At 39.7% G+C, this 288,358-nt stretch overlaps 2 protein-coding genes across 3 annotated transcripts; one reads left to right on the plus strand and one right to left on the minus strand.

Moving 5' to 3' along the window:
- Positions 1-15,515: 15,515 nt before the first annotated feature.
- LOC308225211 (uncharacterized protein) lies at positions 15,516-20,220 on the minus strand. Of its 2 annotated transcripts, none has more exons than XM_080625789.1 (2): positions 20,168-20,220; positions 15,516-19,209 (listed from the first exon to the last, which is right to left on the minus strand). In XM_080625789.1, the coding sequence occupies exon 2, from the start codon at positions 16,445-16,447 to the stop codon at positions 15,755-15,757; it is 693 nt and encodes a 230-aa protein (XP_080481915.1). In that variant the 5' UTR covers positions 16,448-19,209; positions 20,168-20,220; the 3' UTR covers positions 15,516-15,754. The 2 variants fall into 2 exon arrangements, with proteins under 2 accessions (XP_080481915.1, XP_080481914.1); XM_080625788.1 differs by lacking the exon at positions 20,168-20,220 and adding an exon at positions 19,297-20,111.
- A 143-nt stretch (positions 20,221-20,363) lies between these two features.
- IARS1 (isoleucyl-tRNA synthetase 1) lies at positions 20,364-130,209 on the plus strand. Its single transcript, XM_080625790.1, has 35 exons — positions 20,364-20,402; positions 22,839-22,929; positions 25,179-25,303; positions 25,822-25,978; positions 26,456-26,575; positions 29,359-29,441; positions 40,163-40,280; positions 42,991-43,142; positions 45,131-45,214; positions 49,100-49,160; positions 50,704-50,799; positions 56,098-56,220; positions 57,615-57,706; positions 62,808-62,906; positions 74,304-74,430; positions 80,432-80,505; positions 80,917-81,111; positions 84,597-84,683; positions 85,374-85,457; positions 90,536-90,683; positions 93,484-93,604; positions 97,472-97,563; positions 97,932-98,009; positions 98,485-98,606; positions 101,704-101,806; positions 102,011-102,094; positions 109,453-109,627; positions 110,398-110,501; positions 110,764-110,859; positions 112,890-113,066; positions 116,730-116,841; positions 117,814-117,939; positions 122,927-123,070; positions 124,024-124,176; positions 129,635-130,209. The coding sequence occupies exons 3-35, from the start codon at positions 25,185-25,187 to the stop codon at positions 129,715-129,717; spliced, it is 3,789 nt and encodes a 1,262-aa protein (XP_080481916.1). The 5' UTR covers positions 20,364-20,402; positions 22,839-22,929; positions 25,179-25,184; the 3' UTR covers positions 129,718-130,209.
- Positions 130,210-288,358: the final 158,149 nt, after the last annotated feature.

A 288,358-nucleotide genomic window follows, 5' to 3' on the forward strand; every position in this document is an offset into this window, starting at 1 on the left:
AAGGCAGAAGCAATATCAAGGTTTTAAGCTGTTTGGTCTCATTATTGTCACTTAGCCATTGCTGCAGCTCTGCTATCTGCTTAAAAGTCTTCCTTGATTGAATGAACCACTTCACGGTAAAACAGGTACAAAAGAAAAACTTGCAGGTTAGTACCTGTTGCAGAATTGTTGCTTCATGTATCAGAAAAAAGTTGTCTCTTATGCTGAGCACATAACTTAGTGAAAACTGAGACATATGAAGCTTACTTCAAATCCTTTCACTCGAATTTGGCTGCTTACTGGTTCAAAGAATGGAAAAGTTAATGAGCATATTATCTAGACTTTCATCCTGGGTTCAGCAGTAGCGGTCATTTTTCAAACCACAACAACTTTCTACTGTAATATTACTCATACAGTGGAATAAAAGAAAGGTTAATTAATGTGATGTCATATTTATAGTGGCTGTCATAGGAAGCAATATCTTTGGTTCCTGGTCTGTAGTAGAAAGGTGTGTCGTGCGGTCAGTGAGGGAAAACATCTTGGACATAGTTCTCAGGGGGGAGCTGTGGGTAGATGCTGTAACAGAGAAGTTGTTTTCCCTATTCTCCCCTAGTTTTGTCATCTGATAATTTTTTTTAGCTCTGTTGCAAATTACTGTGTTGCATTTCTTGCTATACAATACTGAGTGCATTTTTCAAGCTTATTTCTCAGGTGCATTGGAATGGTATATATGACTAAAAAATGTTGTACTGTGAGTGTATCTTTTATCAAAACCTATTAGTAAACCCAAGCATTTCACAGATAATCATTCAGAGATTCCAGCATGGGAAAGAGGTGTTGCTTCCTCTGAAATAACCTCCTTCGTGCCTTCCATCTGAGGCATGGAAAGGTTAAGGGAGTTGCTGAGGGGTCACAAATACCATCTGAAGCAATGCTAGGAATATAATCTCATATAACTCCAGTTTCTAACCAGACTGGAATAATGGCCTTCATTGCTTTACCAGTGAGGTACTGGACCATCCTGATTTGGAACTATTAACAGGATTTTGTTTTGGTTTTTGACCAAAATGAGCTAACAGCTGGATAGTGCATGGTGTAGTAAAGTAATCCTATTTTTAGTGGTGGGTAAATTAATCCACATAAAAAATGTTCCAGGCTGACAACTCTGGAAAATTAGTGCTTCTCTTTGTCTTAGGGAAAGTTTACAATGACAGTTGTGTGCATTTTGTAATTATCTATTCAGCTTCCCCTATTAGCTATAGTTGCTGCTGTTTTTAATTAACTTGCTTTCCTGTTATGATAGCAGTTATGGATACGTATCAGTTAAGCAGGCCTCTCTTTTTTATTTTATGTGATTATAGAGTACTCACGAAGTCCATCATTCTGGGGCCATGTTCAGACACACACGTCTCTGCCTAAGCGAAGAGACACAGACATCCAAATGAAGTTTTTGTCACTTTTACTGTAGATAGTATACCTGAGAACAGGGTGCAGAGAAGAGATGGAAGTAGTTGTCTGACTGTGGGTCTTTGAACGTGGCCTGGATGGGAGGCAGTGTCCGTACTTCACTGCCCAGTCCAGGATACCTGAAAAATTCTGATTTCTTACAACACACTAAATTTGATGTCATTTGTTAGCTAATCATCTGTAGTGCTATTGGCAAATCCTTTCTTTCGATGCGTTCTAAACACAGCCCTTTTGTACTCTTGCCCAGCATTTCTAGGAGGGTGTACAAAAGAGCAGAATGAGCAGACAGGCTGGTGGGTCTCTGAAAGGATGTGGCTGTACTGCACATCCCAGAGCAGCAGCTTAATGCATATGACACATGCAGCAGGTACATCCAGTATGTCTGCAGAGCCCTGCACGCCTGCTTAGGGACACGGCAGTGGGGACAGATGTGCAGCAACTCTGATGCATATAAAAAACACCAGTTTCTATGTAAATGCTGCACAGTGGAAGAAGGGTTGCTTCTCTCTGAGTGTTTTTGAACAAAACGTGATTGAGTTGTGCTACACAAGCATGACTAAGGCCAGTATTCTCAGAAGTGGTGGGACTTCCTGGCAAGAAGGATCTCTTCACAGCCAGCATATACTGAACATGGACTTTGCATCACACATGCACAGGAAGCGTGAGTGAGATGGAGATGGACAGAGATGAACTGCTGGAGACTTCAGGGCTGTATCTGGGAAAATCAGAGAATAAATCTTACGCCCATTCAGAGAAGTAAGCAGAAAACCTTTTTATTTGTGTGCTTTTTTTCCCCCCTCTTACCAGAAAAGCACTTCCTGAAGCATTGAAACGTCAGCCCAAGCTCAGGTTTTTTCCAGGCATTCCAGGCATTTTTTTCCCTTTTTTCCCACCAGATATCCAGAAGTTTGTTGTGGGGCTTTTTTGTTGGGTTTTGGGTGGGTTTTTTTTTTTTTTTAGGTTTGTTTGTTTGTTGTTTTTTTTTTTTTTATAAATTAAAGCACAATCCAGACTAATGCAAGGATGGGAACTGTGGATTTTGAGTAATGGGGAAAGGGAAATAATCTAGGATATAATGGGAGCCTGATTCAGAAATAAACAGAGAACAAGAAGTTAGTGCTGGAGAGCACTTCCCAATGCTTCAGGAAAGTTAAACAGTTCAGGTGAGGTGTAGGTCAGAATAACTCTTCTCTGTTGTGAAGTAGTGTAACAGGAGTTAGATATCTATAACTACTTTCACAGCCTCCTGCTGAAGTAGCCTCCATGGTTTACATTTTCTCATTTTCACTCCTTTTCTCTTTCTGATTTTTCAGGCATTAACCTCTCCACCGCGTTGTTCATTTGGTTGTTTTGTTTTCTTGTTCCCCCCACTGTGATTTTTATGAGAACCTAGCAGCCAATGCATGAGAGGGCTACAGTAGAAAGAGCTTAACAAGTTGGTCCTGATTTTTCTTCTGTGAAGGAAGGTGTTCAAATGGCAGCACTGGTCAGCAGTAATAGGAGTTATTTATATAACACCCCCCCCCGCCCCCCCCCTGCCAAACATTAACAAATCTAGTCATATTCATGTGAGGGCAGAGGCAGTGACTCAGGAGGTTAACTGATGTTACCACTTAGCCCTTACATTTTGTATGCAATACAGTGCATCTTGGCATGAATCCCTTCTGCTATGGTCTTAGTTCAGCTGTACCAGCAGCCGTTTCTAAACTCTGGTGCTTTTCATCCCTGTCCTGTTCACAGAATCGCAGAATGGTTGAGGTTGGAAGGTACCAGTGGGGTCATGTAGTCCAACCTCCCTGCTCAAGCAGGGTCACATCAAGCACATTGCTCACAACTGTGTCCAGCTGGCTTTTGAGTATCTCCGGGGAAGGAGACTCCATGATCTTTCTGGGCAACCTATTCCAGTGCTCAAAGTACAGAAGTTCTTCCTAATGTTCAGGTGGAACCTTGTGTGTTTTAGTTTATGCCCATTGCCTCTCATTGCTTGCATCACCAAGAAGAGTCTGGCCAGATCTCTTATTTTACAGAAGTAAGGTCGTGAATCTTGACTGAACTTCATTGAGTTCATGTCTTCAGTGGTTAAATGCTGAGAGGAACTTGGGGAACTGTAGTTCTCATTAGGAGGCTTTTTTTTTTTCCCTTATATGAGCTTAATTGTTTCTTGCTACAATTAGATAAAGTTGTACTTTAACATAATTTAAAGTGCTGTTGGTGCTTTCTCTCCCTCTTCCCCACCCTTTTGCTCTTTCCCAGTAGTAAGGCTTAAGGATATTGGTCTGCATGAAGACAGAGCTGCAGGCTCTTGGGGAAGCAAATGGCTCACCCTCCCCAGTCATTCACAGTGCCTCTCTGCTTCCCATGTTTCCTCATCTCAGCTGAGTATCTCTTAAAACTCTTGAAAATACCATCTAACAAGTTAGGAAACACTCATCCAGTAACTAAAAAGCAGGTCACTTCTTAGAATTGTGTGTAAATCCCATGCAAGCCATTTTCTACACTTAAAGGCCCTATTAGTCTTTTATTTGTGTTACAGAGGCATTGTTTCCCTAAATAAGAATTGATTCTAGCCTGAAACAGTTGTACACGCAGTCACTGCTGTGATTAGGCAAGTATTTCCTCTGTGTGGCTGGCATTTACAGATGAACAAAACCTGCACCACGCGAATGATGCCATCAGTGTCCTTAAGTTCTGTGCGTTCAGCAGACTTTAAATTGCAGAAGTGCTTGTAACAGCTTTTGTTCTGTTGTCTCCTTTTCTTTCTGAGGTAATGCAAATTCTTATGCATTTAAGGTATGTTTTGGAGAGGCTATATTTTGAAGTGTGAAACCTGTAGCTTGTCTTGGGTTTGGCAAAGCAAAGCAGTAGTCCAAAATAAATAGGGCAAGAGATGAATTGTCTCTACTCTAAAAACTGATTTGCAAAGATCTCTTCTGTAATTCTAACTAGTATTACTGTGTACTAGGGAGGCCGTTGTAAACTAATATGAATACAAATTTGCTAATAGAGCAGATTTTATTACAGGTGAAGAAACTGGTTTATGCAAGGATTTTGGTTTGAAGTTTTTCAGAAGAGCATAGGGTTGGCTCAGCAGGTTTACTGAGCCACTGAAAGTAGTTAAATATAGATATCTAACTCCTGTTACACTACTTCACAATTAAGCTCTTACTTTTGTCAGTTTTTATATTTCCTGCATGTATCATGTGATGAAAAATGTTGAAGTGAAAACTGAGGGGTTGGGAATGTGATGCAAGCAAGGATTTCTTTTTTTAAAAGAGCAAAAAAACAATGGCAGAAACTAGTAATCTGCACTCCCATTTGTTTCCACAGCCTTCAGAAGTTAGCAGGCCAGGATGGACAGACCCAGTGATAGGGCAGACAACAGCCATGCAAGTTCTCACCTGGTCAGTACATACTTCCTGAACCTTTCAAAACGCCAGAGAATTTGGAGGACTGAATGCTGCAGATGGAAAGCTGTAAAGCATACCTGACTGACAACCTCACTCCTGACAAGTGCAGGCACAGCTCCTGCTGGCTTTGCGAAGTTGAGTTGGGTCCAAAGTGTTGGTGTAAGGCTGTGGTAGCACTAGCACAGACCTGCCTTGCTTAAGGTTAGGCTGTAAGACAGTGCTGAAGTTTGTCTGTCCTAAATAACTGGGAAAGTGAGTAATAGTTAAGTGGCCTTAGAATAGTTCCATATTTTTTATGATTGTTAAATGTTTATAGTGCTTCCTGTATGAAGTATCTGGTGTGTTTAATCACAAAACAGTAGAAGGAAAAGGGGGCACTAATTTAAGCTAGTTAAAAAGAAGTACTTAATACAGATTCTATTTCTTGCCTCAGTAAAATAGCATGGGGCAGATTGTTTCAGTTGGTCTAACAGGGATTAGACCAATCTGTGATGACAGATCCATAAGCTAATTGGAACAGTTAGTGTAACAGTAGTAGATGTTGTGGGAATATGAGGGGAACAAATAATAGAAAGCAGGCTGAGTGTGTGCTTTCCTCTCAACAACTTCTTTTGTTGCTGTTGGAGGTCAAATACGGAGCTGGATGGACCACTGGTCTGACTAATAATGTATTTCTAGTGTTCTGAAACTTTGCTATCTTGTGAGTTTTAATTGAAAACAGCAAGTTCCTGTTATTACTGAAGTCAGCGAGTTGATCCTAACCAAACAATGTGAAAGTGAAGCAGTTTCTTGTTATGATAATCACTATCTCTTACAGTCCTACCAAGACCAAATTTTGGGGTGTAGGAACAGTAAGGAGAATAAAACAAAGAGAGGTGTGGATAAGAGGGGAGAAACAGGTGATCTTCAGGAACAGAAGGGAAAGGAGAAAGTTGGAGCAGCAGGATGCTAAAGCAAACAGTATTATGAACACAAGAAATGATTTCCAGAAAGCAGAAATATGGGGAATCCCTTCTGATCACTAGTGAGAAGGCTTGCTTGCACTTTTTAAGGCTGGATTTGTACCCCTAAAATGCTATGCATTTAGAAGCCTGGCAGTTTTCCCTTGGAAGCTATAAACTTCTGTAGGAGTGTGTGTGTGTTCTTCTCCTAAGCTTCCTCCTCAAATGAAACTGAAAATGATCAATGAGTATAAAAGCAATAATAAAAGCAAATCTTAAGATTTTGGGAGTGTCCAACTCAAGATTTATGTTTTTAATTGGTAGAATTTTGTGTTGATATACTGGATACTGACCTAAAAGAGAACCAGCATACACACCAACACTTGCATTGTTTGACTTGCAAGGATAGGGTAAATCTGTGCCTTGCTTTTCCTAGCCCTTTAGGAGCAATTTTCCTTGTGCAAGTTTTAGCAAAGAAATCCACGCATGCTTATTGCTTCTTTCGTGCTTGTATGCTTATTACTGTTAATTAAACAGTACATGTCTCAGATCCAAAGGGAAACCAGATTCTAGTGTGCCTAATTTCTCCTCTCTGAACAAAAAAGGAAAGCATCCAACCTATGTTTGAGGTTGTCTTATGTTCTGGAAGGCTAATGCTTCTACCACTGCACCTTTAGGTAGGTACCCTTAGATAGACATCCAATACTTACTAATTTTTGCAGTAATTGGTTACGGGAGGGGAAAAAATGTATTCTCTTGTGCATAGAGAGAATTTCTTGATGTGTAACAGGGCTTTTATTATCTGTAAAATGGATTGAAGCAGGTCTTAAAACATTAAAAGATTTGTCTTTTTCTCATAACATGGCTTACTTACATAGGGATACAGAAAAACTGATCTAAGGAGCAATCAGAATGAAAGGATCTCTTTTAATCCAGTATTTCCTTGGTATCTATGGAACATACTAAATTTTTTCTTTACTCATGGATATGTGTGCGTGCATGTGCAGCTTCTCTGGTACTGATGGATCAGGAGTAAACAATGATATGAGCCAGGTAATAAACAGGTTATCAGTTGGATAACTCACGCTCATGCAATGTGTACATGAACTGAGAGGAAAGTAAGAAAGTTTCTACCTCTGAAACTTAGTAACTAGTGGCCAATGTTAATGTCAGTGGGTAAGAATAAACACCTTGTTACTATGTGTGTGGAAGTTTTTTCCCCCTTTGGAAAACATTTGTGGGAGCAACATAAACTCAGGTAGGATCCCAAGCTCAATGTTTATAGTAATCACAATGCTGCTTATAATCATCACAGTAGTAATGATCATGTTCTACTTAATTGCATACATAATCCAATGGTAACATTTTAATTTTCAATATTAAAGCTATTCAGATATGTTTTAATATCAGTCTAGATGCGTATCACCCAACTCTCCTGAAAAGTGAATAAGCTAAATTCTTCATAATCTCATAAACTGCATGAATACTACCATTGTATTAACATCTAGTTTTCAGGAAGAATAGCACCTTTCTATGTGTGCTTGTAAAACTCAACACTGGAAGTACTTTAATACAAGCCGCAGAATAGAAACATTTATTCAAATGTTTTGAAGTATATAGTATTGGTACCTTTTCTTTACTAGCTTTGTCTCTTAAAGATCATGTTGTAGCACGTGTGCTGTTATCTGTCCCTAATAATAATTTCTAGAGCCAGGAGGGATGCAAAGATCTGAAAGGCAGGACACACCAGTCATTTTGGTTCTGAAGAGGGAGAGATTCACAGACTGTGTTGCTGTATTAAAGAATGCAATATGAACTCAACCTGGGGATCAGAGTCCACAACAGAAAGTCCTAGATTTAGCTCTCGGTTAAAATTTCTCTCCTATGTCAGCTTGCAGACAGTCATCCCTAAGGGATGAACTCATGATGCAGAGTTCTGAAAATCATAAGCCTACTGGAAAACAGGCTTCAGTAATCCTGCTGTTTAAAGTGATGAATTTTAACTGGAACTATGAAATGCACTGCATTTCTTCCAGGAGATGAGATTGTAGTGATGTGACTGTAATATGATGGAAAAATGTCACTCTTCCCTGACTTGTCAACTCACTATCAAACAGTTTTCCTGTCTATAGATTAATAAGGAGTACCGAAGGGAAGTTGTGATCTTGTTTTTCTTTCTGCCTTTTCTTTTCGTGTTTGGAAGCAAGTACTTTGTGTTTGTTTACAAACAGCTGAATTTACTTTTAGGTTGTTCCATAAAAAAAGATAAATCTAACTTGGCACCTACATTCAGTGAAGCACAAGAAGTTTATCACCTGGCAAACACTGCAGCATTCGAAATATTCTTCCCTTCCTGATACTGAACCAAATATTTCTCTATTTAAAATTATTTAGCCCTATTTTCTTTAGCGACATCTTGTTGGCAGCTTTACATTGAAAAGGGGAAGCATTGAATCCTTTGCAGTTGATCTATGGTAAAATTTACAAACCAAATGACTTCTGGTTACAATGAAGTAATCTCAGTAATATAAGATGACCTTTCTAGGTGCAAAGCGATTTAAGCACAAGTCACCTGTAATTTTACAAGACAAAATGCAAAGATGAAGATTTTAGATAATAAATTTTTAGATAGTATCAGTGACTCAGAGAGAAACTGATTATAAAGTCTGCAAAAGGAGCTGCAACCCTTGCAATAATTCTTTGTAAATCACAGGGTTAATCAGTGTGAGAAAGAGATGATTAGGCTCAAAGTCTTCAGTTCAGAAAAGAGAAAACTTGGGATGTGACAAAGGCTAAAGAGCTATTAGTGAGATTAAGTTAAAACCTAAGGTTCAGCACCTCTTCTAATACAAGAACTTCCGAGATATTGCATAAGCCTAACAGAGTAAGGATGTGCACTTGATGCCATACATGGTAGACTTCTGAAGCTTATTTCCAAAGAATATTAAAGGTCTACTTGTGCTGCAAGAGTGAAGTGGTATATGGAATAGAAATATGCTGAGGACTGCTAAACGTAGGCAGCCACATCTGACTTGGAAGGCTCCCCGAGCTGAAAGTAGCCACAGTTTGGAAGAGCATTTGGAGCAAGTGTTGTATATTTGTAATTTGTACCTTGCCCTTCCTATTTCTTACAGTCTTACGTGGCAATGTTGAAGACAGAATGCTAGTCCATCTTTTGGTCTGACTTTACTGAACTAATCTCAATTTTGTATGTTATATCCTGGTTTAAGAAGAAGAACATTTTCTTAAAATAGAGTTTGAATATCATTTTGTTAGTTTTGCCCTGCAGAACCAACATGTTTGGACATTTGAACCACAGTAAACACAATACAGCTTAGAGCAGGAGTCAAATAGCTGGGTTGTAACCTTCTGTCTTCATCTTCAACTGACAGATTCAGTGATCAAGAATGTGGGCACTGTGAATAGGCAGGGGATATTTCCAATGCGCCTGGCAGGCACACAGCATAATTTTTCACTGATCTGGTGAACAGACTTAGGTGATGGACTGAAGTCACTTCATTGTAGAAGTGACCCTGCTCCATCCACATCTGTATTGAGAATCCTGTGGAAACTAAGTGTGTAAACACAGGCAGCAGAGAATTTGCCCTTGAGTGTTTCCCAAAATGGCAAGTGGGTATATTACTCGAGGTGTTCAGAAGGGGCATGGATGCAGGTCTAGATTGGGAAGCAGCACAACTTTGTCTGCATGGTTCATGCTTTTGGAGCTAATTAGGGACAGGAACTGAATGACAGGGTTCATTTGTAGACAGAAAAGGGGTTGAGCAAGGTAACTGGGAAACGCTAGCCTAGGCAGGTCTCTGTGATAGTAACACAGAGGATAAACTCTACTTTAGCCTTAACTTGGCAGCGGATAGCACTGCTGCGCTGACTCAGTTGTTAAGGATAGATGACTATTAAGTTTTTTTACCACTGACTTGACTCTTGCAGAATCCCTTGAATTAAAAAAATAGCATATTACTGTGATGTTTGGGGGGCTCCTACTCTTATTGAAGCAAAGATTATTGACTCAGTTTCCAGCTGAACTGGACTCTCAACTGGAGTGCATAGGGATACTGGTGGGACAGTACTTTTGTAGTACTTCCCCCTTTGAAACTCCTTAACCTGGTTGAGATGCTCAGGCATGTCAGAAGCAGGCTTTATTTTTATTTATGTTACTTTCTTGGCTGAAGTTGGTGGTTTATGTTTCAAAGAACTGTTCTGGAGCTTGGGATTGCAATCCTTTTGAATCATCTTTTGGTTAAATCATTGCTATTAAATAAAGTATTCATCTATTCATCTTAAGGAGAAAACATTTAACTGGCTTGGAGTAATGCTGCTAGACAGTGCATTTATTTATTTCAGTGTAAATCTGTCACTGCTAGGCTTTGGGTTTTTTTCCTAAAGAAACAGGAGGAGGAGGTGTACATAAATAAAAATTTTACTCTGAACTAATCTTTTTTTGAATTGCATAAAACATTTTATCTTCTTCACTACAAAATTTCATAATAGAAGTATCAATGTTAAAGATAACATGAAATGTGAAAGTATTTGTTGCACTTTAGATGGAGGCTTCTCTTTGCATGATACTTCAGTTTTTGCTACTTGTTTTGCGGCTAAAGCTAGCATGTTGTAGCTGGATGTGATGTAGCTGCAATGTGGCCATAAGTGATGGTAAGTCTCGCTAGCTCAATCTGTTACTCATATTTGTTCTGCACTTTGAATTTCCACAGGCCCTTTCACTTCTCCCTAGCTCTGTTTGCTGCTCAGAATGGAAGCCTGAATGCAAGCTGAATTAGGTGCGGTCCCTTGAAACCACAGGCTTCTCTATAGGAGAAACTGTCAAGGAGGAGTCCTCAGGACTTGCCCTTTGTATTCAATTTCCTACAACCCTCAAAATTCTCCATCACCTTAAAACAATGTGTGACCATTTGTACAAAAGAACTAAATTACAGAGCCTAGTGTGTGACAGGAAGACCACTGCCATGTCTCCACTTCCTTCAGGAGCTAGGAATGTACTTACGGTGCAATACATCGTGACTTTTTTCACTAAAGAAACACTACAGTTTAGAGTATTATTTCCAGGCCTTCTGTCTGGTTTCTGGACTTTTCTCCCTATTTTTCCAAAAGTATGTCTTAATTCTTAAACACAGTGTTCTTAACTGAGTTGAGAACATTATTTAGTATAATTGTTTTCTTATGGTCTTTGAGACATTAGAAAGTGACTTTCTTTAGGGCTGGATGACTTGAGAGCCCAAGGTATGGTTTGCAGTTGGGATTCTTTCTTTTTTATCTTCCTTCTTGAGAACGTGCTTCGGTTTCTTATGCAAAAACTGTATTTCATTTTTACTGTAGATACTGAGCCTGAAAAATGTATTTTCAGAGGCTCTACAGAAAGGCAGAACACTGTAATAATCTCATGCACACTAGTGTAACTGTATGCATGTATAAAGGGGTAGTGGAAGTACAAAGGGAAAGAGAAAGGAACTGAATTGAAGGTGGTAGGAATTGGTAAATCTGTTGAAGTAGCACTGCATATGTGAGACCACTTTGCTTGAAAATTAATGCTGCTTTAACTTACATTTATTTTGGTCTGTGTGTGAAAACAACCCAAAGATGAGAAAGTCACAGGAGTAGTCAATATTTAGTCAATAAATGACTAAAATACGGTGTTGGATATTGAAGAAAAATTGCCTCCTTTGCTTCTGAAATGTCATCTGTGGGGTTATGTCACATTACTGCAGTTGTTACAAAACTGTGTGTATGTCTTCAAGACAAGTTTGTGAGGGTTTTTTTTTCCTCATGATGAAAAAGAATCTCTTTGTCCAGCAAAAATAAAATAGGACAAATGTGTGAATTTTATTAGCCATCAGTTTTTGTAACATATGACAGCAAAATGATCATTCATATACAGCAGATAGTTAAAAATAAATTCCTTTTTATCATGCCACATTTGAATTGAACATCCTCAGATCTGTTACAAATGCATTGTTGGAAATGAGGGGTGACTGGCTGACAATTTTCTTCCAGTCATGGTTAATTTTTCCTGGTGAATGTGACTGAAAGCCTTCCAGGTATTGTGCAGCATCACAATCTTGTTGTTCCTCAACAAAAAATAGCACTTCTGCCTTGCTGGAGATTTCAGACAATTATGCAGCCATACAAACTGCTTATCTACACGCCCCACAGAATGTGCTGAAATTTTAATGACACAATAATAAAAGAGAAATTCTGCCACCTCCATGATATTACCAAGCACTTTTTCTCCAGGTAAGTTTACCAACTCCTAAGACATTTAGTGCTCAGACTGGCCAGAAAACCAAATTACACAGGTTACAACAGAACCCCTTGTGTTGTGTCATTGTAGCCTCTATACAGCTTGGGCTCTTGGCCTTTCCTCCCGTTTGCCTTAGACTTCCAAGCAGTTTGTAGATACTTTCTAAGTGACTTAACTGTAACAAAACACCTCAAACCCCAGTGATTTAATGACTTGCTATATAAGGTTCTGTTAATGACATTTGTTTGGATTTGTAAAACTCACCTGTATGAAAAGTGTGGCCATAAAAGCAAAATCCTATTCTGGTGAAACTATTTAAAAAAGAAAATAAGGTAGAATATTTCTAAAAAATAGTGCTGGTTTTACAAGCATATATTTAATGTTTTATCATGTCCATACAACAGTTACAGTGTGACTTATAACATAGGCATGTGTCTCCTGATTGATAATACCTCTCCTACAAATTCTAGTGTTCAATATGTCATTGTAATGCAGTTGGATAGATTACGATGATAATCAAACCAATAATTTATCAAAGCAAAATGGAGGCTCCAAGCATTCAAAGGATGAAATAAGTAGGGCCCAAAGGTACCCTTGATCAGTTTGAGAACTCTTCCTGTAGTTTTGTGATCTGCTTCAGCACCTGTGTGTTATGAATCAGATTTGAGACAGTGGCACAAGAAATACTTAGAAGCAGATGATGCACGTGTAAAACTTGGCATTGTAAAGATTAAGAAGAGGAGCAAGTTTGTTGGCCAGTGGGTTGATCAGTGATCTTCTGAAGTAAGCTTTTGGTTTCTTTTCCCAGGTTTGATGTTGACTAACTTCGTTATGTTTTGAATTTCAGCTTTATAAAGTGCTTTCAGACTTACTACTAAGTTGTTATTTGTGGTTGCATCCATTACAAGGGAGGTACTTTCCAAACATTTGGGAAACTTGTAATTCAGGTGATAAACGAAGGAAACAGAAAAAAAGAAATTATTAAGCCAGATCTGAGTAATACAAGTAACACACCAAGAAAGGGTTTTTAAGAGGAATGGGGCTTGCTGGTGAGACAAGGGTAACTGCGTAAGTGTGAAGTAAGAAAGTGAGTATGAGAGCATGGAGGTGAAGGGCAATATGTGAGGTTTCTTCACTGAAGGTGTTGGTATCAGCTTTGCTTGGTGTGTGGCCAAACACGTCTATGTTTCAGCTCTGTACTGACTCACAGAAGAAAAGGGGAATCCCATTTGTGTCTTCTTTCTTTCCTTCCTTCTTCCATGACTGATGAACAGGCTGAAGTTGTGTCTGATGCTCCTGCCCTTCACAGGGCCCTGCAGTCTGAACTGGTGGTGAGTGCTGCAGGGAGTCTGGGGGCGAGGGATGGTGCCATTGTATCCATCTAGAGCTTTGGTAGGAATGGATTGTTCATGGCAAGTCACTCTGTCTAGAGGTGAGAACGCAGGGCTCGCTTTCCAAACAATTCTGTAAGGCACTATGTGACCTGTAATTATGTTCCTATGCTGTTCTATTAATTTACACTCCTCCTTTACTTGACTGGTGTTCAAGCAGATCCATACTAGGAGACAAATTTACCAGCAGTACTACAGAACAAAGGCCAAGTTTGAAGTAAGTGTTCAGAGGTTTTTGTCACACCTGTTGGAATTGCAAGTCAGGAAAAAAAAGAGCATGCATTCAAACCATTAATGTGTTACTACAGATCTAGGTTCATTAATAAAACACAAGCTTGCTTGAAGACCGAATCTTTGCAGTTTTCCTGGATGCAAACTTAGGTTTGATTTACCTGTATGTGAGGTTTATCCCTTTACCTCTCTTCTAAAACAGCTTCCCATTGAGTGGAATTCCCTGTATAAGCATAGTTCTAATAAAACCTCCTATTGCCAGTAAGAGCTATGTTTTGCATCTGACAAATTGACTATATTGCCTTAAGTTTTATAAGTGTATGTATAAGCCATTTGCAAATAAAATCGTGATGTTAGTGTGTTCAGCAGCTTTGTTTCTTAGGAAAGGCGAAGAAAATTGTACATTTGGATGTTGCATTTCATAGGAATGCAACTGATGTCCTAGAAATTTCAAATATTTTGCCTTAAATTTTGGTTTCCTTCTTGAGGATAAACTGTCTCTGGGTCTCTAATTGTAAAAGGCATTATCTGCCTCTATCTCTCAACATCATACTTGTTCTAACACGTAAGGGCAGATGTCTGTCCCTAAGTTTGTAGGCAACTTTTCTAGCTCTACAAACTTCATACGTATGTCTTTACCTAGTGGAAAGCACAAGGCATGTGACAGCCCACAGTGCCCTGCAGGGAAAAGAAGGCACATTGAAGAATGATTCCAAGATACCCCTGTGTCTCCAAGCATGCCATAGTTGTGCTGTAGTTGGGGTTGAGAGGGTAAGAAAGGCGTTAGATGAGACCTGTGCCTCACAGGGCCAGTGTTCTGGCTCAGCAGCACTGGTACGCACAGGCTGGGCTGTGTGAGGAGCTGCTTCCCCTATCCCTGCTCTGTTCCTGCTACCCCACCACTGATCACTGGTGCTGTGTGCCTGCATGTCGACGGACATGCTATCACCGATTTGTTTAATCTAGTGGAAACAATGTGCTCTCATCTTCTCCTGTGGCAACAAGTTCGGGGAATGTTACCTGTTTTGTTAAGTAACTTGTAACTGCTAATTTCCCCCTACCTTGAATGGATGCCTCCCGCTTCCCTTTCAAGGGGTTGGTGAGTTTTATGTTTACTTGCTTTGCTCTCTCCATGGTAGGTATAAAACAGAAACCTCGCTATTGCCTCAGCAGAGCTTGGTTCAGCTGGTAGGTGGCTGCATTCTTCGGTGTGCAGAGGCCCTTTAAATCTCTTTCTAGATATTTCTTCCCCTGCTGTAGTTGGTAAAACGCGAATAAACCCCCCGCTGTCAGAAGTATAAGGCAGCCATGAAAACGCTCCAATAGCCGCAGGAACCCAGCGCAGCCGTGGCACCAGGAGCTGGTACCCGGGGACCACTCGGCTTCGGTTGCGTTCCCTGTCCCGCGGCAAACAGTCAATGGCCCGCGGCGTGCTCGTCTCCCCGATCCCCGGCGGTGCGTGCGGGAGCGGGGCCGAGGCCGCCCTTCCCCTCCTCCCCCCGGAGCTGTTCGTTCCCCCATTGCAGTTTGTTTTCCCGTTGCCGTTCCTCTCCCGCTCCCTTCCCGCCCCCCGCCAGCGGGGAAAAGGCCTTTCTCCCGCGTCCGCAGCGATCACTGAACGACTTCTCCGTAGTAAATTAGGAACGGGCGAGCGCCAGGAACGCCTCAAACTTATCCGTGGTGACTTTGGAGGCGAAAGGGCCGGGAGAGGCCAACCCCAGCCCCCCCCTCCATGGCGGAGCCTCCGCCCCCGTCTCATCGGTGCCCCGAGGCGGGTAGCAGCGGTCCTCTCACCCCCCTAAGCAAAGCGCGGACGGCTCCGAGCTCGCCAGCAGAAAAGTTCGCTTTATTTCCAAGGGAGGTGCAGGGTTCCCCCCTGCTTACACACACACCTTTATAAAATTAGCCAACCCCCCTGACAAAAATGCAAACGGGTGGCTCAGAAATAAATAAACTTCTCCCGCTCCCCCGAGAGGCTTCACGGCGAGTAGACACCCCCCCAACCCCCAAAATCGGCCAGGGGAAGCTGCAGGAGCGAGTCCCGACAGCGCCCGGCCGCGGGGCTCAAGCGATCCTGCTGCAGAACTCGTCGAAGTCCCTCTCCATGAAGAGCTCGCTCTCAATCACATCGTCCTCGGAGGGGAAGTACTGCTGGCTCTCCTCCTGCAGCGGGCCCGCGGCCACACCGGTCCCAGTGGGGCACCGGGCGGACGGGCGGGAGGCGGGCCTGGCCTCCTCAGTGCACTCCATCAGCGCCCCGCGGGCGTTCTCCAGCACCCCCAGATAGGAGTCCATGTCCAGCGGGTCCATCTCGCAGTCCGACCCGCCGCTCTCGGTACCCACCGAGTCCGAGCGCAGGTGCATGAGCTGGTACTTCTCCCGCATTAGGAACTGGTTGGTGTTGCGGGGCGCCCGCATGCCCGGCGCTCGCCGACCCAGGACGTTGACGGGCCGCAGGGAGAGCAGCACCCGCGGCCGCTGGCAGCGCCGGAAGGCGCGGCAGTGCTGCTGCAGCTGCTGCTGGTGCTGCCAGTGCTGGTAGTGGCTGTGCGTGCGGCTGCCCAGCAGCTTCCGCGACACGCCGGGGTGCCTCCCGCGCCGCCCAGGAGGCCATCGCGACCGGCTGCCGCCCCGCCGGGGCTCGCCGCCCTTCAGCGGCGGCGGGGAGGCTCCTCCCGGCACCCCCTCGCCGCGGGCGTGCTCCCAGGGCGGCCGCCGCGCCCCGCCGCACACCACTAGCTCCGCGCGTCGCAGCATCGCCGCTCTCACATGCTCCGAGCCGCCGGGACAGCCTCGCCGAGCAGGTTCAGCGCCGCCGTCGCCCTGGTCTGCCTTCTCCCCCTTCTGCCCCCGGCTGAGTGGCCGGTTCCCAAGAGCCCTGCTGCGTCCCCGCTCACGGGGGCCTCCCGGGGCGCCTCTACCTCTTCACGATCCTCTCCGTTTTTTTCTTGAGCGGAGCCCGTTTACAGTGCATAGCCTGGCTGAAGGGCTGCGGGCTGAGGGGCAGCTTGAGCGGCTCCAAGCCGCTGCCGCGGAGAGATGGTCTCGGTACTCTCCGGCCGGCCGGCACCGGGCTCTGTGGGCTCCGCCGGGGCACGGCGGTCAGAGGCGAGGCCCAGGGGCAGGAGTGGGGGGAGAGACCGCTGAGGGCGCGGTACCCGAACCAAAACGCAACCACCACCTCGCGGCGCGCACCCACACAGCCTACTTATGCCCCCGGCGCAATCCAACTGCCCGGGAGGGGGGCACGAGGAGAGAAAAGCACAGCCGCTGTTGAGCAAGCCAGTCCTCGCTAAACCTTGCCTGCCATGCCCAGTGGGTGCGTGCGCTCTGCGCCACGACGAGTGGCCCGGGCCGCGGGCTCGTGTCTCCCGGGTTAGTCCCGGGATCTTCCTCCCCCATCCGGCGTGTTTTGGTTTGGCTCAGCGCTGCGCGAGCGTTATTTTGTTCATCTCCTATTCACGAATGCTGTTTACGCTCAGTGCCACGCGCCAGCGCGGTTGCTCTCCCTTTCGCGGCAGTGGCGGTACGTAAAATGCGTAAGTCGCCCATGAGGTACGGTGTGGCGTAATATCCACGAGTAGGGCCGCTTCTCAGCGAAGGTGGGGGGGAGGATGTCTGTGCATGGCGTCGGCCGGCTGTGGCCCAGTGTGTTAGCGACTGCTGCCCCACTTGCCCCGTATCTCCCGCCTGAGCCTGGCGCCACCCCCGTGGAACGGCGGTGTTCCCGATGGTAGCCCACAAAATGGTGCCCGTGCCTGAGGGAGCGTAACCGCTCCTTCCCCCTCAGCGAGCGGGGAAGGGAGGACGGGCCCGGCGGGCTGCCTCACGCCTCAGGGGTTCCCTCCCATCTGCCCCGCTCTGGCGGCGGAGCGGGGAGCATCCCTTGGCGGCCGCCGCCGCCGACAGGCACAAGCCCGCCTGAGGGATGGCGAGCCATGACAGCCACCGCGATAGAGGCTCTGAGGCCGGGCCGAAACGGAGAGAATGATCAGGGTGCGAGGGGTCTGAGGGCGCGTTTAGCTACAGAGGAAGGGGAAGAAGGAGTGGAGTCCCCTCTTGGGGCTTTAAGGGGGTTTGTGTCTTCCCTTTAACCTTTCCAGATGCTGTGTCAAAAGTATTTTGTGAAAAATAGAGCAGAGACGTTCATCCATACAGTTCAGAGATTGTCCCAGTTACTTGTGCTAGGCCTTGATCCCTCTGTGTGCAGCTACTGCAGTACCAAATGTGACCTGGACTTCCCTATTTCCCTGTTTGCCCCTTCTTCATGGTCAGTTTGTTTATGAAGAATGAGCTGAGTGTTGTGGCCCAAACAGTTTCAATTAAAGGCCATGCATAAGGACAGTAGACTTTGATGTACTGTAATAAAGTACATGGAAAAACTATTTACTAGTGAAGGGCAAATAAGTGCAAACTATACAGGGGGGAACAGGATGGAAATCTGAATGTGTGGCAACTGCAGAGTCAACATTGTACACAACAGATTGTCAACATTTGTATTTTATTGCTTAAGAGTCCATATTTTTAAAGCAGTGTTTGTGTTAAATTCCACTCAGAAATTATATGGTATTCCATTTTAAACTCCTAAAGGCCTTATCACCTGTATGTTTTATAAACTAAAGTCCAAAACTGAAGGACTTGGCACTGGAGCAAGCACAAGTCTACAAACGTGTAACCTCTGTGAAGTGAAGGAATATGAAAGCAGGGGGAGGCTGCAGCACTTCCAGAGTTGACAAATTGTATGTTTATAAAGAAATAGCTCACAAAGTGCTCTGAAGCTGTTGGTGACTTTTTTCAAGTAAACTTACAGTGGGGGGGGGGGGGCAGGGGGAGGGAGAGAAGTTCAAACTAAATTATCAGAAACTACTGTTAAATTAAATCCACAGCTTCCTAAAAGTAATACTCATCTGTCTGCATAGTGGAGAGAGCTTCCTGGGTATAGAAAAGGTCCATAATGTTGAGAAAAATCTATGAATTATTCTTTTCTGCATTTTGTTCCTCTCTTACCTATCTTCATTACTGAATGACACTTACTAGATTTAAAAAAACACCCAAACACACAACCCAGAAAACCTAAAATGTGACAGAATAAAAGTGTATAATCCAAGTCCTCCTTCTGGTTCTGAGTTGACACAGAATATTCCTTGTTTTCCGTATATGCTTTTAGAAAGCAATATGGGTTAAACAGACTTCTGCCACTTCAAACTTCTCTCCTGGATATAGATCATCCTGGACCCACACTGGCAGGAGTCTGCATCCTGTTTATACTGGAGACTTTCTGCTGACAATCACATCCCCCAATCTGCCCCTGTCTTGTTGGTCAGTCCTGCTTTGTCTGGCCTCAGTTCACATGTTCTGTGTTATTTCTCAGTTTGATGCGGGTCGAGTTACCCTTTTAGGTGTTGCAGGTGTGTGAAATTCTGTGTAGAAAACACTCATGTGCTGCTTTGCGCAGGTGAGAATTCTGCTGAACATGACTACCTTGTTCGCAGACGCTGCCCTGTGCAGACTGCTGAGTCCTGAAAATCAAAAGTGAAAGCTAGTTTTTATTGATCACCTACATCTGTATTGGTATACAAGTTTTAAGAGCAATTGAAAATCGTTACACGGAGGCAGCTGAGCTGCTGAGGCTGTTGTTGATCCCAGTGCCATTCACCACGCTGTGTTTGGTTACGGGCTCAGGTGTGCAGGCTGGGAAGAGAGCACACCTCCCTTCATCACCTCCTGGGGCTCTCTCCCATTTTCCACTGGGAGCCTTTCCACAGCTGCTTTCAGTGCATTCTCCAGGTGGAAGGAAACGTTTTGTCATTTCACAATGCTGTGGTTGCCAGCCAGCAATATTTTTCCAACTTCTCATATTTCCTTTGACATATGGGAACCCACCTTTAAGTTTGGTTTTATTTTTCTAGTTGGGAAAGAAGGGGACTTGTGTTGTATTCACTCCAGAACCAGTATCCCCAAATCTTTAAGAGGCAAGGTGATGTTTCTGAGATACGTCCCGTGAGACCCCTGTGGACCCTGGTAATGGAGAGGAGCCCAGCAAAGCTTGGGGTTTCGGTCTAAGCAGATGGTTTGGACTCCGGGCACACTTCTGGAAGGCTGTCCTGAGCTCCGAGTTTATTTCACCCTCAGAATTTCAGAGGTTTGTCTTTCTGTTGTGTGGGGAGCGAAATCCTGTGGCCGAGGATGTTTCACTGCCCGTGTTGCACACCCAGGATTACCACAGAGGCCGCGCCTGCGGCTCTGCAGGCCGCGGTTCCCCTCCCCTCAGCCGGTGGCCGCCGCAGCGCCGCACTCCTCGCGCACAGACGTAGCAGTGGCAACCACCAGACGTTTTAAGCAGCCATGTCATGGTGTGACAGACACGCTGCCCGCTAACACCGGAGCAGATCTCACCCTCCCGCCTCATACTGCCCGAGCCCGCCCGCGAGCCCCCACACCGCCTCGGCCCCGATCGCAGCAGACCCCGCCCCTGACCTGTTCTGGCCAATCAGAAAGCGCAGGGTAGGAGGGCGGAAAGGGTTTCCCGCTCTGCCCCATGCCGTCATGACTTAGCGTTCTCAGGACGTCTGCGTACCCAATTGGAGGCTGCCTTATTGCAGCCGAAGTGTGCAGCGCGCTGATTGGCCGACGCAGCCGGGTGTGCCCACCGGTGCTTCCGGTCATGCTTTCCCGGGCGCGGTTGCATCATTGCGGGGCAGGCTGTACTGAGGTGAGCGGTGATGGTGGGACTAGCTTCGGTTCGCGCCTTGGGACTGCTCTCCTGAGCCCCCCGCACCTTCTTTCTGTCTGTCGCCTGTTAAGGGGGTGCTAGTGAGGCTGGGGGTCCGCTCACAGGTTTGAGAGTGGGGCGGCGTCGGCTACCGGGGGCGCTGCGGAGTTTTCGGGAGCGGTTCGTGCGGGCGCCGGTGCCGGGAGGCGCGTTTTAGAATGTCACCGAAAACTGGCGGCTCTTACATGGCGTGCCGGTCCCCTTGGCTGTCCGGTCTAAGCAGATGGTTTGAGCTCTGAGTATGCTGCTGGTCCACTCCCTCTCGGCGCAGCTGATGCCTCTGTTCTCACCGCCCGGAGCTGTGGAGCCCGTTAACGGGGAAGTGGCAGGGCTGGCTGTCCCCCTCCTGGGTTTCGGCGTTAACTTCTTTTCAGGTGTTCTGAAATGTGTGTTGTACGTGTAACGTTATATTTGCATATAAGGTATTTTACTCCCCTGGGTGCTCTTCAGATTTCCCCCCCACCCCGGAGTTTAGTGATTACTTAAAATAGTTATTTAATAAAGGTTAACCAGCTGCCTTATTGCAGACTTCAATACCAGTCGAGGTTTAATTTCATTAATTATTTGAACAAAGAATCTAAAATTCCTTGTAAGGTGTAATATGTCTTAAGCATTCCACTTCAGCATCCTTATAATAGAGGGGGAGTTTCTGAGGAAGGCACACTTTCGATTAGTGTAGCTGTGATGGGTGTGATACTCTGTCTTCAGCAAATGTTGCTCCCCCATCCCGGGAGCCTTCTGGGAGCTGGAGAAAGTGCGGATATTTTCAGTTTGTTGGTGACATGCTTAGGAAGGAGCTGTCAGGTAAGGGCAGGGTTCGTCTGGCACATAGCAGTAGCACTTGCTGACTCAAATAACACTAGTTTCTGTCTATTTTAAATACATAGTTCAAAGTTATTTCAAAATTTTTTTTTTTTTTGACACTGACAAATTTTACACTTTTAATCAAGGCAGTATGAAGACGAAGAATTGCTTAAGATATCATAAGACAAAGTAAAGTTGAGTTCTTGTGTAGTATGAAATATATTTGGGTCTGAACATAGTATTTATGAATCTACTCACTGTTTCAGCAAGATTTTAATTAGTGTTTCAGCATATAATGAAACCTTCTGTACTGGGAGACAGATGGGCTATGATCTGTCTTTGATGGTGTTTCATCTTGAGTGATATGTTGAGATGGATTAATCTTGATATACTTTCCCTAACCTGTCCTCAAGCTCATCTTGAGTAGAATTAATTTACCTGCTTAGAAATTTGAAGATACCATTTTATAGTTTCCTAGTTTAGTTTTCTAATCTGCTCACTTTGGTGTGTATTGTAAGAAAATTCTGTAACTCCTCAGTTTTGTGACCCATCAAATAGAATAGTGGAATAATCAGGCGATTATCAGTCTGCTATGAATAGGGTGTAGGTATAAATCTTCCATGTTACCATCAACCGCCAAACTTCTGTGAAGAAAACCATGGGTTTAGTTCTTTCCTGAAGTATTACACTTACAAATTGCAGTACTGGGGAGACTGGCCATGAGGGTGGCAGCTTTGTATCCTTCTGGTGGTTTATACAAAGTTGTGGTTAGAGTAGGATGAGATGCCTCAGTTGAAGAGGTTTTAAAGCTAGGTGTGCACGATCGGCTTGGTGTTTTCCTCACCCATTCTCAGGCCTTCAATTAGTGTTGGAGTTTTATTCCGTGTAAGGCATAGATAAGGCATTAGCCCAAGGTTTTCAGAAGCAAACCTTTGTTTGCTTAGTGTTCTGTTCCCATCTATTATTCCTTACGTTTTAAACCTGATTGTTTCCATCAGTTCTAGAAAATGGATGTTTCTGATTATCAGATGAACAGTTTACAGGACTGATTAATATGTCTTGCCTTGTCTCAAAGCTCAGTACCTGAAAAGGCAGAAATGGGGAGTCTAGTTCTGTGTGCATGTAAAACAGCACGTTGTGTAACTCTGGGGAGGACATCTGTAGGTGGAGAAAGAAGGCTTCTTGTTTCTGAAGGGAAATTTGTGCTTAGGTCTCTTACATCAAATAGTTTGTGCAAGAAGGTGCCTGGAACAAGGATTACAGACTGACCGTAAACCCCTTGAAATTAAGAGATTGTTTGTACACTTTTAGTTCATTCTGATTCTCTCTCTTTTCTGTTTTTCAGTTGACAAAATTAGCAATATCTTGAAATCCACTTTGTTTTAACCATCTGTCTGTATATGATGTGTGTTAAATCCAACGAATTCCTAAAATACTGGTTCCCTTCATTCATTGTGACATCCTAATTGATTAAAAAAATGTACTGATTAAAAAAAAAAAATCTTACTATTGAAAATAAAACAAAAAGCTGAGTTTTCTGACTTTAATGCTTGTTATGTTTTTTTCTTCTAGATAAGAAGCCCAGCCTAAGTTTGAGACTGCTGTATTACAATCTACAGAATTTGACACCTTTCCTATTGGATGTTGTTATCTTTTAGAAAACGTGAGTGTACTTAAAAAAGTTTCCCAGTGGTGTATTGTTTCAAACTTTAGTATTTCTTGTCAGCAGAAAATGAACAGAGAAGCAGGAAGGCAAACCCCGCTTGTGTTTACTAATGTGTGTCCCAAAGTGCTGTTTTATTAGAAGCTTTTGTATAATGATTTCTGTAACATCACTTGTGATATTTTCACTTGGTCTGCATTCTGAGTTATGAGTTTGCCTTGATGTTTTTATTTCGTTTGTTTGTTTGTTTAAAGTACCTAGATTGCTCATGGTAATGAACTATTTTGCTGTACATATATGGAGTTATTCATACCTCTGTCTATAAACTGATGATGCTTTTCTTGTACACAAAATTCTTTGCCTTTTGCTCAGCTGAGGTTGAGCCTTAGACAGATTTTAGAAATGGTTTGTGCTTTAGGTCAACCTGTTTCAAATTCTGTTTTGTAACTTGAAAAAATTGACCCGTAGTGACTGTTACATATTCATTTTCATCAGTAATTTTTTTTTATTTCCCTAATTCTGCCATAACAAACTTCTGTAATATTGATCAGATTGTGTATGAATTTGTGCCCTGTGGTTACTGGACACTGGTTGGTGCGTACAGTGCTTCAGTTGGTAGGAATGGGCCGAAAGTGATGCTGTGATTTACGCATGGAGCCTGTGATACATGAGCAGCTTCCATAGCCTGGTCACAGTTACAGACCAAACCTTAAACCTGCATCTAATTTATTAGATTATAGGGACTTGACAGCTGGGCCAGTTGCCAAAACTTTTGCAGTTACCATTAGACTGCAAAGGCTGAGCTTGATAGAAGTACGATGTGCAGATCCTCAATCCTCAAGTCAACTGGCTTGTAGGAAATAATGTTTAAGGCTGATTTTTGTATTATCTCCATTGTCTCTGTGATCTTGTGGCTGTGATCAAATTATTGAGAAATGGCATGGCCTCATTAGTGTTTTGACATATGAAGAAAACTTTTGTACTGAAGAAAAAGTTGTGTATGCTGTGATTTCCTCTCCAGCTGCTGTGTCACGTGTGTACTAGGTTGTCCATTTCTCAATGAATTTCTTCTCTTATTTGATAATTTGGGTTTATTAGTAGGGAGAATCATCTGTCATTTATACAAAAACTATGAATGGTGGGATTTGTCTGTTGGTTTCATTTTGGGGCACACTTCATAGGTGTTCAAGCATTGAGGTAATGATTTCTCTGGTGTTTTGGTTTTCATTTAAGTACATGTTTTGGAACTTTAGCCCTACCAAGCAGCCTGTCAACTGTAACTTGAAGTATTGTCTTCATGCATTTGCATTTGTTGATGGTTATGGTTACTATTTGAGAAAACTGAGTAAATCAGAAGACTCTTTCCATGTGCCATTAGTTGTAATTCTACAATGAAAACAAAACTTAAGGCTGTTGTATTGCTCAGCTCATTTTGGTGTAAGTGTGTGCCAAGGGGCAGCAGCAGTGAAGTTAGTGGTGGGAGTGCCTGTTTCTTCTCTGCTGTCATCTGTTACAACCTCCTTAACCGGTTTTCTTCTGTTATGGAACTCTGTCTTAAATATCCTTATTCCCCAAAGGTTTTGCATAGTGTTTGATGTAGCATTTTCTTGAAATGTGACCCCTTTGAATCTTTTAGCATGTCTGGAACACCAGGCAGCCCTATTGTGTGTTTCTAATGATGTTGAGAATTCTCTTTCTTATGTTGCTTATACATAATTTTGCTTGTAGTGATTTTCATTGACTTACCCAGACTTGAGGAATGGCTTTAGGCTCTAGTGGCCAAAATCCATCAAATAAGGAAAGACCTTCAGGAAATGGCCAGCAAGAAGTTTAGTCCTGACATACTTGTAAAACTGAAGAAAACGCTCAGAAGAGACCAGAAAGAGATTGAGAGTTTCGTCAGTTTTCTGGAAGTTAGAGCTTTTCAAGACTCAGAGCTGAGCCATTTGAGCTTTTTTCTCTTCTGTTTGAATTCTTCTCACATGTTTATCTGTCATGGCAGCGCATTTCAACTATGCTGTCTGAAGTCTAGCTGCTTTTAAGAGTATCTGAGAATGTTGGCTTGGCAACAAAAATAAAAGCAAAAATAAAAGCGTAACAAAAAATGTCTGTTGAATCAAACTCTTTGGGGGGAAAAAAAATGGGATGTGGTTTGGTGATATGGGTTTGGAAGACAATAAATTGTATTTGTCATTTTTTCTCACTTGTGTTCAATATGTATTTTCTTTTCTCTGCTTGGTTGTTGCTAGGAAAGAATGGTTCAACAAGTTCCAGAAAACATTAACTTTCCAAAAGAGGAAGAGAAGATACTGGAACTATGGAAAAATCTGAATTGTTTCCAGGAATGCCTAAAGCAATCAAAGAACAGACCTAGGTAAGAACCTGTTAGAAGCTGTCACAGCTGTGTGTGACAGTGCAAGGTTGGCTTAGCTGTAATTACTTTTTTATTGCCTCAGTTCTGTTAACAACAGCTGCTCCCTTTGCAGGTAGTCTTGGCTAATGCTGCTGTCGCTGTGTCAGTTACCATTTATGTTTTGCTTTGTGAAGTACCAACAGTTTTCAAGCAGTAGTAATAAAACTAATTTCCTGTTTGGTGGGGTTATAAGAGAAATCTGCAAGGGCAACTCTTAAGTGTATCCTGCCAGTTGTGGAGCAGCACACCAGTATTTTCAGTAGTAATCTTGGTAGAACTGGCAATCAGAAGGAACACAATGAATTCAGATGTTCTCTTTAGTCCTACAGCCAACGTAGTACCTCTGCTGACTGATAATAGAAGAGGAAGAAATTGATGTTGTCCTATTAAGATGTAAGAAGCATAAGCATACAGATATCCTGTTTGAAGATTTGATGCTCAGTTTTGTATTTAATTCACAATGTTGTCTTGTGTTGTAGATTTAACTTCTATGATGGGCCTCCGTTTGCTACTGGGCTTCCACACTATGGCCATATTCTTGCAGGAACCATTAAAGACATAGTGACCAGATTTGCTCATCAGAGTGGTTTTCATGTTGACAGAAGATTTGGCTGGGATTGCCATGGCTTACCTGTGGTATGTGTAATAAATCTGTCTGCAGATATTTCTGTTGGTTCCTATTTGCATGCTCTTACCTGCTTATCAATCACATTTCTATTGCTTTTGTGCCTGGCTTTTTTGCCAAAAACAAAAAAAAAGAAAAGTTCTTTGTCCACTGTGTTGCTCTGGCTTCTGCCTGTGTGGTGATGTAGGAAGCACATACATGTAGGCGAGTCACCTGCCCTTCTTCAGGCACTATTAATTCCTATAAACATCTGTTTATTTGGTATGTATATAATTTTTCTGAAGATAGGAGAGAAACAATCACACCAGAGTTACCCTTTGAAATATCTGCTTAGTTCAGGTGCAGTACTGATGAAATCTCAAAAGGATAAAGGAGACCCTTTAGCCTCATTAGAATTCACAAAGCGTGAATAAACTATTCAGGGAAATCCTGAAAGCTTTTGGTGACAGCATGGTTTTTTTTTGTCTGGTTGTTTTCAATGCTCCCAGGAATACGAGATTGATAAGACCTTAGGCATTAAAGGGCCAGAGGATGTGGCAAAGATGGGCATTGAAGAATACAACAACCAGTGCAGAGGAATTGTGATGAGATACTCAAAGGAATGGGAGGTAAGTAAAGACTTGGTGTATATTCTGCTGTTTGCTTCTAATTGTGTGTGTGCAGAAGATTTTCAGCTGGGGTGAGCTTCATTCTTCTGTCTATTTGATCACTTGCATAAATCTTATGCCTTTAGCTTCTGTGTTTCTCACTGGTGATCCTAAAAGGGGAACAGAAGGAACATTATGGGCTCAGAACAGGGAGACTGCTGTGATTTACTTTAAGGTAACCTGAAGCTCAAAATGTCTAACTAGATATATCGAGCATATAATAGATATCTTGAACAAGTTATTTCTTTCTTCATGTCTTCTCTGTTTGGAAAATTGGAAGTAAGATCTGAATTTGGTTTTCAAATGAACCACATAAAGAAAATGCATGTTAACCTCTGGGCTTTTCTGCCTCCCTTCAGTCTTGTAATTGCCAAAGTGTAGAACTGTAGCTTGGATTTCTGGAACAGCAGAAGTTCTAGCCCTCAGTCTTCCAAGAAAATATTGGTCTAAATCTTGTATCCCATGAATATAGTGACAGGGAGAGCATTTCTTTGTGCAGGCTCTTGAGACTGAAGAGCTGTTCCAAGTAGATGGGTTAGATATTTTCTTGAGAGGCACAGGTTTGGTTTTTCCTAAGACTGAATAATATTAGTCTCATGCAGAGAACCTGATGCTTCTTAAATTTGTCCTTAGCACCGTGGCCAGAATAAAGTACATTTGGCCCAGTACTTTATTGTCAGCCTAATATGTCTCTGAAGTGAAAGATGACTCTATGGCTTTCTGGAGGAGCGGCTCAGGTGCTTTCCCTGCTGTGCTGCTCTATTATAGTGACAGCATGCAATAGCAAGTGCCAAAGGAAGGGTGGAAGAACAAACCATATCTTTTCAGCCTGTGTGACATAAGGCCTTCTTAGGGCAAATAATTTTTTTTTCTATTTTTTTTTTCCCAAAGTTTATAATCCCTAACAGATATTTTTATTTTCCCTCATGAATTTCTCTAGCTACATTTTTAATCTGGGTATATGCATCAAGGCATTCCTACACACAGTTTGGAGAGCTCTTCTATAATACAGTTTCCAGTGAATCTTTATCTTCACTATTGGTTGTTTCTTTTCCTAGCCAGGATAGGCCTAATTCTTTAGTTCTTCCTCATGCAGAAGCTGTTCTACGTCTTCGCAACCCTCTGTGTGTTCTTTAGTCCTGCTGTATTTTGATTGAAATAGCAATTTCTTACTTCAGTATCACTTGCCTCTTGCCCTTGGGTGCATTCTGAAGTTAATGGCATTATCCTAAGAAACAGCAACTGCCTTTTACAGAATAGCTGTGGCTTAAATCTAAGCAAGTAGCTGGATGAAAAGCACAGAATTTGTTTTTTCAAAAATACAACATTCATCTATACCCTGAAATCTTGTATTTCAAAAACATCATCAATGATTCCTTGTTGCTTTTTTTAAATAGAAATATAATGATTAATTCTGGTTCATGTGTTATTTTCTGTAGTTGTTCCTTTTAACTTGCTGTGTCTTCAGCAACTGGTATTTTTGCAGTGCTGATTAGGCCAAATACTGAAGTCTTTTAGGTGGTAAATAGATTTGTATTTTGGTTTGTGCAAAAACTTGCGCATGTGTATGTGTGTATTTTTACAGACATATATTTTTTGATTAATAATAGAAGTAATGAAATTTGTTTAAGTATCTTGTTTGTGATTTGGCTGGTAATAAATTCAGGTATTTTGGGATAGTGTTATGCAGTCCCAACATTCTTATTGGAGATAGTGTTTATTTTCTGTCTGGAGTGGCTAATGAATGTTTGAAGCTTATGAAATATATGGAAGGTTCCTTGGATGTATAAGACCTTTCAGTGCATCAAGTTCATGGATTCTTCTACTGATCAGTCCTAGGCTTTGGGTCTTAATAGTGGAATGTCAGAGTGGCTTAAAGGTCAGAATCAAAACTGATATATTTGAGGTATTATGTGAAAATATAGAAGTGAGAGACTTCTTTCGCTTTGTTTTCACTTTACTGGTTTGACACTGAACATGGTCTGTGTCTAACAGTATTGGAACAGGTGTCTGTGGTTATTTGCAGAGCTGGGGGTTCTGATAGCTGTGACATTGGCAAGAGGATACCACTTGTCCAAGTGAATCCCATAGCTAGCTTTTATTACTCATTAGTTTTCATACTCTGTGCCAACAGATGTGACCATAATCTGTTCTGAGTCAGGACTGACACCTGTCAGTCTTGTGGTTGTTGACAGCCCTGTAATAGCTTTGGGCAGTCGGCTCTGAATAAGTTTTGATAACTTGTGACATATCAATTTCTTTCAGCATTTCTTTGTCTTTGAATTACATCATGTTTTCATATAACTGAAAGCTGATAGACTGTGTGGTCTGGATTTTGACTGTCTCTGCAGTCAGTAGCTTTAAAAATAGAAGCAAGACCACTGTAATCGAAAGCAATTTTCAGGCACTTGAACCTCAGCTGAACCTTGAATGATCCACCATTTCTGTTTGATGAATGATGCAAATGATCCACCGTTACTCTTCAGTAGCCTTGAACGTGTTTGCCTCTTGTGTGACCTTGTTCTTAAGGAATTATGTTCATGGTTTCATTCTTTGCTTATTTCATTTTTTGCCAGTTTAAATACAGTCTTTGTTACTGTTGCCAGGCTAAAATATTTCCTAGATGTGTTTCATTGGTATGGGACAAACACTACAGTTAATCAAGCTGTTTCACAGAATAAATATTGAAAGGCATCTTGAAAGATCATGATAAATTTCCAATTTGTGTGTTTGTTTCTTAACAGTTCAGTGTTACCAGATTAGGACGCTGGATTGATTTTGAAAATGACTATAAAACTCTTTATCCTGAGTTCATGGAGTCTGTGTGGTAAGTTAACTTACATATATTGCATATATGCTTTATAAATTTGAAATATTAAGAAGGCTTCAATTATTGTAAAGATGTGTCAGTCCATGTATCACTGGAACTTTGAAACATGCCAAATCCAGATAAACAGTGGACAGAGTAATTAAGGTGGTGTGAAATGTCTTGATGTTGAAGTGACAGAATTAATTGACTTGCTTTTTTTTTCTTCAAGATAGCAGGGTTCTTCGCAATAAAATTCAACAGTACCACTTCTACTGAGCCATGAAATCTTACTAATATATGTCAACTTAAAAGCAATTCTGAAGATCTCCTAATATCTTCTTTGCTTGGTTTAGGAAATTACATTGTATTTCTGCATTCTTGATGTTCTTCACACTGTCAGCTGCAATTGCCAAACTATCCAAACTCGCTTTAGCACTAAACCTCTTCTTCAAGTCTGAATTTAGAAACTGTGAATCTGCTGTTATCTTTTTCTTGGCAGCATAGTTTGATAACTGTCTTGGGCTCCTGGTGCAGAGCTAAGTAAAGTTTGAGTATTTTGGCAATACGTTCAGGGAGACTTGGAATTCCAAAAGACAAGACTTATTGATTAAGGCTAATCAAATTGACCTAACACTGAAGAGATGGTGACATTCAGTCATTTTGGGGATAGAGTTACAAATTGAATTGCAGGGGAAAGTTTAGTAGGGCATATGCTGACAAAAAGCCATTGAAAAGCAGATTACGTGCATATTAAAGTATTATTGGTGTACTTCAATATTAGTTTTACTAATAACCTGTGATTGTATAGTTAGTTACATGTAGTTACATTAAAGGATTGACAGAACTTCTAGAAGTCTGTGAAACTGATGTAGAGGGCTGAAATGTCAGTGAGCATTGAAAAGACAGTGAGAAGGGAGCAGATGTTTAAGTTAGCCAAAGAAACCCTGCATATCTAAGCTAAAAAGCTGACTGACAATAAATCTTCTTTTTATAAGTTATAAAAATCCTTAGTGGCACCTTAAGTCCTGTTTAACTAGCATCTTCCAAGGATGGTTTAAAAAACATACTTGACTGGAACTAGCTGCAGGGTCTTTCTCAACAGCCGAAGCGTTTTGTGGGTGGTTGGTTGGTTGGTGTGCTTTTTCTTTTTCTCCCTTTGAAAGAAAATCTCCAGTCTTTCATCTAGCTTCCAGCTTCCTCTAATGCTTGCTCCGGATACAGACTCTAAAATACAAGTTTTGGATCTGAAATCTCTGTGGTATGAGATTTTAGGAAATACGTAGGCAGTCAACTTCTTAGTTTTTTGCTTCCTGATGCTGTTAACGTTTCTGTGTAATCGTGTGATGAAATACATGTTTTAAAAAGCGGATTTTAAAAATGTGTTTTCTGGAAAGTCATCTAAGTCTCAAAGGGTCACATTACAGTGCCATTGCCAGCTTGCTGTCTAGTAAAACAGGAGGTGGAACCACCAATCTTTGCATGGAATGGTTGGAGGAAGGGAATGGGAAAGGAGCGTAGGATGCAGGTTTCAAGGCTAAGGTAGCTAATGCTTAAAGACAGCACTGTAGCTGAAGTTAGTGCTTTCAACAGGGTAATGTACAATTAAAAAACCAGATTGTTACCTAAGCAGTTCTGGTGCACCCCCCATACAAAGAGAAAATTGGGGCTGTTCAGCCTGGAGAAGAGAAGCTACGTAGAGACCTCAGAGCAGCTTTCGGTATCTGAAGGGGGCCTACAAGGATGCTGGAGAGGGAGTCGGCTACTGTAGCAATAGGACAAGGGGTGATGGGTTTAAACTTAAATGGGAGATTCAGATTGGATACAAGGAAGAAGCTCTTTACTGTGAGGGTGGTGAAATACTGGCACAAGTTGCCCAGAGAAGTGATGAATGCTCCATCCCTGGCAGTGTTCAAGGCCAGGTTGGATGGAGTCTTGGGTGACATGGCTTAGTGGGAGGGTATCCCTGCCTATTGGCAGGGCATTGGAACTGGCCAATCTGAAGGTCCTTTCTAACCCAAACCATTCTATGATTTGATTTTTTTAATAGTTCCTTTTTAAATATATAAAAGAACCCTCTTTGAGACCTTTAGTGTCCAGCTAAGTATGAAAGAGAAACTGCAGATTAATTTCTGCACTGACTGTAACCTGGGGACCATATTGGCCTGTCCAATTGTTTTATTGTTTTGTTCTGCCTGTGGGAGTAGAATGCTGCTCTTAGTCCCAGGAAAAAGTCCTTGATGATAATAATGGTCGTGATCATGGCAACCGTGGATTTTATAGTTAAAATAGGGTAAGGATTTTGTCTTTTTTTAAAATCAGCTGAACCTATCATCTGTTCAGGTCGAGTTTTTTGCCTTTTTATTTGTTTGGTTTTTTAACTCCTTTAGCCTTTCCTGAGGCTTGCAGTTCTGGCGTGATCTCAAGTGGAATTTCTGGCTTTCTCTGAAATACTGTTTTCAGTGGTGGCTGATTTTATTCAATTATTTAGTCTTGAAGTAGTTAAGGACTCGGAAACCAAAGGTATCTTTGGTTTGTATAGATACTGTGCAAGCTCAGGGTGCTAGAGAGTGTTCTTCATTTTTTTTCATTTGTTTCAGTAATTGGTTTCTTGGAAACAACTGCTTTGTAGGCATTGTGCTGCTATGCCTTATGGTGGCTGACAGTAGAACGCATTTTCAGGCTGCTAAATTTGAACTCAGAACAAAACTTCATCCAATGATAAAATTGTGGCATGTTTAGGTAGAGTTTTTCAGTAAATGCTGAAGGTTGGTGTCATTAAAAGGTGGTTCCGCAGTGGTTTCTGATAGAGAGAAGACAGTCAGCTCTTCATGTCTGAAATAACTTAAATAGAACTTGTAAGTTCTCACTCTGCAGAATTCGTATATCCATCCTGCAGCCAGCTTGAATCTCAATGAAAGTATGTCCTTCACTGAAAGCGGTGCAACAAGGAGGATGTTCTTGAGCTAGCATTGAACAAACATGCAGAGTAGTAATGGTTTTATTTTTTTGTACAGGTCATGAGAGTGAAATTGAGAGCAGTTTGGTGTGATCTTAAACTTTTTACTGGTCTACAGTTGGGCTGAAAGAAGCACATGAGCTTTGGGGCAAACCAGAACAAAACCAAAAAACCAAGCTAGTGAATTATTGTCTTACTGCTGGCTTACTGCATAGTTCTCAGGCTGGCTGTGAGTTTGCATCTCAGGAGCAGTTCTCCCTGGCTGCTGAGGAAACAGCCTGAGAAGTGCTGAGGAGAGGAGGAAGGGAATAGCTTTGAGGGCAGAGTGGTGACACATTTGTGGATCTGATGAGTTTTTATTTCCTCCTTGGCACAGCTTTAGGGTCAAACAGCTTCCTGTCACCATCTAGTGTCTAAATTTAGCTATTGCACTTCAGGTGTAATTCAGTTTTAAAAACAGTGTTTTGATTTTCTGTGGGTTAATGATGGTGGCTATAAGGTCGAATGTTTATGGGTACGAAGCAGGGGGAAGGCCAACAAGGCAGATACCGTGATGGGAGTCTCTCACAGACCACCCAAGCAGGATGAAGAGGCAGATGAAATATTCTATAGGCAGCTGTAAAGTCTAACAGCCACTAGCCATTGTTCTTGGGGGGTGCTTCAACTTCCCAGATATGTGCTGGAAGTATGTACAGCAGAGAGGAAACAGGCCAGGAGGTTCCTGGAGCGTGTGGAAGAGAACTTTCTGGCATAGCAGGTAAGGGAGCTAACTAGGGAAAGTGCCCTGCTGGACTTGTTGTGTGTCAACAGTGAAAGACTTATGGGTGATGTGATGGTTTGAGGCCATCTTGTGCACAACAATCGCAAAATAAAGAGTTTTCAGTTCTCAGAAGAGTAAGGAGGGGGGGTCGATGGAACTGATGCCTTGGACTTCCAGAAGTCAGACTTCGGTCTGTTTAGGAGCCTGGTTGTCGTGGTTTAAGCCCAGCCGGTAACTCAGAGCCATGCAGCCGCTCTCTCACTCCCACCCCTTTGTCCCCCCCCCGCTCCCAGAGGGATGGGGAGGAGAATCAAAAGAATGTAACTCCCACAGGTTGAGATGAGAGCAGTCCAGTAACTAAGGTATAACACAAACCACTGCTGCTACCACCAATAATAATAATAAGGGAAATAACAAGGGAAGAGAATACAGCCGCTCACCACTCACCGACTGATACCCTGCCCAACCAAGCACTGATCTAGCCCTTCTAGGTAACTGCCCCCAGTTTATATACTGGGCATGACGTGCTGTGGTATGGAATACCTCTTTGGCTAGTTTGGGTCAGGTGTCCTGTCTCTGCTTCCTCCCGGCTTCCCTTCCTCCCTGGCACAGCATGAGACTCACAAAGTCCTTGGTCAGAGTGAACATCACTGAGCAGCAACTAAAAACATCGGTGTTATCAGCGCTGTTCCCAGGCTGAAAGTCAAAAACACAGCACTGCTCCAGCTACAAAGAAGGAGAAAAATGACTGCTAGTGCTGAACCCAAGACACTGATTGACAGAGTCCTTTGGGAGGCAGTCCTGGAAAGCAATGGAGTTCAGGAAGGCTGGACATACATCAAGAAGGAAATCTTAAAGGTGCAGGAGCAGGCTGTCCCCATGTGAGAAGAGGTGAACTGGTGGGGAAGATGACCAGCCTGGCTGAACAGAGAGTTTTGGCTGGAACTCGGGGAGGAAAAAAAGGAGAGTTTATGACCTTTGGAAGAAGAAGCAAGCAACTCAGGAGGACTACAAGGGTATCATGAGGTTATGCAGGGAGAAAATAAGGGCCAAAGACCAACTAGAGCTTAATCTGGCTACTGTCATAAAAGACAATAACATAAAAATGTTTCTATAAATACATTAGCAACAGAAGGGGGGCTAGGGAGAATCTCCATCCTTTCTTGGATGTGGTCTTTTCCAACCTAAACTGTTCTAGGGTTCCATGACATGCTTATATGGTATGAAACCACAGGTAGTGGAAACACTCCACTAAATATACCCTAAGAAGGTACTCTTGAGTCCTTTTGTGGTAACACTAGATAGGCTGGGGGAGAATGAGAAACATCCCTAGTTACAGTAGAAAATTGTTATTCTACATGTTTGATGTCGTGCCTGTGCACTAAAACTGTGCTGTTTCCTGTTGAAATGCAATATGGAGCTTCCTTTGGTGATGGGGCACTTCGTCCAGTTCTGCCTTCCTTCCAGTGGACCCATCTTATTTGTTCCAGTTTCAGTTTTCCCTTTAGGATTGTCAAGAGGGGATCTTATTTTCTTTCCTTATTAGGTGTGGCCTTTGGCCTTGCCGCCCTGCCCCTTCTTCTGCCTTAGCATCAGGCTTGGGGTGCCACTGCACCCCTTCTAAGCTGCAGCTGAAGAGGTTGTAGACAACATTTGCCTTGGGTTGCTTGACTCCTTACATGTTGCTGTATTTTCATTTTGGCATGATGGTTGATGTTGGCTTTTTTTTTTTGTCCATTCTCTATATTCTCAGGATGAGCTGCGTCACTCATGTCAGTGTCCAGCTGCCTCAGCCCATCTCAGTGAGGAGGTGAATGGGGACTCTCCTTTGAGAGGATGACTGGCAAAACAAAAAGATCAAAGCAGCTGGATTGTTACATTTTATTTTGGTTTTGCTTTTCTGTGTAAGCAGTAAAAATGGTTTTCTGACTTGACTTTTTTTTTTCTCTCTGCATGTGTAGTTTATCCAGCATTTAACCAGAATGACTTCAGAACAATAGATTTGTGGGTCCTAATAGGAATTACTGTTGCATTATTTAGAGAGATACTTCTCAAAAGAGCGCTGTTTTGACCATTTTTTTTCTACTAGCTATCTCAATTTTTTTCCATAGTTGTATGTTTTTTTGTGCATTTAGTGCTCTAGTCTGCTTGTTATCTTTTTACCATTCCAATCCTTGTTGTTTTACCTCCTTGCCTGTATTTTGAAGAAAGATATGCTGAACTCCTACTTAGTTGGATGATCTTTGGGCTAAGTCTAGCATCAAGTTTAGATATTTATGTTTTCTGTTATACAGATATTTTACACATCTGGATTGATCCAGAATCATTTCTACACACTGATCCAAAAGTTTCAGCTTGGAGGGTAGTCCTGGGACAGAATGATCTCTTTATGCTAGGATCTTCAAGTTTTCACTGGTAGTTGAACATAAGACTCGACAAATTTTGTGCTTAGGATTCTTAGGCCCTAGAATTGCTCTTCCTGTCTGTCTTAAGGTGTTTTTCAGAAATGCTGTTCTAAAGACAGGCTGTTGGTGTTTGTTATTGGACTTAATGTTCCTCTTAGGTTTATGCTTTTTTTGACTCATGTTCAGTGTTGAGTCATTCTGGTTTTCATCCCCATGCATCTGTTTTTCATTGTTGTTTTCTTTTTGATTTCATCTTTTCTTACAAGTGTTGCTCATGAATCACAGGAGAACCTATTCCTCAATCTCTGCTGCTTACGGTGCTGTTTGGCTGCATTCTGCTTGCTGGACTGATAGAATTTCTTTCACAGTGTGGTGTTTGTAGTTTTTTTGTGAGGCTGTTAAATTGTCATTTATCTTGACATGAACTGATGCTAGGTCACACAGCAATGATTTTGTACATTTTTCTATACTACCATGGAAATGTTGAAATAATGAACTTCTAGATCCTGCTGTTGTAATGACTTGCTCACTTTGCTTTTAGTCTTTGTCAGGAACTGATTTTACAATACCTTTGTGGTGTGTTTTGGTTGTTTTGGTTTCTTTTGTTGTTGTGTATTTGTTTTGTTTTTAAAAAGGAAAAAAATGCTTGATGCGAGTTTGAAAATAACTTCTCAATGGTAGTAATAAGTACTTTGATTTTCTGGAAAGCTAGGAGCTTTCAAACCTCTAGCAAATCTTTAGATACTGAGTTTTTGCACACAGAATCATTTGGAATCACTTGATACCCAAAAGGAATGGCATTAAGAATTTGAGAAGCTCTGAGATGAAATCCTTCTCTTCAATGTGAAGTCAGTGTATGTGTTTGAAGAGGACAGCTTGCTTTTGCATCTGGTGGAGGATGCTGGGAAATGTTCGGTTTTGCATGGGAATCTAAGGGTATTTTGAGTATTGCATTGACTGATCAATATCTTTTGTAGAAGAAACTTCATTTGTAGGAGTTATATCCATGTGATGTTTGCGTGGCGTGTATGTGACTTGGATCAATGAATATTGATCAATGAATATGTGTTCTAATTTCTTTGAAGTTATGCGTATGGTAAGAGTAACTCACAGTCTTGGTTATTGTATATCGTCCCCTCATGACACTTTAGGAACAACAAACTTCAGTGTGTGTTACTCTTTTTAGAAGTTAAAGATGCCTTCCATCTATAGGGACAGTGTTTTCTGTTAATAAGTGGCTGGAATATGCATCTTGAGTTCACAGTTTCCTTAACAGCATTTTTCTTCAGTAAAGGAATATGTAAGTGCTGCTCCCACACCCAAGAGGATGCAGCTGTATTTATTTACTTTTGAGGAGAAACATAGCAGAAGTACAGGAACAGGTTTTGATTTCTGACCTGTTGAGAGTAAATGTTTTCCGTTTGTCAGCAGAAAGGAGCCCTGTGGTTTTCTTAGCTTATTTCTTTTCAGAAAGAACCACAGTTTCATATTTGACTTACAAACCTAGACCCTCTTTCTTGCAAGTAATTAGCATTTTGCAAACATAAGGGTTAAAACATGTTTTGATGGGTTATTGTCTAAAATACCAAGTCTCAAACTTTGAAGCAAAACCTGAACTCTGGTGTGTAATTGACTCTGACTGTTAGAACTAGGTCCACTGTTAGGAGCTGCTTTGTTTTAGGTGGGCAGGAGGGTTTTATGGATGCTAGGAGGAAGCTGGTCGGGAGTCATCTCCTATGTGCTGCTTCTGATGGTCACACAAGAACTGTTCTTGGAAGCTTTTTGTTAAGGAAACCAGTTTGGTGTTTCTTGAGAGAACAGCTTTTTGCAGTGACAGTGAAGGCTGTTGCATCACACAGCAGTATTGACTCATTCATAATTCTGCTTATTATGTTGGAATGGCTGTCTGAGGGTAGGGGTTATAAACTAGAAATGAGTGAGCTCTGAAGAGTGTTGTGGTTTGTAAGCCCTTCTCTTTGCTCAGCAGTGGAACAGCTGGGGAGCAGTTGGTTTGCAACAGGGCAGAATTGCCACAAGAGGGAGATGCTGGCTTGGATTTTTAACTTGGCAGCTCCATGTGGTGGTCACCTTTCCTGAGTTTACAGTTTTCTGAGTTTACAGTTATATTTACAGACGAATTAAATATTCAGTGTTTCTCCGAGTAGTTTTCTTCTATGCTGTTAGTAGGCAGTGTTCTTCAGAAAGTAGAGATGTGATGCATGTTGTCACGGACTCCATGCAGGTACAGAATCGTTTATTTAACAAAGTCGCTTGATTATATACTTTAAGCTTACAAGAGTGTTATGACAAATAGCCAGTAAAAACCCACCGGACAAATATTCCTCTACAGGTTACTCAATCACCACTTTTCATAACCATTTCCTTGTTATTGTTTCTAGCTGATATGTGCTTTAGATGTAGCATGCTATGTTATTGCTTAAGCAACCATCACTCTTACAGACGATGTTTCTTTTTATGACTACATAGCAGTTAAGCACAAGATATCTTCTGCTCCTAGAGCTTCCTATTTGAAACAGTCTATGAGGAACAAACATCACTTTTCTCCTTGATCTGCTTACGCCAGCACTTTGCAGTTAAGTCTCGCATATGCAGCTGCATTGTGTTCTGAAAATGGTCCTCAACATAGAGATAAAGTGGAGCTTTTTTTCTATAGATAGTTTAGTTAACTGGTTTTGATAGGCAAATAGAACACCTTCAGTGTAAGTGCTGTCACTTGTCACAGTCTGTGTTAGTTATGCTCTGAGATGGTAAGCATACATTTAAATCTTTAACTTGCACAAAAACTGCTGCAATTAGGCAGCTTCAGTGTAAATGCTAAAAGCTGATGAAACTGTATTTACAAATGTATTTTTTTATTTTTTAATAAAAAACTGATTTATATTTATGCCAGTTTAAGTTGGTAGAGTCTCTGTCGTGAAACAGATGCACTCACCGCTATGTGTCAAATATGGGTTAGAGATTGGGCAGCCATAACTTGCCTGTGGGTGATATTTATTACATTAAAAGGTTACTTTTGAACTGTGTGTGTAAGGTAAGACGCCTTCATTGGAGTGCACAGCTCTGAAAGACTTCTGGGTTTGGTTCTTCCTGTGGCAGAACTGGATGCTGCTGAGGGTCTCTGAGGTGTTATCCATCTTAGACTTCAGATTATATATTTTTCCTGATGTTAGTGACTATCTGTAGGAAATTCTGGACTTCTAGAGGCCCGTGAATGAATCTGAGTGGTCTGCATGTCTTATCAATATGAAAGCCTGTACTTTTTTCTGCTGTCTGATCTGTATGGTAATAGTTATTCCAGTCAAGACACTGTGATTTCCATGACAGCAGGCCAGTGCATATCTTGTGATGTTCTTCTTTCGGGTTGCAGATAGAAATCAGTGCAATAGTCTGCTTGCATTTTGTGTTGTGGGTTATGATTTCAAACATAGAAGGCAAGATGCTGACTTAAATACAGGTCCAGATTCTCAAGCTCAATATGACAGCCTGCAGAAGGAAGTGCTGCTTGCCAGGATGGGGCTGGTTGCTTAGCAATGAGCCATTTATCTGGAAAGGGACCCAGAAAAGAAATCAGGGCAGTTTGGAAACATATTTTGAGTAAAGGAGCTTTTAAAGTCAGCCTTGTTTAACAGTTTGGATCTGGAATTTGAAATTACCGTACTCTGCAGAGAGCGACTCTAAGCGTGCAAGTCAGTGAGACTTGATCAGCTGATACTGATGGTGTAGTAGGTTGAAGTAAGGTTTGTGATCCTTTAGTAAGCTCCACAGTATTCAGATACAGAGAATCACAGGCATCACATGGATGCCTGATGAGTTGCTGTGTGAAATGTCTCTTCCAGGTTCTGTTCATCTTGAGCATTGACACAATTTGTCATATTGTAATACTATGTGCTGTCTTGACTATTTTAAGACACTGTAAGGATCCAAATATGCTACAGGCTGTATTGAAAATTTCATAAACAGAGTTAAAGCTTAATGTGAGACTGTGATTTTGGGCTGGAACTGAGTCCAGAGTGAGATGAGCTGATCAAGGAGAGCATTAATGTAAACTTTGCATAGTTAGCTGTGCCCTTTTGTGAAAAATGCTCTTCAGATAGTCAGGATTTACTGGGGAGTGGGTTGCCAGGTATCTAACCTGTATCTGTCTGTCTGCTGTAGCACTAGTTGCTGTAGTAAGTAGGTGCTTAAGATGATGTAATAAGTAAGCAGCCATGTCACTACATGACTTCTCTCTAAATTATGACTGATTGCAGTCTTGTTAACAGTTCAAATTTCAGGTGGTCTTTGTATTCAAGAAAATTGAGAAAGGTTATTCAGCAATACAGTTTTATGTTTCAACTAAACACTGTGTGCTGTGCAGTCAGTGCATGGAAAACCAAGCTGGCTGAATCAGCTAAAGGTAAAAGTCAGCCAGAAATACAGTTGCAATCAATTAATCTCTTTCCTTTTGACTTGCAAATACTGTCTTCAGTTGACAATTGATTGTTTAAGAAAGGTGTTATTCAGAATGGCACTCTAGCTCAAGCAGAACCCTGTTCTGCTGTTGATTTACTAAATTTGAAATGCCAACTGCTATTTCATGTTTCTTGTGTACTTCCAGGTGGGTTTTCAAGCAACTGTATGACAAAGGACTGGTTTATAGAGGTGTTAAGGTCATGCCTTTTTCAACTGCATGCAACACTCCACTGTCAAACTTTGAGTCCCATCAGAATTACAAGGTGAGTCAGTATACATGTGCATTATATGTTGCAATCAGTTTTTTCTATTGTCTTAACTTTGGATTTGGAAAACTAGTATTTTTTGCTTGGTGGTACATAAGCATTTTATTGCACTTCAAATTGATAGCAAAAAATCAGGTAAATGGGTTACTTCTAATTATATTTCGCTGTAGTTATTCAGATCATTTGATCTTAGCCTTCTTCCTCATTCTTTTTGGTTACTACCTACAGATCTATAAAGTACATACTTTGTTTTATTCTGATAAATTACTCTCACTTCCTCTCTGGGCTCTCAAGATGAGTATTGCACTGTGTTGGGTTTCTATGGTAAAAAAAATGAAGGTCCTTGACAGAGTTGAAGTCTTTTATGAGGGGATTAATGGGAATTGTCAAAGGCTGTGTTTGGTTGTAGAGCACTAGGCTAATAGCTCTTCAGAGAATCATTAATTCAGATTGAGAAATTCCAGGAAATGTTTTACCTATATCATGCGTGGTATGCTGTGTTTTAGAAGGTATTCCTTTAAAATGAATGCCTAGATACTGTAGGTGCAGCTTCTCATTTGAAACAAATTTATGTTCGCATATGTGAGGGCAGAACTTGGGTCCCAGTTTTCCAAATTTCATGTTAAGTTCATGGACAGAGGTTTCGTTTCCAGTCTCCACCCAGGTCTCTCTATTCACTTAGGTTGTTACCATGGAGAGCTAGCACAAATTGTACATCTGGTCATTTTCATATCTTGTCTAAAAAAGGCCAATTTGGCCAAAAATCGCATTTAGGAAAGAAATTTCAATAGACTTGTAGTACAGTGCAGTCCACAGATACTGGGGCTTTGCATATTGCTGAGGGGTTATTAGACCATACTGAAGAATAAAGGTTTTGTGATTTAAGAAAGTGTGACCTGCAATGATACCTCAATGTTCATGACTGACAACTGAAGTAATTACTTTGCTTGTACTTACTAACTGACACTTCATACAGGCTGAGATTCATGAGCTTTCTTTAGCACATAAACTATTCTGGGTTTTTTTTTTGGGGTGTGTGTATGTATGTGCTTTTTCTATAAAGCAAAGCTCTTTTCTCTTCTTGAGACTTAATGAAATATTTAGATGCCATTTCTTACTTTAAAACCATTAGTGTGTGTGTGGGGGGAGGGTGTGCTGCTCTGTCACTTCACGCAAAGATTATCTTCTTTGTTTGCTAGAGGTGGTATTTTGAAGACTGAAATGTTATGGGTCCATAAGCTGACATGATTTATTCTTGGCAAAACCAGCCATTTCTGGGTGTAAGGCAGCTGTTATCTTTTTCACTGTGGAAAGCAGGCTTTGGCGTCTGTTTATCCATCCTGTGAGAATCCGGACACAAATAATGAGAAATAATACGACATGAGAAGCAAGTTGAGAAACTGAGTTAGGCATCCAATGTACACTTGAGTCAACTATGTCAACAGCTTGTATTAGATTTAACTGAAGAAGTGCTTTGGATGAAAGCAGGTATACTTTTGTGAACAGATTGAAACATTATACAATGCTATTAATTTGGCAGCCTGGATGTTATCTTATTATGGCTTGCCAGTTATTTGTATCTACATGATCAACTTAGTGCTTTAGAAAAATGAGTAGCTTACAGTGCCATTTAACAATTGGTATAGACAGAACTGTAGTGATAGCTCCATCTTTACTTGGTATTGAGGGTGATTTGAGAGTTATGTAAGATTTATGTTTTACTGTTGGCTGCACCAGATGTTCACAGTAAATTCCCTCTGGAGCAGTCCTTAGCTCAGACATAAATAGCTGCCTGTCTCATGATGCTGTTAACTGTTCCATGGGAAACTAGAGCCTTGCTGTAGACATAATGAGGGGATAGGACCTATTCGTGATTTTAGGGTCTTTGTACCTGGTACCCATTTTTGTTTGGCATTTAAAATTAATAATGAATTAAAAAAAAAATCATATTTGCAAGGTCAGACTTGCTTTTTCAAGCTGTTTTTCATAATATATGAGATGTGAAGTGACTGAACAGGATGGTACTTGTCTGAAAGAAGAGCTTTGTTTTCAACTGGTTCTTTTGACTTACCTGAAGGCAAAATTTTATAGAGTATCCGACAAAGGTCTCCTGCCCTGTGATTTTTTTTTTTTTTTTTAACCTTTAAATATTTACACTTAAATATTAATTGAAACCCTTAAATACCATGAAATAAATATATCCTTAAATACGCTTAGATATCTTCATCCTTAAACAACTTCTTAATAAGAGATTGCATCTTCTTAAGCGACATTTATTCTTCCTACTCCCTTACTCTAGAGGAAAAGGTAGGAGAAAGCTTTGTGTAGCAGTATCTGAGAAACTGCTGACTTTCTTGGCAGTTGAGATTGATCGTAAACTTTTAAAATGGGATTGTAAAAGTTTCTGAGGGAACTGACACTAGGCTCTCTGTTGTTCTGGCATCTAATTCTCAAAATCTCAGTTCTAATCTGAATTTTTAACTCTGGCCTTGTTGGACTGACGGTTTGTGCTAATCAAATGAAGGTGTGTTGGGACTGGTTGTGGCTGCTGCTTCACCACTACAGTGGTGATCTAGGCAAGTTGCAAGATGGGTTTTGGTAGATAGCAGTAAGAGTCACTACTTCTTACATATTTATTTTCTTACTAATGCACAAAGTAAACTCACATCCGTGCTTGCCCCCCTTTTAACTTTATCTTGTTTTTAAGGATGTTCAAGATCCTGCAGTGACTGTGAGCTTCCCGCTGGATGAAGATGCAAATATTTCTCTTCTTGCTTGGACCACTACTCCTTGGACCTTGCCTAGTAACTTGGCCCTTTGTGTTAATCCAGAATTGCAATATGTTAAGTTGAGAGGCAAGTGTTAACTGAAGGTGACATACAATGAACGTTTCTTTCTTCAGTGCCTGTGAATACGTACTTGCATTTTGTATGATAGACTGTTCTATGCTGAATTTATAGCGCTTTGCAGCAGTTGGATCAGTGTTATTTTGGAGGATGAGATTTTTCTTCCTATGTGGCTGATGATTTTTGACTGCTGGGCTCTTATTTTACATGGATTATGAGAACTGTTCCCTAAGATATATTTATAGATGAAATAAAGAGGAAGAGCAAACGTTTTATCTGTTGTATTAAAGTAACACTGTATTTAAGACACAGGGAAGTGTGATTGATTGGCTGTCCCCAACTTTTTTTCTTCCCGCCTTTCTTAGGGCTCAGACTCATGAACAAGTTACTGCTATAAGACAGCTAAGTTGCAGTAAGTGAATGTCCCTCTACTCTTAACCCATAATATACTCAAGCTGTCAGGTGCTGGTCTTGCATTTTTAGCACAAATGCAAGGCAAGATATATACCCTGAGTTCCAGTGTAACACTACATTTGACTATGTGCCTTGGCTTACTCATGGGCAAGTTGTTGTGCCTGCCTAAACAAGTTGTACTACAGGGTAATCTTTTTCACGAGAGCACCAGCACTTCAGGAATTGTATGCAACAGGCCATGTGGGATGCATAACCAATATAGGCTATTGCTTTTCTTGTTACTGCTTCAAGTTTTTTTCCAGGGTTTGCAGTTCCATTTTTTTTTCAGTTGGCAAGGGAGTATAGAATCATAGAATCCCAGAATAGTTAGGGTTGGAAATGACCTTAAGATCATCTAGTTCCAACCCCCCTGCCGTTAGTATTTTATGATGTGTCTTCCTTTTCACTTAGGAAAGGAATTTATTTTATCCTGGATATACAATTATCATCTAAAAAACATTCACCCCCCCAAAAAAAAGTAGTCAGGAATTTGTATGAAAGTACTTCTTGTATTCCTGTTTTCAGGTTCTCCCAAACTGCTTACCTTTTCTTACTTTTTAGTGTACATTTTCTTTGTTTTAAAAGAGGAGTGGGGGGAAACTATATATTCAGGTTAATGATGGCATTTAATCTGGAGTAAAAGAATGCCAAAGGTATAAGTTCCACTTCCAACATAACCCCATGAATCTAGTGTATGTTAATGTTAAACATGAAAAGTTGCAGAGGACTTTACAGTGAACTACGTATGTTTGGGTTTTCTTTGTTTTAAGAGAGAAGTAAATGTATTTTGGTTTTCAAAAAGAAAAAAAAAGAGTCACTGGGTACTTTCTTTTAAAAAGAGTCACTGGGTACTTTCAGAATTAACACCTACACCTGCCTGAGATGCTGAGTTATTGGGTTGGATGTCTTTGGCCTGCAGACTGCTGGTGGGATAGAGACCCTGAATAAGTTGAGAGGGTAGTAGTCTGAATAAAACTTGTTGAAGTTAAGAGATTAGGGTTGTTTGGGAGTAGAAAATGGGTTTCCTTCGTAATGTTTCATTTTTTATTTGTATTTACTTCCTTTAAAAAGAAATCCAGCATAAAATTGATTGGAATAGTAAATCTCAGAAAGGCAGCGTAAAGTGCAGTCATTACCCCTGATGTCAACTTCCTAATCTTGATCTTATGTGTTAATTGTTCATCTTCTACTTGTTTCCCTCTATTTCAGTTACATACACTGAAACTTTTCAGTTGCTTTTCATTGACACAGTGATAATAAGCAAGGCAGGGTGTTTCTGCCTCTTGAACAAAAAACCACACTGAAAATCAGTGCACTGGGTTTCATCTTGTGGTTTCTGTTCAAACTTAACTCTTGAAAAGTGTTTGTTAAGTGGCTGTATGGGGAAGAAGCACCTGGAAACTAGTTGTCGATCAGCAGGATTATTCTATTAGTTTTATAGCTAATATGATACCATCTTGCATAAATTGGAAGGTTTCATAATGGTGCAAATGAGGATATTAAATTGAGATTTATGTAACTTTTTGTTTTATTTTATATTCTAGATAGTGCCACGGGAAAGATCTACATTTTGATGGAATCCAGGCTGATAGCACTTTACAAATCTGACAGTGAATATGAGATACTTGACAGGCAAGTACATAAATTATTGCACACTTGTTAGCTTCCAGTATTTTTATAGATCAGAATTTAAACGTTTCAAGAAGTTGGATTTTGTAGTTATGTAAAGATGGGTTTCCCTGCATATGTGTGTCTTGCAAAAATCTATAAAAGAAATGGAAATTTACTAGAAGAAATTGGTCTTGCACATGAAGCTACAAATAGAATAAAAGTTTCATTGGTTCGTTGTATTTCTGTGAGGAGTGGGAAGGTTCCTTAGTCATTTTCCTGTGGGTTTTCATAGAAAGGCGTTAATTTAAAAGTCTCAAAAAAACCCTGGAGATTGTCCAAATGCTGAATGCTTTCTAAACATTATGTAATTATTTAAAGAGAAATGGGCAAAAGCAAAACCATTGTCTTTAGGAAGCAAATACTGCTTCTATAGAGTGTTCTACCTAAGTTATGTAGTTAGTGGCAGTTAATGCTTTCTGAAGACTGCTTATTCATCGTGGTTCAGTGGAAAAATAGGTATTGTTTAGTCATTAAATTCTCTGGCTCCCTTAAAATATGTAGCTTGGCTTCTAAATCTTTTGTGTAAGATGTCAGCCTGTTGATGAGGTGAAATACAGCAAATATATATATTTTTTTTACTTCATTCAGTCTTGTGTAGTGGGTAAAAAACCCACACCACACAAACCCGTAATAATTAGAAAGCAAAGACTAACATTTCTTCTGAGAACAACTATCCTCCTTCACTGCCATCACTCTTATTTTTATCCTTTTCATTTTTACCAAGCAGTTGAAAGCTTTAAAAAATAAAAAACATTTTAAAAAGGAGGATACATCTTATTTCAGCTAAGCAATTACATGTAGTCATTGAATTAGGGGAATATAGAGCTGAAATGTTTGCTTAAGATACCTACTTTTATGCCTCATACTGTGACAGTTGAGTAATTCTTATTTTGTATTTCTGCACTGATTTCCCTTCCTCTCCCCCAACTGAATTCTCTTCATCTGTCGCTTACTCTGTATCATGTTAAGCTAGTCCTTAGTTTATAAAGATGACTTTTCAGTACTTTCGTTCTTCAGGGTTGACAGAACTTCTGATCTCAGGGGTTTTTTTTTCTTCCTTCAGAGCTATCAGTAAAACCATTGAATGGTGTCAGCATTATGATAGTCCCTGCCAGGATACCACTTGAAATTTTCTTTCAGTATGATACTGAATTAACAATAACTCTTTCTTTGAAGTGGTTGTGCATCTGTGTATACATACAGTCACCCGGTTAAAATATTTGTGTGTGCCAGAATGTCAGAGTCTTACTGTAGCAGTAAGACTCAAATCTGTCTGCTTGCTTCTTATCTAAGGTGGTTAGTCTGCCTAAAAAGAAGTAATTTGGCTTGGTGTGACTTGTTCTTGACAAATTAGTATTGTATGTTCTTTAGCACTTCATTTCTTAAAAACTGTTCATCACTTAAGGTTGAATCTGGTTGTTAATGTTAGTCTGACAGGTTTTTAGGTCTATTAGTACTTCATTTCTCACTGGAGGTGTAGATACTGTGTTGTGTCCGTTTCCAGTCTTTAGAAACCTCTTCAAGTGTCTAAAATATAAATCTTCCAAACCCACTCGTTTTTTCTTAAATATTTTTGAATACGTTTCCTTTAGACTTAAAGGTAGATGTATTAAGCCTCTTAATATCTTTTTTGATTCCAAATTCTTTGTTTAGAGGAGTACAGATTTTAATTTCAGTCTTGGTTGCAGTCATTCTGTATCCAGGAATGCACTGAACATTTTGGCTTTTACTGGTGGTGTGTTTTCATCGGAACTGGGAAGCACCTGCTCTTAAGACAATCACACACATGTTTCAGTTGCTGCTTATGGCCCTGCCTAGTTGTGGTTTTGATCTTCACCCTACCTGCCCCCTCTTTGATTTTTTTTTTACCTTTCTGTGCCTATACCTAAGGCTGCTAGCAATTTTTATTCTCCTTGCAGAGACGTGTATGTTTCTTCTTTCTGTATTAATGCTGCGGTCTTCTCAAGCTGATAGATCTTTTCTTTTGGTCATGCTTCAATTTTTCTGTTATATAGTAAATTAGTTCTCTCAAATGGTAACTGTGTGAGACGGTTAAGTGGTGGGTGATAGGTAAATGGATCTTCCAAGGATTTAGATCTCTTTTAATATAAGTTCATGGAAATGAACTTTCCTATTTCCACTCTTAACGTTCTTCTTTCTTTGGCTCACTTTTGAATTGTCAGACGGAAAATTCATGACGTTTGCTTTATACCAGGTGGCAGGCTGAGGTCAAGGAATGATCTCAGTGAAAATTTTCTGTGTCTGAAATCATTTGAACTTCCTGAGCACTTTTGGCCTTCCCACCCTGCCTCAAATCTGACTTCTCCTCCCAGGTGCAGATGGTAGGTTTTCGTGTGGGAGCAGATGGAAATACTTCCCTATTTCCCTGTCGAAATGACTACCATCTTTATCAGAATACTTCTGGTTACTTTGCACAATGATTGGTCTTAGTATATTACCCTATTTTTTGGCCTTTGAGTGGCTTGCTGTTTTATTTATAGCAGTGGTAGATATGAAATGATTGAGCATTTTACTCCTTTTGTGTTAAGTTTCAGTCTATTGGCATATTAAACACTTTGTCTTTACTTCCCCTGCCCCCCCCCCCCTTTTCTCCTTTTGGATTCTTGAAAAACAATCCAAAGAATTGAAAAGAATCCAAATAATAAATAGTAAATCCAATAGTAAAATTTAACTACTTTTTAAAAGCCTGTTGTAGTGCCTCATGTTCTGTGTCTGAGCCACATCTGTATGGCCGAGTACTGGGATGCTTTTCTCTCATCTGATCCTGATTGAGCACCTCAAATATTCTTAAGGCTTTTTGTAATATAAAGCATACAAATCTGTGGCTTAAAATAGAAATCTTCCCTTTACCTGGTGGATATTATGTATGTCAAGCTGAGTCACGCTCTTTAACTAGGCATTAAATGCTGGAGTTAATTTCTGTGCAATGAAACAGCTTTGTTTCATACTTCAAAGTGGCTACACTTTGAAATAACAGAGTGTGTTATGGTTTGACCATTGCTTTGGAAGATGTGGATCAGGAAGAATACAGGGAAGGACCACAGCTGTGACATATTCACTGAGCTATCCCATTTATTATGTGAAGTTGTGTTTTAACTAGACTTTTTCTTGAAAGGAATGATTTGAGTACTTTCCAACAGAGTTCTGAGCAGTAAATCCCAACCTAATCACCATCTTTGTCAGCTATTGTCAGAAGTCTGAAGAGAGCCAGGTCTACAGGCTCTGGCTCTGTTTCGCATTTCTTGTCAGGCTTAGTTGGTTCCTCAGTCCTGTCTGTGTTGGATCTTTGCCGAGATGCCTGTGGAGAGTTTGGATGCCTAGTTTTAGGATAAGGAGTGAGGTATCTAAGCTTTAAATGCTTCAATACCCTGGATGACAGTCTGTGTGCATAGGTGTTTCTTGTAGGTGTTTTGGATCCATGCTTACTTAGTTCTGCTGAACATGCTGAGCTCTAGGGCTCTGTTATGAATATTAAATTGAAATCGTGTTTTATCCAGAAGCTTCTTGCCCAGCTTTACCTGAAAGAGGTTGTTAATGATTAATTCCTACATTAATTCTCAATGGTTGCTTGATTGCAAGACCATCAGGTACAAGTGTACCTGTTGACTGTTAGCAGAGATGCATTGAGACATATTAGGGTTTTTGTCCAAGTCTAAATTGCCAGAACAGGTGTAGAAATGGGAAGCAAACTGTTAGGAAATGCTTTTTTTTTTTTTTTTTTTTTTTCCTCTCACCTAATGAAGTAAAATTCTGTTAGGGATGGGGGAAAAAAGGAAATGAAAAGCCATTGTCTAGTTGTTAATTTGTGTTCATGTAAATCTTCAGGTTTCCTGGCATTGCTCTTAAAGGCAAGAGGTATAAACCACTCTTCGAATATTTTATTCAGGTAAGAACAAGTTTGGTGTGTGATACAGGATACGAAGACAAAAATAAAAACCATTGTCAGCATTCCTTCCTTGTGTAATAAAAATCTTGTGTCCTAATAGCAAAGCCAAGGTTGTATTGAAGTACTTCAAAGTGCTGGTGAAAGGTCGAAAAAGATGATTTACTTTTTTCTATGTTTTTTCCCTTAAGTTTTAAATATACCCAGAGTAAGAATTCAGTGATAAATTTGAGACTGCAGAGAAACTTCCAATACACGTTACTGAGTAGGCAACACGCTCTGAACTTCTCATCTGGTGAGCTTCTGTTGTCTGCCTATTAAGTCCACAGGTTTTGTTCTCACAGGAGAATGACTTTGTGGATAACAGTTGCAGACATGTAGTGGTTTTCACTGAAGAGTTCAAAAGCCTTTGCTAAAATAACTGCCGATACATCTGTTCTTTATGGATGTCGTCCTGTGCACTTCAGCACTGCATAGGTCTAGTGTAGTTAATAGCACCACAGATGATAATAGAAAAAGAGAAGGAGTAGAGACTTTATATATATATAAAAAAAAGTCTGATTAAAAATGGATTAAACTTTTCAAAGAGTTGAAGTGGATTACAGTACTGCTGGACAAGCAGCTGTTACCTCCTGTAAGGGATTTGGTCATTTGTGACTACCATCTGTTCTGAAGCATGTGCTGAAGTCTGCAAAAGTGAGAGAACCTTTGTAGGGAGAAAGGTCAAACACACAGCTGAATTGAAAAATGGGCCTGCAGGTATAGAGGTTTGGAATGGATATGTTCTTTGAGTCCTGCTGTACTGCTGAGGAGCAGATGGGCACCTTCTGGGTTTGGTTTTTTTAGAATGTATGTCTTATCTCAAAATATCCCACTTCAGAGCAAGCCAAACCTAATATTTTTCAACGTACTTGGTTCAGCTGTGAAAATTGTGACTGCAGCAATTTTTTCACTACTTCTGTATTAATGAATAGAAATTATCTCTTGATTTTTTCATTGCCTACATTTTGAACACACTGGAAATTAAATTGTCTCATCTTTTCTTGGCAATTTTTTACTTGATACTTACCAACTTTTTCTCTGAAGGAAATAGAGAGCACATATGACTGTACAAGCAAACTTCTTTTTTGAAATTAGAAGGTACAGTGGGCATAAAGAAAGTAAGGAGACTTCTGTATATAGAATCCTTGTTGATTTATTGGTTGTATCCTCACCTTAAGGAGCACATTCATTTATAGTCTGTTAAGCACAGAACTGTGTAAAGATCTGTGGCTTGAAAAGTAATCGACTATGAGGCCTTCCAGAAAGGTCTTGGGTTTAATCACATTTGACACTGTTTAAATGAAATACACAGCCTGGGTGTTTTAGCTATGGGAAATTATTAACTAATGTTAGGAATGTCACATCTTACTGTGTCACTTGTTTCTGATGCAGTTCTTTACTCTTGCAGGTGGATAGTGGCTCTTCCATGTTCTTAAGAATTCTGTTTTGCTATATATGTTTATACATATATATGTTATGTCAAAAACATATTTTTGTGTTACAGTACAGAGATAAAGGTGCCTTTACTGTGGTGGTTGACAGTTACGTGAAGGAGGAGGAAGGCACAGGTGTTGTACATCAGGCCCCCTATTTTGGTGCAGTGAGTATGAACTACGTATCTAATGTTAATTTTGTTCCAACGTGTTACTTGGCTTTCCAGCTACTGGGGACTGTCTGTTAGGGTGACTGTGATATTGAACAATCCTGCCATTTGCTATGCACAAATGTAATAATACAATGGAGCATTGGATTTTCATGAGTTCTTCCACTCACTAGTGCCCTTTGTGTGCTATAGTGGGAATTTTAGGTATCCCTTGATTTGGTTATTGTTGTGCTGTGTGAAGTGAACTCACCAGTGTATCTTCTGAGTATCAGTGATCTTAGCTTTTGTAAATGTCTGAATTTACAGCTTGGAGAAGAAATGACCTGTTGCACTGATAGTTAAAACTGGCTTTGCTAAGTGATATTTTTGGATGGTAACAGCAGTTCTGCTCAGCACACTGCTCCTCTTCAGCATTTCAATTTCATTACTCATTGGGCTTTTAGAGAATGAAAAAGTGCTTAGACTGCTTTTGTACTGAGACTTTATCCCTTGGTGTGAAAGGATTTTGTTGCACTCCATTTCCCTCCCCCCTCCCCCCCCCCAGGTCTTTATTGTCTTTTCCCTCAGTCTATTCTTCTGAAGTTTAAGAGGAATAAATTTTCATAGATTTAATAATTTCAGTTCTAAGACACATGAATTAAATGCACTATTTCAGGCTTATTGTCCTTTTTGTATAGTGTTCTGTCTTCAGCCATTATACAAAGATGCTGTCAAAAAAACTAGCAATAGAGCTGCCAATGCCTAGCAATTAGCAATCCCTGGACCATGAGTTCTGTCATAATTTCCAGGAACTGTTGGCATTAGTAATAGGCCTCTTTGTGTTCATGTGAAATATCCTATCCATGGTCTGTCTTTTTGCTTTTCTGCATTTTTCCGGAAGGTGCATCCACTGAGGTGGTGTTTCCCTTGTCAAGATGAACGTGGATATGAAAAGATGTCTAGCTTAATATAGCTGTGAATAAAGAAAATTAGACTGGGCTGTAAGTTACTAGTTAATAAAGAAATTCATGGTAACTGGTGAAGTGTCTTAAGGAATCTAAAGCCTACCACACTACTTGCACCTCAGACACTCCCTTACAGGTAACTCCTCCAAGGACTTGACTGAGGGTTTAGGCAGCAGACTTGATTTTGGGTCCAGAGCTCTTGCTGTAGGAAGTGGCATACAGGAAGACAGTAGGCTTCTAACTGAGAAGGAGCTCTGGAAGAAACTTTCCTTTGGCTGCTGTATTGTTATGTATTTGCACAATACAGTTTAGTTGTTGGAAACTCCTTGTTGGAAAGCCTGGCTGGCAAGTTGGAGCAAGCATTATCTGCCCTCTTTTGATTTTGTTATAAGCCCACACAGGTTTCTCTAAGCACAGAAGGAGAAAGAAGTAATCTTTTGTCTCCTTCTTGAATGTCATCAATTATCTGTAAAACCATTTTTTTTTTGTAAAACCATTTCAGTATCATTTAAAGGCATTGTAAAGAAAAGAAAATCCATAAAATATTAATGTCAGGGGGAAAAGTACACTAAGGTAACAAACCAAACCTTGCACTCATTAGCTAAGGAGCAGCTTGACTTTATAATGCATGATACATAGACCTGAGTCAACTGGCTAAGCTGCCTTTAGGAGGAATTTGCACAGTGTACGTCACACTTAATGCTGCTACCTTTTTCTTCTGGCATGCATGTAGTTCAGTTTTGACAACACACTGATTCTTTGTGTTTAGAAAAGCTCACAAAGGGGACTGGTTTAGATGCAGGAATTCATCATCGTGCAGTAGGCTCTGTATAGAATGCTAAGTGTTGCTGGTGTTGGCATTAAATATTTGCCTTTAGGCAAGCTTAGGTGAAGGAAGAACTAACTGTAGACAGAGCTGTCTTTGTAATTAAATGGCTTCTCTGAGACTTCCTTTATTGTGGTGTTGAAGGTGGACAGAAAAGGTAAGTGGAGCAGGAGGCAAAGGTCGAAGGAGAAGAAATAGAGCATAGTCCTTCACAGAAAGCATTGCGTCTTGTCTCCTATCCCTTCCCCTGAATAGAAGGCCCTTCGATATATAGGAATACAGAGGTAAAAGTGTTTTTTAAATCCTGCTTACTGATACATATTCTGTATTGCTGATTAGAAATGTATCCTTCTCCAACAAAATTTGAAGTAAGAATTCAACTTCATTTAGTTCCCGGGTATGTAGTTTCATTGTCTTCTGTGATGCTTTTGCCAAATACAAGCTGCCGCACAATTATCGGAGCACTGTTATTTCATTTCGAAAATTAAAGCTCACAGACCAGCTTAAAGACCAAGACAAACTCTGTAAACTCATTGTACCTCTAGATTAAAATTCATTAAACATTAAAATTCAGCTACTCAGGCATTTCATCATATGTAAATTTACCTACACTTAAGGCTTTGGTAACATTGTAATTTGCATGCAAGCCCTATGTACATCCAGTGCCTGCTCAGACTGAGTCACCAAAGTTTCATAGATGTCTTACTGTTGCACTTTACTTTGCAATTTACTTGATTTTTAAAAGATGCTGGGGTTTTTTTAATTTCATATAGAAAAGCTTTAAGTTCTCATCAGTGAGCTGTTTAATAGCCTCTGCTTAATTTTCTGTATTACAACTTTTATATGTAATCTTTTGAGAGAATTAATTGTGGCAGTGGTACAAAAGTAAACACTATGATTTCCATCCTGGAAAGAATTGAAATTTCTCTTAGCTTTCCAGTGGAGCTTAGCATTTGTGGATTTCTCTATGTGCCTGAATATATTCTTAGATTGTGGTTGCTGAGGCAAATATTCATTAAATCAAATGGCAGGTCACTCTGGAAAGCTTTTACATTCCAGTTCTTCAAAATAAAGGAGCTAACTGCAGAAAATCAAAATAGCAAAGCCCTTTATAATTTGCTGCATCAGTGATGCAAATGGAACTGAACCACCTCTTGACCTAGGTCCTGCTTTAGCTACATTGTGAGCATGCCAACCTTTGTAGTCTTTGCTGGCTGCTTCTTCAAAGCCTTTTACAATTCACTGCCAAATCAGGGGTGACCTTAGTTCTGTCATCTAGCCTACATCTTAAATACTGCAGTCTGCTTGCTGTATCTCAGCAATAATAGCTGGTGAAAGCTCAACTGGGAATGGGCTTATCTCAGTTACTCTATTGACTGAAGAAGGTGATTGACCAAGTGGAAGCTGAATAATCGTGATGGCTGTCTTCAGCTGCTGGAAAGTGGAAAGAGACCGTGTTCTACAATAAATGAGTGCTGTAGCTGAGGTGTTTTGGTTTTTTTGGTTTCCGTGTGTAATGCTTTGCTACATGAAGTAGCTAACTTCACTATAGTTATGGATGAGTTTTGTCATTGTAAAATATACTGTGAATCAACAGGCAACATCTACCAGATCTGGCTTGAGGGATTTGGTAACTACAGGGACTAGTGGTGTCCTGGGTTCAGCAGTAGCAGTCAGTTTTTCTCCTTCTCAGTAGCTGTTGCAGCGCTGTGTTTTTGACTTTCGGCCTGGGAACAGAGCTGATAACACCGATGTTTACTCTGACCAAGGGCTCTGTGAGTCTCATGCTCTGCCAGGTAGGAGGTTTGTGGTTGGAGGAAGCAGGGACAAGACACCTGACCCAAACTAGCCAAAGAGGTATTCCATACCACAGCACGTCATGTTGGAGGATGTAACTGGGAGCTACCCGGAAGGGCACGTCCTCTTTTCAGTCGGGCTCTTTTCCGGCGGCGGTATCGTATTCTCTTCCCTTGTTATTTCTCTTATCATTATTATTATTGGTGGCAGCAGTAGTGATTTGTGTTATACCTTAGTTACTGGACTGTTCTTATCTCAACCCGTGGGAGTTACATTCTTTCGATTCTCCTCCCCATCCCTCTGGGGGGGTGGGGTGGAAGTAGACTGCGTGGTTATAATTTACAGCTGGGGCTTAAACCACGACAAGTGGGTAGGGTAGGAAGTACAGGATGAGGACCACAGGGAAGGATCTGGAACCCCTGCTCCGTCACTCCAAAGCTGGCTTGCCTGTGTGTAGTTATGTCTAGGAAAGGTGAATTCAGCTAGCTATGGAGCACTTGCTTATTTAGTGCTTATTTACACGCATGCTTTTGGTGTGGGCTGCTTGATCAAGGTGGACAAACTGCTTTAGAAACAGCTACTGTGTTTTATGGAAGGTAAATGAGTTCTAGGCACAGAGGAGGGCAACAGTTCAACTGCTACCAGTTTTGGCAGGAAGGATCACTGCAGGTTCTGTTCCCCATGACACAGAACTTTGGGTTTTATCCCTGAAGTCTGTGGTTTCCCCTGTTCTGTCAGAGCAGCAACGCAGGAACCTCTAAGACTCAAAAAAACCTACTGACTTGATGCGGGCTTAGACAGGGCCTTTTCCTTTGAGGAAAATGAAGTGATTCTGTGAATGAGCTGAGAGTGACTGATGGGCAACTGACCTGTTCTGCCTTCCCCTTCTACCCTCAGAAATGTTCTTCTGGCTTAGGGCAAGACAGTGGGTAATCTGGAGGTAAGATACTGATTTAATTTGGCTTCAAACTTGAAATTAAAATCTGAAGTTTTCCATTCCCCTACTAATTTTGTTTTCACCTTTTCTAAGGTACCATTGTTATTTGGTTACGTTCAGGAAAGTCTTGTAGTGAACTTCTTTTTCTTGACTTTTTTTTTTTTTTCCTTACTGCTACAGGAAATTAAGAATTTAAACAGGCTGGCCAGGAAAATCAACTGTGATGTTGTCCATGTGTGGTTCTTGGTCCGTAGCTTTGCCTGTGGGCCAACAAAGATTGAGAAATGCAGATTTAAAGGCTTTGGAACATCAAAACATTCAGAAAATGGGATTTCTTATGTGGAGTTAGATTGATTTAAAGAGCCTGCCTTCTGAAAAATGCATTCAGGCTGGTGTGCTAAATAGGCATAAGGCTCTGGCTGGTAAAGAGCATGACATGGTGCTTGTCAGTTCCTTTGCTATGCAATAGTAGCCCTAAGCTGTTGACTACATTATGTGTGTATGTACACACATACATACGAATAATGTGTTTGTACAGAAACACGTGTACATATCCCCTCTACTAGGTATGAGAAAACATATAATAAAGAAATCATAATTTCTCTGATGAATAAAACTAGAATCCTATAAAACACTTATTTTTCTATACACATTTAGGATTAGTGAAGGCTGAGTATTTTGCTGTTCTTGTCCAGTCATCACATTGTCTATTTAAAATTTATTTTTTCCAGGGATGGATATTTGAACCAGTATTTTGTATTTCTGTAACTTAGTGCTTGTCTGTTTTGTAGGATGATTACAGAGTCTGCATGGATTTTGATATCATTCAGAAAGATTCTGTGCCCGTTTGTCCTGTTGATGCATCAGGCTGCTTTACAGCAGAAGTGACTGACTTTGCTGGACAGTATGTGAAGGTCAGTGGTCTTGGAGAAAGCAAATTACTGCTTGATTCAAGCTAAATTTTATGGCTGGTGGAAGTTTCTTTAATTTCACTAAGTGGCTTTGTCTCCAGTGTGTCTTTAGTAGCTAGAAAAATGAAAATATGTGTTATGAAAATATGTTTCATCTGAAAAATAAAGAATTTGAAATGTGAGTAATACAATGTATTTAGTAGTGAACTGGAAGAGGATTATCTCCTGGTTGCTTCTGCTGCAGAAGGAGTATGATTTTATCCTTGTTTCTTATGGAAATGTTAAGCATGTAGTCTGTAGGCAAGTGTGCAGAGCCTCCCTTACCTCTGAATGACTTCTGACTTCACAAATGTGATCATTAAGTTTATCCCAGCCAGTTATTGTAACATGGCCTGTTAGGGGAGACAAATCCAGTCACTTCCCCGCTTGGGGGATGTGTTGAAATGTGAATTAACTTGCCAATAAATGCAAGAGAATCCACATAAAAGGAACCCACAGGATTTGCAGATTGTTACAGGCATAAATCCATAGAAAGGATTGTTTTTTTTAATTCTATGTACTGTGAAAGCAAATTGGCTTTAGCTGTTTTCCTACTGCTACAGTTTGTAGCAAAGAATATTCCTGTAACCACAATTTACTTGAAAAAAAGACTTAAAGAATTGTATTGTATTTGAACTCAAACAACTATAATTGCTTCCTGCTATATATTAAGGCAAATAAGAGAACACTGGAGGCTACATGTTTAGCTTCTTGCTGGTAGAAATCTGAACTTAAGGCTCTTGGAAAATACTCTTCTGATGCTGAAAGCTTATGAATATTGCTGTATCAGAAATCTTTCTGTTCTTTTTCCTTTCTTAATGTCATGTTGACACTTGTTTGTTTAGTAGATTGTCTTCTATTATTAATATGACTTTCACTTCCAGCTTAGAATGTAAATCCTGTATAGTTAGTAAGGTTTCATGAACTACCTTCAACTTCTATAGTCATATTAATGTGTTGTAGTGAAGTCTAAATATTAGGTAAGAAGCACTATGTGAATTTCTTCCAGAAAATCAGAAGACTCAATAATTAAGATATTATTTAATATGAGTTCTGGCTTGTATTACTGCTACAGAAAATTTGAATGTTGTACAGTTGTGTGTATGTGGAAATAAGGGCAAAAAAGAACTGATGCTGTATACCAGGATTTGGAGAGCAAGTCACTTTCCAAATTTAATGTTTTACTGTGCCTCTGCAGTAAATGTATAGATTACATAAAGCTGTTTGGGTATTTTTTGTGTGTTTATCTAAAAAAACATTTGTAGGGGTTTTCTTAGTTTGAGTATTGTCAACAGATCCTTTACTAGCTTACTGAAGTTGGAACTCCAAAGAAATTTTTTGTTCTGTTTTGTTTTTAGGATGCAGATAAGAACATCATTAAATTACTGAAAGAGAAAGGCAGACTGGTTCACAGCAGTAGTTTTAAGCACAGCTATCCTTTCTGCTGGAGGTAAGGAAAGAAGTGCATATGGCTTTGAGGGATCTAGCTGAGTAGTTCTTCAGGTTTGTCTAATTTTTCCCCTCCCTTGACCTACTTTATTTTTTTATCAAGACTAAAGGTAACAGGAATCAAGCTTAATATGTTAGGAGAGCTCCGATTTTGGTCTGGTAATCAAATGAATTAATTTATTTTTTTTGCCGTGAATCTGATGAATTTAAGGGTAGAGCTGAAGATATTTTTTCTGATTTTATAGGCGTGTGTCTGTGGTTTAAGTTTCTCCCTTCAGTGTTGCATGTAGTACTGCTAACTGCCTTCTGAAGATGGCTCTAATCAGTCTGAAAAGCTTATTTTCTAAGCAGCCAAGTACTGAGTATTAAAAGGATATTTTGGTACCCTTTGAGTTGTATCTGAATAAGTGTATTAGAGTATGCCTTTAAATGTTTGTGTTCGTACTTTTCATATATTGGAGAAAATGGCTTTATTATAGCTGTTATCATAGTTAACTTGGTTTTAATCTTGTAAACTACTTCTTTCTTTAGAGTCTAGTAGAGCCCAGTTGCTTATAATGTGGAAACATCTGTATTGTTGATTGAAATCCAAGTTAGCATTTATCCACTGCAGTGATTAGTAAGCGTAATACATAAATACGGGGGTTTTTTTCTGCTGTCATGCCTGAGTGGAGATCACAAGCAATGGTTATGTCTCTGATCACAAGTAGCAATTGACATGTTTTTAGTATCTGCAGGGACTTCTTTAAAAAGTTTGGGTTTTGTCAACTTAGAAATTCAAGATCAGCTCTGGAATGTCAGGTGGGTGGTTCAGCACAGTGACTGTCAGAAATCTTCCTTGTCAGACTGGGAATTCTGCAGGAGCTGAAGGAGGACTCCATGTGCAAGTCTCTATGGGCCTTCAGTACAGTAAACTAACATAAAAAGTTTCAGTTATGAAGCTATGAGAAATACAGGGTAGGCAAATTTACTCAAGAAATGAAGCACGTTCTTGTTAACATCCTCTCTGGTTTTTAATGTCTACAGTTGCTACTGCAGAATTGAGAGAAATGTAATCACTGAACAATGTCACATTTAAAAAAGGTATCAGGAATCTTTCAGTAGGAATATTGTATTAAACTTTTATTACAAGTAAAGACATTTAAAAAAAGTAAAATACTTAATTTCATATCTGAAATTACTTGAAGTCCTATCTGATGCATACAACAACTGTACTGAAATAGCTGTGATGAAAGCTTTTCTCTCTGTCTAGCTTTAATGCTGCTAAGTGAAGCATTTGGCAATGTGCTTTTATTTTTATTCTATAGAAAGAATAGCCTTTACTTGCTTTTGAATAGCAGGATTGGTTTGTTTCTAATGGGTACAGAGGAAGAAGGGAAATTACTCAAGTAATGAGTAATGTCCTTGATGATATGGGACAGTTTTTGAAAAATGGCAGCCCAAAACCAAGCAAGGCTTGTGTTTTCCTTGTGTAGCAATTTAGATGTGCAGTCATGGCTGCCTGAGACAGTGTGTTGTTGTTAGTCTCAGTTCTGAGACAAACCTGTAATACATAAATGCTGATTCTGTGGAACACACATAATCCTGCCACTCTGTTGACATTTTTGTTGATTGATGATAAGTTGCAGGCAGCACCTAGGAGCAAATTACCTAGTGGGAAGAACAGAACAATGGATTCTACTTGAAAAGCTCATTTCACTGCCATCACAAATCAAACCATAATTGGAATATGCTAAAAGTAGAGGAGTAGTTCTTAACTTTGAACATAGTTACAAGTTATTTTGATTAATGTAAGAAAACTTTGAAATCAGACTCTTCTACTTGATGTAGATTGTTCATGCTTTTCCTTGAAACCAGGCAGTAGTTGAATCCTCAGGATGTTGAGATATTTTCCCTCTCTACATATCATCAAATTAGGGTCCTTCTCTACATTTTCATAGAATCATAGAATGGTTTGGATTGGAGGGGACCTTTATGCTTACATAGTTCGAACCCCCCCGCCGTGGGCAGGGACACCTTCCAGTGGACCAGGTTGCTCAAAGCCCCATCCGTTTTCTTGTAATGTGTAGTAATTTTATGTCAACTAAACTTTAAAATCAGGGAGGAAAACAGCAACAACATGGTAAGTACACAATAGATAGTTTTAATTTAGAATGCCCCCGCATAGGAGAAGTGCTTCCCATTGCTGAAGATGGAGATAATGGTCAAAACCACTCTATGTCCATGTGAGATCTTGAGAGTCAGTATGACCTACGTAACAGTTTATCTATTGACACAGCAAAGGTAACTAGCATGACAGCTGAAGTGTCCATCGCAGCTGCTGTGTGCCATTCTATTAGGAGGCAATATTGGGGGAGCTCTGTCATTGACAAATACAGAACTTAAGTCTTTTTCAACCCAATGAAAGCAAAGCCAAGAAGCATCTTTCATAGCATGAGGTAAATTGTCTATCACTTAACTAAATTATGAGGAAATAGACTGGGAACAGGATCACAGTAACTTGTTTTAAATGGCTGTGCAGTCCAGAACAGGAATGAGAGGACTATTTGGAGTGTGTAGTGACCATAGAGAATGATCTTTTCCAGTCTTCATGTTTTCAGGTATGAAGATTGTGTTTCAGAGAATACTAATTTTGTGGCACTGCTGGTGAATGGGCAGTTTGCTCGGGTGTTTCGTTTCTTTGATTCCTCTGATAGAATCCTAAAGGACATATTTACAAGGGGAACAGAACATCATCCAGTTGAGACAGAGAGGAATATTTAGGCAGGAGTTTTGTAAGCATCAGTCTCAGATTTAAGCTCTGTTTGGGTGTTTTTTCCCTTGTGTTGATGGAAAACACAACACAATAATGGGTATTTCTCATCTGATTGTACAGCAAAGAGGTGAATCTGTTTTCCTGAACCTTCTTGCCAGTCACAGGGAACAGAAATGTGTAGGATGTCACTGGTTAGGCAGATGTTCAGTAAATTGTTCCCTTTTTATCTCCTGCTGAGGCACTGCTTGGCAGTTCAGCTAGAAGAAAGAAAATATTCAGGGAAACTGTCCCATCTTCCCCTTTTTCACTACCTTCATATAGGTGGAAACAGTGTTCTGTGGGTGCTTCAGGCTGGTTATCAAGTATAAACTTAAAGTGATCACTTGAAAGCCTGGGGAATGGTTATGGCTTCATCTGCTTGTCTGTGTTTTTTATAGATCCTTTGTGTCTGAAACTGCTTTGGCACTGAAGCTTGTCTTCAGTTAGCACTAGAAGGCAGCTGCTTACTCCTGATGGAGGTTGGGTATCAATTTATTGTCCCAGCACTCTTCTTGCAATATGTTAAAACCATGTGATAAACTTTTATTATCAGATTTTACTCTTCTTGTTTCCGGTAACTGAAGACCTTGTACGTGCTGGCAATTCATCATTGCTCAGCACATCTGAAACAAGATGCTCAGTGAAACCAAAATACTTCTGGAGAGCCTTGTAGCTTGTAGCGTACTTCTTTTTTGCTATGATCTTGCTGCTGTGCGAGGAGTTAAATGAATTACTCTCTTTTTTAGATATTTGGACCTAAAATGGAGAATTGGAACATCCTGGCTTAGTATAGCTAGAACACTACTAGGTTATTTTTACCTTGAGCTCTTACCGTTTCCTGAAAGGTTATAGATACTTAACTCTTAAAATATACCAATTGGAATGTATAGATTATAAAGAAATGCCTTTTGCAGTATAGTCTTAAGAGAAGCAATGTGTTGCTTTATGCTATGTGAATACAGTTTTTAAGGTTTGAACAACCTTTGCTGTGTGTTTTCTTCTGCTGGTCAGGCAAGTGTATGGAAGTGCTTCCACAGTAGAAATTTTAATTCGCATCATAATCTCTAGCAGTTTGTGCATTTCTTGCTATGGATATAAGTAATACGAATTAAATCTGTAAGATGGGTCATTTACAGTAGCGACTGCATGTAGGAGATGAACAGCAGTTTCTCAGGGTCTTTGCTTGTGAATTACTGTTGAGCAAGTGTATTTCTAAGTTCTGAGGCAAAGTGACTTAAACGAAAGTAGTATTTTAAGATACATTTTGTGGGGTGAATTGATACTAAGGGAGAATGAGCTTCCTGTCCCAGTGTTGTTGAAACTGCTCTGTATCCATAGACAGATTTTACTTCCTGGAGCTCGGTCTCCCTTTTCAAGCTGAAAAAATGAAAGAATGTGAAGGATCAGAAATGTCTGAATTCTCCTATAACAAGTTTTACCCACTGTTTGATTACTGGATGCTTTAGAAGGATGTATGCCACTTGAACAAACCTGTCGAGACTGTAAGCAGTTGCATTATGGAACTAACAAATGAGAGACTGGGTTGAGACACAGTGCAGTCAGATGCTTAGAGATACAAATTTTACTAGGTAATTTAGGAGTTTATCAGTCTGTACACTCTGCTCCATAGTGTTTGATTTCTAAGCAATCACAAGTTCTGAAACTGAGATTGCCATCCCACACGGGTTTTGTTTCACTGGATGTTGAATTAAGGAATTCTACTTTTATATGTTTATCTGGCTCTCTCCTCCTCTTCCTGGAATGGGATGTTCTTCTAGTTAACCCTGGGTACTGTTAATTTACCTTTATGATGATTTATTATTCTTTTAAATCAAATAGTAAAAACATAGCAAAATGTTTTCTGGCTTTTCAGTTTGATATACACATAAAGATACAGAATGAGCTCACATAGAAAGCTTAAATATGACTCATTTTAATAGTTACTGAAGTTCATTGTACTATGTAGGAACAGAAACTGCAAAGTCAAGTATGGTTTGAATGTTCTCATGATTTCTCATGCTATACAAATTCCTGAAATTGCTGGGTTTGAAGGCTTTTAAATTTTATTTATTTATTCAGGATGTGATTTTTAAATAGGAGCTCAATGTAACAGTTTGTGTAATTTAAAAAACAAAACAAAGCCCAACCTTTGAAACTGTGATAATATTTCAGGAACAGCGAATTCAGTGAATGGAGAGGGGACTGTTGTGTACAAAAAAACTACATTGAAGAGTACTTTATAAATAATGTAGCATTGAAAATGTTTTTGTTTGTTTTTGCTCCCTTCCCTGTCACTTTCCCTCTACAGGTCAGATACTCCCTTGATATACAAAGCTGTGCCAAGCTGGTTTGTAAGAGTGGAACACATGGTGGAGAAGCTACTGGAGAATAATGCCCAATGCTACTGGTAATGTCTCCTGCATTCATATTTTTTGTTTCTTTGCTCAGAGTTGGGGATGTGAGTGCTGGAACTCTACAAAGCTCTATCTCACCTTTAGTGTGCTAACTTACAGATTTCCATTCTGTCTTTCTGAGCCAGTGTTATTGGAATGGGGGTCGTAACCAGTTTTAAATAGTGTTTTACCTCTGATTTTACAAACATGCCTCAAGCTGATGGAGCAGTGGGATAGTCAACAGATACAACCTGCTTAATTGCATAGCAGCCCAGTGCTTCAACATGTTTGTGCACTGTTCCTTTCTTGTTTCAAGAAAGTATTCTTTGCTTGTGTAGAAACCTAGGGACAAATACATTTTCAGAGTGTAAAGTTAAATATGTGTTAATAATTTACAGTGAAATACATTACAGGATCTATTAAAAGTATCCTCAGATCATGTTATACAATCTTAAACAGTTCAGCGTGAGAGAAAACAGAAAGGAAAATCAACCTTTGTTCAAGTGCATAGTTAAGTCTCCCAAAAGAGTTCACTAGAGAGGAGAATTTAGGCAGCTAAACTCTTGGTATATGTTGTTCCAAAAGAATTTTTAGATCAGTGTTTCGGTTTTGTGTTTTGGTTTGGTTTTTTTCTTTTTCATCTAGTTGTTACAAATGCACCTTTGTCATAGGTGCATTTGAAGGAAAAAAAAACCAACCTTCCCTCAAAACAACCCCAAAAAACCCTAACCCAGCTGCCCTGGCTTGTGAAATAGTTATAAGTAAGCTCAGTTTCAGAGGTTTAAATAAAAAATTTCTGCTAATGGCAAAGCCAAAATCTTTATATGTCTGCAGGGAGTGTGAAAAATATTTGTGTGAAATTTATGCAGAAAACTTTAGATTATTTGAATGCACTATTAAAGTAGAAGTAAGAGGAAATTATTGCTGATGGGAGCCATTTTGAGAGTCAGTCATGGCTTTGCGGTGTGTTAGGAACAAAAGGACCTTATATTCTCCACCTCCATAAGCTTTATTTTTATTTCCCCATTTTTCATAAATAATTGTGCCTGGGAAGTTGAGGCTGGGTGGGGAAAACATGGAGGTTACAGCCTTATTCAGTTGTACTGTGTGCTACTCCAGTTGCCATTCAGTCTTTCCGTATGAGTAGTGTAGGGAGGCTGTGTGCCTCTGCTCAGCAACTGAAATGATGTTAAAGAAGGTGACTCAACTTTCAATGAACAATTACAGCTTATGCTGCATTTTCTTTATGGGCAGTAGTTAGCAGTTAAATTCTCTATGAGCAGCTTTTGCATAACTGCTTACGTGGTACAGGCACAGTAAATACTGAAATATGTGGGAAAAGTTAGTGATCCATGATACAGACCATCCAAAAATGCTGCAGTGTTGGCTTACTAATAGGCACATGCCCAGTCAGGATATGTTAGAAGATTTATAGATTAGTAAGTGTTGCTTTCTGTTTTCCATAACAGGTCATACTGTGATCCTTCTCTGGGGGAAAAATAAGCTGGAGAGGGGGTGAAAGTGTTTGTTCTTAGCTTTAATTAGCTTCCTCAAGATGCTTTTACTGTTTTGATGGCTGACAGTAGACCTGCATACTTAATTTTCACATGAACATAAAAAAATATGTAGTGATCCTATTAAGGAAATGTTTGAATGTTTGAGATCAGCTTTGCTTTTCCAGAAGCAAAGTTTCAAGAGGAAACTGCTAAGTGACCTCCACTCTTCCAGAAGACATTAGTAAGAATTAGTAAACAGTTTGAACCCTGCCTTATCTACTGATTCAGGGTTTAAGTGGTGCTCTTTCTAAGCGTTGAATAGTGGAGATTCAAACCAAATGTGGGAGCTGCCATTGCAAAGGTTGGGTGGGAACACCAGGCCAGTTGTATTAACTGGCAGTACTCAACTTGCTTGGAATTAAAGTCACCATTTGTCTTTTAAGTGGTTCTTGAGTCTTAACATAATTCCATAATTGAACGTAAACCTGATTCCTCAGGACTTCTCTCAAAACAGCATGGTCTTAGAGATTTTGAGAATCTTTTTGTAGGGAATAAGGCTACAAGTAGAGATGTCTTATCACTAAGTAATGATAATATGAATACGGATTTCCAGTATGTGATTTCATAATTACTAGTTTGAATATTGATATCTTTTGTTACATAAAGTTAGCTTTCAAAATCTAGCTTTTTAAAAGAAAAAGACATTACTTTTTAAGGTTTTCTTCTTGTGTTCCCCATTGATGTCAGTTTACTTTGGGGTGTAACTTCTTAAGTTGGTGTTGTAAATGTTAACCTTCTTCCGTATTTATTTGTTGAAATTTTGGGAACTCCGTCCTTCCCAAAACCTACTTTTTGTTTGTTTTTTTTTTCTTTTGGACAGATCAGATCTCTGAAAGTGTCACAGGAATAATACTTAGCTTTTAAAGAATTTATTTTTGGGCTCTCTGGAGCTTCAGCCTGTCCTGAAAATGAGAAAATTGGGGATAAACGATTTTCAGACTATATTAACCTTTGCAAAATGAGTTTGACTGCATTGCCTTTTTTATTCCCATGAATGACTGATAGGTATATTGTCCCTTAAGAATAGCTGCACGTTTTATAGATTAAACATAGTTGGACAATCTTTGCAACCTGATTGCATTTCTAATTAGATTTTAATGAATTAGCCTAGTGATAAAGCCATGGGTAGTCAAAATATAATAAAGCCAGCAACAGTATCTGCACTTTTCAAAATGAATTTAACTATAGCTTTCTGGAATGATTGCATGAGTAATGTGCCAGCATTTTTGTAAAATCAGAATCATAGAATCAGTTTATCCTTGTGTTTCTAAACTGTTGTAGCTTGCACTTCTGGCTGTGTATGTAGTATTTTTATACTTGCAGGCTGATAGGAAAGGTTCTGTAGGCTGTATTTTGATATTTAAATACAAACTTTGAACTCTTTGAAAATTATTTTCATTTTTTTAAATCCTTCCTCACCTAAAGTTCTACTTCAGTAACTCCTGAAAAGTTTACCTAGTTTTAATTGTTGGAGACTACTGCACTGTTCTGACGTTACATGAGATGTGCAGCACTTGGTATAGTGGAAAAATGAGCATCAGTGGAAGAAAGGCAGTGGTAGAAGCCAGTGAGTGACTTCAAAGAAGCCAAGCCTTTTGTTCTTTCATCTTCTTGGCACTGAAAAATTCAAGCATTGTAATAAAGAGTTTGATGTATAGGTCCTTTGTTGAAGGAATACTTTTTTTTTTCCACTTCGACCACTTAAGCTGTTAGTTCTTACAGGAAATACCACACAAAACACATCTGAAGAGCCTTTTTGCTAGAAGTGAATTTCCTGGCTTACACAGTTTGATTTTTGCACACATTTCCTGCTGTTCCTGTATGAGCACTCAGCACCCTAAGACCAAATGTTTTCATATGTGTCAAACACATTAATCTTTTGAGAAGCTTTTGATCTTGGTCTTTCTAATCTTTAATTAGCCATCACCTTTGCTAAGACAGTAAACTGTCTCCCACCTCTTTAAAGGTGTGGTGTGACCGCAAATGATGCCTGTCTTGTACCATAAATCCTGAGGCTGGCAGGGTCTGCAGAAGATGCGCTATAGAGCCCACCTGCAGGAGAAAGGTAGTGTTTGTTCTATGAACTTGTAATTCCTGTGCAGATGAGAAATCAGAGTTTGGTGGGTGCAACGGAATTACAAGGCATAATGGAATTTTGGCATAATTAAAGAAAATCGGTAGCTGAGTCCTTTGTTTTCTTCCTTTTACTTCTTTTTGTAGGATGTCTTGTGGGTTACCTCTTTCCTAGTTTACCATTAATAAATATGTTTTATCTGAACAGATTAAAATGCATCTTGCATGTGTGTATGAGGGTTCACTTTAAACTTTTTCTTTAATATGACCATGAAATTGCTACTGTTCTTTTTTGAGTCATCGATCACACTTTACTTAACTCAGGAAATGGGAATACAAATGAGGTCCTCGCTTCATTAGCGACTGTGAAGTGTATAGCAACGTACTGTCACTAGATGGCAACATTTCCCGAGGAAAACACCATTCTTGTATTGCCTGCAGGAGAAAGTGGGGCAGAAAGAATGCTGCAGGGCTTAGCCTTGTGTTTGCCTAATTTAGAGCAGCGTAAATCAGACACTTTTATTACTGACTGTTTTCAGACATAGCTGAGGTTTAGAAGTGAATTTTTGTTGCAGTTGATTTTGATGGCTTATGTTCTGCTGTGTCCTAATTTTTCTATTTCCACTCAAAGGCTCTTGAGCAGAGATTGATGGTTATGTCATGAATGCAGCAGGTATCTTTTCAGTCCCAGTGAATGGTCATCAAAAGCTTGTTGTTTGCTTCAAGGAACAGCTTACTAAATAAAGACTTCAAATGTCAGTTCACTAAATTATAGCACTGTGTTCTTAGGCAGCTGGTAAATCTAGCTGCATGTGCAATTTGTTGAATGTTTGCCACCGTTACAGGAATTTAGATGTATTTATATATACAAATAAAAGTGAATATTAAGTGGTAATGCTGTATAAAAGTATTTTGTAACTATAAATGTTAAAATACTCCAAAGGAAACTGCAGAAAGAAGAAAAGTGAAAGCTGGCTTCAGCATGTAGGGGTTTTGGCCATTCGTGATGAGATTAAGAATTTTAATAGCAATTAGCATAGTGCCTGGGTCACACAAAATCTAGCAAGGTATTTTTAATGAGTATCACAAAATTGGAGGTCAGGGCTTCACTTCATCTTGGCTTGTCAGGCAGCTGCGCGGTGCTGACGGCGGCGGGGCCGTGATGTAGTCTGCAGCAGCATTGCAGTCTCACGCCAAAGTGTGAGTTGCTATGGGAACCAGGATAAAAGAGCAAAGAAAAACATTGCTATATCAAAATGATTGAAAGCACTATTCATTTAGCAAATGTAAGCCTCATATAAGCAGAAAATACTCTTGCAGTGTTAGAAGCCACCCGAACTTGTGTGGCTATAAGCTTGTGCACCATTCTAATAAGCTTTCATGAATTGAGGAGGAGAAAGAGTCCGCTGCAGTGGAAATTCTGTGTGCTTTCAAACAGCTGACTTTTCCTCTCTTCCCCTTTCCTTCCTCCTGCCTCTCCCAATGTTTAATTAGGTCCGTGATATAGATGGGTGCTAATTAAAGGGTCAGAAGGGCAGGAATAGTTGCTTATTTTATCTCCTTGAATTAAAAACCATTAAAAATCAATTTGAGGGCATGTTGAAGGAGGCTTGTTATTAGAGTAAATTAACATAATGGAATTTGAGACTTTCTCTTCTAAGGCTTGGTTAATATTTAAAAGGAAAAGCAAGTTCTACACCTAAACCGAAAAAAACCCCAAACCCATCTGTTATGGTGTGAAATTAAAGAAATCCATATTTAGTTAAATGACATACTTAGCTTTGGTTTTACTGTTCCAAATCAGCTATCCTTGTGGAAGGAAAACTTTTTTCCTTTCCAGAAATACAAGTGATTCCTGATTTCAGGTGTTGGTTTAAAAGTTACCAGCTTGCCAAATGAAAGGATAGCTCTGGGACCATCTTCTCAGAACCAAACATAACAGATGCTGTGTACTGATGTGGTGTTAGATCTCCTAATTCACACTATTTGAGGTAGTGTTTTGTGTATCAACTTTATGCTCTAACTCTTATGGGAGTGTTTTTCAAATAATTCATAAGCTAAGAGCTTTCTAAAATTAGTAGTTATAAAATAAATCTTATGCAATTTATAAAGTTACTGTGGTTTTTCTAAGAACGTCATAAAATGGTAAGAATGGTAAAGAGTGAGAAAGGATTAGCGCATCTTTATGTAACATCTTAAACAGGTTTTAGTGGTAAATTGAGGATAAAATGTATGAGGCAAAACCTGCTGTGGCAGTATTTGACAGCTGTTTATTTCAGCAGTGGTTTTTGTGCTTACAGAAAAGAGGGACAGTACTGCTTTGAGATGGAGGTTCTGTATCCTCTGACTAGGGCAAGGTGAGCCAGCTCGCAAAGTCATGCAGAGCACATCTGAGCTTTGAAATAGAATAGTAAGTTGAAGTCAGTATTTACGATTCTGTTATGAGCAGGAGAGATATACTTCAAAATATAAGTACAGAAAAGGAATAGATGTCTTAATCCTTTTAAGTTTCCTTCTGGATTATGTAATAGTTGAGATTTATTTTGTTAAATCCTGTACATTTTTCTTCTGGAAACAAGTCAGAAAGCAAATATACTCATTTTAATGGATGCTGTTCCTTTGGTGTTAATTGGTGATGAGAAGTCACTGGCTCAGCAACCATTGTAACTTGCTGTTAGCACACCCATTCATGCTCTGGGATTGAAGATGGTCGCTAATGTGCTATTTTTAAGTCCATGCCCACTTTGCTTGTGTGACTCAGATGCTGAGTAGTATATAGACTTTGAAGGCAAAGAAAATGGTTTCTGTTGTAATAAGCAAATAAGTATTGTTAAAGGACTGGATTTTGTTTTGCTCTTCATGGGGTTTCTTTTTGCTTGGTAAATGAGATTTTTATTTTAGATGCTAAGAAAATGAGTAGCTACCAAGAAAGGATGTGGGAGTTTGTGCAGAAGACTTAGCAATGCATGAATTTAGCAAGGCCCCAAATCTGCTTAAAAAATGAGAAGAAACAGTCAAAAATGGACATACAAATCTGGAGCAAATTACTGATGTTCATAATCTCTAACCTTGTTATAACAAGGCTTTGATGTTGGGGAGATTAAGGCAGAAATCAACATTCAAATCATTGAGACTGGTGTAGTTTCATTCAAAATCTTTCTAATTCATGATTCAACAAATCATTATGTATTCCTTTGTGTTATGAAGTTCAATTCCCTGAACTTCAACTTTTCAACTGCTGAAATGTCTGCATCCTAGAGTTTATTTAGTGCACTACCCTGGATGCCAAGAAAGTAGAAATCGCTGTCACCCCACCTTATTCTGCATGCATGAATCAAGAGCTTCATGACCTGCTGAGGCAGCAGACTCCTTAACCTTGCTAAGTGTTTGAGAAAGAAGTATGAAATCTTATCTGTGTCATTTTGCAGAGAAATGTGAAGGTCAAAACCAACACAAAGTGTAGGCCAGTTGGGAAATAAAATACCTGTTTCTAACAGTTTTAGGAACTGTAGCAGGATTGCGTTAGGGGGGAAGTTGCTGCTTTGGGTTTCACTTGCAGCCTCGTGGAATTGCTTAGTGCTGAAGCTTGGACTTGTCTGAGTTCTGCATTTGTGCAGAGCCATTAGGAGTGGACTGCTCTAAACGGGCTATAGCACTCGTCACCTTGCTTGTCATACCCAGCTGCAAATGCAGTGATATGAATGTAGTGAATATACTGAAACCTGCCCTTTCAACCTGAAGGGGTTTGTGGTAGATACCTAGTTAGACACGAAAAGCACCTGTATTGGCATATGGAAAAGGGCTGCTTTTCATATATCTTTCTGTTGTAAAATATGACTATTTATGTGGGTGGCCCTTTGGTTCTGTCTTTTTCTTACTCTTTTTAAAGCTTCTAAATATCATGAAATCCTAGACCGGTTTGGGCTGGAAGGGACCTTAAAACTTCTCCAGTTCCAACCCCGTCACGGGCAGGGACACCTTCCACTAGAGCAGGTTGCTCCAAGCCCCTGTGTCCAACCTGGCCTTGAGCACTGCCAGGGATGGGGCAGCCACAGCTTTCCTGGGCAGCCTGTGCCAGCGCCTCAGCACCCTCACAGGGAAGAACTTCTCCCTATGATCTAATCTAAACTTCTCTTCTGTCAGGTTAAAGCCATTCCCCTTGTCCTGTCCCTACAGGCCCTTGTAAGAAGTCCCTCTCCAGGGTTCTTGTCAGCCCCTTTAGGTATTGGAAGTCTGCTCTGACGTCTCCCTGAAGTCTTCTGTCATGCCGAGAGGTCAGTGTGTGGCAGACTGTGCAACCATTAACTTTGAGGGGACTGTCAGCTCTTGGGTTGAGGCAAACAGGTTTTTTTTTAACACAGCCCCAAATGTCCTGAAAGCTAAGGGCCAGTGTTAGTAGTGATTCACTGTTTTATCACAGTGTTATCAGAGTCACAGTTCTCTGCACTGTACCTGGGAATACAGATGGAAGATATAATGGGGAATTATGAGGAAGGCAGTGGGGTGATAGGATTAAACACAGTATAGCTAGTTTCAGGGTGAGGGCAGGTTTCCCCTGCATAGGGGAAAAGGAAGCAGAATAGCACTGGGGGATGGCATTGCTCTGGCTGCCCCTCCCTCTCCTTAGTTGTGTAAAACAAACAGACCTTCATTGCTTTGTGTAGATGGAAGAGTATTTCCTTAACTAATAATACGTACCTGTGGCAGGATGTTATCTTTCTTAAGATTTAACAAGAGAAGTATACTGAGAACATATCAGGAGGATTAAAATAAATTAAAAAACCTCCTATAGAAACGCAAACCTGGAGTTGGTGTAACGTAATGATCAGGTGTTAGTAACAACATGGTTGAGAATGCTTTGTTCTGTCTTTCCAGCCCAGTGAAATATTGAAATAGAAGGTGCCTCTGATTTTTATTTTTTTTCTTCTTCTTTCTGTCTCCTTATGTAGTAAGTCAGAAGTGTCAGACTGAGGTATCTGTAGTTATATCTAGTGAGAATAAATAAATGGGCTCCAGCCTTAAAGAACCATGTGAGTGGCAAGGCTGTTCTCTGCTGCAGATAGCTCCTCTAGCTTGTTCCCAGTTGGAGGCTGTATCTGCTGTTTGGTGTGTGGGCAGCATCTGTGCAGTGGTAAGAACCAGTTGTTCTAAGTAACAGTTTCTTTGAGTGATGGGCTCAAAATGTGTCTGAGATACAGACTCTTTTTATTTTATTTGATGGCTGTGTCAGTGTTCTTTGTATTGTACTTCTAAAGAGCCATAAATCATTGTTGCAAATGTGGTTCGTAGTAGATGAAGTGGTTTGTGTTTCATGTTCCAGTAAAAACTGGTAGCAGGATCAGACAATTTTACCGGAAGAGGTAAATTATATACTTTCATAGCTGAGAGAGACCAATCACACCGCATACGTTTTTGTGGTTAATGTCCACTTTGGGGATAAAATGAATTTTTCATGCATGTTTTGAGGAGGTAGAGTTGAAACTCTGAGTGTTCTAATGTCACCAGGGGATTGTTTCAGCTTTTAGCTATGTTAAATAGGACTCATAATTTATCTAATCAGAGTCTAACAACTTCTGAAAAATGGAAACTAGTTCAGGGGTGATGTAAAGAGACATTTTCCACATTAGTGGAATGTTAGGCAAATGCTAAGGATCTTTGTACGATTTCCACTTGTGTTTGGAGAGGGGGTCTCTTGAGGTCATCACAAAAAGTTACCAGTCATGAGTCCCGCTCTAAAACAACTTGTGAAAGCCTATATAGGTTTTTAAGCTTCAGGGATATGGATGTCATGTGAAATGTCAGTCACCAACTTTGTTTAAAATCTTTTTTTATATCACATTTTTGTTGAAGACATGTTACAGAAGATAACTTTGCCGCTGAAAGTAAATATGGGATAACTAGTGAGCCTATGGAACTTCAGGGTGATATTTAGTGAGTGTTTTAACAGTAGTTTTTATCCACCTGAGACAATACTGGCATCAAGAAGCCCTCGGATCTCCACATGGCATCATCATGGGTGAAACTTGTAAAAGACAGTAGCTTTCACTTCCATCAGTAGATTTTTTTTTTTAGGGATGCTCACTCTTACATTGTAAATCTCTTGCTGCTGAACCAAGCCCTACCCTTTTGAGTGTCATGTGAATCCATTCTCTTTCCTCTAAAGGGTTCTTTCGTCTGTTTTACTCTTGGGGCTGATCTGTGATTAAAAATCATTCTTCTTCAGAAAAATTTGATAGACACAAAGAGCCTCCAAAACAAAAGGAGGAAGAGACCGTGTGTGTTCTGTAGTTTGGCTGCTCCTCCTTTAGAAACTCTGTCTCTAAATCCAGCTCAAACTTTGGGAAGGGCCCTTCTAGTTACACTGAGATAAAACAACATCAGGAAAATTTGCCATGGTTTGCTTAATAACTCAATTCTAGAGTTATTTGTATTATTGTTTCTGTTTATTCACAGCTTCTGTGCCTGAATATCACTGGCTTAGGATTATTCTTTCATTTGAGGTTGGTCTTCTTATGCGCTTCTTTAGGCACGAAGGCAATGTATTGTTAATCTCAAAACCCATTGCTTTTCCTCATCTGCTATATAATCATTGTATAAATAGCTAATTGTATACATCATAAAAGAAAGCAATTGGCTCCTGATCAAACCATCAGGCCATTTAGCATACCCAGGGATCATGAGATTCTCTGAGCTCCAAGACATTTCCATATGATGAAAATTTGTCTGTAACATCCCTCAGAGCCGATTAGTGCTCAAAATAAGTTTTTAGCAAGCATTGATAGGGTTTTATATTGGGGGGATATGTGTGTGTTGGTTTTTAGTGGAGAATTAAAAGTGTAGATGATAAATAGCGTGAAAATAGTTGTTTTTGTTTTGTTTCTTGTTTTGTAGGATACATCAACCTGAGATGTCTTTATTCTCAAAGTCTAAAAGTAATGTGCAGATACCTGCATTTTCTTGCATAATGCAAGGTGCCTTTTGGTGCCTTTACTCCTTTTGAAACTGTAATTTCATTCAGTGTCAAAATCAGTAATTGGCATTTTTTTTCTGAATGTAAAATAGAGCAGTAGTACTGTTATCCACCATTAGCCATAGTCCTCTAGTGGTGGACTGTCCTGAGGACTTCTGGCCACCGTTGCACCCTCAATGAATTTATTGTATGTTGCACGTATTTCACAGAATCCTAGAATGGTTTGGATTGGAAGGGACCTTAAAGCTCATCCAGTTCCAACCCCCACCATGGGCAGGGGACACCTTCCGCTAGATCAGGTTGCTCCAAGCACCAACCAGCCTCGCCTTGAGCACTGCCAGGGCTTCTCTGGGCAAGCCACAGCTTCTCTGGGCACCCTGTGCCAGTGTCTTGCTACCCTCACATGGAAGAACTTCTTCCTAATATCTTAAGGTCCTCTCTGTCAGGTTAAAGCCATTCCCCTTGTCCTGTCCCTGCAGGCCCTTGTAAAGAGTCCCTCTCCAGATTTCTTGTCAGCCCCTTTAGGAATTTGAAAAATGTCATAAGGGAGTAAGATTAAAATCGTAATTTTAATTTCTACAATTTACCTGAATATCAAAGAAAGAAAGAAAGGCAGGAGAAATGGTGCTTCGTTTTTCAGCAGTAGGTCTACAGGCTTTGCAGCAGCCAGTGCTGTAATAGAATGTGCTCTGATTCATGCAATATGCAGAAATTAACTTGCTTTATGTATGAAATGAAAATAACCGTTCTTACTAGCTTTCTTTTAAGTGGAATGCAATGATAAAAGAATACTTCTCTTACCTTCGGAACAGGGTTCCAGATTTTGTGAGGGAAAAGCGTTTCGGAAACTGGCTAAAAGACGCACGAGATTGGGCTATATCTAGGAATCGGTACTGGGGAACACCCATCCCTCTGTGGGTCAGTGATGATTTTGAGGAGGTAAGAAAACAAAAGCTTCCAGTTGACAGAAAAGCTTATCTGTGTATGCTGATTGCTTATTTTGATGCTGTTACATCTTCAGCTGCTGCAGTCTTAAGTCCTATTAATATATCTTAACAGTGCATATTTATCTGTAGTAGGTGATAGATATAGGCATATGTATACATGTGTGATCATACGTGTTTCCTTTGCTTTTCCCTGAAAACTTCAAGCAATTTTTCTTGGGTTTTATCTTAGCATTAATCTTATCTTTCCCAGAAGAATTTGTGGAGATGGTAAATTAATGGAAATAAAAAATGAGGAAATGGCAAGCAAGAGATTTTTCTTTTTTTTTTAACTCAGTCCTTCCAGTCTGCTTTTGAGATTCTTCTGGTCTATTACTTCAAGCCAAATGAGTAGTTGAAAGCGTAAAGGCAAGTTCACCATAGAAGAAATTACATTCACATCTGTATCACTACAAATATAAAGCAGAATGTAAAAATGTGAATCTAGTGGAATAATGGAAGTGTATGATGGGAATGCTAGAATTAGGGGACTGGAATTGTATGGTACCCTGCAGTTGGTAGCATAAAGATAACTGCATGAGTGAATGAATACTTTACACAGTGTTGATGATTGCCCTTTTCGAAGTCAAACCACCAAGGTTTAAAACTGCTTCTGAAGCATCCCAAGCCTTTATTTTTTTTTAATCTCATTTGATGAGAAAATTTTTACTTTTTAGATGTGTATGACCTCGACTAGGAAAATGTCTTCTTGAAAAGTATTTTACTGCCTTAAGCTGCACTATTGCGTAGAGTGCACCATAAAGCATTTTTTATCTCCTCTTTCTTGCAAGTCTTGTGGATAGGCAGGAGATATTGGGAGCGGGAGGGAGATACTCATTGCAATTACGATTTAAGTATCTAAGAACGCCTTGGCATTTGAATTCTGTTTATGCAGTGTGTTTGTAAATTACTGGCAGACCAAGTCCTTCTGTCTCTCATGTAACAGTTAAAGTTTATATTGAAGGCTGACAGTTTATATCTAAAAACTTTAAATAATGTTAATTTAAGTCCCTTCTCAGTGTCACAGGTTTTTTTAGACAGAGAAAAGGCTTTCAGTTTTGTGCTAAAGTATTTCAAGACTTCATTCTACAGCTGAGAAAGATTGTGTAAAGGTTACATGACTCTCACTCCTTGCCTCTAATAGCGTTTCATTTTCCATCCAGTTTCCCAATGTGTCTGTATTCTTGTATGTATAGATTTGTTTGTGTTTTTAGGTTTGATTTGTTTGTTTTTAATAACAATATGGTGTCTAGCTTAGAAGATAGACCCTTCCTTCCTCAGGGCTTGGTGTTCTGAATAATGACAGAAATACCAATAGGCTTATTATGTTTATCCTTATATTTATACATTTCTTCTTAGTCCCGAGTCTGAGTGTCATAGAATCATAGAATCATAGAATAGTTAGGGTTGGAAAGGACCTTAAGATCACCCAGTTCCAACCCCCCTGCCATGGGCAGGGACACCCCACACTAAACCATGTCACCCAAGGCCTCATCCAACCTGGCCTTGAACACCACCACGGATGGAGCATTCACAACTTCCTCGGCCAACCCATTCCAGCGCCTCATCAACCTCACAGTAAAGAATTTCTTCCTTATATCCAATCTAAACTTCCCCTGTTTAAGTCTGAACCCGTTACCCCTTGTCCTATTCACTACAGTCTCTAATGAAGTCTCTCCCCAGCATCCTTATAGGCCCCCTTCAGATACTGGAAGCTGCTATGAGGTCTCCACGCAGCCTTCTCTTCTCCAGGCTGAACAGCCCCAGCTTTCTCAGCCTGTCTTCATACGGGAGGTGCTCCAGTCCCTGATCATCCTCGTGGCCTCCTCTGGACTTGTTCCAACAGTTCCATGTCCTTTTTATGATGAGGACACCAGAACTGCACACAATACTCCCAAGTGAGGTCTCACGAGAGCAGAGTAGAGGGGCAGGATCACCTCCTTCGACCTGCTGGTCATGCTCCTCTTGATGCAGCCCAGGATACGGTTGCTTTCTGGGCTGCGAGCGCACACTGCAGCCGGCTCATGTTCATTTTCTCATCAACCACCACCCCCAAGTCCTTCTCCACAGGGCTGCTCTGAATCTCTTCTCTGCCCAACCTGTAGCTGTGCCTGGGATTGCTCTGACCCAGGTGTAGGACCTTGCACTTGGCATGGTTAAACTTCATAAGGTTGGCATCAGCCAACCTCACAAGCGTGTCAAGGTCCCTCCGGATGGCATCCCTTCCCTCCAGCGTATCAACCGAACCACACAGCTTGGTGTCATTGGCAAACTTGCTGAGGGCACACTCAATCCCACTGTCCATGTCACCGACAAAGATGTTGAACAAGACCGGTCCCAACACCGATCCCTGAAGGACACCACTCGTTACCGATCTCCAGCCGGACATCGAGCCATTGACCACAACTCTTTGCGTGCTGCCACCCAGCCAGTTCTTTATCTACCGAGTGGTCCACCCATCAAATTGATGTCTCTCCAATTTAGAGACAAGGATGTCGTGTGGGACAGTGTCAAAGGCTTTGCACAAGTCCAGGTAGATGACGTCAACTGCTCTACCCCTGTCCATCAGTTCCGTAGCCCCATCATAGAAGGCCACCAAATTCGTCAGGCAGGATTTCTCCTTAGTGAAGCCATGCTGGCTGTCACCAAGCACCTTGTTGTTTTTCATGTGCCTTAGCATGCCTTCCAGGAGTGTCATGCTTCAGTAGTCCAGTATGGCTTCTGAACAACGCTATATTTCAATCTAGGGTTGGTTTTAATATTTACTCTCTTTTTATGCATGTGGGATATAACTTGAAAACTAAATACCATTGGAACTGATTTGGAGCATAAGGCTTAAGTGACATCTGCTCTCATATAGAAATAATAGTCACTCAGAATTTCCTGACTTCAGTTTCACTGCAGCCTAGTGCCATGCAGAGCCTGTTCATGTCTTGTTCTCAAAAGAACACTGTCGCATGCAATTATGCTGTGCATATTAAATCCTGGAAAAGTAATAACAGTTCCTTATTTAATATACAGGAAGGTGAATTAATTGGTATTAAAGTGAATTTTATTACAAATCAATATCTAGTTTCCCACAGTTTTATTTTATCTTTTATTTTAGTTTTCTTTTAGCATAGTTATCAGGTAGAGACACATAATGGAAGTTAAATTTCAAAGCTTGTGTTTATTACCACATTTTTACAGTCAGTTTCTCATATTAACCTCTCAAATACAAATGATTTTCTCAGTGGAGGAACACATTTAATATGGATTAGATAATAACATTTTTTTAATGTAGCACCCAAATTGGTAAAGTGGACATAGGCTAATTTTATGGGACTTGCATACAAATTATAGTGTGAAATATTCAGTGATGTTACGGAAAGTCTCCCTTTCATTGCTTGTCACATACATAAACTATTAACCCTCCAGTAGTTCTGGTGCCCTTACAGGTTTGGAAGAAGAGGACTCTAGCTGTGCTATTGTGAAGGGTGAGGGACCTTCCTTAGGTCAGTTTTTGGTCTGCTTTGAGGTTGTGTTAAGAATGCCACTTCTAGCTGACCTTCTCAGTCATTTCTTCTAATTTCTATTCAGAAGATGCTTTCTAAAGATCCCAGAATGTCTTGCTGATACACCGATACACTACATGGACTTCTTGCTTTATATGAACACTGCTTATTCTTCGATTATAGGTACTAAACAGAGCTGAAATGACAAACCAATAAAAGCAAATATTTTTATTTAATAGGGACTGCAGAGCTATGTCACAGGAACACTGAGGTCCACAAATGCTGCTGGGTGGCTTTATTCTTCCTGTTTACATGGATAATCCCAGACATAATGCTAATGTTCACTTTGTTAGAAGTATTCAACCTTGACCTCTGATTTCACATTAGATCTCAGTGATGCTGAAACAGTTGAACAGCACCCAGTCCCAGCCTGTTTATCTCAGTCTTTGCTGTCTGCTATTAAATGTTGATACAGCTAGCTATGTAGTTGATGTGGCTGAAAAATAAAATGGAGGAGGAACAAGGGACTTGTAGGGAAAGAGGTCAGGCTACTGAAGTAGACATTGGTGTTGAAAAAATGTATCCAAAGCAACAGCTTTAATTTGAGGGCATAAACCTGTTTGTTCTTTGCAGAAACGAGTGGGAGCAGCCTAATGAGGGATTGGAGTTAATTAACATCTACTCACTGTATTGTTTTCTTGCCTTCAAGTGTCTAATGAGCTACCCTTGGGGCAGAGTAGCTCCATCCTTCTGACTTGGACAGCGATAGTCTTATTCAGTATGGTGGTATCTGTGTTCCTCTGGTGACTGCTGGATTCTTCATGTGGACCTGGGGTTATTTCTATGAATATGTTCTGCTGGGTGCAGTTCTGCAGATGCATCCAGTATTCAGAATTTTACTTAAGTATTATAATGCTTGATTCAAAAAGCAGCAACTAATGGGCAGGTTTTAACCCAGAGCACAGTGTGAAAGTATGCTCAAATATTAAGGTTAGTTCAAATGAAGTAATTGGTGTATCCAAGGCTATTTTTTACCCATGCTGCTATTAAAACCTTTTCTTCTACCAGCAATGATGAACTAAGTACCTGCTGCCTGCTCTCTTGTTATGGGGCCAACACAGTGAATAAAGATCTGTGTTAAAAATAGTTTGTTGATAAAGGCATGTTTTTAACTGGGATCAGTCACCTGGTGTAGTTTGCTGTGTAAACTGTAGACTTGTACTTGACTATTGTAATGACTGTGATGCTTCAATTCGTGAAGAAAAATAAGACAAATACATAAGGGAAAAATACATTTCAAAACTACTTCATTAAAAAAAGATGATGATTAGTAATGCAGATCAGCAGTTGAACCAGACTAGGAAAATCGTAGCTTAAAAACCAGATCAGACAGAGTTTCTGTCTTATCTGTATTCATGACAAGTTTGTGGGATTAAATACACCAAAACCTTTTTGTTATTCACAATTTCTGTGTCTGTATATATATGCATTTATTTAAGACTAGCTGTAAGAATTGAGCAGTACTCTGACTTATTGTATCCCAAGAGCAATTTAGAAAGTTATCTTATATGAAAAAAGTCTAGCCTGCTTACAGCTTCTTTGTGTCGGTACATTTAACTCCTTCCCTGTCAGATCTGGAATAGGACCAGTAGCATGTAGGACTGGCTCTCCAAAATCCAGACAGGGACTGCAGCTTGTGGCTCATGAATCCTGCCACATAAGAGAGGGCCAAAGAGCTCTGGGAGGGTTAAACTTGATTAAAACATAAAGCCAAGATAGCCTTGCTTTTCTTTTCCTCTCCTACGTGCAGTTTGTCAGGGATAATTTGTTTCATCAACATTTCATGATATCAATGCAAATCTGTTACTGAATCCTTTTGCCTTTTTTTTTTTTTTAGATAGCGTGATATTTTCATTGATGCAATAGACCCCAGAAAAGTGTGTACCTTTCTTAATAACCCCTTTGTTAGCTGTGACACCACTTTTCACTTTAAATAAGATGCCACTGATATGAACAGTTTAGTGTGCTGGGACGGAACACTTACACTCAATTATGAGCAATTTAGCTGCTTTGCTTACCTTACCTTCAGAAGAGGAACCTGGGATCTGGAATTCCTATCTGTATAGAAGTCAAGATTATTGGATTTTCAGAGGTGATTGTGTTTGGGGAAAAAAACCCCACCGTTTTTGATATCTGACAGCATGCTTGTTCTTTGAAGTCTCCAATTATTCTGACATGAATTATGTTAAATCTGGGCAGTGGTCTCTAGCATCAGTTAATGCTTGGTTAGATTGAAGACGGGGACCTTGTACAAAAGTTTTGTTGCTTTTCAGCTGTATCAGCTGTATCATCAGAAGATACTGACTGACTTACAAGTCTCCTGTCTAACGTTTAAACAAAAAAAGAAAGAAAATTGCTACTGTGTGGAAATAACTGTTTAAATTTCTGGAGTGTTTCTTACAGGTAGTTTGTATTGGTTCAGTGGCAGAGTTGGAAGAGCTGTCTGGTGTGAAAGTCACTGACCTTCATCGAGAAAGGTTGGTCTCAGAGACTGTTAATTAGTTATATAAAATATAGTTATAGTTATATATAAACATATAGTTATATATATAGTTATATATAAAATATAGTTATATAAAATATATAAAATATAAAATAGTTATATAAAATAGCTCAACGGAATAGGAAATACTGTCTTTCTTTCCCTAACCCTGGGAAACAGATTTAAAGAGAACAGAAGTAGTAAGAAGACTTGTGATTAATGTGCCTCAATTTTCCTTTCTTCTGTCTTGAGCACTGTTAATATAAAAAAATTAAAAAACCCTCTAAAGTAAAAATTGTCAAAGGAAATGCTGACCTTTTAGAAGAATTATTAAAAGTGTTGTGTTAACTTTTTGTGCTAATTCTTGTTTTTGTTTAGAATTTGTCAATCTTTTTCTTTCCCATAGTATTGATCACCTAACAATCCCATCACACTGTGGCAAGGGCTTACTGCGCCGGGTCCCTGAAGTTTTTGATTGCTGGTTTGAGAGTGGAAGCATGCCTTACGCACAAGTCCATTATCCATTTGAAAACAAAAAAGAACTTGAAGATGCTTTCCCTGCTGACTTCATTGCTGAAGGCATTGACCAAACCCGAGGATGGTAATTTTCCTCCACTATATTATGTGTTATTGCCCTGTGTCTAGCACTGTTACATCTGGTTGAGCCTTTAATGTTATATAGGGAAGTGTATGATTTCTATTTCTTTCCCTCAGTAAAATGCAGGGTATTCTAAGGCTTGGTGACAAAGTTTTGGAATTCGTGTTTATTCTGTTTTTGAAGTTTGAGGCTGGTTGTTGGCTGTGTAAACTGACAGGCTTTTAAGATGAATTTTTGGGTTTTTTTCCTGAGTAGTACATTTGACTATATACAAGTAGAACTTTTTCATCCAGTAACTTGAGTTATTAGTTAAATAAACTAATATGCAGGGGTTGTGAGAATGAAGACCTTAAGCCCACTGTAGAGGAAGATCAAGTTTGATATCCTCTTACAAACCTGAATGTGCACACGTGAAGTTCCTGATGACTAGAAAAAGGGAAATATAACCCCATTTTCAAGTAGGGGAAAATGGAAGACACAGGGAACTACACATCAGTCAGTCTCACCTCTGTGCCTGGCAAAATCTTCATTAGGGACTGTAGTGATAGGACAAAGGGTGATGAGTTAAAACTGGAGCAGGGGAAGTTTAGATTAGATATAAGGAAGAAGTTCTTTACTGTGAGGGTGGTGAGGCACTGGAATGGGTTGCCCAAGGAAGTTGTGAATGCTCCATCCCTGGCAGTGTTCAAGGCCAGGTTGGACGAAGTCTTGGGTGACATGGGTGACATGTATGGTGTCCCTGCCCATGGCAGGGGGATTGGAACTACATGATCTTAAGGTCCTTTCTAACCCACACCATTATATGATTCTATGACCTCCATTTGCCCACTCCTCTACTGCTCCAACAAACCAGTCAGCCAGCGCAAAGACAGCAGTAAGAGGTGGGCTTTTGCATGCTGATGAGGTTGAGAGGGTTTATATGTACTCTCAAAGCCAGGGAGTTTGAGCAAGGAAAACTTGAGGCATGATGCTACATGAAAAATAAGTTTCAAGAATCAAGTTAAAGGTGTCTTCACTTCACAACCCATTTGTTTTGATGCGAAAAATTATCTAGATCTTCCAAACAAAGTTATATTTGCAAGTTTGGCAGTTAAGGAGGGATCACTGAAGTCTCACTCAGTGAAACATGGACTCCTTGTGGTGTATTAAATACTTGTCAGAATATAGCTGCTCCTTACCTCGTTAGTGCTATGCACGATGTTTGCAGTGGGTCCTCAAAGCAGTACTGCACATAGCTCAGCATTAGCACAACCTCATGAACTTCGTTAAAAATGGCTTCTTGCATGTATAGTGATTTCTTTTCTCATTTTCTTTTTTTGCACCCCCCAAAAGTAGTCTTTGCTAGCCCATCTGTTTGTGCTCTCCACAATTTTATGTAGAATCATAGAAAGGTTTGGTTATATCACACCTTATTAGTCATGGTGCTTTTCAGTGTGATGTTGAGTTACATGTCTTTGTGGAGTTAGAGGTTTTTTTTTACTATTGTTTTGGCTGACATATCTATCATATATGTGTGTATATATAAATATATATATCTGTATCTCAAGGACATGACTAGAAGCAGACAGATTTGGTGAATTGTGAAGCAGCAGAGATGTTGAAGTTGTCAGAAACGTGTATGTGGACAAGATATTTCAAAGATAAGGTGCAGAGATATTCCTTTAAAATACTCAGAGTGAACGAGGTGAATTTTTTAAAAGGATAATCTGAGAAAGAATGAGAAGAGTTGTAAAAATTGTGTGTAAGCCTTTGCAGGATCTCAAAGAGTCTTGTAAATGTCATCAACTAAGGTACCCATTGCTGAGGCTCATCAGGTTTGATAGAGCCAATAATATTAAATTTGTGAAGAGTACTCGGATGTGTTATTTTCAATGCCAGTGGTCTGTATGTACAATTTTCCCAATGCAAACACTATTGAAATCTCTTCTAGCTGGTTCTACTTGTCTCTTTTTAATTGTGATTGCACCTGCCTCTAGTAAGAGAATTTGCAACCAGTTTGCAGGGAGTGATGGGAGTTTGTCAATGAGATACTTTCAACTAAATACTAAAGAAGTACTGCTGTGTTTGTAACAAACTGTTAGTCTTGCAGGCTTGAGGTGTCGATCATCTGAGTAAATGCTCAGATATTTGTGTTCAGGGGTTTTCTTAAGAAGGTTAAAAATAGAGATGGGGATCTTGAGTGCATGTGTTTGTCTGCTGGTGGAGGGGTGTTGGTCAAAATTAACGAAATTAATTAATTGAACGCAGTTGAATAAAGAGAGTTTGCATCCTGCAGTGTGCATTGAGGTGACTGAGAGTTAAAAGCCTGTTAGAGGTAAGCATCAGAGTTGTCACATAAGCCACTTAATAAATGCAGTAATGGACACTGCAGCCTTTACAGAGCTTTGGACCTTCAAGTGTCAGAATAATGCTATTGCAATTATAGGCAGCTTTTTGATAAAAACAACTTTGGAAAATACAGAAGGAATTCCCTCCTCCCCAAGTGTTTCTGCACTAAATCTTCATGCAAATGCATAGTTCTGAGGCATAACCTCCTGTGCCTTATTCTAAATCAATTAGCTTTTCTATGTCACCTGCTCTTTTAAGGTTGCTAAGCAATCGTCAGTGTAATATTCATTTTTAACCAGGAAAGCTGTGGCCCACCCTCCAGTTATTTTCTTAAAAGTAATTACTAGCAGTGCAGTTGCAGAAGCTGGTAGATAGCTCCTTTGGTGAAGGTTCCACCTCCTGAGTATGAAATTATCACATCCTTTTGCACCTCTACTTCGTTTCTCAGATACAATCATTGACATACTGAATCATAGGTGTCTGTGCTTGCTCCAACTCTGGTTTCTTAATGAGTCCTAGGCAGTTTATAGCGTTACTGTAAACACACCTAAAGGTGGTGGGGGGGAACCCCTACTGCCTGTTGCTGTGGGGAATGCCTACATTCTCCTGTTTTCTAGTGATGCCTGATTTAATTTTGTTTGAATGGAAGGAGGCTCTGCTCACTTTTGCTAACTTGGTTTTATGCTCCTGGCAGTAAAACCTCTTCAGTCTGCTTGGCTGAAGAATACACACGTTAACAGACGGACATGCGCAGAGTGTGCCGGTCCTGTCTGCCATGTTTGTTCTGGATGGATCCTCAGTTCAGAGGTTTATAGTGAACAGATAGGGAACTTGTTCAGGGACAGCGTTCTTATTTTCTGTATTGGAAGGGGAAAAGCTACATTTTTCCTATTCACAACCTTCCTAATGCCTACTGCTACAATTTTTCAGCTGCCTTGGATCACAGCTGAGCAAATAGCACAATACGCTACAAAGAGGAAAAATGTCTACCTACAATAACCCCCTCTTCTGAGCCTTTGCAATGGAAATGTTTGACATACTTAGATTTTAACTTTGCTATAGTAAAACAACATAATGAAAATTTTCTTTTGTAATGAAAGGCATGCAGACATTAGCTTGGTGTTTTCAGGAAGTGACATTTATGTTGTCTCTCGTTTCAGGTTCTACACCTTGCTGGTGCTGTCCACTGCTCTTTTTGGAAGGCCTCCTTTCAAGAATGTGATTGTGAATGGCCTTGTTCTTGCCAGGTTAGTATGTCAGTCACTTCTTTCTCTAACAGATTTTTAGATAACAAATATTTCAGATAAGTCCCTACAAATTGTAAATTAAATCTGAAATGGGCTTTGGAGCTGTTAAGACTTGTCAGGGAGATATTGGTGTTCCAGGAGATAAACCTCAGGATCTCAGGTGCCTTACACATCCCAGCTGCCTGCTACCCTCGGTGCTTTCTAGCAGGATTAGTCCTTCCTAGAGAGGGAAAATGAGTAATAACTCAAAATAGGAAAGACTAGGAAATAACTGATACCTGCTATGCAGAGTAAAGGAGATTATAAATGTAGTTTTAGATGCAATTTTAAATAAGCTAACTATATTGGTTTCTGTTTCTTTTCAAATAAAGCTCTGCCAGTTGGCTGGAGGGATTGATTCGAAACAAGTACATCTTCCCTCAGCTTTGGTAGGAAAGGCACATTTCCTGCTGAGATTTGTAAATTGGGAGCCCCTAGGGTTGTTTTGTGGGTTTTTTGGGTTTTGTTTTCAGTTGCTGTCATGGGCTCAACAGTTGTATTGAAATGATGTACTAATATCTAATTGTGTCTGTGCTACCAAGAACAAAATAGAACAGAAAAATTAAGCTGGATTTGAAGGGCCTTTTTTTTCCTTATCCACGTATTACAAGAATTCTGGGAACTTAGACCTATATTCTGATTTTTTTCTAGTGATGGCCAAAAAATGAGCAAAAGGAAGAAGAATTACCCGGATCCAATGAGTATTGTAAATAGTTATGGAGCTGATGCACTAAGGTAGGTTTTCCCTAATTAATGTACAATCTGATAGGTTGGATTTCTGTTCATAGCAGACAAGTACCAGGAGTGCTTGTACGGTGTTGACAGTTCGTAGTAGGAAGAAAGTTAAGTTTGAAACTTTAGACGACTATGGCAGTGAAGTAGCTGAAAAGGTGGATGACTTAAAAGAACTGGCAATAGTTACAGTTCCTAGACTTTTTGTACCCTTGTCTTACCTCTCTCAAGGCTGGTAACAACCAAAGCTGCTGTGCTGACTTGGAGGCCTTTTGCCAGAAAATGTGTGTCCGCTTGGTACAGAATACTTCACTGAAGCCAGCACTCTCTGCTATTGCAGCTAATAGTCTGAGCTGACCCATTTAAAATTTGTATAACATCTTTTGAGCACAATACTATTAGTTTGCTGTTAAATCACTACTTTAGGAAAGGATTAGTGTATAATGCACAGAAGTGTTTGTTTGATGCTTTTGTTATACATTTGCTAAAAAGAAAGTGTTTGTTTGGTGAAAGGATGTAATATGTCCCTAATAGTAGTGAAAGCAGAAAAGCAGAAGTGGAGCAGCCTAATGTGTATATATATGTTGTATATATGCAAGTTGTGTGTGTGTGTGTGTATTGTCCTGGCCAAACAGATTAAACACAGTTCAAGTGCTTAACTAAAATTATACTAACTGGCTTAGACCTCACAGCAGTCTTCCAATATCAGAAGGGGGCCTGCAAGGATGCCAGAGAGACTCTTCATTAGGGACTGTATATATAGCAGTAGGACATGTAGGAATATAGGACAAGAGGTAATGGGTTCAAACTTAAACAGGGGAAGTTCAGATTAGATCTAAGGAAGAAGTTCTTTACTGTGAGGGTGGTGAGGCACTGGAATGTGCTGCCCAAAGAAATGGTAAATGCTCCATCCTTGGCAGTGTTCAAGGCCAGGTTGTACAGAGCCTTGGGTGACATGGTCTAGTATGAGGCCCATGGAAGTGGGGTTGGAACTGCGTGATCTTAAGATCCTGTCCAACTCAAACTATTCTATGATTTTGTGATATAAATGTAATTATTCCTAGATTTTTGCTAGATGCACTAACTACATGCATGAAGTGGTACCTTGAGATAAAGGTACCATAAAGGCATTTTAGTAACTTGCACGTTTCTCAAGGACCCTGTAATTCTTGCTATATATAAGAAAACTTTAAACTATTGCACATGTTGAATTGTATGTTACAATTATGCAAGGTAATGATTGGGCTGACTGAATGCTCAGTGTACCGTGGTTTTTGGTTTGTTTCAGGAAGATGATGGTTGGATGCTCTAGGTAATGAAAAGACATAGAAGTGAAACTTATTATTTCAAGCTTTAGCATTTTAAAGACTTAGTAATTCGTCTTCTGATATATGTTTACAATGGAGAGTTGAGTGGATTTCTTAAATTTGATCAAGATTGTCCTTTACAAATAATCAAGATGTATTAGGAGAATATCAATGAATTGGTAGCAGCAACAATGTGGGTGAAAAGGGTTGGAGTTACTGAAATTGGAGTTTTTTAAATCACAGATGATGTCTCTGTTGGAAAAATTCTTCCTTTTTTTAGAAAACAAACAAAAAAATCTCAAACACCAGAAGTTACACTTCCATTATTCATGGGTTTTTTATTTCTAAAAGCTAATTCATTTTTCTTCCTGTGTACTCATTCTTTAATGTCACATTTATTTATACATACACCCACATAGAGAGCAAAAAGCATAGCAGACTAGGTTCATTTATGGAAGGAGCTATGCGATTCACTTGCCTCTGCTTACTCACTGAAGCACTTGATCTGTTCTGTTTATAGAAAAAGCTACTACTGAGTTTTTTAGCTTGGCACTGTTTCCCTGCAGAGTTACTTTAGCTTTTGCAATATAGTGTATCTGTGTGTGTACATATATATATATATTTATTGTTTTTTTAAACTACAACTTTGAGGTATTCTCAGCAGTTGCTCGATAAATACATAGCAGAAAATATAGGTGTAAGTTGTTGAAGTGAATATGGAATTGAATGGAAAGAGCAAAGAGAAGAAATAACAGCACAGTGTATCTAACAACCCAGCTTCAGATGTCATGACACTTGAATCCTGTGTGACATCTGTAAGAATTACCTGGTCTAGTGGAAGGGTGGAAGGTGTCCCTGGCCACAGCAGGGGAGGATCTAGATGATTTTTAGGGTCCCTTCCAACCCAAACCAGTCTATGATTCTATGAATTGTCAAAACCAGTTATATTTCAATATTGCTAAGACCTATGACTTGAGTTGGATAGCTGTCAAAGCTGAAGTATGTCAGAAAGAGAATTTGCTGGTCATAGTATTTACAAGCCTTTTACTTTCATATATCCTGAGGTAAGTGTTCCTGTTAGATGTGATGTGTTACATTCTCCTCTCAATCTGTTCTCAAAATGCAGAAGAAACAGCATAATGCCATAGACTGCTGCTTTAGAGAGACAAAACGGTTTCTCGTATGTTGTTAGAAAACTTGGTAATACTGGCTTGATTTAAGAAAGGTTTTATGTTCTTCCCAATGAGTAATATCACTAGGTATTAACTAAATTGATAGAACTCTTTTATCAGGTGCCTTACTTATCTTTCCATATAATCATAGAATGATTAGGATTGGAAAGGACCTTAAGATCATCCAGTTCCAACTGGATGTCCCTGTCTCATGGGCAGGGACGCCTCACACTAGACCATGTCACCCAAGGCTCTGTCCCACCTGGCCTTGAACACTGCCAGGGATGGAGCATTTACCACTTCTTTGGGCAACCTGTTCTAGGGCCTCACCACCGTCACAGTAAAGAACTTCTTTATATCCAACCTGAACTTCCCCTGTTTAAACCCATTGCCCTTTTCCTGTTGCTGCTGTTGATGAAGAGTCTCTCTCCAGCATCTTTGTAGGACCCCTTCAGATATTGGAAGGCTGCTATGATGAGTGTAAGTATCTCTGTATTGGAATAATTCAGGAAATTACTATTCTTTTAACTTTTACATATTGTAAGGCAGTGTAGAGCTGCTATGTTTTAAAACCACAGCTAAACAAAAAAATCCCCATAACCAACACTTCCCCCCCACAGAAACAAAAAAACCCTAACCCCCCCAAAACCAGAACTGTAGCCTTAGAGAGCTACTTTGGTTACTTAGTTCAATTGCTCATGAAAAGAACTATTCTAAGAAGATTTCCAATGGATTCTTAAGTGAGTGCTGCTCACTTAAGCAATTAGGGGATTGCAGTTAGCAATTTAGGGGATCCTTCATTGATCTGATTAGTTGGCATTGCAGCCTCCTCAGCAGGAAAGTAGTGGAAGGAATATTTGAAGTAGTTGTTATTTTGGGTAAGTCCCGAACTGATAAAAGGCCTGGAGTATCTTGGTGTACCCTGGGACCAGACTAGCTCTGTATTAAGATTAAAGTTATGTTTGACTTCTGAAATAAAAAGTAATAAGCATACAGATAATTGTGATTGGAAGTTTAAATATATGCCTAGAAGTTCTAGTTTAATTTAGGGACTTACTCGTTCATTATCATGCTTAGTTTTTCTGTACTCTTGTAAATTCATAATTTGAATTCAGATATAATATTAAAAGATTTTTTTTTCCCCAGTACAGTACTGAAAATGCCTATTTCTATGCTGCATTACTGTTTACTCTGGCGGCTTTATTTTTATGTATTCTTTTTTACCCAAGAAGCCCTCTCCTGAAAAATTGATGGTCTGGTATTCTTGAATGTGCTGTGTTAAACCCCATTAAGATTTTAAAGCCTCCTAATGGAAGTCTTTGTAAAGATGTATTAGTTTAGAATCATGATTTTAAACGCTGATAAGATGTGACAAACTGAGTAAATAAATTTCTGCTGAGAAATACATAAATCTTTAAAATAAAATGTTTGGTTTTCATATTTGGAAAATTAAATGAAGTGTATCTAAATCAAGTTTATATTCCAGTTTTTTTGATGCCTGGGTAACACCTGCTTTCTTTTTGAGTTAATTTGATAGATACATCTTTTTCTCTGCAGACAGAATAGTTGTTTAAGGAAGAAGATGGGATGAAGTATAGTGATGATTCTTTGTAAACTCAGAGCTAGCAAGGAAGCTGGGGATGTGTCTGTCTCTGTGAAATGAGGAACTTACAGCTTGAGAGAGACTGACCTGAGGAGGATCTCCCTAGACAGGGTGGATTTAATGTATAGATGAGAACCCCTTTGGCTGACTTGGGCATGATTGTGTGAGGGGCTGCTGCTGATATAGTAGTCAACATCACCTGAATCCTCTGCTGTGCTCTGTCAGCTGTTTCAGGAGCTGAAACACATTTGTATTGATCAGAGGTATATCCTTTGTTCTCTTTTGATGCTGTTTTTCCTTAAAAGTATTAATTTCTGCTCTTTGATTTTGATCTGCTTGTTTTGCCTTGCTCCTTAGCCCTGTGTTTGCAGTGGGTACAAAGCTTTTTATAAATGAGGAAATGAGCTAGATGGAATAGAAAGGTACTTTTTCATTGTTAAGAAGTTCAAAATATTACCAAAACAATAGGTGCCATTCTAAAGAGCATAGAATCACAGACCGGTTTGAGTTGGAAGAGACCTTAAAGCTCATTTAGTTCCCATCGGCAGGGACACCTTCCTCTAGACCAGGTTACTCAAAGCCTTTTCCAGTCTAGTCTACTAATTCCATGCACCCACTTCTTGTTTTAGACTGTAATAGCACCTGAGCATGTGTTATCATCTCAATTAACTTCTAGGGTAAAAAAGCAAAAAACCAGAAATTAAATCAAATTCCATAAGCAGCATATAATCATAGAATAGTTAGGGTGGGAAAGGACCTGAAGATCATCTAGTTCCAACATAAAGCATCATAAAAATAGTCCTGTCCACTAGGAAGTAAATTGTCATATATTCAGTATGTTACATGCTTACAGTACTGTTTTCCTCAGAATTCTTAATGTGAAACTGTTCCCTTGGTTATGTCTCTTGCTGTGCAGCTCTCTGGGGTTTACTCTACATTTAAGTGCATTTCTGCTGGTATACGTAGTTTTAAGCTGTTGAGTACTGTGTTATTTTGCAGGTTATACCTGATCAATTCTCCTGTGGTAAGAGCAGAAAACCTGAGATTTAAAGAGGAAGGAGTAAGGGATATACTGAAAGATGTCTTCCTGCCCTGGTACAATGCATATCGCTTTCTTGCTCAGAATGTTCAGATCCTGCAACATAAGGTACAGATCTCTTGAATGTGGAAAAATAAAGTGGAAGGGGCTTTGTGCTTTTTCCAATGTTAGAGTGAATTAGCACTGTAGAGAAATTTAGTTTGGAGGGGAGGTTTGGACTCTGGAGGTCATCTGATCTTTTTACCTCCTTGTTTAAAGCAAGGCTGACTTCAAAGTTAGGTCAGGTTATATATATTTGTTGTGAATTCCTATGGTGTTTGCTATTTGTTTCCTGTTTTATAAAGCTATAACCACCCTGCATTTTTCTCTCCTTGACCAAGCTTATTCTATAGAAAGGAGGAGTGGAAGGTAGGGGCCTGTCAAGACATAACAGCTATCTTTTCTTAGATTAGGCTGTTCTTGATTCCTTCTTATTCGAGATAAATGTGATGCTATTGCATCTATTGATAGGGACTTTGAGTTTGTGGGGTTAATACATACTAAGCAATTATCTGCTGTCAGTCACCTTGCTGGTAGCACCAGTTAAAAGCCAGGTACCATGTCTGCTTGAGGGAATCCTTCTGAAATGTCCATACTAAGCCTTGTTGGTTTATTACTAATTCTCACTGGTGATTGTGTAGTAGCTTGGACGTAGCAGGTGTCACTAATATTACCTTGAGTGCTGCTGCTGCTTTTTTTTTGCCATTGCCCCATGCTACGTAGTCAGGAATGGCTATGTTGTAGAAAGGATGTCATCAGAGGACATTGCTTAGCAGCATACAGACCTAACACAAATGCAACTGCAAATAAGTAAAGAAAACTATTTTCAGTATTGGCTGCTGTGCCGATTTCTTGAGCTAACTCATTTACTGTAACTTTAATTATGAATCTGCATAAAAATGTTTAACTTGGGAATACTCGATAGTGAACACATTAGCAGCAGCCAGAAGATTGTTGTCTTTAACATGACAGTTAATTTTTCTTAAAGTTAAATTTAAATACAACTTTGGGGGATGGGGGAAGAAATGGAATGGGAAGAAAGGCAAATCATCATAAAAGCAATAATGCTTTAGACTTGGAAGATTACATTTGAAGTCTACTAAACGTGCTGAGTGACTGACATGAGTTTCTACCCTTTCAAAATGAAAGCAAGATTGAAATTTCTTTTTGATAGTAAATTTTCATTTAAATTGAATATTTTATGTGTATATTGTATAGTTTCTATTGAAACCAATTTTTATCTTTCAGCTGAGATTAATGGTAGAAGATTACCACATCTCAGTGCAGACTTACATGGAAGAATGGGAACTAAGTGAAAAAGTTCGAACCTTGTACTACACAAGAAATTACAGTAGCAGCCTAGTCACTGTGGACAGCTGAAGCAATAAAGGCATTTGACTTCAGTAAATAGTACAGTAAATAGCTGACTTAAATAAATGGTTTCATCTTTTTAACAACACCTTTTGGGAAGAAAGTCTGGTAACTTGGGATCCTAATATTTAAGGAATCTTTTCTTAGGATCCCTAGACAGCATTCATCAGAAAACTTATTCACTGCCCAAAAATATACTTCAGGTTTTCCTGTTTGAGCTTCGAATTATCTAAAGTGCTTTGCAGCTTTTTTGCTCTGATTGCAGTAAATCTTGCAAGGTCAGCCAAACTGGAGATGGGATACTCCAGTGGAAAATCCAGGTGCCTAAGCAGATAGTTTTGGTAATTCAGCAGAAGTAATTTTTCTTTCTAAATAGATTGTGAAGCCATTCCTGTGCACCATATTAGGCAAAAGAATCTGCTATTGGAGGTGATAGTGCTAGATTTCACGCAGAGGCTTAAACAACTTTTTCATTGTTTTCTGCCTTCTGCAAGAGAGAAGCTACAATCTCAATGTTGTGAGTGAAGTCTAATAGTAATCTTATGCTTGCTGTAATTACCACAGTAACTGTAGTTGGTTGAATGATTGCTGATCTCACACTGGGATTGCTGTGTTTCTGGGTGTGCAGAGGTATTTCTTCCCTAAGAATCTTGTCCTTTAAACTACGTCAGTGGGTGTATAATTACTGGGTCAAGTAATCCCAACAGATTTTTTTCATTTGGACTCTGGGGGAAGGGCAAGTCCAAAGACTCTTATAACCAGATGTTAAAATCTAAAAGAATATTGAAACTCCTGTTTTCAACCAGTCATAAGAAGATTCTCATGGAAAAGAGTCAGACTATTGGCACTGCCAAGTGTGGCTACTTGTGGTTTTGCTTGCAATTTCTCAGATGGGTACAAACCTCAGTGTTCTGGAAAGCAACAAAATGCACTATATGCATGTCGGATGCTGAAAGATTCCACCTGGGTTTTTTTAGGTTGTGTTCTTTCATGTTTTAATCTGTGGAAATTGTCACATGTTCTTAACAATAATTACGATCTTCATATGCCCTTTTCCCATACATAATTCATCTTCATAGTACCTTTTCTGTAAATGCTTCAGATCTCCTAGATAAAGGAGTTAGGTATATGCGAGAGTGCTGCCCTGTGTCTGGAAGCTGTGGCTTACACTGCACACGAGGGAAGAATGACTGCATATTGTTGTGTGCTGTACTTCTCTGTACCTGGTTTAACAGATCCAAATAACTGGCCTCCTTTGTAGCTGAAGGCATAGTGTGGTGAAATCAGCAGCGGTGGGAGTCAGGTTTTCCTCAGCTACTTCTCTTACTAATTCTCTTAGCTTATTCTCTTCTGGAATTTCATGTCCTCTCCTTGGAAACCCGTGTAACACAGCGAAGCTGACAAAATATTAGTGGCTGACAGGTGGTTTGACATAGAGGCTTGAATATACACCCTTATGACTTGAAAAATGTGTTTTGTGTTTTTATGTTGATGATAGGACGAGGGACGAGAATTCCTTTACAATGAGAATACAGTTAAGGAGAGCAATAACATCATGGATAAATGGATTCTTTCTTTCACCCAATCACTCATTCAGTTCTTCAAAGCTGAAATGGCAGGTATGCACGTTTGGCTGGGTGTGTGTGCAGGTGTTTCATTTTTGATGTGAGAACTTGCCATTTCATCCAGAGATTTACAGATTCCTCTTGAGAATTACAGTCCAGATAAAAGGAAAGAAATCTTTAACCAGCTACCATAATACATGGAATGCTGCTTTCATGCTTGTTAATACAGATTTTGCTATTCTTGTTCATGAGATTTCAAAAAGTGATGAAGTTTTTTTTTTTGTCATGGCTAATGCTATGAGCTCAGTGATGTAGCTTGATGCTGTAACATCTGCAGTGCTTGGAGCAATTAATAGTATTACAGTAGTAACTGAAAGATAGCAGTGTAAAGGAAGCCAAATAGAATTTGGGGAAGCTGTAAAAAAAAAAGGATAAAATGGGCAGTGCTCAAGTCAGCTAAATAAAATAAATTTGAGAGGTACATGAGCATGGGGAATGATTTTTGCCAAGCATAGTTCTGTTAATGTGATTTATGAATAAACAAACAACCCCCAAAGCCAGTGATAATAAGTTGTCCTTAGAAGAATTTTTAGAAGCCTTCCATAGGTGTGTTTGAGTTTGATGAAGAAAACCATTAGTGGGAAGATGGATAATGAGGAAACGGCTAAATGCCATATCTGAATTTGAGGGCACAGGACAGTCCTCCACTGTTTCATTCATTTCTGTATTCCCCCTTCTTAGACTGGCATGATGTTGACTCTTGCCAAAGACCACTAAGATGAGTTTGTCTTGCTACAGTGTTTATCCAGGTCATTTTGCTAATAACAAAATTCAGGTGAGGTCATTTAAGAACATTTCATTAAAGGAAGAAAGAATCCTCAAGCTACCAAAACCCGTAACGTGATAATGGCTGTGTGATGAAGATGTGGCTTCATCCTAGAAGTTTTGTCCTTGAAATTCAGTGGTGGTGTAGGAGTTTCATCTGTTGCCACATGGTTAATATGCAGAACCTATGCAAGTTTATGTGCGGCATGTAAAGAGCAGCACATAACACCTTTGAGGGATAGTGGAAAACTCATTTGTGAATGTGTACCTGGGATCTTGGATTAGTGCATGGTTTAAACAAACAGTATTTGCAGGAAGATGAGTATGGGGCTAGAAACTTGAATTCTCTGCTCTGGTTTTCTAAGAGGAAGATGAAGCTAATAAAAAAGGTTGTGTCAGCTGACATCTTTACATAGCAAGAAGATTGTTCCAAGCAGAAGAAAATGCTTGCTGGAAAATGACAATGTAAAGACTTTCAAGACTGGTGTTGGTGTTAAATACTATTGTCTTCTGTTAGATAAATATAACATGATGCACTTATCAGGTGAGTGGGACCTCTTATTTGCAAGTGATTAATAAACATTTTCTCAATTTATTTTTCTGCATAAACTCTGAATTCAGTCAGACATGTATTAGTGAAATGCAGTAAATTGGTATATGGTGACATGATACTTGTGCTATGGCTTGAAGTAGGAAAAATGCTAGTAAGAGGCAAAGGAAGATGAAAAATTAATAAACATGCAGAAGCTGTTGTAGATGTGACACAATGCAAGCAAAAATTAATGATTGCCAACTAATGCCGTGCAACTCTTACTGCAAAGTGCATAAAATGGTATGTTGTCTCTGCTATATCTAAAACATAGCTGAGGCAGTGGTGCTGAAGGGATGTTTGGGCTGTCTGTCAAAGGAATGGCACGGTCTGCACTGTAATGTGCTCTTCTTGCAACTGTGTGTGTGATCAAGAAGACATAAGCTTGAAATTCTAAATTTCGAGGAGATGCTGCTAACCAGAAAAATGTTGCAATTGAGCTTAGCTTCTTCCATTTAGTCAAGTGTATTTTATAGTGGAGGTACATTTTACACTGATTGCCTGCCTCTAGAAAAAAGTTCCCATTAAGGAAAACTTAGTTAATTCTGCCCCAGTTTTTGCTAGTAGCTCAAATAGCCAGCAGTATTTCAGCCTGTGTGGAGTCCCTGTCAGTTTGGTATTGACCTCACTTGAATAGACTGAGGGTGGGAAGGGCAACGTACCTGTGCATACTCCCAACTTTGGGATGCTTTGGGGAGCCTAGGAAAACTGCAGAAAGGTATAACAACCCTGTGCTAATCCTGGCCTGGAAGAGCTTTTGACTTCCTAGAATGTATGCAATTGGAGAATAGGACACAACGAGTATTAGAAAGCAGTGTCTCTTCAGTTCTTCATGGAAAACTGCAGATGTTTTGAAACCATACATGTGTGTTTGTAAGAGGGATTTTGCTGTGATGTGGTATCTCTGGTTTAATAGGTGCCCAAAACTGGAGCTGCAGAGCCTGCTCTCTTCAGAATTGTTGGGTAGATGTGCACCAATAACCTCTTCATCAGCTGCTGGTGCAGCTAACTTGGCTTCACTTTGATAATAACACATTTATCCACATGAATTATTAGCTAGTAAGTAGTACTATAGTTTCTCCACTCAACCTCATCTTTTACGATGGAAAATTTACAGGAATTTGGGCCCTTTGATAAACAGGCCAAGTACAAAAATATCAGGAGGATATTATGGAAAGTAATAGGGCAAACAATCCTTTGTGTTTTAAGGGGAGGTTAAAATTCTGTAGTTAAAAACCAGTAAATTGAAAGCAGTGTGTGTGTCTGTGTGTGTGTGTTTCTATGTACATGCCCTGGCTTTTTCTTGAGTCATGAAATAGTAAGATTTCACCATTTGGTTTATGAACCAGGATTACAGCTATTAAGGGGAGAAAAGCATACTTCCAGACTAACTTAGTGTATCTTTAATGAGAGATTCATCCGTGAAGGGTCTGGTTTTGAGGTTTTTGTTTGGTTTTAACCAGTCTCCTAACTGGATGTTGCATAGCTAGAAGAGAGCTGGGAATTTTTAAGGAATACAAATTCCCACATTATTTATGTCTTCCCCACAATGCCATGACTCTTCTGAGCATTTCCTTTTTAGGTTTAGATACCAGTACTATGCCTTTAAAAACACTTCTATTTTAGAAAGTGCAGTGAAAAGTGTGGTGGAGCTTTTAAAGGAAAGATCCTTTTTATTCAGGAGCTGCTTGATTAATGAAACTGATTCAGAATAGAGATCAAAAAGCTCTTTGCTTTTAAAGACGTTATGCACAGGTTTTTCCTTAGAAAATGGAGTCCTATTTAAGGTCCATCCCGCCAATTCTCTCATGAACAACTGAAATTTGTTTTGCCAGTTGCATAGTGATGCTTGTAGTGACCTTCTTTTTCTGTGTTGGCAGTCCTCCATGATTTGAAGTTACCCAGAACTTGAAAATGCAGCTATGTTTATCTTCTTACCTTGTCAGGCTTGCTGTTACTTTATATTCTTTTAGCCTTACCGTGTTACTTAGAAAAATAAAGATTGCAATTAACTGAGGGAGAATTGATTGATATAGGTGTCTCATTTTAAATCTGGCCAACAAGAGAGACAGTGTTGGCAGTAATTAATAAAATATCATTATATGATTCCACAGTGATTTCTCTTAAAATTCTAGTGTCTTGGCTGTATTTACAGCATGTGCAAATCTAGGATTTGCCAAATCCTATGCGATTAATAGTCTCTTATCCACTATCCTCTTTACGAGTCAGATAAAAGCATAAGGCTTCCATAATGCTTGTCTCTGTAGGATTAGGGAAGCAGTTTGGTGGTGGATGTGTTTGTCTTGAGGCATGAGAATTGATAATGTGCAATTTCAAAATACAGTTTTAACATAATAGTTTGTCTAGTTGCTTTTTTGATCTTACATACATGCTTCTGTTCAAGTATTATGTTTAACACCAGAGCTGCAAATGATAATGTGTTTCGTTAAGTGAGGAGCTTCTTGCAGAGGACAAATATTAACTGCAGTAAACACTTTTCCTTGTAGCTTATCGTCTGTACACTGTAGTCCCTCGATTAGTGAAGTTTGTTGATATTCTGACCAACTGGTATGTTAGAATGAATCGCAGAAGACTAAAGGTAGGTACCTACTTCGGCAGTCTTGTACTGTAAATAGAATCCTAGCAGTCTATGTTAATTTAATGTGTAGCAGCTTCATAGCAACTTGTGTTTCACAAAATCTTCATGCTGCATTTTAAATTGTTTCAGTTTGTACCTAGTAGTGGGAATGAGCAGTTGACTTTTATCCCCTCAAATTTGCTTTATGAGGAAAACCAACCAACAAAATGCCCAGTAATTCTGTTTCACTTGCTGGATGGGATCAAGCAAAATGAATACAGTTTGGAAACCAGCTTATTACATAAAAATATAAAATTTTTGAAGTTTATTGTCATGAGCTTACTTATCCTAAAATTGCAATTGCTGTTTTTTGTGATTACTTCAAATAGGGTGAGAATGGGACTGAAGACTGCATTATGGCCTTGGAAACCTTGTTTAGTGTTTTGTTCTCCATGTGCAGACTTATGGTAAGGGAATTACAGCCCACTGTAACTATCTAATGTTTTTAATGCAGCTAATCTAAAAGCATGCTGCTTTGTGTTGTAGTTGACCATAGAAACTAGGGGTACAGAGACTGAACATGTGGGGAGAATAAAACCATACTGCTATTGATTTCTGTAGCACAGTTTGTTTTCTTCCTTCCCCTTTTTATTTGCTTATCTGCCCTGTGGTAGTATAAAGGCCTACTGTATCACCTGACTGAGAAAAAGACATGATTTTTGTCTGACATCTAAAAGTAACACGTAAATGTCAGGAAGGGGGTGAATAAGTAGAAGCAATTTCCTCATTTATTTCAGTCTGCATTTTGAATAACATCACAGTTCTGCGCTGAAGACACAGTGAAAGCATTGTTTTTGCTGAACTATCCTTATGCAATTCTTAAGTATTACTGATTCATAATGTGCAATAAAGAAAAGATGATGATTGAGTTCCACATTACAGGCACCGTATACTCCGTTTATCACTGAGCTGATGTACCAGAATCTGAAGACACTTATTGATCCGGCCTCAGTTCAGGAAAAGAATACTGAAAGCATCCACTACCTCATGCTTCCCAAAGTGAGGTGAGAGCCAGCTGCTGTGTGGGAAAATGGGGTTTTGGTTTGGTTGGGTTTTCTTTGGTTGATTGTGGTTGTTTTGTTGGTATTATTTTGCTTTGTGGGGTTTTTTTTTCTGTTCTTTTCATGGAACAGTGCTCCTTCACTTACTTGTATTCAGAAATGTTTTGCATAACAAGAAAACAGGCTTTTTTAATGTGAATATTCCTTTGCCTGGGGGAGAATTTTAGGATGGTAGTTAACACATTCTTTTCTATAAGCAAAAAAAAGCTTAAGTTTTGATGAAGCTGTCATTAATGCTAGCCTCTTTGCTGTAGGATAGCATTTTCCTAGTGGCACACTTCACACCCCACTCTGTTAGCTGGGAATTTTCTTTTCCTTCCACGTTTAGGCAGTAGACGTGCTAGGTTAAAGGATTGTAGATAGGAAGGAAAACAATTGGGAGGAGTGCATGTACTCGGCTCATGTTTCTTTATGGTAGGCAATGCATATTCTTTTACTCTTCGAAATGTTCACTGACCAGAAGCTATAATGCCTACCTACGGAGGGCCCAAAAGGATTATAGAACTTCCTTGTAGGCCCTACAAGGAAGAACGTGTGCTTCCCCGTATCTCGAGGCCTTTCGTAGTGAATGCTGATGCCAGATCCCATGAGGACTGGAGTTATTGTTTTGTGTCGACCACATATGGAGCCAGCAGATTGAGTTCTTTTGGCTTCAGGTCAAGAATTTAGACCATTGTCCAGAGACTGCCACTTCCTTGTAAGAGGATACATCATATGAGAGAGTGCTTTCCAGACAGATCGTTTCTTTGGATGCTGATGGGTGAGGTTTATTTTGTAAGTGCCAGGGTGTCTCAAAAAGGTTTGGGTCCATGGTGGTTGTACTGGATGTACGCTCTGGATTATCCATGGTATCAGCTCAACCCAGGTAGAACTTGGCAACTGAAGTTGGTTTGGCAGGGCTTTTTGTTCGTTGGGTTTTGTTTTGGTTTTTTTTTTTTCATTTGATTTTTAATATTTAAGAGAGACTGAAGGAGATGCTTGTATTACAGTAATCAGTTGCTCGTTAGTGCTTTGATATGCTACAGTAGTGGATTAAGTTAGTGCCTGCATTACAATCTAGTATTGGCCACTGAATGGAAGAGAAGCAAAGTTTCCTTCTGCATTACATCTCAGTTTGAAAACCCTTAAGGACAAGGGAGCTGACCTTGATATTTTATGTGCCCGCTCAAAAATGTAAACCTCCTGGTAATGAAGTTTCTTTTATGGGTACTATATCCTTTGAGGAAGGCGCTGATAGCTTTAATAGTGACAGTTACTGCAACAGGGAGTTTGGGATTGACATAATGACGGTGCTGATTTTCTGTTCCCTGGGAAAGTGCTGTAAAGAATATGTAATCAAAGAATGCAAAACTCATCAGTGAGCTATCAGAAATGGTTCTGAGCTCCTGTAGAATGGAGTAATGTAGAAGTAGTGAGCTATTTGCAGGAGCTCAGTTAATGCATGGGCTTAGCATGAGCGTTTAGAAGTGGCTTAGTCACCTTTTATTCCTGTTAGTGCTAACTGACTTAGCTGCTGCATCATGTAAACATAAGATGTACTTGTCTTGTACTTTAGATTTTTGACTTCTACTACTTTGTGTAATTTACTGGATCCTGTATGTATCTGTTGTGCCCTTTGTCAGATAGAAAGGTGTTTTTAGAACTCAATTATTGTTGAAGTTTGAGAGTTTCACATTGAGTTGCTAAGCACAGCATTGCATTATTGTTGGAATATTTTTCTGATGATTGCATAGGGACAACATTGTCAGTTAATAAAAATAGACTTTTTTGATGCAGTTAAATAAAATACTACTCTAATAATGTGCTGTGTATGTACAGATAAAGCTAAGGGACTTGGCCACTTTCACAGCTGAACTTGACTCAATACTTGTGTTACCAAACCCCACTCAGTTATTAGTGCCTCAACGGATTGGTTGCATTAATTAAATTTTGTGGCTATTCATGCAGTCTCTAAAGACCATTCTCATTTTGTGGCTCCACAATGTTGTTAAATAATGGCAAGTAATATAGAAATACTGCCACATTATGCTATATTAGTCTTTCTGGGAGCAAAATCTTGTATCTCACAGTTTACATGAATTCACGTTTTTGGAGAACCATGCTGGAAGACTGGCTTTTGGAAGAAAAGCTTCAAAATAGGTAGTAAGATCTTAATCAAAGTCCTAATGCAGAACACAGAGATGTTTTGGTTGTAAGTTTTGCTTTGCCAGTTCTGTTTTTCTATACAGTTCTGGTTGGATACATAGTTTTCATTTCAGTGCTTTTGCTGCTTACAGCTAATGACTTTGTTCATTTTATTCACAACTGTCCCTTGAACCTGTACCTCTGGTCTTGAGATGACACTTGTGCGGTTTTAAAGGAGCTGCTCAATTTAAGCAGCTGCTCAAGAAGTCAAGAAAACCACATTTTTGGAACTGTTGGCTGCTAGTACATTGGAAACAAGACCTGAATGTTGGCTTACTCAAAAAAAGCTCATATAACTCACCCCTCCGACCCCAAAAAGACACACAAACACCCCCCAGTCCCCCAACCCTGCCTTGCCTCAAAATGGAAGGCTGTCAAAATGGTGAAGCCAGGAAAGATGGCGAGACTGTCTAAAAATTCAAGCTAAAACATCTAGAATTCCTGGAAAAGTTTATAAATTGAGATCCAGTGAGTTGGTGGTTTTATAGTTGTTTCATTGTCATTGTAAGTATCCTATTTAAAATATCTTCTTGCATCTTCTTAGGATATTATTAATGTAAATCTTACTTTTCATTGGATATTAATAGAATAGGTAGTATGACTCAATCCGTCATCTCCATCTTGTGAGAGATGCTAACAAAAGATGATTTAAAAATAACTCTGTTTTTTGTTTTCAGCACATTATTTCCTTGTCTTCTCCACAAAGAGAAGAAAAACCTGTTTGTTCATTTTTCAGATTGGTCCATTGGGGCATAATTGTGTCTCTTGTAGAGAATTTCAGAGAAGGGGGTAAAATGTTTTCAATCTGTGCAAACAGAATGAAATGAAGCAATATAATATTTCCTTTTTGATCTAGGGAGGATCTCATTGACAAAAGAATTGAAAGTGCCGTTTCTTGTTTGCAGTCTGTTATTGAGCTTGGACGAGTAATCAGGGACAGAAAAACCATTCCAGTAAAGGTTAGAGCTCTTTACCATCTCTTATCAAAACATTGGGAATGTGCAATAGCTTTGTAACTTTGGGATAAACCTGAGAAAATTGCATAATTAAGTTTGGAATGGCAAACAGTTCAACAATAAAAATACTTCAAATAATAACTAATTTATGAAGTTTTTCATTTTTAGTTGGTTGGACAAAAGTTTGTTTGTTTTCCTTCTCCCCAGTATCCTTTGAAAGAAGTAGTTGTTATCCATCAAGACCCAGAGGCTCTGGAAAACATCAGATCTTTAGAGAAGTACGTACTTGAGGTAAGAACATCAGGAATGTGATGCTTAGCTGGACTGTGTTTATTGGTTGCCTAAACAAACCAACCTCAAACCTTCCCTGTTGGTGTTATTAGCAAGTCACTAGGTAAAATTAGAGCGTTGTAATGAAAGGGGATAGCACTGGGTACTGTGCACAGAAATGAAGGCAAAATGGGTGATGATCCTTTGTCAGTTGTATTATTGAGAGATACTAAATTCCTCAAACAGGGGACTGAGAGGCTATTAGAAATGTTCTTGATCAGGGAAACAAAAAAAACCCCAGTTTCTGAATGAAAATAAGACAATAGTCAACTACATGTTGTCCAAGGGATGGATTGCAAAGTTTGTGGTCTCCTTCGGGGGATTATAACCAGTTTGACAGTAAATGGGAGGGTTGATGGAGAGAAGGAGTTCCACATAAGGGAGGTGAGGGGACAAGTCAAGATTTTTGCAGGATGTTCTTTAGGAAATAAAATATCAAATAAATGTTAGCGTGTCCAACTTCTTACACTCATATGCTCCTGTATGCCACTGCGGTGCCTTGTAACGTGTGTCCGTTAGAGAAATGCAGCCTGCCCTACTTCTAAATCTTTGTTTAGATAAAAGCCCCATCATTCAAAAGAGAAGTAACCCATCTTGGATTTTGGAGCTTAACTTGCCAAAATTGACTGCACTTTCTGCCTTTAGTCAGTCATGTAGAAATCTATAGTATTTCAAGAAGTGAAATGAAAAAGGAGTTTGTTCATAGATAAAACTTAATTTATACACTTATACTATAAACAAATATTTTAAACTTCAGTACTGCATTTCAGAAGCTGTAGTGAAGGCAAGAAGCCTGTTACTTTTGCTGAAAAGACAGTAGAGTGGGCTTTTTTTAGTCCTTATGTTCAATTAAATTTCATTACAAACAGACTTTATATGCATATTTCACATCTATGATGTACAAGAGAAATCAAACAATAAAAGGGAATAGTGAGAAGGAAGTGTTTCAGCTGCAGTGATGAATTTTGATGAGCCATGGTATTTTTATTATAAAAGAAAAGGGAGGGTGAAGGGAAGTTACTATGCCCGTCCGCCTCTTTTCTAGGTGTTGGGGCCCCCAAAACGTGTTTGCAAAAGAGTAGTTCTTAGTATTGTAGTAACTTAGATTTGTCATGATCATGCCTTTGCTGTTACGAGATATGCTATGTGTAATTTCTCAGTGTTAGCAGCTTAGGGGCTTTATAATTGCTTTGCTGAACAGGGAGTTAGAGGTAATGTCATCTCCACTGTAAGACCAGAGGCTTTTCAGAACCACTCTGAAAGGCAGTGAGGGAAGAAGGAAGACTGGTTAAGCAATGCTGTTCTTTCTGAGCAGACTTCATTTCCTCTTGCTGCAGTCATCTGTTGCTGGGATTGATGATCCCTTTGCACCCAGATGTTTCACTGTGTTCCTTGGGGAGATAAGCCATGACTTCATCTTTGTTCTGGGGAGGAAGGAATTGCATTTTGAATAGGAGCTTTTTGCTAAGAAAGCAGAATTCTAAAGGAACTGATTTGGTGTTGATGTTGGGCAGACTACATGCATTAGACTGCGAATATAAATTGGGGATTATTTCATGACAATAATTTCTGGGTATTAATCTGTCTGGATTTTCACATGAATCCTTCCCATATGCAATCTTGTTGTATTTATGTGTGGCCCTTAATTCAATGAGGCAGAATATACACCAGCTTTTTTAACTCAGATGAGAACTGAAGGAGTGGTCTTGCAAAACAAAACACAGAGGTAGTTGTTTGGAAGATCTTCTCCATTCAAGACCTAGTGAGAAAGTTTCTGAGGAAGGGATACTAGCCTCAGTGCAAGGTCCTTGATAGCAAAGTTAACTGCAGTGCAATATGAAACCTGCCAATTCCCCCAAAATACCAACTTCCTTAACTGTTACAAGAGATTTCATGTAGAAGTCTTAATGCAGTTTCTCAATGCCTGTGAACTACAAGCTTAGCCTTCTTGTGTCTTGCCCTCTCAAATCTGCATGTTAGAAACAATCTCTGTTTAAATGAGCCAAAACTAGAAGGAAAAAAGATTGTGAGTAGCAATGTAGCAATTGAACAGCAATCTGAGCTGTTCATGAAAGCCCTCCTTCCCTTTTCTCCTTTGATAACACATCTGGAGAGGTGAACCATAGAATGTACTTTCCATTATCCTCTGAAGTCTGCCCTCTTCCTCAGCTTTAAGGGCTTGTAGCTCACTTAAAACAGATTACTGTTACAACTTCATTCTTTGTCCTATTTTGCCTCCAGCATACTTCCCAGATACTGACGTATTAGTGCACAGGTTGTGTGTGTCCAAATACAGTAATTAGGTGGGAAATGCGGGAATTCTTTGCAGTTCAGAGTGATTCCTTTCCTTCAGCTACATCCATAGTGTTGAAACTTTGAATCTGACACTGCAGAGGAACTTGTCTGGTTTCTGTCTTCAGGAAATTCTTTCCATAGTGTATCACCTTAGGACCTCCGTACTTCTTAAGAGCTGATACAATATAGGACTGATGGGTTCAGCAATATGTCTTTAGTTTGTGTTTCTGTTTTATGGTCTCTGGTTTATTCAATAAAATGTATCCCTACTAATAACTGACATTTGACCTTTCCATCATCTTTTGTTTGTCAGAATCTGCCACTTTCCAGGTCAGTTTGTATATATGTTCATGATAGAGTCAGTTCCAGTGGCTCTACTAAGACATCCTGGTACTACATGAAGTATTTCCATTTAATAGGTTTTTTTTCTTCCATTAAGCGTTTGTAGCATTTTGGATTCTCTAAAGCCCGTGAAACAGGTCTTCAAAGGTAAGTGATAGAGAAATTCTTTCTCTATCATAATAAGCACTGACAGTACAGTGTCTAAAGCGTTTCTCCCTTGTCTAGAAATGGCACGGCCAAATGGCACGGCCATTATAGTATGCCTGTCCTTGGTAGGTTAAGGATTCCTCCTTCCTTTTAAAAAGGTGTTTTCAGGGCATTGTATAACAGAAGATTTAAGCACTTACTTAAAATGAGATGCCAAGCAAGATCAGCTGTTCACCTTGACAGAGAGAACAGAAGTCTGCGTCTACCCATGCAAGATCAACTCACCTTGCTTGCCTTGGTGAGAGCAACCGTGTCAGTCAAAGAATTCAAGAGATGACTGAAGCAGCAGAGAACCTCTTAAACTTCTAATTATGTATTACTCCAGCAATACCGTCTTTCCCCGAGCCTAAATACATATCTGAAGAAAGCTTCTAAAAATTCTGCTGGAGGGGACTTAAGCGCACTGACTGAGGGAGTCATGGCTCAGTGCACAGGACTGCTACATCAGTGGTGTGTGCTTCTTGCTTTTAGTTACTGTGGGACTTAAATTCTTGAGAATTCCACGCTAAAGGAATTTTAATTAAATCTGAATTGATTTGGAGTGGGATTGGAAGGCTTTTCTGTCATGTTAGTGTATGGATTATTTCTCTTACTTGGCAGTTACGATGCTTCACTTCAGAATTACTATTATTATTAATCATTTTGACACCTGAATCTTTTCAGTAGCACATCACTGTGAAATTTAGGTTAGTGTCAACCACATTTTCTTGATCTGCAAACTGGATCTATGGATTTTACAGAATCCATTTTGAAGGGAGATGAGGTTTGCTTGCTCAAATTACTTCCAGAAAGAGAGCTGACAAAAATTTGCTGTCAACTTCTACAGCTAGTAAAAGGTAAAAAAGGAACAAATTTGATCAATTATTACATAAGTTGATTGTACAAAAGTGTTATAATTTCTATTAATTTGCTACCACAAACTAAGGTATTGCTGACTTATGGGGAAATGAGTTACAACAAACTCAAGTACCTTTATGGAAGCACAAATAAAAAAATACTGTCTATGGTCCTATTTTTATTACATATCTTTAAATTCAACAGTTGAAACTTAGTGTACGTTTTATTGTATTGCACACCAACCAATCTAGTTGGTTACTTGGGTGGTTCAGAGCTAAAGAGGTCAATGAGTGCAGGTAGACAGAGTAGTATTACTTGGGCTGTGTGTGCAGCTTTGTTCATCAACCTCCTACATATTCAGAGCTTTAGAACCTTTAGTTATTGCCAGAAGTGTGTTTCTGGTAAATTTACAGCTCCCAGAGGTAATCTGTAAGAAAAATTGATGCCATTTAATTTCATGCAGTTGCTGACAAAAGAATTTGAAAAATACAGTTGTCAATTCTTGGAAAATTTCATTCATAACTTTTTCAGAAGCAGCTGTAGTCTTTGATCTGCAGTCTGACTTTTTCATCAGCAGCACATATCAAATCATTTAAATAAGGGGATTTTAATATTGGAACTGCCCAGGGTACAGAGTTGTCATGCAAAAACAGCAAAACCAAATTAATCTGGAAGGCTTTTAGCTACTGAGCACAGTGGCATTTTATTCATTAGTATTTGAGGCCTCTTACAAGTTTAGTTCAGGACTTCTCCTCCTGACTTCTTCCAGTGAAAGGTTTTATCTGAATAAGTTTTACTTTATGCACAATTAGAATCGTGTTTGCATCCAACCTTTGTATACTCTGTAAACCCCACCCCTATGTATGGCTATAATCAGAGAAATAGTCAGAGAAAATTGACTTTCCATCATATCTAAGGTCTACCAGGATTTCATCACATTAGTGGTGTTACAGTAACGTGGTAGACTGAGTCCTCAAAGGGGCTGAATTAACAATGCATTAACTGTGGCAGTGTGTGGTCCTTCAGTGTTTTGTTTCTTACAGTATTACGAAATCAGTATTTATTTTCTTTTTTAGGATGTTGGCTTAGAGAGCCCAGACCAGCTGAAGCACAGCACTGGCATTTCTTCCTCTTTGTTCTGAGAACTGGCTATAGTTGGGTTACTGGTCAATCTAATTGTATCTGGCACATGGCACCAGGAAAAGGCCCTTGTACATAAGAAATGCCTCCATATATACAGGTCTTCTGGTCAGTGATGGGAAGGGCTGGTTGCTTCAGTCTGCGTGTATGAGGCTTGAAAGATGTGTTAAGGTGCTAATTTTGATTTATTAGGAAGATAAAGTTATAACTATTTTAAGTCGAAGCACTATATTGAAGAAGATATAAATGGACCTAAGATACAGACTTGCCTTTGTTTTTCAAGCACCGTTCTGTTTTTTTTAATTGGAAATGTAATCAGAAGAATGGTTTCCCAATCTAATTGACATAGAAAACTTTTCCTGATGGAATGGATAAATTACATACAAGCCAAATCAGGCCCAAAGTCATCTTTCAGTTTGTGCTGGTTTTTGGATTATGTTTTTTCCCCATAACATCACCATTTGCTACTTGTGGGCTCATTTCCAACAGCACCCTATGAAAACTGAATTTCTGAAGTACAGAATTTTCATTAGATTTCCTAAAAGATACATGAAATAAAATTAGATTCAGTTATATTCTTGGCTCCTCTTATGTTCAATGATTCTATGTCAGTAGGACTTCCTAGGGAATTAGGCTGTAGCTCAGAGGCTATGTTTAAGCATTACTTCTCAGTCTTTATGTTTGGCTACTTGCTAGCCCTGTCATGCTGATGCTACCGTTTACTTCTGCTTCCTAACTGACTTGGAGTAGCTTCCTTGCCAGATGCACTTGATGATTCTCTATCACATTGATGTGAACTTTAACTTTGGTGGAGATTTAAACACAAAATGCTTCGAGTATGGGGCAACCTGACAGACAAAACCCACTGAATTACAGTGAGTGTGCTTCAGATGCGTGCAGGTTTGCACTTGAGGAAGAGTTGCATGTTGGCAATTAAAACTTCCAAGATCTCTCCTTGGTACCATGACACTAAGAACAGAGAGTGAGGCTGCGTGAAACTGGAAATTGGGATATCGGGTGCTGTCTTCTTTGTGTTTCTTACTTGGCTTTGCAAAGCAGGGCGAAACAAGACTCTCTTGGAGCCACAAAATAACACTGGGATGCAGTGCTCTTGCTTACGGGAGGTATACGAAGACATTATTTCTTGGTGTTATTAATAATGTGTGTAATGCATTTGTTCATTGGACAGGATTAAGTGTGGAATAGAGAGGTTTGCTGCGAATTTTCAAATTTGGCATTGTATGATGGTCTGGGTGTGCAGGAAGGTTTGTGGGATTATTTTTTTTTAATGGTGGTTTTTAATGTGCTTATGTGATGAGGAAAATAATTTGTAATTAGGAACATAAGAAGTGACTTAGTGGTTTGGACTCATTGTTCATCTAGCACATCGTGCTGCCTCCTGCAATGATAGAATCCATTTAGAGAAAGCACAAGCATCTGGCCACTTGGGTAGACTCCTGTCGTAGTCACCATCTGCAGCTATTGTATTTGGGGGCATGTGCCTGTCCCTTTTAATGTCTTTTCATGTGCCTGGTGTTAGGAGTTTAATTCCTTTTTGAACTCCGGGTACTCTCCTGCTTACCTCCTCTTGAAGCATTAAGTACTGAAGGTTAATTACTTATGTATCTCTTGCAAACCAATCTCCCACTGTTTCCACTGTGTGCTTCTTTACTTGAGGGGTTGTTTGGGGATTTGGTGAATAACAGTTTTACATTCCTTACCCAGCTCTTTCGTAGTTTCTTAAACCTCGATCATCCTCCCCTTCAGCTTTCTTCTCACCAGAATTCTAGCATTGGTCTTTTACTTTATAAACATGGGCACAGTCTGTAGTGGCAAAATAACATCCTTGGTCTGGGACCTCTCCTGAAGTTAGTGGGAACTTTATAAGCTATTTGGGCTGCTCTAGCACCCTGATCTTGTGCTGCAGACAAAAGAAGTCCTTCTTGGCAAGGTGGTTTCTCGTATAGTAAACAAAATAAGCAATAAGTAAAGATTTGAAACGAGGCAGCAGTATTGGTACAACTTTAACCATAAAACTTTGGTTACAGATTTCTGACTAAACGCATAGTCCTCTCAGTCTATTTCAGCAGAATTTTTCTTCCTGAATTTTGCCAGGCCATTCTCTAATGCCTTTGTACATAAAGGTAATAGTTTTATCGCCTCAGTTGTAATGGTAAAATAAAAAGGGCTGTTGAATAGGGATCTGATTTCAGTTGAGGGCTGACTGGTATCTACTAATAACAGAGAAATGTCTGTCTAAAGGCGGAGGGGAAGGATGGGGCCTTCTTCTGAAGGCCAGTTTCAGTATTAGACAGGTTTATTTGCTCTTGCAGTGTTGGCAAGTTATTTAGTTCACAGAGGCAACCATGTAAAAGTTTAGTAGCTAGGGATTTACAGCTTCCCTAGTGCTGTGGCCCTGGTTTTGTACCTTTGCCACAGCTGTTGGAGATGGCTGTTCTTTAACTTCATTTTCTTTTTCTCTTGGTGTACTTATATAGGAACTTAATGTACGTCAGGTGACGCTATCTGCTGATAAAGAGAAATATGGAGTCCGACTGAGAGCAGAGCCAGATCACATGGTGCTTGGGAAGCGCTTGAAAGGTGCGTTTAAGCTTGTCATGGCTGCAATCAAAGAGCTGAAGAGCGAGCAGCTGGAGGAATTCCAGGAGACAGGTACGTAATGGTACCAACCACTAAATGATGGCAGTGTTGACAAAAAAAGGAATCCAAAATTTTTTGGCTCATCAGAGAAAAACCTGAGGAATTGCTCCTGATGTTTGTATATGAATTGAGCATTTTCAGGAACAACTGCACAAGTATCCTCCTGTGGGCTTAGCGAGACTGTAGGCCTACTTCCCTGCTGTTGGTACCCTGTTAATTTTTATGTTCATGAGACTAGAAGAGAAGTTGGGGTTTTTTGTTTTACTGACAGTAGATGATCAGTGTCCATGTATGTTAATCTTACACTCTTCTCCTGTTTAAGTGTTACTGTAAAGCCAAGATGAAGTGGAGGCTAAGCTGTTCTGTACGACCGAATCGTACTTGAACTGAGTATACATGCAGTAGTTTTTATTCTAAAAGCATTGCTTCAATTCCAGGTTTACAAGTGGGTGTGAATTTTCTGGCTCTATCAATTTACTTAACTGCTGGAATGTGAATTCTCATTTCATTGAGTATACAGGTTATTTTTAAGTTTTATTCTGGTTCATTCAGATGATACACAGTAGCTGAAGCATCTGCATTTGAGTGAGCTCTGCTTGTATGAAAAATCTGACTGTGGGATAGTTCAGTGTTTCTTATCAGTGCTTAACTGCTGTCCACTGTATCACAAATACACTGCTTTGAACGTTTTTTAAGTCTGGTAAGTATTTAAAGCTTTTTGAATTTAAAAGAACTTTTTTACTCTGATTCTAAGGGATGCTCTTTCCCTGCCAATTCTGCAGGCACCATTGTTGTAGAAGGACATGAACTCCATGGGGAAGATCTTCGTCTCATGTATCAGGTTGCAGGAGGATCTACACAGTTTGAGGCACATTCAGATGCTCAGGTAGTGTATTGGTCATTTCTTCTTTTTGATTAAGGGAAGTGTTTCTCAAAGTAATATGAAAATGGTGTGGTGAAAGCTGGGATGTTTCGTTTGTTCAGACAGTTCGGCAAATTCTAGGAGCCTATCTTCTGAATCTTGGAGATGTCACAAGTACTTTTAAGAGTGAGGAGCTCTATAAAAGTGGACCTGAGCTTCTGAGCAAGTCAAACCAGCTTGTTTCAAGTTTGTGACCTATTCAACTGTCTTCTGTGTGTTACCTCAGGTTTTAGTTCTGCTAGATGTTACCCCAGACCAGTCCATGGTGGATGAAGGAGTTGCACGGGAAGTGATTAATCGCATCCAGAAGCTTCGCAAAAAGGTTAGGAAGCAGTGCTTTGCAACAAGACATTTTACTTTTAAGCAGTCTTTGGGCAGTATACAGCTGAAGCTTATCTTTAAATAGACATATAGCCCTGTATCATTTACTCTCCATATATAGCTTTGACTGACATAAATGATTACAAATAACTATTTTGATTTTTGAATTCACGTATTAAGTAGCTACAGTTGAACAATGAGCTTGATATGCAGCATTAATAGTGAATTAACTAATTCATGTATGTTACTGAGCTCCTCTTGTTTTCTATCATCAGCCACATAGCAGAGATTCAATTCCGTTTAAGCTGCTCTGGGGCCTGCATGCTTCCAGACAAGAGTTAGGTTCTGTTCTGGCTCGATTCCTGCATCTTACATCAGCCAGGCTGGTGAGAGCTGAAATGTCTGAGCCTAGGACTGTCCAGAGAAACAAACTTGTGTCTTAGCAAATTGCAGGAGGCATTTCTGGGACCAGTTTGTATACCTACATGAATGATTCCACTCTAAATTGTTCTCATCATACATACAAATGATGCTGTCTCACCTTGGCACAAAGCACTTTGAAATAAATGTAACTTCCCTCTCTCTACAATACTAATCCAGGAAGAGCTGTGCTTGCTGTCTCCATTTTATGCCAAGAAAGCATGGTCACTGTGGAGGTAATGTCAAGTCTGAAAAGCCTTTAATTTGGAGAGAACATTAAGTAATATTTAAATTGGTACAAATTGTTCTAAAGATTTCAGAATCTGCAAGTTAGAGCCAAACAAACAAACAACAAAAAGCCAACCAGCCAAACAAAAACGACAAACACAGATCAATCTTCTGTTCCCTGATGCGCACGTTACAAACATGGAACGTGGTGTTCTATGACACATGCAGGGTTTTCCTACTTGGCTAACTTGGTGGCAATGCGGTAGAATTTCTGTCTCTTTCAGATTTTGGCTTGAAGAAATCTTGCAAGAGCTCTAAATGATGTGTAGGGAGGATTTTCATGGGACATGTTTTTGGGAAAAGATACCTGTAGAGTTAAGACAGCATGAATCTTCAGTATAAGGCTGAAAAATGACAAATCTGTACCAGAATAGTTTGGTTTTATTTATGTGTGTATGTTTATATAATAAAAAAAAACCTACATAGATTTATTTTTGTATAAAATAAAAACAGGAGGGAATGTGCCCATTAGAAGAAAACTGTCTCCTAAGTTACTGGATGATTTAAATTTACTTTCATAATGACATAAAGCTGTAATTCATTCTCACTTAAATCACTATCGAAGTACTTAGTCTTGCTTAATAGTTAACATGATGCCAATGTGCATTTATTCTGTTGTTCTTTTTCCTACTCCCGTTATAGAAGTGTGTATGTAGTGAAGACCACATACTCCAGAGCCATAGTAACTATTACTGGCATTAGAGCAGTCATTATTTTTAACAGATTCGGGAAATCAAGTTTCCTTGGTGCTGCTATCTTTCCCTTGAAACGATTTTCTTACTGAAGCAGCATGTTGCTGTAATAAACTTTAATAAGCGTATCATTCACGTGAGTTGCTCTTTTTGTGAAGTATATGTTACTGTGTGAGCTGCGACAGAACTAGTGTGAAAACTTTAAAGTCTGGTCAGCACCTTCCAAAACAATACCAGAGTGTCTTGGAGGCTGCTTGGGTGTTAAGAAAATGTCACTGGTTGAGCAAATTTTCAGTAAAGAGACAGAAGTTTAATTTCAGGCAAACGGGGTGTGTAAATGCTGGAAAAATCCTTGTGCATCAAGAAAAGCTTTTTAATAAATTTGGTAGGCTTTCAGCTCACCCAGGGGGTGAGTTGGTAGATGAATTTGAAAGTGAAACCTTTTGAGTAAGGTACGCTATTTGGACATTATCTTCTGACAAAAGAACTGTTTTATTCTAAATCTTTTGTAGAAACTTCTAACAAATGTCTGGTAAATGTCTAAGATACTTTATTTTCTTTAACGAGTATTCTTCTGGTTTGTGTATGTGAAAGTCATCTTGCTGTCTAATATATTTGGTATATCCTACAGAGAAACCTGGTTCCTACGGATGAGATTACAGTGTACTACAGGGCACATCCAGAAGGTGACTACCTGGATACTGTTATTAAGGAACATACAGATTTCATTTTTGCAACAATAAAGGCTGCCCTGAAGCCTTACCCGGTGCCTACCTCAAAAGAAGTTCTTATCCAGGAAACAACCCAAGTAAGAAGGAAAAAGCCTTGACTGCATAGTTCATTTTGTCTGCTTTTAACTGAACAAAGTGATTCAATTACAGAAAAAGTGAATGTCAGTATTTATTTGCGGGGTATTGTGGGTATTTTCATGTCTGAATCTCCATATTAGTATTTTTAGTTTAACAAAGAAGAACTGGGTTCTCTATGTGTAGTGTGTTTGAAAATTAAGCTGCTTGAATACCAAATTAACTGTTTTAGGTAGTTGTTTGTGTAAGTTTAATACGCGTTGTAATTTATATTTGGATTAGTGCATCGTTTACACAGCAAAAATATTGCTGCTCTGATCTCTTTAAGTTAATAGGCTCTTTTATTACAAATGTTCTCCTTGGAGGCTGTATTTTCCCTTTTGGCTTAAGACCAGCTTCACTTACTAATGTTCGAGTATGTTTGGTTTTTCTCCCCTGTGTTGCTGAAGTTCAGTCTTTGGTAACAGTGCAGTTCTGCAGATTGTTTATTCTTGCAGCAGCAGGCTTGAACCATTTCTTTTGTTTTCTTTGTTTCTTCTTACATGTTTTGAGAATGCTTTTGCCATGGCTTTATTAAAATTTACTTTATTCAAAAGACATTCCTAGCAGAATTGTCAACGAAATATTATTCAATCTGTGCTAGACTGGGAAGACAAGAAGGTATATCAGGCTTACAACTTGGATTTACAGAATGGCTTGGAGATCTGAAAATAGGTGAAAGGAAAGCACGTATTTTATCCATCTTAATAACAGTATGTGTAAAGGAAATGTTTTACACTTAATTACACTTCTGAAGTTGTACAGATTGGAAACAAAGCTCTGTTTGGCCTTTTTCAAAGCCATTAATTTAGTATGAAATTTTAAAGCTTATTAATTTAATCAAGTGACAAGCATATGGAAAAACACTACATGAAAGTGGAGAATATTCTGGTTGAGAAATCAATGACAATACTTTGCTGTTTCTTCTAAGTACTTATTTGATTGGTGGACAGTTTGATGTTAAAGTCAATATCAAATCTAAATTATAAGGTAAAAGAAGCTGGAAAAAAATGTGTAGTTCTGGGAAGCACTTGTCTGATTGCCTCTGAAATTGCCTAGTGCATGAGCTGTAAGGTTGACTGCTGTGTCTTTGTCTTCCTCTGAAAGATTATATGCCTGTGCAAGTATGTTTTCCCCTCATTCACTATTTCTGTTTTCTGAATCATAATTGAACAGATTCTAGTGAAGAAAAACATTGTGGAAAGCTGAAAGATGATTCTATCAGATTAATTTTAAATAATGCTGTCTACATAAAGATGAATTCTTGCCCTACAGAAGGTTTTATGGGTATAATTGATAGCTGGTGTTGGGATGACAGCAAAAACCAGACATCAGTCAGTTTTGGGGGTGATGAGCTGATGTGAATTGGTGGTAGAAGGTTTGTGGGTCAGGCTATGCGTTTGCACAGATGTCAAGTTTGAGACTGGGAACACCTAAAAAAAAATTAACTGAGGTACCACTGTATATGACAGATAGTTCTGCATGGCTATTGTGATTGATGACCAAGCTGATTAAAATGTCATCATCTTGCAGTGGTCCTACAGCTGAGAGCTTGAAATCTTAGGCATGAGATTTGTTTAATGGGGCACAAAAGCATTAGCAGGGAGTTATTGCAAGTTCTGTGTACCAAAGCTATACAGTTTATGTATGGTAATTGAGCCAAAGAAAAACTAAATGTAGAGTTGTTTGTTATTATTTTACTTAAAGTAAATCAATCACTACGAAGTACCTCCCTACAGAGTCAAGCTGTGTCTTTGCCACATGGTCTGCCTGCTGCACATTTAGCTGGTTACTGTGCATACAGATTTGGTGTGCCTTGGAATTGGTGGTCATGTACTTCAACTTTCAAATAGAGGTTGTAGAGGGAAACAAATAACAGAGCTTAGAACAACTGTAAAGTTTTCCTTGTGAAGTCTTGCCTCCTGGGACTGCTCAGGGCGGACGTTTGACTCTGTACTCCCTGTTCTGCTGCAACTAGCTTGTTGCAGTAAGAGCAGTGAATAAACACACCTGAAATTAAAAAACCCTTTGATAGAAATCCTTTCAAGTTTGGCTTTTTGTAGAGAGCTGAGGATAGCTGCAGCAGTGGGCAATGAATTTGTAGTTTGGTGCATCAGATGTGGCTGTGGTTAATGGTCTTTAGTCATAACCATGTGGCATTTTGTACTAGCAGCTTCAGGCATTAAGACCATGGAGATGCGAGCTCAAGTTGAGTTGTGCATCAGCTGTCTTCTGTTGGTGGGTGCTGATAAGCAGCACTGATGTGGAAAATTCTTTAGTGACCATTACACACTTTCAGGTATAAAAGCAAACACAAGTTAAAAGAACCAAGTGTGTACCTCCACATGTGAGTGTGTAAGTTAGCTGTGACAAGATCATTGTACCAAATTTCTTGAAGTTATTAAAAGGAGTAACAGAAGTGTGCATGATATTGAATATGTGTGGATACTGAGACAAAAATGTAATGCAGCCTGTCCTTTCTACAAGTATTTTGGTTACATTCAGGATGATTTTTGCTGTGAAATTATCCTGATTCAATTTTTGATACAAGGCTTTAACTATAAACTCCTGTCCCAAAGACTTGCTGTGAAAAACACAACAAAAAACCCACCAGCAGTTCCTTGAAAATACTGGGGCAGAGCAGCAGCTACTTGAAAAATGAATATTTAATTGCTTGTAGAATGGATAAACACAGGATGAGATTTGCTGCTCCATCAGTGTTTTCCCCTACTTTGTCGTAGTAGCTCAGTAAAGAGTAGCACTTCTAAGTTTGTCTGGTCACCTTTTGGACTGTGACTCTTGCCAAAGACTGCCTCTGATTTTACAGAAAAAAAAGGGCTTAAATGGCCACTTAGTACCAATTGTTCATTGAAGTGATTTCGGAATGACATTTGTTTAATTAAACATTTTAATTAAGAAATCTTTCAATGTGTTGTTCTTGTGAAAATTGGTGTAGGTGCAGGAGTAATTCCTGCCTGTACTTAGTTCAGGAAAATACTTGTGCTTGGAAAAAACGTATTTTTAAACAGCTGTGGTTTAAGGCCTCTAGGGAATAAGCCTGTTTCTGTAGTATTGCTACAGATCCTCAGGTCTCTTCATCCAGTCTCTCGTTTGTGCAGCAAAATACACTTTACATTCTTGATGGGGTGTTTCAAGCTGTAGTTGATTCACTAATAGCTACTGGGGAGATAGTCACACAGGCTGACTTGATACAAGGCAACTGCTCCCCCTGGTTGTGCTCAGCAGCCCTAGGAGGCAGATGAAAGCTTCTCCAGGCAGTGACTGAACAGAGGCCTGTTTTCAGATGCTCTGAACTACTTCTGGAAGAGTGTGCCTCTTGACTACATTGGGATTGTATTTGGGAGACTGTGGTCATTGTGCATCACTTGTGAAAATTAGACTGTTTATTCCTCTGTTTTTCTTCTGTTAAAAAAACTGTTGTACCTTTAACATGTATTAAAGACAAATTTGTATTTGAAGTGCTCTGTCTCTGAAGGAGAGGTAAAAGTTGCTCTTTTATTGGAAGTCATGTTTAGTATGGTACGACAAGATCTTAACGTTTAAGGAAAAGATTTTGTGTTTAGTAGAACAGCATTAAAATAATCATAATATTTCTCTTTCTTCAGCTGAAGGGATCAGAGCTAGAAATTACACTTGTCAGAGGTGGCTTGTGTCAGGATGTTGGTCCAGCCTGTGCCTACGTCAACCTCAAAGTTCATGTTAATGGGACAGAGCAAGGTAGGAACGTACGAGGTTTGATTTGCCAGCAGTGGTGGTAAAAAGTTGTTTAGAAAAGAACGTGATGAATGTCAGAGCTGTGAATTTGTTTGAAAAGTGGTGCGAACTCCCTTCCAATAGTAGCTTTAAATAATTCTTGAAAATAAGTTCATTAAAAGCAAAACCAGTGTTGTCCATGATGTCTGCTTATGTGGACCTGAGGTAAATACTTGAGTGTGCACATGAATTGTTTATATTCTGCAGAAAGGTTTATATGTGAATATCTATGTGGGGGCATACACACTCCATGTCTGTGTGTGTGCAGTCACCCAAGGGCAGAGTGTGTACCTGGAGCATTGTTAATTCTTGAAGTAGTAGTACTGCAAACCTAGGTGATGCCTTTCTGTGAGATACTACTTTAGAGAAACTTGGATATTAAGTATAGTGCTAAAAAGAATACTTAAAACCAGATTATGGCTTGGATAATGAAAAGGTGAGTGCAGTGCTATCATTAAAAAGTATTAGAAGGGTGAGTTATATATTAAAAGGAGAAAAAATTGCACTCTCTGGACTTTTTTTTTTCCTACCTGTGTTTACAGTTTATGCATCAGAGGAATTGTGCTTTTTTTAATGTGGCTACAGAGCTGCTTACTGGGAATAACAGTAAATGTAACCAAGCTGGTGAATGTTTCAGAGGGCATGCAGTCTCTTGGGTTTTAATATAATACTAGATTTTAATTCTGTGACGTAAGAATTTTGACTGCTTTGTCAATAAAAGCAAATTTAACTTCCATACTCTAAATCTGAAGTACACTTGAGTCTATTTCCCTGTTTTCTTTCCTCTTTCCTTTCTTACTAAAAAACTGCCAGTGTTGTCAGTTAATAGTTAGCTTAGAAACTCACTAGAAGCAATTTGCAAAAGTCATTAGAAAATCATTAAAACTTGGCTGTTGCTTTCAAACTGTACTGTAATTTCTCAATTTTGGTTTTTAGATGGTGTGTTGCTGCTGGAAAATCCAAAAGGAGATAATACCTTGAACTTCACTGGACTTCTAGATGCTGTCTCCTGCATTTTTGGTCTTAAAAATTCAAAATTGACAGTTTTTAATGGAAAAACAGGTAAATGGAGTATGACAAAGAAAATTGAAATTCTAGCAGCAGCTAGGAGTTATTTACTGTATAATTATTTACTGTGTAATTTTTCTATATATATGTGTATATATATACAAAATTGACTAGAAAATGTGGAAGGAAATAGTATATTTTATAGTACTTAGCTTAAGAGACTGTGTTTATAGTCACATCAGAATGTTTCCAAAAGCTGCTGCTAAATGATGCTCAGCTTTTCTGTTATCTTAGTTCACTGCAGTTCTCATTGGGCCAAAATCTAATTTCTTTCAGACAGTGTTTCCATCAGGTCCAGGCTATGCCTTATATTGGTGGCAAGCTGCCATCAGGTTTTGCATGCTTCTTTTTTCCTAATGCCTCAGTGGGCAGAGTGAGAACTTCAATTGATGCAAACTTCTATCTGTAGAAGATAAAAATGTTGCTTTTTTCACCCGAGAGAAACCTGAGGATCTCTGCATTTCTTCTTATTTAGGAAAATCTATGCAATATTTTTCCAGCTTGAAGTTGGCCTCTGTTAGGGCACGAGAATATTAAACATCTTCTATGGCTTATGCACAGACTTGCAGGCTGTCCCACAGTTTGGTGCATTATAAAGATAATATAGCTGAAACAGAAGAAAAACATTATGAAAGATGCTGCAATTCATGACTAGGAGACCCTAGCAGCAGACTGGTGTTCTCTTCCCCAAGATGAAGATGCTGGTTTATTATTACATTATGTATAATATTTCAGTACATTAGAACAAGTTACAACTTAAAAATCAGCAGACTCGGAGCAGGACTACAGTAACAACCAAATACTTCAGTGAAGAGATGCAGAGATCAGAGCACTTAACAGCAGCCATGCCAGTGGCTTCAGCAGCCACTGAAGAGATGTTTCAACAGTAATAGTAAACCCTTTGAATGGTCTTGAAGTTCAAGCTTCGTCTGTTTCCACACCATTTATATTCAGTCTAAATGAGTGAAAAAGAAATGATAAAATACTTCAAAAATGGTAACTGGACAGATACAGGAACTGTGCTAGTGGGTTTTCATAGAAATATTATGGCAGCAACTAAGGGGAAGATGCTTTAATTTGCTGTTATGAAAGGCTGCTTTTGGGTGCCCGCGGGACTGAGAAGGATCGCCAGCTTGTGTCTACCTGCAATATCAGAAGGGGAATAGTGTTACTTGTGCCTGTGATGCCACTGTTAGTGTTACCATTGCTGTCTTTGGTTTTCTCACTTGCCTTTTCCTGAAGGTATTGCTAGAAGAATATTTTGGGGTTTTCATATCTGATGTAGTCCGTTACCTTGCTGTGATAAAACCTCTTTCCATATGGTGCTCAGCTGAAGTGAATAGTTCTATCATACAAAATGATTATGCTTTGCTTTCAGTTATAGGTGATTTATAGGAAATTTCGGGGCCCTCTGTATCTTCCTCAAGTTTCAGTAAGGTTTTAAAGGAGAAAATAGTTTTTCTTGAAATCCTTTTCCAAAAAGTAGTGATATACTTCATAACAGTGTGGTATGTGCCAGTACAATTCATTGCCATCACACATATTAAGAGATGACTTGCTAAGGCCAAAAAGGGTTGGGAAACTCATCTCAGTAAGATTATAAGCGGTTTGATTCCTCGTTTATTTCTTCTGCCTCAAACAGGACAAAAGGATGCAGCATAAATCTATTAATGCTAAATTCCTAAAAAAAGGGAGAGAATATGAACCTTCCCTCTTCTTCCAAGGTTTTTTTCTGCTGTAGTAACAAAGGCTTTATGTCTTTCCATGTCACTTTTGTTCTGTATCTATCATTTTGGACTTCCTATCTTGGTATGCTGATTTTAAACTTTCACTCTTTGTAAGTGGTCTGGGCAGAGCAGTGTTTTGTTTCTTTCCCTGCCCGCTTATTAACAACGTGGGAATTCCCTTGGAAAGATTAGATTATCAAATTCACTTTTGTTGCAATTTGGCAGAGATGTTACCCAAGTATTGATCAGCAGAAGATATGGCTCCCTGAGGAGTCAGGGTTGGAGGCATGTACAATGAAAATAGCTCTTCAAGATGATGTTAGAGAAGAGAACTGAAATTCATGATGTTTGGTTTGGACACAATCCCTTTGCTTTCTCAGTCCAGCCTTTGCACAGGTAATGTTGGGTAAGGCCTAATGGTGGTTCCAGGGATTCCTTAGGTGAGGCAGGAGATTGGTATCTACCACTGTGTCTGGGAGGAACTGAAAGGAAAGGTCATGCACTCAGGACAAATTGTTGCTGAATTGTTCCCATGTGTGGTAATAAAATTGTGACCCAGTAAAACCATATTTCTGGCTCCTTATTTTCCTTCCTGTGGTTTTTAGGGCTGTCCACTTTACTTGCAGTAATTTATTATTTTGTTGTCTAATTGTAAGGAAGATTTACTTAAGGTTGCATAATGGCAGTTCTTGTATTAAGGCAGGCTAAAATATGTCCCTGTTTCTTAGTGCAACATTGAAATAATGGGATAAACATTTGCTTCCCAACAGTATATCAATGTATTTTGAGTAACTGCCCGAACGCTGAGCAGGGCCCTGAGATTTGCAGTGACCTTCAGAAACTGAGAATAGAATTTGTCTCTTTATACATTAAAAAACTTCAATAATTTAAAGGAAGGGGGCTGGGCTCAAGTCAGATGGTAAAAACAGTTGTGTTGGGACTTCCTTTTTGCTCTAGGTTGCTGAAGAGCTGAAAAGTTTCTAAACTCAGTGAAAATATTTTTTGACTTGCACTTGGCTTTCATGGAGGTAGCCCATAGTGAAGAAGTCTGAATAAGAAAGTCAGTTTGTTCATCTTGAGGGAATAAATGAAGCCATAAATCATGTAGGGCATAAAAAAAAAGGGGGGGAGGGGGAGAGGAAGAGGGAAGGTGAGGCAGAAATCCCCCCACAAACTTCTTAGTCCACGTCTTATTTCATCTTTATGATTTACAGTTGGCTTTTTCTTTTTATTATCCTATTCTTAGCACTGTTTTCTGAACAAGAATACAAAAAGATTTCTTTTAATCTTCAATTTTTAAAAGGCCATGGGGCTGTAAGGCACCTTAGGAGAGTGTTACCACTTAAATCTCAGCTGCAAGGAGAGCTGACTTTAAAAGTGATTTTAATATTGATGAGCACTTGTAATAGCTGCTTGTTTTCAAGTGTGTTGTTATAGATGAAGAAACGATCCACTTTCTTCTTGCTGTTGCTCTTATTAGAGTGCTGTACAAACTGACTCCGTTGGCAGCACTGTGCAGGAGGCCTTCATTGTGAAAATGTCAGTGGTCCTGTAATGCAACATATACCAGGTTTGTCGGTGATGTAAATGGCCATTACTGTAGCTGCTGCCTTGTGCTGCATCCGTCTGCACAGATACCAGCAGCTGGGTACTGCCAGACCCAAAGTGCCTTGAGCAGTGAGTTTCTGGCTCTGATGCACCCTGCTCAGGGTACTGTGTCCTACTGTGACCCATGAACGGTGTGTGAATGGCAAGCAGTGCTGCTTTAGGATTACACTAGGAAAAATCTGCTGTTAATTCAGTTATTTTCTTGCTTTCTTGTAAGGAAAAACAAAAGCAAATCACCTCCTCTGCTTGAGGATGGGCCTTGCATCTCAGATGTACCAAGGAAGTGTTTGGGTAGCCAGCAATGGCATTCTTGACAAGTGAAATTTAGAAGCTTTCTCTTTTTCTTTAAAGATACATAAAACCATTGTTTTTTAAGAGATAGACTTTTAGAATGTTAGAGGTAGTCTGAGGTTTTCATCCTTCCTTGGGGCGGTCTCATAAGCCTTCCACAGTGCATCGTGCTTTGGTGTTCTGTGGCAGTTGGCAAAGTTTTGAGAGCTTGTAGCCTGTGATTACTTTTCACCTTTTTGGGGGGAGGGTGTTCGGTTTTTGTTTGGGTGTTTTGGGGGGGTTTTCTTGGTGTTGTTGGGGGTTTTTTGTGTGTTGTGGGTTTCTTCGGGTTTTTTATTTCATTTTTAAGTTCAGAGGCATCCCTGCAACAAGGAATGCCACTCCTGCCCCTTTGAAATTGATTCAGATGAACTGATGGAAAGTAAGCTTTGTAAAGCCTGGGCTCTGTGACATGCAAATAGGGCTGACATGGGATGAAAACCTCTTGGAAAGAGGTGGCAGATGTGCCTGTTCTACATGTACAGGCAATGCACAGTTCTTACAAGAAGTTAAATTTACTAACTCTTCCTGGATTTGTTTTCTGTTGTTGTTTGTAGCAGAGTGGTGGTATTTTTCTCTAATGTTGTGGCTCTCATTACCTCTGTAACAGAGAGGCTCACGTATGCAGTGCAGTATACTGCCCTACGTGTTTAATCTGTGTTACAGAAACCTCATTAGCTTCTCATCTGAATGCTGTCATGGTGCTGGAGCTACTTCTAAAATCCTTTGAGATACATGTCCTGTTCTGGGTCTGCTTATCTACTCTTTTCTAAATACATGTGGCTGGTTTAATCCACTGAATCATCATCTCTTGGTGGCATTAAACACAAGCATTGTGGTAGAGGGCATTCTTCGTGAGCTGAGCTGCCACTGATTTCACATGTATCGTTTTCTGGAGTTGGATGAAGGAAATACCCTGATGTTGCATAGTAACACATACCCCATGTTGCTTCAGCTAGGGAAGTCAGGGTGCTGGCAGTCTTAATGAGATAGAAGTGTTTGATTTAATGAATGATTTCTTGCTTGTATTAAGTTTTTGAACTATTTTTGTTGCCTTAGTGATCATACTGTATATGTGCATGAGAGCTACTTTCCACAGCAGATGACATGCTCCGTGTTGTTAAGAAAACAAAATATTTCTGCGCAATTCCACTTTTCAAAATGGAAAAATGTTCTTTCCTGAGGAGGGAATTGCAAGGAGGGAAACGCTTCCACAGTGGAGTCAGTAGTTAGAAGGGCTCATTGAGTGCTAATCGAGTGAGACCTGGACCTTGGCTTCGCTGTAATGGCCTGACTGGTCTCATTTTCTTTTTCAGAACTGCTAAACAAAACTGACTTGCTGAGTCTCAGCGGAAAGACTCTACATGTGACAGCAGGGGCAGTGCCTGACCTGCCCAGCTCTGCCGAGGCTCTCCTCTGCCAGTACATCAACTTGCAGCTAGTGAATGCAAAGCCACAAGGTGGGTAGGACACTGCTCCTCATTTACAGACTGAGCTTCTTGTGACACCATCACTCACTGATGGAGATAAGTATACATTTTCATTGGTAGATGGTGACTTTGGTTTTTTCCTAGTATTTGCTTTCTAATAAACACAATCTTTATATATAGCTTTTCTCCCTCTTTTCATAAAGGAAAAGCAGAGCCAGTTTGAGGTAAGGGCAGCATTTAAACAGGAGTCCTTCATCGTTTTCCTGTTTCTGACCATCAGCTTACCTGTGCTGCTTATTTTAAAAGGCTGAGTCTAAACTGACCAAAAAAGAAGGAGGCACCAACTCTTTACCAAGGCATTGTAAACAGCCAGTGAAACATTTCTTAGTGCTGTTTAAAAGGTAAATGAGTTGTATTATTAACCTGCTCTGGGGTATAGACATGTGTATAGAATTCTGTTTCGGAGCTGTCAATCTTGTAACTTCTACTCTGAAACTTCACACTGGAACAGCTGTGGTGTTAGTACCTTGCTCTTAATCTCTGCCCTGTACAAGTCCTGTCTGGACTTCCCCTGTGGCATCTTACTGACTCTACTGAGATCCCTACTTGGGCCAAAAATGTGCTTTTTACTGGGATTCGATCATCAGAAGGTGTTTTATGAGCTTGTGCAGTTCTTAATGGTTTGTGTGGCCTGTTGAGCTGTTTGATGTTTCCCAGTCTCTAGGTTATCTTGTTGGCTCATGTAAAGGATTCTGCAAAATTTTCTTTGCGAAGCTGTTAATAATCACTTCTGACAATACCGTACTTCTGTAATTCATTACCTTATTTCATGAATATTTGTAAGTAGATTGGTATTGGTATTGCTCAGCACTGTAAAGAAATAGAGATGAAATGGAAGAAGAAATTTTAGATTTCAATTTTCCAAGATAAATGAAATAGTACCATTCGTCACCAATAGTAATTCAACTGTTTCTCCTGCGCAGAATGTCAGAAAGGAACAGTGGGAACTCTTCTAATGGAAAACCCTGTTGGGAAGAATGGATTAACATACCAAGGTCTTTTACATGAAACAGCCAAAGTCTTTGGGCTCAGAAGCAGGAGGCTAAAATTGTTCCTTGATGAAGCGCAAACTCAGGGTAAGCACAAACTTTTGGTTTGCTTGTCCAAGGATACCTGGAAGTTTTTGTGGGGGAGAAGCTAATGCAGCCTGAGATCTAGTTTAACTACTAAACACACACTGTTTACACCTTGGTTTCTACTTTTGCCAGGTAATTCAATATTTATCTTGTAAATCCTTTAAGCACACATACATGTAGATACACAAAGTTCTAGTGGACTCCTTTCATGAAAAGGCCAAGACAAGTTCTTTAGAAGTTTCTTCTTTTGAAATGGAAAGGTCACTTAGCAATGTAAATGGTAGTTACGCGCTGCTGTGACTAAAAGAGAGAGTGAATCTCCTCCCAGAAGTGATTGAATCTAAAGTGTGAATATTTTAAGAGCCTGTTCATGTTCTTGTTCAGTTACATTCATATTGTTCGGATATTTTTTCCCTTTCCTTTTGGAAAAGGGGAGTGGGTGGAAAAGAGTATTGGATCTATTTTAGAGTTGTGTGAGTGGGTCAGACTTGGTTGAGTGCAGCAGATGCAAAATTCATTCAGGATACCTGGGAAGCAGGAAGCTTTATCACATAGTCACAGATCTGAAATGTTAAAGAATCTTCCAAAACTGCAGACAGATGGTGAGGCTTAGAAACAGAAACCTCTGATTCATGAGACAGATAAGACTGAAGATGTAGCCACCTGTAGTGCTAAGAAGTTGGACCCAAGAAAGATTTTGGATTTCATTTGACAGAAAGAATGGGTTGTAAACAACATGGTAAAAACCAAACAGGTATTTCTGTGTATTCAGAGAAATTTACTCTTCAAATAAAACAATACAAAGGATTCTGTCTCCCATGAACTGTAGTGGCATGATTTAAAAATGGTTTGAGAGGGGTACATGGCACTTATCCTTGAGTTATCATATGCTGGGTTACCTGTCCAGAAGCTAGCTAGGATGGGATGAATTCTTCAGGAAGTGCCCCTTACAGGATGAGGGGAGGAGGAGCGGAGCTTTTTTGTAGCTGGCCACAGCTGGGGTCACTTTGCTGCCTCCTGAGCTGAGGCATCCAAGTAGGGTAGGTTGGAACCTGAGCAAATAAGGTGTGGGTGCTTTTGTCATGGGGTTTTGGTGGTTTTTTATTTCATGTGACCTGAACTCTCTTTATTCAAAGGCCGTTTTCTAAGTTAAGTGGATCTCAAATGTTGATGAGACTTTCTAGTGATAGCTTGAGCTAATACTAAAAATAATGTGCTGAATGGTGTTCACAGAGATCTGAAGACTGTAATGTTCAGAAACGGCACGAGGTGTAAGAACCAAGTACATCAACCACACTTTATTGCATAACCAAAAAATGGATTCATGTGTGAAACCTTGTGGACTCAAAATTCAGCCATTCAGGAGCAACTGATGCTGTACACATTCGTGTTTGGTTTCTATCATTGTTACAGGGCAAAAGGGGTTCACAGCAGCAGCAGTGTGTGTGTTAGTGAAGGTACAAAAATAACTAGTGTAGGAAACTTGAGTTTTGAAAGAGGGAAGTAACTGACAAAGCAGGAAAATGCGTAGCTCTCAGTTTAAGTGAGGAGCTTTAAAATGTCTTAAAAGGGAAATCAGTTGCATCACTAGAACATATTTGTTGTATGAATTCTCCAGAACTGTTTAAACTTCCATTACAGTGTATAAAGTGACAGTTCACAATGATGTGAAAGGTCTGACTGGTCTGTAGTTCCCTGGGTCTCCCATCTTTCCATTCTTGAAAATGGGGGTTATATTTCCCTTTTTCCAGTCGTCGGGAGCTTCACCTGACTGCCATGATTTTTCAAATATGATGGACAGTGGCTTAGCAACTTCATTCGCCAGCTCCTTCAGGACCCATGGACTTGTGTACGTTCAGGTTCTTAAAATGATCTCGAACCACATCCTCTCCTGCAGTGGGCCCAAGCTCTTCATTCTCACAGTCCCTGCGTCTGCCTTCCAAGACTTGGGTGGTGCGGTCAGAGCATTTGCCAGTGAAGACTGAGGCAAAGAAGTCATTAAGAACCTCAGCCTTCTCCAAATCCAGGGTAGCCAGTTCTCCCGGTAGCTTCCGGAAAGGGCCCACTTTATCCCCATTCTATCTTTTGTTTGCTATATACCTATAAAATCCCTTCCTGTTATCTTTCACATCCCTTGCCAGACTCAATTCTAACTGGGCCTTAACTTTCCTGACCTGGTCCCTAGCTTCCTGGACAATGTCCCTGTATCCCTGTATTCTTGCTGGGCCACCTGTCCTTGCTTCTACCTTTTATAAGCTTCTTTTTTCCCCCCTCTAAGTTTCCTGAGCAGCTCCTTATCCATCCAAGGAGGTCTCCTGGCCCTCCTGCTGCACTTCCTTCTAGCTGCGATGCAACACTCCTGAGCTTGTAGCAGGTGATGCTTGAATATCAACCAGCAGTCTTGGGCCCCCCTGCCCTCTAGGGCTGTATCCCATGGAACCTTACTAAGCAGGCTCCTGAAGAGGCCAAAGTCTGCTCTCCTGAAGTCCAGGGCACTGAGCTTGCTGCATGCTCTTCTCACTGTCCTGAGGATCTCGAACTTGACCATCTTGTGGTCACTGCAACCAAGGCTGCCCTGGAGCGTCATGTTTCCAACCAGCCCTTCCCTGTTGGTGAGCACAAGGTCAAGCTTGGCACCTCTCCTTGTCGGCTCCTCTATTACTTGCAGAAGGAAGTTGTCTTCCACACAATCGAGGAACCTCCTGCATAGCTTGTGCCGGGCCGTACCATCCCTCCAACAGATACCAGGCTGGTTGAAGTCCCCCATGAGAACAAGGGCCTGCGAGCGTGAGCTTCTTCCTATCTGTCTGTAGAGTGCTTCATCCTCAGAGTCCTCCTGATCAGGCGGTCTGTAACAGATCCCCACAGTGATGTCCCCCATCGCTGTTCTCCCTTTAACCCTGACCCACAAGCTCTCTGTTGACTGATCGCCTATCCTCGGACAGAGTTCCATACTCTCCATCCTATCCTGAACATGAATAGTAACTCCCCCTCCTTGTCTGCCGGGCCTGTCTTTCCTGAAGAGCCTTTAACCTTCCATTCCAACACTCCAGTCATAGGAGCCATCCCACCATGTTTCTGTGATGCCAGTGGTATCATATCCCTGTAGATGTGCACACACATCTCTAATTCCTCTTGTTTATTCCCCATACAATGGGTGTTTGTATAAAGACAACTTTGTGTTGCAACTTTGTGTAATCCCATATTCATCTTTTTGTCAATATATTTCAAGGTCCTGCCCTCAAGACAAAGAACATTCAGTCTCTTGAGTAAGGGTCCTTTTATGGTTTATTCTAAAAATAAAAAGTTGTTTGCTGTTAACCAGTTGAAGTGTTTGATGAAAATAACCCAGGAATTGGGAGTTCAGTGCCTGTTTTATAGAAAAAAAAATCACTTGGTGAAAAATGAGTTCTTAGTTTTGAAAATGTTCTTTTTTAATACACTTTCAGGTACAGGGAGCTGGGCAGCTGCTGCCCGTTGCCTAAAGCTCACCAACTCTTCAGAAAGAAATATGTTTTAACCCACATCTGTCATGTTGGAAAAACATTCTCTAAATGTCGAAGTAGTGAGGGTTGCTTATGTGTGAGCTCAACACAGGAGTTAAAGGCAGTAACTCTGAGACGAGTTCAGGATGAAGACAGTATTTCTTTGTGTGCTAACTCCAAAGCCTTCCTTTGGAGGAGTTGGCACAGGAAGGAGGATGTCCTTACATTTTGGTGATAAATAATAAATAGCTAAATGTTACTGATGTAACATTTTTATGGGAAGGGAAGGAAGGTTGGTGAAGGAATAAAGCCCTAATTGCTCAATTGGATTATACCTCTGCACTTCTAGCTTGTAGATGGGTCTTCAGCTGCTTCAAGCAGCGTGCTACACTGGAAGAGAACTCCTTAAGAACAGTGCCATCATGATTCATGAGGGCTTCTTAATTCTTTAATTCATAGGTAGCTTTTAAACTTCGATCCAGACTATATCTGCTCAGTCTAAAAATGAAAGGTGTATCAAAGAAAGATGGGGACGTCAATGTTAGGAGGAGCGTGCATGCTGTTAGATGGAAACAAAGCTCCCTGCTGCCATTTCTAGAATCAACTTTCACTTGGACATCCTGTTACTTACAACTGAACTGCTCTGACACTGTCTCCATGGGTGTGCTTCACAGACTTGCCTCCCTTCACACCCCTGCCTCAGTCTCTCTCCGCTGGAGGGGAGCCCAGGTTAGGGTACATGGGTATCTGACATCAGTTCTGTGATATAGTGCAGTGCACTTACAAAATCCTTTCTACTGCAAAACCACCCAGCCATTCTGAATGTTGACCTGTTGTGCTCATGCTAGTGCCAAATTTAAAATGATCTTTTATTTGCAAGTGTCAACAGGGATTCTGGTGTGCAGGGTAACACTGCAACCCTGATGCTCCTTTGCTATGGTTTCAGTGTATGCATTTGTACTTAGCACTTTGAAGTTTCTTAGCAGAGAGACCTCTGGTATATTTGTTAATCAGATTATGTTTGTTTCAAAGCTGTGCCTCCCAGTACTAAAACCGGTCTGCTTTGTTACTGGGGTAGTCTGCTTCAGCTGCCGGGCACTGGGAAGCATTGAGCCTAGCAAGCATCCGACTCCTCAGGAAACGTGCTTCGTAAGGGGGCAAGAATAGTGAAAGATTTCCAGTTCCTACCACCTTCACGAGTGACTTTCTGCAGCCACAAAGTGCTGTTACTCTGTGTTTGTGTTTCATAAATTATTATGAATCCTAAAACAGCCTGTTGGAAGTAAGCAGTATCCTTACAAGAGGTTTTGTGGTGAGACTTTATCCTATTACTGTTCTGAACTATGTGCATATAACTATGAAAAGACTTAAGGAATTGATCTGGTATGGTATGAAATTCCTCAGGCATGCTCTCCCAGATTGCAACATTCTTTTTTACAGCAGATGCTACTGCAATCCTTGCTTGAGTATAAGACTGAAGTTAGTGTTTGCACGTTCTTATTGTGCTCCTTCCCATGTAGGCTCTGTATTCTGTTCTGTATTCTGTCAGAGATGGGATATCAGAGGCACTGGATATCCTTATGGCCATTCTGACTGCTTTTCAGTGTACGGTGTCGCATTGTTAATACTGGCTTCGTATCACTGCATTATAATATAATTTGTCTGAACTAGATGTTGTTCTGTGTGGGTGTGAAACTGGGAGCCGTGGGCTGATTTAGGCTTTCAAAAAAATTCTACTTTATAACCGAGAAGGGTATCTTAAACCCTTGGAGCAGCAGTCCTGCCGTGTGGTGAGCCTTCCTTTAATGCACTGTGCTTGAGCAGGAGGGAGTTTTGAGCTGAGCAATTTCTGTCCTAGTTCCATTCTGACTGAACCAGCAGAACTACCCGAATTGGAAAAAAGTGTGTGCTCATAGTCTTACCGGTACGCAAGAGCACTGACTGTGTTCTGTTTCTCTGTTTTCTTGGTTTAGAGATCACAAAGAACATCTCCATGAAGAACTTGAACATGAAGACTCTGTATGTTCGTGTTATACCCACCACAGCTGAATACTGAGAATTCCGTTTATATGAATAAGACCATGTAGACTTTTTTCCACAAAAACTGAAGGCAGATTAAATGAGTAGGCTTTTAGATTAACATCCAAGTTGTGTATGGTACTTTCAACATCTCAAGTTGCACACAGGTTGTTATCTACAAGTGCATGTCTAATATGCTGCTCTTTCGTTTCAAATACAATGTATTTTTGTTATGTTACCCTATGATACTGTAAAAGCTGTTCAGAAAAATGTCAGAACTACTTAACCTTAGATATCTATGCAGTAATTTGCCTGAAAGAAATGGGACTAGTACCTCAGCGATGCTGTTCTCTGCCTATCCTTTATGCAGAGGACATCTTTCCTTTTCTAAACTATGGGTTGCCTACAAGGCTCTGTGAGATATGTATCTCATGTGACAAATAGCTTTGAAACTTATTTAAGGGTTGCCCTCTTTTTTGCATTCATACTAGACGGATTTTCATGAAGTGTGTGGCTGTTGGTTTAAAATACTCCCTAATTTCAACACCTGAAACAATAAATTTGCTTCATCTCCAAACTGTTGTTTCCCTCGCTTCAGAGTACTTTTGCTTCCTTACATTTTCTAAAGAAGATAAGGCTTGGCACAATGTGTAGATGAGGAAAACCTGCAGAAGCTTGAAATCTGAAAATGCCCAGACTGAATGCCAGTGACTGGATTGTGACACTTGACAGGTTTCGGGGGTTTTGTGTGTTTAAGGTTTGGGGGGTGGGTTCTTTGGTTTCAGATTTAAAAGCAGTTTTAGTGTTGGGGTTTTAGTTTTTATAAGTCAATACAACTTGCCAAATGTTTTACTGTTAACTTGTGCATCTGTAGGCAAGTAAAAGAAGAGGCCACCTTTTTCAGTTTGAGGATGGTTTTTGACTAGTTAACTTAAACTAGAACCTTAAGCACACTTAAGTTTCGCTGCATTTCAAGAGTGTTGTTAATCAGTGTTGGAACTCGCAGTGTGCTGAGCTGGAGAAGGTACTCGTGCACCCAGCTGCCTTCGCTGCTGGGCCGTGGTCACCATTATGAGAGCAAGATGATGTACCCTGAGAACAAGTGTTTAGCAGCAAGTAACATTTGGTAAGAATAGCAAAGTCTTGCTGAGCATGTTTTTCCATTGCTCTATGTTTTTTCATCTTTACACTTAATATAAACCAAAGCTCTTTTGTGATAACACTGGGTTAGTGGGAATAACTATAAATAAATGTTCTGTGTAACTACTGTGCTCCAGTGGACCATAGCAAAACGGTAAGTACTCATTTGAAGTAAATCGAGTCTGTGGCATTCAGCTTACATAAAATTATTTTTATCAGTATTAAAAATGTCAGTGCCTGAACCTACTGAATCACTGGCCTGTTCAGTTTAATGGAAATGGGACATTGCCCTCTACCTTTCCCTGTAAGTCAGCTTGCTTATCTTCTTATTGACATAGTGACATGGAAATCAATTTGTATTGGCTTTTTTTTTTGTCACATTTACAACGTTCAGGTTATGTCTGCTGTGAAGGTAAGATTGCCGCTGTTCTTAAGCTGAATAACTTTGCTTTATTACTTATGGAGAAGATGGCAAATGACTGCAGTATAACCTTGTTAATAATGAAACACTGTAAGGGATAATGTTACTTGCCTTTTTAAAGAGTTTTGTGGAGTTTACTGTTTTGTGTATATGTATTTTATTTCTTAAAGAGTGCTACAAGTTCCATGCAAGGGCTGGATTAGGTCTGTAAAACATATATGCATGCTTTACAGGGAATTAAAACCACAGCCAAGATTTATGAATTCACTCTGAATTACAAACAGAAAAAGATAGTAATCTTCAGCAGAACCCTTTTTCTTTCTCAAATGGATTTATAACTGCTTAATGTAGAAAATAAGCTGCTGTTAGGAGCAGAAGTGCTTCTTGTGACCTTAGTGCAATAATCTCACATTTCACATGTGGTAGGAGTTGAATTGGGTTTCCTGGATTTTCTGTAAGTGACTGCTTAATGCTGAAAATGAAAACTGGCCTTTTCCTTGATTTGATACCTAAGCTTCCTCTGTGAAGGTGTTCTGCAGAACAGCACTACCTGGAATGCACTGTTAAAAGAGGCAAAGGCATGCTGATAAAGAGTACACTCAGAGGGAAAGGATTTAAATTATTCACTCACAGGAAAGGAGTGACGGAAAAGTATTGCTGATAATTCTCTATGTCTCTCTTAGTTCTTCAGGCCCTATGCAATCAAATAAGCTTTAAGGCAAAGTTATCAAAGAAAGCACTTTAGTTTTGTAGACCTGAAATTAGCCTGGTTAGTTTGTGCATGAGGCCGCATGAAGGCTATTGTATGAGCAGAACTACCTGTTACCTGCTTCTCAGAGAGTGGTTATGGAATAATAGAGTTTTTACTGTACTCTGAAGAGTGACCTGAAAACCAGAGGGAGGCAGGCTGTTGTTTCAAGAAAAGGAGATGATAATGGGCTTCAAAGTCAAAGGGAAGCATAGGGTTGGTTGTTAGTTTGGGTTTTGTTGGTTGTTTTTTTCTTAAATCCTGTTTTCACCACAACTTCATGTGCAAACAGGGGGCTGGAGGAAAGCTTTCCTGTGCGTTTCTGGTCTTAGCACAGAAAAATGAGACAAAACACGGCCAGAAAGACCGTGGAACATTGAACTGCTCTTACAGAGTCTCCCCAGTGTGGGTAGGGTGCGCCTCTTAACATAACACTTGTGCAGGGGCACCACCTTAATGGAGGGAGGGCCCCCACCTGGCACGTCAGATTTTGGTAGGGATGTCTTCTAGGTTTTCTTGATGTTATCTGGCTGCATTTCCTTCATTTCAGTAAAATACAAATACATATTCCTGTGGCTTGAGCTGGAACTGAATGGAAGCACTCTTTGAGCAGCATAAGAACTGCTTACTCCCACCCCCATGGTGAAAGTCTCATTCCAGGTGGCAGTGTGACACAAAGGACACTCTTCCAAAGGGAGACAAAACTCTCTTCCTTGTCAAGGCGTATGTTCAGCGAGCCCTGCATCTGTGTTTCGAGAAGCAGACCCAAGAAATCCTTCAGTAAGATTTGTTTTTCCTTTTCCAAACTAGGCTTGAGCTTAAAAATGGGAGGAGGAATTTTTCAAGGGAATTTTTCTGTAGGGCTTGCAGTGTAAACAACTACGTTGAAGCTGTTGTCTCTTCATGCAGCTTGATTGTGCTTTTTTTCTAAGGTATTATTTAAAGAGAGGTGGGTGTTGTATGGGCAGAGTCACCCTACCTCTTTGTTTCCAGGGTGATGGACTTAATTTCTAGGGTCAGAAATCATATGTGGTCCCCCTTGCCCTGCTTCACCTCAGTGTCTTTTCTTCATGGCACATACTTTTCATCCTTCCTTCCTCCTTCTTCCTTTTCCTCTGTCTATTTTGTCGTTGTTGTTGCTGTTAATTTCTCAGCTGTGGCTTGCTGTCCACATTCACATACTTTTCATGGGTTGTGATGACTGGAACAGAAACCAAAGTGTGCCCTTGCTCTCTCCAGGCTGGTCACATCACAAGTATGGAAATGCCCATAAATGCTATTTCTGTCTTTGGCAGGATTGGTAAAAGCTGGCAGAGGGGAATATTCAATATGCTTAGGACAGGTAATGGAAGGAGGAGACCAGAGTTTATCTGAGGACACTGCTGAAAATGCTTGTGGGCCAGTTAACTTGACATCAACCTTTTACATAAGTATGTAATTTAAAAAACACTTTTGTTACAGAATTAAAGTTTAATTTTGCTTTCAGGTGCCGCTCTGTTGGTTGGCTATGATCTCTTACCTCTAAAACACGCTGACAGTGAACATTAGGAACAAGTGACATGTTTGGGTGAACTTGTGCTTTCTCTGCCTTCCTTCTGCACATCCATTTTTAGTATTGTTTTTTTTGTTATCCTGGATAATGTCATTGCTTGAGAGAATTTCTCATGGGATCTTGAAGTGGGGAATGTTTCTTACCAATTTTTTTAAATTTTTAATGCACACGTATAACCTCATCTAGGTTGGATTTACTGTATGTCCTGATGTGGTACTCTTCAGGATCTATCGACTTCAACTAGCCTCCCTCTTAAATAGCTTGTTCTACAAATTAGGTCCCAGACCACTGTTGCTTGTCTCTGCATAGGGAAAAACACTACCTAGGTGCTCAGGACCGGGTTACGGCATTCACTGTGCTCTGGAGGTTATATTCTTGAATTTGGCTGCAGTCTGCTGGCCTCCCGCTGCTGCCTCTCACCTGACAGCAGGCTCACTGAAATGTGAGCAGCATCCAGCGACCTGTAAGGGCTGGACTTGCTGAACCAGCTTTTTGCTGTCAGGGAGCTGTAGGAATGGTACAAACCAGATGTGTTGTTAGAGCTGTATCCAGAAACTGTGGTGCAGCAGCTTAAAAAAGAAAACCAGAGACATCTTCCCCGCTGCCCTTCAAACCCCTGCCGTTTCCCCTCTTTGTCTCAAGCAGCAGCCCCTTGAATCTGTGGAGGCTGGGTTGAGCTCAAAGCGATTTAGCTGTCCCATTTCTACCAGATAGGAATTGAGCCACAGATCCTAACTGGCACCCTTGACAGTGCATGTAGCAGAAGGGCCTGGCCTTGATCAAGACCGGTGCGATGATCACATGCTTGTTGGGCTTAGCAGGAGACACCAGCGAAGCTGTGCGGACAGCTGAGCAACATGGTTGTCTGTTGCCCACCAGTCCTGTTTCCTTCTTTCCTCAGAGTAAGTCAATATAATGGTGGGTCAGCCTAGCTATAAACCATAGTGGTTTTATTTCCTTTTTCAGTTTCATTTTCCTTTTTCAGTACTACAGTCAAAGCCTTGCATTTCTGTTTTGCTTTCATGCAGTAAAAAAGTATTGACTGTTGGTATCCTTCTGCTAGTAACTTCCTTCCAGAGAGAAGAGTGGTTTTAAGGAGAGAAAAAATAAATCAGTTTCTCTTCATCCTGTTGTAAGTTGAATAGCAGCTGATCAGCTGAATGGCCTTTTGCAACTTAGAATCTCTGTTTTTCTTGTTGGTAAAGGTGGAGCCTGGGTATCCGTGTTAACCACTGAGTAAGCACAAAGCAATTATTGAGTACGTCAAACCATTGTTTTGCTCTTTATCTGATTTCTTACGGGATAGACTCCACACTCATGAAACAGATTGAAAAAAGAATGTGTGCAACAACCTAACAAAAGGTGAACTTCAAAACTGTCTCAACTAGTTTCCTTTAACGTCTTTCTTTCACAGGGTGAGCAGCACAGTGTCATCCCTGCACGCAAGCAGCTTTACAGCATGAGCACTGCTTGCTGAGTTAATTTTACTCTCGCTGTGCTGTGAGTGGTGGTTCACTGGGCTTGCAGGAGGATGTGTCTTCAGTCATCTAATGTTTTCTCCACTTAAAATGTTTATGTAGCAAATATAATTATAGCTTTTATGTAATTGAGGTGGGAAAAAGGTTCCTATTTCGGTATGTCTGGGTATTTCAGTTAATGTCCAGTCTCTGTCTGCACAGTTCTAATCAGAGGTCACAAAGCTCCTCAGGAGACTTCGAAGGTTCCTTGTAGATGCGATTAAAATAAAATTGCCCCTAAAGAGATTAAACTTTTTGTAAGACTTTGTCTGGTCAGAGATAAGGCAGTTCTGTATACCTTGTCCTGATTTTGCAGTGTGTTCCAGTTCTCTTGAGTGTTCAAAACAGTGCAGCTGAAATCTCCCAAATAAGCAAAATGCACCCTGGCATGTAATAGTTGCTATATTTGCTCATATACGACAGCTGGACAGCTATGGATAAGGTACCGCTGTGGAATATCTTTTGTAGTATACCTGAAGGACAAATTCCCTTTTTACTTTCAAGTCAGCAATTTTGCAAAGCTGAAGACTATCAAAACTTAGAGAGAGCCTGTGTTCTGTGACTGATAGTGCTGGCAAACCCTGAAATCATGGTATCTTTGGTACTTGCATTGCTTATGGATAGCTTTTTTTGCTAGTGTTTTTTTGCAAGTGTTGCAAGTGGGAGGAGGGGGAATAGAAGCAGCATGACAGATTTAAGGTAGGAGATCCTACACTGCAAATCCTGCTTATGGACATGATGTAGTCCAAACAAGGATGAAGGATCCTGAATATTCCTGAAGAGAAGATAATGTAAGATGAAGAATAGTTGCTTACCGTGTCAATTGAACAAGCCAAAAAATAGGCTTATGCTCTTAGAAACCAAGAGCTTTACAGTTGTTGAGGGAGTTGCAATGGATTAGTAATTAAACAAGAACTAATAACTTCATACTCTTGCCAAACAACATAAAGACCAAAAAAAGCAAGTGCTGGGCTGTGTAAACAAGACTATCTGGAGGAAGATGAAGTAATCTTTCTACTCAAATACTGATAAGGCTCCAGTTGCAGCACTGTGTCTGATTTTGGGAACTATGCTGTGAGGAAGATGTTGACCATTTAGAGGGAAGCCCGTACAGACAAGCAGGAATAAGGTCTGGGAAACATTACCTGTGGGAAAGGTTGGAAGAACTGGCATGTTTAGTCTACAGCAGGGAAGACTGAGGGTGAGATGTGGTAAGTCTTCCACTAAACAGTAATTGCAAAGAGAATAGTCATGAACTAGTTTTCAAGAGGCTTGCAGTTAAATTGGGTGAAAGTTTAGGTCACATATGAGGGGAATGCCACATTTGCAGTGCCTGATTCCATGGTGTGGGGCGGCACATGGTGAATGGGGAATCCTCCTCTTGCAGAGAAGGGTGTTGGCTTTGTGACTGACATGAATTTTCAGATAATGTGCAACACTTGTAGCTCAATTAGAAATGCAAGATGGAGCGATGAATAAAAAGCTTTGCAGATACAGAAGCTTCTTTGTTTCTAAAGTGGTTATGGAACTGAGGGAAGATCTTTGGGAATGCTTTTTTGTTGGGTTTTTTTTTCCCCCCTTTGGTCAAAAGGTACCTTTTCACTCAAAAGGTTCTAATACACAGATTTTGTTAGAGACTATTTTGTTCTTACCCTGTTTCCCTATTTGAAGTACACGAGGATGGTGCTTAGAGACACGGTTTGGTGGTGGACTTGGCAGTGCTGGGTTAATGGTTGGCTTCGATCTTAAATGTCTTTCTCAACCTAGATGATTCTATGACTCTATGAAGAGCCTGACTATAGAATAATCTGTCCCTAGAATGAGTGGCCTAGGAAGGGGAGAAGGTTTTCAAGCATAGGTTTAAGAAGGGATTGTGAGAAGGTTTCCAAGGAATAGCTTGCATCTACATTGTTCTTCGTGGAGCTGGGGGTAAAGTGGAAAACCCCTCAAAGCCTTTTCTGACTCAGTTTTCACATTTATTTTGTCACCTAAGGACAAAATGAGTTTTCAAAAAATTATTGACCAATTCCAGCCTGTCGTTAGCTACTTGTGAAAATTACTGTGGAGAGATGATAATCAACTGTTTACTAGTTCTAAACAGAAGACATACCTTAGGTGACTATAATAATGTGTCCATCATTCCAACATCGGAACACTTCTGTAGTACCTCGAATCCTTATTCCTTATTCCCTTTTATGTTTAACTGTGCTAAAGTCACCTGAAAGCAGCATGCCAGCACAAATGCTGATTAGGTGAGTCAGACCTGCTTTTGAACATACGTAGTAGGCTATTCTGCATGTAGGTTATCAGCTGTTACGTGTACAGGCCAGATGCAGTAGTAGATTTTGCTGGCAATATTACCTTCAAGAATCTGTCATTCACCAGATGTTAACTGGCATCTAACTTAAATCATCAGCTCTGTCAGAGAAGTGGAAGTGACTGCATGAAAGGCACAGAAAGGGGGTTAAAAAACCAACTAACACAGATTATATAAATGTATGCTAATGATGAGTGCTTGCCCCAAACGGCAACAGAGAGAACAAACTCCAACTGTAACATTTAGCTTCTACTGCAAACCATTGTGTCTGGTGGATTTGGGAGGAGCTTTTTTTTTTATGATCCTGATCTTAATTCTCAAATGAATTAGCACAGACAAGTGTCTTGAGTTCCCCTCTACCCTTTCTTCTTTTAAAAATGTCTTTCTCGGCTGCTTTGTCCTCCTCTCAGAGGCATCAACTTACAGTTCAAAACTAACAAAGCAGATTAAGTGGTCAACAGCTACAGGAGTTTGTTCACCCTAAAATTAAATTAAGGGAAAATTGAATATCTCATCGAAGAAAAGTCATAAAGGAACCATGCAATGTCTCTTACACAGTGATAATGCGAGGATGTAATCACTGATGATGGCATGGTATCAGAACATCTTTATTTGTCATGTTTCGAGTGTATTGATGGTCAGCATCACAGGGTTAGGATTCTTTTCTAACCTATGTTCTGTGCTAGACTTCGTAATACTGAGTTCTGAACCTCGATTTTACAGAAGGCCTCAAATCTTTTCCACTGCATGGATGAGTATAGCCACTTCCCTGTGAAGCCCTGATTTCACTTTTATCATTTGGTGAATTAGCCAAAAACGTCAGCTGTTTCATGATATACCTAATCCAAATAAGATGTCTTCCTTCTGCCAAGGAAACCAGCAAGGAACCATTAACATTCATCGCTTTCAAAATGGAAAAATCTACAAAAAGGTACTGCAAATGTAGATGTAATGGGCTGTGTCCACATGACATTTTTCTGATGGTATCATCAAATACAAGCACAGAAAGGACATCATAAAGAGTGACAGCAATCTTAACAAAACTGAGTTGGACAAAATTGTCAGATATTCAGCACTGACCTCTTACTGTGTAAAAATACTGGTTTCAGGTGGTCTTAGTGGATGCACAGGCCTATGATTTGGGTGGAGTTCTCAGGACTTGCTAACCAGAAGTTGCACAGCACAACACTACAGATCCCAAAGCACTGTTTCCTTTCTCTGTGTTTGTGATGGTACCTTGCACACTGCAACCTTCTTTGACTGTGAGCATGTTTTGGCATCAGACTGCACAGTGGTTTCACATTCCTGCCCTTCTATTCTAGTTTCCTGTGTATGGGCTCAAGAGATTAGACTCAAAGGTATGTTTCTTAAGCAGGGCTTGTCTCTGTGCTGAACCTGAAAGGCATAAACATGGTGCCTGCTGGCAGGGGGTCCAGTCTTAGCATCTTTTGGTTTTGTTGTTGTTCCCATCACTGACACACTCTGAACTTCGTAAGCATGGTAGTCAGGATGTTTTGCTGTTTTCCAGAAAGGAGTTTTGCAGCTGACAGTTCAATAGTGTCTATCTTTTAAAACATTAAAGTTCTCTTTGAAGATTCTGTTCTTGGTTTGTCCAAAGTTAACTCCTACTTTCAGATTTCTTTTGTGATGTGCCTGAGTTGCTAAATGAAACTGTGACTTTACTCCTTGCATCATGCATTATGAACAAATAAGGTCACTAAGGGCGGGGGGGAAGGTCCAAAACCATTATTTCTTTCAAGGCAAAATATGCTGATTATTTTGTAGGCTTGCATTTTTAGAGGTTAATACATTACCTTGAAGCCTGTGAGTCTTGTCCTGCTTTGTGCTTAGCTCAGTAGCAAAGTATAGGTTTTGTCTGCTCTGTCCCTCTCAAAGCTGCCATTCAGAGCCTGAGTCCAAATTCATCTTTGTTACATGACATCAACACAGAAGTAGAGAAACTGACCCAGGAGTCGCTAGCAACTGATTGATGCTTAAATAGTTTCCGTCATAATAGAGAGGGAAAAAGAAATGAAGCTGTAGCAAAGTGAAAGACTTACACCCAACTGTATATAATGAAGAGAAAAAGATGGCAAGGGAACAGAAATACAGAGTACACGTAGTCCATACTGCAAGATTGTTTTGCAGATGGTTTTAGGGTGTTAAAATTCGCATGAGGCAACAATATCAAGCAGTTTTTATACTCCTTTGTAATAATATGCCTAAAATATTGCCAATTTAAAACTATTTTTATGTGGAATAGGAATTAATTTGAAAAAATATGTCATTCCCTTCAAAAAAGTTCCTGAAATATTTCACAGTTGTAGCTCGTGGTTCTGTGTTATGGCATTTTCCTGTATGACACTGGATATTAGTTGAAGAACTGTGGTTGCTGGTATGTGTGTCCCTGTCTGCGTGTCATGGATAGTCTATTTTTCCCATTATAACAATGATACTAAAAATCACTTCCCATGGCTCATCTATATTTACTGTTTTGACAGACAACAGTGTAACGTTGTTACTCCTGCTGTCACTCTCCCATTCGATGAATAAAATAACGAAAACCTAGACCTGACCTGCCTCTAACAGCCTGAAGCTGAAACTTAGTCCTGAAGTTCTCAGCAGAGTAGGGTTGAAATAATGAAATAACTTTTTTACATCTCAAGTACAGCATCTAAATTGCTGACTTTGGAACTTCCGAGAAATACCGAACTAATACGATTTGTTCAACTTCATAAACTATTGTCTCTGTTTCACAAACGGATAAATGGAAGCAACTGTTACCACTGTCTTCCTTGTAGGGATGGCAAATTGGTGCAGCAGGGTACATATCTTACTCCTGACTTTCATGTTCTCCATTGCTATGTGAGAACAGGAAAGAGAGGACAGAATAAAGTAAAACTATTCTGTGTTGCTTACATATTGCTGAAAGTGTGTTCTAGCCTTAGTATCTCTTCATGCAGTTTGCTTTCTGGTGTGGCTAATAAGTGGATCGAGATTAAATGGAGATGTAACAAACATTTGTAAAGCAGAAGTGAGCTGGAGTATGGAAGTGTTGTCATGCCATTGCTTTCTGGAGCGCTTAAGCTTGTCAGCAAAGCCTGAAATGTAAAGGAGGGTGGAAGGGCTAGACTTTTCTGTTTCCTCATTTACCTCTTTGTCTCCTCCCTCCCATTTGCTCAACTATAAAATGCTGCAATGTTTCATCATCACTTTAACAAAAATTGGTCCATGGAAACATTTGTGTGGTCTTTGTTCATTCCTATGCAGAACATGATTTACTGAAGGTTGTAGCTTGATGAAGTAGCATCTGAATATACAAGCACCACTTTTCCACAAGAAAGGAGGGTTTACTTGTCCTTACCCACTTTAAAGTTGAGTCATTTCCTATAAATACACTGAACATAATGAGGATTTAGGCATGAAACAGTCTGTACCAGCATTTTAAGAACCAATTTTGTCTTTTTTTTTTTTTTTTTTGGTACACTTGAAATACATGCCAGGCTAATCTTAGAATGCCTTTTAAAGCTTAGCACAAGTGCTTTGTGCAATCACACATGTAAGTTGTATTTAACTTTTCATTAACTTCTCAGTGTGCTAAGAAATATGCATAATTCATTTCCCTGCTGTCTTTATGTAACCATATGATAAATGGATAGGAGGGGGGGGGGAGAAAATGAAAGATTGGTGAAGCTTTGTCATGTATGCCTACCACTGAGGAACCACAATGACTGCCAACTCGGAGCACACCACCGTATAGCTTCATTTTTATTCACATCAGTAAGTTATATAATTAAAAGAATATTAATCTGTACTAAGAACATCTACTGGAACACCCCCTTATAACTATAGAGCTTTGCAGTAATTACTGCTTTAGTATAGACTTTCTGACTAATATATCATTGCAGTTCATTAAAAGTAATGTGCATACAAATTTGTGAGAAGTTTTAAGGAGTGGATGAAGGTTTGCTGGTATCTTTTTGCTGTGCTATGAGAGATGATTGCTTTTCCTTTATGGGTTTCCTCTAGTATGATGAAACAACCTTTTTTTCAACTATATCTTCATACCTGGGTTTGCTTTCTTTGGTCTTACATAACTGGACGTACACTTAGAACTGTCCTTTGTGCTTATGTGCAGATGACAAGATGATCATAGTGTATGTGCAGATATTACTTTGTACTGTAAGAGTTGATTCACTGCTGCATCTAAACCTTTAATGCCTGCCTTAGTGCAGAAATTCCTGGACTTTCCTTACTGAAGCTCTGGTAACAATGAATCAAATGTGTATCTTCAGTTTTGCCAATTGTTGGAGACTAAATGGAGAAACAAGTAATGAATGTTGGTTTAACCAAGTAATAAACCAGAAACAGTAGAAAACATAAAGTGATAACTTGAGAAAAATACCCCAAAACAGTGATAACTTGATTTACAAGACCTAGTTCTGCCAGCCTCCTTCTACTGTTAACAGAACAGTCTAGCTTTGGTACCTCTATTCTGTGCAAGTACCTCCTTCCCTTCCTAAGCAACAGAAAAAGTAAGGAAACAGTTTGGAGTAATTAGAGGTATTGGTGAGAAAGTCTTGATGCTCACCCCAGCCTGTTCATTCCTGGAGAAAACAAGTTATCCGACTGGGAACAGGAGGATTTCTGAAAGACTCTGGGACTTTTCAGTCTTAGCAGTCCCCCCAGAACTGTCTTATCCAAGCCCTCATGGAATCCTGGCAGCCCACTCACCAATGATCTTTTCTTATGTTATTTTAGCTTTTGTTTTCCAACAGGCCCCAGTTTGTTCCTGCCATTTTGATCCAAGCTTTTCTAGGCCTAATTAGGGCAGCTAGCTATGTGTAATAACCCTTTTAGTTTCTACACTCAGGAAATACGGTACCTCAGGTGATTTTTTTTTTTCTTCTGCTATTCAGTTATTCAGTCAGAAAATTTGGTGAGATATGTAAATTGTAATATATAAAAGTCATGTTTGCCTCATTAGGCAGAGTTCGTAAACGAGGATAGAATACACATCAGCCCAGAAGCAACAACAGACTACTAGCAAAATACCATTTGCATAGGCATTGCAGAGAACACTAAAACATGCACATTTCATCTTAAGAGGATACTTTTCCCAGTGATTTGTTTGTGTTAGGATATCATATATATATATATTTATATATATAAGAATTTAAACCATCTCTAAGAGGTAATTAAATCTTAAAAGTTTAGGAGGTGGGTGTCTGGGTGAGATATTTTTCTGCAACAGCATTCTGTTTCAAACACTGGTAGTTTTGATCCAATTATCACAGTAGATCCTAGAAAGAAGGTAGTATTTCCAGGATCAGTAAGTCTGGAGAAACTTGGGTTGCTTTAGAAAAACATTTCAAAGTAAAATTCATCCCTGTGTTGATCCGTGATTAATTAAAAGTTGCGTAGAAAGTTAGATTGAGAGATACTGGGATCTGGATGCTCTTTGTCAGTAAATTGTTGCTGACAAAGATCAAGTTTAAAACTTGAAATGACAATTTTTGTAGCCATAGTTATTCCTGTGAAGAAGCCTCATCAAATATGTTTGATTGGGGTGGTGGTGGAGAGGCTAATTTAATTAATCCATATGGAATACAGAGGAGTTGAGGCTGGAAGTCACTTCCGCCCTCCCAGCTCAAAGTATGTTCAATTACAGCAGGTTAGCCAGGACTGGGTCCAGTGAGTTTTGAATATTTCCAAGGAAGGAGAGTCCACGATCTCTGTGGGCAACCTGTGCCAGTGTTTGGCCAACCCACACAGTAAAAGAAGGTGGGGGTTTGGGCTTGGGTTTTTCCATTTGAGATGGAATTTCTTGATACTCAGTTTGTACCCATAGCCTCTTGTCCTGTCACTGGCCACCACTAAGAAGAGTCTGACTCCATCTTCTCTATTCCTTGCTATTGGGAATTTAGCCGCATGAATGAATTCCCCCAAGTGTTCTCTTCTCCAGGCTGCACAGTTCCATCACTCATCCCCTCAAATGACAGATGCTTTGGTCCCCTAGCCCCCTCCCTGGCCCTTTACTGAACTTGCTCCAGTAAATCCTTGCCTCTCTTGTACTGGCAACCCACCAGTGCCAGGCCCTGTGCTCTGGACATGCCTCCCCGCTGCTGAGCAGGGGCGTGGATCCCCTCCTGTGACCAGCAGGCAGCCCAGCAGCCTGGCTCTCTTTTTTCCTATCAATGCAGAATGTTGTAGACTTCTTTTCCCTCTCTTATCTGGGGCAATCAGTTGACACTTTAAATTTATGCTGATGCAAATAAAATCAGAATTTATTGTCTGAGAAAAATGAAAACTACTGTGGAAAATAAGAATAAAGGCTTGTACTTTTTCCATCCATAATGCAGGCTGTCCACATTTTTTTTTCCTTCTTGCTGTTTGCACTCATCGCTAGAATGCATGTCCAAGATCATTAGACCTATGGAACTGATTATAAAATAATATTTGATCATGATGATATTAAATGTGAGGTAAGATCCTGGTAAGAACTCACTCTTTCAAGAATTAAAGCCTGCAGGTGAGATAACACACAAAGGTTACACGACAAGAATACGAACTGTCCTGCTGCTGCCATTTCCATACGCAGTTAACCACATAAACTACTGAGTCAGCACATTATATCAAGGATGCTGGTAATTGTGGGATTCATTTGCAAGTAGTTGGTTCAGAGGTACCTGAGTCTATCCACGTCTGACAGGAATGCTTCTGTTCATCTCACCTCAGAGCTCATTTGTAGTAATTGCAGAGATTCAAAGTGACTATTTATAGAGTGCACTGGAGAAATAAGTACTATATTCATTAGCTGGAGTTTTGGCCAGAAGCTGAAAAAGTGAAAAAGCAGACTTCAATGTTAATAGATTGCAGAGCAGCCCAACAGCATTAACTCCCTTTAGCAGTGACATAGCTCTCCTGAGTGGATCCAGGAGCTTCCTGATTGTTTTTCCTGGCATCTATGACCACTTGCTTAAAATGCATGTTGGCAGATTTGCCTTGCCCTTCTGCTGGTTTTCATTAAAAGTTTTAAGTATGAAAGGTAAGTGGGCTTCCCAACAATATTGCACAGATTTAATTTACAACCTTAAGTGCAAAGAAGGTATTTTAAAATGCTATTATTATCAAAGCCAATGAATTATTGTTACCCTAACAGTAGCAAACTAAATCTGGTGTTTATCCAGTGACCATTGGGACCATGGCTAGATTCTGCCTGCCTTTCTGAATCCACTTTGATTCACAACATGAATCTTGTGTTATTGATAAGTATTTTCTTTTAGACATTTTTGTGCAGTATTTTTTCTGGAAATTTCTATGGAAACCATTGATGACAACTAGTATTTACATCAATTATTCTGTTTTCCCTTGGGAAACTGCTGTAAAAAGTAAGGGCTGACTTTTAAATTTTATAGCAACGTCGAGACAAGTTTGCCAATACTCAGCTTGGTTTGCAGTACTGACCTTTAGATCCTGCTTTGTTTTTACTGCTTTTTTGGTTATTACTCTTGCTTTTGAAATGACCCACATCCCATGTCCAGGGATTTCACTATCTTCCACATTCGAAATCTTTGTTACTAGCACTAAGGATTATGCAATCTCGGGCCTATTTCACTCTATCAGTATTATTTCTTGAGCAGCAAAGTCAAACAATTGACATATCAAAAGAACCATATTTGAGGACATTATTTGTGATTATGACTGCTGTCCTCCAAATACAGTTAAAAGTTGCCTTTTTTCCTGAACTTGTAAAATAGCTGTGCTGTGATCAGTAATTCACTGTCTTTTGTTTCTCACATCTACAGTGTTTTCAGGGGGTTTAACTCAACACTCTGTCCACCTGAGCATTTTCCTCACATACTTTCTTGTGAGTAAACAAATTCATCAAAATATGGAAGTTGTTCTTAAAATGACTCAGTTTTTACTAAAACCTTTAATTTTGCCAACTGATTTCTCAGAGTAATCTGTGGAATGGATGTTACATGGGATTTGGGATTTCTTTTTAAAGGAGACTTGCTGCATATCTTGAGAGGATTGCCTCAATGTGTTGCAGAAAGGTCTGAGTATTGCAAAAAGCTCTTTCTCACCATTTACCCAATGCATATAAAAGAACTTTGTGACTGCTAATGAGTTCAGAGGTAAAAAAAGATATTCTGCCCCCATTTATATACATGTATTCAGTAGATTATGACAAACTAAATCAGATTATGCATCTGGCAAACTGATTTGTGGTCATTCCAGAGAATATGCAATCAGAATATTACGTTCTTTCCTTTCACCATATTCTCCTGACTGTTCCGGTGGCTTTTGTATCCTCTTTCTTCAGGCTTCTTGTTGTTTGGTGAGGTTTTTTTGTTTGTGTTTTTAGAATGAAGGTGTTGTGGACATGTCCCTTATGCCACAGAAAATGGCCTTTTCTGTTGTCTCTGACTAAGTACTTTTGGGGGCAGGTTCATCAACTTTATGTCAGCTTTAACAAATTCATTACAATTTGAGGATTCTTCTTGCCAGGGAAACATCAGATTAATTTTACAGAGAAATCAATTGGTAACTTGTAGTCAAACTTATTTCTAGCCAGGGTGCTAACAAAGTCAGCTTAGGAACTGTGTCTGGCCTATATAGCTGCTTCCACACCAGGTGGATGCTGAAGTCCCTCTACTTTTTGTATAGCTGAAGCTGGGCCATATCAAGGTCATTTCACTTAAGTACAAATATAATGTGTGATTTGCACTTGACTGCTTGACTGTTTTTGCTTTGATACTGAATTACAAATGTGACGGTTGCAGAATATCCCAATATACCTAATAACCTTCTGCTCAACCTTTTCTTTTACACAAAGCAGAAGGAGAATTTTTGTTATCTTCCCCTAGTCTCCTCCTTTAGTGCATGTAACACTCAAATGTTAAATACGAAAAGAAACTTCCTCATGCTAACTGCTATAAAACTTCATGGCAATGTCACAGAATGTTACTGGCACAGCCTTTGTCATTACTTTTGCTCATAAAAACCAGAGAGATTTAGGACTGGTTGGCCTTTCTCTGGGAGACTGTGACGTGAGGGTGTGAAATTACTGCAGGAGATGGCACTGGCAATTCACAGGGCCAGGGCTGTATCAGATGCTGGACTTAGGCCATAGCTTGGTGGCATACGATACCATGGGAGTTTTTTCTTGATAGCAGCTAAGGCTGGGTCTGGACATTCTGATAATTAAATGTCTGAATTTGTTATAAAAGAGTAGGACTTCATGGCTGTGAGTCAAATATAGGTACTCCAGCTACCCTGCCTGGTCGTCATATTTCACAAAGCTCTGTGCTGCTGTGTAGCAACTCCTTGTACAATATTTCTGCCTGCTTCATAAAGAATGATGACAGGTTTTACGACTGCACTTTGCTCTTTTAATCTATGTGCTACTACATTTTTGGCAGATCATGTATTCTTCACTTTCATTCCTAGTGTTGCCATTTGGCATCAACATCACTTCAAATGTGTAAACTCTGTAAACGCGTAAAGATTCCTTGGGATGGAAGATGTTCTCTGTATGTGATATGCAGATATCAAGTTATATGCTTTAATGCATATATCTAGTTTTAGAAGTTTCACAAAGGATGCTGAAATATGAATAGCTATTTCATTTTAATATTATACAGCCAAAGCTGTTGAACTTGCATCCATTATCCCCTCATTTTTGCAATATTCTTGAAATTCCTTCATCCATTTTGTTAGTGTGGAAATTAAGCTGTAGGTTGTGAAAATTATGTACAGCTGAAACCCAAGAATGACTGTCTGACAAGTATAATTTACTATTAGATTATTCAAACTTGAGGCAAGCATAGTGCCAAGGTGTTTGGTGATTATATGACCTCTTCTGCTTTACATTCTTTTGCCAAAGCAGATTGACCCCATGATGCGTATATTCCGCCATTAACCAGGAAAATTAGGAAGAATTTAAAGGAATGTATAAACCTTGCCTTATATGAGAGAACGTGCAATGAATTTAGGGCAAAATGTAACGCAGATGGTCCTAATCTCCAAAGCATATTGACAAGTGTTAAAATAGTAGGTTAGTTGATACTGTTATTGTTAACATCTTGTCATATTATTATGTATGTTGTTGTAGTATTAAAACCTGTACATAAGAGTTTGAGTTCCTGAAATACTGCAATAAAAGAAAGAGATCTCCAGAGGAAAAAGGCGATGCTGAGACATCTGTCCTGTACTCTCCATAAAAATATGAGGCTGTCTTCTAAAGCTGACAGAAACTTAAGAAATTCTGTATGATTGTTTGCATGGGAAAAGATTTTTCATAGGCAGGAGATATTGAAATGAAGAAAGCTGCCCTGTTATTCATTCTTCATCCCAAGTGACAAACAGCCACGCACCTCTGCTATTTCACCATGATTTCAAAAATCATTCATAGGGGCTAGATACCTTAAGATGGAGAGTAGGTGAGGAGAGTAATGGTTTCTTTGTACTGCTCTGATGTTATCAGGCCCAGCTGCAGTAGCTGACCAGCTGTGGATGTTATGATGTGACAAATTATATGCTTGGAGACTATCTTTCTGTGTACTGTTTAAATCCTGGTCCCTGGTGTTCAACAGGTGTGGCTGTGTGTAGATTTAGAGCTTTTGTAAAAACAGCCTTTAGGATGCAATGTTTTCATGCAGCACAGGACTATCAGCCAAACGTGTTTGCATGCAGCTAGTAAGAGGGCGCATCTAATGCTTTTCAAGCAGTTCTCCAGTCATCTGCTTTAAATAATTAATAAGCACAAGCTGAAAATAGCACCACATTTACCTAATGTTTGCGTGATTATTTTTGTAAACATTTCATTCAGGCTTTCTCTGCCATCCTTCTAAGCATTGTCAAAACAGAAATGCTGCTATTCTCAATTAGTTTTTCTCAGTTTATTTGATCTTCATCATGACCCACAGGGATGCATCATGGGAGAGCACTAGAAATGTTGATTCTTAGTTGGCAGTAAGCATGTGCTTCAAGACTGAATGGGAAATCCAACCTAGATACTTGTGGAGTAGTTGCAGGTTTCTAGTTTTTTCCAGGGTTAGTAATGGAGCTACAAGTCTGTATTTCACTGATGGACTTGTGTGAAAGCGCTACAAAAATACGGCCACGGCTTCTCTTGGTTTTCAGTAAGTTAGAAATAGTTTTAACAGATGTGGAGGGATTGGTACTTTTGTGATGTTGGCTGTCCTACTTTTTTCTTAAGTTCTTGCTGAGATAATGCTAAGACTGGAATTCAAATGGTGTTAAGGAAGAACCCAAGATAGTAATCAGAATACAATTAACAGTGTATCATCTCTCAAGCTACCAGGGCTGGCCAGCACTGCTATTCACCAATAAAAAGTGGTGGAATACGTCCAGTTTTCCATGTCAAATGCTAGTGTTGTTTGCTGTAGGAGTCTACAGGTGCTACATTCTGTGAGGTATGTGAACCGTGTACACCAAACAAAAATCCCTCCCATCTACCCAATACTTTGTTCTGCTCTTCAAAATTTGTTCTATTTCACTTCACCTTTGGAGACATTTGGTAACTGGGTTTAACTGCCATGGTGAAAACATTGTATGGCATAATGGAGCTGTTAGGAAGTCTATGTGTAAAACCAGGAAGGTTTGGTTAAATACCCAGTGTTAACTACTATGGCTGTGTTCCAAAGATACCATCCTCTTTACAGCAATCTTGTGAGGAAAAATGTCATTTTCATGTCTATGCTGTGGGGTATTTTTTTTCTTTTCCACTAATTCTCTAATGCTGGAGCGTTAGTTCCTCAGTGTGTAATGTATATCACCTGTACCTCACACTTTCTTCATGAAGGGAAATGTATACATCTTTTCCTACAGGCCTTGTGCCCCTGCAGCGTTCTGCAGTCCAGGCAGGACTCTTCATCTCAGATTCGGGGTCAGGCCTTCCTCTCGCTCTTTTTGGGAGAATTCTGATTGAAAACTGAGAGTATTAAGAAAGAAAACAAGAAAGAAAACTAGGCCGATTTCGCGTTAAGCCTTTGCTATGGACGGAGGTGATGGAATCGGCTCTGGCTGAGCTGGCCGCGCCGCCCTCACCTGTGTGTGCACGGTTCCCACCACTGCCCTGACATCTGGCGAGAGGTCCATTTTAACGTTAACAACTTGACCAGTATAAAACGGTGTGTGGGGCGGGGGTATCCGCGGCCCTGCTCCGGCCCCGCTCCCTGCGGGGCTCTAGCCTCTGAGGGGTGCCCTGGCCGGGAAGCCAGGGCCGAGGGGCGCTTCAGTCCCCCTCAGAGCCCCGGCGGAGCTGGGCGCGGGGCCGGTCTCCCCGCTGAGGGGAGCCCCAACCCCGCCGGGGGAGGCTCGGCTCGGCTCGGCTGGGGCCGTCACCTCGGCGGGGAGGGGAGAGGCGAGGAGAGGAGAGGCGCTTCCCGCCCCCTGCCCGGGCTTCCCCGCTCAGCCTGACGGAGCGCCGCCGCCCACCGCAGCGCAGCGGCCCGGCGCAGGAGGGAGGCGCCGTGCGCGGCCCGACTTCCCGGGCGCCGCCGCTGAGGGGACAGCGGCCGCCTCCGCGCTCCCGGCGGCTCGGCTCGGCTCGGCTCCGCTCGCCCGCTCAGGTAAGAGCGGGAGCCCGGCGCGGGGTTGGGGTTGCGGGGAGCGGCTCCTCCCGGCGCTGCCCCGCGCTGAGGTGACCTTGAGGAGCTGGGGGCGGCAGGGGAGCGCTGCCGGGGGTGAGCCCGCCCCGGAGAGTTGCCGGGGCAGCGGGATGAGGCTGGAGGATGCTTTCGGGCGATGAACGGGACCGGCGCCGCCGCGGGCTCGCTCCGCGGGACGGGAGCGCTGTGTGGCAGCTCGCTGCGGGCAGAGCCGCCTCACGCTGCCCGGCGGGCTCGGCGCCTTCCGCACCCGGCTGCTCTCCGGTAACGAAAACTGCGGTGGGCAGTGGCCGCGCTCGCCCCTGCCCTGCCCGGGCAGCCCGGAGGCTGGGGCCGGGAGGCGGCAGCGGAGCCCGTGCTGTCCCCGGGGAGCTCCGTGCTGTCCCCGGGGAGCTCCGCAGCACCGCTCCGGCTGCTCGGGGGGCTGCGGCCGGCGGGGCCGGGCCCCGGACTTCAGAGGGTGACGCTCTTCTTGGGAATGCTCATTTGAGGGAGTTGAAAGGAGATTTGTGCCCCGCAGCCCCGCGCCCTCGGCTGGGCTGTGCGGGGCCGGGGCTGAGGAGGGAGAAGCTCGCCCAGCTCCTGCGCCCTCAGCTGAGCCGGGTACGGCAGGGCTGGGGCTCTGCTCCCTTTTTACCACCGGGGGATGTAAAGGTGTGCTACAAGCGGCCGTTCCCAAAGCCCCGCAGCATTCCAGTGGAGCTGTAAGAGCACCTCGGAGCCCGCGGAGAAACCGCGGCCGGAGATAACGTTCTGTAGGTCACCCAGAGAACACCTTCGGGGAGCCCGCGGTCCCGGTCGGGTCTGCTGCAGGCTCCATCACCACCGCCTGTGCTCGGATGTCCTCCCTCAAGGTGTGCTTCCCGATCGTGACTAAACATCAGGGGCTCCTGCTCCAGAATTCTGACTTCGAGACTGTACCAGAAATAAGAAATAAGGAACACTGTCCTCCGCTGTGTGCCTTTGAAGGAAAGGCCTGTTGTATTGTAGGAAAGGAAGCCTCTCTTTTACTCAATTAAACTGTCAAAAAGTTTACTTCTTTCTGTGTATCTCTTGCTGATCATTTTTGCTTGTGGTTTTTTTTTTTTTCCTTCCTATTGTTGTGCTGTTTTATCCCATTACACCAACACAACCTAATCCTATGCTAATACTTTCTTTTTCTTTAAAGCTTATTTTGTGGTAAAGTGGCATTTGAGAAGCATGGGTAGTGAGATAAGGTGCTGGGAAAATAGGCAGGCTGAAAGCAATGGTGTAGAGTAGGGCTCCTGCTGGAATAAACTAAAATGTAAGCTTATGGACAGTGTGAAAATTGACACTGCTGTAACTCAACTCCCAGAGAGCAAGGAGGGATCTTTTAAAGGATACTGATGTATTGTTGGTAGATGCTGCAAGCCCTTGGTTACGTAAGCAGCTCTTTGGAACTGAGTGGGACTGCATGATACGGTCGTGTTCACAAGTAGCTCTTCTGATCCCGTCTATTCATCTACACGTGACTGATTTTCATGTAGGTACTCAAATAGGATTCAGTATCTTCTTGACTCTTATGTGAAGAAGTGGTTGCTTGTTTGTGGCTTTGTATCTTGCTGACAAACGAGTTCAGTGTTCTTTTTAGTGACTTCATGATCTAATGTCGAACTCCATTTTCAATGTGAGGATTGCTGTAAGTTCTTCCTAGGGCAAAATGATATGTATTAAATGTTTGGTTTAGTATTGGTATTAACATTTTCGCTTTAACTTTTGATGGCATGAATGCAGGTATTATGGTACCCTTAATTCATATTTGATATCATTACCACTTTTGTTCTTTGCTCACATGCTATAAATCCAGTACCACAACCTCTTGAATATCTAGGCTATTGAATGTGATATTGATCCAAAGTTCTGGCATGTCCCTCTATCCAGACCATATATTTTACCTATTTAAGTGCCTATTTCCTTATTATTATGATTATGCCAAGTAAATTTTTATTGTTTTTGATAAGTTCCGTGGGGAGATAATGGATATACTTATATGATATCCTCAATAGAATTCATTTTGGAGGAGCACAGTGGGGGAGGGTGATGGACCATTACAGTAGCCAGTGGGTTTGGTTTGGTTCTGCTCAGGTAGGTGTTCCTGTCATTTGAGATGCTGCAGGGCACCCCTCCAGGCCTTTTGCACTGCTTCAGAGGGCTGCAAGTCTCCACTGTGTCCCACGTCACAGATCAGACACAATAGGGCATCTCAGACACCATCAGACTCAGCTTTGTAGATAGCTGAGTCAAACCTGGTGCATTTGCCTGGTTCCTTATCCTTTGTTAGCTAAGAATAAAGCGCTGCAGATCACCTACCACAGTAACTTTAGTGATGGGACTTGAAAGTAGGACTGTTTGTCTGAATATAGATAATCCTCTATCTGCTAGCTTAGGGTTTATCTACATCAGCAAACCCCACATATTCTGGTTATTTGTCCAAAGTTTGTAATAGCAATTTAAACCATAGCAAGTGAGGTTAAAAAGAAAATTCTGATACTCAAAATACCCTGAAACTTACATCGAAACTTTAGAATAGGTGCAGGACAATGACTGCAGTTTGGAAAAAATAATCTGTTTGGACCATCAAGAAAAAGCAGAGTAATTGTACAAGAGTTCAGTGATTGGTTTACGACAGTCTGATGGGAGATGATAGTGGAGATAGATAATTTGGATTGGGATGAATGTTTGCATTTAGACAAAATTGTGTCACTGCTGAAATCTTTTTTAAAATAGACATTTGAACAAAGTTCAAAGTTCTGATGAAGCCTGCTATTGGAATGTGTGTGTCAGACTTAAGAATTCTGTTTGAAAACAGCTTTACATATAGTGTATACTGTGCGGTGTTTGCAATTCACAAAGTTCAAAGTAGAACTTAAGTTTTAAACATTTAAAAACTAAATAAAGATAAGTGCAGACTATTTAAGAATAGAAGTGGCAAATGCAAAGGGATAAAATTATTTGAAATGAAAAAATTTAGAATCTTTGAGAAAGAAAAAATGAGCATGGGCAAGTAATATTTACGTGCAAGAGATGTGACAATAATGTGTGTCACAGTGGCTGACATACATGTTGGTCTCTGTATGTTCATGCGACAAAATTATCAGTTAAACCAGAAAAGCTTGTTTTTTGCTGAAGCTTACTCTGAAAAGAGTTTGATTCTCCATAAATGAAGTTATTTAGTAGTGAACTATTTCAGACTTGCATTTTATAGGTGTGACTGACTCTTTCACATGTATTCAATGTAATATAGCATATCCAAAGTTGACTGGCGTTTTCCTGGCTCACCCCTTGCGCATCAGTGTGGATGTGTATCTCAAGGTCATTTTGGAAAAGGCCTTGATTTCATGTATTTTGAACCGTAGGTTCAGAATTATTGAATATGTTGTAACATATAAATAAAATCACTGGTGAGACGCCTTCCACACACTGGAACGTAAACCTAAAAGGCTTTAAATGTTTCTTGGAGGCAGAAGTCACTACATATTTGACACGTACAATAAGAAGTGTATTTTGAAGGTTCATTGCATACCTTTAAGTGTGCAGAAAAACATAATTTCTGAAGAGCCTGAGTTTTGTCAGTCTGAGTGCTCAGGTCAGTGCCCTCATAGCCTCAATAGCAATTCTCTTCTGGAAGGTTATTTATCTGCAGTTTTTTCTCTTCTCTGATCTAAAGGCTTCATTCACATTGCTGGCCTATTTTATAGTCTTCCCATCACTCCCATTTGAAGGCCATCATCCCAAGAACTGCTCGGCTTCCAGAAGTTGCCCTGTTTGGAGTGCCAAATACTTGTAAGGGCAACGTTGTGGTGCAATTTCTAAACATCAGTGGAAGAGCAGCAACAGTGATACTGTGTGCTAGGTGTTACAGTCATCATAATACATGAATCTTTGCACTAGGAATTAATTGTATTGTGGAATGCCCTTAAAAAAAAATAGCACTGTGTGATTTCCAAACCTGCTTTCTTCCATTAGTGCTTCTTGTGAAGGAGGTATGTTGTCCTGCTGCATGCAGCAGTCTGCGTATGTACGTATTGTATGTATATATGGAAACCATCATGTGGGTTTGGAAATTCATTAAGGAAGGATTGATTTTACTTGTTGAAGGGAGAGGATTTGGAGCTGCAAGACTGAATCACATCTCTCTCTCACAGCCACCAAGCTTTACAGCAGTTTGCCCATGGATATGCCTGTCAAGTTTTGAAAAACTTCTGTGGTATGAAGCCCAGAATGCTGAAGCTGTCTCTACTCAGCATTTAAATTTCTAAGATTAATAAATCATTAATTCCATAGTGTTTGGGGAATTAGCTTTAGCCTAATTTATTTATTAACATGCCTAAAATAACTTGCATTGGACTTCACAAAAAGCATGCCTAATATAAAATCATCTAGCAGGGATGAAGATTGCTTAAAAATACTGCAGCTGCTGATGTCCACTGGATATTGCATTCATGTCTTCTTGTGCGATTCAGGACTTTTCTGATGAGGAGAAGCTTCTTTTTCTTGGTGGTTAACAGTGAGGCTAACACCTATCATGTTCCTTTTGATATCTCATCATAAGCAGGAGGTACTTTCCAAGCCTCTGGATGGCTTTACTTTACAAAAGTCACAGTGTCACCTTGAATGTATTTGCTGATCATATATATTCTATTCTGCATATTGAATAGCAATTCTTCAATGGTGGAAGCTCTTCCCACTAATTGGGAAATCTTCCATTGTGGAAGATGTGATTGCATTCAGCTGAACATAGAAAATAGGCCCGTATATTAGACTACCCAGCATTTCAGTTCTTGTGATGAAGGTGTTGGTATTTTAAACCTTCTTGTAAATATTGTTATTATTTAAACAGGTTAATAACGTTTAAGAGGATTGAACTATTAGGAATTTTGTTTTCAGGGAATGTTCTCTGTAATCTAAGCTGGAAACTCCCAACAGGTGATGGGTTCCTAGAAAGTCTTCTAACAGGCATCTTGAAATGATTTTATGCAGCACTATTACATGCGATTTATGCTAATCATGAGCAGAAGAATGTTCTTTGCAATCATATCGATTTCTTAGCAATTTTGTTGACAACAGTTGCCAAAGCTTAAGATAAATTCAGTTTATTAAAAAAAACCATATTCTTTGTCATCTGAGGAACTGAATATCTGCATATTTAGGTGCTGGCTTACAGTCACAGTAAAAACCAAATGGTGGGTTTGAGAACAAACCTACACAAGAAAAAAATACTTGGTGGCAATATTAGGTGTATATACAACTGCTTTGCTGCACTGAACTGTAGTCTTAAGTTCAAATGCAGTTTTAATGCATTGCTTTAGTCTACAAAATCTACATGTTCTCCATGTTTTTCTACTGTGTGAACTATTTTACTAGCTTTAAATCAGGTTGGTTTTTTTTGTGGAGGACTAAAAATAGGAGACCATCATCAGTTTTGGTCTATAAATTGTAGAAAGTAGTTACATGAAGACAAAATGTCAAAATTGTATCTGGAAAAGATCTATTTCATATTATTGGGTTTTTCTTAATGACATTAAGTACCAAGTATCCAAAAGCCTTGATAAAAACTAGGGCCCTTTTTGATTAAAATTGCAAATGACACAAGAATCATTCTGCAAGAGGTAGAGTGATTCTTCCTGAAAGGTTAAATACTCTGAAACATGAATTTGTTATACACTGTAGCCCTGCTGGTGCTGTGTCAAGTGCTAAAGAATTTGAGAGCAATAGGAACAAGGAAATGCCATTATGGTCAGTGAGGATTGGTGTTGATAGGTTTGTTTCCTCCAGAAGATACAGTATTGTGTTGCCTTTTCTCTGACCCAGAAGTGTTTCCAACATATTTTATTGGCACTACTAACATTTATTGCTCCCCAGCTAAACAAGGTGACAAGACAGACTTGTATTTACTGTGAATTTCCTTGCGACTGGGTTTTTCCCCTTCCTTTTTTCAACTTGAATTTTGCAAGTTTCTGGACAGTAGAGAAAAACTGAAAGGTTATTTTATGTGTTACACATCCTGGCATACACCTTTTTCTAAACCACTGTTGTTCTATCCGTAACTTGTAGCCTACTGTGGCTTCCAGATCCCTCCCAGCAGAACTCGGCTTAGCTTCATTTTGGATTTTGGCTTGAGTTCTAGATTTGTACTTGCTCTGCTTACAGGTTACTTTTCAACAAGTTCTTCAGTATATTAAGTTTTACTTTTGATTTTCATCTTGTCTGCTTGTGGACTGAAGGCAATATGAACCCTGCCTGCTCACTTCCCAAACATTTTACTCTCCTGAGATATGTTAATGTATACAGCCAGCTTATTTGTACACAGTGAGATGTATTCTTGCAGTGTGCCATGTGATATTGCATTCCATTGACAGTGTATCTGAGTAATTGCTTTTAATTTGTGTGGTGGTTTGTTTGCTTTTTAAGAAGCTGTGCATACACTAAGCTGTGATTTTGTATCAGTCCTTACTGTCCCGTGAAAATGTCATGTTGGACAGTTACTGAAAGCCTTACTGGAGCCAGTATAAATTGCCTGTTACTGGGTTTTCCTTCTTTAGCAGGCTGGCTAGCATATCAAAACCAACATTTAATTCCTTTGATGCTTTGATTATTTTCAGGGATGTAATCCTTCAGGTGCTTTTGTGATGATTTAACTTGTTTCAGCATCCTCCTCAGTATAAGAGGGAGGTGGATTGGTTTGCAGTTTCTCCAGTTAGACTTACTTTCCTTTTGACATTGCATGCTATTTTTGCCTCTCCACAGTCCTTTAGGAACTTGACCCTTCCTTTGTGCATTATTGAGTATAATAGCTAATGTTTGGGGATGGCTTTAGGTAATTCCTTAAGTACTTTGCAGTGAACTTCATCATTCTCTATCAAACTGAGTATGTCTGGCTTCTTTCAATATTTTTTAGCCTGTTCTTTCGGGCCTGTAGTCCTGTCTTCTTGGTAAAAATCACTGTAGAAAATTTTTCACTTTTCATTGTCTTTTAGATGAAGATATTGAAAGAATATGAAGGACCTATCAAATGCTTCAGCTTTCACTTAATCATCTGTTATTTCTTCTCCTTTTCCACTAAATCCAAGAACCTCTGCTAGTCTTTGTCTTCCGTTTATTTCCACTATATTTATATATCCTTTTCCCACTGCCTTTTTATTGTTCCTCATTAGTTGTTGATTCTTTTGTGTGTTGGCTCCTCTGGATCGTAACTGAGAGGTTTTGGCCATTCTTTTCTACTTGTTCTTTGTTGAATGCTCTTGTTTCACCTTTTGTACAATCTCTTCTGATAGTCAAAGCCTTTAAAGACTCTGGATGTAACAGTCATAGTCTCTTACAATGCTTCCTGTATTCCCTCTGCACTTAGATAATCTGTTGCAGTACTTTATACAGGCTGTGTTGGTAACTGTCTGTTTTCCTGAACTCCTTGATCATCCCTTCAAGAGATGTTACAAATCATTTGGCTGAGTTTGCTGAAGTTGCACCCGCAAATTCCATTTCTTTTTTGGGGCTTCTTTCACATCTTCTTTCGATATGCTAGTGAATTCTCTTGACTTGTAACAGTTGCTTGAAATGTATTGCTGCCCTTAAAATCTCAGCCAGTGCTTTCCTGTTAATCAAAATAAAATACAACTGCAGTGTTAGCAATGTCTTCCATGTTAATACCATTATCTTGTTAGCACAGCTCCACCTTTATAATATACCATGTTTCCCCCTCAAGGGAACAGCATGAAAAGATTCAAGAACTGCATGTATGTGATGCCTAGGGCATGGGATGGGGGAACTAAGAGTCTGTGGTTTTACTCGCTTTGTTAGGGGACATTTTCTGCCTTCAGTACAAATTGCTTGTCTTTGATGTGCTGTTTTTTTCAGATTAGTAGTTGAACTGCTATGGTTTGCACCTCACCTGCACGTTTTAAAGGTTAATTCATCACTACTTGTAAGCCTACTGATAATTTTGGATAGAAAATGCTGTTGTAAGTGCTAAACGCTCTTTGTATCTGCAAATTATTTCTAATGTTATTAAAAAAGACTCTTAAAGCCATTTACTTAAGTAGAGGTGAACTGTGGTTGGTTCTACATATACACAACCAACAAAGTCTCCTCTCTGTGTGAAAACATCAGGGGTTTTGGTGGTGTTTTTGCAGGCACAGTTCTGAGAACCAGTGCATTTTGAGTAAAGAACCTGCCTACAACAGAACACCCTTTCCATTAAAATTTCATCTGGCTCTATGAGGGGAAATTCACATTTGTAAAGTTAGCACCAAGCGCTGTGTTCTTGTCAAGAGACCATTTCCAAGTAACAATTATGGCCTGATTGTCAAATAAGTTATAGATAACACAGTAGAAATATTTAATGTATTAAGAGCAGGATTTTAAAAGAGGAGATGAATGGAAGCCAAATGGAATTTTAAGGGCAGGATTTTTATAAAGGTGAGGAATGGAAGCCAAATGGAATTTTTAAGTCCTGTTGGCTTGTCAATGGGATTTGTGCGTCTGTAAGTTGGATGTTTTTGAAAGCTGCACTCTAAACTGGTGACTAATGGAGGTCTTTCTATGATAATGGCTTACAAGTTACCGTGAATAATTCAGCTGAAGATTACTGGAGTCTGATTCAGTACCTCCTGAAAACGATGAAAAGCTTCTTTCATTTTTTAGTGGCTTTGGGTTATGTTGTTAGGGCACTTTGTGGAAATAATATGCTTTTGGGACATAATTTTGCCCCTTCCAATGCATGTAGGCAGCCAGAGTTGGAAGTCATGAGTTACGGGAGAAATGGATGATGGAGTTGGTGCTGTTTATGTACAAGTATTTACAAGGAGGTGTAAGATCTGTTCCTCTGAGCACAGGAAGAATCAGGAAAAGTGAGTTTCTCTCTGCCAGCTTTCTGTAGCGAAAGCTCAGTGATGGATTTCCTTGGGAAGGGAAGTGGGAGGTGAGCTGTGCAGTAGCTATTACTGCTGTGCAGCATGGGCTCTGCATCAAACATAACAGCAGCAGTGCTCTGCCTTGCCTCCGAGCCTCTCTCCACCAGCACACAGGCACATCAGATGCTGCAGCCTTTGCTGTTACGCATCGCTGAGGAGCTGGCTGTTTTCATCATTCCTTCTCTTTCTGTCTTTTGCTGTCTACCTTTCCTCTTTCCTTTTAGCACTCTTTCCGTTCTCAAAAAATATGTCGATGAATTCTTTCCCCTAAACCTTTTGAATTCCTAAACAACCTTATATTTGATATTGCATTGGATGGAAACGTGCCTTTTACAGCTCTTTTAATAGAGGGATGTCAGTTAAATTTACTGGTTTTAGCCAACCAGATTTTCAGTTATCCCAGAAGCACAGCACTGTCTTTGGGTAATCTGTGCATAAATACACAAAATAGAAGCCCTATGTATATGTTTGTGGGGGACATAAAATCTATAAAAGAACAACAGTGGATCATTGTTGTTAATAGAGCAGATATAATATTTAGTGATTTTTCAGTAGATGTGGAAATTTTGTTATAACAATATCTGTGAAGAGTGATTGGTTAATGAAAACAAAGATTCATGAAATTATGTTCATTAACACTGGAAGCTGAGCTGATAGGTCTAGATACCCTGCAGTGGAGAGAGATGTTTTCTAAATCAGAATACAGAGGTACTGGTGTTGAGCTGGAAGTCATTTGGAAGTATTTTTGTCTTCTCACAACACCACTCAGCACCTGTTAACAGCCTGCCTCTCTGCAGCAACGATGAGTGTACAACATTGATGTCTCTTCACGTTGAATAAAATCTGCTTCAGACATGACCCTGCCTGAATTTCTCTGTCTGTGGAACAGAATATTGCATGCTGAAGGACACTTGCAGAACTGGAAATGAACACTTAAGGGTGCACGTTATTGTTTAGTTCCTATATGGATGCTTTCTTCAGTGCGGGCAGGGGAGGAAGCTTTTTCAACCTGTTATGTATGACTTCTAGCTTCATAACTTTCCTATGATTCAGCCTATTTTTTGTTGTTGTTGCATATTTCTGTGTAAATATGGTGAAAGAAATATGATATTGGAGGAGTTTGAGATATCAATTCTGATTTTAAACCTATGACTTCTGGAAGAAAATTATACCCCTAAAAGCTTCACTGTGCAAGGGAAAGGTATACAGAAGGAAAAGCCATAGGATGACTATAAGTGTTGAACAATAAAACCGGAACAAAAAGCTTTCTATAAATAGAAGCACAGTCCCAGTTCAGTGAAGTACTTAAGCATATGCCTAAATCCCTCATTGTTCCACAGAGCACTTACCTGTGCATTTGAGTTGTGTTGAAATAAAGCATTAAACATCAGGCGTAAGTGCTTTGCTGAATTAGGAGCTGTATCTCCACAGACAGACGTGGGGAGAAGGATCGTTTCCCTCAAGGGCAAATTTTGTATGGTAAGCATTTGTGGCATAACATTTTCTATGGAATTTCTGACATTGTGCACTGACTAGTTAACTTGGAGAACTATTGGGCATTAAAGTATTAGAGCGTAATTGTGTTCTGTTATTCCAAAAATCATGTTCTTCTGTTGTTTGCAAATTGGTCAGACTTAACGATAACTGCTGACTTTGTAGCAGTAGGACCTGTATTATCTACTAAAGTGAATTTCTAGTTTCTTAGCAAAACTAATACAATGAGGAGTTTCCTCATGACATCAGTGAAGCAATCTGTACTCAGGAATTCAGAGCATGGGCTTCTCAAGCCAGATGCCTCAGTTAGCACTCTGTCAAGGAGTTTTCATATACATTTTAGTTCTTAATTTTTTAGTTACCTATACAACAGGTCTTACAAGGGCTTATTTTCTCAGAAAATATTTAACACCTATTTTCTTACAATGAAATCTAGTTAACCGGTTCACTATTTCAAAGTTTAAGTCAATTTGGAACTATTCTGCAGGGATCCTAACTATTTTTAGTGATCTTGTCACTGAAGAGTCTTCATGTAATGTTAGGGGTGGTTGTGATGGCTGGCTGCATCCATCAGAAGGCAATACCTAAAAGGTGTGTCTCAATCAGGCTAGAATAATGGAAATACAATGCATCCTGCTTTGTTATAACATGCACATACACAACTAACCAGGCAATTCTTTTAATTTGTATGAGTATGGAGGTTATCAAACTTGGGATGGAAACTTCAGCGTGTCATTCCCTTGTCAGGAATTCCAAGGTACAGGCTTGGCTTTTGAGAAACTTGCTCCAAGTCCCTGCTCTGATTGGCAGCACAACTTTCACATCTCCGATCACTCAAAGCTAGTCAGACCCAGGATTCCCCGAATGTATTTCAGTATATTAGTTATGAGAGTCATCTTCACAGCTAGGGTACCAATGGACATCTGGGTGAAGTAGGTAAGTAATGAGTAGTTGGACTTTTGATAAAATGAAGTTTTGAGCAAAAAAATTTTAATGAATCAGAATTGCTGTGATGATTTGGCAGACATACATATATGTGGGAAGTGGATCTAGAAGACCACTGTCAAAAATAGTCTTGAAATACTGGGACTCCTTAAAAAGAAGTCTCTACAGCTCAAGTCATACCTAGTGCTAACTGCCCATCAGTCACAATGCTAGAGCACACTGTCTCTGCTTTACTTCACTGCTCCTCTGTTGAGCAAATCTGCATACCTATTTTGTGTGTGTGTATTAAGTTCGTATCAGGAAAAGCACAGTGTAAGAATGGTTAATTCAAATGTTACACCTCTGAGCTGATTAAAGAAATTCTAATCTGCATCTTTACTTAGGAAGTTACCAAGTAGTTTCCTAATTTAAACCAGATCAAGTCTATAAAGTCATAATAAGCTCATGCAAATCTCACCACTGTAATAAAGCTGAAATATTTCAGTTGTATAATTAAAAACACCCTTCTGTAAATATTGGAGTGAATGTCCCTTGTTGCTTTACATTACATTAGATTAGAGCAGATATAGTTTTGAAGAAGTGCCATTTTGATCTGATTCAAAGGTCAACTGTTACGAATCATGTTTAATGTCGTAATGTTCTCTTATTTTGTGTGCTGCATTTGGCACTTCAAGTTATACGAAATGAGCTTTCTCTGGTTTGAACTTCATACTGTTTGAATATCACTTCCTTTCATCCTTGTAGCAAGGATGAAAATACCTATTAGAAACAGGATCAAAAAAAATCAGCCTGTGGAATGACATATAACTTCTGTTAGAATTAATGAAGTTATATCATATTGTGTGGTGTAATGAAGCAGGTTGGTAGATAAGAAACTAATGAGCTGGTCTTCGTGAAATATGCAGACTGAGTAACTTCCAATAGGATACTGCTGTGAAATGCCAGATAAGGTTGGAAGTAAACTGACGAAGGGTTTGATGATCTAATGTTGAAATGAAGCAAACCAGTTTGGCAAACTATAACTCTCCATCGAGCTTCGTCTTCAAAGCACTGCTGATACATTCAGCATTTTTAATGACGTGCTCAGGATCTGGTTTGTTAAGGTCGCGTGGTAAATAGATTTTTTAATCATTTAGTCCAGTGATGGTGCCAGAGGCATTTAAATCTTGCCTTCAGGAGAAGCAAAAATATTTTTAAGGTGTATGTCAAGTACCATTACTGATTTTATATTTTTTGATTAAGAAAAATATCCAAGAAACTGAATCACCTTCTATGCCTATTAGAAAAAGAAATTAAAAACCCCATTTTTCTGAGATGGGATTTTGGTGTTAGAGGATATTGTGAGTAACACTGAACAAAGCCATCATAATTGTTTAGTAAACAAAAATATATAATAAAGGAAAAACTAGTTTGGAAACATGAACAGTCATGAATTCCTTTGCAATCCCTTCTTTGCATTTCTCTGCAGGGAGCCTTCAACAGGTTTTTAACCTAAGCAGGGCTCATCAGCTGGATGCATTCTCCTCTCTCCCTTCCTCCACCTCCTTCGGAAATTGAAATAAAATTGCATTGTGCAGCAGATTAGTAGTGAGTTGAGTAATCGACTTGCAGAGGCAGTGATGACCTGGAAGCTTGCTCCTAAGTTCTCCCCTGCCCACCCCTATGTGGTACTGTGGGGTTTTTCCTAGATGCTTCCTTGCTTCTTGAGATGACCGACAAGTGGATCTGGAAATGCATGTAGAAGCATATGCATAGGAATGTGGGAGTAAAAGTGTAATAAGAGAGAGAAAAAATGTATCTGTTAACTCAGAAAAATTTATATTCTCATTCCAAATTCTTCCTGAAGGTGGAAGGCAGGTTTTCTTCAGCTCTGTTCATGTATCAGCTACTGTATGTCTGTGACAGTCTCATGCTTTTACAGGATGGGATTGATGGCATCTTTTCATAGTACTTTTCTCATTCTTAAGCAGCAGGATTGTAAATGTGCAAAGCTGCAACAGTGGTCAAAATATCTTTGTTCTGAGAAACTCAGAGTATTTTAAGTTGTGGGGGGTTTTACCTTTTTTTTTTTTCCCCAATTATCCAAGATGCTTTTTAGCACCAGGGGTGTGGTAGGAATTGAAGTTGTTCACACATCAGTCCAGCTGGGGTAATATTTGCTGTATTCATGTAAATAACAAAACATTCTTTGTTATTTATATGAATAGCTGTTTGAGATCATCAGAATGTAAAGGCTTATATACAAGTAAAACATACATTAGAACTATACTTCATAAGATACTTACTAATGTGCATAGTAACATTTCAGCTTTCAGAGGGACAAATAGCTTGATGTATGCAGAACTATGAATTACAAGCAACTTCAGCAAAGTGCTTCCTATATAAATATTTATGAAACCCTGGTCAACTGTAAATAATAAGTAAGGCAGGCTGCAGGCTGAAAATTTGATCTTAGAAGACACCAGTTTTGGTGAGGATGGTGCTAGAATTCTGTAGCAAATGAGCCACCAAATAGGTGTGCTTTTTATAAATGAGAATTCGGCTGTGATGATACAGTCAGTTTATTAAATTCATTAATTTTCTGCTTCTGACACAAGTTTTTCTGTCCCTCATCTCTATGAGATGTGATTGTTTACTTACAAGTTGTGGTTCCTGGAGTCAGATAATATTGCAAAGTGATATTTGGGTTTTTTTTAAACTCTACTTTAAAAGAACAATAAAAAAAATAAAATCCTTCATAATTGTGCAGGAAAGAAAAGGAAAGAAAAAAAGAAAAAAGGAAAAAAAAAGAAAAAAGAAAAAAGGAAAAAGAAAAGGAAAAAAGAAAAAAGAAAAAAAGGAAGGAAAAGGAAGAAAAAGAAAAGAAAAAAGAAAACGAGGAAGGAAAAGAGAAAATAAAAGAGGAAAGGAAAGGAAAGAGAAGAGAAGAGAAAAGAAAAGAAAAGAGAAAAGAAAAGAAAAAGAAAAGAGAAGAAAAGAACCCCCCAGTTTTGTCTTTTGCCTACTTCTTCATTTTTGGAAGGAGGGACCTGATGAATACTTTTTTCAATTTCTTGGTAATAAAGTCTTACAAGGTAATGCTGGGGCTGCTTTGGAAGCCAGTTCTCTGCTACAATAGTCAGCATTAATAGAGATGCATGAAATTCCTATTGTGTAACATTGGCCTTTTGAATGTTCAATTGAGAGTGTAAAATAGCATTTAAACTCAGTGAGGCAGGAAGTGCATATAAAGTGGAGTATCCTGTTGCCAGCAAGTTTACAGCTGCAGAATCACTTACTGAACTTGAAAAGAGTGGCCCAAAATGAAGGAAGTGCATGTTAAGTCTCAATATGATGGTGCCGCTTTACTAGAACAGAGTACAGAAATTAAGTAGTACCATTTGGCATTTTCTGTACTTTGTTTTGTTTTGTTTTTTTTTTACCCATCTCTTTCCTCTAGAAATGAAATCCAAGTTCTATTAGATAAGTTTAAACTTAATAGGCATTCTTACTAGCTATGTTGTATGGAATTTCAGTGTGGTTATGGTGAGTAGAAACTAGTGTTAGAATAAATCCTCCGAGCACTAATTCTAATTCTAGACTTAAACTTTAAGAAATTCACCTTTGCTGCTAGGCTAATTTTAAACAATATCTGATATACACAAAAGACTTTCTAAGGAACAGTAAGGTTATAAAATTAGCTAGACCTAGATGAGGATATTCTGTAACCTCTATTTTCCGGGCAGACTCAAGAGTGAAGGGGATGCTGTCTAAACTAGTTATTCAGCACAGCGCAGTGGACTTCTGTGTACTCTTGTACTGCAATATGACATGTATCTCTGCAGACAGCAGAGTGCAGTGTATTGTGTGTGTTTTCATTGCAAAAAGTTCCATATCTAAGGACTGTGTGAAAAGGATGAAAGCACAAGAAATAAACTCTATACCCAGGGCTCTTTCAATGCATGGAGGCCATGCAGGGAAATCCTAGGCTGAGTATGAGGTAAGACTCTTGGGTGCCAGAGAGTGTTCAGTGACTGCATTCTCAGAATCCAGCTTTACTTCCTCTGTCCTGTTCTTGGGAACTGGAAGAAAATTGGCATTTAGGAGGTTTGGATTGAATTGGCTGCAGGAGCTGGCAGTGCTGGTACCGAGCAACTGGGCAAGTGAAGGAAACACCTTGACCAAGAGAAAGTTGTGCAATAAGATGTGAAAAAGTTGGAGTCTTTTTAATGTCAACTCAGACAGAAGTTAGCTCAATCACTTCAAGTATTGGATAAAAATGAAAATAAGGCCATGGATGTTGAAAACCTTGTGAAAATGTTTTTATTGAATTGTTAATGAGTGTAAGTTCTGAGGAGGAGGAGAAGAGGAAGAGGCAACTGATGAGGCAATACCTTCACTGGCTGTCATGCCTCAAGTGCCACAAAAACCCACACAGAAGCAAGGGAGAGTGATAGTGGTTTATCTACAGGGTTTGTGTCCTGGTTTTTTTGTCCTGCGAAACTCAAGACAGGCAACTGTGTACAAGTGCTCTATGGGGAAGATGGCAAACAGACCTGAAATCAGTGCAGTGCACCCACTGTCCTGTCTGTGTGTCTGGGCTTCCTTCAGGTAGGGTTTCCATTTCTTTAGTGTTCTGTAGACTGCAGACAAAATGCAGATAAAGGCAAATTCGTAACTGCATTTGAGTGAGGTGGGCATGCTCACTCTTGGGATATTTCCTCACTGTTTCTCTGCTTTTGCATTTCTGATAACTCAGCAGAAGTCTTTTGCTCATCTGATAAGTGTATGAACTTACAGCCATCAGTGGACTCCCACAGCCATCAGTGGACTAACGGGAGGTGAATATGCAGCATAAATTAAAAATCTCCTGCCATGTTATTACATTAGAGAAATTGAAAGTAATATGAATGTTATCTTCTACAGATAATTAGTGCATAAAGTATACAATAGGCAAAGTATTCATCTGAAAATAAGCAGTGTTCCCAAAGGCAGTAATACTGCTAAGCAGAGACATTAGTAGTGTGTGTCAAAAACGCATTTGAATTTCAAATGTCTTTTAGGAAACATCAGTATGTTATTCTTCTTTTGCCTACTCTACTGATGACATGACCTTTTGTAGTTCCCTTATAGAAGCAGAGAAGAAAACAGTTATTCATGAGTAGTAGGAACACAGCAATTAAAGCTGAATGCAATTCTGAGCTATTGAATATATATAAAAAAAATGCCCATACATTTTAGTTCCAATGGTAATCTAATCTGTGTCTGTTCAAATGGACAGCCTGTTTTCCTTCCTCAACATGTCTTACAAAAAAATAACCTTTCCTGTCAATTTCTGCTTTTCAGTGTGCATTAAGTACCTTTAATTTTCAGTTAAATTCCTCTTTATTCACCTGTTCTGAAGATGAGCTATAAACATTTATAAAATGTAATTATAGAGGCATTAAATTGCTGTATAAATAAATGCTTTTGAACATAGACACAAGAATTCTCCATGGAGTCACTTATGTATTTTAACTATAAAATTCATCTTATGCTGAGTAAATGTAACTGGCTGGGAAGTGAACCAGTGCAGAGTTAGCAGAGCTTTGGAGATGGTTATAAATTTGGCAGTGACTTTTAGCAGAGGTTGTAACCTTTGTGTTGTCTAGGCTCTAGCCTCATTGCTAACCCCATGTCAGGGATGCTGAATGTTTCGCTGTAGCATGGTGAAATTTAGAAATGCCAAGTTTTAAAGTAAATAGTGTGAATGAGAAGAATAATTACTCATATGAGCAGAGAAGATAAACCTTTATGAATGTATTCAAACAAGTCAAAAGCCTCATGAACTACAGTTGCCAGGACAGGGCTGTGCTTCTGGAAGAGTTATGATCTATTGATTACTAACACTTCCTACATGAAAGATTTAGGGGAGCCCAAACCTTGATGTATTCTGTCTCTCTCTTAACTGATCTTTCTGTACTGTTTGATCTGTTCTTCTGTGCTCTTTGATTTGGCAAAGATAAGTGTGTGCACGTACAAACACAACATCATTTAATTACAACTCAGAGTAAACGGTGGATGTGTGCATGTACATAAACACACACATGCTGTCCTCAGTGGCATTTAATTACCACCCAGAGCAAACAATCTTCCCATTTTCTCTACCCTGGGGCGCAGAAGGAATGATTCCTTCTTTCTGTGTGTTTTAGGGGCAGTAGGCTAAGTATTTCTCTGAAAGATGTCATTTCATATCTGACTACTGAATGGAACATAGAAACACAGCAGAAGTGACTGTGAAAATTAGAAATCCATTACACTTTGCTGACATTTAAATATTCTGTGTGTCTCCTTTGCATCTTGCTAATATGTTTGACATTTACATATACAACATGATAATTAAAAATTTGATATAAGATGCTACAGAAATGTACTGCATATTTATTCTTGCATGTGGACATATACTTTCATCTGTGTGTACCTAGCTTTCTGGGTTTGTTATTTGTTTTGGATTTTCCTAATTTTCTTATAAAAGTACTAACAGAAAGAATAAATATAGTGTAGCTCTTACGAATTCGAATGTTGTTTGGGCCGTTGAAATGGGTGAAGAGATCTCTGTCAGTTTACCAGTAAATAGATGTTTAAAGTAGAAGACCAAAAATACAATTAGAAAGTGATCACTAAGTGGCATCCTGTCGGTTGGCTCAGCAAGAGGCTACTGAGACAGAAATAATATTTATGCAGTGCCTGGGTACCGCTGTAATAAAAATGAATAATGACTGAGCTGCCTTCTCATCCTTGGAAGTGGTCCTTCCACTCCTGGGTTGGAAGCATGTTTGTCTATCAACTGCCCTCTGGGGTATACCTCGTCTGTAAGTAAGTAATAGACTTCAAGCTGCATAACCTTTTATCCTTGCTGAAATATTAATTGTTTTCAACATTCCAGACTGTGCACAAAGGAGTACAAATACTAATTGTTGAGGAAGGGAAGAGACTGTAAGAGAAGACCTCAGAAGTTGCTATACAAAGCGAACTTACTGCAATTTTGGTTACTTGTGTGTCTCTTAACTGTTTCCTTGGCCTGTGCTTTTTCTGTATACCTAGGTAAGAGCTTAGAGGCAGTTTTCTGTTGATGGCATCAAAGATAGGGAATCAATTGCCCAGATTTTCCCAGAGGAAGCTGTGAAGTCTTCCTGTCTTGCCCTTTCAGAACTATCAGCATTTAAGAATAGCAGTGCTTAAAAAATGAAAGATCTTTGCTTTATTTTTCCCTTCTGAAGTTCTGTTTTCAGCTTAGAGAAGGTGAACACACCTGAGGCCTTAACGATACCTCATAGCTACACCTACCAGCACAGGTATCAACTAGCAGAGGTGTTCTTATGTTATATCATATGGGCACCTCTGTTGTAAGAATCCTAACCGATGATTTTACACAGCAGGGAGGAGCACACTTGAATTCCACAGTGGACTAAAATCACTGTGAATTATCCCTGAGCTAAAGCTGGTAAATTTTGTTTGCTTTCACATTTTTAGTGGCCGAACCAAGTATTTTGCAAGAAACAAAATCAGCATTGAATTGAAACAGCAATTATAGAATTGTTGGCAAAACAATGTATAAGGCTTTGCTTTTCGGCCTAAAATATTTGCCAGCCCAATTAAAACTAAGTGTTTTTCAGATTTTCTTAAAATTAGGTGAATTTTGAAATGAAAACATAACATTAGGAAAATATTTAGACATGGAACATTAAAATGTCAAAAAAATAAATATTTCACTTCGATTTATAGTCTGAAACTTTTGCTCTCACATTTTTTCCAGCTTAGCCTCTTGGTTAGATAAGACTTCAAATAATAATGGTTTTTAGTCATGACCTCCTTCCTATTCCTGCACTCCCCAACTATCCCCAAGACACACTTAATTTTTCCTGCAGCTTGCTGGCTGTATTATTACTGTTCCCATTGACTTCTGCAGAATGTTCCTCTGCTAAGTGAATGTCATCTGGAGGAATGACATCCTCTTCACTGAGGTTTTCAATCGACTGCAGTTTTACTGACTTCTCAAGAAAACTCAGTCCATTTACTTCCAGGACGACTGCATGAGAAGTGATATGGACAACCCCCTCCCTAAGTACTGAAAGTAGGAAAATCTAAGTGGTGTATATTCATTTGTTCATATTCTAGTTCTCAAAATGGATTAAAAATCTACAGCATGTATTATTTTTAGGCTCATAAAGAAAAGCACACATGCATAATTCAGAATAGAGTAGAACCATGCTCTGTGGCTTTCATCTAAAATAAATGTAGCTATTTCTTCATCCAGGGCATTTCCCACCATCTGGTTATTACAGTAGATTTATATGCTATTATATGATGTATATAGTAAAAGTAAAATATGTCCTTCTATCTGATAAGTAGTCTAAAAGCTTTTTTGCTTCTTTTGCTGTAGTTGTTAGAAATCCTGCTGTTGCAGACTTGGATTAAAATTATTTAACTTTGGAAGAAATACTTAATGAAGAGTTGCCAGAATTAAGTTCCAGGCAGGGGGTATCAGTTCAGAGGATGAGAGAAGGTGCCATATAAAGCTGTTAGTCATTCCCCAAGTACAGCAGTGACTATGTTGCTCAGTGGTGTTTCCTGTCATTTGCTCTAGAAGACTTTTGTGTATCTGTTAATCATCATTCCTAGTTTTAAATGCAAAGTCTCTCTGCTTTGATCTCCTTGCTCTCCCACAGCCCTGCCTAACGTAGCTGTTAGGCAGTTTTTCACAGGCCAAAAGTATTTGTCAAAAAATCCAGACAAAATGGATTGTCTGCCCACCAGTTTCTTATTTGCATATTCATCTGGGCATATTCCTGGTTCAGGCTTGGCTTTTCTTTCTTGTCCTTCCATTAAAATCTTCTGCTGAGTAGTGAACTCATTGCAGCACTTTTCCTCTCTCCATTTCTTCTGGAGAGGAATCGGCTGTGTAAATCACTGAAATGGCATCACTGATTGCTACAGTCTTGTAATGTAGCTGGAACCTTTACAATGATTAATCTTTGGACCTGCTCAAGGTCTCCAAATAGGAAAGGAGAAATAGTTTGAATTATATAGAAGTAGTTTTGCTGTGAATTCTCAACACTGCTTGGAGTCCACTGACTCAGTTTTGCAGCTGATCAAGATTAGCCATGATGGATTTATTTTTTTTATCCAGCTATCCAATTAATTTTGTCTCCCAGTGATGCATGGGAAAGATAAGACCAGAGTTTTGCTGGTACATTCAGACTCTGCAGGTATATTTTACTGATATCCAAAAGAAAAGGGATTTTGTTGCAAATCAAAATCTCACAAGAACAACAAGGGATAAATGACTTCTCTAGAAGATCGAATTTTCTCCAGTAAAGGTTTTCCAAACACCTCTAAGCCTAACAGAGAGGAGGAAGGAATACCAGCTGTCTCTGTCAGATAATCCACAAAATGTTGTGGTAAAATGCCTGTATGATTACCTCTGTGTTGGAAGGTAATAATAAACTAAGGGAATGGAGCAAGGACTGTGTCATTTTCACCAACCTCACAGCCAGTGGTAGCCGTTCAAAACCTTTCTGACACAACAGTGTGGTGGGCAGTGTCTGCTGCAGCCACAGTGGCATTAGCTTGAGTCACTGCTAATACACTCCTGGTTTCACAAGCATTTGAAATAACCCTTTAGTGTGCCACATGTCTGGAACTAAGTCATCTCCAAAACAGAACACTTAGAAGACAGACTTAAAGACCTAAATTTCTCATCAGAGCTATAACCAATGTCCTTTACTTATTTGCAACAGTTTTTAAAACATGTATTCCTCCATTTCCTCTGCCTGCTAACTCAAAAGAATCCAGACTTCCATTGCCAGTAAAGGAGAGAGGGGGAAACTGGATCTGAGGCAAACAAAAATGTTTTGGTGAAATAGGATTAGTTCTTAAATCTCAAAAAGCTGGTGGAGTCATGCAAAACAGAAAAGAGAGGTTTAGCCTGCATAGAAACAGAATCACGAGTGCAATATCATTAGACTTTCACTCGTGACGCTTGGTTGTTCTTGGAGACAAATCTGAGAAAAGAAGTGCAGTAGTTTCTATAGGTAAGGAGCTCAATTTCCTTAGCTTTTTGCAGTACATGAAATGCAATATCTGCAAGGGGGATGAAATGGGAATATGGTAAATGCTCTTCTAATTTGGCTGCATGTGTATTTTCTTGAACAAGTGAGTTCATATTTTTTTTACGTAGGGGAGTGGGTTGTGTTTTGTGGCTGTATCAGCAGGTGCAGCATGTCTCACTGCTTGAGTTTCTAAGTAGTTCTAAGAGAAGGACGAGGCATGGGGAAAATTGTGAAGATCTGCAGTTAGTAAAGTCTGATCTTGGGGAGAGGTGCGACAGAGAATGAGGTTTGTTTGTTTGCCTAGAAGAACTGCACAGTCCCTTCCTTCATTTTCTTGCAGACCTCTTTGAATAATTGTCCACATCCACAGTGTGTGTTGAAGGTTAGAGCCTTCATAGCCATCAGCACCTGCAGAGTGGTTTGTGTTCATTACGCTCTGAACAAGAAAGCATAAAGTATATAGTATACTTCCTGGGGCTCAGTTGCTCTCATTTGCTGAATGAGTGCTGTTTGCATTTGGACAACAGGAATGTTTTGCCTTAGCAGGTTGCCTGTAGTTCTGTTAGTGTTTTTAAAAACCTGAGGCTTGCCTGGAATAAAGTCTATTGCTTCAGTTCATTCAAAGGAGGCATAAAAAAAGGTAACATTTTGTATCCTGCGTTAATGCTGCATGTCTAAATCCCTCAATAAAAGACAGAGGTGGTCAGTCGTGTTGGAACTAGACTAGCAAATGAAATGATTCCAAATCAGATTCCAATGTGGTGGAAGTCTGAGGGAGTTCAAGTGGCAAATCCCCCATGGAAGGCTCTTTTGGAAAGAAAATTCTCATGGTGCTGCCTATGCTGCCCCTTTGCTGAGGCTTTTGGCAGCCCTTGAAGGCACTAACATTATGTACAGGGTCAGAGATCAGATAAAATATGGATGGGGTCAGTGTGAGAGGTATCAGAACAAGCATCTTGTTCCCTTAGCACTTCTTTGCACTTGAACTTTTCCCAGCGTAACCTGGCCGTCTACACTGCATGTGTAGGGTTTGTGTGCTGCTAGTCATTCAGCTCTTCAGCACCATTTTGGAAAGATCCCTCTGCCTGAATGGATCTGAGTACTCTGGGATATTTCAGGTATGGTAGTTCTGCAGTGCAGTCATCTCTTCTTCAGCCTCTTGTCTCTGAACTTCAGAGAGAGCTGAGCTATGGCAGGTGTATTTTACTCTTTGTCATAATCCTGTTTCAAAGTGTGAGTGAATAAGGAACATGCTGGTCAAAACATGTCTCAGTTGGGGTTCATAAGACACAAGAAAAATATGGGACTAATGAAGTAAGGAGCAATTTCTGCATCAACATTGTCATTGAGAAAAGGATGTTTAGAAGTTGCTGTCCTTGGGGTTGTTTTTTTTGGTTAAAATTTGCTTTCTTGGTATTAGTACACAGGAGACCGTCTTTCTTAGCAAACCTGCTTCAATACAGGGAAAAGTAAACCTCCCTAAATCACACTGTCACCTAAGCCAAGAGACGTATTAAATCCCAAGATGAAAAATGGTAATACATAGCAGGAACAAATGCTTCCTAGGTACTCTTCCATGACAGTCTGTCATCTTTCTGGCAAGTGGGGACATAATGATTCCCTTCCTTTGCCTAGTAGGTTGTACTTGGCTTTTCAGTCCACTTCCAATTTGACAGAAGTCCACATTACAAAAAATACTCCCTGTGTGCTTTCTCCTGTGTCTGCAGATACAATTTTCACTTGCACTATCAAGGTTTCAACACTGATGCTGTTCATCCACACTCATTAACGTGAAGGAAATAATGTTCTGATGGGAATGCGATTTGTTTTTTTCCTGGTGCATTGTACAGCATTCTCCTAAACTATCTGAAGCTCCTATGCACAGCTTCTTGTAGTGTTCCTGTTATATTCTTAATAATCTCTGTTGCCTTGTCTTTATGCTGACAGCTGGCCCATAGTGGATAGAAGCTAATGTCTTCTGAAATAAGCTCAGCAGGTTTTCTACCAAAGGCAATGAAAGTTAATGGTGTTCTCTTCTGAAACCCAAGGTAGCTTCTGAATGATGTTGAATGGAGTCCAGGGAATGGATTCATCATCACCCGACTGCTTGTATTTCAGTGATATAATTTTTGTCAAATCTAATTTCTGGGAGAGATTTTTTTGTTTCTCTTTTTCAGTAGAAGCAAAATACAAATATAAAAAAGATGGAAGACAAAGTGGATTGAGGCAGTGTGGTTGAAGGGGAAAAAATGTTTTCTCTGGTTAATAATTCTTACAGACGGGTAAGTCAGCTTAAAGGAAATCAGTGTTGCGTTGCTAAATGAATGTTTTATTTAAATGAAGTAATGCCACCAGCTACAGACCATGTGGTGACTCTGCCTTGAACATTCTTCTCTTTGGGTAGACATGACTGACTTACAAAGGCAGAAACGGTTTATTTGCATTGATCCCATAGTACTGACCACAAGCTAAATGCCATCTGCTTTGACTTTAATAACATTTATTTAGATGGATTTCACATGATTGATGCAAAGCTTTTCCACACCTCACAAATATTGAAGCTTTTTCTACTCTTCTGTGAAGAGCAGATCTCTGAAGTTGCTGCCAGAGTGGCCTGAACCAGGGGTATGGTTAGAGAGCACCAAACATGTACAGCCCTCGTATCAGATGAGCAATTTATCCGAACACAGAAAAATAGCTTTTTAAAGCAGAGCACAAAACCACTGAGGTAGCATTTGTCAGGACAGGTACTGAGCGGAATGGCTGGAGCTCACTTCTCCAGTATGTGAACAAGCAGTTATTACTAATGGTTTGTAGGTGGTTTCTAAGGCAAGGTAGTGTCATGCAAAATCAAACCAGTCCAAAATTATTCCAGTCAAAATGGTAAAAGAAGCTTTTATTTCACTGAATGAGCTAGAAAAGGAAAGGAGGTGGCTTGGTTTTTGCTCATTAGTGATTTAAATCAATCATAGCTGACTTGAATTGGGTCGGAATTTCATCCAGGCTGCTTTTCCCTCTCTCATTTGCTCCCTTGTTTCTCCAGTTGCCAGCAGTTCTCACCAAGTGCAGGTACTAAATCAGTCCTGGCACCCAGCAAGAGCATAGCCTGGTCTGATGCAAACCCCAGGCTTGGGGCTGCAGGAGCAGTGTGCTGAGCTTTCCAGAGTATCGTTTGCAACAAAACCAAGCTAGAACTTGTGGGCATTTCAAAAGAACTCACAGAACTTCAAGCCACTTGAATATTCTGCATCTGTGAAGAGGATAAAAAGGATGTGCAGAAGGTGCCATCTTCTAGTTCCCAAGGGAAAATAGAAAATTTCCATGATGAGGTAGGTCCATCGGAAGTGTTACAAATCTTGAGGCTCACCGTTTTTTGTTCTTGATTTGGTCTGGTCTCCGCTGGCCATGTCTAGCTCTCCCTTCATTTCCCTTCTTACAGAATGTTTTATGGGACTTTTACGGTCTCTCTCTGGCACTTTGTTGTCATTTCAAACTGCTCACACAATGTATTCAATATGTTTCCAGTCAGTGGATTGCAGCTAAGGAGATTAGTTGCTCTTATAGGATGATGGTGGCCAACATTAATACTTGAGATTTATTGTGTAAAGTCAGGTTTAGGCTCCCTGGGTCAAGGGTGGTAAGCTGTAAATTTTAGTTTTTGCTTTTTCTTGAGTGCTTTATTTTCTCTTTGCTCCAGATTGATGATTTCAATTAGTTTGAGGCAAAGGTATTTCTACTGGGCATGTATAATGCAGAAACTTTGTAAAAGAAAGAAAAGTAAAAAGAAGTAAATAGTTTTAGTTTGGATGGTAGTGGATTTCTCAAAAGCCTCTGCTCTAGGAGCCTTGCAGGTGTTCTCTGGAACTTCTATTTATGTAAAAACTATGATTTAAATGGGTGCTGTAGGTGACAAAAGTGATGTTGCTGTTTTATAGTGTCTTTCCGTGCACTGCTGTAAACCAGTTTAGCCAAATATTTGCTTGAAAACTCTAAAATAGTGCATTATATTTCACTTTTGGTGCAAATGGGTATAATTGCATTCAAGTTAATAGCATGTTATTCATCCTAAAATTAGCCCGTATTTCGGAATGATAACTCAAAATTGCCTCTTGGTGTCATTTCTGGAAAGCAGAATTAATACTTGAGGAGTCTTGCTCATGATGTGCAAGAAGACAGAAATACAAATAAAATAAAAGCCTTTTCCCCTCTTGTATCCTTCCCCCTCCTCTTATGTACTTTTTTCCCCCACTTAACTCACTGCAGTGTGTAGGACATGGGACTTGGGCATGCAAGGTGCCTCACAGGCCTTTCAGGAGCATCCATCAAACGGTGGGGGAGTATTATTGTATTAGAAAAGGCTGGTTTTTAATTGCTTTAGAGGATTATAGATTCCCAGACTGGTTTGTGTTGGAAGGGACCTTAAAGCTCCTCCAGTTCCAACCCCCTGCCACAGGCAGGGACACCTTCCGCTAGAGCAGCTTGCTCCAAGCCCCTGTGTCCAACCTGGCCTTGAACCCTGCCAGGGATGGGGCAGCCACAGCTTCTCTGGGCACCCTGTGCCAGCGCCTCAGCACCCTCACAGGGAAGAGCTTCTGCCTAAGAGCTCATCTCAATCTCCCCTCTGTCAGGGTAAAGCCATTCCCCTTGTCCTGTCATTAGGAATGAGTAACTGTCTTAATGAATATATTATTTTAAGGCCTCAGCTTGCTATGCAATACCCTTTAAAACTTTGTCAAAAGCACACTTAATTTTCTGGCTAAACATCCCTGTGCTAGTTATAGCAGCCTTTTTTGAGACACACTGGTGTTTCTAGCTGCAGAAGCTGATGGTTCTCAAATGTCTTAGTAAGTCTTGAAGTCTTTCATGGAGCTGTGACTAGACTTGTGCCTTGGCAAAGCTTCCCTTCAGAGAGGTTAAATCACCTCCTGCTTTTTGTTGATTATGTGTTTTAAAGGAACTTTTCTACTCACTGTGGTGGACTTCAGCATGCAGGTGAAACCTGATAGTAATAGCTTTACGGTGACTGCAATGGCTGAAGGTTAAAGAGAAGCAAGGTTTTCTGGGAGAGGGAATAAATTTTATCTAAGCAGTTGATATTGCTGTAACTTGTAAATTTTGAAGTGTTGTGTGTGAGTGGGAAGGCAGAACTAAATAGAGCATACAGTTGGCCTTAAAGCAAAAACAGCAGAGCAGCAAAATTTAACTCTCAGAGGAGTGCAGCCTGTGAAACACTCCTTAGAATGTGTTTTCTTATAGGAGTGAGTGGGATAAAGCAAGAAGAAGATTAAAAACTCATTTGTGCAGCTTTGAAATCTCTTTACATGCTTCTTGTTCTTTTTTAACTTTTAGCTACAATCAACCTTTCAAAGTTTCTATTCTGGACAAAAAATCAGAGTTATGTTGCAGTTTTACTCCTCTTGGAATTCAAGACAAGAAATGAGAAGTGGCAGCTAAATGTTAGCATGGCTGTTCAAAAGGATCAAAGTATCTTTTGCAGGGTCTTCCAGTTTTTTGGTACCAGACTTACACAGGACTAATCAGCAGTTTGATTGAAGTCTGAATTGTGCTTGCTAGGGATGAAGTACCGACTCTAGAGACTCTGTGTGTCATTAGAGACTTCCCCCCACTCCCAGCGTTCTTGCCAACATGGGAAATTCTGATGTTAGTGCTGCCATGTATAAAGACACTGAAGTTCTTTGTCAGTGTATTTTTGTGGTGCTCATGGAAGGTATAGGGTGAGCAGAAGGGAGTGAATGGGCAAGTTTACAAAAGACAAGACACTAAATGCTCCCCGGGATAGAAATGGCATTTAGCTCTTTCTGTGAATAGTTAATGTGATATTACTGTTGTTTTTACATATTAGTACTTCTATCAACCACCACTGCCTGACTGTCAGTGGGCATAACCCAAATGTATTTTAAGAGTTAAAACCTTGATCTGTTGATCTTGATCTCTAACCTTTCAGCACCACTGATGGCTTACACAGTAACCAAACCAGCTGTAAATAGCATTTTTTGCCAATGTGGGAGGTAGATGTCCGTGCAGTTCTTAGTACAAAATATTCATTGGTGGTAGTTATGCCCAGAGTGAGATAACAGCAGAACAAGTTGACATTATGGTAGATATAAAAGGTTTTACAGCCACATATATAGAACTATGTCACCAGGCTTGTTTTCATGTTCGAGATTGACAGATAACCTGGACATTCATGTTCTAACTAGAGACACTGCGAGTTCTACTGTCACTCTTCTCAGGCCTAGGAGTTGGCATTGTTGCTTGTAATGCTGCTCCTTGCTCTTGGTGGGAGTACTGGGCTAGCTCTGCTCTTTTGCTGTTAGCCTCTCCTGCCTGTTATCGCCCAGAAACACATCAGTGCGTGTCTAGGCAAGTGGAAGCTTATTCTGCTCATGTTAAAGCAGGATGGAAAGCCATGTGGCACCAGGAGCGAGCTGAGGTTATTAGATCCAGACTGAACTCTGTGGTTGTGCAGGTTTAATGTGTGTTATAGCATAGGCAGTATAAAACCTCATTTGATTATGAGTTGTTATTTAGAGATGCTCAAAGTTGTTTGAAAAATTCTCTTTATAATGACAAGAAAAAGCCCCTGAGAGACTGGTGCCACCAAACCAAGTGTTTATGCTGGCTCAGTCACTGGACAATGTCTGCTGCTTCTATCTTTTCCGTTTGCTCAAAGACTAAAGACATCCTTTCTCTGCAGTGGGAAACTGATAAATAAAACTGGCCTTTCTTTTCTCTCTCTTTTTGAGGGTTGAAGGAATTGGGTGCTTTATCCAACCAGTTGTTTCAAATCCCTGTTAGTGATATTCCAGTCTTGTAATTTCTCTGCCAACCATATCTGTCTGTGGAGGAATGAGTATGTGTGCACGTGCTGTCACCCTCCTGACTACGTATGGTTGGTGAATGCATGTTTTTCATCCCTTTAACTGATAAATAGACAATATAGGCTTCAGGTGCTCAGCAGGTTTGTCCCTGAGCTTAGCAGCTATGTTTCTCCAAACTCCTCCAGCCAAGTGTCCTTTTTATATATATATACATATATATATGTGGGTGCATTTGTGTGAGTGCTAATACATCTCTTGCTCCCCCTCCTTGGCTAATGGTGTTTTCTCAGATGTGTACAATAGCCCTTGAGTTGTGACAGAGCCCACACGAGGAGAGGGGGCAAACACTTCCCTCATCCTTTGCCTTATGTTCAGTTCTGATTTATCTTCAATAGAAGATAATTGTATTCAAACGTCAAATATTGAGTTGACATCTATTTAAGATAGAAAGAATATGGGCTTTGAGCTATTATTGTTACAAAGGGTTTTAAAGATCCAGGACAAAAGACTCGATGTTAAACCTCCCTCTCTGCAGAGGATTCATTCCATAGCTGATAATGCGATCTGCTTGGGATAAATGAAGATCAGAGGCGCAGGCTCTGTCAGCAGCCTCCCTTCCTGCAGGCTGAGGGGATGGTTTAGTGCTCAGTGATGCCTGAACTCGCAGTGCTTGCTGGATGTGGCACTTTCCAGTTGCAGCAGCTGCAACCTTCCTGCTCACATCTAGACTGCTGTGTTTGACTCGGCAGCGTCTGATCTACTGAGCGTGGACCAAGAGCCCAGTGTTGGAGGTCTGGTGGAGTCTGAGGGCTGTGGGAATCCTGGCATGCTCGGCCCCCATGGCTGGCCTGCTGCTGGCTGCTCCAGAGGCCTTTGTGAGGGGACATCCTGGAGCCTCCTGGGGGCTGCTTCCTGCAGGGCCCCCCAGACTTGAGGCTGGGCACAACTAATGTCTGGGATGCTGCTTCCTTCAGGGGCCTGAGGCTGAGGCTGGGCACAACTCGTGTCCGGGGTGCTGCTCCCTATGTGAGGGCCAGGGCTGAGGCCGGGCACAACTCGTGTCCAGGGTGCTGCACAGCACTGCCCACCGAGGTGTGAGGCTGCCAGGGAGCATGGGGAGCTGAGGCCCCGCGTGTTCTTGCGCTCGGCGGTGCCGCACGTGCAGTGCGGTACCCTCGGGGAGCTGCGGGGCCGAGGGGAGCTCAGGCCCAGCTGATCCATGTGCTTGGCAGCACCTTAGCAGCGCTCTGTGTTCGCAGATGTGGGTTCCCGCGCACCCTGCTCTCATGGCGCATTGTAAAGTGCTTGGTGCCGAGCACAGAGTTACTTACTCGTCGTTTTGGATGCAGAACCGAGGCTGCTGCTCCCATTTGAAAACCCAGTTTGTGCGGTTCTGTGTTGCCATTTATTGAACATGGATGGAAGAAATGTGGCCTTTCTGACTGTTACATGGTCTCCTTGAAGTGATTCAAACAACCGAGTAAAAACATGGGGCTTCTTTCCTGTGATCTGTTTTCTAGCACAGAACTGCAAGTGAAAGCAGCTGATGATATTAAATCCCATTATAACTTAATAGCTTTATGGAATCTTCTTTGCATTCCTTAAAATATTATACATTCAGGACACCTACTGAAAGGAGATGATGGCAGTGCAACACCTGCACCTTTTGTATTGTTATTGCTGTCATCAAACTTAAAGCTAACATTTTAATATATTTTTGTCTCTGAATGTTATTAGTGAGGGAACATCTCTATATGTAGTATATGGATATGGATATGCATGCATACGTATATATATAGCATATGCATATATGTATACTGTATGTAGTATATGGAGAGGGAACTTTTTACAAGGGCAGGTGGGGACAGGACAATGGGAATTGCTTTAAACTAACAGAGAGAGACTGAGCTGAGCTCTTAGGCAGAAGCTCTTCCCTGTGAGGGTGCTGAGGCGCTGGCACAGGGTGCCCAGAGAAGCTGTGGCTGCCCCATCCCTGGCAGGGTTCAAGGCCAGGTTGGATGGGGCTTGGAGCAACCTGCTCTAGTGGAAGGTGTCCCTGCCCGTGGCAGGGGTTTGGAACTGGGTGGGCTTTAAGGTCCCTTCCAACCCGAACCAGTCTGTGATTCTGTGTTATTAATTCCTAACTGATAAGGGGGGGAAATAATCACAACTAATGTTTTAATTTTTAACATCTAAAATAACTGTTCTTCAGAAAACCCTAGTGCTGAAGCTAAACATGCTGCTGAGATAAAATAATGAAAGTGTTTCCTCTGGTGAGGGAGATTAGAATGTATCAGCACCCAGCTTGGTCTGCCTCTGTAGCCACTCCTGCTGTCCTGTCTGGAAACATCAGGCTCTCAGCTGTGCAGAGTTCTTGCCATCCACTGCTGACTGCTTGTACAGTGATGAGCATTTAAAACCTTTTTTACAACCCAGGTGCCTTCCTGTTCTATCCAGCATTGTAATTCCTGTAGTGGGTTTACTCTGTGTAAACAAACAGGTGGGTGGCTAGAGAGAGGTGGAAATCATTAATTTTTGATTTTTAAAAGCTGTAGACAGAGCTGAAGAAACAGCTTTTGGCTTTTGGACAGAGTTCAAGAAACTGGAAGAGTTCATCTAAGGTTTTGGTGAGCTCTGTTCTGAGCACTTTTTAGAGGAGGCTATTCAGAACCTCTCTGGCTCTGGGAAGCATCTGAAACTGAGCATCCAAAGCATGTACATGTATCCTGGCCTGTTTCGGAACTAGAATATGACTGTTCTTTCCACCTTAGCTGTGAGGCATCTGCTCGGCATACTGAAATTGCTCCCTCATAATGTGGAAATTAATAGTTGTGTTGATGTTTATATTCATACATTAATATTTTCCTCAATATTGTCAACCCCATATGCATATTGAAGCAATGAAATTTCATGCCATTTGGCATTTTTAATGTAGCATAAATATAACTGTTTAGGCACAATTTTCTTTGTCTTGGATTAGTGCAGCTTCTGGTTTCAGTGAAGGCTCCATCAGTAAGAAAAAGATGGGAAGCTGCCTCCAGAAACGGAGTTGCATAACAGGTAGAAATCCTCTTTGGCTATAAAATATTTATTCAGTATTATGTAAGAAAAGGGAAAAGCTTGGAGGTAGAGAAAGCAGCAGAAGAAAAAAAATCTAATACAAGATTTGAGTGGGAAACTGAAGCAGATAAAATCTGAGAAAGTAAGTGGGGTGATGGTGGAAACAGTCTGTTTCAGGTTTCCTTCATGACGGCATCATCAATTCCCAAAGTTTACAGGCTGAGGAGAGAGAAAACAAGCGTGCAGGGTCAGAGCTTTCTGGTGCACAGCTCTTGTGTGTTCTCAGACTTAGGTACAGTAAGAAATGTCTTTTATTTCCACCACCAAGCTTTTGGGATGTCATGTGAAAATCTAGTGTCTCTTCTTTCCAGGGAAAGCAAGCCTGGCCTTGAGACTGGCAGAGGCCCGCAGAGGTGGTTTAACACTTGAGAAGGGGTGCTTTCTCCCATGGCAACACATCCAAACCATCACTATGGGTGCTGTAGACATTGGTAAAGGTGGGGTTAGGAAAGAGGAATTTTTCAACTTGTGATTGAAGTTGCACTGCTGTTCGCTTTCTGTGACATGGCCAAAGCTTTCTTGATGGATTTAATGTTTTCCGCATATCTTGGAAGAGGAATTAACTCCTAAATTTGCTTTCTCTCAAGACAGAAGGCTTATACGTAGGTTGGTCTCTCAGCACCGAGGTTCCTCTGTGTTGTGTGGACAGCTGAAGAATAGTGGCTTCAGTATTTGCAGAGCAGACATTGCAAGTTTTGTTTTGTGGTTTTGTGGTTTTTTAAATGAGATGTTCATGCTGTTTTTCTCCAGTTTAAAGCCTTGATGGTTTTATGGACTCTCTAGTTTAAAATTAATTTAAGTGCAGGGGGAAGAAGAGCCCATAGTGGTTTTCTTCTTCTTCTTTAATAATTGCATTTACTCCTGCGAGAATGACAGTGGAAAACATGTGTAATCTACGTACTACCTGTTAGCTTTGTAAGTGATTGATTGCTTTCAAATATTTGGCCAGGAAAGTAGGGATGAACTCAACTGGATAGTATTCCTTTGGCCAAATTCTGTAGGAATGAAGGATTCTCACTGGGGAAAAGCTATGATTCTCTTATCCTGCTGTCAAAGCATATGATGATGAAAATGAAATGAACTTGTCACAAGCAAAGTTTGGTGAGAACTCATTTGTGTGCAGAATAACTCCTGTAAGCGTGACATCTTCATTTAAAGATGTATCTGACAGTGCACAGAGAATTTGTCATGCAAATGAGCTCCTCATTAGGAAGTAATATTTTTAGAATACTTTAAGCAAAAGGGAGCATGTTCTTCTAAAGGCTTTTTGTACATGCACAGAGCACTTTATGAGAAGGAAGATCAGGCTGGACATGGTTGTATTAATGTGAGACAAATGTTTTCCCAGATCATCTCATTAGGAAACCTAAATTTGGAGTTGCTGCATGATCCACCTTTCACAAAATGTTATGCTTTAAAGGCCTATGTTTTAATGTAAAAAAACTTAACCTACCTCTGCAAGATAACCTGGGGCTGTTGCTTTGCTGCAGTGCATCACTAGATATCCTTCCTAATCATGTCAGAGAAGGAATGTGGCTGTTTTACCTGCTTCCGAGCAGGGTGAAATACAGGAACTCGGTTACAGCACAACATTTATATAGGTGAGACAACAACATTTCTTGGAGAGAGAAGTGACAACACTGACACTGTGTAATATTTAAGCCTCTGGTCTTAAAAGCATGTGATGAAGTGCAGCTGAAACTGGTACTGTTTGTGTAGGTAAGACTGGCTGCTGAACAGCCCTGGTGCCTGCTTCTGAGCTGAGGCCAGTGAGGGCACGTTTTCTCAGCCTTCCTTTTGCAACCCTGCAGGGCAAAGTGGTGGCTCTATACAAGGCAGCCTTAGGCCTCTGCCCCTCTGCTATGTTGATGTGAGGGTTGTTGAGCTCCACACACCCAAATGCCCTGTCATGATGCCCTGAAGAGAGGGTGTTGGGCTGGTGTTGTTGAGTTAGGCGCAGATTATCCAGTGGGTTTAAGTGTGCCTAAAAGGTTGGCAAGGTTGGTTAGGTTGAGCTGGGCTTTGCATTCATCTTAATTGTTTCTGTTGTCTCATTTTGTAATATAGGTATTTTTGTAATTTCTAATGAGTTCCAGAAGTCGAGGAAGTTTTTGACTGGTCAGGATGAGGACCTTTGACTTTGCTGGTGATAGGAAATACATAGTCTCCATGCAGTCCCCTGCAGTGTGAGAGGCAGAAGAGCAGGAGGTGTAAGAGGTTGCTCAGTGAACTGTCCTACTCTGCTTCAAGAACTAGAGAAGTCCTTTGCTTTCTATAACACTCAAGCAGTGTTAAGGACAGAAGTGATCAAGGTGGACAGGAAAGGTGGTGACAGAAATAAAGAATGGTAGAAGTGATGAATTTGTCATTGTTGAATTAAGTATACATATTTTCATCTGGGAATCTACAGCTAAGTAGCTTGTACATGAACTGCCTAGCAGTGCACATTCAGTCAAATGAAGGCATTAACACAAAGCTGTATTCTTGATGAAGGTAGGAAAATGGGACATGGGCTATAAAGGGTAGATACGAACCTTAATAAGGAAGGAAATAAGATGTGCAGGCAGGTATTAGTATATGTCTGTGAGAAAGAATACATCTCAATGTGATGCTGTAAGACCACATGCTACCTGAGTGCTGCTGTAGAGTCTCATAATGGTTAATGAATGCACTTCACTAGAAAAGTTCATGACTTTGGCAGTGGCCAAGCTTGTGTCTTTGAGAATGTAATGGAAGAGATACAGAACAGTTGGGACCGTAGGTGCTGCATTCCAGGCTCCATTCCAGCTGGCAGGCACCTGACACCAACATTTCACCTACCTGCTGTGTTGACAAAGATAATTGCAGCATTTCTGAAGAGAAAAAACAGTCCTATGGCAGTCAGCTCAAATGGGAATGCTTCCTGAGGCACCTTGGTGCAGGTGGGCACCTGTTTTGTGTGACACAGAACTTGTTGTCATCTAGGGTCTGTTCATTTCCTGCAGTGAACAGCAAGAACGGAGTGGATTATTGAATGTGCTGCAGAGAATATAATGATTCATCTTTATGGAATTACAAAGGTATCCTTATTCCTCTTCCTGTGGTATAGGACATGAGGGCCTGCTAGAACGTGCTGATGTCTCCCTGTTATTTTAAATGTTCAAGGCTCTGGTCACAGTCTGCCAGATTCTGCAAGGTTTAGCAGAAAGCTCCTTCCAGAGATAGCAGCCTGTAGCTTGGATGCCTTGGAGAATATGCCACTATGTGGATTTACTGTTAAGATTCAGCATCTTTTACTGATTTTCCTGAAAGGATAAAATCAAAAGCATACCTTTATGAAAGGAAAACTTTCATAAGGATGAATACAATTCGCCAGTACGGCAATGACTCAAGTCTGGTGGTGTTTGTGTAAAGATTGTCTGAAGCCACAGCTATGGCTGTCCAGATGGAAGTGTGTTAATTACAAAGATCTTACCTGTCCAGTTATGACACGATAGAGGACAGAACCTCTCCGCTTACCCAAGTACAGCAGCAGGGTGAATGAGGGGGCACATAAGAATACAACCTGATTTGAGATAGAATAATTTCTTCAAGGTCAATGACTATGTTGAGGTTCGGGCTCTGTTCCATACTGCTTTGTTTGTGATGATGTACTTTCTTGATGCAGTACTCAGAATAAACAGCTTTTTAAACTGTGAAGCAGAAGTGACAGAAGATGAATTTTGTTGTGCAAGCACCTAACAGTGCAATAACTACACAAGAAAGGCATCCTCTTGCCATCAACATTCTTCTTAGAGTTAAGTGTTAATTTAATTCCATGTGCAGCAGACTTCTGTTATGGGATATTTAATAGAAGGCTAGTGATTGCTTTTATTTATTAATCTAATAAAGTAATTGTGGTTTGGTTTTTTTTTTTGCCAAATTTATTTATTCGAATAATATTTTAATCATGCTGTAATTAGCCATGATCACAAACTGTAATCTGTACACACTACACTTGCATGTACTCCTAGTAAAAACTGGGTTACCACAAAAACTTGTCCTGGCTACACTCACATTTACAATTGCTGCTTAATGAGTGCCAGGAAGTACAAATTCTTTGGAGCAAGGACACTCAGGTGTATTTGATGAGAATTTAAACTTTCCCATAGCAGTTCATTCTTCAAATTCTGTTACCAACACTAATCTGGGAAGCTGTATTTCTTTTATATATATCTGGAAAGGCTTCCCATGACCCTGACTATAAATAAAACAAGATTATTATTTCTGCAGGCTGATCCTTTTAATACTCTTAGTAGTTTTCATGTACACTTTAATAAAATTCAAGCAAACCAACAACAACAGATTAATTCAGCCTTTTTTTTCCCTGTTTTCGGGCATTCATTGTCTTTCTGTTAACTGGATCTTAGCACTCCAACTGAGGCTGTGCTGACACAGCAAAGCATTTTGGGTTTGATTGTTTGCTGTTTAGAAAAACTGCTGGTAAAGAAGAGGAAGATTAAGTATTTACGAGGTCATGAACAAAGATGCATGCTACCACTTTGCATTTTGCATTCAAAATCCGAGCTTGGCTATGTGCTGTGTGTAAGTTTTCAATTCCTGTTTCTCAGAAAGCAAAAAAGCTGAACTGTGGCCCATGTGTTCATGTTCTCTGATAAGTTGGCCACAGTTAAATTTGGACAAGGTTAAATGTAGGCAAAAAATATCCCTATACTAGGGATATTTTCTTATGGAGGTATGGTTTATGTAATTTATCTTTGTATTTTCAGTGAAAAGCTTAGGTTTTTATCTCCAGCAAGATACTGGAAATAGAAAGAACTTTCTGGACTTGCTCAGAAATTATTTATACTTATGTCCTGTTATTCTGCAGATACAAACCTGCAAGACAGATCTGTATGAAATGTATTTCTGCCCCTGCTGCCTTTTGAGGAAAGGGGAAAAATTTTGTGCTCTCAATGCACTGATTCCTTACTGGAGAACAGTAACACAGTGTGATTAGAATATTGTGTAGACTTGTAAGTAACACAGATTCTTTAAAGAAAAAGTATGAAGAAAAAATGGGAGAATATGAGCAACAGCAATATTATTTATGGATGCTGCGTTGCCCTTGATCAAAGGACTTGGCTGTATTTTTTGCTGGTCTTCAAAGGTAAATAAGGCAGCCAAGTGGGTAGATTTGATGACAATTTATGAAATCTGGTGGCCTTGCTTGAAGGCTTTGAGGTGAAGATTTTAAAGGTAAGAGTTTTTGATCCTCTAACACTCATTGTTATGGATAAGATAAACAAGACCTGAAGCATGTTAGAAGAGAATGTGTTTTGATTCCAAATTCCAAATGTTTTGTTTCCAAATGCATTTGGAAAAAGAGTTCCAACACAGTACAAAAATATCTAAAGTAGTTTGAGAATGGGGTTCATGCTACCTAAACAGTTGTTATTTTTGTGAGCAAAGCAAAACTTAGCTGTGAGTTAATTAAATGTGCATGTTCCACCTGTGCATGCTACAGCTGGGGTGAGTACAGGATAGAGTCTCTGGGTGTCATTCTCCCTCAGCAGCTCATTCACTAGGGCGAAGCTGCTGGTACTGGACCTTCACTGCACTGCCAGCAGAAGCTGAGACGTGTGTTGGTGTGAATTGGGATGTGGGGCTGGAACACATTTACTTTTGCACACCAGGCTAGCCCTTCTGGTTGCAGGTAACCATATAAAGGATTTCTGGCTGAAGAAATGTCTGTCGAATGCCTGTGCTGTATCTACTAGAGTATGGACACCTGATCTGAAACTTGAGACCTATAGCAGATAACCGAAAAACTGTGGCTGTAATCATTCACTGAAAGAAAGGGGAAGGACTGGGGCTTGTGTTTATGTCCTTGGTGACTTCCTCACGTGTAATTGCAATTCTACTCCGTTAATGATGGAGACTGTGCACACTGCTGTGGAATGTGGCAATGAACCATGCAGTCCTTTACCATATGCTCTGGTGTGGTGGGTTGGCCCCAACTAGGAGCAAAGCATTCACCTAGCTTCTTGCTTGCTCCTTTCCCACGATGGGCAAAACAGGAAGAACAGGAGTTGGAAAGCTCATGGGTCAGAACAAAGATGGACAGATCACCTGCTGGGAAAAACGGACTGACACAGGTAATCTAACTTAATTACAAACACTTGATTGCTGATTGGGAAACGAAGATGACAAGAACTGGAACACCTGGGGGAAGCACCTTTCCTGACCTTTGCCAGTGTCAGCTTCACCACAGAGCCCTTTCCCCTCCCTCTTTGTCGCTGGGGGCCGCACTCCTCCCTCAGTGAGGTGAGGGGCGAGGGCAGCCATTTTCTGCTGCTCCTCGTCCCTCGCTCTTCCAGAGCCCCTTCTTTTCAGTAATGCCCCAGCCCTGCTGACCACCCAGGGCCATGGTCCCTGCGGCCGTGTCTCCAGCCCCGCCGCCGCATCGCTCCCCTCTGGCGGTCGCCGCCATTGCGTCACCATGTGCTCGCAGTGGCGTCACAGGCCCGTGGCGCGCTCCAGCGGCCCCCCTGCTGGCTCCGCCGCGAGGCGTAGCGGGGCTGTGGTGGAACCGGTCTCTTCCCACAGAGACCCTCGCAGTTCCCTTGCTGCCAAAACGTGGGGTCTGCACCCGATATGCTTGGAAAAATCCTGCATCCTAGCTCCAGGCTTGCTGCTGGGATGTCCCTTCGGCTGCTGCGTGCGGACAGTGTGTGGAATACAGCACTTGGTGCTTGGGTGCCCCTGGATTGGCCTCTGGCAAGTAAGCAAATGGTGTCTTGGATTGATTGCAGTTTGTGGTGATGCCTTTTGCTTGGCACCAGAGTTATAATTTGTTCAGCCTGGAAGGCTAAGTGTTATATTCTAGCAAGGTCGGTATGTTACAGCTGTTACCTGAGGAAGGCACCCTATTTGCACTGTATTGCTCTGCTGGAGAAATTAATTCTGAAACTGCTGGCAGTTCCCTTTGCAAATACTCCTTTGCAGAGGTTGGTTGTATGGAATAAGATTAATGGATCAGGATCCTGGGTTCCTTCTTGGCAACATCTGCAACAAGGCGTTAAAGAAGGATGAGGAAGCAACCGTGTGTTTGGGATCTGCTTATTTACAACAGTAAACCCTGCAGATGGGAAACTGTCCAGCAAACTACAGCAGTGCTTGTTTAGCCTGCATTAACTCAAGAACCAGCCAAGCAGCTTGCTTTCTCCCCTCCTCACTGACACATTGACGCCAAGTAGCTATAAAGGGGAAGAGCTGAAGGATTCCTCTCCCTCAGCTCCCTGTGTGTGGGAAGGGGGATGTGACTGGAGAAGCCAGAGCAGCCTTCTTGTACCATGCTGAGAGGCTGGCAGGGCAAGGAGAGTCTTTGGGGACAAGATGGCTGATGTTGGCCTGTGCCTTGGGCTGCCGAAAGTACCAGAAGTAGCTGTGAGGTGAGGCAGGTCATGCACAGCTTGCAGGGCAGCGTTTGTGCTTCAGAATCTGGTAAGAAAAGTTTTGGTGTGAGAACTGCAAGTTGTCTACAGACCATAGTTTTGAGACTCTTGTCATGCTCTAATGAGCTGTTTGGGGTTCGTTATGTTTGCTAGCAAAGTGTTTTTCTGGTTGGCTTCCTAGTCTATAATCTGTGTAGTTTGTGTTTGATTGAACTAATTGCTTTCAATAGGCATAATTTGTCAGTCATTCTGTGGCAGGTGCATAGTCAGATCTAGGAGGTAAGAATATGTGGGCAAGTGATACTCCTCTGGCTTTGCTGTTTCTTGTTAGCTCTTCTTGTTGAAGAAATGAGTTTGAAATTTGTTTCTCTTCATTGGTTTTGTGTTGCTAGATGGTCACCAGAAAGAAGTATTTTCAACTCCACATTTGAAGGAATAATTGTAACTGTTGTATTAAACTGACTCTGGAATGAGTCCATCAGTATTTCAGAGCCATTTTGTTACTTAAGGTTCTATAAATATTTATATGTTTTCTGGTTACATTCTTGTTCTTGGACTTAAAGCTAGAATTGCTTTGCTAATGAAAACTATTGAAACCTCTCTGATTTGGCTGCATTTGGTTATAAAGACCATGGCAATTATACTGTATCTCCAGTGCCTTAATCCATAGAAAATGCTGTTTCCTTTATGCCACTAAAATTCTGAGGCTTGGAGGGGAAGCCCATTGTGAAGGGAGAGGTGTCTGTGGCTCAGAGCCACTTTCTTCTCTCCTGCTTTATTGAGAACCTTGAAGCTTGTGTGGAAAGACCTCACCAGAGGAAAAGGCTGTGCTGTTGCTCCACAGATGTTAAAAGAGATGGTTGTCCTCAGACCCAGCGGGTGTGCTAACATGGTGAATTCCACTTTGCGTATCTGCCTTGTACTGGAGCTCTACCAGTGGGGAACGGGAAGTTCATCTGTGATGGCTGGCAGTTTTTCTGACATAGGGAATCTGAACACAGTAATGCTGTAGGAATTGTAGGAGAGATGAAAGATTATTCTCTTTAAAAGTAAGGGCTATAAAAAGATAAGCAGAAGAGAAGAGAGCCAACTTGGGAATAGTCAGGGGATTTAAAAGAGGGCAAAATGAAATTTGATTTGTTAACTTTGAACAGAGACAGTCTGATTACTGGATGTACAGAAAGCGCAAAACGAGAGAATTTAAAAAGTTCTATTTATCGAAATTTCTATAGTTTGACATGATAGCTTCTGGTGATTTCAAGGTCAGAAAGTTTGAGGTGCTTAGGTATTCTAAAGGAAAATAACTTGCAGCAAAACTACATGATCTGAGATGTGACACAAAATAGGATGATCACCAGGACCTATAGACTTAATTTAGAATGCATAAGATTTACTAAGGAGCATTTTACTGGTTTACTAAAATGACAAAGCGTGTTGCTTGTGTCTTTCAATTTTTAAGGGGATTTGTAGATTTATTTTTATAACAATTACTGTGCTGTGTTAGTCTGAGATTTGGTTGAGTTACAGTTTTATGGCAGTTGGTTTTCTAATTCATTAATGGGTCACAGGTATATGCTAGACATCTCAGTAGGTTTGGTTTTGATTCGCCCGGCTAGTTTTTGTTAGTATGTTCAGAGATACTCATTTGCAGAAAAGGTAATAACAAATAACTAGTTAATGGAAATAAAATGTTTTGTGTTTCAGTTATGTCACCTTTTTCCTATCATATTGATGGTTCTGTTTTCTTCTTCTGTTCATTAAGTTGCTTTTTAAAAAAAAAGTAATTCAAAATGTAGTTAAAAAGCACAGTTTCCTCATGACAATACCCAGCTTAGTAAATATTAGTACATAGGGTCTTATGCAAACTCTCTAAGCAGTGTTGTGTGGTGATTTTTTAATTATTTTTTTTCTGAAGAGATTTTTCCGCTAGTAAAAATTTAAAGTATTTTCCGAGATTATTTTTCAGATTTGCCATGTTCATTTTCATCTATTACAAATATGTTAATTTTGGAAAATAGTAATTATTAAAACATTATCCCAGCAGCTGATTTTTGCAGTTAGCTTGCTTTTTTTGAGAGATCTGTTTTCTAATGTAGTTTGTTTTCCTTTGCCTTAGACTAGAGAATTAATTTTGTTATGATGGGACGAGGAGTCATTTGCTTAGGCTGTCATAAGGTTGTGAAGCAGTAAAAGAGTTGGGAGCATGAGGCAAATAAATTGTGCTGTGTCTTGGAGCGTCTTCATTGTAAGGCTCTATAATGCATAGGATATATGATATGCTATTAAAAACTGTGCGTTTGGGGTGTGTGCCTGGCTTTAATGGAAGAAACCACCAAGCTTTCGTGATGGCAGTGGAGCGACTCGTGATCTCTTGTGATTATTCAGTAATGTTGATGCATGGCCACATGATCAGGGTTAATAAAATGCCTTTTTCTAACAGGCAGAGGTTTTTATAGGTAAAACATGCAATGACATGAGTCATGCTTTCTTCTTCATCTTATGTTGCTGTTCAGATGCTTGTTTCCTAGTGCTGTGTTTTGCTTTGCATCGTGAAGTACTTCATTTCAGTTTTAGTGCTGAGAGCGGTAAAGACGAATATCTTTTAATGGAGGCTGTCCTCCTGGACATGAAGTACTTGTGCTGTTTTGGCAATAGGAACTAACACCAATACCCTATGCATGCAGTAGTTCTTTTGTTATGTTATGACTTACATGACTTTCTTTTTGTTGTTCTAAGCCACAAATGTAGATTTATGTCAGTTCACATTTCTTTTGCAATACTCTTAATTGAGGCCCTTGGTTTTATCCACCATTTTCTGAATGAGCTTTTTTTTTTCCCCCCAAATAATTTGACATATTTTTCTCTTTCCAGTTCATCTCAGTATTTAAAAATAGAAAATTTTCAGCCATCATTAAAGCCTCTGACACCATGAAATTTTAACAAATGTGATACTTGAGAGGCTGTGTAGTGGGCAGCGATCATTTGTCACACGGTACTTTTTAGGACCTGCATTATTATTCAGTAAGTAAAAATTCACAGGAGAGAAAAGATACCTTTATAAATATTTTACTCTTTCATTGTTGCTGTGTTTTGTTTTTTCACTACAAGAATTTTCAAGGTGGCAATACTTTTTCTTTAAGACTCCTAGCAACTGTGGGGTGATTCTCTGATGACAATACTTGTGGGGAGGTAGGCAGTGGCTGAGCCTACTGGATTGTTTCACAGAGCACACATGGTCTTCCTCTTAAGAATGAGGAGAGAAAGGAATGGCTTGTAGTAATGTGCATATTTTTCTTGTTTTCATCTCTCAAGAGTTGACTCTATCTTGATAACTCATTTTAGGGAAAAAATAAAGCTAGCTGGGCCAAAGATGTCTGAATTAGGGGTCATCAGGGGTCTGAATAGAAGGTGTTTTATTGTTTCATTATTATTATTTTTTGCTCTAGTTTCTGTTGTATGACAAGCTCTTTCCTTCTAGTTACAGCCTTCTAGACCAGTACTGCCTTTGTTGGTCTCTTTCTACTATCCAAGGGTCTTCAGATTTCTTCCCAGGTGATCATTTTTAAGTTACAGCTATGTTAGTTTTTGACTGACTCTCAGAAATGGCTATTGTTTTTACTTTATGACCTGACTTTGAGTCATTTGCTTTTACTATTTCATGTAGAAAAAGGCAAACACTTCTTCAAATGTCCGATAGAAAGCAACACATGTACAGAAAAATGAAATATAGCCAAGTATGGCAAGACAGTGGTTTAAAATCTTTCTTCAAAAGGCTTATTTGTAAAAATGTTGAGAATAGCAATCACTTCGTATGAATGGAGAAGACTGAAAAGGTGTGGATGTGAAGGAGCTGGCGAATGAAGTTGCTAAGCCACTGTCCATCATATTTGAAAAATCATGGCAGTCAGGTGAAGTTCCTGATGACTGGAAAAAGGGAAATATAACCCCCATTTTCAAGAAGGGGAAAATGGATTACCCAGGGAACTAGGGACCGGTCAGTCTCACCTCTGTGCCTGGCAAAATCTTGGAGCAGATTCTCCTGGAAGGCATGCTAAGGCACATGAAAAACAGGGGGGTGCTTGGTAACAGCCACCATGGCTTCACTAAGGGGAAATCCTGCCTGACCAATTTGGTGGCCTTCTATGATGGGGCTACGGAACTGATGGACAGGGGCAGAGCAGTTGACGTCATCTACCTGGACTTGTGCAAAGGGTTCGACACTGTCCCACACGACATCCTTGTCTCTAAATTGGAGAGACATCAATTTGATGGGTGGACCACTCGGTGGATAAAGAACTGGCTGGGTGGCCGCACGCAAAGAGTTGTGGTCAATGGCTCGATGTCCGTCTGGAGACTGGTAACGAGTGGTGTCCCTCAGGGATGGGTGTTGGGACCGGTCTTGTTCAACATAAAATATACTGTGCTTTGGGCAAAAAATGAATGTGAGTGAATGATGCTCTGTCAGATATGAGTAACAAAAACAGTGTTTTCAACAGTGTATTAGAGTCAGGAGTACTGAGATGGGGCAGAGCTTATGGTCATGGAACTATATGCAACAAACTTGTGAAATTTTCAGGATTATCTTTTGAGTTATTTCCCTCTTGTTCCCCTAGAAAAAAAATCTCTTGCAGCAGTGGAGCAGTATGTGAAATACTTGTTTTGGTATCGTCTCAGAGAAGAGAGCTTGTTGTATTGGCGTTATATATATTTCAGCTGGTTTGTCTAAGCAGCTTTCTGGAAACATCAAGTTTTAGTAGTAGTATGTTTTGGGGATCATAACTAAAACTTAAGGTAACTATGCTATGTAGGTGTTTATTTCTTTGTTCCTAAATGTGCATGTTAAAGGAGACTTAAAGAAAGGCATCTTGGATTAATAGATTAAAGGCATCTTGAGCTAGGATTGTAATGAATTGTTGTGAATTGTAGTGAATATTGCATTGTAGTTGTCTCTCTGGCCTGCATGAGCTGTAAAAATTGTAGATGAACCTGAGGAAAAACTATGTTAGGGATCCTGGTTTTATTTTGGAAAGTAGTGTTCTAGTTTGGAGAGAAGCTGTGGGAGAAGAGCTGTAAGTGACAGCTCAGTGAAACTGTCTTCCACATGTTCCACTTATGCTCCGGTTTCATTATTTCACTACATATACTTAGTGGTTAAAGTGGCAGGTATGTGCTAACTGTCCATCTCTGAAAATGAATGTTAACACAGTGAATGGTCTTTAAATTGTACTTGCTTCATTTGCCTGAAGATTCTGGGTGGCAAGAGATGGTCTGAATCTTTTTCTTGATGCTCAAAGCAGTTTTCCTTTCCCTGCTCAGAATGGTGAAAACCCAAATGTTTACTTTTCCCTTACAGTTTAGGTCGTGGAGGTTGGGTCTTTGATATTCTAGGTTTTCTCTTCAGATGCAATAGCAGGGAACTGTTTCAGGGGTACTGACGGGAATGTGTTGTCTTCCTAAAGGAGCAAAATTATTTTAGAATGCTGATGAGGCAAACTGGTAGAAGGTAGTTGAGCACACACCATATAGAGAGAAGCTGGTCAATCGAGAGAGAAAATGGAGAAAGTACCATTAAAAAAAGTAAAAAAAAAAAAGATGGGTTTGTTGAGATGTAGCACCCATGTTGTCAAATGCTGCATGTTTTTTTCCAAGAGATTTTATATCCCTGAGTAGATGAGTGGCAAAAGAATGCAAAATAAAACTGAAACGTTGTCAATGTTCTCCTGAATTAATAACTTCTAATAACCAAATAGAATGGTTCCAGTAGTGTAGGGTTGTTGAAAATGAGAGGACTTTTTTACAGCTTGTGTTGGATCTACCTCAGCCAGAAAAGCTCATATTAGCTGTTTTATGGGACTGTTATTTGAAACTCTATATGCTGACAGAATAAATATCCAGGAGGCAATGTAATTATGGAAATATGTATATAGGCAAATGATTCAGATGCACAAACTCAAAACGTGAACATTCTTAGTTGATTTCTCGGTGAAATAGTTCAGGTTGCTGCCGTGGGATGCGGATATGCTGTGTAGCAAGGAATGCCTATTAGACCTTTGTATTGGTGAATGTAGAAAGCAGTGTTTGCTCTGAGAATGGATTTGTGTCCGTGCAAAAGATGTACTGAATTGCCTTCATTGTGCTTCTATTCCTCTGAACCTATTCATGTTTCAAATAATAAAAAAGGCATTGTGAGAGCCAAACACTTTCATGCCAACATAACAATATTTGAAGAAGATAATGAAAGCTGTTTGTTCTGCTTTACTGCTTTCACTTTGCCTGCAATTCAGGTATTCATTATGAAGCAAGATGGTGTCTGAAACACCATCTGTAAAAGACGTAAAAAAAGAGCCAGAATAGATCTGGGGCTGAAGCACCATTGGCATTGATTTTTGACTAGCTGGAATATTCTTGGATGTGCAGTGTGTTCTCTGTGTGTTCATGGACTGTCTCCTACAGACTATGGCTGTCTTCTTTAGAAAAGAAACATACGGAAACCTTAATGTGAATATAGTTCTTTCTCTCTCTTGACATATTTATTTGGACATACACTTTTGTAGAAAAAATGAGATTTTAATCTTCTTATTATAGTACTGTCATGTAAAATAATGGCAACTCTTTGTCTGTAGACCTAGAATTGTTGCTTAAACAGTGCTATTTAATGATTGGTGAAACCTTCTGCAGAGCAGACCCATAAAAATTATTTATATGGCAAAAAGAGCAGAAGTGACAGTGAAGTGCTAAGAGACTTTGCTAGTTAAGTTAGCCGCTGCTAACAATATAACTGTTTCTGGTATGTTCTTGGGGGTTTTTTAGGGGGAAGAGATGGTTGTGCGTATGTGTTTGGGTTTTTTTGTTGGTGGTCCTTCAGCTTTTCGTTTAACCCCCAAAATAATGGGTCATATGGTAATGAAAGATATTAATAATAAATTACAAGAGCATTTATATGAACAAGAAATAAGTAGGGAACCCTTCTGTATCCTAACTTGAAAGTTTCTTTAATTCTGATGGGCTATGGAAAGGTGTATATAAAGAGAGGTGGGTTATTTTTTCTGGGTTTTTCAGTTTGTTTGTTGGGTTGTTTTTTCAAGCTTAAGAGGCTAATTTTCTCATTAAATTTAATGCAGGATGAGAGCTTTCATATAAGAAGTACTTGTAGTCACTGGAACTTCGAATAATTGTGTTGAAGTTGATTTGACTTTTTATATTTGAGTTGAAAGAGGGCCTCTGACTAGCTGTACGGATTATTTTGTGGGGAGGGGAAAAGAACCCCCAAACCCAAACAAGATAAAAGCCCAGACCAAGCAACCTAATACCCAACTATAACCTGCCTTTGGAGCATATAGTGTCTGAAGCTGCTTTTGGAAGGAATAATGGTGATTGATTTTTTTATGGGGTTTTTTTGTTTGTTGGTTTGGTTTTTTTTAAGTCAGTTATTGGGAAGTAGGAATCTTTTTATAATGCTGACTTCTTATGACAGTGTCTGGCATGATTCAGTATGCTAGCCTTGGCTTGAGAAAGCACCTAGACATGCTCAGCATTAACTTGTCTCATATAATTGTGTGGTTGGATTGCAGCTGAACTGTTGGCCATAGTATAGTACTGACCTTTTGCATGGCACAAATATGAGTATTTTGTACTCACTTGTCTTTTGTATATTGTTAAACTGACAATCTTCTAATGCTCATGTCTTTTGGTGATTTTATGGAAGATTATAGATGATATATGGAAAGCTGGACAAATTTATGATGTCTCACTGAATGCCAGTTAGTATTTGTGTTATTAACACCTTTTATACTTTAATTTCTCATCTCCAACTATCTTGGAAAGAAAAGGTGTCAGTAATTGTAACTGAAATTTGATTCTTAAACCTCACATTGGATGATGTTGATGTTCACATGTAAATGGCTAAAGGCCACAAAATAGTCTGGCTTTATAGACTGAGTAGTGGATACTTAAGAAAAAAACCCAACCGATCTGTTAATTACTTTGAGCCAAACTGCAATAGTGCTTTATTGGAATAAAACTGAAGACTAGGGGTGGATTTCTTTATTTGCTGCATATGCTCCCTAAAATAGTCAAACTTGTAGTATTGAGGTGAGATGTTAGGCAGTGTAAAAGCATTGGAGATTGAAAGGAAGGGGTTTGATGGTACTGGAATTATCTGCTGGACATTAACCAAAGGCCATATACAGTTATTCCCAGTGTGGTAATAAATTCCAATCAGTGGTTTCTTTTCAGTACTTAACAACTATTAGTTTCAGATTTCACAAAACAAAATAGAAATTTAAGTCTGTTGTTTAAGGCTTGCCACACGATAGCTATGGAAAAGCCTGAGGCAGCAGGTGGAAAAGGGAAGATAAATAAAAATTAAATTCTGTTACTGTAAATGAATGTGCACTTAAGTTCTTTAATTGAAATATGAAATATTTCCTGATTTGTGTTTTCTGCACAATAGTATTGTATAAAAAATGTTTAGTTTTATGTAGAATTCTTACCTGGGGAGAGTCTCACTTTCTGGAGGCATTTGAACTGACCTGGACATGTTCCTGTATAACCTATACTAGGTGGCCCTGCCTTGGCAGGGGGGTTGGACTGGATGATCTCCAGAGGTCCCTTCCAGTCATAATGATTCTGTGATCAGTATTTAATTAGTGTTCTTGAAATAGCAGGGTTCGCTAACTGGTAGATCAGGTGCCCCGGTAGGCACCAGATAATACTTCTGGGTTTAGAGTGCAGATGTGTTGACCTTTTGAGCCTGTCACAAGTAGCAGTGCAGATGCCTGGTGTGCTTAATATGTTTGTGTGTCCAGCCAATGTTTTTAACCTTGACTCTGTGTGAAACTGGCGTGCATTGCAACTGTGCCCCAGCAATTGCGTTGCAGTGGTGTAAATCACGTACTGAAGCCTGGGTTGTGAGAGAACTGGATGTAGGAAAGGGCAGGAAGGACCAGAGGTGTGAGGTGGAGCCACATGTATTTGTGTTATCACAAGGATGAAGTGGGTAATAAAAGTTGTGTTGATAGTGCATACTGCTTGATCTAATCACACTGGAGACAGGAGGAACTATATGAGAATGGTTTGAAATTCCAGGACTCCTGCTTAAACAGGTCAGAAATAAATTTTCTGTCTAGCCCGAAATTAACCAATTTATTAGTGGCAAGGTCTAGACTTAAAATTATATTTTACTTAAGATTTTTTTTTCTACCTATTCCAATTACTGTGAAAAAGAAAGAAAAAGTAGGTGTAGTTTGGAATTTAATTTGCTGAAACATTCACTTGAACAATAAGATTTAAAAATGTAGTTATGATGTACAAGAATAAATGTTAGACTAAACCTTGAGTTTTAGCTACGTGATGCTAAGTTACTTATCTGCTACTGGAAAATACTAGAAACAACAGATTTAGTGACACTATCAACTACATCTTAAGAAAATGAAGTTTTCTCAAATGCTTGTGAAATAAGGCTGAGAAACAAAATCTATAGTCCCAAAGCTTAGTGTGTAATAGGGGTGGGAGATGACAAGGTAAATTAAAATTACTTTTGGAATAAGCAGTAACGTATTGCTGATTACTTCTTTTCTGTTTGTTTTCTCCAGTATTTAACTTGTAGTAGGGAGGAAGTACTGAAGAACAGCCTTTCCTCCCAGTCTGTTTTCTTCCAAATTTTTTTGATACTTTCAGCCATTGCTGGTTCTCAGAATTGTATAAACTGAGGACTTAACCTTCCTTAAGCACGCACTTGTTCACAGGAGTTAGATCATATGTCTGTTTTCTTTTCCACATTAGTCTTTATGTCACAATACTTTTGGCAAACCAGTAGGACTAGATTTTTTTTTAAGAGCTTTTTGTTGTTTGTGCTGATTGGAAATAATGAGTTTATCAACACCATGTGATTGACAACAGTAACATAGATTATTTTGTAGTGACAGATGAAATTCTGTCACACCTTCCCCCCCAGTCTCGTTTAAAGGAAATACTATGTGGTGGTTTGGAAAAAGACGAGCAGTGTTTAACTTCCTGAGAAAATCTAGATTACTTTTGTTTGCGCTTATTAAGCTAATTGCTACTTTTCAGGTTGGGTTCAAGGCCACTTATATGGTGGCTTTAATAAACTGAATTACAGAATCATAGAATCATGGAATGGTTTGGGTTGGAAAGGACGTGTAAGATCATCCAGTTCCAACTCTCCTGCCATGGACAGGGATGCCTCACCCTAGATAGCGTCGCCCAAGGCTTTGTCCAGCCTGACCTTGAACACTGCCAGGGATGGAGCATTTACTACTTCTTTGGTAAATGCCCTAATTTGATAAATGTTCTAATCTTTCTTAAAATGACTTAAATTCACTTAAATGTGAGTTCCTGTGTGTTCTCGGAGGTTCTTAACTCATGTGATGTTTTGAGCCATGCCGTGTGTGTTTGGGTTTTTGTTTTGCTGTTTTGTGGTTGTTTTGTTGTTTGATTTTTTTTTTAATATATATATATATACACATTATTAGACAATATCTTCTTCTATCTTCATCTCTTCCTGTCAGTGAATCAGACATGCAAAGTGTGAGTTTTGAGCTTGTTCTGGTCTGATAGAATTATTTGATTTTTTAATCCTAAATCATGAAGCACTGGGAAGAAATATAGTCTGTGTTAGTTTTTTCCAGAAAACAAACATGTTATTATTTTTCTGTGGAAGCTATTTATTTGCAGGACTATTGTGAAATAGGTTTCTTGAATGACCACAGAGAGATGCTTGTATAGACTTTGGGGCTCCAGAAGATGTGGAGAAGTTAGAGGTTTTAATCACACTACTAGCTGTCTGCAGTAATGAATTAACTTGCATCTCTCATACACTGAAAACAAGGTTTATGTTTCAAGAACTACTCAGCTGTGGAGCAGATAATGAACTGAGCAGTTGTAAAATAAGCAACTAAAAAACCTTTTCGTTCTGTTAAACCTGCAGTTTACCTGTCATCAGGCCAAGGATATGTGAACAAAAAAAATGTCCTTGGTTTAAAGAGCTATACCTGCCAGAAAGTAACAAGTAGTCGATTTCTGGATGAATGGATTCTGAGGTTTTGCTTATCATAGTAATAATAGGGGACCTTCCCCCCAAACCCCCCCCTTCATTCTGGTTCATAAAGGAAAGACTCTTACCGCTGGCACCTTACCAGCGTTTCAGGTACCTATAGTTGAGTTAGTTTGAGCAGCTGGAGCTGGTAAGCAGCTCTGGAGGTATGCCAGCAAAAGATTCCTCCCCCCAGTCTGATGTACAGTGCTGTCTCTGTGCTGGATAAAGGCCTTCCCCCACAGATCGATCAGTTTCGTCCCTAGGGAGAAGCAGACAAATCCATCAATTATTGCCATTTCCTTTGCTAGGGAAAGCAAGTGCAATAGTCAGGAAAAAAATCTATTTTAAATTTTATTTTTAATAAATTCATCCATCGTATTATTTTAAGAGGTTATTTACTTAATGTTGCATTTATTTTGGACTGACCTCTTTAATGTTAGCTTCTTTTAAAACATCCATCAAAATACACCTAGCGCTGTTAAGTGGATTTAATTATTTCCTTACCATGCACTTAGAAACATTTTTGTGCTTGTAAACCTGTGTTCGACATTACTGAACATTTCTGATCATGCTACCAACACTGGTATGGATATGAAGAGAGAATTTGGCATTAGTAGATAAGTCTTTTTAGAGGAAAGTCAGGCAATCTTTTTTCTGAAATGCATATTATTCATCAAGGGGAAGCATTACACAGAAATGTGGTTGGTTGCTTTGTTTTATTATTTTAAATATGGCAGAAATAAACTATGATGCACTTTCTTGAAGGTTTTGTAGATGTCTTATGATATTTCCCTTAGAAAAACCTGTTAATTTACTGCTGCATTTTGTTACAGTCAGTTTTCCTGATATGCCTTTGCACTTGGTGGATGGAAATACGAAATGCACTACATTATAACTTGCATAGCTAAATGACTGAAATGCTCACCAGTGAAGCAAGGTTTATATTTATTTCTATCAAGAGGGATAAAGGTGGCTATAGTTGTTGTAATATGGTAATGTTGACCTTTTTCAGCCTACTGTATGAAACTTCTTTTTGTGATCAAAATCAAAGCAAGCTTTGAAGCATCAGAGTTTGCTACTTACTTTACGTTGAGATCCTTCAGCCTGCTGCTAGTACTGCAGTCTGGGCAGACGAGGTTGCAGAACTATGCAGTTTATATATCTGTATATAATATATATTTATATACATATGCATGCCATTCAGTAGGGAAAAATAACTTTTTCTCATGTAATTTTTTTCCTCTAACAGATAGATTTGATTTATTCTGCCATAATTAAGCTTATCTTTTGGTGGACTGTGTTAAGCTCTGTAACTTGACAGATGGATGTGTGCAAACAGTAGCCAGAGACACTAACAAGAAAGTTGGGGTGGAGGAATTGGCCCCTTGTATTTCATCTTGGTTTACTCACTGAATTTAGTAGTGCTTTTAATAGTTTTAAATAAGACTGAAACATAAAATTAGTTTGGCCAACAAAAATTGCCTACTAAGATTATCTGCTTCTTGCTTATTTAAGAGTTGGTCAACTCATCCCCATGAAACACAATGCATTTTTGACCTTTCTCCTACAAAAGATACTTAGAGATCTCTGAGAGCAACAGCTGGTAGCCCTCAAAATAGAGCGAAAGCTGAATATTGTATACACAAATAGCTGTATGGAGCTCCCAGAAACAAGGTTGATGACTAGCAATAATGTTCCCATTTTCCATCTGATCTGTGAGGAAAGTTTGCAATGAAGCTACCAAGAAATTACAGCTTGAACAAAAGTAGATGTAGATGGCTCAAGATGGTGTCATGCAGCAGTTTTGATTGACTTCTCATCGCTGAGTTTTAGGAACATTTTCCTTTAATACATGGGAAACCAGAGTATGCCAACACTGCAACAGCTGCCAAGGTGTGGTAGTGTTTTTTCTTCTAACTAGAGGTTGCATAGATTTTATAATTTGTATTAATTCTGCATCCTTCTTTGAAAAGTTGCCGTTATATAGCAGTTTCCACACTTTGCCATGCAGCCTATAGTCAGAAATTATTCAAGGCCCACTCCTTTGGCAGAGAAAGCTGTTCTAGAATTCAAAACTTCAACCTCATCGACCTCACAATGCTCATGTTTGCTGAAGTGGCATTAGGTAGTGTTAGGGCTCCACGTTAGTCTGGTAACTTTCTGTAGAAAGTTACTCTGCTGTCACTCTGCTGAGAGTGACATGCACGTAATATGTATGTTATTTTTCTGATATTTAGTAAGTGGTTTACAATAATGTGTAGAGGTTATGCACTGTAGCTGGACAGAGTGGGAACTTGAACATAGCGCTCTGTGGTATTTGGTGAGTATTTTCTGGAGGTTGAATACAACTGAAAATTGTTTTTCTTGCTACTGTCCTTCATGAAATAATATTTGGAACATGTTTCTGCTTCTTTTTGTTTCAATGGACAGTACATACTGTACTGCCTTCTGTGTTCAGCAAAACAGGTGATGGAGAATGGCTCAGCTCATCCTGCCTACACAGCCATTCATTTTAATTAAAATTCACCCAGCTCTGCTTTCTCTATGATTTGTGTAAATGACTGGCTTTAATTTGACCTCCTGGAGTGTGAAGGGATTTCAGACTTCAGTTAAATGTTGTAAGTTGTTGTCTTCCCTGAAGTGCATGGGGAGTGGGAAGTGATGAACCATTTCTACTAGAGAAACACCTGTTTGTGCTCAAATGTAGAGCTGGGAGTGACGGGTCTCAGCAGCTTCTGTGTTAGGCATAAAATGAAAATAGTGGCAGATTTATAATAGTTACAAGGAGCTGTCTGGCGTGAAGGCAGCCGTTTATCATACCTGTTATAAGATTGAACTTTAATTATAATATTAGCAAAATAGTCTCCTACTTAGATCCTCTGGATGTGTTCTCTGCAGACTCAAAGCACATAATTTCTTAATACTTTTTCTGCCACTGCTTCCAGTGTGCAGTCCTTTTGAATGCATTTTACAGGCTGATCCTATGTAGGTGGTAGTGGCGTTCAGGGTAGGAGAAAACGGCTGAAGTGCAGTGCCAGCTCTGCAAAGGCTGAGGGAGGAACTTCAGTTTAACTAAGACATTGTGGAAACTGAGTGAATGCCAAGCAGGGAATGCCTTAAGCAATTGTCAAAGGTAGGATAAGTAAGATAACTTCGGGTTTTTTAAGGATTTTACAGAAGTAATTCAGGGAGCCAGGTCACCTGAATGTTTTCAAGTAAAGGAGCAGAGGTCAGAAGGTGTGCTAGCTCCAGACGGAGAAGCCTGAGTGACAAATGGACATGCTTAGGAAGAGTGTGGAACTGGAGAAAAGACTGTCAAATGATGGTTATTGAAAGGAGGAAGACACTAAGATAAAAACATCATTCCTTTCTGGTAGAATACTTTATAGCTCATAAAGCTCAGAAAATGAGAGTTAAAGGGTGCATCCCTATGTGAAAAGACAGTGTCTTCTGTTTGTTAATGATTTTGTTTGCATATTAAGTTGGACCTGTTTTGTCAGAAGGAAGACTAAAATTACAAGCTGATTTCCATTTTAAAGGGAGAGATAGAGGACATAGAAACAAAGCGAAACTCTTGGGAGCTTGCTGAAGGCAAAGAATTGAAAAGCTGATCTATAAAGAGTAACAAGTTGTGACCTTAGTCACCTAGAAACCAATCTGTAGAAAAATACCAAATCTGGAAAGATTCCCCTCTGAAGAGGTACTTAAAAAAGCTTTTTAGTTTTCCAGTAGCTATAAAGATTGTGGTTTTTTAATATATTTTTTAGTTCTTTTTTTAGGAAAAAAAAAATATTTTCTGTCCAAGTTTGATGAATGAGGGATTTTGAAAGGGAGAAATTTTTCAGTGGCTGTCTGTAAGCAAGCAGACCTCATTGTCTTTAATCAGAGAACAATAGGACTCGCTGGTTGCTGTCAACAGATTTGGCAAGTAATTCTAATTAAGGTGAAAAGTCTAGGAAAGAGGCATGTGCTGCAGTTCAGATTTCCTATATGGAGTCAGCTGAAGAGAGTTATTATATTCAGCAGTGAAACATGCTAAAGTTTATCTCTGTATGTGATGTTTTGCAAAATCTTTTACTGAAAGGAAACACAGAATTCCAGAGGCACCAATGAAAAGATGTGCAAATACCATAGAAATAGTGGAGGTCTAAGACACCGTGTAGGTGTTTGGGCATTTCAATATTAAGAAAACTGATCTGTAGGCAAAGAACATAGGTGCAAACACACACAACTGTGTAACACAACCATCTACAAATGCTTGATGTGAACAGAGGCAAAAGTATGGTAGCCCTTGCTAAGGTGACTGCAGTCAACCACCAGCTGAATGGATATAATGGCAGCTAAGAGAGAACATGACAAGGAATGTTTCCCAACAGGAATGGTTGTTTATACAGATCAGGCCTCCTAATTTAAAGGGCAGATATGTCCTTGAATTAGTTCTTTATAATGAGAAAGATCAAAACATATGGGATTTGAAAGTGTTTTCCCCCACACCTTTTATGGCACTTGCTTACAAGAAATTTGCTGTGAGACATGCTAAATCTGAACCAGTGTGAGAAAACAGTTTCTATAGGTAAAATGCGTGGTGTTAGAGAACAGAACTTTTGGGACTCCTCAATGAAATAATGAGTCTTCATTAGTGAAATTCATCATATAACATCAGTCTTCTGCCATCCTTGAATTCTAACATTATCACCAAATCCTGTAAACAGGTATTAGCATGAATTGTGAGAGAGTAACAGAGATTGAAATAGCTCTGTAACCTGTTGCTCACAAGAAATTAAACTTGTGCTTGATTTGTGATGAGGTTGGATATAAATTGCTTTAGAGAGAACTGCAGTGATGAAAGGAGGTTCCGGGTTTCTTAGTATATGAAACAGTGACTGCTTGTTACCATCAAGGAAATAGGGGAAGCTTTTGAGAGCAACTGGTTCAAGCAGATTGCATTTGTTTGCCTATGTCTGCTAGAGCCATATGCTGGAAAGCAGTTTAATTGTGTAGTAATCTCTACTTTTTCAGTTAGATTTATACTTTTGAGTTCAAATAATTTCCTTAAAGCTTACCAGATGTTTAGAAAAAGCTATTTGGGAAATAGTTGTTCTTATTGCTGTCTGGGCTGTCCAGACATGTGTGGGAACAGGTACTGGAACATGTACCCCTGTGAAGCATTAAATACAGTACCTGTGCTATCAGTACCGATGTGTAAGTGGCCAAAAGATGGAGTATGGTGACAAACATGAAGTCGCCTGAGGTTTTTAATTTGTTTAAATGTTACAGAATGTTCTTACCTGACTTCCTCTTAGATTGTGGATGATGGCGAATTGAAAAGGAACCTGCGGTAGTTGTACAACCAACAGTGCCTGTGGTACAGTTGGCAGTGTTTGTTTAGTATTCTCTCTGACACATGTACACGGACTATATTTTCATGGAGTGTTATAAAGATGTATTTAGAATCTGAAAGTATATTTCAAATATAGTTTGAGTCTTTAATTTCAAAGTAGTCAAATAGATGCTACATATTTTTCTGCATCCCTCTTATATTTATTCTTTTGTTTAATCAGGTAGAACTTTTCATATCATAGGGGTATGTAATGTGATGGTTTGCTTTGTTTTGACTTTCTCAGCTGTAACTCATCCTTGAGACTGCTTCAGACTCAGTAAGACTTCAGTAACGTTTGTAACAGTGTAGAGAAACATCACTCCTGTGAAAGTTTTTATTTTCCTCTGGTTTGTCCTTTGCACCTGGAATGTGATTGACCACTTCCAGTCTGCAGAATTTGCCTTGGTGGGAGTTCTTCAGTTTAACTTCCTTGAGTGCTTAAGACCCAGTTGCAGAAATTATTCTGTATTAATTAAAAGCATCTAAAACAAATAGCTGCAAAACACCCTACATCAGGTAAACTTATTTTCACCAATCTTATTTTATAGGATTGTAAAATATTATATTCTGAATTATTTTTCTGCCTAGTTCTGCCCCACATTCTTACATTGGGAGATATTTTAGACCTGGCATATTTCCCAGTTATTTTATTTAAAATCAAGAGAAGGGCTTTAAAGTACATTCTGTGTTTACTCTTTGTGTTATCATTCAGGTGGTTGGGTTTGGACACAGAGAAGATTGAAACCTATTCATCAAAATGAAAGAAATTTTTCCCCTTTCACTGAGAATTGTATTTTGTGTACTGGTTTACTTAGGTGTTAGTTGAGGTTATAATTTGATCTATGTATTTGTGATAGACATTTGCATACAGTGGTGGTGAATGTAACAGGGTTACAGATGGTGGTGTTGATTTTTCCTCTGTGAACACTAGAGAATGATGTATCTGACTAGAGAGATGCTGACAAGCACAGAATTTGTGCTAGTATTTCCAGTTACATTGAAGGAAAAAGTCTTTTCACTTTGAGTATGCTGTAGGGATTAATTTGTTTAACGTGTGCTTAGTTGAGTAGTTCTAAAAAAGTTTATCTCGTGATGAGAAAGTTTTCCACTGTTTTAGTCCTCTAAATTGAGGTGGGGCTGAAGATAATACCTATGGAATTCTTCTAACGCAGTTCATTAAAATAACCTATTTTGGGCATTTTTTCCTGGGGCTTATGAAAAATCATTTAACTTCAGTACTTGGCACTGTATTTTGCTAAGATTTCTTTTATAACATCTTTTCTTTTAGCCCACTAACGCATTCTCCTAACAAAACACTAGAAAAGTGCCTGTTACTCCTCCTTGCCCCTCCAAATATGTATTATAGTGCTTATATTCTTTGGGATTGTATAAACTAGACTGAATCACTGGTAGTATCATCTGTGAATGTTACAGATGGTCTTACCCAGACAAACAAGCAATCGTAAGAAACCTTTGTACTTTGAGATTCAGGTATTAAATCAGTGTGAAGTAACCGTGTGTGCTTTTGAAGAAAAAAGTGCTAAGCTCTTCATTTGGATAGGCTTGTCCAGCGCCTGTCTGCTGAAAAGCAAACCAAATTGGGGGGTAATTGGAATTATGACTCTCTTAAAAAAATGAAATATATTTCAGCTGTCAGACATTGTAATAAATCCGTAACAGGGAAGATTATGGGGTAACAGGTTCACTGAAATATGTGCTCTGTTGCTGGACTGGCCAGCTATGGTGATTTAGTCTGTTGAGTGCCAGAAGCTGCCAGATGCAATTGCAGATTTACCAGCTTTGGTGGCAGAGTGTTGAAAGGCAATAATTCCTGTATGTTTTGTTTCACAAGTTACATTTATGTGTATGATATCATGCCATGAGCCTTTTTTGTACATTGTGTAAAGCATTGCTACTGCAGATGCACAACAGAGGCATGGTTTTATGTGAAGTTTAACAGATTGCAACAGTTCCAACCCTCTTGCCTATGGAGTGTCCATAAATTTTTGTTTTGCATGAGGTTGTGAGCCTTTGTTATTTGAAGGCATCACTGTTTCTATCAGCCCTTTCATACGCTTTGATAATAATACCCTTCTCACTTTTACTCGAAGATCTGTTGGTTTTGGTTTTTTTTTCCTGGATAAAAACTGAAGAGACCAGCAAAAGATGCTCACCAGGAAGAAGCAGCTATATGACACATATGAAGTATGTTAATAAGTGTGTTTACATATGAAGTGTAAGACACATGAAAATACACTTATCTCTACAACTATTAAAAGTTTCAAGAGGTAGCATAAAAATCAAGTTAGGATTAAATAAGCTACTGTGTGTTTTTGTAACCTCTGCTTGGTATGGCTTCAACAAAGTTCTGTCTGTTAATGCAGTCAGTGTTTTGTATGACAAGCCTTATCAGAAAGCAGAGAGACTTGTCTAGATATTCTTCTTACTCTTTGTTTTTATTAAGATGATAAATTATGTATTTAAAGCTAGATTATTCTTGGAAGTTATCTGCTTGCCTTTCATTTGTTTTAGGAAACCAGCACTTGATCCACTAAACACTTTCCTGCTGAAATCTTTTTGTGGTATGCACAAAGCATTGCTCAGTCCTTCTCTAGTTGGAACTAATTTAATTGTAGGCTTATCCCTTCACTGTGTCTAAACATGCTGGCTCCAAAACCTGGGTGAAGGAATGTGTTTGTATGTTTTGGGTTTAGTTGGTTTTTTTTTTTTTTTTTTTTACTCTCCTGGATGTAGAAAGTGGAAAACTTGCTTGTCTTTTCTTGATACAGTGTTGTCAGATGTGCCTTTCCCCTCTTGCTTCTACTGGAACCGCTTCCCTTCGCAAGCTCAAGTCACATATAGTGCTTGCTGAGACATCCAACTTGGGTTTTGATGAAAGTTTTTGGAATTAGGTGGTGTTTGAACTGAAATATTTCAGGGTGAAAGGCCAGCAGTATTTTATCCGGAAAAATAATGAATGCGGAGAGTTTTTTTTCCCAGCCTTCTGACAAGGATTAGATTTACAGGATTGAAATTGTGACAACAGTGAAATTAGAGGGGCTTTCCTGCGCTTACTTTAGATACCTATTTCTGTTTCACAGCCTGTCATTTCAGTGTCAGATATTTACTTGTGTCATGTTTGACTGTAGTGCCAGACTTTGTGTGTAATTTGTTCTTGTGTATAATTTGCACCTGATTCTTTGCTGTCAGCATGTATGCAATGTGATCTGCTCTGTGGCTTTTCCCCTGCTCTTGCTTTACCCCTTAGACTGCAGATCATTTGCTGTCACTGACTTTGCTTCTCTGGGATGTAAAGGAACATGCAGCATGTGGAGTATTTGTGCCCTGTGCATGCAGTATTTTAAACAAGAAAACTGGACTCCTGCTGGAACTTGGTAGTTCATCAGAAGAAAATGTTTGCTGTGTAAGAAGAGAAGAATTTTTAGCTTTATGTGTATCAGGTTTTTAAGATCCTGCGTGTCAGTGATTTGCCATTTTCTGTCTCTGATTTTTGCAATATTATGGTGAAGTGAGAGGTGGTCTGTGAAGACATTTTCACCTTGCATTGACAATAGGAGCCGGTTTAAAGATCTAAGCTATTAGTGCAACTTGGATTGTATAACTTGGTATAACTTGGTTTCTTGTAGAGGTGTATGTCTGAATTTCTGGGAAGAGGATTTGGGAAAGTTTCTAGTGCTTATATATGTAACAATTAGGTTTTGGACATTCTATTTTTCTCCATCTTGCAGGTTCAGATCTCTCACTGATGCTCAGCTTTCAGTTACTATTTAAATGAGTGAAGGTGTAGCTATTTGGCTGTCTGTCCTTGGGCATCTAATAGTGTAATTAGGCAGTGAAGGGGTAGCCCATTTTTGTGAATTTTCTGCATCAGATTTGATCTGTTCACTTGGATATAATGACGAAAATTCTGGCTTTCTACAACTATATTCCTGAGCATTTGAACAACAATAAAATGTAGATAGAGGTTTTAAAGAAACTTATGACTGGAGGCCTAACCAAACTTACCGATTCAGGATGATACTGATTTTCTTTGGAGAGAGTTCTGCATCAGCAAGTGTATTACTTTTTTCTGAGAATTTTGAACGATAAATCAGCATGATCAGGTTTATTAAGTCTTTTTTGAGGGTGGGGGTGCCTTCTGATTCACTTTTCTTTGTCTGTGCTTAGGGTTATACTCAAGCTAAGTTAAACGTGCTGGAGTGTGTTTTGATGTCCTGCATCCAGCTGGTGTGGTCATACACAAACAGCTTGTAGGGAGGGAAGAGACCAGGATCTCTTGCTGGATCTCCCCCAACCCTCTTCCCACTCCTCTTGTGTGTGAGACTTTTTTTGTGTGTACAGGTTAGATTTGGTAAGAACAGTGTTTTCAGTGGTTTTCTTGTAATGTCTCACAATGGAAGGAATCAGCAGAATCAGAGTCCTACAGATCTTCACCAGGGACAACCCCAAGGCTTCGCAGTCAGACTTGAATCTTCTTGAGGTCATCTTAAATTATTTTGTTCCCTGCTTCCTTATGTTGAAACATTTCAACTTTTCATGTGTTTCCTCCTTTCTAGTAGACAACCTTTGAAAGTCAACAATTACTTGTTGCGGCTCCATTCGTAACCTCTAGTCTGCTATATATTTCCCTTTGCTCGGTTTGGGCAGTCAATCTTAGGATTCAGGACAAGAATTTTACCTATATTTTATGCATAAACTGTACAAATCTGTGCTTATGCATGATAACCTGACGAAGTAGAACCACTGCAGACAGCATGGGGGTATTGCATTTGCTTTACTTTCAAGGTCAGCAGAAAGCATTTCTGTCACTGCCAAGGCTCAGTTCCTGAGCAATGCAGGTGAAGCAGTTCACCCATTCACTGACCTCAGAGGGGTGGTGGAAGGGTGACATGTTCTTGATTTCTATTTCGAACCCTTGTAGCTGTATTCACTGTGAAGTTCCTACACCCGTGATGTTGAAAAGGAGACAGTATTATCACAGGTCCTGCTGTGAAGCTGCGGGGAAAGATCATGAAGTATCACAGTTTGTAGTCACTCATGTTTTAGATGGTTTTTACCTTGAAAATCTGTTCAGAGGCATTTCTTTCTTCTTGTTTCTGATAGTCTAGAGGAGAAAATACCTAAAATATTTTTTATACTTGCAAGGATTCCATGCAGCTGAAAATAATGATTGATGGAAACAAGCAAATTTGTGAGAAACACAACTCAATTATTCCTTATGTTACCTGCTTACCAAGTACACACTTGTCCTGTGGTCTTTAGGCTTACTAGACTAATCCCTCTTCCTAGCTTTGTGTGTGGTAGTGATTCCTCAGGTTTCTGTTTTCAGTATTTGTTATGTCATAAAACAGAGCTGTAGCTTTTCCCACTGATTTTCCATTTATGACACCAGTCAGAATCCAGTGCTAATGCAGAATATTTCTTACTCACCTGGGGCAGGATGAACCACAGGCATTTAGAGCACTTGCGCTCAGCACCAGCTGCCAGGACATCTCTACCTAAATTTATGGTTATGTCTATGTATAAATCTTTTTTTGAGTTAGAAACCCAGAACTCTTGATTTGCTCCATACCAGTATCTTTACCAGGATGCTACGTTTAAAGCTCCATAATCCAAAATACAAAGCTTAAGCAAACTGATCTCTCTCAGTACCAGACTCCGGCCAGGTATTGGCTTTAAGTCAGCTACTGTATCTTCCAGAGGGAACCAGAAAGGCGTCTTTTTCTAGAAATAATTTAGTAGCTGCCACAATGATGTAGAACATGAATTAATGGGCAGATTTATTATATATATATTTATATCCTGGAGAAATACTGCATATTTTTAAGCAATTCTAATTATTTATAAAATAAACTCATTGTTGATAATAAATAATGAATTCCATAGAAATCCAACTGCACAAACTAAAATGCTCTGAGCAGATAAAAAATGCTTTTGAAAAGAGATTTCCTTCTCTTACTAGATGCTGCATGATGCTCTGATTCCAGATGTGCAATTGGCCTCTTAAAAAGTCTGCTGAAGTTGGCTATCACGTTTTACTTTGCAACGAAGGCATTATTAGTGCACGGAAGTTTGAATGCATTCAAGTAAATCTAAAATGAGACTACAGACTTAGACTGGGGACGATCTGAGAGTGTCAAGCAATCTATCATAATTAAAAATACCCCATAGTGTTTAGTAAATGATTTCTAATGTGCAAGTGATAGAGGGCTCAAGGCTGTAAATTCAGAAGTCAGATGCATATGTGCAAAACACAGTCAGGAAGCAGACATCTCTCATGTTTTTCTCTGATAAAACTGTTAATTATTTGAAGTGCCAAACATAGCTTAAATAGCTACAGCTCTTTCCCACTGCTGGGAAAGTTTAGATCCTGGATCTATCGCATCTTGACAGATACAGATGCTTTTAGAAATTAACTGAGTTGCAGTAATGCTCTTTCCTGAAATTTCTGTCCATTTGGCAGTTTATCTGAGTAAAGAGTAAGGTTTGTGGTGTTAAAAGGTCTGTAAATATAATCTGAGCTATTTAAAGTTTTGTTATATGAGCAGGTGAAGCGAGACTATGAATTGTTCTACCCCATCACTAAATAACTACAAACCTTCCTGAACTCTGCTGGTACTTAGTTAATTTGAGGATGTAGGTCCTTGTATTTTCAGCTTGGAAGTAGGACAGAATAAATAAATTCCCTGTTGCTCTTGGACATCAGTAGCTTGTGTTAGTCATGAAAATCCTGTCTTGGTTTTATAAATTCAGGATACTTCTAGAAAACCCCACGTACTTGTGTTTTTCACATAGGTTGCTGGGAACCGTTTGACGTAGAGCCTAATGGGGAATTACTGCAGGATATTCTCTTCAACAAAAGGAACTGTATGAGTGTGTGTGTCTGTCTGAGCTTGCTGAAAGAGGAAACTGGAATTTCGTATCAGTAGCTGTAGACTTCTTAACTTTGCCTTTTGGCAAGCAGTACTAGAGACACTCAACTGACAGTGTGTTCTGAGTCAAATAGTGATTTGCTTCAAAATCAGGTTCAACACTTTAAGTTCTCTACAAGCTGTTAATTGACTTCAGAAAACGGTTTTCCAGTTGAAGTGGAAAGCTAGTAGCTGGGACCATTCTCCGTCACCACTGGCTGGTCAAACCAGAGTGACTGCTGTCTTTTGAGTATAGAGAAGGAGCTGTCTCTTTCTCCTAGTGAATGAGAGAGAAGAATGGATGATTTGGAGAAAGCTGAAATTGTCATATCTCTTCCTTTTTTTGCACTTAGTCTATTGTCCACAGCACCTATCCAGAAGATATTATCTGTGCTTACTGTAATTCCAAAATAGTAGTGCATGCCTGAAGATCAGAACATGCTAGAAAATATTTAGGCAATTCAGATGAATTCAACTTGGTTCAGCCCAATGAAAATACTTTCTTTGCTATTTAGAGAATTCTTTTAAGTATCATTTACTGCCATTTGACATTGGAAATTTTTCCTTCTAAGAAATTCTCTGAGAATTGGCTGATGTGGGTGGGAAGCAATATTACTTTTCTTCGTAGGAGGGTAAAGAAGGGCCTAACTGGGTATTTGGAAAGATGTCAAAATTGGTTTTGAAGAAATGAGTTTGACAGTACATAGAGGACAGATTTCATTAAATAGTTGACAGGTTTTGCTGAGAACCCACCTACCTTACAGCTTTGACAGGCTTGCTGGAATACCAGAAGAGAAGAAACACTCAACTGTGGCTTTAGCAGGGCATTTGACATGGTCTAATCTGACATGTTCATAACAAAAATCTGATCTAGGTGAAATGACTGTAAAATATTTTCAGGGGAACAGCCAGTTTAGGAGAATCTTCAGAGTTATCAGTTATTCACTATCTAATTTGAATGGGTCACTCAAGAAAAGAATTACACAGGAGAATCAGGCCCAGAACATACTCTTTTAACAGGTTGATGCTAGAATGGGTAGATGGGGATGCAAACACTTTGAAGAAGAAACCTAAGAGATTAAGTGGTTTGTAGGCACAGAGGGAATTAGGGTTAGGAATTAGGGGAGGGTGTTCAGATTACAATGTGCCGTGAGCATGACAGCATAGTGTCTTCTAAACCTTTTAATCTGGATTGTTTGGAGTTGCCCTCTGTAATACGCACCAACTCAGCTCAGCTTCAGAGTTTGTGAAGGCTCACTGAGCTGACTTCTGTGTTTGGGCACTGCACTTGAAAAAGTAGAAGAGAAGAGAAAGCAATGGACAAATTGTGAGCAGTACAGTCGATAAGGGAATAATATTTGGGGAAGATGATGTGTGTGTGGAGGGGTTGAAAAATAACAAATTGAAAGAGAAAACTATCAGCTGGCAACGTGATTCTTTAAATACAAGGTTTCCAAAAAAAGGATGGTAAGCAGTTGTTTCCTGTGATCCCAGAAGCATAGCACAAGAAGTCATCATCAGATAAGTTTGCAGCAAAGCTTTAAATGGGGTAGTGGTGGGGGGAGAGTTGAGAGTTGAACTACACTTGAAGAGTTGGAGCACTGGAGTGGGTGTGCTGTGGAGGCTGTGTGAAGGGCTGTAAATGGGACTGGAGGCACAGCGTCAGGCACACTCCTTGAGTCTGCTATATTCTGCCCAAGCTGTGGGAAAGGGCTATGAGGTTCCTTCAGCCTCTTGTCTTTTCCAGGTAAGCAAACCTTACTTCAGAGTTCCTATGTGGCCTCTTTAGCTCACACCATCTTAGTAGAGGTCTTTCAGTGAAATGGAAGGTAATATTCCCTGATAAAGACTATCCATCCGTTTCCTCAGTGTGAAAAGACTGGTCTCAACAAATGTGGTTGTCATGTTCCTTCTTGTAAGGAACAAGCATGGGCATAATTAATAGGAAAATCTCAGGCATGCTCATAATTTTAGCCGTTGGTATCTAGAATGTTCCTTGCAGCTTTGTGAAATGCTGTTGCATCCAATAAGTACTCTTATTGCTTTATTTTCAAAACTCAAAATGAGTTAACATAATAACAGCGTATCTCCATGAAGTTGTTTTGAGTAAATTCGTAACACTGGGTGTCTGCTGCTGTAGTACTTTTGTGTGCGTTGAAAGGTCAGAGGATTGAGTGCTGCTATAATCTTAGATTCAAGTGGATTGTTTCCAGATATTAGAATGACCGAAGGTGGCTCTGCCACTTTCCTCAGATCTTCAGAGCTTGCTATTTAAGCACTAAATAACACTCAGACCCCTTCTGTCATCTAAAAGCTTAAAAACTTCACATAACTTCTAACCTATATGCCTCAACTGCATATTTTTGAAGTCTAATTGTTTGAAGCTGTCAAGACAAAGAATTTATGACATCTTTTGGGGGAAGGGGAAGAGTATAATTATGTACCACTTAACAGAACCAAGAAGCATTGCACAGCATCAAAGCAGGCTGCAGTGCATTTTGGTTATGAAAATTAGGCTGAGTAATAAAAAGGTTATATACTTTTCAAAGAAAAACAAGCTGAGGAATTATTTTTAATGTCAGTCTTTTCAAATGAAGTCTGTTAACAGCTTAGAACAACTTCAGAGTCATTGGACTCACTACATTTCATTTGATGCTGTCCCTCATGCAACCCGGCAAAGCTTTTTAATGCTGCTTATTTCAGAAAGTTGCACAGTTGTGCTTGTGCCCTGAGCAGTTTGTAGTTAATTTATTCAGGAATAAATAGTCCTCTGTTGAGCAGAGGACTAACTTAGGTGTGACTTGCCCAGCTAAAGCAAAATGGTTTCATAAAATATGCAGATGAATGGCTCTGGGGGTGGATTTATATTTTGGTTTATTTTTAAACTTGTCCTTTCTGAGAAGGTGCCAGATTGTGTGCAGGAAATCCCTTTCCAAAGTGGGAAATCTCAAAACGTTATTTCTTTTATTTTATAATTTCTTCTAGAAGGTGAGGGTCAGCCTGATTTGATTTTTGAGGCTTTTGGTGCTAGGGAACTTTACATTGAGTAATGCCTTTGTGAACTTGTTCTTCAACAATTGAGAGGCCATATACAGATACAGTTCGTCTACTGCAAAGCTGTCAATTCTTCCCTACTTGGATGGGAGAACAGGCTGTGCCAACATACCTGGGAGTCCTCAGCTCTAGCCAGGAAGCTGTTTGGATAGGCAGTTCTGGAACTGTCTGAAATGATTACTGGGAGGTGAGTTTCCCAGTGAAAGGTGCTGTCTGTTTTTGTGTCATGTTTTGTAAGTGTGTGTGGATGTGTTGTCCGGTGTAGGAATGCAATGAAATGCTGAAGATTTTGCTTTCTTCTCTGACAATTTGGTTAATGGTGTCAGTGTTCATGAGGACATGTGTACATATGGTCAGAACATTGTGTGTGTGTATGTGCATGTATATATATTTGGTTTTGTATACTTTTTCCTTCACAGCAAGTGTTGATGGCTCTCCTTGAGCTCTCTTTATTTGGTGTGGCTCCTCTTCTCCACAGCATGATTCCTAAAATCACTTTTGTGAATAAGCCAGTATTGACCTCATACTTCCACTATTCTCGTGACTGAGACCCAGAAATATTTTTGAACCAGAGACCAAAAAAATGTTAAAACATATATGGCTGCTTATCTGTGGATAAAATGAAAAAATGGGAAGTGAATTTCCCAACATGGCTATACTAATTATTGTGTTTTAGTGACTTTGAATATATTTGTTGGTTATGTTAAGTAAAAAGTTATCTTAATTTTCAGGTTATACATGTTATGTTTAAGAGTGTACCCTATGGGATGTTCAAAAAGAAAAGACAAAATCTAGTAATCTACTTTGCTGGATTGCAGGTGTTTCTGTGACAATGTTTTTTATTTTACAGCTGTGCTTTGAAGATCCTGCTGGCTCAGATAGACAATTTTTAGTTAGCCTTACTGGTAGGAATGGGCCTGCTGATCACTTGCAGGTACGTAACGTGAGCTTGTATCTCTAAACACTCAGGAACAGTATTTATTGTGGAGGTTTGCATTAAACTACATTTTGGGAATCAAACTGACCACTGAATTGCTCAGAGTTCAGCTAGAAGTTGGTATTAAGTAATTGTCAATTTTCTTCTATTTTAATTACTGTAAGAGCAACAGATGTAGAAAGCACCATTCTGATACGGTTTGCATGTTAACAGTTCCTTGTCTCAGTGCTTCAGGACTCAGTGTGGTTTCAAACAGGGTGGAGGGAGAAGTAAACTAAAATGATTCTGTAATTCTAAAGAGTATTTATGTGAAGTGAGAAAAAACTGGTCTGACTGGAATTTTGAAGTGCCCTATTCAGAAATATTGAATATTTACTAAAGTATTTTTACTTCTAGTGACTGTGTGAAAGAGTGTGTGGGGGGAAAGGATTTTGGGGGAAGGGTTTATGGATAAAATGTGAGACTATATTGTCTTTGCTTGGCATTTTGAGAGATTGGGTCGAATTTGGAAACTAGAATATGCCCTCATGCTTATTTGTATTTTTCCTGGTCTCTAGAGGTTTTCCTGTGGGTTGAGGCAAAGGAAAAAGAAAGGCATGCAGGTAATGACCTTAAGAAACATGCAGAGATTTAGGCAAATCTTGATATAATCAGCTATGATACGTAGCATTATACCCATGCAGGAATATATAGTAGAAATTCAGAAACAGAATCAATGCACTCTTCCAGCTTGGATGACAGTAGGAAAGAAATTTCACCTCTGCTACTTAGCATTAAATAGTGTCCTTTTATATAGTACTAATAGTGATGTTGTTTTCTGAGCATAGATTTACAGATACAGGGTAGAGGTATTGGATCGTGAGGTGTTACTTTCCTGGATTAGCTGCTGCTCTGCGAGTAGAATGGGTAATATTGAAGGACCTCCATTGCTGTCTGTGTTTTCCTTGCTTACTACCTGCATGGTTGTATTCTCCTTGGAGCAGAAGTATCTTCATTACAAGAAATATTTTGAGGCACCAGTAAAGATTATGGTCTCATCTTCTCAAATGCTGTTTTCATGTATGATGCCATTTAAGAGTATTATGTCGAGTATTGCTTAAAATTATTCCTGATTAAAGATAACTTCCATTCTGCACTACTGTAGAGTTTCACAAATCTTGCCAGCAGGGGTTGACAGTGTAAGTAGTTGCTGCTACTTTTGATTTGTTTTTTTTTTTTCATTATTATCTTGCAAAACCATGATTGTTTCAAGATAATAATGCTTTTTGTTCAGTGATGGTGGTGGGAATATTACTCAGAAATTACTCCGTATGTTTGGAGCAGTTTTCAAGTCACTTTTGTTTTAAAGTGGTTTGACTTTATCATCATCATTATGACTTTATGTTTTAGCCAAGTTCAACCACCACTGTCCATTGAAGAGGGTTTTTTTGGAGGAATTGTACTTGACTGCACTTCCTTGTGTTAGCATTTCCACTGGAAGGTAATACTTGCTGCACTGGAACAGTGAGACAGTTGTAGCTTTGTTGAGAAACAGGAACTAAAGGGTGTCTAGAAGGTGAAACTTTTGCTTTCTTTCATTAACATGGGGGATGAGTATAGGAAATCACTCCTCTTGTGAAGAGGTAAGGATGTATAGAAGTCAAAGACAAGTAGTGTGCATTTTATTCTAGTAATAAAATTGTTAATGCAGTTGAAATATTATCCAGATTGAAATTGAGTTTCTTATTTTAAATAAGATGATTAACAACATCTTGGAAAAGAGCGTGTAGGGTGAAGAGGAATAATTATGGGGTAATGTACTTGGTATCATTGGAAAGAAGAAAAGTAATTCTCCCTATTCTGTGATAGAATACAGAATTTATCATAAGTGAGAAGCAGAATTGCAGTAGAAGTCATTCTCCAAAGATGTTTTTTTTGTGTGTGTGTACAATTGTGTTTTTTCTCAGCCATAGCTAACAGGCATAGTTTGTCTGATAGTTACTGATTTTTAGCATAGTGAGGAAGTTACAGGGAGGGGGGAGCAAGTAGAAACTTTGCTTTCTTATTTTGAGAACGGTATTTCAGGACTTTCTATCACAAATGGATTCTTTCTCTGTATGGTTCAATAGTCCTCAGCTATTTTACAGAGAATATAGATTAATGAGTGCAGGATTGCTTAGTTTAAAGTGTGTACCCTTAGCAAGAAGGGTGGAAATGGTACTTGCATATGTTGTGAAAAACATATGCAACTAAATTTAGCTCATACTAGCAGATTCTACTTATTTTGAAGATTGTGGGATACTTCCAACCTTGCATGAAAAAGGGCATGGGAAGATTTTTTTTTATTTCTATTTGGGCCCTTGCATCTTCTTTTTCTACTTTCTCCCTCCCCCACGGAAAAAAGCCTTGAAACAGAAGACAAATTACTTCTCTGCCTACACTTGTATCTTAGTAGTCTGATTTTAGCACCGCGTCGTCATGCTGCAAGATTAATTGGCGTATGCTGGTTTTTGTTTTTAGCGTTCTCCAGTTTTACACAGTAGCTGATGCTTCTCCCATAAATCTTGGATTTAACTGTGAAAGCTTACCCTGTTATCCCAAGCAATTTCATTCCTGTTCTCTTGAAATGCAGCAACATTAGAAAGGGCTCTTTATTTGTGCAATATATATTTTGTGTATTTGATACTAATACTGATGGATTACAAAAGAAAAAGGACTGGATGGTTTCATATTTAAACAGTCTTTATTAACCCTTTTTAGTGGGTATACCTACCTGCTACTGCTGGGATTGTAGTTCACAGAAACACAGCATCCAATTGGACCTCTTCAGCTATTGCTTTCAGAAATTAATTTCACCCCACTCCCCAATCATTGGGGAAGTTGAACAATGATGTAGGATATATCATGAACTTCACTTTGGTTTAGTTGGAAAGCATTGATTGCTTTTCCTTTTGAGAGAAAAAAACCCCACTTATACTATAATGGCATGTCACATCTGTGGGTGAAAAGAAAAAAATACTTATACACTGATGCTCTTCTATATTCCAAGTATATATTTTCTTCTCATAAAAGATGCTTTTTCTCCCTGCAGGTTTTGCTATGCATGTAGTGTACTACTGACTTTCTGCCTCAAGCTAAACAAATACTAGTTATTTGAAATATATTTTAAGGATTCTAATTGTTTATAATCTTCTTATGGAGTCAGTGACCAAAATGTGTTCAAATTCAGGGATTTTACCTTGGATTTCCAAAAAGTAACATAAGGTTGTTCACACACGATTCTGAAGCTGTTGATATTTCTTCTATGACAGCATGTACCTTAGGTGTTGAATGCAAAGATTTTTGGCGAGTAGATGGTGAAAGTATTTATAAGACACTTTTTTCGAAGGTCACCAAGGAATGCTGAGTTGCCATTTTTAGAGGTGGCTGTTTCTGCTGTTTTTAAAGCTTGTCCTGTGTCTTTGGAGTACCTTATTTTACAAACAGAACCGCTGAAGGTTGAGTCAAGTTTGTTCAGAGCTGTATCCCCTGGAAATGTCTTGTCAAGCATGATTTAGTGCTGCTTGTCTTAATCCTGTACATTCCTGACCACAGCAAGGCACACATTCAGTAAGCTTTATTCCATGCTGCACTTCCAGCATTTAAAGTTTGTAAAGCCAAAGGCATTAAAAAGACAATATGAAAAATGAGCTTTTTCTTTTTCTGTTTTGAGTGTATAAACTTTAAAAGTCTCAAAAAGAGACTGTTACATAATATGGAACTATCGTTGCTGAAGTATCTTAAGAATAAATCTGAAATGTGAAATATGCATTAAGAGACAAGTATTTTCAGCACTGTTGGATTCTAGAAGTATTTGGGGCAATTCATGCCAACAGTACATGTACATAAAATTGGTGTAAGCTTGTTTTACCTTGTTCTAATGACTGCTTCATTTAGTCAGAGGACTTTTTTATGACTAACATCTCCTCAAGCTTCTAGGACAAACTAAAAAGCTTCCAAAATAATAGTAAGTTGTTCAGTAGATCAGTCGAGATGAAGAGGACACTTATGTTTTAAAATCCATACAAAGAGCAAAGGCTTCAGACACTACTGCTGGCAGGAAGCACTTAAATGATTACAATGACTTCTGTCAACGTAAAATCAGGAGAATTCGTTTTATGAGGGTCTAACTATGGCTTTTAAAAGGAGTTATGTGGCTGGACTCTGACTTACTAGAAGACCTATGTTTACATTAGGCCTGTTCCATGCTGGGATGTAATTGCGTCTTAAGCTAAAAGCTTGCCTTTTTTGTTTTCTTCCCAGGAAGTTGGACTCTGTATTTCAGTAACTTACATATAATTTTCTGCAGCAGGGCTCTGCAGAAAAACAAACTAATTCCAGTCCTTAGGGAATTCTCCAACACAGAGCCGGATGCTTTGGGAGATGCTGGAGTGTGAGTGAGCATTGTCACTTGGTTGTATTTTATGATACTTACAGTAGTATTTATGATGGTACTACCATAATATTATGACATGTTGTCTCAATAGCTCTGAGGAGGGGAATCACTCCTGTCTACAACAAGAAAATGAGTCATGCCCTAACTTGGGAAATTGCTTGTGATCAGTGGTAGATCTTATGGAGCCAGGGTACATAAGTCACTTCAGAGCATCAGAGGATTGTGGGCTAGCACTTTTGCAGCACTGAGGACATACTCCAATATAAGCAACACATTACATGACTATGAGTGCAGCTGTCCTATTTCTGATATGTCTTAATCCCTAAGCCAGTTTTATTTTCCATCAAATAAAAAAAAGGATCAATAAAAATTATTATTGTTTATTCTATTTTTTTTTTTTTTTTTTTAAAGAAGACTGGTGAAAGCAAATATTCCAAACAGTATTATTTCCCTGAGAAAGAATGTCTAGTTCTACAATTGGGATGAAGTGAGCAGAGGAAGGTTATTTAAGGTGGGGTTTTCTGTTTTGTTTTGTTAGCTTTATGGTTGTTAGGTTGTTTTTTGGGGTTTTTTTAATTACCAAAGTTTTAGTAAATGACTCGAAGTAAAACCATTTCTATTGTTACTCCTTTCATGAAAAAATATTCTCATTGTTTGAGTACCACCACCCTTCTTCATTTTTTCCTTATGGTAGTACTGGGTACTGTTAAGCTTTGAGAAGGCAGGGCCAAGGAGGAAGAAATCAGGGAGCCCAGTTTGCTGGAGAATAAGCACTTAAATCAAATCTGAGCCAAGAGCCAGTTCATAGCAGTGGTCCCTCCCAAGACCCTGCACTCCAAAATTAAACCATCACATCTCTGTTTACAGCAGTTGCTCGAATGCTAAAACATTCTCTAAAGGATGTTTTGTGCCATGAAATGTGGGTTTCTGCCCATGAGCAATTGAGTTCTCAGAGTTTCAGTGAATATATATTTCTGAGGGAAATTTTCATTTTTCTGTTTTCCTTGGTATTTCAGACCACCTTAGTTTTGGAAGAAGGGAAAGCTAACAGGTCCTTTAAGGAAAGGAACCTCTTTGTTGCCCATGTGCTGTGATGGTGGATCAGGGAGGAGCTTCTGGTTTGTGAATAGAGTTTAGAACAGGTTTTGAGCTGGTTGCTAAGCTCCTTAGCACAACCCATGGCCATTTGCTACAGTGTTTAAGTCTTGGGCATTTCTGAAGAACTGCATTTATAGAAAAATGCAGTGTCTGAAGATGGGAATCAAATATTATTTTCAGTATCCCTCATCAGAGTTGGAACCTAGAGGTTCCAGACATCATGTTAATGCATCTGAGATTATTGCTGTTATGTATGTTTACTGTTTGTTTTTACACTGTCATAATTGTATGTAAATTAAAGGGGAAATTGAGTATCTGGAAATCTCTGTAAGATCCAATATTTTATATAGAAAGATTTTCCTGAAAGGAAGCATTATGAGAGCCTTTAAATTAATGTAATACACTAACAAATTACCATGCAGAGTTTGATGTACCCGAGGTACATCAGTTTTCTTCTTCGTTAGTACAAATAACTAAATGCACTTTATTTTTGGTTTTTATTGTTGCTTTGAGTTGTCTTATTGGAATATCCAATATTGCATGTAAGATCCAAGTACAAAGGCTGGTCTAACATGCTCTAATAAATTGTATTTGCTTGATTGAAGTGAGAGATCCAGTTAATCCCTACAGACAAAGTAAGCATCTTTGTTTTGAAATGCATTACAGCTTTGTGTGTCAGTAGTAGCTTCCAGTTAAGGTCGGCAGTCACAGAATCACAGGCTGGTTTGGGTTGAAGGGACCTTAAAGCTCCTCCAGTTCCAACCCCCTGCCATGGGCAGGGGGGACACCTTCCAGGGAGGGGTCTCATTGATACTAACTACACTAATAACACTAATATTAATGTCATGCTAACCAGAATCAAGCCTAATCTTTTAAAAACCTTGTTCCGCCAAAATGTGTTAGAGTGGTTCATATTCCAGTCTTGGGAGAGCGGATCAGTAGCTGAGGTAGTTCCATGGCTGCAAGTCTGTTATGCAATCCGACACCAGTAACAGCTTGACGGCAATACTGGCATTGATAGCTCCAGCTAAAATGTTATCAGTAGTGTCAATGAAAGTAATTACTTTGTTTCTGAAACCACATGATGTCTTTCATCAGAAAGGGATAATTACTGAAAGTTGCAGTATCACTTTCCCTAGCAGGATCTGTGGTGGGGAAATCTAAGCTTATAATCTTTGTGTTAGAAATAACGTATTTTTGACATGGCTCTGTTGTGTGGGTGTTGTGCAACATCAAAGCAAGAGAATCAGTGCTTCCATGCTGAGATGTCAGTAGGTCAGTGATAGTACATTTCTCTTCATCTTGGAATCATGAGGTAACTAAAAAGGATAACCTAATGATGCAGAATGCTGACTAGCGTCGCGTTGTGAAGAGCATTGACTTGCAGCCCTGTCAGTCCTTTTAAAACTTTTAAATGTTATTAACAGTACTTGTTCTGTTCCAGGCTCCAACACCTGTTAACTGGCAGTTGGAGCTGTGAGGGTTCAGCGTATCTGGTGGTTTCAGGTTGGATACAGGAAATGCACAGCACATGATCAGTGAGCATGGGTGAGAAACTGGCTCCAGGTCATGGAAGAATTCTGCCATAGCTGCAGAGAAAGAATCCAGCTGGCCAGAATTGCATAACAAATGCATTCTTTTTATGGCTTTTAATTTGGTGGCAGGAATGGTGGAGACTTGTGACAAAACCATTTTTGGCTGAAGAATGAAATTCACTGTAACCCAACGTGTTTATGGAAATGGATCCTTTAGAAATTGTAAGGAAACAGACCATTGGAAACAGCTTGGTTTTGGCTAGCTCAGCTTTGGCTTGGCAGTTGTAGACAGAGCTTCTGTGAAGACTGCTGGGATTCACAGCCCCAGGAGGCCTACGACACTTCATGGGGAGATTTTAGACCAGCACTAGGGCTCCTTGTTTCACAACAGGACCTCACAAATCCGGGCTCTTGGCTCCTCCACTTTTGCCCTGCCATGCTCAGCACTTGCAGGCAGCTGGCATGTCCAGAAGCCCCATGAACCACAGCTGACTCTTAGGAATCAAGCCTTGATAATCTTATTTTTCAAAGGTATTTTGATTTCTTTTTCTGTGGGAAGTGTTGCAATATCTATCTTTTGGTTTTCAGAATTTCTTGCTAAATAAAATGTGCTGTTCCTATTGTTCCAAATGCTGTCACAAGCGAGGCAGGGAGCCCACAGGTGCTACACAACACTCTCGCTCTCAGAGCTGGCCTGGCTGAGCTTTGAGCAGAGCAAAAAGGTAAAATAAGATACTATTGGGTCACATGTGTGGCTTTGTTTTGAGTGGAAGGATGTGTGGAGCAGGAGAAAGGCTCCCTGTGCAGGCCACTCTGGTGAGTGACACTTGAGTGCACTGGAATGGCAGTTCCGGTGTGGCAGTGATGTTATCTGGATACTTGCAGACTTCATGACTTGAGTGTATGAAAGTAGTGTTAATCCTAGTTATTCTAAATTAATTTTTTTGCAGGAGGTTTAACTTCATGAACAGGTTTTAAAGCCTTAGTTCAGTATAATCTTATGGACTAAAGTTATTACATGCCTAGCGAATGAGATTTTACCCTAGATAAATTCGGTTCAGAGCCAGTAAAACCATTAGTATTTGTGCAGAGACACTCTTAACCTAGAGTGACATGTTTTTGTATGTGTAAACTATCACCGAAACACTCACCTACTTCGGGCATCTGGCACCTTCTGCTATTTTAACTTTATATTGCAATATAAAGCTAAAATGTGGCAGAGTAAAGCTTGGCTGCTCTGAATATTTTATGTTGCCAATGAAAAAATCCCAGCTGGAAAGTGCTTATTTAATGGTTTTCTTTTAGACTTTTTTTGATAGAATGACAGATAAGAGTGAAAGTGACCCACTCTGACTAAAGCAAGCAGCTAAGCAAAATGGTGCTATGAGATGGTCTGTGGTTATGTGAACATTTCAAGGTTTCTAGGCTTTTCAGTACTTTACACATTAAGAGCTTGGGCTTGTTTTGTTTGTTTGTTTGTCTGGTTTAGAATCACAGAATCCCAGGTTGGAAGGGACCTCATGGATCATCTGGTCCAACCTTTTTAGGCAAAGCATGACCGAAACTAGATGTCCCAGCATCCTGCCCAATCTTACGTGTCCAATGTTAGGAAATACTCTCCCTGGGGAGAGTATTGCAGTGGCTGATTGTTCTTACTATGAAAAATTTTCCTCTTGTGTCCGCTTGGAATCTCCCCAGGAGGAGCTTGTGCCCATCATCCCCTGTCTTTTCCATGTAACTCCTTGTAAAAAGAGAGTCTCTGTCATCTTTGTAGCCACACTTTAAATACTGGAACATGGTGACAAGGTCTCCCCTGAGCCTTCTCATCTGCAGGCTGCACAAGCCCAGCTCTCTCAGCCTTTTCTCTCATGGCTTCCCAGTCCTTGGTCATCTCTGTGGCCTTTCTCTGGACCCTCTCCAGCCTGTCCACATGTTTTTTGTATAACAGGGACCAAGACTGAGCCCAGTATTCCAGGTGTGGCCTGACAAGGGCTGGGTAGAGTGGGACATTGACATTTTTGTCTCTAGTGCTGATGCCCCTGTTTGTGTTCCCCAGCATCCTCTTGCCTTGCTGCAGCTGCTCACTCTTCACTTGTAGTGAGCTTCAGCATGTTTAGCATTTGAAGAGGTATTTTTCCCTGGTGTGTAGCTTCATTTACAGAGAAATATTGTGTAGTATTGTTTCATTCACGTTTTTACATACAGAAACAGGCACACAAATGAACCGACAGTGCAGGAACCGAATATGTGTGCCTGACTAAAAATCGGGAGCAAAACTTTATCTTTACTTCACTTGTTGATTTGAATAGGAATTGCAAAGTGTTGAGGTATGTAAACATAAATGGAGTTTAATACGTAGGCTTTGAATGTTTTTTTAAGTTACATAGTGTCGTCAGGCTGTTGCTTTCCTTCATTATTACATATTCCAGAGGTTATAATGCTGTTTGTGACTGTGTTTTCTTTCAGTGTTATCCTAGATCATTATTTTCAGAAATTTTATTTGCTCAAATTTGAGTTTTCCAGTTTCTCCAAAGGGATCATAGAAACACTCAAATATCTGACCATTATTCATGCATTTTAAAAGAGCAAAGAGTGTGATGAAAGTAAAAATTAACATGTCTTGAACATGCTTCACTGATGCTTTGTTTGGAAATACCGTTCTTGGTGAATCAGTCTTTTTGTTGGGTTGGGGTTTTTTTGTCACTGTTATTTAAAAGTCTTCTTGACTTCAGTTTGAGGAAAATTTTAAAAATGAATTGACTAGGTCTTTTCTTTCAATAACTGTGGATCTATTTTCCCCATCTGGCAATTCCACACCATTTCTCCTTTTAAAATTGCAGTATGAATGTGTGACATTTTCAGATGTAACAGAAGTTTTAACCCAGGAAAAAGCCCTCCAACGACTGTAGGTTGCTGATGGGCACTCATGGGACAGGTAGTTTCTGTAGGAACCTATGGTGTATGGTCTCTCTTAACTCTATGGTGGAGAGCATCTCTTTGCTTGGCAGGTAGGTCTGCAATTTCACACATATGTGTAGCTTCCAAATGTCTTATAAGAAAAGCAATAATCACGTAATAGATGTAGACATTAAAGGCTTTTTCTTTTCAATTTTATTATACTATCTCTGTGATCTGATACCCTACATCAGAGGAACAGTTATGCTCGTTTAGAAAAATGGCTTTTTGTAAGTGAGCTCTTTAGAGTTTAATAATACTTGAAGATGTATCTGATCTGTAAGTAAGTCATCCTCAACTGTTATGCCGTTATTTTAAGTACATTGCAAAGAACCTTGAGGTGAAGTGTAAGTGGTGACTGCTATTGGCTCTTTTAAAATAGTGTAAAAAAGCCTTCCTTTTCCTTTAGAGTGACTTTTCTGCTTTGTTATTTGTTCAGCATATTGACTTAAGCAAAATAATCATTAAGAAAAAAACCAACCACAACAAAGCAAACCCACTTCTTTTTATGGCAAAATAACCTTGAGGAGAAGCCCAGCCAGGAATTTGTTGTTATTGCTGAGGAGGGTGAATGCAGCTCTGTTCCTCTGGAGGAGGCTTCTGTCAGACCTTGTCAGATGAAAGCAAAAATCCTGTTTTGCTTCCTCAGTACTGTTGTACTGTCCTATCCCACTTTTTCTGTGGCGTTACTGCACATTTACAGCCATATGGCTCCCTGTGCATAAACTGAATATCACTCATGGGTTTGCCTCACTGAGTAGTCTTTCCAGGTTGAGCAGTAGCTTCTAAGTCTATTTCCTGCTTCACCACTGCTTCTGCCTGCTGGAGCACCAGCCTCAGCTCTTGCTTCTGCAGAGCATTTGCAAACCTTCTGAGCAGATAGAAGCTCCTTTGGAAGAAGGATGGGCCTTGGCAAAACCGAAGAGTTAATGATGTTGTAAGGGCCTGTCTGGCATTTGTTGTTCAATCCATCAGCCCTGTGGCAAAATTCAAACTGAAGTCTTTGCAGCCAGCCTAATTGCTTTGTATTTGTGAACAGCTGAGATGGTTATCACTGTACATTGACAGCAGTTTAGCTGCTGAGATTTTGACTAGTGAGAGATTTGGCTTACATTACTGTGCTGTTTCATTCTGCTCTTGAAGTCAATTATTGAAATTGTCACACCGCTGTAGGGGGGCCAGGGGCTGCTTGGAATCAGTGCTGCAGGAAATAAGTCATTTAGCTTAGGCAAACATTAAACTCCAGGGCTTGGAGAAGGCAGGGCACACAAGTTTTGTTTACATGGAGGATGCAATGACCTAGTAGTCCATGCTGGATAGAAAGGCAACAGCTTTTCTCAGGGACTCTGAAAAATATAAAAACTGAACAAAGGCAAATTCACTTTGTCCTGTTCCTTCACTGTGACTGTCCTCTGAAGGTTTCACTGCTACAACTGTTTATTGCCTGGCATTCTTTTCCCCAGACATGGTCATGATACTCCACGTGAATGGCAAACGCCACCTGTGTTATAGAGCCCATTTGGATCCAGTTATTACAGAGGTAGGAATGGACATCATAGTATTTCTAATGATGAGAAACACAGAATCTTTTGCCTTTTGTCAGTTTCTGTCTCTCTAAACTGTAGTGATGTGCTGTTGCGGACATGTGCAATATCTGTGTTTTCATTCTCCATGTTCCTTTGCTTCCCAGTGACTATAGATGATGCTTCTTAACTTGAGCTTGAAGTTCTTAACTCAGTCTAGTGATGTTTTAGATGTTTATTTTTTTTTTTGCAGTAGTATTTATTACACACAGATTGCCAAACTCATCAGAATCAGAAATACTCTAAAGAGCCTAGCAGTATTTTCCACTGTCATTTAACTGAAGGTGCTCTCAGCCATTGTAATTTGCTCCTTGTGAAGATGCACGGAATAATACATAATTTCCATTATGGATCATGGAGGACCAGGTAACTTCAAATTGCACTGTAGTTATTTGTTTTAAAGGTAAAAATCTCTAGACCTCACTAGGATTGCACAGCTTGTAATTTATTGAAACCATTTTGGTTTTCTGAGTTAGTTTATTGAAAGGGGATAATTTATTTATTACGTCCTGGGAGGGCACTGGTATGTCTTGTGTTGCTTCCTTGTACATAAAAGGACACAAGCATGTAAAGGAGAGTTTGGTCATGCACAATGCTGAAGCTTTTATATGCTAATTCATGTTTTGTATGGCTTGTAAGTAAAAGACCTTAATTTAGATTTATTGTCTGTACAGTATAAGCTCCATTAAGTTGCTGCTTTTTTGGAGGCCAGATCTTTTAAGTAAATTCATCTTCCTATATAACAGGAGTTTCTGAAGGTGAGGTCCTTCATTTTGTCACAAAATTACAGAATTCCTTTTCTCCTTTCTGTATCCAGTTTAGTATGGGCAGGTTTCCATTCAGGAAAGAGCTGTTCAGTTTGCATAGTCCATGTGACACAGGCATATTGTAATTTACTGCTCAAGTGTAAATTACAACCAATCTGCAGGTTACTTTTTCCCTGGAAACTGGGCTCAAACTGTTCTATTTGCTTCACGTAACCTGTTAAATATCCAGATGGGCATATTTAGGGGTTGTTTTAGGTAGGTGCTTAGATATGAAAAGCTTTATATGCCATCATCCTCTTGAGCCGTGTGGCTGTTTCTGAAAGGTTGTCTTTAGTAAGCCTACTCAGATGAAGCCTAGCTAGGTAAGTTGATGTGTACTGTCAGCTAGATTTAAACCATGGAAACAATTAAAATCACACCAGTAGGATAAATTATTATTAGCAATGTCTGTTCCCGTTTGTTTCTGTGTCAGACCAATTCTATGTTAAGAGCAAATGCAAGACTCCTTTGAAAAAATGATGTAGTTAACTGTTTTAGCAGTGCTAGAGGTTTGCTTGGCTTCTGTTGGTGGAGTCAGCCTGCCTTCTAGATGGGCACTAGAGCAGTTCTGGTTAGTGAACTATGTGGATCATGGTTCTGCATCTTTGGAGAAATGCAGAAAATAGGTAATGGAAAAAGATAAAAATAAAAATACTTTGGAACTAGATGATCTTAAGGTCCTTTCCAACCCTAACTATTCTATGATTCTATGATGTCTGCACTACTACTATTAGAACAGAAACAAAGTAGTTTGAATGCAAATCGTCCCCTTACAAACTAGCTAGGGAGAAGGAAAGCCTTACTGATACATAAGCCAATCTGAGACGAAGAGTGAAACCCACAAAGACACTCTCCTCTAAGTGTCTCTTCACTCCTGCTGTGATATCAATGCACTGTTTTCTTAAAACACTCCGATTTTTATTTAGCCTAGACCTAAGTTTTATATTTTTCACCAAGTAGTAGGGAGTTGGTTGTTCTGTGCTAGTAATCCCATAGCATTTCCTTTTACTCTTCTTAGCAGCAGTGTAACAAGGCAGCCAAGGTATTGTTGTGACTTCTGTGATCAGCAGCAATTCAGATATGCTTTAGGGCACTGGTTGTTGCCTCTTGCCCCAGGTAAACTGAAGGCATTTTTTGCTTCACTGTATTTTCTGTGATTGTTTGGAAGAGAAGAAACATCAGTGTTTGAGAAACTGCTCAGTTTTGCAGTGGGAAGCAGTGTCTGAAAAAAGTGAACTAGGTTGCAACAATGCCAGTTATCTTATTCACGGGCAAGAAGCTGTTCTCCTACAGCTCACTCCTATCCCATGTAAGGCCTTTGTAATATTCAGCACAGCATATCTTCATCCAACAAGTGAGGTATATCTTCCTGCTGTCAAATTATTTTGGCTTGAGTGTAGCTGATCAAACTTCGTTGGGACTGCAGCTGTGTCACAGTTGCTGTAGTTAGATGCTTGTTGCTCACAGAAAGGAGGCTTCTGTCAAACTTGGAAGAGCAAAGATTCTGGCAGTAACAGAACTAAACAGTTCAGGAGCGGTGGTGCTGGAGTAACAGAAGGGTAATTTTCTAAAATTTCATATTGGCCTTTATCACCAGCAAGAGTGTGAAGGAAAAAAATTTCCTTCCACCCACCAAGTGTTGCCTCGTGGTAGCTCAGAGTTTGTCAGCACAGCAACAAAATGTTCACACAGCCCGACTGGAACTGTCGTCGTGGTGTCAGGAGATGCCAATGACATGATGCTGGTGCCATAGCCTTAAAAAACTCTCACAGGTTGGTATTACTGAAGTCATCCACAGTGGATGTTTGTGTATCTATGTATGTGTAACATTTTTGCTTCAATTAACCTATAAATAAAACCAGTCATCCCATCAGTAAGTTAAAAATAAACTTTTAAACTGGGATGTTTTTTTGGTGGTGCTGTTACAATTTTTAATGGGCAGTATGCTGGGTTGTAGTATGAATTCCTGTGTTACAGAGCAGAGTTTCTTATTAGTCATTAAAACTTGTGGGGTTTTCTTGTCTTTTTTTTTTAATTTGCTTTAGCTGATATTAATTCTTTCAGGGCCATCAATGGGTTTATGGCAAAACTCTGGCTTGTTTCCTCAACCATGTAGTTCCTGAGGTCAGTCATTGTGTCTCTGTTCTCTCATCATAGATTTTTGTTCTGCTCAGGTGTAGAGGCTGGATAATACCAGTCATTGGGTAATAAAGCCATTTCCACTGCCTTTAGCTAAATTCTCAACAGTATAGGTGCTCGTAGTTTGATTCTCCTGTTTCTCCTACTGTGGAGTGTGCAACTTCTCAATCCTTTCTTTTCCCCCTTCTGCCAAACCCTTTCTTGTTCTTTCCTTTCTTTTTCTTCTAAGTAGGATTTTGCCAGAATATTGTCAGAGCTCCAGAAAGTCCAGCTTGCTGGGATTGAAGTTACAGGTATGTATGAAGTGTATGAATCAGATACTTAAAAGCGGGCCTTGATATGCTCTGGAGTGATGCCTTATGTATCCCAGGAAGATGTGGCAAATCCTCTGAGAGAGGCATTTGGTGAGTTGGAGGATCATTAGCTGTTGTTTTCTAACCATTGGACTGTCTCCTTGCTAGTTGTCTTCTGCCCTGTAGTACAGGTTTGTCTCCTTTTCTTACTAGGAACATCAGCAGGGATATGGTCCTATTCAATGAAATAATTTCAGTCGTGGCTTCATCTAACCCCAACTTCCTCTCTGTGCCCCAAGGTGGTGCTGTGATGACTATTAACTGGAGGCAGGTGGGAGGGGGAAACCTCTCTAGAGTGGATCTTGCACAACTAGAGAAAAAAAAAAGATTCCAACAGATATATTCTTAATTCCCAATGTTTCATATGCTTAATAGTTTTTCTTCCTTTGCATACATTTTAAAGGGAAGAAGATGAGAGCTAGGTTAGTGGTGGCTGTGAAAACTAGAGGAAAAACGAGCAGTAGCTTGTTGAAAAACTCCCAAACCACAGTTAACTATTGATCATGTTAGACACAGTTTAAGTGAAGGTTAAATCTAGTGGCTGAGAGGAATACATACTGCTTAAACCACAACAAATCACCAACAAAGAACCCAAAAGAGAAAATGTCTAAAAAGAAGGAACACCAATACTGAATAGTGTTTTAACTCTGCGTGTCTCTGTTGCAGCTACTGATGCAAATATTGATCAGTAATGCACAGATTTCAGCTTGGTTTCTCTCAGGTTTAATGCCAAACTAGCGAAAAAAACCACCCCACAAACCCCCAAAAAACGAGCTGGAAAAATGTTGTTCTTGCTAATCTATTTTTTTTTTTCTCACTTCATTGAAAATTTTGACCAAAATGAAGATGTTACCTACCAAGCTGTACCTGCAGCATGTTGCTCTACAGTAACAGCATGTCTTGGGTATGAGGCTGAAAATAGTTCTGGAAACAAATTATTCCCTCCTCCCCCAATTAATCCTGCATTAAAATAAACTTAACTGTGGTGCTGAGCCAATAATTCTAATGAAGTTATTATTCTGGGTCATTTCAATAAGTGAAATACATTCAAAAGCATATACTTATTTAATTTGCATAATTAATACTTACACAGAATTCTCCTTTTTTGAGCTCAAGTCTTTTGAATGTTACTGGAGCTGCAGTTCCTGTGTGCTGAGTGAGATTAGAGCTGGGTTCTGTGTGTTTGCTTTGATATGTTGTGGAGCAAAATTCTCTAGTGGAAGCCTTTGATACCCATGCACATTAATGTTGAAACTGCAGGAAAACTGCAGGAAAACCATACTTTCTCTGCTAGCAAAATCTTCACCTCTAGAGCTTATGCTGTTGGTATGTTTGAAAGGTTGGGCAACAGGAGGTAGGCACTGCATCTTGTTAAGCATTCTGGAAGAAACTGATACTGTATTAAAATATTAGCTGCTAAAACCCTTCAAGAAGTGATGCTGCTCTAAAACATGTTCTGAATTTTCTTAAGGTTATGAGAAGTACTTACATTTCTCTTGTCTGTTGGAAGACCTAAGGTGGGAAACCGGCTGTTAGCTTTTAAATAGTCATTGTTAAGTATCCTCCTAATGAGGCAGGAAAGTGTTTTGTATTTTTATAAGATGACTCTGGTGATAATATATAAAAAAAAAAGAAATTAATGTTTTAAATAGATTTTAAAAATATAAGTCAAGAAGTGACTCCCACCAAGGACACTTTGGAATAGTCTCAAGTAATTTGTATGTCCTTCTGTTAGCACGTAAGTAACACAGCCAACCGATTGGAGTGCCAGCAGAATTCTGACATGCTGTTAAATAGCAGTCTTTGCATTAGAGCAAAATAATTACCCAGATACGCTCTGGAATATTTTATAAAATAAAGAGTAAACTGGAAGTACTACATGTACGTCACTCCTGGGCAAAGTGTACTTTGCCTGTAAGATGTTGCTTTGTGATATGCTAGTCTCTTTGCTGAAAATATTACTTAGTGAGACAGGAAAGAACGTAGAATGGGTGAAAGCAGAATAAACAGTTCTGCTTCCTATTTGTAAAATATAACTATATTGGATTATACCCTCCGTCAGGTGGATAGCATGTACACATCACTGAAGTGGTTCTCTGCATTGTCTTTTATGTATTAGCCTTGCTGCAATAAGGATAATATTGTTTATCACAAAATGGTTTGTTTTGGAAGGGACCTTAAAGCTCATCTAGTTCCAATCCCCTACTACACTGACACGTTCCACTAGAGCAGGCTCCAGGCCCGATCCAACCTGGCCTTGGAACACTGCCAGGGATGGGGGCAACCACAGCTTCTCTGGGCACCCTGTGCCAGCGCCTCAGCACCCTTACAGGAAGAACCCTTAGGCTCTTCTTATGATCTCATCTTGGTCTCCCCTCTGTCAGTTTAAAGCCATTCCCCCCTTGTCCTGTCACCACATGCCCTTGTAAAAAGCCTCTCCAGCTTTTTTTATTGTATGATATGCTTAGCATAGTGGGGCTTTACATTTTTTCTTAGATCCAGTCCCCAGCTCTTTGCTTTCATAGCTTTAGCGACTTTCCCCTTGGATGGATAGAGACTTTTGGGATTAGGAGAAGAGTTAACTTTCTGAGGAAATATTACAGACACATACCCTAATTGTAGGTGCTATCATCAGGTTAAGGCTGAACTGTGATGAATTAGGTAATTCCCTCTCACATAAGAAGAGGAATGATTCTTAATAGCTGCAGATTGGAAGGCGACTGTATTTATCAGGCAGAGGGCCAGCGGTCTCCTGAAGAGGCCCTGTCTTAGAGTCTAAGAGCCTTCTCAAACTGTGTTTTCTAGAGATGGCAAGCAGGTTTGAGTCTGAGAAGCCTTTTATGAATGTAACTGTATCTGAGAAAGTTGAACCATAGCGGTTCATCTTACTTGTGTCTTTAGTTCTCTGACCTTTAATTGCTTTTAAAGACAAATCATTATTGAACCACCATAATGCTTCTTAGACATTACTTTATGTGCTTCTAATATGGAACTTCTCATAAGTAGATATTTTGTATTGATTTATAAAGAGTTGGGGAGAATGTGAGCCTACACACACCTAACCTGCTCAAAGAGCAATGGAGAAGACTGCTGAAGGTGTGCTTTTTAGGTGCTGGATGTAGGGAGCATTACTTACTGCTGTGTTTCCCCTCAGGAAAGTGGCCTGCAAAGAAAAGCTACCACCTTTATAAATGGTTTGATGTATGTTGTTATTGGAATGGGTTAGCGTATTAGATGTGATAGAAAAGCTGGAGAGGAGAGGGCAAAAAAAGCTCTTAAAAGCTGATAGTGAGCCTTGTTTTTGTATTAGTTGGAGTGACAAGCATCATTTTTTAGAGAGAAATGAGTCTGGGAAGAATGGCGAGGGAGATTAAGAGTTGAGAAAAGTCTTTTGCCTCTGTTGGCTTTTGCAGTTCTATTCTGCTTGTCTGTCCTAGCCCTTCAAAAATAGGTGTTTAATTTTATCCCTACTGGGGACTCCCTGTGCAAAGCTCTGCAAAGTAAAGCTGGTGTCTTCTGCCTCATGGGACCTTGCTCTTGTATTCCTTTTTCTGAAAACTCTGCACCCTCTGTAGGAAATGCATCTTCTTTGTCTTGTGCATGGTTTGTACATTTTTAGGTGCTGACACAGTATAATTAAAATCTAAGAAAGTAGGGAAGGCATTTAGAGACAGTAATTACTGGTATGTCAGTAATAAAATTAATGGGAAGTGAGTATGAAAAAAAGAAATCATTCTTCTGTGAACAGCTTTAGTAGATCTGTCCCTGCCTATGGGCTGAAAATGTTATATTTGAGTCGCAGGTCCACAGATGTACCTGTAGCTGTTACTAATGATAAAAATTCTCTTCATCTCAGGCAATTAGCTGTCTTTTCTGCATATGAAATACTCAGTAATGAATTGATTACACACTGATGTGCTGGTGCTTATCATACAAGTCCACAGTGCGGGGAGTTGCATCACAAGATGTGGAGGCCATGGAACCACATGTGGAAGGGCCGCTTGTAGGCTCCCAGAGAAGTCGACTTTTGGCTCTGGGAGCCTTGCTTGCTTTTTAATCTCAAGCCTGCAGGGCTGCTTGAACATTTTGGGAGAACATGATTTTCCACAAGCAAGAAGCAGAAGCCAAAGCTTAGCTCTGCTCTAGGTGCTGGTCCTGTAGGGTTGCAGAGGAAAACAGGTAGTACTCAGTTTGCTTTCAGGGTCTATATACCCATTAGTAGTAGACCAATTTCAAAACCAGTTTATAGTCAAGTAGTGTAGGAGAATAAGTGGAGGGCTATTTTTTTGTGGTTTGTGGAAGATGCGTATTCTCTATTTGTCCGTCTTATTTTTTTGTTGTTCTTTGTCAAGCTGGTTTGATCTCTGCCAAGTACATTTAAGATAAGCATCTGAGGCTAATTACTGGGTTCACTGGTTTACCAAAGCTAGTACATAAGAAATAACTTGAAGCAAGTACTTGGGTGTGAGTTGCATATGGATCTTATAATGCCAAATGCACATGGAACACACATTTTGGTTTAATCTAATGAAAAGACTAGAATCTGTTGTAAACTTTGGGTCCTGGTCCAGGCTTTGATCCCGTTCTTCTAAGCTTGGGGTAACTTGGATACTTTTTCCCCCTCACCATAATCCCTTGCCCTGATCATTAAGGTTTTAGTAGTATCCCTCTGAACAATCAAATCTTCATAACTTAAAAATTACTATTCTGATACCTAAAACCCTTTGAGACTCCAGTCCCATCACTGAAGGTAGTTGTGAGCAGTCCCTCAAAGTGCAGTTCAGACTTGTAAAGAGGTTTCACTTGTTGACTCTTTCACTGCAGCATCAAAACTTTGAGAAGGATACAGAATTACTGCATTGCTGCTTTATAAGCTCTTGCCCCTGCCTGAGACTAGGCTGTTGTTGTTTTCCTATCATACAACAGAGTAATGTAAGATCACTTTTGACCTACTGATTCAGATTTTGTCTTGCAGCTATTAACTTTTTTCCTTGTTATTTTACAGTTGCTGGTTTCTTAGTAAGGTTTCATCTAGGGATCTGCTTTTCTTTTAAATTTCTCCGTATTTTGGTGGTTTTATTATTTTGAATCATAGGATCTTCCTTTTAGCCACCCTTTAAATACTGGAACATGGTAACAGGGTCTCCCCCTGAGCCTTCTAATCTCTAGGCTGAACAAACCCAGCTCTCTCAGCCTTTCCTGATATGGCTTCCCAGTCCTTGGATAATCTCTGTGGCCCTCAGGACCCTCTCCAGCCCGTCCACATCTCTTTTGTGTAGCAGGGACCAGTAGCATATAACGCAGTCCAGTATTCCAGGGGTGGCCTGAAATGCCTTGAAGGCCTGCAAATTTTGGAAGTTGTACCTTGTGACTATGGCAAACCTCAGCGGATAGTAGCTCCAATTGGATCCATTATCAGTGTTTTCCTACTTTAATGCTGTGCTTCCACCTCCAGCAACAGGGTTGGGGATAGTGGAGGCATTCTGATGTGTGGGTTGTTTCTTGGGTGCACTAGAGTGGTGTGTTTTAAAGGAGCCCAGCTTCACAGCTAGCATTAGGGGGTAAGGATGTATGTTTAGGTTTAAAAACACTTTATAAAGGCAGAAGATAAAATGCTCTGCAAAATCTGTGCTTTGATTTTTGAAGCCAACACAGAGCCTGACTGCCCCAAATCTTACACTGCAGAGCAATACAAACATCTGTATCTTGGGAGCAGCACCCAAATAGGTTAGCACAGCTCTGAAATACATAGAAATTCTAATTCACGTTTAAATTGTGCGAAATCAGTTTGAAATGAGTACTGAAAAGATGTCAAAATCTGAGAAATACCTGGTCGGCATAATAAAATATTGGGAGCTGCACTTCATCTTGAATGTTTCTGCTGCTGGAACCTGTGTTGACATCAATTTTGTTTGCACTGAAAGATCCAAAGGGAGGCGATTGGGTTCTGCCCCTGCAATGAGTTTTGCATAGGCCCATTACCATTTCGACAGATGGGATATATGAGGGTTGCCATTTCTTGGTTCACTGTTAGTAACAAATGGTAGCTTTTTGTAATAGTTTATGTTCACGAAACACTATAATTTTTATGATGCCTCAGTGAGGTTTGCAAGTGACCATTGGAATGGAGAAACACACACAAGTGACTGTAAAGCTGAAGGAAGAATTTAACAACATTCACTTTGGATTATTTAAGATAGTGTTCAGTTTTGCTGTTTCCCTTTCACTATTTGGCTGCTTTTCCCAGAAGCTTGCACGACTGCTTTGTCTTTCAGGTGTGTGCAAACCAGGCAGGCTTGGCGGGTGTTGTGCGCATGAGAGCAGCGAGTACTGAAGCAAAGTTAGGGAAGCAAAGGCTGGTTTTGGTGGGGGTCTTACTGTTGCTTTGTTCTGCTTTTTGGAAACGCTGTCTGTACATATGCATAAGTGTTAGTATTTCAGTAGGAATTCTACCCTCAGACATGGCTCTGAGCTTGCCACTGGTTTCTCCTTAGCCTTCTCCTCCACTACCTAGTATTTTTTTCTTACGCAGCTCTTGCATTTAGTTTAAGATCTGTAAATGTGCTGATTATCTGGCAACTCCTGTTACTGGCAGTGAGACTTGACAGTTTGATTGCTTGGTTGTGGTGCTGAGCACTTCCGAGTGTGTGGCTCACAGGAGGTGGGAAAGGCACCAGAACTTACATCTCAGCTGGGTCTCCCATGGCACCTCATCTCCTCTTCGTTCTGAGGTTTCGATTTAAACCTCATCTCTGTGAAGTAAAGGTGCAGCAGGAACAGCAACTGGAGTGAAACAGTTCATAAAGCTGATGGGTATTGATCTGTGTCCTATAGAATAATAAATTTCTGCGTTTGAGAACTGCTCTGTCTTCACATACGGTGTTGCAGTTTTAATTCTTTAACGTGATAGATCCTGGTATTTCTGTTAGTTTCTTATTCTGAACCTGTCTAGGGAAGTCAGATGATTCATTTCTATACTCTCTGATAGTGTAACAGTTCCTGTTGTTAAGTACCAGATGTTGAGGAAAGGGTTCACACTGATGCAATGTACTGCTCTTTGGCTGAGAGACACCCACGTATGTTGAGCTGGGGTAAAAACCTGTCTGTGGGGTTTTGCTATTTTGTGTTTACATTGATTTAAAAAATGCAACATGTTGTAAAGGTAAAACGCACCCTTAGATAATACAGAGAGCTCTCTGAGAAGGAAATGTTTGTTATTACCTTGCACAAATTAGATACTTGAAGTGTAATGAAGCAATTTTAATTTAAAAAAAGGAATCATAGAATCCCAGTCTGGTTTGGGTTGGAAGGGATCTTAAAGCACCTCTGGTTCCAATGCCCTGCCACGGGGAGGTACCCTTCCATGACAGTAGGTTGCTCCAAGCCCCTTGAACACTGTCAGGGATGGCACAGCCACAGCTTCTCTGGGCACCCTGTGCCAGTGCCTCAGCACCCTCACAGGGAAGAACTGTCTAAGATCTCATCTAAATGTCGGAATCCTTTTTTCACTGCAAACTGTCTATTTCATACAGAGTGTCCTGTGCAACAGGATTGTCATTATGGGGCATTACAATAAAATACAGGTTTTCCATTTGGCATCAGTGAGGATGGGTCACTTTGAAAGCTTTTTATTTTGTTAGCTTACAGGGAGTAAAGGCAGATAAATGAAAAAAATGAAGACCAAACTTCTGTAAAGCTTGTTCCTGGTTAGAGATGGTCAATCTGAGACAGCTGAAAGTGGACTTACTTAAATACCCCAAACATCTGTCTTCTCCCCTGCTCCTCCAAAAACTGGCCTTTTTGCACTGGCTGAAGCGGAAACTGGAATTCGAAATACTGAGAGTGGAAATTGAGAGTAGAGAGTGTAATAAGAGAAAATTCCCACTATTTGGCTAAATATATAAGTATGTAAAATGGAGATAAAGAAATTTTAAGTAAAATTAATGCATCCTTGCTTTGAAATGTGGAATATTTTGTTACATTTGACTCTGGTGAGCAATTTTGTGTGCTCTCTTAGCCTGTGGAAATAAAACTATTGAAGAAGGATGCTTTTTTTTAATGTCTGAATATCTGGGTCTTTGTTAACTATTTGATTCCATAAATTCATGTTAGGGATTTATCCATCTGTCCTCAGTAGGAAAGTAATCGAGCTGTCTTAAATAAATGTTTTGAGTATGGTAGTTGAATGCACCATGATTAGCTTGGTCCCCTGGGGGTGGAAAGGCTTTTTATGTGCTGGAAATAAATCCAGCCTTTTTCATAAGTGTGCCACTGGTAGCATGGTAAATGTATCAGATAGTAAATATAATTGATATTCATATGAGAAATATTCTGGGGAATGTATTGCTTTGAGTCTTTGGCACTTTGCATTGTCTGGGAGGTACTGTTTGGAGGTAAGCTTGTACTGCGGAGAGAAAATGTAATTGTAAAAGTCTGCTAGTATTGGAAGTATTACAGATGTTGTTGCTTTTTGCCATGGCAGTTTGTACTTAGACTGTTCTTCTAAAAACTTGAGCTGGTTTGTGCCTTTTTTGTTACAAAAGAAAGTTATACCTCAAAGCCAAGCACATGAAACTGTTTATTTTCACTTATTCTTTCCTTTTTATTTTAAAATGCCTTTTTTTTTAAGACAAACTTTTGCCTAAGCTCAGCTGTTGAAGTCAAAATCTACTCTTTTCTTGTTCCTAACAAGAACAATTGACAGTAATGAGAGAGAAGTGGAAAATATAAACCCCAAGCCAGGCAGAAGCTGTTCCCATGATGCCTGCTCTGTGGTAAAAGGACACTGGGCAGAACACATGATGCATGGAACCTGGATTCTCCCCACACCCTTGACCCCATTTTTTGGCTGACGACAGACCCTGGTTCTGAAATGTGGCCTTTGTTTGGCTGTCTGTGGGAGCAGACGTCACCAGCAGCATGCTGCTCTTGGATGGGTTTTGTTCTGCAGGTTTTGTGACCAGCAGGACTGGTCACAGCCAAGTATCACAAATAGAGACCAGTCCTAAATAATAATGGCGCTCCAGCGAAGTAAGTGACTTTTGGGAGAAGGAAAGAAAGGCTTTGCATTGCTTTTCACTTGTAGTTTCCATTTGCTGCTTCAAAAAGCAGCTATTCAGATTTTGTTTGTAACCCTGTTAGAAGCTGGAGAAATGGCTTTTGTGGTACTGCTGTAGATGTCTGAAGAGACACCATCAGGTCAAGCATTAACTAAAGCCAGATTGCAAAACAAAACTTGGCTTTTTTGCACAACACAGGTACTAGAAGCATCTGTGAGCAGAGCTTTAGTCATGGGTGATTAGCTGAAGAAATAGTGACAACAACGGGTAAAGACTTTGAATTATAATCTAGAGGGTTTGGTGTGGGGAGACCTGGAATAATAAAGATGCCAGCACCTACAAGTAACAGGTAATACCCAGTATGCCAACATGAGCTCTGTTTGTATTGGTTTCAGTCTGTTTTGTGGACAAATATTAGTTCCAGGTTTTTTTACTTGTTAAAAGCCTTGATCCATTTCTACCTTTGCAAAAAGTTACTGAAAAGTAGTGCTAATATTTTGCCAACTTCTAGTTGTTGGCACACTTCTCCTTGTTGAAAGAAGTGGTAATGATGATGTATATTGCTTTCCAGCATCATTAGTCCAGCATGTGCCTGCTTGTTGCATAAAGTGAAATATTTGACATCAGTTGGAATTTACATAATTGTGATGCATGTTCATCATATAATCATCACTGATGTGGTAAATGTTTCTGAGCATACTGTGCAAGGCTTTGTAAGATTCTTATGCACTTGGCTTAGCCATATTTGTTCATGCTGAAGCCACTGAAGGTCTACATAATCTCACACGAGGGTCAAAAATCCTCACAAAATGTAATACATCAGTTACGATGAATTGCATCACATCTCACACAATATAATACATCTGCATTTATTCTGTGAATGACATATTTTACAAAAAAGTTACTTAAGACCTCCAAACCCCTTTATGAATAGTATTTTTGCATGTATTTGCATTTTATATGTCTGGTACAACTGAAATAATTCTACATTTTCCTTAGTTGATTTTTATCAGTGTTTAGCAGTGGTTTTTATCCACTGGATACCTCTCTGTTTTCTCTTGCAAAAGGCACACGTTATCTGAAAACAAGGCAAATATAGTACAGTGATCTAATCTTTAAAACAGTCTCACGTCTGTGTTTCTTATTCTATGTTTGGCCTTGAACACTGCCAGAGAATAGGGCAGCCACAGCTTCTCTGGGCACCCTGTGCCAGTGCCTCAGCACCCTCACAGGGAAGAGCTTCTTGCTGATGTCTAACATATATCTTCCCTCTCTGTTTAAAGCCATCCCCCCTTGTCCTATCACCACATGTCCTTGTCCAAAGCCCCTCTCCAGGTTTTTTGTAGCCCCTTTAGGCACTGGAGCTGCTCCGTTAAGGAGCCTTCTCTTCTCCAGCCTGAACAAGCCCAGCTCCTCAGCCTGGCTCCAGAGCAGAGCTGCTTCAGCCCTTGGAGCACCATCGTGGCATCCTGTAGACTTGCTTAAGTGGGTCCACAACTGACCTTGATGTGTCTGGTTTTGGCTGTGTTTTTCCAATACAGTCACTGATATTAGACTACATCTTTTATTTGTACATGCTCCTTGATCCTGCCCATAAAATGCCCTGCTACTGAGGGGAAGCAGTAGAGTTGGCCTGGTTTTGGCACCCTTGGGGAGCACTCCTCTGGTGACCGTAGTGTGTTTTGATGGTAGGGTAGGCAGGAGATGAAATGGAAGACTTCGTAAAAGGCACTGTAGCCTGCTCTGCTCCTGGATCCTGCAGGTAAGTGGGCTGGAAGCAATGCTGTTGGTTGCAAAATGCTTTCTGTGGCAGATGATGAGTCCCCAGAGGGAGATCCTGCCAGCGCTGCGTTGCTGTAGGAAGAGGTGCGGCGTCACATCGGGGCCTGGCCAGGAGAAGGCAGTTTATCAAGGAAGAGTTTTTCTGGATCTGTGTGTGGGTGGCTTCCTGCTGGAGCCTGCAGAGCTGTCAGCGGTGCCTTCTTGTGACAATAGTGTGGGGGAAAGCTGTGCAGGGGAAGGCTTGAAGAGATAAGAAACGTTTTAAAATACTTTTCCTTCATGCGTTGCTGCAAGACCACTGTTTTGCCTTTAATAGAATTACTTGGGTTTTAAAAAGAGTATTTGGTAGTGTGCTCCAGTGAATTCTTTCATAAAGATCTTGCAGCAATAGTCCTAGGCACTGTCAAATACTGGTAACCAACCAGTATTTCTCCAAACAGCTCTGCTAAGCATTCTTGCAAAATTTCAGCCGCAGACGGCAAAAAGAATAGTTTAGGAATTGAGTTAACTGTCAGCCACAAGAAAAATCTTCCCTGGCATCTCATTGTTACATTAGGATTGCTGAATGGCCTGTTGTCTCCTTTGTAATCAAAAGAATTAATCTTGAACCACTTCTGTATGTGCGTGTGTGTATATTTTCTGTGTTTTAGTTAATCAGAGAAAATGTAATTAATTGCTGCATTAATAACCATGCAAAGCGTAACATGTCTGGCATAAAAAGCCAACAGAGTCATTTACAGAGGCATTCACATACTCCAGAACTACCTTCCTTGCTATTGGTGGTGGTGTTAAGAAAACAGCTGCTGAAAAGAAACTGTAAAAATTCCAAGATCTGAGGAAGGATTCAGAAAGATCTAATTTTATGTAGTTTATCTTTCTACATAAGGCAATACCATTTTATCAGGACTATAGTCCTGTTCCTTGTAAGAATTGTTAGAATCGTAGAATGGTTTGGGTTGGAAAGGACCTTAAGATCATCCAGTTCCAACCCCATGCCGTGGGCAGGGATTCCTCACACTAGACCATGTCGCCCAAGGCTCTGTCCAGCCTGGCCTTGAACACTTCCAGGGATGGAGCATTCACAACTTCCTTGGGCAACCTGGATTAGACCAGAAATAATTTGAGGATAATTCTGCCTCGACCACTTTGGAACTTCATTAGGCAATTTTCAGCCTGCCCTGGCCAATATTTTTCAAGACAGAAAAAGGGAAGGAAAGGAAAAAGAAAAGGAAAGCTGATGACATCCAAGTATTATGCTTTTAGTGGGGTAGAGGTGATCCATCAGGCTTAGTTTTATTTTTGTCTGCACTGTTTTTCTGATCTGTATCAAGAAAACTCAGGGACTGTTTCTTTAGAAACAGAGAAAACAACAACAATAACAAATCTTAAGGAGGGTGGCTAAATATTAATAAACTCCAGGAACCCCAAGCTTTTTGTTACGGACAGTTTGACAGCCTTTCTCTCTGTCTTGTAGGCTTTTCCTGTAATATTTGTTAACTTTCCTGATAAGGATATATCCACTCATAAACTCCATGCCAGAATTCTTGTTACTAGTGGGCAGTGTGCTGCAGAAGCAATGCTGCTTTCCTGCACAGAGAGGAAATGAGGGTTTTTTCCTCCTTGAACTGAAGGGGTTAAAATCAGCCAACACATGATTAAAAGCTGTATTGGAGCTGCAGTCGTCTGATAATTAACTGTGTTTGTAACACGAGGTAGAATGATAGTACTCCTGTGCTAGAATGCAGTATCTACAGATCACTGTGATCAGAATGTGTTTCATTTCTCGAGCCTTTCATTTCTGAAAGAGTTTTAACATAGCAGTCTATAATGTTCAGGGTTTCACAATGCCTGTGGAGAGCAATTGAGTGGGTGCAAATCCTCTGGTAGCCTATGCTCCTTTTTACTTTTGTTTTACTTCTGGAAGAGCACTACGTGGTATGGGACTACAGTGGCAAGATACCTTGCAATAGTTGGTGCTGGGGCATGTGTTTGCAATAATAGTTTGCAATGGATAATTATGTCTATGGTTCCTGTAAGTGAGGGGAAAACCAGCTATGACAACATTGAACTTACATTAAGAAAATGCTGGAAGGCATCTTTATATATATAATCTCTCTTGGGAATGTTGTCACCACACTTTCCTGGTGCTTTGGAAGACCTTAACAGAGAAAAACAATGATTTGAAGGTAGACCTTTGTCAGAAAAACAATTTAAGTGCATCTGTGCCAACAGGGAGGGGTAAATCCTTTCTCAGACCTGAATGTTTGGATGCTCAGACTGCTTTCTAGGACCTCCTTTGAGCACTCCTTCAAGCAATCCTAGACTTTTGGCCCAGGGAGGCATCTTTATGTGATGGATGAATAAACTTTCTGCAGAAATCCCCCACTGTGTTCACAGTGCAAGTGGGATGCTGGGCAGAGGTGCCTAACTCCCTCCAGAACCAGCAGGAACACTTTTACGGCGTCTAAATTACTGTGAAGCAGCACTACACCAGTGTCTGTGTTTATGTGGGGACTGGAAACTCAAACCCTCCTGTGGTGCTGCGCTTGTCCGCTGTCCTGCAAATAGTGTCAATGGATACAACAAGAAGGAGGTGTGGAGAAGCATTGTGTGAAATGGTGGGGGTGCTTCTAGTTTTCTAAATTCACAATAAAATGCTTATGGTTAGAATCTGCCTTCCTGGCAAGCTGCTGGAATTCCAGTGGTTTATAGCTCACTTGCTGTGAGAAGATCTTCAGCTAAGCTGCAGGTTATCCCTTAGCAGGCCTTGACTATGGCTATGACCTTTATCGAGCAGGACGCGTGCTCCACCAGCCAGCAAAACTCAGTGAGAAAGGAATTAGAACTCTTTCCTCTTGAGGGCTGAATGAAAGTGTGTGCAGCTGTCTCTAGTGCCTGAGAGAGGGTCTGTCAAATGGAATGCAGTTATTTTCCCATGCACGTCAGCTGAGAATCTTCCCAGTGATATTCAGGTAAAAAGGACGCGCAAATAAGATTCTTATTATCCTTTACTATTTGAAAAGGTAGTAGTATGATCAAAATTCACTAATAGCATAGCTCAGCCTGTGATGCAGCCAGAATCACAGATGCCCTTGCCAGCATCTGGTCTGACAGCAACCGGAGCAGTCGATTAAGCCTATTTTCTTTGCATTACTAAAAAGGTTAACAGTCATGCTTGACAGGCCGATGGGTTTAATGTGAAGGTTGATTCATCTTTCTTACCTGAAGGCTTGCAGTACTATGATCTTTTGAGATATGTCCAAGTTCAGCATTTAAGCACATGCTGAACTGCTGTGTTGAACTTATTACAGTCCTTTATACTAAGAAAAGGTTGCAGAAATGAGTCCTCTCTTATACGTGGAGATCCTGGCAGCATTCCTGTGTTGCAGTGTCAGAAGGGTATTGACAAGCAGTGTAGCTAGCAGAAAGCCTAAATGCATGCTTTTTTCCCTTGGGAGGGGACAAGAAAGTGATGCATTGCAAAAGGAATAGCAGGATGGAATGTACTTCAATCAGCATCATTTGGGAAGGGTAGCTTCATCCCCTCTTTTATTGATTCTCTTTTAAATGTGGATTTTAATGGAAAAACCTTGAAAAATGCTTTTGATAAGATTATTATGAAAATACTCCCTAATTCTCTTTCTTTATTTTCCTTTTTTCCTTCAGTCAGTCGTTTCTATTTTGCACAGACCAGAATAGCACTGTGGGGGGAGCACTTAAATAGGAAGAAGATATTTGTCATCTGTCACACTCTGAAATTAAACTTTTGATATCGAGTTACTGCCTTAGAAATAACTTCAAACAAATTTACATGCAGAGCAAAGTACATGGTGGGGGAAGCTGTTGAACCAGTTATTACATAACTGTGTTAAATCCTCTGCCATGAAAAAGAGCCTTTAAAAAGATCTCTTCATGAATAAATTAAACCCAATACATCCATACAATGAAAATCTCAATGATTCCTTGACCACTGAACATGGATTTTGTTTTATCTTTTAACAAAATCACAGAGGGGAGGCAGAGATTTCTAATGAGGAATTGATATCCAGGTTTGTCAGATGATGTGAGAATGCTTGTTGTGTGTTTGCATATATTAAGAAAGTAGAAAGGTGAGAAAGCGGCCATGTCTAAAGAGAACTGTTCATTGTACAGTTAGGGAAGTAAAGCTCAAACATTCCTGTGCCACGTTGTAGAAGGAAGCTAGGAGGAATATGTAATTTTTAATAATGACTACAGTGGAAGAAGTGTTTGGGCTTTGTTATGATACTCCTGTTCTGGGGAACAGGTGTTGAAAAATCAGAAATGAGATGAAACAAAGGGGTGGCTCATCCCCGGGACCGGGGTAGTAGATGTTCCCAGATGGTGAATTTAAGGACTACCAAGGGAGACCGATGGGTTCCTCTGTCCCCCAGTTGGTTTGGTGCCAAAATGCTTGCTGAAAGACACTACCTGTTGCACGGCTGTGGCCATTAAACCTCATTTGTTGAGTGAAGTGAGCAGTTCAGCTTTATTTATTTTATTTATTTCCTAAAGCAGGGTGCTTGCTCTGTGGTCTTGCTTGTGCCCTGTGGACAGCTGCCACTGTCATGCCCAAGCTGTGGGGGCATTGCTTCGTGTGATAAAACAAACACCTTTCCTTGTACTCTGATATACTTTTCTGTCTGCTGTAAGTACATCTGCCTTATTTGTAGCCATCTCGGCCTCTGGTCATGTCATTTCTTCACAAAAATTTATTGTTCTTTTCCTCTTTTTGGCACACACTTGATGGCAGGTTTGATTTAGCAGAAGGAGATGTGTGTTAGTGTGTCTGTGCTGTTGGAGTGTGAAGCTGCCTCACAGCAGAGGTAATGGCCATAGCTAGCAACACGTGGATCCTCCACCAACTCCCTTTCCACATGCAATTAGCCAGGTGGAAGCTGGCTGCACACAGGCAGCACTGTAAGTAGGCAAAAGCTTGCTTTCCGTGCCTAAGAAATAATGTCATTTACCGCTGGGAGTGCCTTAAAGCAGCATTTTTAGTCCTTGGCTACTGTTTTCAGAAATAAACAAAACAAAACAAAAAAAAAAAAAGTGGCTTTTTTTTCTAATTAAAAAAAGTATTTTTCAAACACAAATTTCATTTTTTGATACTTTATAGGAGATGAATCTTAATTCCTGTTTGAACTAGTTTTTATAGGGTGTTTATTGTATAGCCTTAAACTGTCTTAGAATGTTACTGGATCACTGAACTGATCTCTGGGAGAAAACCTTCAGTATCTATGTTGAATGAATGTGTAAAGCCCTGGAATATATAGTTGTTATCTGAAGATCCTTCTAGCCCAGATAATGCTTTAGTATCAGAGAGCCAAATTATTAAAGGAATTGGTAATAACTTCATTTTATGAAGTGCTGATAAATACCGGGAGGGTGTTAGTAGATAAGGTGGGTCAGAGTTTTATTTTCTTGTTTGAGAAATTGTTTGAGTTTTGCTATAAATCCAGCCCCATCTATTAGAAATAAAATGGAATATGTAGAAGGTCTGTCTAATATGTCTGTGGTAACGATGGTACTGTGCCTTTTGAGCTACTAAGTGTTTTCATAACCAAACCAATTTCAGAAGAATAAAAGTTTGACCTCTGGGAATATGAATAATGTTGAGGCACATGAGGGTCAGGTATCACTTGGAGTCTTTTGAAGTACATGGCTTTGAGTCCAGCACTTAAAATGTTAAATATCTGTTCCATGATTTATTTTAGAAGTGAATACCTCAGGGAACAAACCCCTTCAAAGGCCCTTACATGATTGTTTTCCCCCTCCTGTTTTGGATCCACAATAGATGGCCTTTGAATAAAGTAGATAGGTTAATGTCTTAAACCACTAACCATACCAGATACAATATTGCAACAACTAAAGGCACAACTATACTGAAATTTTAACATCAAAGTTTTCTGGATCTGTTGTATGTTTCAGGTAAAGTTGTCTTCTCAGGCGTTTGTCTTGGGTGTTGAATGCCTTTTTTTTTATCGTTATAACTCTGCGCCTTTAAAGACAAAGTAAAGAAATAAAGAAAAGAGGGAAAAAAAAAAAAAGCCAAACAAACCAAACCCCAACCTTTTTTTTCCTTCCCTCCACCACTGCTTTTCATTGGCAAAGCATCCCCAAAGGAATATGCAGTATGTCCTGAAGTCTCAGTCAAGGCTCTTGTGTCACATTGAGGCAGGGCCCCTTTCAGTGTGGTTTGGACATGGTACAGTAATGTTTTTATCAGCAGCTCTGCTGACTTCTCATCCCCATCAGCTTGGGTCACTGGTGAAATAAAGCATCTGATGAACTTGTCATGATCGTGTACAGAAGCAGTGTTGTCTGGCTGGTGCCTGGAGCCTTTTCCTACCTTCCAGAGCAACTCTAGGTGCCTAGAATTTCACTTTGATTTTAATGTCAGTCACTTTGCAAAAGGAAGCACCAGGTTTGCCTGTTTGAAAAGATGCAGGACTGCTACGGGGCAGTGTTTCCACTCACATTCCTAGCTAGGGATTGTCTGAGAGCCAGAACAACCTCTTTAGAAGAATGCCCTTGACTCATTTAATAGAAGAAGGGAACCCATCACTTGCTGCTTTCTCAGCTCATCATCTGATGAGAGATGACAGTAGATGTACCACAGCCACTGAGAGGCTTTACTGCCTGTCGTTTTGACATATTGAGCTAACACATAGGCTGTCAGTTTTGTTTTGTAATGCTATAATTACTTATACTGAAATCCCAGGGAATTATAAGAAAGGTGAGATGTATTTCACTTTGTAAGCTAAACTTGGAATAATACTACATTTACAGAAAGTGGAAGCAATTGAAGTTGTAGTAGGGGTCTCAAACACTATGGCAGGGGGGTGGTAATGGAAGACAGACTCCCTCACAATAACCATTTAATTAAAAAAGTAAGATTAAAAAGTAATTTCTCCTCCTTCCATGGTAATGTATTTTCCAAGTATCTGTAGTTTTTCTTTCCTGATTTGCCAACGTTGTGATTTTATTTCTCTGCCAACTTGAGTTGCAGATGCAGAGTTGATAGTGGAGTTTTTGCTGATGCCCCAGCCGTGATACTGTATGTAATATGCCAGAGTATCCACTTTAGAAAAATGGCATATTGCTTTACCTGATCTAGAGTTTAATTCATTCAGTGTTCAAGTATTAATCAACTTTAGCCTAGGATGCAAAGGCCAAGTGGAGTGGTGTTTTGGGGTCTCTGCCCAGCAGGATGCCTTCCCCTTGGAGGCAGTCCTCATACAGCTGCCTGTTCCATTCATCCCTGCCTCAGCCAAAGCTCTGCTGCCTTTTGTTAATAGAAAAGCATGATGCATGTTTCAAAACTGCATCCATGCTAACTTTAACAAATTCAATTTATTTTGTGTATGTGAAGGATGGTACTGTATGGTAGCAGCTTTTCAGGACATCAGAAATCAAGTAGGAACATATTGAGCAATGCTGCGGTGAACGTATCTTACTGGAATTTGGTGTTACTTGAGAAATCCAAATCAACTTTGATCTGTCCAAGCTACAGTATAAATTTTGGCTTTGTTCAGTATCATGCCAAATACTGATGTCATCTTTCTAATTTTTGTCTCTATGGATATAATTCTCTGTATTTATATAAATACGTAATAATGGGCAGCATATTTTTGAGCCTGATCCTCATGAAATTGTGCATCAAAAGAAGAATCTCTCATTTTAGCCCTTGTACATGACATTTAAGCTGTCTTTTGTGAACTGCAGGTCCATGCTTTGTCCATCAGCTGTAAAGGAGTGAATCAAATAAAGGAAATAATGGAAAATCTTACCAATCAGATGGCAAGAGTGCACATATTGAGTAGTGGAAAATACTGCAAGTGGAAAAGCTCTTTTTAGGTGTTGGAATAATTGTATGTTGCTTGAAGCACACGACTAGAACAGTTTAAACAGTTATTAAAGAATGTTTCCAGATCTTATCACTGCAGTCATGCATATAGATCAGTGATCCTTGTGCAGCACTACAGAATGTGTGAATGAAGTACACCTACTAAAAATAAACTTACTGAGTGCTATTCCAAAATTGCCATAGAATACTGGATAAATGGTACAATTTTAGCAGTTCCAAATCATCTTCAGGATTGAATTAAAAAATATGTTTAACTGCAACATTACAAGTGAGTTTAAGAGATGATAAAATAATTGCAGACCATTTTTGTTTGCCTCACCATTCATCTATGTCTAAAACCAAAAAGAAACAAGACCCCACCATACAAGTAGCAGTAGAATGGAAACACTGCCTTGAGAGGAGGCATGGGCTGGATGGACAGGCAGACACAGCACCTGTGCCAAGTTTGATAAGAAGGCACCATGCAGTATTCTACAGGTTTTTCTTAGCATCAGTAAGTCTGCAACTGGTATGTTTCTGAGTATCTACAACCTTTAATCATCTTCAGATTTGTTCATTATACTTGGAGACGTGGGAGTTCCGCCCTTGCATCATTTGCAAGAAGGATGTAGTGATGCATCCTGGTTGTGTGGAAACCCCAGGTAGGGGTACAGGTCTTGGAGTGGGCTGGAGGAGATTGTAGCTGCTGTGACTTACATTGTAAAGTCACTTAAGCAGCCCACAGTACCAAGTATCTATGGGGATTTTATAAAATTAAATACGAAGTTGTTATGACATTTGATAACAGGTGAGTATCCCAAAGCTGACCGAAAGAGGGACAAAATAACCTGTTCTTAACTTCCCCTCTCCTTTTAGAAGAATCCTTTATTATTTAATCAAGTTTCTGCTGTGCCTTTATACCCTATTTTCTTTGTCCCAAGAAGCTGGGTTGTCAATGAAGAGCCTGCTATTGCCACCTCTGTGATACTTTCATATTTTTAGGATTTTGAATAAATGGGAACCTCCATCCATCTCTTCATAGTTCACTCTTCAGTTTGACTTAGGAAGATGGAACCTTTCCCTCATCAAAAGCAGTCTTGAAAAAACAATAAACTCCTTTTCCCTCCAGCAAATTCTCTGACTACCGATTTTGCTGTGGCTATTCATATCTTCAGCCAACTGCAGCAAGGGAATGATTGCAGGCATAAGGAGTTTCTGCTTCAGCCATGGAGTAAGCTAGTTAGGGAAACAAATGAAGCACAAAGGGTTTTATTTAACAATAAATTCTGTATGAATTTAATTTAGCTCCCCTCCTCTGCAGTGACTGGCTTTCTCAGATCCAACTCCTTTACAGCAACATGTGGTACCTTTCCCAACTATAATGTTCCAAAACTCTGGGAATGCCAGATGAAAGCATAAAGAAATATTGAACTGATGGAGCCTTAAGTAATCCCTGATCAGAGCAACAATGCATTTTAAAACTAGCATTGATTACTCTGGGACTTAGAGTTTTATAATCCTGGACTGTGGTTTTGTTGTCTTTACCAGACTGAAAATGTTGAGTCTATAGAGTCAGATAAATCATGTTTTATGTCAGATAAAACACAGGTTACACATTTATTTGAATTTATCACCGTACTATTTGAGCACTTTCAGGTTGCTGCTGAATTTACACTCAAACCCAGTCTCATTGAGGTGGAAGTGCTTTACCGATGAGGCAGACAGAGGTTTAATGGTGTACTTGTGCTGTTGGGCAGAAAGACACTTTTTGCAGCCTAGCCTCCAGTGGTGAGCACTGGGAGCTGCGCTGTAGACAAGACAGAGCTCAGTATTGCTATCACTAGGACTGCAGCTGTGCTGATCGAGTCCTGTGCTGTGCCTCCCCATTCTTACTTCTTGGAGTTACCTGCAGATTGCCTGGCATGGTATCTGTGGTATCCATTGCATGGGTTGCATTGCCAGCTCATGGAGAAGAGGAACTGCTTTTGCTTAACTCTGGTATTGTTTGTGCAATCCATACAATAGAGCTCTAGTTTTCAGCCATTTTCATGTATTTCCATACTGGGAAAACACCAGAGTTAATGTGGAAGAGTGCTGCTGGTAGCGGAGCAAGGTGCTTCACTTGGAAATGCTGCAAGTACTTGTGTTAGCATAGGATGAAAGACAGACATTTTGATCAATTGTAGTAATTAGACTCCATGGTGCTTCTACCAAATGGGGTTTTTTTGCCAGATTTAATTTCATTTTGGATGTATCACCTCCCTAACTGCACCTTGACTCTCCAATAGGTTGTATCATCCTTTTAATTTCTGACATGAGCAGGTGTGCAGTGCTCACAGGGAAACTCACAGATTCAAAGAATCTAAACAAGAACAGCCAAACTACAACATTCATACCTTCAGTTTGTGGATCATTTTGTTAAGTTCCAACAGCACTTTGAAAAGTTGAAAGAGAAATTGCTATTGAATGAAGAGGAAATGGTACTGAAACTCTTCCATGGCTGTCCTTGCTGTGTAGTGGTATAAATCCCACTGCTTAGTGAAACAATTCCCTGGCTAATGGCAAGATGGTTGACAAATATGATATGCACACAATATTATGTCTCTGCTTGCTTAAAATAATCTCCAGAAGGTTTTAAAATAGATTCTCTGTTGAAAATGTAGTAACCCTGCAGTTATGTTATTGACGAGCAGTTAGATTTGTGAAGCAGACAGATATCTAGGTGTTTGTCTTAATGTAATTCTTGGCAGAGATGTTTGTTTTTATTTCCTCCAAAGTAACTCAGTCAAATTTTCCTATACCCTAGTTCATATGTATATTTATTTACTAGGCCTTTTGCCCTTCATAATCTTTGATTGTAAGAAAAATTGAGGTTACCATTTCTATTTCAGGCTTATAGACCTCAGTGCTACCCCAGAACAATTATAAATGGCAACAAGTGTAATAGCTTTTATGTGTATTTTTATATGGATTTTTTTTTTTTTGTAATTAGACATTTTTTAACACTTCAATGTGTTAGATATTTTAAATTTTTCTTTTGAAGACTTACTTTTAAATTAGCACTTAGAGAGCGATAAAGAAGAGATGAGGTTAATTTTACTAATGGTGCAATAAAACCATCTGGATCTAAATGAAACCAGAAGCTTTTAAATGGTTGGACTCTTCCCCCTTTCCTCCGCTCTGATTTTACATTCGTTGTATCAGTAATAATTTACATTTCCAAAATTGAAACTATTTTTTTCTTTATTTTTATTAGGACTTGCATATGCTGCGGCACAAAGACTGCATCATCCTGTGCACTATGTTCGTGGTAAGCCTTATTTCATCTTGTTAAGTCATACACATTATTATTCTGTGTGATAGTAGGTTATTTTGTCAGTCAGTCACTTGAAATGATCATAAACAACACTAACAAGATTTTTAGTCTTTATCTTTTTTGGTGACCCATTTCCAGTTTTAGTCAACATCCAGTGCCAAGTTGGTGTTAAAAATCGTGAAGAAACTGATAGTGGCCTGATAATGGTTATCTTAAAAATTACGGGCAGGGAGGACAGGGACATTTTTGTAGTTTTAAGTAATGCAGTGGCATCCTAATTCGTGACTGGTCACCAAATGATGAGGTGCAAACAGTAACACAGAAGGCCCAGTGGATCCCATTTCGTCGAGGCTCCATGTCCTCAGGCTCTTTATCTATGCTAAGTTACTCTTGAAGGCTGCCAACTCTTTGGCACTTCTTAAAATAACTTGGTTAAAAATATTTCATAAACTCTTTGTAGAGGCAAAATAAGCCCCTGTGTGCCTCCAAAGCAGCACACACTTCTGCTGTTCCCCTTCGACAAATATTAGCAAATGATCCTTTTTATTAGTACATAAAAATAAACCTTTGGAATTAAGCTTCACATTTATCAAATGGTTTCCAGTGATGTTCTGGGATATTGTGAGCTGTTAAGTAGAAAACACCTGTATTTCTGGGTTTACTGATACATATGTTTTATAATTTTCCTCTTGCTTTTTTACTCAAAGTAACTGGAATCTTCATGTGGTTCCACCCCTCTCTTTTCCTTTCTGTTTTTCTCTTACTGCACATATTCTCCCTTACCTATCAAAGGATGTCTGTGCTATTCAGCGGTCTCTACCTTTGAGACCAAAAGTTAATAAATAGCTTTCCCTAGCTGGCTGATGGGATTAGAGATGTCAGAGGAGTGGCCAAGGCTTTGAGGGACAGAGTCTTTTAATCTTCTTTGCTAGCTCACTTAAATTCAGTCAGCCATTGAAAATCTGCCTTATTAAGCTGTCAAGGTAATCAATAGACACATTCAGTTAAGCTGCTTCTTGGTATTTTGGGGAGTCCAGCCACATTCATAAATGTGCTGCTGCTTCCTGAATAAAAATGTTTAATCCTAGGATATTTGTTGGCTTCTTAATAATCACACTTACTCAGGGGAGTAGCATGGCTCCCAGGGTCTTGAAGAGCTGCTGGTAAAGGTGCATGTGCATCTTTGCAGATCATGACCAAGGACAAGCCCTTGCTCAATTGCATCTTACATTTAATTGCTTATCACTCTGGAAGAAGGGTTAATGCAGGAATAAAAGCTTAACATCTGTCAGGTCTTTCTATGCCGAAGTTTCTGTATTTCCAGTTTTTGGTCTGTTTTCTGCATTTTTCCCTCATTCTAGCAACTTTTCCATGTAATGCATTAGTTTTTGCAAAGTCTCCTGTACCACATAGTGAAATTTGAAGCACTTCTCCAATTTTGCTGGTACTTGCTGGAGGTTTGGAAAGGCTGTAAGGATCTTAGCACAGATTCTGCCAGTTTAATTAATCTGGGAGCCCCAGAAAGGCAGTAAATAGCTCTATTAATAATTTTACTCTCTTATATTCTTAGTTTGAAAATACTGGACCAATATTCTGTGCTCCGAGGTATGATAGAAGTGTCCATCATTTTGGAGTCCGTCTAGCAGTAATCCACTGCAAGCTTTGTAGATGTTCTCTAAAGCAGGGATTTTTCTCCACACAGTTACTGCATGAGGCCCCAAGCTTGGCATTGCTTAACTGAAATAGGTTTTACAGCAAATACAAGAAACTATTGTAATCTCAAGGGCTTATAACTAAATTATACTAATGCAAATTGTGTTTATGAGTTAGCCAAGTCTGACAGTGCTGTTGTTGGTCTAATGTTTTTAAATACATTTTATCAAGGATCATAAACTGAATGATAATTTTTCTGATTTAGATGGAAAAATTCCTTTTATGCTGTCCAGGCTTTGAGAGGGAGAAAATGATGATTAATAGAGAGTATTGAAAATTCTACACAAAGAATATGTTGTGAAAAGGAATTACAAATCTGTTGTCAAAAATCTTCATAGTCTGATAAAATTTTTGGTTCTTCCTTTTGTTTCTAATTTGTATTCCCAAGAAAGCATTAGGATGAAATACCAATCAGAAAGATGAATGAAAGTGATCAGTACAACTAGTTTTAAGAAGGAAAATAGTTCATCCTTTCAACATTACTGTAGTGCAGCTTTTGTATTTGTACTCTATTCGCAGAGTCCTGCTCTGCATGAAGAACTGGTGCAAGTGTAAATGGATTGCTTATCAGTTGTGAATCAGGTCACACACCTGGACTTGTAAATACATAGGGAATCTTTTATTATCTAAAATAGATCCATTATAGATGATGCTGAATTTCTTCCTCTTCTCCCTGCCCTCCCCCCGGAGTTTTATCAGTTTACATGCTTCTAATGTGGTAGAATAATACTGAGCTTTCTTTGTGAAGTCCCTGTTCATTTTCAGCTAACCGTGGTACTCTAAATGGAACCTGGCATTGTTATTCACCTCCTGATGTATGGCTTATCTGATTAATGTGGTTTGGGGATTGCAATTACTTTGAATCATTTGTCATCTTTTGTCTGCTGTAATGTAATTTTTATTAGAATTTTCTTGAGGAATGCAGTTTATATGACTGAATAGAGCAGGAATGAAGCATTGGGGAGTGCAGGGAGTGCTGCATGCATTTACTATGACCCTTATTTAATTTCTGCCTTACTGTAGCCGAGCAATGCTCCTTGTGGCAAGACATTTCTGGTTTTTTTAGTTGACCTTTTAAAAAATGCGGTGTATAACAAAGAGTCATAACTCGTGTGGAGGTGGGCTTTTGACTGCAGGTGTTCCGAAATAGATGAATTTACAAAGTAGATCAAGCCAGTGAAGGAGGCACGGAAAAGTAACCGAGAGCTTATCAAATTAGCTAAGTAGAGCAATTAATCAGAGAGCCCAGAGCTGTTTTGTTCCTTTTTTAATGATCATCTTGAACAGCGTGCTTTCAGCTCCCATTAAAGAAGGCATTTAATGCAAAGCCGCACTTGGTGAGACAGTTTACTTGCTGTCTCCTTGTGACATATGCATCTTGCAGATCGTCAGCGATGGTGAGGAGCAGTACCACAAACATTGTACTACTTTCAGAAAGCCACTGACATTTCCAGTGCATGGAGCATGTCCTATAAATTAAAACAAAATACAAAGTGTATTTCTACAAAATACAAAGTGCATTCACTGTGGAAATACCTGGGAGCTGCCCTGAATTTCTGCATAAATTCCAGTTAATTCAGTCCTGCCTAACAGTGTGTTCACTCAATTCCACTGACACCAGTGTAGTTACACCAGTAGTTCTAAGTGGCATGAATTCTCATCAAAGATATTACTACGCAGTAATAAGTATAGTATTGGTATAAGCCAGGAAAAAAACAAAAAAGTATTTTTTGATTTTCATTATTCAAAAGATTTCCCATGATGAACTATTAATAACTGATAGGTTTAACTCCCACGTAACTAATTCTTATTCTGGACAGAAAACAGCATCTCTTCAATGTAATATCCTCTGCAATACAAACCTTGTGCAGCATGGACATGGTGTTTTACCTAACAGTAATTTGTCAGTGAAAGTGTTCCAACAGGCAGCTGTTCAGAAACTTCTGTTTGCAGTATGATACAATTAGCCATTGAGGTGTCGTTAAAATGATGCTTCTAACAAGTGCTTTTTAAGTAAGTCCATTCCATTTTGGGAGTACTGTGCATATCAATACAAATTTCCTTCTTTATTAATCCATTGGCAAATGATCTTGCATTTTTAGATATAGATCTTGCATTTTTAGATTTAGATCTTGCATTTTTAGATTTTTTTTAGATCTTGCGTTTCTGCCTCTCACTGAAGGAAAATAAGAAGGTTCCATCAGATTGTGCAAAGCATACTTTTTCCTTGGGTCATTTCACAATAAACTGTTGGCAGTTGTCAGGTTTGGCCTGACAAATTGGACCAAGGCCTCATATCATTAACACTGAATATTCAGTTACCTGTGAATTACTGTTTTTAATATGAATCTCCTGCCCTTGTGTACTCACCCAGGTCTACTCATGGAAATACTCTCATTTTTTCTGAGTGTTCCCTTGTGCAGTGCCAGTGGGCTGTTAGTTGTACCAGGTGAAGTATTTCCTTGGCTGTTAATACCCAAAACACAGGGATGAAAAGGTAACACAGAAACACAGCTGACAGATTCAAATGTGACAGAGGAAATTAGGAATGCTTCTTTCAGCATCAGCACTGATGAGAGCGAGATCTTTCTTAGAATGTTTCTGAATAATGATCTGCCTCTTGTGTAGGGCTTAAATCTAGATTTCCTGTAAATTTTGAACTGATGATCAGTCCTTGCACCATCAGCTCAACTTCAGTATTACAATTAACTTGTACACTGTGGGTCTTCCTTTCAAAAATACACAGGAAACAACCTGGCACATTAACTCGGGGCATTTATAGTTCAGAATTTTATCACAGCTGAAATGCTGTCCTTCTCTCCGGTGTAAAACTGGTTTCTCCTCTCAGTAAGTCCTGAGCCATTTCATCTTAAATGCCCGGAAATGAAAATCTTAACCAAGGTTATCAGCTTGGGTCAAGCTTTTGAAATCCCTTTTTGAAATTTGGCGTGATATTTTCACTTCATTAACACTGCACACTTGAAAAACCAAAATGACCGCATTTCAGAGTTCTTTGGAAAAGTCTGTGTTCCTGAAGAGCTAGAGATAGGAGGTATTTGGGTAATTACTTCAGGAGATTTGCAGACTGATCGTTGTGTTTGCCTTAGGAGGATAAAGAATAGCTCTAAGCTGCATTTTCTTATGTATCTCTGGAAAGGTAGACTCATTTATCTGATGAATTTCTGTCACTTGATTTTCAAATCACTGAAAATAAGAAACAACTTCAATTTTAACTGATAGAGAAAACTGCTAAAAGAAGCCTGTAAATAGAAGGAATTAACGCCTCCCTTTAATGTTTCATTTTTTGTTCTTGTTTAGCTACAGAATTGTTTGGTCTAAAAGCACTATAAATGTATGTTAGACAATATGTATGTGCTGTCAGGATCACATCAGAATCTGATCGTTTATCCGAAGGCCTCTTCTCCTTGTGAAGGCTGGAGGGCTCTACTAAACAGGACCTGAATTACTTTGGTAGTAACACAGATCCAAGAATTTTCATGTTCTTATTTGGTTTCTCTGAACAAGTGTAAGATACCTGAATGGGACAGATAAATATAGTGATACAGAGGAAAGAATGATGGGCGACTTGTAAAGCTAAACATTGCCCCTGAATAGCTTGTACCTGTACAATAACCTGAAGTATAGAACTCGAGGAGGATGTTTTGCTTTGTGTAGGCTTGAATTAGTTGAATCTTTTATCACTCTGTCAAACTTAAGTGGAATGTTTATACTTTATTTTACTAGTAAAATGCAGTATTTGCAGCAAAAGATGTATTTCTTGTGGTGTTGGTGTCGAAGTCTAAAACCACTAATAAGACAGAATTATAGAACTATTGAGGTTGGAAAAGACCTTTAAGATCATCAAGTCCAGCTGTTAACCCAGCACTGCTGAGTCCAGCACTAAACCATGTCCCCAAGTGCCACATCTACACATGTTTTAAATACCTCCAGGGATGGTGACTCCACCACTGACCTGGGCAGCCTGTTCCACTGCTGGACAACCCTTCTGGGGAATAAATTCTTCCTAGTCTCCAGTCTAAACCTCCCCTCATGCAGCTTGAGGCCATTTCCTCTTGTCCTGTTGCTTGCTAACTGGGAGAAGAGACCAACCCCACCTCATTACAACCTCCTTTAAGGTAGTTGTAGAGAGCAGTAAGGTCCTCCTGAAGCTCCTTTTCTGCAGACTAAACCCTGCCAGGTCCCTGAGCTGTTCCTCATCACACTTGTGCTCCAGGACGTTCATCAGCTCTGTTGCCATTCTCTGGACCTACTCCAGCACCTCAATGGCCTTCTTGCAGTGTGGGACTCAAAACTGAACACAGTATTCCTGATGTGGCCTCATCTAATGCACCTAAGATATGATATTACTATATAAACCATAAATGTTAATGCTGATGCAGTGCTTCTGGGTTCAAAGTCTTGAGGAAGATGTCAGTTTATTGCGCCACTCTTGGGAAAACAAGTGGCATTTCTGAAGTGTGATGGTACAGCAGCTTCCACGTCTCTGTCAGACTGCACACATTGGGAATCCAGACAGCACAGTTTAAATAACTGGTAGAAGATTTCACCAAGAAATTAAGATGCAAGGTCAAAAATATCTGTGTAATAACGTGTCTGTGATCCTTTTACTGCTGGTAATGTCAGTGTTCTTAAAGACAGTCCAACACAGTACCAAAACTCCAAGTTATGCTGCACCAGGAGCAGATCAGAGTTGTATTTAGCTTCCAACAGGCTTTTGGTAGGAGAGATGCGAAGCACACTGTGTCGGGCAAAGGTAAGTCGTGTTGGTGAGGCTCAGCACATGGCTGGTTCAGTGCGCAGCTGGGAGCCTGGCTCTTCCTGTGCTTCCCTCTGCTAACTCCCTGCTGCTGGGCCTCCTGTGAGCAGTACCAGTGCAACATAGCTATCACAGGCTGTGTCTCAGCTGTGAGCTGACTTCTGTGCCCATAACTTACCTGGAGAGCAGGTAGTTCTTTTCCAAATTGTTAAGTGCTCTGAAACTGTTAGGTTTCTCAAAGTCCTTCCCCATGGACATATAAAGTAGCTCACTGACTTCCATAGGGCACGGCAGCTTTCTCTTTGATGCAGGCTGAGCCTGATCATGAGTCTGAAACTGCTACTTGCCTCCATTATTTTTTTCTGAATGATATATTGAAATGTTTAAAACATCACCTGGAAAAAAAAAGACCCGAGAGCCATAGGAATAGGGAGAGAAATCATATTATGCTATGATAATTGTGTTTATGCCGTTCTTTTCATTTCATTGACTCTCTGTCCCTATTACATTGGTGTCAATGTTTTTCTACCATTCTAAGAGGCAAAGCTGACAAAGAGGAGATAAATTAATGGTAGGAAGGAGTTACAATCCTTGGTTCTTGTTTCCTGTAGGGCATTTGCCATTATTTGCAATTTTGTTTAGTACTTAGATAATTATCCCAAACTATGCTATCCCATGTTAAGTATTCCTAAACTTGCTTTCACAATCGCTTATGTGTCACATAAAGGATGTATTTAGTCCAGGATCCTTTATCAAGGTCATTGTTATTTTTGGTTTGGTAGTTGGGGAGTTTTCTCTCCCACAAAGTATATTATTTTTCTTTGAGAATCTTAATGTCATGGATGAAAAGCTGTATTCAGTACAAGAAAGTGGAATAAAATGCCTTTTTCAGTGTTCTGAGGTTTATGGCATGAATACCTGTATTTTACTTCTTTTTTAAACTTACTGTTTTCTATCAAATGAGAATACTTTTGCATTTGCTTAAACACTGCATCAGTATTTCCAGCAAAATACTTCTTTCCCTCAAATTTCGTTTTTAATAGAACTCAGTGTCTTTGAACTGCCCAGACCTCACCAGCTGTCACTCAATTTTCACTCCATAAAATTTTGCTGACATCTGTTGAATCAAAAATATTTTTCTACTGATGGAGATATTTAGTTCAAACTTTGTATTATGCTCTTTCTAGATGCCAAATCGAAAATATGAAAATCATGAAGGGGAACTTGGGGAAGGAAAGCATTAGAAGAGAGTCTCTTGTGTAGGGCCCTGCTGGAGCCTGGAAGTGGAGTTCTGTCCCACAGGCTCAGCGGGAACTGAAGATGTGCAGTGGCACCGCTCCCCGGCTGTGCCAGAGCTGGATATTCCTGTGGCTGGAGCTCGGAAACAGCTGCCAGGCTTGGCTTGAAAAGCCAGAACTAAGTTTTAAAATCCCATCTCCATTCCCTGTCCTGCTGTCCTTTGTACATTCTCCTTCATTCACTTTGCCTGGTGAGGCAGCTCACCCCACGAGGTGCTTCATGCTGCTGCAGTGCTGTTCATCAGTGCAGTCAGGACACCTAAAAGACATTAAGGAAGTAATAAAAGTAGGGGAGACAGATGCAGGGATTTGATTCATCTCCCTTTGGTTTTCCTGTGGCCTCAAGGGTGATACATTCTCTGGTTTTATTGTTTTTCTGTCGAATGCATGTAGTGCTGAAGTTTGGGGGGGCTGTAATAGCCACTATAATAGATGTAGTGATAATTATTAGTAAGACCTTATTTTTAGTTTGTTGGGTTTTTTTAAATGAAATGAGGCATATGCAATTTCTGTCTATCTGTCAGTCTGTTTATTTGGTTATCTGTCAAGCTTGATTAGGAAATTTTCATCAGTATTGTGTTTTGACAGCCTCTCCCTATCTCCCATATGGTTAAAAAAAAACCCAAACCCCATAAATTTCAAGCATTTATTTATAACATTTGATAACCAAAGAACTATGTGGGGTTTCATTGTGCATCTTGGTTACCATTAGTTTTTATCAGTTACCTTGGTTTGTTAAGGCACAATACGTGGTACCACATTTCAAGTATCCAGGTGGTGCTGTTGTTTCTGTCCTCTGGTGCTGTTGGGGCTGATGTTCAGAACTTTCTCCTCTAGAATGATTTTAGCTGTTTACTGCAGATTTATATTGTTTTGCATGCAAACAGAATTAATATTTACAGCTGAGTAATAAATTTAGAATATTGCTTTTTAATTGAATCTCCAGCAGAATGTGCTGATTATACTGAATTTAATGAAGAGTGATGGTTTTTAGATTTTTCACACAAATCCCATTATCTGCACATTTCCTATTTACATGTATATTATTAACCTGAAGTTGTTCTGTCAGATTTTAAAATAATATTTTGTTCTCTTTCCTGACGATGAAAGTGAAGGTTGGTTTGGGTTTTTTCTTAGTGGTAAGATAGACAACATCAGTTTAAATGAAACGTGAGTATAATTTTGTGATGCTTAGAGCCCTTCCCTAAGTTTTTATCCTTGGAAACATCATTTATCTCCCTTTAAGTTTATTCAGAGAGTTTTATTAAAGTATGCTTAAAAAAAACCATTGGGAAGCATTTTTTGGTTAGTTTAAGCTCTTCAGTTTCTGTGGGAGGAATACTTTTCAGCTGGTCTTTCAAAATCCTTAAGAGCAAAGTAAAAGAAAAGCTGAATTGACAATGTTTAGTTCTTTTTGGTTTTCTAATGATACATTACAAAGGGGGGAGTTTGTTTTCTGAACACTTTGCAGATTATTTATGGTAATGATCATGCTGTATAAGTTTCGACTCGAGTTATAACCAGAAGAGCTTTTGGCTGGAAGTTGAAAACTGAATCTGCGGTTTGTTTTGTGGCAGAAAAAATTAGATTGCCATCATATTTGCTTCTAATGAGTTCAGTAAACTAAAAAACCCAGTATATCTTTTAGCATGAACAATGTGTACTGCTCTTTCCAAAAAAATATGAACTGAAACAATTCCAGTTGCTTTGTTTTATTTGTATGGGTGTGAAGGTTTGGTGCAATAGGGAACGCTGACACTGCAGGGCAGTAATGCTGCTTAACCCTCATGGTGCAGTCCCCTGTCAGCGCCATCCAGGCAGGGCTATATCTCAGAGAGAGAAATCTGATTTTTCTTTTTTTTGCTTGATTCTATGTTTTCCTGCTCTTTAGAACGAAACAAGTTAAACTGAAACATGGCAGGAAAATCTGTGGGGCGTAAGGCATAAACTCAGTCTTCCATTTGACGAAGAGCCAAAGGAATAACATTTCTCAGCGTGTTAGTCTCCTCCCCAGCATAGGCACCTGGGGGGATCCTGAGATGATTCTCCAGTGACAATATGGCTTGGTGCAGGAGTAGGTTTCCCAAGGTGCAGCTGATTGCTCCTCGGCAGATTGCTGCTGTTGCCAGAATCCCGGAGGGAGAGCTGGGAGTGTGCTGCATTGCAGGTGGAGGGAAATGGGAGAGGAATTCTGTTCTGTTCCTGTTCTCTTCTGTTTGATCTCTGATTTCAGCCTGGTTTTCTTCCCTGATTCTGCTGTACTCCAGCTCTTGTTCTACCCTAATTCTAGTTCTTGTTCTGGTCTAAGATCACAAAAGATCTTGGGAGATAGATGTACCATTCTAGTAACGTTAAGCTTGGTTACTAGAATAACCAAGCAGGGCACTGCTTGGTGCAATAGAAAATGGAGTAAGAATTATAATGAAAAAAGCAGGTGGTTTGTGTGGGATGTTTTTTAGTTTGTAGTCATTTGGGTTTGCTATTTGTTTGGTTTGGGTTTTTTGCTTGGGTTTTTTTGTTGAGGTTTTTTTTTTCCCCCTTAAAACTTTGTTTTATTTTTAGCTTGACAGTAGAAGCAGCTGTCCTGCAGAGACCTTTAGAGAGTCAAATACTGCAGCAGTCCATAGCTAGGAGCAGTGAAATAAGAGCAATGAACCCGTGTTAACCATACCTTTTTAGTGTAATAAGCAGTGAAACAAGGTGTTTATTCAGTGTTCCATGTTGAAATTCTTCAAGACTGTTTTAAGACTAGGTTCCTGGTGTAGGGTATCTTTGGATGTGGCTTGACATAGTAATTTATGGAACATTACCAACTCTAACCTAGAGATGAAACATTTCCAAAATCAAGCCAATTGCCAGCTGAGAAGAATAAGCAGATATGGACAAACCAGAGTGTTTCCATAATAAACACTTTGGTTTATTTTAGAATGGGTTGAGGGAGATGGTAAACAAGTAGAAAGAACACCATAATCCAGCAATCTTCACTGTAAAAACTTTTAGCTTAGCAAGAGGAACTCCTGTTTCCTTAAGAATACAGGCTATCAGAATGAAAGTTTAAGTTGTATCATGAATTAAAGCCTAATTAGACATTAGAAGTCAACTAGGGGAATTAAATGACCTATTATTAATGCTCTAAAAGTGCTTCTAAGATGCTCAGGGGATCAAGACTCGATGATTTGTTAGTGTATTACTGAAATTAAGAAAAAATCTTAACTTTCATTGGGAGTATCTTCCCAGTGCTACAGAGTTTTCCCTGAAACAGTACATTTTCCAGGTTTTAGTTTTCAGATGTTCAGAACAGGCACTTGAATAATTGTTTTTGTGACTTAACTCATTATTCCTGCTTGTAATCTTGGCAAGTTTTTAAATACGCCCTCTGCATTTTGTATTCATGTAATTGAGATTCTACCTGGGTGCAGTAGTGACACTAGACCGTGCCCTGCACAGCTGCTTTTTTGATACCTCTGTGCGCAGAGGCCTTCAGAAGGCTCTTGGACTGGTTTCTGTGATGAAACCAGTGGTTAAGTGCTGTCAAGATTGCTAAGTAGTGCGAGTGTACTTTCTTCCCCCTGCCAAAGTTATTTTTTCTTTTTAAAAAGAAATGCATGCCTGTTTCCACACTCTGTGGCTGTGTCAGGTGCCTTCACATCAGAGAGGGAGCTGGGTGTGTGGTTGTCCCTTTGTCTGTCTCCTGATTTCCAGAAGGAGGTCCTTGACATGAGCTTTTCAAGACATTTGTGAGCTTTTAGCCTGTAACCATATTTCACGTTTTGTGCACTGTTTGCTTTTCAAGGCTATTTTTTCTAATCAAACTTACTTTTCCAACCCAGTACCTTTTATTGCAGTTGTTTTCCTGATCTCCAGGGCACTGCTATAGTCCCTCATGGAAAGCAGGTGAGGAAAAAGCTGCCACAGTAAACCCAAAGGTAACCCCTTTACTCTTGAGACAACTCCTGTGCAGTTGGGCTGTGAACACTGGTGCCAGGGGGATTGGCAGTTCAGTTGGCACCCACCTGCAGGTGATGTGCCTGCAGTTGTTTTCCATTTCTCTGTGTCTGATTCCAGAGGTACATGCTCAAGCCTCAGTGGGGTGAACTACATAGGGCAGCTCAACCATGTGTTCAGGTCATCTCCTCGGGAAAGGAATTTCTCATGACTGTCTCCTGTGATTGACTGTGATTTTGAGGATTAAAGAATTTGGTGAATGAAATTGCTTCTCTGAAGAGAGAAAATGTCTTGGAAGTAGAGTTTAGTAATAGCTTTGCTTTTCAGTTAGCAAACATCACCTAAAAATGGCACACTGACTCTGCAGTGCATTCACTTTGTTGGCCTTTTGGTGTTTGAAGAATCACACAAGAAACTGGATAGTAAAAATGTGGAGAGAGGATAAGGAAAATGATGAAGAGAAGAAATTAAAGAAATTACCCTTTTTGGCTTTACCTTGCTCTGTTTATAAAATACAGATGTTTGCAGAATGTTCCCCATGGTTTTTGTTTAATTTTCCACCCCAACTTGTCGCCACATCCTTTTGTCAGATTTGACACAAATCAGTGAATAGTTTTAAATACAAAAATTATTTTCAGATGCGTTAACTTTCATGGAAAAATATTTCCTTTTTTATGCTTTGTGGACAGTTTTTAAACTTTGTGTTAAAAGCAAAGTTAAATACATGCAAAAATACTGTGTCCTTTATAAAGTTAGTAGAAGGTGAAGTTAATGGAAGGTATTCACTTCACACTTCGCTATGGAAGAGAATGGGAACAGTTTTATTTTTTTCCATAAGTAGTAACTTCATGGGATTATAATGTCATATTCCTTGATAATACATAAGTGCTTTTACACCCACAAGTACTTTCACTAAATGTAAATTTAGTGAGTCACATTCAAACTGCAAAGGCACCAGGAGTTTGAAAGGTTATTTTGCTTTATGCAGCAGAAACCATTATTTGGTATCAAGTCCTGAAACTTTTAAATCATCCAAGTTACAAAAGTATTGCAATAATTATAGTAAACACTGTGAATAAGCTACTTGGTTGATAGCTAAATTTAGTTTATGCGGAGAATTAATAGTCACTTTTGTTTTACATTTGTAAAATAATTTTAATTAGAAGCAATTAAATAAAATTACATTACTCCAAAGTAAATTGCTGCTTTCTACATTTTCTTAAATCTACATCTATTCCATTTGTATGTGAAAGCTTACTGTAATTAAGGTTTCACTTGTTTATTATATTCTATACAAAGAGCTAGAAATGAGTTTGAGGAACCCTCCCCTGTAGCTGGGTGTTACCACATCACAGACTTCTCGGGATTCTCTTCTTTGCAGCAGTTTTTCTCCAAAGCATTTGCTATGGTGCTCTTCAAGCCAAGATGCAGAACTAAATGACTACTGATTAAGCTCCATTTTTAAATCTATAATAATATTTATGATGTTAGTATTGTCTTGATAGTTTAAGTATCTAATATTTCAGTTCAAGGGACTATCTGACCCAAAAATGCTCCTACAGATGTATGCACAGGAAAGGTTTCTGCTGAAATTTTTGAAGCATAGCTATGACAGTGACTTAGTACTTGATGGAAAAGATGGTATAAGGACAAAGTAATACCTCTGAAGCCTTTTTATATATGTGCCTTATGACTCGGCCATAGATACTTAACCAGAAGTCAGCATTTTGTTCTGGAACAACATCCACGTGTATGAAAAATGAACATAAAATAGTATGTGGGATACTTGGACTTCAGTTTTATGGTCTGAATGTCTTGGGGGAAAAAAATGAATTGGTTGTCCGAAAGGCAATAGATAGCAGGAGATAGCTTTCTGCTGCCAGTAGTAATCAAAGCTAGGAAAGGTCCTTGCCAGTCAGAAATGGAAGTAAACTGCCCCAAATATATTGCCCACCACTCTTAGGAGATAAAAGAAAATGCTATGTTTTGTCACTTCCATCCTGAATTGCATTTCCACCATCCTGAATGGGAACTGGCAATTGAGCTTGTGGGTAGCAGGCTTGGAGAGGAGCAACTGTATGGTTTTAATAGATGTTTCTACTCTGGGGTTTTTAAGCGTTCAGGCTTTCACTTGAGGAAGTTTGGTTTGTGTAATGGTATTCTCACTGCTATCTCATCTCACTCCTTAGGCAACAGCCAATTCAAATATATGTTCTTTTATTTGTATTTTATTTTAGTGTTTGTATTTTTTATTTATATTTTCTTATTTTGAAAATATACTGTACAGGTGCATGTGCTGCATGTGCCAGTAGCAGCATTAAGGTCCGAACTGGTAGCTCTAATATGGAACATGCATATTACAAGTGTGATAGCAAATATCATTCAATTTGCCTTAAAATAATGAGTCTGGTTTTCTTCTTTTTGCTCAGTTTTTCTTTGTGATTCTTTAATATCCAAATCCAAAAAATAAAAGAAACTATAGCAAGAAGAAACAAGGTTGAAGCTTTTTCAGTTTTGTAGAATCAGGAGCTTTAAATGTTCTTAAAATGAACTGGAGGTTTTTCTTGTGTTCCCCATTGTGTTCTCATAGCGGGTTACAATACCTCTATCATCTTCCATCCTATCCATATGATGTTTCTAAAATTAGGATCAGTAGATTCTCAACTATCAAGTACCGTTTAGCTTATAGCAGCTTTGAGAGTGTGGACCTGAGTCCACTTCATTTTTAAGATAGGATAACCTGCTTCCCCTGGCAGGAGAGTGTGTATAGTGGTGGGAGACCAACACATACCTGTGCCTTGGCTCAAAGTTTTCTTTTGCTCATATTCCTTCTGAATGTGCCTCAGCTGCTTCATGCTGAATGTAACTCATATGTATATTTATGCTCGCCCCCACCTGCTTTGCAATGTAATTGACTGTTAAGTGCAAGACGACTTGAATTTATAATATTTGAGTGGAAAAAAAAGTATAAATAATGCTTAGTGATGCTTTCACTAAAAAATTATAATTTCTGTGCCTCAAATATGCTGATTTTACATATTTTATTAAATGCTGTGCAAGTTTGCATGCTTTGACTAGACTTGCAAAAACGCAAACAGAGCAGCGATGAAAGAAATGATGGGTTAGAATTAAATTTGTATTCGCTTTATTTTTTATTGTGCTACAGAATAGCTTTGGTCCTAAGCATATGTAACTGATGGAGTCTGCAACATGTGAACATAAATGTCTAACATTCAGTGTAAGCACATTAGTCTAACAAGATATTGCTTACTGTAAGACCTTCCGTTTTTAAGAGATCAAGACTGTGTCTACACAGGCTTTCTAGACCCTGGAAATTTATGAGCTGCAAGCAATACAAAGGAATTTTGAGTTGTGAAAGCTGCTGATGCCTTCTGTTATCATTGGCCTATCAATAAAATAATTCTCTGACTATCTGAAAACGTGACATTTAGTTACTGTTACATTTAGACGGTGACAGGTTAAACAGTTTGGTTTTGAAGTTGAGAATTACAATAGGTAAAATGCAGGTGTGTCAGTTGACAGCGAAACTATTTATGTAACTTTAGACAGACATATACTTAATAGCTATGAACAGTGCAAATATTTGTCCAGTGTAGTGATGGCTAGGAATGGGCAAAAAAATGGTTGTTTTCATTACGTTCTAATTAATATCATTATTTTCATTACAAGCCATTACTCAAAATACAAGTGTGGATGATACTAATACAGAAATACCGGTGAGGAAGCTTGCTGTGATTTCTTTTTGGTATGTCATTGCTAGGTGAAACACCCATCTTCCTGTCAGAAAAGCAAATTTCATAGTCTAGGAAAAGCAGCCAAATCTGCTGCATATTTTAATGTTTTGTACTGTAATCTCCATAACAGGACATAAAAAATCCAGAATGGAAAACATGGTGGTTTTATACAGCAGTATTGATTATTCTTATTGATTTAAGAAAAAAGGAAGTTGTTATGAATTTGTATCGGCCTCCAGCTTTGATGATGAAGGATTGCTACACTAAAGAAGAAAAGACTTCTTACAAGAACTATGAAAATCACTGCTAATATCCTCTTTTACTGTGTTTTTCCCACTCTTGAGAATGGCTTGGGCTGAGTTGTATAAGAGAGAAGCAGTTTCATATATCTAACTGATATATAAAGTATATGAAAAGAAGCTTTATTACTGTGAATATAAATTGAAACATCTTTCTAATGTGATCGTAGATGTCCTTTGTGTCATGTATTTCACGTACCTGAGCGCACATTGATATTGTAGTGAAATTCACTGTATTTCAGACTATTACAAAATTTAACGCTGCTTTTCGTCACTTGGCAGCAATATTTTTTCATCTACTAGTTGCTGAATGCCTATTTTACAGGATAGTTTTTTCCCTGTTTTGTGTTAATAGAGCATTTTCCATGGAATCTTAGACTTCCTTTCACATCTTCAAGAATTAGGACCAAAAAATACAATTTTAAATGGATGACTTTTATTCTTATTGCTTTTCTTCTTGTCAAATTAAATTTGTGTTATGTATGAAATATCAAGTGAAGTTGAAAATGTCTAGATACGTTTTATTCCATCTTGACTTTCTGCTGCATTCTGGTACATGTTACAAAGTAGGACATAAAGCTGGTAGCACAGGTTATCTTCAACTTTGTACTCCCACCTTGAGTTCTTAATGGTACTCAGTTTTCATTTAATCATAAATGAAAAAATCTGCATCTTATTTGGGTCAAATTAAAATACTTCAGGGTTTTCTCATTTCTTCATAGGAAATAATTATGTAAACTTAATCATGTTGCTGATAGAACTTGATCATCAGTAACTATCCCAGCACTGCAACCCAAACAGCTCAAAGTTATCCTGAACTGGGGCTATTTTTGAGAGAGGAATAATACGTAGACATTACTATTCCCTTCTTTAAAAATTGAGCATGTAATACCTTCAATTTTAGGACTTGTTTTTAATGGCCAACAATGCGTGAATTTACTTAAAAATTCCCATGAAGTAAAAAGGGAAGTTGTAAGTCTTCACCGAGAAGTTGCTTTGCTTTCCTTTCATAATGAAGCTCAAAACTGTTCTGCCTTCCCTCCAGCTGAGCAGAGAGTGGAGTTGGTAACTGTGCTTTTCACTGCCACGTCCCAGCTCTGCTGTTGTGCTGGGCTACCCTGGGCACAGACAGCTTAAATTCAGAGAGGTGAACCTTGGTTTGTGTCTGCAGAAGTTTCTTCTGACAGTCCAGCTAAGGACTTCCCTCAGTTTTCCGGTAATGATTGCGTTTAGAATCAGGTCCTTGTGTGCCACATGAACGTGACTGTGTTTGGAAACATTTCTGGGAAAATTCCCGCCACTCACAAAATCATTGTAATTGACTTGTCTGATAGTTGCAATGAGAAGTCAGAGACTTCTGCAGGAATTACAGGACGTTTGTGACGAGAGGGCAGTCTTCACCATGAGGAGTGCTCGTTCTTAGACTCATCTTTTCCAGTTTTGTTGATGACCAGTCCTGACATTTTTTACTGTTTTCATTGCCCTGCCAGGTGTGGCAGTTTCTGATTGAGGATCTTCTGAACTCCTGATCTGCTTCATAGTCAAGGTTAATCTTGGAAGTTCTCTTTGTATTACTTTCTTTCAGACTTCAGGCAGGAAATGAGAATTCAAGGAAGATTCATTTTGGAATGATGGAGGACAAATCTCTAAATAACCCCATCCTTTATGTGGTTAAATGACATATGTCAGGCTATTAAGAACAAAATAGGGAAATGAGATAAACTGGTTTAAATTTTCTTTACGATGGTACTGCAGAAGAGTTCATGAGGTTGGTGCCAAATATAAATCTCAACAAAGTAGATGGTCACAAAACCACATTATAGACTAATCTGCTTAATTTTATAGCTGTAATTATTGGCAATTTAATATGTTGCATTGTTTGTAGATAAATATGGCTCTTTGATTTGTTCCATCAGCGCTTGTCTCACTTGAAGATCTAATGCAGTAATTCAAGAGAAAATGGTGCTTGGTGCCAATGGCAAAGATCTTGCTATAGTGTAGTTTCTTTTATGTTCACATTACAGGGCAAAAAAGAAATCAAATGTCCTCCTACATCACTTGACAGTTAAGGAGGCAGCTCACATTTTGTCTTCCCTATTTCATCCAGATCCATGTAGATTTTTCAAGTCTATAGAGGTTGAAGTTCGCTTTCTGACAGTAAGGAGATACATTTAATTTTATTTGGCAATATTCTGACTTCTATAATATACAACCAGCTATGGTGTACTTCTGGTTTCATTTTGCATAACTGGGTGTATGTGAGTGTGTATGTTTGAATTCTTTGTTTCAGTTGAGTGCCTAGTATTTGTGCAGAAATAATATATGGAAGCATTAGTACTTCCGTTAAACCTTTGTCTTTGATTATTTTGGGTTATATATATAGATAGATAGATATGTGTGTGTATGTGTGTATGGCCTGAGAATTCTTAGCCTACAGAGCTTGATTATCTTCACACTCCGGTTTCAGAATCATTCTTGCTGGCCCTGTGAAAGGCAGACCTCCTTAGAAATGTTCTCACCCTGATTCCCATCCTACTCTGTCAAGGATGACCTCTTTTCTTTTAGAGAGAAGAGAAATGGAGGCTTTTTACTTGAAGGAATATACATACAATTATTTTTTAATCCCTGCATTCTCTCAGCTGGCTCTTGAAATTTGACCTAAAGGGAAATATATGATTCCATCCTGTTCTGTCTCTTGTGGTATAATCTCATTTGCATGAGTTAGAAGTTTGATTTAGAACTGATAACATTGTCATCAGGTCTCAAACATTATTAATGTCATATGAAGAAGCAGATGTTTCATAGAAGCAAAGTTTTGTATTTATGTTAAAATGTGCATATGATATTTCTCTTCATTGCAGTCTTTCCAGTCTGGTTAGAAGTGAGGAGGTGGTGACCACATGAAGATTCCAGGAGTGTGTTTCTGCTAATGCTAAGGACTTCAAGGTGTTTTTTTACTAGACAAACCAAGAAAAAGGTGAACAACTTCCTTTGTAGATGCCACCTATCTACTATAGGAACACTGGAACTGCTCAGTCTAAAGAATCTTCAATCAGCATTGTGCAAAATTTCTTGGTTTCCAACCCATATTTAAAGCTGGGTGTAGCTAAGATGATGTCAGTGCTTTCAGTGCTTTAGTGACAGTATTTCCCAAGTCTTTATATGTGTATATGTAACCAGGTAGAAGAGGGCACATGCATACACAAACACATGCAAAGATAAATGTAGTGTGCTCCTTTGTCTAGAAAATGATGGCAAATAATGCTAAAAAACCTTACAGCGTATTGTAGTTTCCAGCACTAGGTAAGCTCGTTCAGTTTGTTCTCCCCCCGAGTAATGCAAGTTTAATGATGTTTAGTTCAACCTCATTTGTTGAGGGGTTTGTGTTTGCGTACCACTGCTAACAAATATTCTCATGAGCCATTAGAACTCATGATTTGTTTTGTGGTGGCAAGAAAGAAATGAAGTTACATGATTTAAGGGTAGTGGTATTTTTATTGAATCATCACAACCTTGAGAAAGCTCTGCCTCTCAATGGCAAAATATAAACTTCCTTCATCAGAGAGCCTGCTTCAGTGTGGGAAAGGCACTGCATTTGTTTTGTCGTTGTGTGATTATATGGTGTTTTGCCATCATTACCTCGGTGAGTCAGTGAAATCCTGGCTATTTGGTGAAGAAAATAATCCGGATAGGAATTTTGGATTAAGGATTAGTCTCAATGTTCGGGCTCTTGCAGCAGAAACATGGTTTTCAATTTTTAGAGTACGAGGAAGCTTTTTTGTTGGTAGAATTCTTTGTTAGACTTCTGAAGAACCTTGTTTCCTACTTTCATGTGAGAGCTGATGGGCAATTAGGAAAGTGAGCAAGTAGAAGCAAGCATAGCAGAAAAGCAAAGGACAGAAGAGGCTGGTAGAGCTCAGCTCAGGCATTTAGAGCATAGGCACCACAAGGAACAGTCTTTAATCCTTATTCTTCACTGATTTTTCGCCCTCTCCTCCACTTGCTGAGGACAAGGACAGTTGCTGATTTATTTATTTTTTTTTTAAGGATCTCCTGCTGAGATTTCTTTCTCCCTCCCTTGGTGCTAGGCATAAACTCTCCTGCTTTCTATCTTCAGCTTCCCATCTGTTAGCAGAAAGTGATGAGTCTGAAGAAAACTGCTTTTGAAAGTAGGGTAGCTTCCCTCACAATGAGGTGCTGTGAGGGCTTGACAGGTTCATCATGACCATTTGCCTTCTTTGTCCTCATTGTTAATGATGAAGAAATGGCTTGATTTTAACTTGTGCGAAATATTTGTCTAGTTGGAAAAAAAAAATAAAAATTATCTTTTTCTGAGCTTATAATGAATTTAGTTTGCTGAGATTTCTGTTGCATATGTATGGTTTCTTGCTGAGTGTCCCAAAAGAAAAGAATCTCATTAAGGTAAATGTTGGAACGTGATTCATTCCCGAAACCTAGATTCCTTTCCTGACTTAGTCTTATGAATGGGGATAGGAGGGGGGAAATGCAAAGGGAGAAGATGAAATGACTGAGGAGGAGCTACAAGATTTGGCAGTTGTGACCCTCGGAAACACGCTGATCAAATCTGTTGGTGCGTCTTTGCATTTATACTCCCTTTCCCTGCACTTCCATAATTCTTGACTCCTTGGGCTGGTTTTAGCCTATTTGGCAGGCAGGTACAGACAGAAAGACATTGAGTTCCTGCCAGAGGTGAAAACAGACGACCGGGTGGAGGGTAAAAAAGACCTAAAGAAAAGGCTGATGATTCCTGTTGAATACCAAAAAGCTGCTTGGGAATAGGATCTTATGAAATGTCACTAATTTGGGAAGAAGGCTCATTTTGATCTTGTGTATTATTACAGAGCAGAGGAGCAAGCAAGACTTCATTAGTTCAGCTAGTCACAGAACCTTGCTCTTGATTTCTTCCAGCTTTTAGTTGTATAACCATTCTACATTCATAATTTATATTTCCCTAGGAATAGCTTCTCAACTGCTTGTCATTACTGGCATTCTTCTCTGGCTGATCTGTTAACTTCGTTTTACTTCAGTTACCTGAACTATTGTTGCTGTTGCAGCAGTATGGAGTGCTTCATACGCTAAGAAGCAGGAGCTATGGAAAGTCTGTAGCTTCCCTAACCAGACCGGAAATCAGTTCTTTATGTTGAAAACTTGAATCTTGTCTTGCAGTCTCGTGTATCTTTTATTTTTCCAGATTTCCTGTTATCTTATACACGGTGTCTAGAGAACACACGGACCTTTCATTGCAAAAGTTTATTTTCTGTACAAATTTTGATTTCTTTAAAGAGCCTAACATTACTTTTGCCTACCAAACAACTTATTTTTGTAGTGTCCACTTAATGCTTTTCAATAGTAATGAAAAAATGAGAAGCCTTGTTATTCTTAATTCCTTTCACACAGATATTTAATACTTCTTTTAACAAATCTGATTTGATTTCTTTTTGTATTTAAAATAGTTTAACATCGTGACATGGTTTAATGAAAAAAAAACCCAAACCTTAGATTGTTATTTATGGATTCATTATTTTTTCTTTACTTAAAGAAACAGGAGTCTGTTTTTGTAGTCATGTTCCTGATGCAGAGGCAGTACCTGTGTGCTGAGCATGGTTCCAGTCATTCTTAGGGAGCTGCTGTGTGATTTTTGTTTGCTTGGTTCACACTTTATTTTAGTGACAGAAGGGCATCGCCTGCATTTCTGCTCTACCCACTGAACAACCCCCTGATTTCTGCATATTGGCACCTCTTGACATCCCATGGCATTTTCTATATTGTGTGCTGTAACAGACTTTGTGAGTTAGCTGTGGTATTCCAATGTGCGGTCTGTTGCTTGACAAGCTGATGTTTGTCTTTCATGTTGTTCAATCTTCACTTGCTTAAACTGTCCTGATACTTTTTTCCATATTCCAGTCTATTGTTTTGTCATGGTGTTTAATGAAATATTCCTGAGTTTTATATTCACCCTTTTTAGTGAATATACTCCTATTTGGAATCTGATCTTGCTTGGATTTTAACTCGGTTTAGCAGTTCACTTACAACAACTGTTGGCATTTTGTGGTAATTTCAAAGAAGCTTTAGACCTTTTTTAAGTACCTCTTGATTAACTTTCGCATACACAAGCATTGTTTAAAATAGATTAAAATATTTGTGTAGGTGTAGGGTTTCTGTGCAGTTGAGACCCTGTGATGTGCCAAGGACAGTAACATAGTTCAGCTGAGATGGTAAATCCCTCTGCTTATACCTGGGGGTTAGGATAAGAAATCTGGGAATTCATTGAAATTGTAATTGGTGCTTATTTGGGCCTGAAAACCTTCAGGTATACAGCAGTTAGTTTCCTAACTGCTACTAAAGCTAGTGGTGTTTAATTCTGCAATGAAAAGGTGGCTGTGCTTCATTTGGTTTTTAAAAGTACACCCTTAGCCTCTGGTTCAGTTTCCCCGTGTCATGGCTCAACCCCAGGTGACAACTAAGTCCCAGGCAGCTGCTCGCTCCCCCTCTGCCCCCATGGGATGGAGAGGAGAATCAGGGCAAAGGTAAAATCCCATGGGTTTAGATAAGAACAGCTTAATAATTGCAGTAAACTGTGATCATAATTGTACTGAAAACAAAAAAAAGGAGAGGAATAAAACTAAAGAATGCGAAGTCATGCATGCACAATATCTCTTCAGCGCATCCTCATGCAGCGATCGCTGCCCCCTGGCCATTCCCCAGTGTCTCTATTGATCCCGATGCTCTGTGGTCTGGAATACCCCTCTTGCCAGTTCAGGTCACTGTCCTAGCTCTGCTCCCTTCCAGCTCCTTGTGCCCCTCCTCACTGGCAGAGCTTGAGACGCTGAAAAGTCCTTGGTTAGGGTCAGCTCTGCTGAGCAACAACTCAAACATCAACTTTATTCTCAGTCCAAATCTAAACCACAGCACTGTACCAACTACTGGGTTCTGTAAATGTTGATACCACTATCAGTCTATGAACCAGCAGAGCTTCTCAGCAGTAGAGCAGCCATTCCAACAGGAGCTGTACAGCTTAAGGCTTTACGCTTTCTTTGATGAATGTCCCTACCACCAGGTGCTTGGGTTACGTGCCTGTTTCTGATTCTCAGCTTAGCCATGGGTTTCTTTTTGTAACTGCATATCAGGTGTATGTTCCTTTCAGATGACAGCCCTATATAGACAGAAACTACCTGAGATCCATTCTGCACTCATTTTACATTTTCTTACTTTGTGTTTTGTTTCTGTCATGAAGCCCAGTGCAATAGCGTACAAATTATTTGGGTTTAGCAGGCATCAAGAAATAAGAAATAGTCCAATTTCAGGTCTTTCAGGTATATTTTGGTATACTGTTTCAAGCAGTCATCTTCTGAAAGTGGTATTTTCACGTAACATAGGTTTGGGGTCATGTGAGGTTCTTGTTGTCTTTTATTACCCTTTCTTAATTTAGTTGCACCTTTGTCACCTGTGTCCCAAAGCCAACTCACAGCAGCCCTGTGCTCCACTTCCATAAACCTTACTTTTATATTTAATAAAACTTCCTGCCCAGAAAGGAATCTTCAATGCACCCTGACCTGCCTGCATTACTGTTAGCTCTGCCTGGGTAATCATTCTCTAATAGTAGTAAATTAGAAAGTAATTGTTGAGAATACTTGCTCAGTGAGCAGGGAAATCACTTTTGACAGCTCAAATATACATTAAACCTTAAGGCAAACAAAGAAAGAATCTGAATATATGGAGAAAGGCTTTTCCTTTCTTCCCAGGACTGTCAGGGAGGTTGATGGGGGGAAAGTACAGCTGAAGAATACAATTAGATGGCAAGATGCTTTATGTTGCCTAAAGCACATGTAGGATTTACTAATTAAAAAATAGTTGAATTATATTTCTAGAAAGCCAGGAAATCCATACAGCAGCCAGAAGGAATTTCTGTGTCCATAATCTGGAGTGGCAATTGGTTTAATTTTCCTAACTGATCATAGTGAGTTTCTGTTTTATTTTGTACCCCTCTCTCTGACTTAGAAGGTTCTGGATTACGAGTCCTGCAGGCTACAAATCCCGTTTCTGATGATTGTTTTTTCTCTTTGTTCCTTTCCTTCCTCCTGCTCCCTTTCCTTTCCCGACTGCGGCTCCTGCCTGGGCAGGTGCCTGGCCAAAAGAGTTCCTGGCATCTGGCCAAGCCTCTCTCCTGAGAAGTGTCAGCTTGGAGCTTTTCTCCCTTGCTTACTGCCTCTGAATTTTCTGCTCATTCTGGCATTCATTATTCACCAAGTTCACTATGTTGTTTGGTTGTCTCGAGGTACAGTGTGCATGAAAAGCGCTAGGTAGAAGGGAGCTCTATGTTCTTCCTCCTCTGTCTTCCCTCTTATCCTAATCCACATCAGGGTCTGGTTGCTACTGATATGTCGTCTCTCCGATGAGAATTAGCTAGCACCATGTATTGCAATTATATTTAGATTCAAGATGAGTGCAGAGCTAATTTTTCTTTGAATAGATGCAAAGAAAATAAAATCCAGACAAGCCATTATTTTTCAATTAAGATTTTTTTTTCATATCATTCCCAACACATTGTTGCATTTTCAGATGTTTGGTGAGTTTCTGAATTTTCTGATAAGCAAACTAAGCACTGCTTTATCTCCAGAAAGGTTGTTCCTGTCATTGTGCAGTTAGGTGGCTATGTCAATTCGTTCTACTTTCAAATAAGCTACACTTATATTTGTAGGTTTGTTTTAATTCCTGCTCCAGGACCTTGATGTTGAAAAATTAGGAGCATATTAAAAAGTAATTCTTGCATTAACTTAGTTTAACAGGGATTTGAAGACACTCTTCCGAATAATAATATGAGTGTTTCAAGATGTAATCCTAGGCTTAGGACAGAGGCTGACTCCTGGCTACAGGCATTCAGAATTGACAGTACAAGGTATTAGCTGTGCCTTTGGCCAAGTGGAGTGCCAGCAGTGAGGTCTGTGCCCTTTCCACACAGCTCTGCCCACAAATCTCAATCCTTGGTTGCTTGTAGACAGCAGTGACACAGAGTACCAGAATATTTAACTGCTTTAATTGACTAATAGCAATGAGTTTTTGCTAGACCTGTTCTCTTGAAGCATTTGTGTTAGAAATGAATAATACATAATATGTACTTTAGGAATTCTCATGCTGTTGAAAATTGGGGAGTAATGTGATTGTCTAATCGTCCTTTTAGATATTTGTCCGGTCTTTTTGAGTTACCTACACTTCGGTGGTGCTCACAAAATATGTCTAATACCTTGGACTGTAGCTATAGCCATCAGTCATTTCCAAAGGAGGATTTTTAGTGTAGTGCTTATCTGTCATTTACAAAGAGCTGTTGCCATTGCTAGCTGTCACTGTTATGTGAAATCAATCTTTTCTGGGTCAGAACTTTGATATCAGTATAGAATTTGGGGCAATAAAAGATGATGGAAAGAGGTTGCTAGTGAATATAAAATTTTGGGATCCAGAGCCACTCTTGGTGTTGTGATGATCTTGCTCAGGAGTGGAGTTTCCCAGAGATGGCTTCATTTCAGCTTTGTCTGCCAGCCAAATGGCTGCTTTGGGTCTATACTGTCACCAGAGAAGACTTCATTCACAGAGTTCCCATTTTTTCTTCCTGGGTATATATATCCATTCCAGAGAAATGTAGGTCTGACAGCTCACAGTCAAAACTTACTCTGTAAAGAAATGGGGTTGCTTAAAGAATTAGGAACGAGACCTTGAACTGCTTTTGGAGTTGTCTGTGAGATACTTGACACATACCTGCTGTGCCACAGTGAAGTAAAGGTTTAAGAAAGCAGGTAGGCATAGTTTGTGCCACCCTGAGCTAATGGATCATCTTCACCTTATCCTTCAGCTATGGTAGAATGGTAAACAGCGTAATCACAGTGCCCAGAAAGCTGGCCAAGTAGCTGCAATTCCCAGGAAGCTGGAGGTGAAAGGAGTGTTGGGTGGGAAATGACAGTGTTTGCAGCTGTATCGAGTGGATGTTTTGTGTGCCAGCTTGAAGTAAACTTAATCTGATAGTTAGGTTGGGTATCTTCACATCTGCTCCCTGCAAACGCAGACCTGCTGTGCACAGCACTTCTCTGTGCCTTGTGTCGGGAGCTGAGAAGCCTCATAGCCATGCTTGTACTGCCTGGGGGGCATGGCTGGGGGGAGCTGCGTTGTGGCTTTGAGGCTTTGTGAAGTGCTGCCAACACACCAGTCATTCACACTGTCAATGCAAAAATAGTAAGGGCTGTGAGATCTGCTTTGCCTAATTCTGCACCGAGTGGGTGCATCTGGGCTATGGGAGCTCTGAGCTACAGCAGTCACCAAACTGAGCTTCTTGTTTTATGGGCAGTGTTTGGATGCTGCTTCTTTTAATCTTTTTCCTTCTGGAACAAGGTCAAGACGGTTCTTTTTTCATTTGCTCCAGTATTAGGTTTCTTTGCCCCATTTATAGAGAACCCTTGAGGAGTTAAGCGCATAAGGAAATCCTGTAGGATATGGAAGCTGCTTTTTTAATTTTAGGTGCTAATTTTAAAGGAAGAGACATTTGGGCAGTATTATTACTTGCATACTTTCAAGCACTAGAAATATGGAACAGTCCTTTGTGTTTCAGAGGCAAATAAAATTTGCCTGTTCTTTTTTTTTTTCCCCGTGAGCTACTTTGAATTAGTTGGAAAGAAATAAAACTGTTATTTCTGACTGATTCATTTTGGCTTAGAAGGTCTATTCTGAAGCTTAATAATTCCGAGTGGGGAATAGGGTGTCATTTTGCATGCAATATCTAAATTATTATTGATTATAATATCTAAGCCAAGGTGATGAGCTTTATGTAGGCCAGTATCTAGCAATCTGCATCAGCTTACTGAGTAGTTTTTGTTTTATTGGTGTCTTTGGATAGTAGTCTGAAGGGAAAACAAGTTTGCAAAGTTGCCTGCTAGAGAGCAGATGATAATGGCTGTAAAGAAGCAGGAAACTAAGAGACTTTAACCTGCCAGAGGGGAGACTGAGATGAGCTCTTAGGCAGAAGCTCTTCCCTGTGAGGGTGCTGAGGCACTGGCACAGGGTGCCCAGAGAAGCTGTGGCTGCCCCATCCTTGGCAGTGTTCAAGGCCAGGTTGGACACAGGGGCTTGGAGCAGCCTGCTCCAGTGGAAGGTGGCAGGGGTTTGGAACTGTATGAGCTTTAAGGTCGCTTCCAACACAAACCAGTCTGGGATCCTATGAATACTTTATTTTCAGAGATCAAAAGCAAAAATGTAAGAACTTGTTTGGTTGTGAAGCAAATAGGGTGAGTTAGTCAGAAGCTGCACATGTATCAGAATAATTTCAAAAAATGCAACAAATAATTAGAAAAAATTAAAAAAATTATTTTCACAGTGAAGAGTTTCTTCCTAAGAGCTCATCTCAATCTCCCCTCTCTCAGTTTAAAGCCATTCCCCCATGTCCTGTCCCTGCCTTCTCTTGTAAAAAGCCCCTCTCCAGCCCTCACAGCATTTCCGTGGCCTCCTCTGCACTCGTTCCAACAGCTCCACATCCCTCTTGTGCTGCTGCCCCAGAGCTGGATCAGGACTGCAGGAGAGGTCTCCCCAGAGCGCAGCAGAGAGGCAGGGTCCCCTCCATTGACCTGCAGCTCACTTTGTGGGGGTGCAGCCCAGCACACGGGGGGATTCTGGGCCCCAAGTGCACACAGCTGGGTCATTCTTACAATCACATTTACCTGTGGTCGAAGACAGTGCTGAAAGTCCTTGTCTTCCTTCCACCACTGAATGCTTGCTGTGAGGGTTCATGTATCTGCTTTTCTCCTTAACTGTTTTCTCTGTTTTACCTTCTTTAAATGTGCAAGATGCTCGCTTGACAAAGACTAGTGTCACTCTAGCCTGAAGAGTGTAGGTGTGTCATTGTGCTGGCTCCCATTCCCAGCTGCAAGAACTTTTTCTATTGAGTCATTATCTTGTTTTCTCAACTGCTCTTTCCTTGGTTGCCGTAAGTTTCAGAATCACAATGGTACAAGGTGGGGTTAGCAGCACAGGGCTTTAAACAGCACCGTATGTACCTAGTTTCAGTTTCACCCTTTACCTGTTGACGCAAGTGTCTTTTAAGTCCTGTGTGCTCCTGAGATGTCTTTCCATGAGCCAAGTACACCTTTGAAGTGCCATACTACAGGGCAGCTGAGGATTCAGGGGGAGTCATAAGCTGCTTCTACTCTCAGAGGAAAGATAAGGCTGATCTTGTACACTCTATCATGGGTTTGTTCACCCATGGGAAGCAGCTTCTGGCTTTCCCTAGATCAGGTGCTTAGAGACTTGTAACAGGCCTTTATTTGGGAATTAGAAGTGTGATTTGATACCCCTTTTCTCTCTGTCCTTGGCATACCGTGGGTAATGTTAACCTTGCATAGTTTGGATTATTTCTTTGTGCATGTATTTCCTATTAATCTTCTTGCATAAAACTCCTGCAATATTTATGGCATTATCACGTATCAGTTCCACTTCAGTCACGCTGAGCATGAAGGGTAATCCAGATTCCAAAAGCAAGGAAATGCCAAGAAAAAAAATTGCCATTTACAACAGAATTCTCTATTCAAATTATTTATTTCATCCAAGCATGAAGCAGGATTAAAAGTGATGTTGCTTAAAAGTAATGTTGCAGCTGGCTGCTCAAACAGTGCTTTGGTTAATAGTTGCTTAAAAGTAATGTTGCAGCTGGGTGCTCAAATAGTGTTTTGGTAAGATTAATAACAGCACAGCTGATCAAGCAGTGCCTTCTGGGCAGGTGGTCCCTGCTGCAGAATGGGCCCCTTTAAATCTCTTCAAGTTGAAAGTTTGTATAAGTGAAGTTCCCATTCTTACCTCTAATAGCTGTTGGAGTTTTTGGTGTGGTGTTTTACTGGTTGTTTTGGTGAGGTTTTTTTAATCCTGTGTTAAGTTTGTTACGCAAGTGGAGGTGCTTACGTTTGTGCATCTTCATCAGGGATTGTAGTGGTAGGATAAGGGGTGATGGCTTTAAATTTAAAACAGGGGAAGTTCAGGTTAGATATAAGGACAAAGCTCTTTACTGTGAGGGGGGTGAGGCACTGGGACAGGTTCCCCAAAGAAGTGGTAAATGCTTCATCCCTGACAGTGTTCAAGGCCAAGTTGGACAGAGCCTTGGGTGACATGGTCTGGTGTGAAGTGTCCCTGTCCATGGCAGGGGGCTGAAACTGGATGATCTTAAGGTCCTTTCCAACCCAAACCATTCTGTGATTCTGTGAGGGACTGGGAGAAAGGCCAAGGTGCTCCCTTAGAAATGCCTGTGGTACAGTAAGTGAATGCCAACAGGTGACCCTCCTACTCATCGCAAAGACTTAGTTAATTTGTGCAGTGCAGCACATGATGAATCTGTCTTACACATTGTGGTATGAGCTGATGGCTGGATCCCAGCTCCCTGCTCTGTGCTTGGGCTTTTGGTGGTCATTAGGACCCCAGAAACAAAGCTTTGTTTATTTCATCTTTACTTTTTTCCTCCTTTTAAATGTATTAAGGGAGTTTTCCCCCAGGATTTTACCTCCGTTATTTCCATATGTATTTGAATATTGTTTCTTCCAGCTTAAATTTTTCCAGTACCTAAATCAAAATGACCCCATTATAAACTTAGAGTCAGTTTGATAATATAACAACTTAAGAGTATTATATAAACATGTTTCTTGCAAGAAAATTTGTTTTAAATGAAACTGTGTGCACACGTTAATGGGAAATATTTGTAACATTTTTGCTTTTCTGCCATTTTTTGTATGTTGCAATAGTTATTAATAGCATCCTTCAGAAACTTCTCTGATGAGAGAGTATAGAGCAGGTTTTTTTAATGCCATTACTGAAGTTGCAATTTTAAATGTCTTGGATGTGATTCCAAACAAAGGTGAATGAGAGTGTGGTCCCTAATTGAGTATGTGGCTGTAATTACACTGAGGGACTTTGCTGATGTTGCATAAACCACTAGAACAAAACTCCATCAGTTGATAAATGATCATACTCCATTTTATATATAAATCAGTCCATAGGAACTCTTCCTTGTGGAGCTTCTTGTGGGGAACTTGATAGATATAAATCTTATTTTGATTTCATTGCTTGGTCTTTGGCAAGGTTGCAAAACTCGCACCTTTTTCCTGCAGTAAACCAGGGAGGGTGGTACTTCTTGAGGTGTTAAAATTGTGAATTCTAACAGATTTAAAGTCGTCTTTGTGACCTTCCAACATGACACTGCATATTGTTTATGCTGTAAATCATCTTTCCATAGAAGATCTGCTTTGTAAGCAATGTTTGCTGGTGCTCAGGGTCCCGCACCCCAGTCTTTCTGGAGATTTAGCTTGGATTGTTTAGCTTCAGCTCAAATAGTACTTCACCATCAAGAGATTTCCATCCAACCAACAACAGTGGTGACTGCTGTGTGAGGGTACATATGCAACTGTTTTCTGTTATGTGTGGTCATGCCCTGAGATTTTGCATATGAAAATGGAAGGGATGCTTTCCCAGGAAAGGCCAACTTCCACAGTCATCCCAAAACATTGCTTTTGTGTGGAAACGGGTAGTTTGGAGATCACCCATTGGAGCCATAGTGGTAGGGCTGGTTTTTATGCGTGTGTTGAATTTCATCTGGCACTTTAATGTCCAGTTGGAGCCTTGAAAGGTCTTTTCACATATCCCCATGGTTAGCCCTCAATATTTCGCCATGAATACCTTTGCATTTTCACTTGGCTTTGCAATGTTGCTGCCAAACACTCCTGCTCCTGCCCCCATCTTTTAACCAGATTTTTCTTAAAAGCAAAGGCTTTCTAGATTATCTTGTAGTGGCTTCATTTGCATATGACTCTCTTTGTGGAAGGCGTTTTTTGAAGCCTACGAATATCCATTGGGTTTTGATAATACCAACATATATAGGTCCAGCTGACTCTCCCTCATGCACATGCTCGCAGCAGGTTTGTGAGGCATGACTTCCCTTTACAGCAAAGGAAAAGCAACTGCTCTCCTTAATGAAAGGTATAGATTTAATAATTCTTTTCCCATTTTTCTGATAGAGGTGCCAGGATTACTGGTCTGTATGACCCAGATAGCCTCTGTCATCTTAAAAAACTGGAAAGGAGCAACACCCTGCCCTGCTCTGCTGCCACAGCCTGTCTGCCTGGGAAGAACCTTTCCTTTTGCCTGTTACGTGGCAGTCACTGCTTGTGTGCAGCACCTTGCTTTATACACAGCGTGCTAGTGGCATGTTACACACAAACCTGTGCTTATAAAATCAGTACTGAAGCCAAAATGAAGCTGCAAGCTTCAAAATATCTTCAGTTTGCTGGGTTTTATCTTTTCCATTTTATGCTCTGATACCTAACATACTATTTCATTTTTTATCTCCCAAATCCTCCTCCTCCTATTTCTTTTTCATCCTGCTTTTACATGCAATACTCCTTTCTGATTGCTAATTTTAACCAAGTTTCTGCCCAGATGGAGCATTTTGCATGTTCTTAACTGTCAGGTTTTATTGTCCAGGATTTCGAACAGCAAGGTCAGTCCATAGGAAGTTCTGTTACTCCTATTAAAGTATTTGTGGCACTCATGTTATTTTTATTTGGTTTCCTGAAATAAATCAGGTGTATGTACTCTCTCAGTAAGGTTGATTTTTATGGAGTAAGCGCTTTAGAAAGTGTTCTTGAATGTTGAAGAGGGTTATATATATTTATTATTTAATATGAACACAAGCTCAAATTGTCTGAGTCTGGGATGGGTTCACAGTACTCTCTAGGAAAAGATGTTATTTTGATGAAGACCTCAAGAATAAGTGCTCAGCTATATGGCATTGGCTCATTCTACATAGATAATTTTTGGGTATATGTATTTTCTTCCTGTTTCATTAGGCAAAGAAGAAAGCCATACAATCCTTTAATGTCATTTTAACTCCAGTTATTAATACTTTTATACCTAGTACTTTCTTGTTAGCATTGTATTGAGATATAGATTTAAGTTGGCATGATAATCTTAGCACTATGGATTAGAAAGGAGATGGCATGTTAGAAAGTACTGAACAGCCAACAAAGCCTTCATTCCTTAATCTGGGGCAGTACATACTTGTTGGCCTAATTCTGTAAATTGATTGTAGAATTGTGTAGGTTTGTGAGTTTGAGACTTTTCTCTTATAATCTAAAAATCATAAAACCTGGAAAAATCCATATTGGTAGAGGTATGACCTACTAGATGTTTTCTGTAACTTTAAAGGAAAACGTGTTTCAACTCTACTGACTTCTTCTCTTACTCAGTGTGCAGCTAGGACACAATTACATGGAGGTGTTCTAACCTTGATGCTTGATTACTTCAGATCACATCAATTTCATTATTACTGCCGGCTGACAGCTTGATATGGCTGAGGCAAAGTGATTTGGTGACCTTAGTCCAATTTCTCTTGGTCCATTTGTCAATCAGTTGATTCTGTTCTTGCTCTTCCCAGAGGAGCACCCCACGGTTGGAAGGAAAGTGGGTGAGTAGACTTGGAATGACCAGAGATGAGGAAAGTTTCTATCCTGCCTCTGTCCAAGAGTCTGAATCACTTCCACATGAGTATCTAAATGCCTCAGTATTTTGTGATGCATTCTTGCTATGTAAAACTCTCTGGGAAAGGGTCATGGCCTGTCCAATGCCACAGGCTTTTTTTAGGGAATTTCTCAGTTGAAGCCTTCTAAGTAGAGCCATTCCTAAGTGCTGAATGTCCTGTAAGGCTACTTTTGCCATGCAGTTCGAATAGAAAATTAAATAGGTAATGTGGAAGGAAACACGGATAATAAAGGAGAAGCTCATTATAGACAAAAACCACATTTGTGTATTGTTACATCTAGTAGTAGGTGTTACTATGTAATCACAGCATGATGCGCATTGTGTTCCGTTATGTATTTTTTCAGTGCTTTAATTTTACTTAACCACAGCTTAGGTTTCTGGATTCGAGACTATGCTTTGCTAGTGAGGTATGAACTTAGTCAAAAGAAAATTCCTTCTTGAAAGAACTTGCAATCTAATTTAGATTTTAGCTATCTTCCCTTTAAAATATTCAGTTAGTGTATAGTCACTGGGGAAAGAGTGCTCGCTTTAATTCTGATAATGATTGAATTCTGGAATTAAAAATTGAATAAGCAAGCTACTTTGTTTCAATGGGTGAAGAAGCATTTTATAACTCGGCAGTTTATTTAGCAGTTTAAATTCTTGGTGCCCTCCTGTATATGACACTGGCTCATCCCTTCCTTTTTCTCCTGAAAACGGTGTGTGTGTGGGGGGTTGTATTTTATTTTTTATTCTTTTTTTTAGTAGTAGTATTATTCAGTATTCTTAATATTATTTAATTTCAATACCCTGAAGTGTTTGAACTGAAAAGTCCCAAATAAAAATCTCTTTTGGGGCAGGAAGCTTTCTTGATAGCTTTGATAACATCTACTTTCTAATGGCAAATCAGCTTTCAAGCTAGTAGGTGCCATTAAAGCAAAGAATTTTGTCTTTTATATCAAAATACAACTCCCAAATGGTGGTAGTTACTAAGTTAACACTTTTTACCCAACTGTGGGAGTACTAGCATCTTTGAGAGGTTCCAATTTTGGTTCTTATCTCTGCTTGACATTTAATGCGCTTGACATCCTGATTATTTTACACCTACCTAATTTCTTCTAGCTCAAGGGATAAGGACAATATTTTAAACAGCTGTGAAGTGTAGCTGTATGTTGTTAAGCAGGTGCCACACTACAAATGGAAGGAAAATGTCCCTAAATTATTCTTAGGATCATGGTTTTCAGGTTGCCTATTTCAGGTTCCACTAGAATTGTTCATCAGTTTGTTCAGCTGTCCAACTTGTTTATCTCTTTGTTACCAGGAAGGTAAAGCCTCACTAATATGTCACGTCCTTTGATTTACCTGTATGTATCTGTGGGAATATAGATGCATATAGAATACATAATGCTGGACTGCATGCTTACATTGTGTCCTTTGTGATCTAGGGGTGAGGCATTACAGTGACAGATTTCTGAGTGGTTACTGAAAGCTTCTATTTTTCCTAAAGTTTGAATTCAAATGACATTGTAAAGAAACATATTCTATATAAAATGCAGCCCGTTGAGCCAAGCTCATCTGTCTCTAGCATGCATTTACTGCTTGTATGGTAGATCTTAGAAGCACTGTCCTTTGTCTTGGTTTATAGATAATTAGTGTATAACGTGAGGAATTAAAATATCATGGAGGAAAAAAACCCAAGACTTAATGTATTATACCTCGAGTAAAGTCTTTTCTCTTCCTTTGCAGAATGATTTTATTAGCCACCTTTGTTGAGTTGTAGTCCATGTTAAATACGTAATTCCCTGCGGTCATGTCAGACGTTAGACTCTTTCAGAAAGGATAAAATGGGTGTTGTAGGAAGAGGAAGCAAAGGGGAGATGGTGGGAAAACCAAGCTCTTTTGAGAAGTACAGCTGATGGGCACAACTTTTGTGTGTTTCAGCTACTGGAAATTATGTGTAGCATTTAACTATCACAACTGTAAATTGTCTTACATGAAGAGCCATGAAAAGGTGTTACAATACTTTATTTTACAGACAATTTTGCAGGGGCATTTTAAGTACTTGCCTAAGTCCACAAAACAATTATCGTGGCCCAGCAAAGGGTCCTTGAAGCAGCACTGAGTGGGTTGTTGGAATGATTTTTGAACTGTCTTTATTTCACAATCTTGCCACCTGGTGGTATACTCTGGCAATAAAAAATTGGTTAGAAACCTCTTCTGAGAGTCAGTAAATTTGGTAGGCAAGATCTTAAAAGCTGAATTTAAGACTGGATTATAAGGTAGGTTCTTGGGTTTTAGTGTGCAAGTCGATGTGGTTTTCCTCCAGTCGGTCAGTATCCCACGTTAGGTGCAGGACAAGGTTGTGCATGTCTTTGCATTGAATGTATCTGTTTTCCTCCCCGCACTGATTTCTACAGACATGAGGGAAGAGAAATACTCATATGGTTCTGGAACACCGAGTCATGGCACATTAATCTTCAAAATAAATTTCAGATACAGTATAAAAGGACTGGTGTCCATAGCTTGGAATTCCCAGATAAAATAATGCAAACTGAATTTATGGTAAGAACACTTCGGGGCTGTTGTTATCCCTAAGACAAGTACTACCTGTCCAAGCAATACAGAATTTAAATGGATTCAGATAGTTTAAACTTTAATTAGGGCACAAGCTGGAGACTGAATGAAGTCACTGATGTGCAGGAATGTGGCATTTTTAAAACCTAGTAGCAGGGGTCTGGGGGGAGCTTGCTCCTTTGTGCTAACCTAGGGTGAAGCAGATGTGGTCTTACTAGGGTCTGTGGGAAACCCTCATCTATAATACAAGATGTTTTCACGTAGTGTTCAAACAGCATTAAACAATCCAATTTCTGCAAGACAGATCTGAGCATGTTTTACTGAGGGGTATGATGAACTGATCATTAG

This window comes from Psittacula echo, assembly GCF_963264785.1.
Source record: "Psittacula echo genome assembly, chromosome: 9".
Taxonomy (NCBI): Eukaryota; Metazoa; Chordata; class Aves; order Psittaciformes; family Psittacidae; genus Psittacula; species Psittacula echo.

Coding starts and splice junctions, on each gene's coding strand:
- LOC308225211 (XM_080625789.1), bottom strand. CDS start 16,447: ATGCTGCGACGCGCGGAGCTAGTGGTGTGCGGCGGGGCGCGGCGGCCG.
- IARS1 (XM_080625790.1), top strand. CDS start 25,185: ATGGTTCAACAAGTTCCAGAAAACATTAACTTTCCAAAAGAGGAAGAG. Junction 50,800..56,097: donor AGGCCCCCTATTTTGGTGCA/GTGAGTATGAAC, acceptor TCTGTTTTGTAG/GATGATTACAGAGTCTGCAT. Junction 113,067..116,729: donor TTATCCAGGAAACAACCCAA/GTAAGAAGGAAA, acceptor CTCTTTCTTCAG/CTGAAGGGATCAGAGCTAGA.